This window comes from Agelaius phoeniceus, chromosome 16 (assembly GCF_051311805.1).
Source record: "Agelaius phoeniceus isolate bAgePho1 chromosome 16, bAgePho1.hap1, whole genome shotgun sequence".
Taxonomy (NCBI): Eukaryota; Metazoa; Chordata; class Aves; order Passeriformes; family Icteridae; genus Agelaius; species Agelaius phoeniceus.
This window is the reverse complement of record NC_135280.1, coordinates 14,698,456-14,930,961: the sequence shown is the minus strand read 5'-3', so window position 1 is coordinate 14,930,961 and position 232,506 is coordinate 14,698,456. Positions and strand designations below refer to the sequence as shown.

The following is a 232,506-nucleotide window of genomic DNA, read 5'->3' as shown; positions in this document are numbered from 1 at the left end:
CAGCCCCGGGCCTGGAGGTTCTCCTGCCCCAGAACGGTCCTGCAGCCCCTCACCGACGGCCCCGGGGGTCTTCCCGACCTGGGGTGCACTTACAGCCCCTGAGCCCCGGGCCTAGGCCCTCTGCTGGCTCAAGGGCTCCTCACCCACGGGCCTGGAAGCTCTCCTGCCCCAGAACGGTCCTGCAGCCCCTCACCCACAGCTCTGGAGGCCCTCCCGCCCCGGGGGGATCCTGCAGCCCCTCACCGGGAGCCAACCGTGCGGCGCCGGGGCTCGAACCTGCGGCTTGCCCGACTCGGCGGAGGGCTCGCGTCCCGTCACCACAGCGACGCGGCGGCTCCCGCAGGCCCCCGAAACCTCGCGGGACCCCGGCCCAGCCCCGCGTGTTGGGGGCGTGCCCGTGAGGCCGCGGCCGCCGCCATGATGGGTGTGGGCAGCCCTCACCAGCCCCCGGTGGGGCTGGGTCCCCCCGAGCCGTCCCGTGTGAGCGGGCGGTGCTCTCCGGCCACCGTGTCCCCCTTTGCAGCCTGGTGTGCCCAGCTCTGCATCCCAGAGCCCACTGCTGGCCTCCGCCCCGGCTGGCACAGGCCGTGGTGCCCACCCAGGCACTCCCTCACACCCCGCTGGGGGCCCTGAGGCAGTGGGAGGGGGGGTGTCCGGACTGGGGTGGGGTCCCTGTGGCGAGGGGATGGGGCAGTGACTTTGTGTCCCTATGGTCACAGAGGGGTCCCAGGGGTTTGGGCAGCCCCCCGAAGGTTTGCAGTGTTTGCTACAGGGTTTTGGGGCACCCCACTGCCACCAGCGCGGCTTTTGGGGCGGGAGCCGGACCCCCGGAGCGGGTTGGCCCGTTCCCGGGGAGGGGATGCCCAGAATAGCTCCGCTATCTGATTCCGAGGGGCCGCGGCCGTCTGCACCGCCGGCTCCCGGGGGCTGACATTTGAGCCCCGCCGCGGGACGGGACGGGACGTGGCGGGCGCCGGGACTGCCCGGGATCTCCGGGCGCTGCCGGGACCGGAGCGGGATGGCGGGCGGGAGGCGCCGTGGGGGTGGCGGGCGGCGCGGGGGACCCCGGCAGCACGCCGGGACCCCCGGACCGGCCTCCTTGCCCGCACCTCTCTCTCCAGCAGCCACCCCGGCCCAGCCAAACGCAGGCGCTGCCCCCAAAACCGGCCGCTCCAAGAAGGCCCCGGAGGAGCCAGCGGCGAGGGCTCCAGATGTGGACTCGCTGGGCTTCCAGGCCATGGACCGCAACGTGCCGGGGCTGTCCCACGTCATCCTGCAGAAGCTCAACATGAAGAGCTATGAGGACTACAAGTGAGTGAGCACCCATGGGTGCCTATTCCCCACCCCCTCCTCCGGGAAGAGCATCCCGTGTGGCCCCCAGCAGCTGGAGCAGCTCCCATGGCTCATCCCACCCTCCCGGCTCAGCCCACCGGGGGCTCTGATGGGCTGCTGGGTGGACCCCTCCAGAGTGCTTGGCTCCCTGTCCCCACCCAGGCCAGGATGCTCCTGGCTGGAACTAAAAATCTTGGCAGCCTCAGAGGAATCAGCCCCCCACTTGTGGCAGCAGACTGGATTCTGCTCACCCTCTGGCATCTGCAGGTCTGCCATGGACGGGAGGAAGAGCGGCAGCGATTTCGGCATCCGGACATATTTTGACATGTTCCAGAAGATGGAAGACACCTTCAAATTTTGTGTTGAGTGCAAGAAGCTCCCCGATGCCCTCCCGGACCCCAAAAGCCTCCGGCGTTGCAAGAGGTATGGTGGGGAGATGGTCTGGTGGGACAAGGATGGATCCATCCCTCATTTCCAGCCTGCTGGCTGGGGTGAAGTGAGGGGTGTCTGACCCCAGTGCCCAGCTCCAGCCACTGGGCACCCCTAGGAACAGTGACACAACCCTGAGAGGGGGTGGCAGGGAACCAGGCTGGGTGGGCTGGATCGTGCCCCCCCTCCCCATGGCTGGGCATTCTGCCTGTCTGCCCAGGTGCCAAAATGTGTACTACTGTGGCGTGGCATGCCAGCGTGCCAACTGGCCGCTGCACAAGAAGTTCTGCAAGAAGCTGAAGCTGGTGGCCCTGGACCGGCTGGTAGAGTGGCTCATCTTCACAGGTGAGGCATGTGTCACCCTGGGATCCTCATCCTGGGCTGCACAGGTCCTGTGGTGGGATGTGGTGTCCATTCTCCCACAGCACAGGTGGGACAGGCAGCCTGGGCTGTGGCACCACTGCTGTACCCTCCTGACCCCCCAGGAGACATCCCCTTTCCCACGGACACCTGGACAAAACCTGCCTGGGACGTGAAGGGCTGGGAGGACTGGTTCTCCATGCAGGAGCAGCTGGAGGAGAAGCTGGGTGCCATCGTGGCCGGGCGCTACATGACCCTGCTGTGGGCCAACGCCGGGAAGCCGCGGCCGGAGGACGCGGAGCTGCGGGAATCCATCCGGCGCCTGGTCACCGACTTCCACTCGCGGCCGCTCACCATCGGCCTGGGACTGCGGCTTTTCGGCATCGACCCCCTCACCAGGCCCCTCACCGTGCACGTGGTGGGGGCTTCCCACGTGGAGACCCTCAACACGCGGCTGACGGACTATGATGAGCTGACGCGGATGTTCCCGGGGCACCAGGGCGTGGAGATGGTGATGGTGGGGGTGGACGTGGTGGATGGACCCATCATGAGGCCACCCCTGACCACGCTGGCGCCCCGGGGAAAGATCTATCTCAGCAGCTACAAGGGGCTCTACCACGACTTCTGGGAAAGCCACGTGGAGACCAAGCTGGCCGCCCCTCCTGACCTGGTGGTGGGCTTTCACCCGGGTGAGTGCCTGTGCCATGGAGGGGTCAGACCCTCACACCCTGCTGCAGGGATAGGGACATCTATGGGGCACATGGGCTCAGGGACCACCCTGAGCACCCTGGCAGCACCTGTGGCTGGGCCTGAAGGTGGCCTGGGATGTACTCAGGGCTTTGCACCAAGGCACAATGGGCAGCTGGGGGGACCCCCTGGGACATGGCTGCTATGTCTCCCCACCAGGCACTCTGTCCCCTGCCTGTGTCACCCACCTGCAGGTGAAACACATTCTTCCCTTCAGGTCTTGGTGCTGTGGCTTAGCCCAGGACACAGAGTATGGGGTGCCCCATATGCTGATGGGAAGCCAGACCCCACCTTGCTGAGGGCTGCCAAACTCAGTGCATACTTGGGGTGTCCAGCACAGAGTGGATGCAGTTGGAGCCAGCTTTCCCCAGGGCCACGGTGGGATGGGAAAGAGGTGGAATCCTCATGGCTGTGTCCCCACAGGCTTCCATGCCTGCCCAGACCTGCTGGCGGGCTGGCTGCCCACCCTGCTGCTGCTGCGGGACTATCGCCTGCCCGTACTCTTCACCGTGTACAGGTGAGCACAGCCCCACCCACAGCCCCGGTGAGCCGGCACAGACACCCACTCACTGTGCCTGTCCTCTCTTCTGGCAGTGAGCAGGAGCTGAAGGCCTCCCTGCAGATCCTTGTGGAGCTGGAGATGCACATTGTGGGTTATGCCAGCAACCCCTTTGCCTCCCTGCGGCCCGAGCAGGTCTACTCGAGCCCCAACAAGCCGCCCGTCTACTGCAGCTCCCACTACATCGCCCTGCTGGGAGCAGAGGCTGTGCCAGGGGCTGAGGAGCTGGAGGATGATGATGGCTGGCAGGGAGGAGAGCCCAGTGCTGCTGCTGTGGCTGGGGGCATTGGCCCAGGGCTGGGTTGATTCCTGCCTGCCTTGACTACTCAACCCTCAGAGCCTCGCAGCCCATGCAGGACCCTCTGCATCCTGGGATCAGCGAAATCCCTCACTGCACACATGGAGGCCTGGGGGATGCAGCACCCCAGCACAGGCATGGCACCCCTTCCACAGCACCAAATAAATCACTATTAGCAACCAGCTGCCGTGTCTCGAGCTTTATTTCCAAAAAGGCCTTTGTTTTCCTAAAGAAAACGAAGGGCTGAGCCCACCCCAGCCCCCCTCGAGCAGCCACGGCCTCTGGAGGGACAGTGAAGGGGACCCTGACTGTGGGACCAGCCATGCACGGGGCTGTGCAGCCCCTTGGGGTCCGGTGGGGAGCCCCAGCCCAGGCTTGGCTGTCACTGTCACCCTCACCGTGACCCCACGCTGGTGCCTACCCTGCAGGGCACTGCTCCAGCCTGGCACCGGCCACCAGCCCAGCCACAGCAAATGGGCGCCAGCTGGCACCTCCCCACTGCTCGCCAGCCTCGGTGGCCCTTGCGGACACCGGGGCGGGCGGAGTCGAGGGAAGCAGCTCCCACGGCATCGCCCGACGCTGCCGGGGACCCGCGCTGGCCTGGCGTCCCCTCCTGGTGCAGCCAGCGGGTCTGGCATGGCAGTGGTGGCACTGACCCGAGTGGGCACCCACGGTGGCTCAGGGAGGCCAGCACACTCCAGGGCTGCCAGCGCCCTGACAGCGGGTGCGGGTCCCTCCCTGGGCTCGGCGCCTGTCGGCGGGGCCGGGCCGGGCGGCAGAGCTGGCACAGTCCAGCACGGAGCGGCGCTGCCGGCGTCACTCGGCGCCAGCGCGTTCCCGCAGCGCGGGCAGCGTCAGGGTCTCCGGCGCCGACTTTTTCCGCGGGCGAGTCTTGGGGGGAGCCAGGAACTCGGGGGCCTCGTCGCTGAGAGGGGTGGAGGGGGCGCTGGCAGGGGCCGAGTGCGTGGCCGTGGGCTGCCCCACCTCGCTGACCGAGATGGCCGGTGCCACCAGGCCGATGAGCTCGTTGGTGGCCTCCTGCGTCTCCTGCTCGTAGCGCCGCACCTCCTCCATCGTCATCCCTGCCGAGCACAGCCGGGCTTGGGGCCGCTCGGCACGGCCGCCTCCGGCACCCCTCATCCCGGGCAGCCTGCGCCCCGCGCCCCGGCTCCCCACCGAGCTGGGGGACAGGAAGGGACAGGGGGACGGGCAGGGAAGGGGATGCTGGGCAGCGCAGCCAGCTCCCCAGCTCCAGCGCCAGCCCAGACAGCAGGCGGGAAGGGACGGACAGGCAGCGCAGGCAGCGCAGGCAGGGGACACGCAGGGAGGGCAGCTGGGAGGGGGGACACTCCACCGCGGGGTGCAGGGGGGGCACAAGCCCCCCTGCCTGCACCCACCCCCAGGCAGCAAGGCGGGGTCCGGGGTGTCTGTCCCCGGCAGGCAGAGGGGCTTAGGGGTGCTGGCTCCCCAGCTTTTGGTTTGTGGCCACTTGCATCTGAGTCTCGAAGGCCCGGACCTCTTCCAGGGACATGTCTGGAAGGCAGAGAGCCACTCACCGGGATGGCCTGGCACCCACTGCCAGCTGTCACCAAACCCAGGGCTCCCGTCCCCGTGCCCGCACGTGGCAGTCGCCTGCAGCGCGTGTCCCTGCTAGAATGGGGGTGCAGGCAGCACAGGCAGGGTGCTGGGACCCCTCTGCCCATCCTCCCCGAGGGGTGCAGGGGAGCGTGTGCAGGCAGGGGTGAGCTGGAAGCACAGGCAGTGCAGGTAGAGCAGGCAGTGCAGGCAGGACAGGGAATGCAGGCAGTGCAGGCAGTGCAGGCAGGACAGGGAATGCAGGCAGTGCAGGCAGGGTAAGGAATGCAGGCAGTGCAGGCAGCATAGGCAGCACAGGCAATGCAGGCAGCAGTGCAGGCAGAGGAGGAACAGGAGCTGTGGTGGGGTCAGTGGCATCAGCAGTCTGCCCTGCAGCCCCTCCCTCCATGGGCACCCTCCCTGCCGTGTGCCCCCACGGACTCACCGCACCACTCGTCCACCCAGGCGAAGGCCTGCCGGTGCCCGATCAGCAGGATGTCCCGGATCACCTGCAACACCACTGGGGTCAGCACCCTGTCACTGCCCCCCCAGTGCCCCCCAGCCCCCCTTGGGCCCCCCTCACCTTGTGCACGAACTGCTCCACGCGTGTCTGCAGCCCCCACACCTCGAACTTGACGCTCACCAGTTTGTAGGAGCACATGATGGGCTTGGTGTGCTGGCGCCAGCCCTCCCGCAGCGGCCCCCGGCCTGTCTTGGCCGAGCTGAAGAAACGGGGGTCCTGGGGGGATGGGGAGCGTCAGGGTCATGAGTCCCCCCTCAGGAGAGGAGACAAGGGGTCATCCCCAGCCCTGGTACCTCCAGGCTGCGGTAGTAGCGCTCAGGGATCTCATCGAAGGCAATGTCCAGGAAAGAGACCTCGTGATCACCAAGGATTTTGTCACTGTGGAAGATCTGGGGAGGGGAGGGAGGGTGAGTGACACAGGCCACAAGTCATGAGGTGATGAGTTTGCCAGTTCTCAGCTGCGCTGCTCACTCACATTCTCACTGTCCCCGCAGTTGTCCTCGTACTTGGTCTCGATGTAGATGGAGAACTTGGGCAGGAAGGAGCACTGCAGAGAGCAGCTGTCAGCTGTGCCCCGAGGGACACCACTCCCAGGGATGCCCATCCTGAGGGACACCCCACACCAAAGGATGCCCATCCCCAAAAGATGTGCAGTCCAGGGACACTGATCCTGAGGGACACCCATCCAAAGGGCACCCACCCCTGAGGGACACCCACCTCCAAGGATGATCATCCTCAGGGAACACCCAGCCACAAGGACACCCTCTCCAGGGGATTCCCACCCCCAAGGAAATCTGAGCCCCAGGGGACACCTGCCCTGAGGGGTGCCAAGCCCTAAGGACACCCCCATGGTGACACCCACCCTGAGGGACACCCACCCCTAAAGGATGTCCATCCCAAAGGACACCCACCCCCAAAAATGCCCCAGCACCCCCTCCCTAGCCAGCTGCTGGGGGAGGGCACAGGTCATCCCATGCCAGCCCCTTACCGTGTACTCTGCAGGGACACCATGGCACATTGGGCATCACAGGGTGGCATCACCGGGTGATATCACAGGGGAGAGAGGGAGCAGTGAGACTGGGGGCTGCTTCTGCAGCCCTGCCCCACTGGGCAGGGACGGGGTGCCCGTCCCACACCTGCCCAGGCTCACCTGTGATGGTGTAGGGGTAGTAGTTCCAGGCCTTCTCGGTGATGTAGAAGATGCGGGGGGTCACTGCCCGTGCCCAGCTTGGCAGTTTGCTGTGGGCACCGTGTCAGGGGACCCCCTCAGGACAGGACATGGCTGGTGCCACCCAGCCCTGCACTGCCAAACACAGCCTGGCTCTGGGATCCCTATTCCCACCCCAGGAACCCCACCTGCTACCTGGCACTCTCACCTCCACCCCAGGAACCCTCACCTGCACCTCAGGACCCTCATCTGCATCCCAGCACCTCTTCCAGGAGCCACTGCCACCTCCCCAGCACCTCCATCTGTATTCCAACACTGTCGTGTGCACATCAGGACACCCCCAGGGACCCCTGTCACCTCCCCAGGACCCTCACCCCTGCCCCAGCTCCTCACCATTCACCCTCATCTCCACTCCAGGATGCCTCCAAGGACCCTCACCTGTACCTCAGAACACCCCCAAGGAGCCCTGTTACCTCCCCAGGACTCTTCTTTACACCCCTGGATCATCACCTGCCCCTCACAGCACCCTCAGGGACCCCTGTTACCTCCCCAGGACCCTCCCCAGTGCCCCAGCCTTCCCCTACTAGAGACCCCTGCCACCTCCCAGCACCTTCATCTGTACACCAGGACCCCCCAGGGATCTGTACCAACTCCTCATCTCCACCCCAGTGCCCCCAGGTTCCCCACCTCCTCCCCAGACACCCTGACCCCCTCCCCCAGAAACACCCACCCTCCATCCTGGACCCTCACCCCCTCCTCAGGGCCCCTCCACCTCCCCAGGGCCGAGCCCCCCATGTGCTCCTGTCCCCCTCCAGCCCCCCAGCAGGATCAGGCCCCCTGGGGGCTTGGAGGTGAGTTTTGATTAATTTTCGGGCGTTATAAATAAATTTCAGGCAAGAGGGGAATCGTGAGTGCTGCAGCTAAAAATAACCTGTCTCACACCAGCAGCTCCTGGTGGGGAGCAGCCCGTGCCCGCAGGCAGCTGAGGGGACATGGGGACAGTGCTGCTGGGGGCCACGGTGACACCCCCGGGGCCAGGGCACTGCCAAGCCCCCCATCAGGCACCCAGCAGCACCCAGAGCTGGGTGCCCACCAGGGAGGGGGGTGCACCCCTGCGAGGTGGGTGCATGTCCTGGGGTGGGTGCGCCCCATGAGAGGAGGGCAGCCCCCAGAGAGGGGTGAACCCCTAGGATGGGTGCACCCAAAGCTCCCAAGGATGGGTGCAGCCCCTGAAGACAAGTGCACCCCAGGAGATGGGTGCAGCCCCCCACGATCAGAGCACCCCAGGAGATGGGTACACCCTGAGAGATAAGGGCAGCTCCCAAAATTGGATGCACACCCCAAAGATGGGTGCACCCCAGCACTTGGGGACCCCGCTGGGAGACACACACACAGCCCTTGAAGATGGGTGGGTGCCTGGGAGATGGGTGCAGCCCCCCAAGATCAGTGCACCCCAGGAGATGGGTGCAGCCCCGGGAAATGATGGAGGGAGCACAGGAAATAGTGGGAATAACCCTGGGAATCAGCCACTCTGCAGCGTGTCCAGGACCCAGGAAGGAGGTTCCCCAGGGATTTTGGAGGATGCTGCCTGCCATGCCCCCCCCGCAGTGCCCCCTGCAGCCATCCCAGGCTCACCTGGAGAGGTGGACTCGCTTCTCAGTGAACTGCCCGGGGCCGTGCACGGGGTCCTCGTGGGGCTCGTTCTTCACCACCTCCACGCCCTCGCCCTTCTCGCTCTCCTGGTGGCTGTGCTTGCTGATGGTGTAGAGCTGCCCCACGCGGTACTGCAAGCACAGAGCCCGCCCTCAGTGCCCCCGGCCCCGGTGACACCGCCTGGGGGCTGAGCCACGCTGCCCAGAGGGGAAACTGAGGCACGGAGCAAGGGGTGGCAGAGCCTGAGCCGTGCCGAAGGCAGGGGGTTCCTGGGGCACCCTGTGTGACCTCCCATGTCCCTGGGTTGTCCCAGCTCCCAGGCAGGGGCTGGATCCTGCTCTCCCTGTGCTCTCCCAGTACCTTGCAGATTCCTGGAGGTTTTCTGCTTGGCAAACTGTGAGCCAGGGAGAAATGTCTGTATGATATTATCTATATGATATATCTGGATGTGTCTGTGTCAGGTATATAACCATGAGGGTGTAGATGTGTGTTTGGGGATGGAAGCCAAGGAGAAATGTCTGTATGATATTGTCTATATGATATATCTGGATGTGTCTGTGTCAGGTATATAGCCATGAGGGTGTAGATGTGTGTTTGGGGATGGAAACCAGGGAGAAATGTCTATATTATGTGATCTGTATGATATATCTGGATGTCCCTGTGTCAGGTATATAGCCATGAGGGTGTAGATGTGTGTTTGGGGATGCAGCTGTGCAATAAGGGATGGACTGTTCTGCTGAAGATCCCATCCTCCACCGCAATCGCCAGCAGGATTTTACCACCCTGCTCTGCCTAAATTAAAACCTTCCCCAGGTGCCTCCAAGGAGGGATGGCACTGCCCAGGGTGGGCACCACTCCCCAAAAAGCAGGCACCAGGGAAAAACCTCTGCCTAGGGATGCTGCCAGCTGCCAGCACTGTTTGCCGATGGCATTCAGGCTCCCTGCCCGAGCAGGGATGGAGTTTATGGTCCCTGCCGTGCCATGGGCATCCAAACCAGCCTGCTGATCCATCCCCTGGTCCTGCTGTGCCCGGTGCTGCCGTGGGGCGCTGTGCCCCGAGGTCACCGTGCCCAGGACGGGCTGTCCCCACACCCACACCCCAAAGCACGGCTCGGCCCTGGCACGGCACACCCCGAGCCCATCCCATCCCTGCCACCAGCCGTGCCACGAGGGGACAGCAGAGGAGTCACCGTGTCCCTCCCAGGGCAGGAACCGGTGCCCTGGGTGTGAGACCCGCAGCCACCCCCCTCCACCGGCGTGTCCGTGCCCGCTCGGCCCCCTCACCTCCTCGGTGGTGAGCGGCATGCAGATGCGGTACTCCTTGACCAGCATGGTGACACCTCGGGCGGGGTGACACGGGCACGGCGGGCAGCACGGGGGTCAGGCGGAGGCGCTGCCGGGGACAGGGCTCATGCTGGGGCAGGGAGCGGGGGGGACGCGGCGCTGCCTCCCGCGCTGCCGTTCCCGCACCCCCGGCTCGAAGCAGCCGCCCCGCTCGCGGTGACTTCACGAGCCGTTGCCATGGCAGTGGCGTGAGGTCACCCGTGCGAGGAGCAGCCTGGGTGTACCCAGCTGGGGACACCCCGGCACCCCAAAACCCTCCCGGCCTTAACCCCTTCCCTGCCAGGCAGACAAACGCATCCCCTCGGAGCACACGTGTCCCCCCAAAAGAGGGTGCCGTCCCTTCGGGGTGCCACGTCCCCACCCGGCTGTGGTGGCCAGTGCGGCAGGAGGGTTGTAGGGACGTGAGGATGGGGTCAGGCTTGCCCGGTGCTCCTGAGGACCCAGCTCCGGGCACCCACACTGCCCTGTCCTGAGAGGTGCTCCCCGGGAGCAGAGGATCCTGTCCCTGATGGAGGAGCTGGATCCCCTTCCCCGAGGCTTCCCCCAGCACCTGTTCCAGGCAGCACCACCCTGGGGCTGCCCCCCAGCACCCCCACACCCATGGCACTGCCAGGCTGTCACACTGCCAGGCCTGGGGATGCTCAGAGTGAGCATCAGGACAGCTCGGGGGGCTCCTGGATGCGCCCCCCAGCCCCACAGAGAAGGGAGGGGATGTGGGCCTTCCTGAAAGTCACCTCGGATAGGGGGTCAAGCCTTGGAAGGGCAGATGGGGGCTCACATGGGATTTTGTCTGGAGGCGACTTGTCCAGCTGGGGACACAGGTTCATCCTTGGGGGTACAGGGTCATAGCGGGACACGAGGGCAGCTTTGGGGCACCGGGGGACGCAGGAATGTCCCTGGGGCCACAAAGCCGTTTGAGGCTAGAGGGGCATCCCTGGGGGACACAGGAACTCGCTGCCGACGGGGCAGAGGGCTGGGTGCTGGTGCCAGGTGCAGGAACCCCAAAGCCGCGGGCAGAGGCAGCCCCGGCAAACGGGAGGGGACACCCCGGGGACTCACCGGAACGCTGCAGGGCTCGGCATTCCCCTCCCCATCCCGGCAGCTCCGACCGGCCCCCGCCGGCTGGAAAAGGAGGAGCCCCCCGGCCGGGCTCAGCCGCCCCTTCCCCAGCGCTGTCCGCGGCCGCATCCCCCCCGGGCCGCCCCCGCTGCCCGCACTCACCGGCCCGCGGCGGTGCCCGCTCCCACCGCCGCCGCCGCTGCCGCCGCCGTGCCCCGGCCGTCCCGGGCCGTGCGCAGGAGCGAGCCGCCCCCCGCACCGCCTCCCGCGCCGCGGCACACCGACCCCTAGGGGGAGGAATGCACCGGCACCGCACCGGCACCGGCACCGCACCGACACCGGCACCGGCACAGCACCGGCACCGGCACCGCACCGACACCGGCACCGCACCGGCACCGGCACCGCACCGCACCGCACCTGGACCGGCACAGCACCGGCACCGGCACCGCACCGACACCGGCACCGCACCGCACCGCACCGCAGTGACAGCGACACCGGCACCACGGAACCGAGACATCCTCCAACACCAGGGCTCCTCTGGCACGGCACAGACCGGGGCACCCAGCACGGCACAGACCGGCCCCGGGGCACCTCTGGCACGGCACAGACCAGTCCCGGGGCACCCAGCACGGCACAGACCGGCCCCGGGGCACCCAGCACAGCACAGACCGGCATCGGGGCACCTCTGGCACGGCACAGACCGGCCCCGAGGCACCTCTGGCATGGCACAGACCGGTCCCGGGGCTTCCCGCACCCACCAGGTCTCCGGTCCCCCCAGGGGCCCCCAGCACCGCCGTGAGTCCCAGCTGGGAGATGCCCCCGTGGGGCTCCTGGGCTGGCCCCCCCCGGGAACCCCCAAAGCCCCTCCAGCCACTCACCCGCACCTCGCTGCCAGGCTGGCCCGTGTCCCCCCAGCCTCTGCACTCCCCACGTGCTGGCACTGCCCACGTGCCACCCACAGCCACCAGCACAGCTCATCAGCAGTGACACTGCTGTCACTCCCTGCGCCTCCCGTCCTCCTTCCTCTGCCAATCTCCATCATCCTGGGCATTGCTGTACCCGGCTGTGCCTCACCACTGTCCCTTTCCTGTTGTTTCCTCCCAAAACTCTGCCATGGTCTCCAGCCCAGCTGCCTGGGGTGCAGGGGGGTGGCCCAACAGTGCCAGCGTGATGGCCACTGTGGGGACAGGGATCAGGCAAAGGGGACACCCCCCAGGCCACCCTGTGGTGCTGCCATCACTGGCACTGCTGGGACCCAGCACTGCAGTGGCCACGGGAGTCCCACCTGCCCAGCACCTGTGGGCTCTTCTGTGACTGCCAATCTGTGCCACCTCCTGGTGGTGGGGACCCCAGTTTGTGTCACCCTGTGAACCCCAGGGCAGTGATGATGGGCCCTGACACGGCCCCAAGGCAGCAGGGATGGCCCCAGGTTGTGGCCAGGACAAGCAGTGGCAGAAGGAACAGCATGGGGACAGTGGCCCCAAAACCTGCCCGGATGCCCTACGGGCACCCATCCCACATCCGGGAGAGCAGTGCCAGGAGCTCTGCCCTGGCACACCTTCCCTGCCTGCCTGCACCTCTGCCTCCTTCCCACACACCAGCCTGTGGTGTCACTGTCCCCTGTGGTGTGTGACAGCACCCCCAGCTCTGGTGGCAATGGTGGCAGCCACCCCCTCCCCATTTTCCCCCAGGGAGGGCACACCACAGCGTTCCCCAAAGGGGGACTCAGCCTACGTGGCTGGGACCAAACCCAGCAGGGCTCCCACTGGGGTGACTGTGGTGGTGACAAGGACCTGGCCATGCTGGTGACAAGTACCTGGAGGGCTCTCAGCCCCCTCAACAGCTGCATTCCTCCTGAACCTGTTTGGCAGGGCCCTGTGCAGGTGCCAAGAAAAAGGCATCTGGGCCGGGCTTTTCCTGGTCATGCCCTGCTTCACTCCAGTGCCGAGTCAACAAGGAGTAGGAAGGGTTTTCTGGGGCCTGGTGCCCCCACGGTGCTGCTGGTGCCCCCCAGAGTCACCCGCGGCTCCCAGTGCTGATGGTGCCCCCCAGTTTCTCACCCCCCAGCAGTGATCCTGCAGAAGGTTGGGAAGGGGAAGAAAGAGGAGGCAGAAACAAGTGAAAAATGACCCAATTTAATCCCAAAGCCCCCTCAAGCTCTGTGGTTTCGGGAGCCCCTTGTCGCCCCTCCTGCCCCCCTGTCTGTGCAGCCCCTGGGGCCCCGGGCTGAGCGCACCCCTGGGTCACCCCCTGGCTCTCTGCCCCAGCGCGGGCACAAGGAGCTCTCCGAGGCACCCGGCCTCTTCCTCCGCTCCGCCAGCACCAGCTGTGTCCCACTGTCCCCAGCCCCGCCCCGAGCCCTTATGGAGGTGCCCTGAAAAAAACCATCCTGGTGGAGTAGACCAGGTCCACCAAGTAGGCGATGAGGTTGAAGATGGTGAGGAAGGTGACCCCCAGGTTCTTGTTCCAAGGGCAGTTCTTGTCGCAGGAATTGGGGCGGCTCTGGCCCCGGAAGCAGTAGAGGGGCCACAGGACCACGGCAGTGAAGTACATCAGCAGGGCCAGCACATTGTAGCCCACCAAGACCTTCTCCAGCGAGCAGGGGATGTAGGTGAGGCAGCGACCAATGGTGAAGATGATGATGAGAAGGGTGAAGATGAAGCAGATGGAGTAGACAGCCACGCACCACATCAGGCCAGATTCCTTTGTGTATTCACGCGTATCCAGCAGGGAGAAGATCAGGCAAGCCACGTAGGCTTCAAAAACCTTGAGGAGCCCGGGCACGGTGGAGAGGAAGCTGCTGATGTCCCCGGGCTTGGCGCGGGTCAGCGACACCTCGAGGGCGTAGGCGAGGAAGCAGAGGCAGGAGGTGGTGGTGGCCACAGCCTGCCGGGCACACTGGCTGCCACTGCAGGGGCTGCTGATGAACGTGGCAGGGAACACCACCGAGGAGGTGAAGACCATCAGAGCGGCCAGCATGGAGAAAGCCGAGGTGAAGTCATCCCAGGAGAGCGGCAGCAGGGGGTAGAGCTCCAGCAGCTCCAGCAGCAGCACCAGCAGCGTCACGGCGAAGCAGAAGCACCAGGTGAACATGCACCACGTCCCGTAGGGAGCCTCGAATTGCCTGGTGGAGGCCACCAAGCTGAAGGAGAGGCAGGACAGCAGGACGGCCAGGAGGCGGGCGATGCCCACCCAGGAGGTCAGGGCGCGCAGGTTCAGTGTGGCCATGGTGCTGCCGCTCTGCCCGCTGGGCACTGCCCGCAGCCGCTCTTATCCCGCTGCTGGGGCGCAGGGCAGGGAGCCGCCAGCCTCCCCGAGCTGCCCGTGCCAAGGACCCCCGGCTCTGCTGCCGCTGCCACCACGCCGGTGGCTGCTGGGGCTGGTGGATCATTAACGCGGGGCTGGGCAAAGGGCGGGGACGGCGGGGCCGGGGCGGGCAGGAAGCCACCGTGTGCCACCGTGTGCCTCCGCCCTGGCAGCGAGCCCCAGCCCTGCCCGCGGCAGGAGGTACAAAAGGGCCTTTCATGCACCCCTAGAGTACCCGGGGGGCACCCCGACACCTTGACAGGTACCAGGGCTTGGCAGCCAGTGGAGCAGCACCCACTGGGTGCCCCTGAGGTGTTTAGGGGCTGCACCCATGCGGTGCCTCTGGCAGGGGGGTGCCACAGCTGGGTGTAGCCCCTTCACACCCTTGCAGGCGACATCTCCACACCCCTCCGGCACCTCCGCTCCCCTCCCAGCACCTCCAGCACCTGATAAGGGGCTCAAAGTCCAGCTGTGCCAGCTGCCTCGCTGGGCAGGGCGGGTGAGGTGGCCATGGGGAGGGGCATCTGCACCCCACAGGCAGCACCTCCACTTCCCCAGCGGGCCTGGGGGCCACAGCAGCCAGAGCAGCACAGGAGGGCGGTGGCACATCAAAACTTGGGAGTCCAGCAGGAGGGTGAAGGCTGAAGGCTCTGGATTAACCTTTAATGTCACACAGGGTCTGGGGGTCTGTGCCCATGGCAGAGCTTGGGGATGAGGGACCCATGTCAGGGCAGCTGGGCACTCCTGGGGGGGCTCTTCACCCCAGGCAGGTTCCTGGCACAGCCATGGTGGGCAGGGGTGGGCGCTGCCATGGGGTCCAGTGGTGCTCTGGGGGCACAGGGTGGCTCAGAGGTGGCTGCTGGCCTCGCCCTTGGCGGGCAGCCCATTGAGGGGGCTCAGCCCCGGCCGGTTGCTCTCATTCAGCCGCCGCACGCGGTAACTCTCGTAGTGGACGTTGTGGGTGATGTCCTTCAGATCCTGCAGGTGTGACCTGCCCGGGGTGGCAGGGAGAGGAAGGGCATCATGTCACTGTCCCCCCCACCCTGCTGTCACCCCAGGGGGTTCCAGCACTGCCGACCCTGTCCCTGCTCACCGGATCAGCAGGTCCTGCAGGAGGGGGAACTCGCAGTGGGCCGGGTTCTCCACTGCAAGGCAAGGCAGAGGGGCAGGGTTGGCAGGAGGGCTTGGTGGTGCTGGGATGCCCGGGCAGTGCATCCTGGCACGCTCTGGGTACCACCAGAGCCCAGCACAGCTCCGTGACACCTGCCATGGGCTGGCACCCACCCAGGCAAGGACACACCGTGGGTGCTGCTCCCTGCACCTGCAGGGCCTGGGTGTGAGGGGCTCTGCTCACCTTCAATGATGCCCCACTTGGTCTTGCGGCCCAGCACCCGCTTGCCGTTCACCTGGTGCTCCTGGTCCGCCCCCACCACGGCGAAGGGAATCTTCTCCTGCCAGCAGAGGCTGTGCTTGCCCCAGGTGCTGTCCCTCGGGGTCCCCAGGGTCCCTGTCCCCCACCCTGCCCCCAGGCCTGGCCCCTCTGTCCCAGCACCCCGGCACTCACACGAATCCTGTTGTTCAGTGCCCTGTCTTCAGGGTCCTGGTCGAAGTCCTCCTGCGGGTACACGCTGATGGCGTGGGTCTTCAGGTCCTCCTGGATCTGAGGGACACAGGGCTTGAGCTGGGGCTGGGGGGGACATGGGGCAGCCCCAGAGCCCCCTGGGGACCTGTCCTCACCCTCTGCTTGAATTCTGCCCGTTCCTCCAGGGTGAGCGTGTCAGCTTTGGCGATCACCGGCACCACGTTGACGATCTTGCTGAGCCGCCGCATGAACTCCAGGTCCAGCGGGCGCAGCCTGACAAGGACCAGTGTCACTCTGAGGTGACCCCAGCACTATCAGCCTGAGGGACCTTCCCCACTACCATCCCAGGTTGATACCCTATCTCTGTCACCCTGGGGTGCCATCATCATCCCAGGGTGACACAACCACCCCACAGTGACCACCCCACCACTGTCACCGTGAGGTGACCACACCACTACCAGTCCAGAGTCACCCTGAGGTGCCTCCACCACCATCACCTCAGGGTGGGGTTATCACCCCAGACTCCACCACCATCACCTCAGGGTGACCCCACCACCGTCATCCCAGGGTGGCACAACCACCCCATGGTGACCCCATCACCTGTGGGGGCTGTGAGTGGGGGTCACTCACCAGTGACCTGTGGGGGGCACAAAGTAGACACATCCATGGACACGTGTGTCTGGGATCTTCCTCTTGCGGGTGATGAGGATCTCCTCCCGCAGGTACCTCTCGTACTGCTCGTTGATGTATTTGATGATGGGGTCCCAGCTGAGGATGAGGAGTTGAGGGACAGCACCTGAGCTCAACCCCTACCCCAAACTGCCACCCACGGAGCTGGGCTCCTGCTCCCCATTGTGTCCTACCAGTTGTCATTGTTGATCTGGTCCCCAAAGCCTGGTGTGTCGGTCACCGTCAGCTTCATCTTCACCCCCTTCTCCTGGATGACTGTGGGGCAGAGGTGGGTCAGGGGGGAGGAAACATTGGGGAAAAGCAGGGGACCAGGCATGGGGGATGGTTTGAGGCTGTGAACACAGCCTCAGACCCCAGCCCAATCTCCTGCTTCTCTCAAGGGCTGGTGGGACACGACCCCGTGGGGGTAACCTTACTGTGGGTGATGGACTGGAGCTGCACTGTTTTGGGAATACGTTCCTCCTGGCCGGGCTGCGAGGATTTGCGGCTCACCTTGGACTTGAAGAGGGTGTTCACCATCGTGGACTTCCCCAGCCCGCTCTGCCCTGAGGGGACACCAGCAGCTCTGGTTTGTCCCCCAGGGCAGTAACATCTTGATATCCACTTGGGAGCAACCCAGAGTTTGGGATAACTCTGCTTTATCCCCAAATAAATTTCTTCCCCAAGGCAATAACCCCTTGGTATCCACTTGGGAGCATCCCAGAGGTTGGGACAGGCCATTTTATCCCAAGAACAAATTTGAAGGTAATAACCCCTGGTACACATCTGGGAGCATCCCAGATTGGGCTAGTCTGGTTTATCTTCCAAACAAATTTATTCCCCAAGGTGACAGCCCCTCAACATCCATTTGGGAGCATCTCAGAGGTTGGGATGAGCTCACCTACCAGCATTACTATGCTATGCAGTATGGGATATTACTCATTTTCAATTGCTTGCTACTTAAATCAGTTAAAATCACTTAAATTTCCTTAAAATCCCTTAAAAGCATGATTTCCCCTGGCACGGTGGAATCGGAGCCAGTATTCCCAGCCCACCCAGAAGCAAACCCCACGGCCAGCGCTCACCCACAACCATGATGTTGAACTCAAAGCCTGTCTTCATGGTTTTGATTTTCATCTGGTCGAGCACAGCTTCGATTCCCACGTATCCAAAGAGCTGGCAGCCCACGGGGCCGGGCGCCATGGAGAGGGGCACCGCCCCCTCCTCCTCGTCCTCCTCCTCCTCCTCCGGCACGGCCGGCGGCTCCATGCTGCGCTCCTCGGGCTCCAGGCTGCTCCCTGCACCGCGGGGTGGGCAAAGGCGGTGAGCCTGGACCCCCGGCCGCCCACCCCTCGCTGCCCACCCCTGGGTGCCCACCCCTCGGTGCCCAGCCCTGCGCCGGCAGCGTTGCCCCGGCAGCGGCGGTGGCGGCGGGCACACAGCCCCGGCACATTCCCGGGAGCCGGTGAGGCTGGGCATGGCAACGGGGGCACGGCCGGCCCCGCGCCAGGGCCCGAGCAGGTGCCAGGGGCATCTTTGGGGTGCTCGTGCCACCGGACCCCACGGTGCCACCGGTGCCCTGCGATCATGCGGCCATGCCCAGCACCTTTTGCCCCGCACCTTTGCCCATCCCACGCGGTCACCGGGCACCGCTCCGGCCCCAGGGCAGGCCGTGCCACCCCACAGCGCACCCACACTGTACCCGGGCATTGGGCACTGCTGGGCGGGGGCACCGCGGGCGCAGCGCAATCCCCGGCACAGCCCCGAGCCCCCAGGGACACGCGAGGTTTGCCCGGGGACGGTGCCCGGAGCGTGCCCCACACCGGGAGCCACCGGAGCCCCGAGCCCGCCCCAGCTCTTTGTGCGGCAGCCCCGAATCCCTTTCTTCCTCCTCCTCCTCCTCCTCTTCCTCCTGCTGCCTCCCAGCCCGGCCATTGTTCGGGTCCTACCTCGGCGCCGCGGTGCCCTCGCTCAGCGCCCCGCTACGGCCGGGGGGGTGCCCGGGGCGCCACTCGCATCCCCATCGCCGCCGCAGCCCGGCCCCTTCCCTTCCCTTCCCTCCGGAGCTCCCGGCTGGCACCAGCCCGGCTCCGCCGAGGCTGCGGCTCCCACGCATGACCAGCATGGCAATGCCCGCCCCCCGCAGCCCCCTCCCCAGCACAGCCGAGCCCCTGCGCCCAGTGGGGCTGCCGATCGACTGGGGGTGGGGAGGCTGTGCCAACCCGGCTGTGCCAACCCGGCTGTGCCCACCCAGGGCACGGCACTGCTCGGCCTCCCAGCCGGGACAGCACGGATGGGGACCCCTCCCATGGCACAGGACACCCCCAGTCCTCGCTTTGTCCCCGTCACCCCGTGAGCGGCCGCGGTGGCACTGACTGGGAGCGGGAGTGCTTGGCCGTGGGCACGATCCCCACGGGCACCCGCGGGCACCGGGACCACCCCGCACTGTCTGTGCCCCCCGCCCTCCCCAGCAGCACCTGTGCCCGGCCCCGGCACGGCGGGATGGGACAAGGGGTGGCGGCCCTGCCACCCGCCCCACTGCCGCAGTGCCCCACGGCGCTTGCGTCCCCCCACGCCGCAGCCTCCCCCGCATGTGCCAGCCGGCGCTTGGCACCGGCGGGGCTGGAGCGGCAGCTTGCGATGGCCCAGGCTGTGAGGGACCTGCTGAGACCGTGTCCGTGTGCCACACAGCCAGGGGACAAGGGACGTGTGGGCAGGGGCCGGCCTGAGCCAGCCCCGGTGCCAGGAGATGATGGAGCTGAACACCCCCATTGCCATGGCAACGGCATCCCGGCGTGGGAGCCACCCAGCACCCTGTGCCCGCTGGGTGCCAGAGGGAAGGCAGGCTTGGGGACAGCACTGTCGCATGTCCCAGCTGCCCCTGCGCCCCCTGGGTCGGGGTGTTCCTCGGAAGTGGTGAAACAGCCGCGGATTTCCTGGTGACAGCGGTGACACCCGGCTGGGGGTCTGGGGGAGGGCAGGATGCCCATTCCAGCGGGGATCCACCCACCCAGCACCGTCCGTGCCAACCGGGACTTCCACAGACTGGCAGCGACGGGGGGTGGGAAGTGCCCATCAGGGACAGGACCCCAACAATTACTGCATCACCCCCCGTGCCCCCCGCCTGGCACCCCTTCCCAGGCCCTGCCAGCCTTGGCAGTTGCCAGAACAGATCCAGAGCCAAATGGTGCAGCCTCTGGGGCCACCCAGGCTACTGGGCACGGCAGGAGGGAGCACTGGGATATCCTGGGTGCTGGGCACTGCAGGAGGGAGCACTGGGATGGGATATCCCGGGTGCTGGGCACTGCAGGAGGGAGCACTGGGATGGGATATCCTGGGTGCTGGGCACTGCAGGAGGGAGCACTGGGATATCCCGGGTACCGGGCACTGCAGGAGGGAGCACTGGGATATCCTGGGTGCTGGGCACTGCAGGAAGGAGCAGGTGGGATTTGGTGCTTGTCCCCCCCAGCTCCCCGGGGCGGTCCCTGGGGTGCAGCCCCCACAGAGGGGCTCAGGCACTGCCCTGTGCCCTGCCAGGAGACAGCCACAGACAGAGGGCACGTCCGGGGTGGCGCTGGGAGCTGCAGCCCCCGCTGCCTCCCCCACGGGTCCGGAGCCCCCCCGGCCCTGCCCCCAGTGCCAAAGAGCCCCGCTGGGAATGGCCAGCAGCCGGGTGGCCACGTGGGAGCTCTTTGCATCCCCACGGAGCCCCGGGGCAAATGGCTCCTGCAGCCAGACCTGTTCCAGGACTCATCACGGATGCTCTTATTTTCCAGACAGGGACAAGTAATCCCGGGTCCGTGGTCTCCTCCATGGATTTTAATTACCGATGCAGGGTTAATTGGCCAGTTCCCCGGGAAGCCTGTAATAAAGCTTCTAGGGTGGAGGGTGCTGGGAGAGGATGAGCTGGGACAGGAGCTCCCTGTCCGGCTGCTCACCACTGCTCCAAACAGATCCCGGGCACGGGATGGGGAGAGCCTGGCCCTGGGTCCAGCACCAGGGAGCTGAGCCCTCTGGCACAGGGATGGAGGCTTTGGGCATGCACCCACGGCCCCAGCCACAGCACAGCTCTGCCTGCCCAGCTGATCTGACCCAGAAACACCAGTGCCAAACACGACCTCAGGGGACAGAGGTGACAGTCCCCATCTGCAGCCAGACTCGGAGCCAGCCCGTCCGTCTGGCTGTGGGAGCCACGGGCCGGGGCTGGGGTGGCTGGGGGAGCTCGGGGAGCAGAAGCAGAAGTGAACCATCGAGCGAAACCCTGCGCCTGCAGCGCTGCTGGGGACAGGGACAAGTCACCCAGCCCCGGTGGCAGCACCCTCTGCCCGCACACCCCCTGCCCGCTGCCACCACGCCATCCCTACCTGGGCGAGCCGGCCGGAGCCGGGGCTGCTGCCGCCGAGAGCTGGTCACCGGGGCCAAATGGCTCCTGGGGTGCGAGGCAGAGGGCGGCTGCTGCCCACGGCTCCTCCTCCGCTCCTCCTCCTCCTCGCCCCGGGGCCTGCGTGGGCGACCCGGCGTGGAAGTGAAATGCGGCGGCCGGCGCTCGCTGGGAGCTTCCTCCTGCGGGGTGTGGGACCCACCGCGCCACGGTGCCCCGGGGCCACCACGGGTGTCAGCGGCTGGGGGCCGGCCCGGCCTCCCGGGAGAGGAAGCAGCACGATCCCACCTCTTCCTGGCAGAGAATCCGCCGTGCCCAGCAGTGCCTGCCAGCCCCCTGCCAGTCCCGGGCCATCTGCAGGGCAGCCGGTGCCACCCGCTGCCCGCTGGCTCGTGTGTCCCCCCAGCCTGGGCACGCCGTGCTCGGCTGTCGGCCACCAACACGGCTCTGGCCTGAGCATGTCCCCCCATCACCCCGGCTCCAGCCCGAGCTCTGTGTCCCCATTTCCCTGTCACCCCAGCTTGCTCTTGAGCACCGTGTCCCTGTCACAGCCCTGAGCACTGTCCCTTGTCTCCCTGTGACCCTGGCTCGGCCTCAAGCACCGTGTCTGCATGACCCCAGCTCAGCCCTGAGCACGACTGCATCACCACAGCTTGGTCCTGAGCACCGTGTCCCTGTCACCTCCTCTTAGCCCTGAGCCTTTGTGCCCCCATCACCCCGGCTTGGCCCCAAGTACTGTGTCCCCATGTCCCTGTCACCTTGGCACCGCCCCAACTGCTGTCCCTTTGTGTCCCCATCACTCCTGACTCAGCCTGACCACCGCATCCTTGTCCCCATCACCTGTCCCAGCCCTGAGCATTGTCCCTCAGTGTCCCCATCACTCGGCTCAGCCTCGAGCTCCGTTCCCCCGTGTCCCCATGACCCGGGCTGTCCTCAGTCCCATCCCTGGCCCGGGGAGCCGTGGGCAGCTGGGCTGGCTGGGCAGCAGGGCCACGGGCATTGCTGGGGGATGATTCAGCAGGGCCCGGAGCAGATGTATGGATGCCTTCGCCGCGTCAGTACTTAGGGCCCGGCCACGGCGGCTCCGCGACAGCGCAGCAAAGAGACGGGCAAAGAGCCTCGAGCAGCCAGGCAGGGAGCAGCGGCGGGGGCGGCCGCGTCCCGGCCACCCCTCCTGGAGCAGCCGCTGGGAACGGGGACACTCGGCTACCCCCTCCCCAGGCCTGGGGACGGGCAGCGCCCACCGTGGCACGGCGGGAGCCGAGGGCACAGGAGCCGTGCCAGGAGCCGGGCACCGCTGCCCGCGGCACCGGGCGCACGCCGAGCACGCCCCGCTCCGCTTGGCCCCCCGCCACCGCCCGAGCCCCGCGGGGAGGGAGGAACAGGATCCAGCCCCGTGCCAAGCCGGGAGGGATGAGAGGGGAAGAAAGCGCTGGACGCGGGACAAGATCGCGGCGATAGGCGGCACGCGCGGGGCCGGCGCGATGGGGCTCAGGAGTCCCGAGCTGCTCCCAGCGCCGGGCGGGGCGGGCGGCTCGCCAGGCACCGCGGGGACGGGCGGGCCGGGAGCGCCGCCAGCTCCGCCCGGCTCCTCCGGCCCCCCCAGAGCCAGCGCGGGGAGCAGCGAGCCGCCCGTCCCCAAAGCCGCTGTCACTGCTCGCTCCTCCCGGCATCGGCTCCTGCGGGGCTTTGGCAGCGCTGCGCCCGCCGAGGGGGCCCCGACGGAGAGAGGGACGGGGACAGGAACGAGGACAGGAACGAGTCCTACCGTGCTCCGGCGTCACCGCTGCCCCGCTGCCGTCCGCAGGCTCGCCGGGAGCCGCTGCCATCACGCAGGGTCCCCGCGGTGCCACCTGCCCGGTGCTGGGGAGGGGGCCCAGGGCTGGCAGCAGCACCAGCCCCCCCAGGAAGGCGGGCTGGGAGCTCACTTGCACCGTCTGCGGCTGCGACACCAGCCTGAAGGTGGCGGCCTGGGGGGCTGGCAGTGGTGGCAGCCCCCCTGCCCTCCCCTCAGCCGGAGCTGCCTCCCCCGGTGCCCAGGGCTGAGCAGGGGCCCGGCTGGCGCTCAGGGTGACCCTCGGCTGGGGCCGGGACACTGCACGGGGAGCCGCGTCCCACCCGGGCAGCCCCGGGGCTGTCTCTGTGCCATCGTACGGGGGCAGGGCGGAGGAGGAGGAGGATGAGGAGGAAGGCTGCTGGGTGCGAGGCTGGGCTGCAGAGCTCTGGCTGCCCCAGGGCTGGGTCCCCAGGCCCGGCTCCTCGGCGATGTGCAGGTCCAGCGCCGGCAGGGAGCCGTGGCTGGCGGCGGCCCCGCGGAGGGGATGATCCAGCTCCACCGGGAAGACGCTGCCGTGGGACGGGACCTTCTTCAAGCCGGGGCTGTTGGCCGGGGGGCTGCCCGGGGGCTGGGGGGGCCCGGTGGGCGCGGGGCTCTCCAGGCTGGAGGAGGAGCTGCGCTGGCTCTCCCCGTCACTGCCCGGCCCCGTGGCCGAGGCCTGGCGGCTCTGGAAGGAGGCGGCACGGGCGATGCCGGGGCCGCCGGTGCCGTTGGCTCGGCCGGTGGCCAGGCCGGTGCCGAGCCGGGTCCGCAGCACGGGGCTGGGCACGGGGCTGGGGCTGGGGCCGCTGCCCAGGCGGGGCGGGTGGCCGGGCTGCAGTGGCTGGTGGCTCTCGCCTGAGGACAGCAAGGAGCCGGGAGCCTCGTCCCCATCTTCTGCCTCAAACGACTTCTTGAGCGCTGGGGAGACAGAGAGAGAGAGATGGTGGCACCACAGTGGTCCCCGATGGCACCCGTCCCCTGGCCAGCCCCATGTGTGTCCCCCCATCACCCAGAGGTGCCCCTGATTGTGAGCCCATCCCACAGAGGATCCCAGCCCGGCGCCAGCTCCTCCCCAGCCCCGCTGTCCCCGAGGGTTTGATCATTGTTCCCCGGGTGATCTGGCCGGTGCTGCCGGCTCCCCTCGCAGCACACTGCCCGCTTTATTCCCCCTGAAAGGGATCCGGCCGAGTAACCGGATCCCCGCCTGACCCTCTCCCCTCTCCCCCTGCATCCATCGCGGCAGCCGGGGTGGATTCCTGCCCTTTCCCGGGCCTTAACCCTGGAGCCCGCTGATGGCAGCGCCATCGCCACGCTCGGGGACTGTCACAGCCCGCTCTGGTGGCCGCTGCCGCGCCTCCCACGCGGCTTCACAGCGGCCACGAGCCCAGGGCACGGCCCCGGTGCCAACACACGGGCCCCGGGTACCGCAGCGCTGGGCCCGCTGCAAAGCTCCTGTAGGGCCCCTCCGGGTGGCACAGGACCCCATGGGGGTGACCCCCGGGAAGCCCCCGCGGTGCAGCCGCCCCCTCCTTCCCCCGGCCCCGCTGGAGGCTCCCCAGGAGCCGCTGCCCGCGGGGCTCCGCACGGTGCCGGCAGCCGGGCAGAGCGCGGGGGGCCCAGGCTCCCCCCGGAGCCTCCCTCGCCCTCGCTGCCAAGCGCCGAGCGGCTGCTTCCCCCCGGGGGGCTCCGTGGGGGCGGCCCACGCTGCTCCCCTGCATCCTGTCCGCGTGTGCCAGCCTGTCCCGGCACCCACGGGCTGGCACCGGCCCGCCCTCGCCCTCCTCTTCCTCGGCCGCGGTGCCGGGGGCAGCGGGGGCTCAGCGTCCGTCCCTGTCCCCTCCCCTGTGCCCTGTGCCCGGGGCAGGGCAGGGTCAGGGGCCGGGGCGTGGGCGCTGCCGATCACCGCTGTCCCCAGGGCAGGGAATGCCGCGGCCGGCCTGGCCCTGCCCCACCGGGGGCCACGGGGTCACGGGGCTGGCGACCCCCTCCCCACATCCCTGTCTGTGCTTTGTTACCGCCCCAAATGCCTCCTTTTACCCCAAACCTGCCTCTGGCTCCTGACCCGGCCTCATCCAGGTGTGATGGGCAGGGGGGGCAACGAGGGGATGCAGGGCAAGGTGGGGGTGGCAGGCGCTTGGAGGGGGGCAGAGGGGGGTGGCAGGAGGTTTGGGACGGATGGGGGCTCGGGGGAATGGCAGGGGGTGAAAGTGGGGTGTCAGAAGGCGGAGATGTTGAGATGGGGTGGCAGGAGGTTTAGAGGGGCGGCAGGGTGCTCAGGGGGTGGTGGGAGTGAAGGAGGGGTGGCAGGAGGTTCAGGGGGGCTTGGGGGGATGTGGGGGTTTGGCGGGGGCTCAGGGGTGCCGCCGGCAGCGGCGGGGTTAAGGTGCCCGGGGTAGGTGCACACATTCCTCCCCGGCGAGGGCAGCAGCAGCCCCCGGGTCGGGTTTCGCCTCCCGCCCCCGGCCCGGCCCCGGCCCCGGCCCCCCCCGCAGCCCCCGGCCCGCGGGCAGAGCGCGCACACGCGGGGAGCGCGCACGGAGACACCGCGGGCTTGGGGGGTCCCGCACCTTCCCCGCTCCCCGCAGCCTCGGCCGCCCCCCTTGCCCACCCCAGAGCCGCCCCCAGAGCAGCCCCGCACCCCCCGGGCCGGGGGCAGAGCAGCCCCCGCCATGCCCAGGCCTGGGGTCACCCGTGTCCCCACCATGTGCAGCCCCCGGGGGCGCCACCCCCCGCCCCCAGTGCTCACCCCCGGAGCGGAGCGCAGCCCCTACGGCGCTGAGAGCTCGGGGAGCCCCAGGCCCCCCAAGATGTCCGGCTCAGCATCCCCCCAGTCGCAGCCCCCTGTGGGGAGCGCAGCCCCCACCGGGCTCAGCCCAGCCCAGGATCCCCAGCCCAGCAGCAGCCGAACCCTGGGACTGATCCCCAGCGCCCGCTGCTCCCCCCTGGGGACACCCAGCCCCCCCAAAAGCCCGGCCAGCAGCATCGCCCCCAGAATTAGCCTCCGGGCGGGGGGAGTGCAGCCCCCACCGTGCTCAGCCCCTGGGGGCACCCCCGCCCCCCGAGACCCCCGGGCAGCAGAGCCCCCCCCCCCCCCCCCATCCCGGGGACACCCCCGTTCCTCGCACGGCACCCAGCCCCGAGGGGGTCCCGCGGGGGGGCCGCACCTTCGAAGTCGGAGAGGATCCCGTCCAGGTGCTCCTTGACCGAGAGCCGGGCCATGGCGGGCCGGGGGGGGCCGGGGCTGCCGCCCACCCGCGACCCCCGCATGCGGAGGGGGCAGCGCGGCCGAGCCCACCGAGCCCCGGGACGGGACGGGCCGGCGCCGGCTGCCCTCGGCGGGAGGGGAAGGAGGAGGGGACCGGCCGGGGGAGGGGAGGGGAAAGGGAGGGGAGGGGGAGGTCCCGCCTGCGCCCCCGCCCCGGCCCGGGACCCCCCCCCGCCTCCCCTGGGCCGGCCCCGCAGCTCCGCCGCGCCCGCCCCGTCCCGGGGATGGGGATGCCGCAGCCCCCGAATGGGGATCCCGGGCAGCCTGGGGGGCCCAGGAGAGCCTGGGGGAGCTCCTGGCCAGGCCGGAGGGCTCCCGGAAAGGCTGGGGGGCCCCGGCGGGCTGGAGGTGCCGGAGAAGCGGGGAGGGAGCCTGGCCAGGCTGGGGGTCCCGGGCAGGCTGGGGCGCCCTGCCAGGCTCCAGGGGCAGGGGGCTTCCAACCCTTGTCCTCCCCAGTTCTGCATCACCAGGAGTTGCCAGCTCCGAGCAAGAGGAGGAAAACGCTCTGAACAGGCAGGGCTGCTGTCGCTGTGTCCCGGCTGGGTGTGGGGTCTTTGCTGTAGTGTCACCACCCTCCGCTGTGTCCCTGCCCGGGGCTGTGTCCCCTGCTGGAGCGCCTGGAGCATCCCTGGGGGCTGCGCTCCCCGCGGCCATCCCGGGGCTCTCCCCACAGGGTGGCACCGGCAGCCCCCGGGCTCAGGGCTGCGCTGGGGCTGCCCCCCTAACCCAGGGCTGGGGCTCTGCTCACCCCAGCCCGGCTGCCAAGGGTTAACCCCGTCCCAGCCCCGGCCCGGGGCCGGCAGCAGATGGGGAAGGGGAAGGGGAAGGAGCTGGAAATGCCTCCTGCATCCACAGCAATCCCTGCTGCACCCAGAGCAATCCCTGCTGCACCCAGAGCAATTCCTGCATCCACAGCAATCCCTGCTGCACCCAGAGCAATCCCTGCATCCACAGCAATCCCTGCTGCACCCACAGCAATTCCTGCATCCACAGCAATCCCTGCTGCACCCACAGCAATCCCTGCATCCACAGCAATCCCTGCTGCACCCACAGCAATCCCAGCACCCAGAGCAATTCCTGCATCCACAGCAATCCCTGCTGCACCCAGAGCAATCCCTGCATCCACAGCAATCCCTGCTGCACCCACAGCAATCCCAGCACCCAGAGCAATTCCTGCATCCACAGCAATCCCAGCACCCACAGCAAACCCCTCTGCACCCAGAGCAATCCCTGCTGCACCCAGAGCAATCCCTGCATCCACAGCAATCCCTGCTGCACCCAGAACAATCCCAGCACCCAGAGCAAACCCCTCTGCACCCAGAGCAATCCCTGCACCCAGAGCAATCCCTGCTGCACCCACAGCAATCCCTGCACCCAGAGCAATCCCAGCACCCAGAGCAATCCCTTCTCCTCCTGCAGCAGACCTCCCCTGAGGGCTGGAGCTGTTCCTGAGGCACAGGGACACAGCCACAGAGCCCTGCTGGGCCCAGCTCTGCTATGGGGACACAGGACAGGGACCAGGGCATGTGGGACATGAGGGTGGTGGCCTTGGTCATGGCCAGGCTTTGAGGTGCCACTGGCCATGGAACCACAGGATTGTTGTGGCTGGGAAAGTCCTGAGATCATCAAGTCCAAGTGTCCCTCAGCACTGCCAAGGCCACCACTGACCCGTGTCCCCAAGTGCCACATCCACATCTTCAAACCCCTTCAGGGGTGGTGACCCCACCACTGCCCTGGGCAGCAGTGCCAGGGCCTGACCACCCTTTCCATGAAGGAATTTTCCCAATATCCAACCTAAACCTCCCCTGGCACAGCTTGGGGCCATTTCCCCTTGTCCTGTTCCTGTTCCCTGGGAGCAGAGCCCAACCCTTACCCGGCTGTCCCCTCCTGTCAGGAGCTGTGCAGAGCCACAAGGTCCCCCCTGAGCCTCCTTTTCTCCAGGCTGAGCCCCTTTCCAGCTCCCTCAGCCCCTCCTGGTGCTCCATCCCTTCCCCAGCTCTGTTCCCTTCCCTGGATCCCTTCCAGACCCTCCAGGTCCTTCTGGCCATGAGTGGCCCAGACCTGTCCCCAGACCTGGAGCTTTGTCACCTGAGCTGGGTGCAAGGGCTGGAGCTGGGCTGGGCTGGGCCCAGCTCTGGAGCTGTTCTGAAGGATGCAGAGACCTTCAGAGCTGTAGGACTTTTCTGGAGCAGTTTTGAAAAGGCTGGAGAGGTTTTAAACTATTCAGGGCCCTTTTCAGAGGAGGTGCAGAAAAGCTGGAGTGCTTTGGAGCAGCTCTGATGATTTTTTATGAGTTTTGGGGTTGTTTTAGGGTTGCCTGTTCCCCTCTGATGTCATTCAGAGAGGGTTTAGGGTAGTTTCAAACTGAGTTTAGAGATATTATTAAAAATTTTAACCCTTTTGAGAGGCCCATGAAGAAGGTCCAGAGGGGTTTCAAGGGCCTTTTGGAGGCTGTTGGGGCACTCGAGGAGTTTCATAGCTGCACAGAGGAGGCTTGGAGAGCTTCAGAGCTGCCAGGAGACCTTTCCTATGATCCATTTTCAGCTATTTCGAGGAGCTTCAAGTGCTACTTCGAGGCAGTTTGGGCATCTTGGTGCCTTGCAGGGCTGCTTGGAGGGGCATGAGAGCTGTTTGAGCAGTTCAAGTGGTTCAGTAATGGCCAGAGTTCCGTCCTTCCAAAGCCTGAGCTGCTCAAAGGAGATTTACAGCTCCTTGAAGCAACCCAGCAGCACAGAAATAACCCCAGAGAGATTCACCTACCCCATTTCTAGAGCAGCTTTGAGATTGAGAGGTTGAGATTTCAGAGGAATTTTTAAAATGAAGTTTCAGAGGTGTTTAGGGAAATCTTTGGTGCACTCTAGAGCTGCTGGGAGGGTGTAGAGCAGTTGGAAATGCTTCAGAGGTGGTTTACAGATGCTCAGTGATGCTTTGGACGTGCTCAGAGATGTTTTAGGGCAGCTCAGGGATGGTTTAGGGCAGCTCAGGGATGGTTTAGAGCAGCTCAGGGGTGCTTTAGAGCAGCTCCAGGATGTTTCAGAGGTGCTCAGGGATGCTTAGGACAGCTCAGGAATAGTTTAGGGCAGCTCAGGGATGGTTTTAGAAGAGCTCAGGGACACTTTGGAGCACGGCAGGGATGTTTTGGAGGAGCTCTGGGATGGTTTTGGGCAGCTCAGGGATGTTTTGGAGGAGCTCTGGGATGCTTTTGAGCAACTCTGGGATGTTTTATGCAGCTCAGGGATGTTTTAGAGCATGTCAGGGATATTTTGGAGCATGTCAGGGATGTTTTGGAGGAGCTCTGGGGATGTTTTGGAGCCCCAGTGCTGCCCTGAGCAGCGTGGAGCAGTCTGAAGCAATCTGGAGGGTTTCAGAGCTCCCAGGGTGTGGCAGAGCCTTTCCCAGCTCTCTGCTGCAGCTCCAGGGCTGCCCGGAGCAGTTCAGAGGAACAGTCTGGAGCCATCCGGAGGCACGGCGGGAGCGGGGAGGGGATTTTGCACGTTCAGGCCCTTTGGGGCGGCTTAAAGGGGTGGGGAGGGGTGGAGGAGGCTTAGAGGGGTGGGGAGCAGCTTAGCAGGGAGGTGAGGGCGTTTAAGGGATTTTTGGAGCCGTTCAGAACAGCCGAGGGCTCCGAGGGGGCTCTCCCGGAGCGGAGGGAAGGGAAAGCTCCGTGTTCCTGCTCAGGGGAGGGACCCACGAGCCCCTGTCCCAGCCTGCCCCGGCCCTGGGCAGCAGGACCAGCTCCCAGGGTCCCACCTGGATCCTTCAGGAAGCTGAAGGGGGAATTCCCCCATTCCCACCCACACAGCTTGGCTGGCTGGGGAGATGTTGGCTCCCTCCGACCTTGATCCCTTTGGAATCAGCGGGGTCCTGCCTTCCTCATCCTCAACCTCATCCTCATCCTCCCAAAATCAGGGCATTCCAGCCAGGTCCAGCCTCCCTCATCCTCATCCCTGTCCTCATAATCCTCATCTTCATCCTCATCCTCCCAAAATCAGGGCATTCCAGCCAGGTCCAGCCTCCCTCATCCTCATCTTCATCCCCCAAAAATCATTCCAGCCAGCTCTAGCTTTCCTCATCCTCATCCTCATCCTCATCCTCCCAAAATCAGGACATTCCAGCCAGGTCCAGCCTCCCTCATCCTCGTCCTCATAATCCTCATCCTCATTCCCAAAACCAGGGCACTCCTTGGTGCAGAAACATTTCCACTCAATCCAGCCCCACTGGAGATGCAGCACTTGGATATTTGGGATGCTCCAATGCAGCACTGGGATCCTCAGGATGCTCCAATCCACCTCTGTGGAAAAACAGTCTCTGGGCAGGAATAGTAACAGCTTTTAATCCGACAAGAATTGATACATCAGTTAAGACAATACCATTTTTGCCTCTTTTTTGGGGGACTTCCTTCACATACCAGTCGGGAAAGAGGAACATTTTCAGGATGTACAGTTTTTGTCTTGTTTTTGTTTTTCTCTCTCCATAGGGACTTTAAAGCATGGTGAATGTGCAAGTCAGTGCTTTTTGTTTGCTTAAAACTTTTTTTTTTTTTCCCGGTGCTTATTTACAGTTACAGTACCTCTGTGAGAGCGACAGGAAAAAACAAACGATTGTTTGAGACCTGGGGATCCAGGATCCCAAGTCGAGAAAGGCAGATCTCCAATATTTATATATTTATACATATATATATATATATATGCTTTTGTGTATACACAGATACATTTCTCTCTTCTTTTAAAGTATTAAAAAAATGGATCAACCTTCATTCTATAAAAATACCTACTCTACAAGATAGAAAAATTTTCCCTCTCCAAGTATACACTGATTTACACCCAAAGCTTCTCTGGAAATGTACATTACGTGGCTTCTTCCCGCGGCCTCGGGGCAGGGAGGGGGCAGGGAGGGAGGGCTGGGGTGGTGCAGGAGCTGCCCCGGGGCTTGGGGCTCACCCCGACCCCGCTGCCCCACAGGGGATCAGCCCCAGAGGCGCCGTGGCCGTGGCTCAGCCGCTGTCCCCCGGGATGAAGTGGTGCCAGGGTCCCCCTGCACACTGGGTCACCCCGAGGGCTGGAGGGGCTTGGGGGGAGCAGGCACCCCCGGGATTGCTGTGGCTTCTGCTTCCAGGCCGTCCTGGCATTCCCAGAGCCTGGCGAGCAGGAAGAGGAGGAGCGGCTGCAGCCGGGGATGGCGCTGCCTGGGGGGACAGCGGCCGCCGCCGGGGTCGCGCTGCTGCGCCACGGCCGCTGGTGCCAGCAAGGCCAGAGCTGTCCGGTGTAAACATGGCTTTTGTTTCCCAGGGAGCTGCTGGTGTTCTCCAGCTCCCCTCCCCGTCGGCACAGAGATTCCAGCCCCGGCCGGTGCCAGGGATGAGGAACCAGGGGGCTCCTGCAGGGGCAAAGGCAGCCGGAGCAGGCTCTCCCTCCAGGGCTGCAGCTATCACCAGCAGAGCCCTGCTCCGGCTGGCAATGGCACGGGCCACTGTCCCCAGGCTTCGGGAGGCGACCTGGGGACCTCGGGGCTCCACTGCAGCTCCCAAAGCGCTGCGAGTCCCACCCAGGACGAGGAGAGGCGGCCAGGACCGGCCTCAGCGCAGGGTGAGGCGCTGCAGCCTTGCCCCGGTGCCACACAGAGCCTGTCCCCAGCTGGGGACGAGTGACAGCTCCTCCCGGAGCCGCCTCCGCGGCAGAGCCCGGCAGCAGGAGGAGGGAGGAGGAGGGAGGGAGCCGGGATGCCGAGATGTGCCGACAGTACTGAGCCACAGACAGCAAAAATAAATAAGGAGGCAGGTGACCGAGTGTGCTCACGCCCTGTCCCCAAGGGCCCCGGGCTGCCCCCGCAGCCACCGAGGGCTCTGCACGCAGCAGGAGCACGGGGCAAGCATGGGCTGAGCCAGCTGGATGAGGCCATTTGCATTAAGTTAATTAAAAAAAAAAAAAACCACCAAAACCCCAAACCAAAAGCAAACCCCAACCCTGTGCGAGTCCGGGAGGCGCTGCCCTGGCTCTGCCCGGGGGTGTGTCAGGGACACTTTGGCACAGCTCGGGCCGGGCAGGGCAGCGGGGCAAAGTCAGCGCTGTCGCTTCCATCGCGATCTCCCTCGGAGGGGCGGTGCCTGTCGGGACAGTCCCCAGCGCCACAGGCACTTCCTGCAGTGTCCCTTTCCTGAGCTCCTTCTCCAGGTTCCCTTTCACCCCTCCACAGCCAGGAGGGCTTCAAAATAACGGAGTCAGACAACAAAGCCTGGCTGCTGCTTTTCCTTTTCCCTGGTCCGTGGCTCAGTCACTCCTCGACCTGAGGCTTCCTTGTGCCTTCATCAAGTGCAAAGACGTCTGGAGTCCCTCTTCATCCTCTCAGAGCACCAAATCCTCCCGGCTGCATTACTTGACCTCCAGGATGGAGGGGTTGGTCTCCATGATGGCCACGATGATCCTGTCGATGTAATCCTGCAGGCGGAAGTTGATCTCCTCTTGCTTCTGGATTGCTTCCATGAGCTGCAGCACAGGGGACAGGAGGGAGAGGTCACTGCCTGACACTGCCCAGGGCTTCCCGTGGCTCTGTGCATCCCTGGCTGGGATATTCCTGACCCTGTTTAAATGGCCAGGGAAAAACTGGTTCTGCTCACTCCTGTCCTTCCTGGAGCTCTCAGCCTGATGGAGAGAGCTGCCCTGGAGAGAGCAGGGAGCATCACATCTCCATGGATCCCCAAAATATCCAGGTGTGTTTCCCCACCTCCTGAGGTGTTAAAGATTTAATTCCAGTGTTTGTGCAGGTTCAGCCCCCCCTTGGTTGGTGCTCAGGGAGAAAATGTGCTGGAGGAGCTGGGATCTCCAGGGGGAATGTCCTGGCTCCCAGGGCTTTACAGGCAGCTCCAGACTGATGCACACAGCCTGTGGTGGCTGCTCTGCCCTGGAAGGGGAAGGCTGTCCCAGGACAGGCAAAGCAGAGCTGCCAGATCAGCAAATGGGCAGGGAGCAGCTCCCCTGTTCCCAGCAGGGAGGGCTGGCAGGCAGGGTAAGTCCTGAGAGCTCTCCAGATAATTGTGTGGGGATTTCTCTGCTCTTGCCAGCTTTCAGGGGAATTTTGAGCATGGCCTGGGCCAGACAGGGCACATCCACTCCTCCCAGGCCATGCCAGGTGGAGGCACCCAGGAAGGTGCAGTGTGAGCTCCTCATGGCACGTACCTCATCTCTGGAGACAGAGCTGATCTCTGCTGCCAGGGACTCGGAGAAGGAGGCTGAGAACAGGTTCTTGGCTCCCTGGATGCTCAGGTTGATGATCTGCCCGTTGAGCTCATCATTCTGCTCCTTCAGGTTCCTGTTATCCTGTTCACACACACAAACCACACACTGCTGGAGCAGCTGGTGCTCAGAGCTGATCCAGTCTGGCAAAGGCAGACAGGGGCTTTCACCCTAACACAGCTTACACAGGGCTGGGAACAGCACATGGGCTGTGCCTCCACCTCAGCAGAGCCTGGAGAACCTCTGGAAGCATGAGACACACTGGGAAGATCCAGGGGACACAGCAGAGAGAGAAGGGCTCCTGCTGTCCCTGAGAAAGCACCAACCTCCCTCTCCCAGGACAGGAAAGCAAGACAGCACTGGGCTCCTGGATCCATTCCTTCCCTTGGGAGAGAGCCCCCAGACCCTGCTGGTCCTCCCTTGGCATCAGGGCATCGTTTCCCTGCCAACCCAGCCCTCCTTACCTGCTTGAGCTGCTTGATCTCCTGCTCCAGCTCAGTCTCCCGTGTCCTGCTGTTGTACTCCTGCAGCCCCAAGCTGCTGCTCCGGCCCCGGCGCTGCTCTGCCTCCAGCTTGAAGAGCTGCAGGTGCTCCAGCTGCTTCCTGAGGTCCTCAATGAGCTGCAGGGCAAGGCAAGGGGACAGCTGAGTGCCACAGGCCTGGCAGATCCAGCAGCACCCTCTGGGTGTGGCAGCTGTGGGAGCAGGTCATGGATTGCTGCAGCAGGATTGTTGGCCACAGCTGTGGCTGCCCCTGCATCCCTGGCAGTGCCCAAGGCCAGGTTGGATGGAGCTTGGAGCAACCTGGGACAGTGGAAGCTGTCCCTGTCCTTGGCAGGGGGTGGAACAAGGTGAACTTTGAGGTCCTTCTCAACCCAAACCATTCCATGATTGAATTCCTTTCTGGAGGGCATTTGGTTTCCTCTTCCTCCCTCACACCCCCAGCAAGCAGGAGATGGGGAGCTACTGAAATACATGAGCACAGCCCTGCAAGGACCTTGTTAGAGCCAAAGCTGCTGGGTTGGGCCCCCCAGCAATGTGGGTCCCCCCCAGCCAGGGTTGGGGGTCCCTCTGCTGCAGGGTTGGGTCCCCTCAGTGACACCACGGTGACAACTAATTCCACCTTGGGCCAGAGCTCCTTTGCTGCCACCACAGTCAGCCCTGCTTGGGCTCCAGCTGGAATCACCAGGCACAGATGATGGGAGCACTGGGAGGGTGTGATCCAGCCCCAGGCCCTCAGCTCTAAGCCCTCTGCTCCTGCCTGCTGGCTCCATGTGCCTCTGCACTGCTCCCTCCAGGCAGGAAGGGAAGGGGCCAGGGTGGCACAGCCCCCAGCAGGGACAGGGCTGGATGAATTCCAGAGCAGCACAAGGGACTGAGGTGCTGCAGAGCTCAGCTCCTGAACCCCTTCCCACTGCCCTGGCAGCACTCCCTGCTCCAGGCACCCATTTCTGGAGAGGCTGCCAAGGCCACATTCCCACATTTTGGGGACAGGGCTGTGGCAGGCCCAGGCTCCACTCACCTCCTGCGTCGACTCCTTCTCCTTCTGGAACTGGTGCCTCTCCTGACTCAGCTTGTCCCCCATCTTCCTCTTTTTCTCCTGCTCCTCTGTGAGCTGCACAGTGAGGTCCTCAATCTCGTCCAGCAGCTTCTGCTTCTCCTGCAAGGACACGAACAGCCCAGTGAGAGGCCCTGGGACCCAGCTGGGTGCTGGCTCTGCAGGGAATGCTCCTCTCCTGAGGCACCAGGAGGCTCTGCCTGCTGGGATCTCATCTGCTCAGAGCTTGGCAGCACTGAGGGAGGCACTCAGGGATGGCTCCAGAGTGAATCCACATGAATATCCACCCTTGTGCTGTTTTGTGGGAAGCATGATGCTGGTATGGGATGGGCTGGGGCCAGCACGGGGCTCCAGGCCAAGGAGAGACATTAAATCATAAAGCTCCTTATGTCTGGATTTCAGAAAACTCCTGAATGTGAGATCTTTACCTCCCTCTTGGTTTCAGACATGAAAGGTTTGAATTGAGGGTTGATCCAAGAAGGAATAGAGCAGCTCAAGGTGGGATGTAAAACACACAGGCCAGCTCTGTTCCCTTCTCCTCCCCAAAGCCTTGGCAGAATGTTTGGGATGCAGGTGAGGATGCCAAGAGCCCCTCGAGCAGCACCTTCTGCCTGTCACCAGCTTTTTCTGCCTCTCACTCCACCCCACCATGAAGGATTCTGGAGGTGCACAAGGAGCTGGGAGGGGACACAGCTGGGACAGCTGATCCCAGAAGTCAAAATGGACATTTAATACTAAATGACAACATGTTCATCAATATAAACTGGGGGAGGAATGAGCAAAAGGGGGTGTTTGCAGTGATGGCATTTGTCTTCCCAAGTCACCATTAGGCTCCCTGACTGATGATGGAGCTCTGCTTTCCAGGAGATGCCTGAACACCTGTCTGCCTTGGGAAGCAGTGAATTAATCCTTATTTTGCTTTGCTTCTGTGGGCAGCTGTTGCTTTACTTAATAAACTCTTTTCCCTCAGCCCACAAGTTTTACCATTGTAGCAATCCCAAATCTCCCTGGGCTCACAGCTTCCAGTACCATGGGAAAAGTTTTGGCTTTCTCACAACTCCACAAATGCCAAAGGACCCCTGCAGTGCTGGTGATGGATGGCCCATGGCACACAGGGCTGAGGAGCAGCTCCATGGGGGAGCTCCAGACCTGGCTCTGTGCTGGAACCCTGGTTACTGAGAATTTCAGACTTTCTGTACTGCCAGGCACTGACCCCCAGGAGAACATTGCACTGACCTGAGGCTGTGGAGAAGCTTCCAAAATGGAATTATAGAACTGGGATTTTGGGGGTGGAGTTTGAACAGAAGTGTGTAATATCTCATGGTGGAAAACTCAGAGTTTAAGGGTTTAGAATATAGCAATATATATAAAACAAGATGGAGGTTTTAGGGCAGAGGCTGCTCCTTCTTCACCCTCGTCTCCATGGGTTTGGGTGGTTTTGTGTAATTGGATACAAAGTCCACATTGCAGGCATGGGTGGTTGGTTATTGGGTTAAAAGTAAAAATAATTTGGGTGTCATTTCTTAATTGGATAGTTTAGCCTTAAAAGGCCTTGTAGAGAGAGAGAGAGACAGGGCTCCATTTTTAGTTTGTTAGAGTGAAGTGCTGTATAACTTACAGTTTGTGAGACTGTAACAGAGATAAGAACTAATAAAGATCTGAGTCCCAACAAGAAATATCTTTTTGTGACTTAATCCTGACCCTGGCAGAAAAGCAGCAAAGACACCACAGCTCAGGGTGTCCTGCTCCATGGAGCAGCACCAAGCAGGAAAGGCAACAGTGACAACAAAATCCTGATTTTTGGGCACTGGACAGGAGAGCAGCTCATCAGCCAGGCTTCTCCTGGGCAGGGAGGGGCAGTGAGTGCAGCTCTTGCTCCTCCTTCACCCACTCATGGGGAGGAAAGGAGAATGGCTCTGCATGGATCAAAACCAATTCCCCATGGCTGGGAATTTATCCTCAGAGCCACTGGATTTGCCCCCAGCCTCAGCTGTGATCACAAGGCCCTGGCAGATAAAGACCACATCAGGAAGATGGAGCTGCAGAGCTCTCCCATGGGATTAAACAGGGATAAAATGCCTCAGGCCCTTCAGCTGGGAGAGAAGGTTTGATCTCAGTTCAATTTTAACTTTAATTCTGCCCCAAGCTTGGCAGAGACAAAATGCAGCCCCTGTTGCAGGTGTCCCACCTGTAACCCACACCATCCCTGAAGGTGAGGCTCCTGCCCACCCCAAGGAGCCTCAGGAAGCCCCAGCCCTGCAGGGCCTTGGATCCTGAGCAGGGTGACAGTGAGAGGGGCTGGGAGGTGACACAGATCTTTGGAAACTCAACTGACAAATCCCAGGACATGGAGATGGAGCATCCCTGCTCCTCCTCCTCCCCTGCACTGGACTGGCCACAGGGATGGTGACAGGGTTGGGGACAAGATTCCACAAGAGGGCACGAGTCCCCTCCTGCCACAGAGATTTATCAGGGGTTTATTCCCAGCTTCCAGGCTGAACAGTGGGAACCTGCAAAGATAACTGTGTGGGATAGTGCTGTCCAAAGTGGGGCCTGCAGTGACTGGAAAATGGAAGCAACTGCTTTGTTACATTAAATGGATCTTGTGTCCATGAAAATTCATCCCAAAGCCAGAATTTCATCCCAAAACCAGGCACCCTCTGGCCTCACCTCCTCAAGCCTCTCGATGTTGGCTCTCAGGCAGGGGACACAGGACCTCAGCTCACTGTTCTCATCATCCAGCTGCTGCAGCCTGCAGAGGGAACGGGTGTGAAACTCATCCCAGCATCCCACACAGGGGAGAAAACATCCCCAGGAATATGAACCCAAAGGGAAGCCAGCAGGGATTCACGTGTTCAAGGCAAACCCTGAGATGTTTCTGCTGCCAGGGGAAAGAGAGGGGCATCTACACAACCCTGACATCCATCAGCTCCAGTGCTATTCTTTGTTCCAAGGGTTTTTTCTGTCCCTGCACAAGCCTCAGCAGCAGAGAAAACAGAACAGGGGCTCAGAGAGGGCTTTGGGTTTGCATTTCCAGGGAAAACACCTTCCATGGACTGCAAGGGATGAACAACAGCAAAATACTCTGGGAAAGCTGGAAAAGCCCTGTCAAATAACTGACACCTCTCCCACCCCACTTCTTCCTTTGGAATCCACCAGGCAGCACAAAGCACCCTGGCTGGGACACTCTGCCTCTTTCCCAGGTATTTGCCTGTTTCCATTAAGGTGGAAAACATCTGGGCATCAAAAGTACCCCAAGGGGTCATTTATGGGAAGAAGCATTAACAAATCCCCTCTTCATCCCCTCACTGCAGGGCAGGCATGTGGATAAAGGGTGGGTGTTAAACTTAAAATGCATCAGAGCATCTCAAATAAAGAATCCAAGATTAGGTCTGTGGGCCAAAGGTGGAAATAACTAAAACTCAGGGTTTGTGGTGGTTTTAGTCACACCTTGAACCCATTAAACTCCCTGCCTGCCTCCCTGTGTCCCCCCAGGGCTGCCTGGGCACAGATTCTGGGGTGGCTCCAGGAGAGCTGACCCCCAGCCCCACCTGGCCTGCAGGTTCTCGATCTCAATGCTCTTCTCCCTCTCCATTTTGCTGAGCAGCTCCCTCTGCTTCTTGATCTCCTCCAGCAGGGTCTGGTCAGCCCTCAGCTCCTGCTCCTTCAGCTGCTCCTCGAGTGCATTTGCTCTGCAGAGAGGACAAAGAGGGGATTGAACTGTCCTGAGGGGCAGGCTGCCATCCCAAGGCAGGGACCAGACTGTCCTCCCAGCCCCCTTCCCACCCCTCAGGTGAGCTGGGAGAAGCAGATGGTAAAACAGAGCAAGCTTCCAGGGAAAACACACCAATGACCATCTCAAACAGCTTCACTGCATCCCAGCAGGTGCAGCAGGGGAAGCAGCAGCTCTTCCATCACAGGTTTCCCAAGTCAGGTGCCTTAAGGAACACAAGCATGCTATTCAATTTCCAGCCTGGGAAAGATGGCATTTTTAATTATTTTTAAATGTCTTCTATGCATTAGAATTATTTCCAAGTGCAGCCACACACATACACATCTCTTAATGGGAATCTCAGAATCACTGAGGTTGCAAAAGACCTTTAAGAGCTTCTAATCCAAACACAAATCCCAGGGTTTGTGGTTCCACCTGCAGTGGCCATGGCAGAGAAATCCTCCTTCAGCTGTTTTCAGCAGGAAGTGGTCTCATTGCTCAGAGAAAAGTCAACAGCCTCAATCCTTCTTGTTTTCACTCTCTTGTGATCCCAACAAGAAACAGGGGAACTGCAGGTCACCCTTCCCTGTGTGTCAGCAGAACTGCAGATCACAGAATCCCAGAATGGTTTGGGCTGGGAGGGACCTCAAAGCTCATCCAGTGCCACCCCTGCCATGGCAGGGACACCTCCCACTGTCCCAGGCTGCTCCAAGCCCTGCCCAGCCTGGCCTTGGGCACTGCCAGGGATCCAGGGGCAGCCCCAGCTGCTCTGGGCACCCTGTGCCAGGGCCTGCCCACCCTCCCAGGGAACAATTCCTAATTCCCAAGATCCCATCCATCCCTGCCCTCTGGCAATGGGAGCCATTCCCTGTGTCCTGTCCCTCCAGGCCTTGTCCCCAGTCCCTCTCCAGCTCTCCTGGAGCCCCTTCAGGCCCTGCAAGGGGCTCTGAGGTGTCCCTGGAGCCTTCTCCTCTCCAGGTGAGCACCCCCAGCTCTCCCAGCCTGGCTCCAGAGCAGAGGTTGCTCCAAGCCCTGTCCAACCTGGCCATGAGCAGGGATGGGGCTGGAGCTGGAATTTCTGCAGTGGCTTTGCCCAGAGAAGGCTTTTCCCAGCTGCTCCCACCCTCCCCAGCACCCAGCTCACCCAGGGCCAGCTGACACTTCCAGGCCAAGCTGCTGAAGTGAAAACATTTCCCTCACTCCCAAGTTTATCAGGGCTTAGGGAAACCTTTGTTTGAGTGGCTCAGTTCCCTGACACAACTGTTACTTAACAGAATTACAGCCCTATAGATAAACTCTGCTGGGTTTATCTGCCCAGGGTAAAGCTATGCTGGGAGAGAGAGGAGCCTGGCAGATTAGCACACACAGGGATTACATCATGTGGGATCCAAAGGGCTGCACCCTGGCAAGCCTTGGAGCTCCAGGGACCTTTTGGAAAGGGCATGTGGGGCAGGAAAATACAGTAAACATAAATATGATATAATATAAACATAACCATTATTTAACTATAACAATGGAATTAATATAAATATAAATATAAATATAAATATAAATATAAATATAAATATAAATATAAATATAAATATAAATATAAATATATGTGTTTTTTAAAAAGTTCCAGAGACCTTTTGGGAGGGACACATGGAGCAAGGAAGCAATTAAAAAAAAACAAATCAAAAGACAAACAACAATAACAACAAAAACCCATCCTGAGTAGGAAGGGAGCCCCAAGGATCATGGATTCCAACTCCCAGCCCTGCACAGACACCCCAACAATCCCACCCTGGGCATCCCTGGGATCATTGTCCAAACACTCCTGGAGCTCTGGCAGCCTCGGGGCTGTGCCCATTCCCTGGGGAGCCTGGGCAGTGCCAGCACCCTCTGGGGCAAGAACCTTTCCTGATATCCACCCTGACTCCCCCTGGCACAGCTCCAGCAATTAAAAGCCACATGTAAAAATCACCAAAAGCCAAGTCCCGGAGCTCCAGAGAACTTAAGCCCATAAAATATAAAATCTCCATGTCACTGTGTCCTGTTCCCAGCTGGGATGCAGTCAGTATCCCTGGGAAGGGCTGTGGTTTGGATTTGGGAAGGGAGGTGAAGCACAAGGAGGGGGAAGGCCCCCAGGTGAGGCTCTCACCTGTGCACCAGCTGCAGGTTCTCCTGCCGGAGGCGGCTGTGCTGCTCCCCGTTGGCAGCCGTGTCCTTCTCCAGCTCTGTCACCCGCTTCTCCAGGAACACCACCTGCCAGCAGGGACAGGGATCAGCCTCTGGGGAGCCCCAAACCCAGAGAAGTGCCCACAGCATCCCCAAACAAGCAGGGCTCCCACTGGAACTGGGCAGTCGTGCCTTGATTTAAAGCATCCCTTTAAAACATCCTTTTCCACCCAGTTTCCCAGGTTCTGATGGTTCCTATGTACCAGTTTGGGTCAAACACTTCACTCTTTCCTTTCTTCAACCCCTTCCTGATGGAAGCCTAGTCTAAAAGGAGTCTAGAGGGAAAGATCCTGGTGGATCTCCAGAGCTCCATGTGCAGCCCTGAGGCTGGATAACTCCCCACTGCCTGGAACAGGATGGAAACCCTGAATTTATGGATGGAGGGATCAATGGCACCCGAGGTGAGGATTTTCTCCCTGTACCTGTACAGTGTTTATTCCAGCTGTATTTACATTTAATTCATTCAAATTCCATATAAAACAATCCTGGGGGAGAAGAAATGAGGAGCATGTCTAGAAAAGCCAAATCCTGGCTCTGGGAGAAGGGCAGGAGACATGGCAGTATTAAAGAGGCCATGCAGACACACAAGGCCTTTCCCAGCAGTGCCTTTTCCATCAAAGGTTTCCCAAGTCAAATGCCTTAAGGAACCCAACTATTTTATTCAACTTCCACTTGGAAAAATGTTGATTTTTATTTATTTTTAAAGGTTTTCCCTGCATTATAATTATTTCCAAGTGCAGCCACACATACACATTTCTCTTTCACACAGAGCTCCTCAGGACATTCATATTCCAGAGCTAAAAGGTCATTTCCAAGGAATTTCAGGATTTCAGTAGGCATCTACACAATCTTAGATTCTTTACCCTGTTTTTTAACTAGGAATACTCAAACAAAATCTTTCCTGTGCTCCCATCTTATCCTACAACACTTTTCTTGCAATACCCCAGGAAAACCCATCAGCATCAGCACAAAACCAACTCCACCCTGACAGCACGAGCAGAGTGTGACAGCACGAGCAGAGTGTGTCAAGGAGAGGAAGTTTCTGTTTCACATTGCCTGGGACGCCTCAGAAAAGCAGAACATCATCTTGTGTGAAGGAGAAGTGAAAATGCTGCCTGTGAACAGCCCATTCCTCCTCCCAGCACTCTGGGGGAAGCCACTGCCCCTGGAGAAGATCCAGGGTCACCTCCTGACCCTGCAGAGCGCCAGGAACGCTGCTCTGCTCCTCCATCCCCTCCATGGGGAGGGCTCATCCGAAGGGAGGAGCTTCAGCCTGATCCTGCCTGGGAACACTGGAGCACTGCAGGGTACCACAGACCTTACCCCAGAACCCCTTCCTCTCAACATCTCAGCAAAGCTCAGGGCACCAGCACAGCACCAGCAGGACCCTGCTGGCCCAGGCCGAGGGCAGGAGGGGAGGAGGCCCCACCTTGTCGGTGATGTCCTCATCGGTGCACTCCAGGCTCTCCCGGTAGGATTCCTCCATCACCCCCACGGCCAGCGAGCTCGTCTGGTGCAGCTGCCTGAAACAGACACAAACCACCCCGACCCACAGCAGCAGCGGCATCAGCCCCAGCACCGGCACCATGGCGACACCAGGTGACAGCGGCCGGCCCCGCCGCCACCTCCCGCCCTCCTCAGCCTCTCCAGAGGATCTGCTCTCCGAGTGCTGGCTGTGCTCTCACCCCGGAGCTCTCCCGGGAAATCCAGCGCTCCAACGTGGACACGCTGCCGGGACTTCACACCGGGATCCTTGCTCTTTGGAATGGGCAGAGATAACAGCTCCCTCGTCCCACTTTCTTTCTTTAGCCCAGCCCCAAGGCCGTGGATTATCCAGCAAAGGCCAGAGTACTCCCAGTGCTGATAGGGCTGGGAAGAAGTGGGGTGTAAGGGGAGGGAGGGGGACAACCCCCCCTGGGGCTGCTGTGACCCCCAGCCCAGGTGAGCTAATCATTAACGAGGCCTCGTGACAGCGCTGTCCCAGCTTTGTGACAAACTAAGGACACCCTGGAGAGGGACTGCTCGGTGTCCCAGCTTTGTGACAAACTATAGGGCACTCTGGAGAGGGACTGCTCGGTGTCCCAGCTTTGTGACAAACTAAGGACACCCTGAGAAGAGGCTGCTTGGTGTCCCAGCTTTGTGACAAACTAAAGGACACCCTGGACAGGGGCTGCTTGGTGTCCCCAGCTTTGTGACAAACTAAAGGACACCCTGAGGAGGGGCTGCTCGGTGTCCCAGCGTTGTGACAAACTAAGGACACCCTGGGAAGAGGCTACCCGGTGTCCCCAGCTTTGTGACAAACCAAAGGACACCCTGAGGAGGGGCTGCTTGGTGTCCCAGCTTTGTGACAAACTAAGGACACCCTGGAGGGGCTGCACAGTGTCTCCAGCTTTGTGACAAACTAAAGAACACCCTGGGAAGAGGCTGCTCGGTGTCCCAGCTTTGTGCCAAACTAAGGACACCCTGGAGGGGCTGCTCGGTGTCCCAGCTTTGTGACAAACTATAGGGCCCTCTGGGAGGGGGTTGTTTGGTGTCCCCAGCTTTGTGACAAACTAAAGGACACCCTGGAGGGGCTGCACAGTGTCCCCAGCTTTGTGACAAACCAAAGGACACCCTGAGGAGGGGCTGCTCCCTCGGCATGGCTGCCCTGGAGAGGGGGTGTGCTCCAGCTCTGGCACCCCAGGCAGGAGAAGAACACTCTGCTCTCCTGCTTTGAGCAGAGGATGGGTGACAAAACCACAGAGGTCTCTTTAAAACCCTGTTTTCCCCAGGAATTTGTACCATTGGCTCTCAAATTCCTCCCACTACACAGTGTGTTCATGCCAGGACTCACTAAGCACAACTGGCATTTACCAAGAGACCACAGCCTGATTTTACATCCTCACCCTCAGTTTATATTTAGATTTTAAAGTCTCAGGCACATTTGTCATTTAAATGGTGCCAAGCGCAACAGGGCTTAAGCAGCTGAGATTTCTTGGCACGAGCAGAACCCAGATAAGAAAAATGAGGAAAGAGCCCTTACCAAAATAAAATCAATTTTCTAAAAGCAAATGTTTTGGGATTATTCACTAATTACAGTATCTGCAACAAAGGATTTGCTTTGGGCTGAGCTTAAGGATCTGGCTGGGCAAAACCCTGTTATCTCCTTCCTTATCACAAACCAAACCTGACTGCTCTTGAATTAACTAATATTTACACAAGCCCACACATCCCTGCCTGAGAAAAGCAAAGGGCCAGGAGGGCTCAATCCCCCATAAGACAGGGTATCTCTGTTCCCAAAAGTTTAACTCAAATCCTCCCAAAATTATCTGTGCTAGGCACGGGACAAAAACGAGTCCTAAAACAGGAAACCTGGGGACAGGCTGCTCCCCTCAGCCCTCCTTCCTGCCAGTGTTTTTAACAAAGCTCTAGAAAGTAAGATGAGTGGAAGTAGGAAATGTAATATCAAGGTTCTGCTTCCTTTCCAGGAGGGGAATCGTGCCAGGGGAGATTGCTGAGTGCAGGAAAAATGGAGAAGGGAAAGGTGTGAGAGCACAGTGGGAGGAAGAGGTGCAGGGAAGCTGCTTGGGTCAGCACAGGGAGCAGAGTGTCAGGAACAGCAACATTCCCAAACTGAGCTGCCTGCTGCTCCACAGTGTCCCTGCCCTGCTGGGAAACCAGCGAGGAGAAATCCAACAAGTGCAGAGGGAAATCTCCCTCCTGAGCGTGGCACAGGCAGAACAGAGAGGTAAGAGTCAGTTTATCCTAAAAATCAGGGTGGCATGGGAACAGGAGGGATGGGGGAGCTGGGAGAGGAAAAGTGAGCACCAGGTGACACTGAGAGGGGTGGGAAGGACCCTCTGCTCCAGAGATCCACAGCAAACTGCCCAGATATATCCAATATATCCAATATCCCTGGGGGGTCACAATGCCCACACAGAAAAGGTGACTGACATCAGATGAGGTGGTTGTGCAGGACAGAAGCAGCAGACCATTAAACCTGGGTTTAAACCAGGGCTAAACCAGGGTTAAACATTCAACCAGAGCTACCTGCAGCCCACCCAGGTGCCCCAGAGCCCCTGACTGAGCAGGGGGAGCTGCTCCCACAAAGCCAAGTGCTGAGGGGGACAGGGAGTGAAGTAAAACAGGACCAAGAGCTGTCTGAGGCAGCTGGAATTTTGGGGGTGCTGGAGAATCCTTCCAGGTGGGGGTACTGACTGCTCAGGTCCTGCAGGACTCTACAGGCATGGTGATCCTGGGAAGGATCCCAGACTGGGACATATCCCAGAGGGGTATGTCCTTCTAGAGACTCCTTCCCTCCTCCATGTGCCCCTGCTATGGCACTGGCAGGACAGAGCATGAGGAAAAGCCCCCCCATTTCTAAATGGAAGGAATCAGGTTGCCAGCAGCCTCCAGCTGTGCACGAGTGAGAAACCCCCATTCCAGAAAAAAGATGCCAGAATTAAACCCACTTTTCCCCAGCACTATGGAATATATCCAGAAATACAACCCTCCAAGCTTATTTTGAGTTTTCTTTCCATGGAGCTGGCAGCTCACACAGATCAAGCAAACAACAACAGGAGTATGAGCTTACCTTGCCACCTTCTTGCTGGAAAGTCTTTTATTGGGGCTGCAAAATGAAGAAAAAACAGGAAAGAGTTAGAAAAGCTGACTATGGAGAGCCAGGGAAACAGGAAACTGCATGGACTCCGGGGCACATCCTCTGCTCTGGCAGGGAGCCCTTGGCATGCACCCCCAAACCCCTGGAAAGGGCAGGAGAGGGGCCACTCCTGTGCTGAAGAACAAGGAATAACAAAGCACATGGAATAATGCTGGAGAAGAGCTCGCTGCCCCCTGCCACGCTCTGCTCTCCTGCTGATCCCTGCCTGAAAACCGATCCCCAAGGAAAGAGCTAAGAATAGCAGGGAGCCTGGGGGGGCTCCAGCCCGGTGCTGATGGCAGACTGAGCCACATGTCCTGCACCCCAGGGCACCCCAGGCCTCCCCTGCCACCCCCAGAGCTCCCCTGCACTGGGGACCAACGGCACATCCATCCTTCTGCCATGATCCCAGGGGATCAATCCATCCTTCTGCCATGATCCCAGTGGATCAATCCATCCTTCTGCCATGATCCCACTGGATCAATCCATCCTTCTGCCATGATCCCAGTGGATCAATCCATCCTTCTGCCCTTGCACAGCCACCATGCCACTGCTGGGCTCTGCATCACCAGGGACCTGCTGCCTGCTCCTGGCCCAGAGGCTTCAGGAGCTGCTGGTGGTGTCCCAGTCTGGATTTTGAGCATGGCACTGCTGCAGTGGCTGGGGAGGGGGATGAGCTCTCTCTCCTTCTCAGGGATAACTGACAGGGATCACTCCTTGGATCCATGTCTGAGCCAGCTGCCTCCATGCCACAGCGGTCAGGGATCAGGGTCACCACAGGACGAGCAGCCAAGGGCTGTGTCACCATGTCCCACCTGCAGGGGACAGGCTGCAGGCTCTTCCTGCTGAGAAAAACCAGCCTTTCCCACAACCAGCTCCTTGCTGAGATGCTCCTTCCAGTCTTCTGGTCCTGACTGGTGCTGGGGAAGTGGACAAGGCTTGGATCTCCTCATCTTCCACTGGTGTCACAAGATGCCACCAGGCCACACCAAATCCTCACTCAGCAATGGCAGCAGGAACAGCTCCAATCCAAGAAGCAGCAACTGCATTCCCTGGTGCTTAGCTCAGTTTTAGGAAAAAATAACAAATAAAATCCTCTGGAAGTCCACTCCTGCCTGGAGCTGCAACACGAGTTCTTCGAAGGAGGGATTAAAAATAGCTTAGGACAATTTGCTTTGTAAAGCAAGCCCCAAACCTGACCGGGGGCTGTTGTCAGGGTGACCAGCCCTTGGGTCAAAGTGCATCCTCAAATCCCAGACTTCCAGGGAGCACAAGAGCTGCTGCTGGCTGGGCTTCAAGGCTGCTCAGCGCCCAAGGGAAGGAGGTCAGGCCCTGGTGTTTGCCAGGAATTGTAAGGAATGGCCCCAACAATGGGGGAAAAATATTTTCCTCTGGAAAAATCTCCTGGGGAAGCGATGGCACCTGCAGTGTCCAAAGGCTGAGACACCAGCAAGGGCACTGGAACAAAACAGAGGCACAAAGCACTTCATGCCAAGCTCCTGGAGGAGTCTTCCCTGCTTTTCCATGTTGTGGGCTCAGGAAGCAGCACCCCAATGCTGGGAGCAAGCTCCCCAGTTTGTTCCAAGGATAAAACACTGTCTGTGTGCCCACAGTTCTTATGAGTGAGGCTGAGGCTGTTCTGGGGTGCTTTGGGCTTCATCCCAGCTGCCAGAATCCCCTGGAGGAGGTGTCTTCAGGCTTGTCCCAGATTTTGGTCCAGTTCCTGCTGCTCCAGGACTTGTCCCCTGTCCAAGGGCCCCACGTCAGTGGTGATGCAGGGAGGAGCAGCAGGCCCTGCATGTCCCACACGCTGCACAGGACACCTCCCATCCACAGCACACAAACAGGGGGCACTGCCCTTTCCACACAGGCACTTGGAACGTATTCCCAGTAAATCTGGACTTGGGAAACCCTGAACACAGATGGAGGAATTGCACCTACTCACAGGGCAAATCAAAGCCTGTGGAATTCCCACCATGACCATGGGACAGAGAAGCACCACAGGAGGCTCTGAGGTGTTAGTTCAGCTTTGCAGGTAGATGTGGTGGAGAAAACCTGAAGTGGAGTGGGGCTTCCAGGGAAAACCAGTGTCCTCTTTAATACCTGCATAACCTGAGACCCATCACTGACCCTCAAGGCCTCCAACAGCAAAGACAAGTATTAAGCCAAGAAAAACAAAGGGAGAGACCATTTTTTTCATTAAAAAGAATGAAATTCAAGCTCCTATTTGTTTTCCAGTTCTCCTCCCATAGACCAGGAGAGCTCCCAGATCACACTGTCCCTGCAAAGGACAGACAGAGATCGAGAACATGACAAAAACCAGGTCTGAATAGCCACAACAGCCATGAGAAGAAAGATTTATCACCAATGCCACCATCCTTCCACCCAGAGGGCTGCAACCAGCTCTGAATGAACAAATCAACAGGCAGAAATCCCTCCCCACTTGTCAGACAACACATCCAGCTGCTGCCTGGGAGACCTCCAAAACTCCATTCAAAACCTCCTGGTGTTCCTGGTGTCTGTCACATCTCCCCAGCCCATGGTGACACCGGGGTGGGCAGGCTGTGGGTGAAGCTGGGTGAGACAAGACTTTACTGCTCCTTGTGGAGCAGGCTGATGCCTTCAGGTTGTTCCTGCAGCAGGAGGATGGGCTGTGCCTGCCCTTCCAGGCTGCCCTTGCACACCACTCCCAGGCTTTCCTAGGTGACAGAAATACTGTACATGGCTGTCAGCCTGATTTTTTAAGATTTTCTAAGCCTTCTGATGTTTACATTCTTGTAATGAACTTTCTCACACACTTCCTGTAAATGACTTATTGGTTTGCATTCTTTTATAAAAGAAGAAAAATTTGATAGACTGTTAGTTTGTCCAGTGTTACTGCAGAGGTGGCACTTTCACCCTCCAATCCACTGGCATTTCTGGAAATCTATAAATGCTGGAGTCAGAAAATAAACTTCCCTTTTTTCACCTTGAGAGCAGCAGTGTGTGCTTGTGTTGTGTCCTGTAGTGACACACAGCCAGCTCGCTGCTCCCATGGAACCCACCATGCACAGGCATGCAAAGGGCAGGGAATGCTCTCCTTGTCTGCCAGCCCCCTGCCTGCATTAAAGGCACCTCCTGCTCACCCTCCATGAGCTCCCCACCGCCTCAAACCCCTGCAGAGGCTCCCGTGGCCGGGTGAAACTCATCCCCTCCCCACCAGCACCAGAGAGGGAGAAGCTGTGCCAGACAAGGAGAGCCTCCCCAGGCAGAACATCCTTCCCAGGCTGGGATGGCCATGCACATCCAGTTACCTATTCATTTCAAGATCATTCAGACGAGCAGAAAGATCCTCGAGGCGGTTGATTTGTTTGTGGCACTGGCTACAGTAAAACTCAAAAGCTTCATCTGCGAGAATGCTGTGCAGTTTGGCAGCGAGGGGATTGGTGCTAGAGAGATCACAAGGGTCATGTCAGCACAGAAGGCACAGGGAGCAGCTGCAGCCGTGGCTTCCACAAGCTGAGGGTACCTCAAGGTAGGGGAATTTTTGGTGGGAAGTATGAAATTTGAATTTAAAAACTCAGGGCAGGTTGGGTTGCCTCCCACCATGGTTTTCGAAGCCAAATTAAAGCCAATGTGGGGTTGCTGATAATAATATATAGAACATTTCTAATTTAAAGGTTGCTGATAATAATATATAGAACATTTCTAATTTATAACAATATGTAGCTAATTGATAATTTGTAATTGCTCAATAGAATTTATATAGTTGATAATTAGCAACACTTCCATCGCCCTCCTCCCAGAGACTCCCAGCAGCTGAGCTTGGCCCACATTTCCAAACCCCTGAGCCAATCTCAATCCCCAGGAGCCCAGGGCAGGTGAGGTAAGTGCTTCCCACAAACCTACACCACTGCAAAGTTTATTTTCCAACAGGATTTTCCAGGCAATCTGTCTCAGGAGGCTCCTGGTTTGCCTCAGTAAGTGCAGAATGAACTTGCACACTGCAGGACTGGGCGCCGTGGGCCAGGGATGAATCTAAGGGGGATTTTAATGGATTTTAGGAAAAGGTTCTTCCCCCAGAGGGTGCTGGCACTGCCCAGGCTCCCCAGGGAATGGGCACAGCCCTGAGGCTGCCAGAGCTCCAGGAGTGTTTGGACAGCGCTGCCAGGGATGCCCAGGGTGGGATTGTTGGGGGTCTGTGCAGGGCCAGGAGCTGGGCTGGATGATCCTGATGGGTCTATTCCCACTCAGGATGTTGTGGGATTCTATGATCCTTTGGTCAGTGTCCCACTTTTCAATGGGATGCTTTAAAAGTAGAGCAGTTGTGCTGCTGCAGACCTGCTTTAGTAAAGCACAGAGTCAGATTTTCACTGGAAAATTTTCACTTTTAAGCCACGATGAAATGGACAGGTGCAGTTTAACACCTCACTCCTCCAAAGCACAGCCCAGAGGAGCCAAGCAGCAGTGCTGTGCTCCTGCAGGGAATGCCATTTGGGAAGGGCCATGGGGGTCTGTAGGACTTTCATAGCTTGGGAAGATGGGAGACACTTCCTCATGATTTGGGCAGGATGGAGAGGATTTCTCAACAGCAAATAGTTTGTGTTCATTTGGGGCCAGACTCCACAAATCCTTCCTGTAGGACAATGTGCTTCTGGAAGCCACGGGTGTGAATCAAAGAAAGGTTAAATAGTGAAAAACCCAAGCAGTTCCATAAGAGAGACAGGTAAATGTGTGAGCAAACACAAGCAAGATAAATCCAACAGGCATCAGGAAGGGGCAGTGAATCCTGGGATACACAAAAACACCAGAAACTCCTGGCCTGGGGCATCCTGAGGGTGCCCTGGCTCAGCCCCCAGCCCAGGGTCAAGCCTGGAGGCTGTGCTGTCTGTACAGCATTTCCCAGCCCCCTCAGACAGGCTGGACACCAGCAAATGCCAAGTTACCATCTCTTCCCATTCCTGGAAAAAAAATTCAATTGCAAACCATTCCCCCTGCCCCTCAGGGCAGGTCTGGCCCTGGGATAACCTTCTCCCACAGCAGACAGGTCGGTGGCTCAGGGTTTGTGCAGGGAAGAGGTGACAGCAGCTGTGTGGCACCTGGGGGAAGGGATGTCCCTTTTCTGGGTGCTCTTGGGTGCATTCACTTCCCAGGTGGTGCAGCCTGGGCCAGGTGGGAACCCAAATTTAACCAGCATTAATCTACATGAGAAGAGAAGTGTGGAGGAGAAGCCCCAGGCCAGGCTGGCAGCTCCTGGGCTGTGTGCAGATCCTCCTGGCCTCCAGCTGCCCTGGCTCCCTGCCCCTGGAGTGGGTGAGAGCTCAGCCCTGGGCTGTCCCCACCCACTCCAGGATGCTGATGGGTCCCCTCCAGCTCAGCAGATTCTGTGGTTGTACAATACAGAGCCTCCCTGGGCCTCCCTGCATCTCCTGGAGCAACATTTGTCTTCCCCAGGTCCTTGGTGCTTCCTGGTGGCTGGGATGGGCTCAAGGAGCTTTTCCTTTTATTTCCCACTGAGAGCTGCAAAGGGGCTTTTCCTACTGGATGGGTATGCAAGGGAAGAATCAAGAGGAGGGATCACAAACAAGAATACAAGGACTGGGCAGGGAAGCACTGCACCCCACAGTGTTCCCTGAAGGCTCTTGGGGTTTGTGTTCATCTTCTGGAGTTGTGGCAGGACAATTTCTAGAAATTATTCCCATTTAGAGACTCCTGTAGCATGGAAAGGGTCTGTGGTGATGTGGTCCTTTAGAAGTGAGGCTGTTCTTTGTATTCAAAATACAGCCAAAAAAACCATTCAGCCTGAAGCAGGGACAGCCTGTGTCCCCTCAGGTGTGTTTCAACACACTGGGGCTGCTCAGGTATAGAATGATTTGGGTGGGAAAGGACATTAGAGCCCATCCAGTGCCACCCCTGCCATGGCAGGGACACCTTCCACTGTCCCAGGCTGCTCCAAGCCCTGCCCAGCCTGGCCTTGGGCACTGCCAGGGATCCAGGGGCAGCCCCAGCTGCTCTGGGCACCCTGTGCCAGGGCCTGCCCACCCTCCCAGGGAACAATTCCTAATTCCCAATATCCCATCCAGCCCTGCCCTCTGGCAGTGGGAGCCATTCCCTGTGTCCTGTCCCTTCCTACCCAAAGTCAGAAGAGCTGCACAGACTCAGGGAATGTTTAGGGCAGGATTTCACAAACATAGCAATAATCCAAGGGGAGGCTAGGCCTGAGAGGCATGAGGAAATCCTTCAGCTCCAGCAGCCCCACATTCCTGACTCCAGAGGCTTTGCAGGGTTTATCTCCAGCCTCCCTCTCCAGCACAAACCACCACAACCTGTGTGGCCACGTGCCCAGCGAGCCCCTCCCTGCAGAGGGAAGATGGGATAAGGTGTGGATCAGATCCAGAGACAGAGCAGAGCAGAGATGCTGCCCTGGCAGAGCAAGGCTGGAACACTGGGAGCGTGGGCAAACTGGGAGCTCTGGCCTGATGTTAAAGGAAAAGTTGAAGAGATTGAAAAGCTCCTTTAACTGGGTATTTTCTTGCCAGGAGCCTTCTGGATGAGACTGGCAGCTCATCCTCAAGGAAAAACGAACACCAAGGCTGGGCTTGAATCAGAGTTCTTCCTGTGCCACTCCACCAGCACAGCCAGCCCCACATCCCTGCACAGAGCAGGCCAAGGACAAGCACAGATCAGAGACTGTGCAGGAGATCCCAGTGCTGGAGCACTGCTTTCCTAAAGGAAGAGGTTGGGAATTCCTTACAGCAACTCTCCTGTTTGCCATTAACACCTCCAACATTGCTGCTGCACCAGCCAAAAAGAGATGAGCCCTGACCTGCTCTTCCCTGCCAGCCCTGTGCACCCAGAATTGTCCAAACTCTGTGAAGGGGTTTGGGAAGCTGGGAGAAAACGGGAAGACAGGGGAAAAAAAGAAGTTTTGAGAAGCTTACATGGCTGCAGAAAGGCACAGATGTGTCATTGCAAAGAGAAAGGAGTGTATTTCTGTCTTTAGCAGGGTGTGTGGCTGCAGGGAACACTCCTGCCCTGTGCAGAGTTGTGCCTCCAATGCAGGAACATGTTCCTGGTGTTACCTGCCATCCCAGACACTTTGTGGGCTGCAGCACTGATGATATTCCAGCTTTTATTCATTTTCTTTAGAAAGTAAGTATTGATGGGGTGTGTACCACCCCACCAGCTCCTCAGCCCATCCTGCTCAGGCTGGAAAATGGGACTTTTTCCTGGTTTCAGACCCTAAAGCAAGGAGGAAATGCTACAGCTTGCTTCCTGCTCTACATATCCCTAGAGAAGGAATGCTGCTGCAGCTCATGCAAACCCAACCAATCATTGCATCAAAACCCCAAAACATAAAAGAGACAAAAACCATTGGAGTCATCCTGCAGGATCAGGGGTAAAGCTGCAGGTGGTTTTCTCTCCTGGAAGGCTCAGTGAGGAGCCACATCCCTAACAGGAGTGGGAATGTGACACTGGAAATGCAGCCAACTCTTCCACCTCCTGCTGGGTGTCACAGGACAGGCACTGACCAGGGAAAGGAACCACCTAGGGAGGGAATTCCTCCTCCACTTCCAAGCCCATTATCCCGTTGGATGCAGAGTCCGCCAGGCCCCCTGGCTGGCAAATCCCCTGTCCCCCAGAGCAGAGTGAAGCAGCACCAGGGCTGGGCATTACCTGGGAGAGAGGAAGGAGGAGCTGCCAAAGCTGCTTTCCCCATTACACAAAGGGTCCGGGAACAGGTCGGCCTCGTTGCCCTCCCCGTAATCCTCGAAATGCTCCTCCCCCCTGATGACGGTGACAATGGAGTGGCTGAGCTCCGAGCCCAGGGCCAGCTCGTGGGGGTGGGACCTGGGGGAACAGACAGACAGAGGTTAGAGAGGGGCCACAGCAGCCATTCCATTGCATCCAGGACATCCTCCTTCTGAGTATGGCTTTGGACTTGGCAGGGGAGCCGTGGATTCTGTGAGAAGCTGTTGGGAGCTTCCCCATGTCCAGCAGAGCCCATCCCTGGAAGCCTCTCCCATATCCAGCAGAGCCCATCCCTGGAAGCCTCTCCCATGTCCAGCAGAGCCCATCCCTGGAAGCTTCCCCCATGTCCAGCAGAGCCCATGCCTGGAAGCTCCCCCCATGTCCAGGAGAACCCATCCCTGGAATCCTCTCCCATTCCAGCAGAGCTCATCCCTGGAAGTTTCCCCCATTCCAGCAGAGCCCATCCCTGGAATCCTCTCCCATGTCCAGCAGAGCTCATCCCTGGAAGTTTCCCCCATTCCAGCAGAGCCCATCCCTGGAAGTTTCCCCCATGTCCAGCAGAGCCCATCCCTGGAAGTTTCCCCCATTCCAGCAGAGCTCATCCCTGGAAGTTTCCCCCATTCCAGCAGAGCCCATCCCTGGAAGCTTCCCCCATGTCCAGCAGAGTCCATCCCTGGAAGCTCCAAGATGGACCTGCTGCTGGCTGAGGTTGGGCCCACCAGGAATGGCACATCTGGGATACCAGATTTGAGAGGGAAACACAAAAAAGGGATGGGGCAGTGAACTGAGTGCAGAGAAGAGTGGGGTGAGGACACTGGAGAGGAACAGCTCTGCAGGACAGGGCAGGAGAGGGCCAAGAGCCAATCTCAGAGCTGAGACTGCCCTGAGATTCCTGGGGGGAAGCCATGGGGAGGCAGCTGTGCCCCAGCAGCCCATGGAGGGCAGGGAGGTGCAGAGATGCATCTGCAGCCCCTACAGGAGCCCAGGCCTGGAGAGGAGGTGCCTGAGAGGGGCTGTGAGCCCGTGGGAAGCTGTGCTGGGACAGGATCCTGCAGGGACCTGCAGATCCATGGAGCCCATGCTGGAGCAGGGTCCTGGCTGGATCTGTGACCCTGGGGGGGACCCAGGCTGTGCCTGAAGGAGTGACCCCACAGCAGAGGGACACACGGGGCAGCAGCTCCTGGAGAACCCATGGGATGGACTCAGGTTAGAGAGGTTCAGGGAGAGCTGTCTCCTGTGCAAGGGACCCCACACTGGGGCAGGGGGGGACTCTGACTCCTCTCCCTGAGCAGTGGCTGCAACAATTTGTGATGAACTGACCACAACCCCCAGTCCCACCTCCCTGTGCCACTGGGGGAAGGAGGGGAAAGGAGGGATGATGGGGGTGAATGATTTTTTAAGGTCTGATTTTACTTCTCATTATCCTGCTCTGATTTTGTCAGTAATAAATTCAATTAATATCCCCAATTTGAGTCTGTTTTGCACATGATGGTATTTGATGAATGATTTCTCCCTGTCCTTATCTCAACTCATGAACCCTTTGTTATATTTTCTTTTCCTGTCCATCTCTGGAGGGCAGGGATGGAGCAGCTTTGGTGGGTTCCTGGTGTCCAGCCAGGGTCAACTCACCCCACCAAGGGAGTGATGTCCAAGGGAGTGATGTGTCCCATTTTGGCAGAGTAGGACAGGACAGAAACAGTCCAGTCCAGGCACCACTGGGTAGTTTATTGTGATTTTTTTACCCCAATAAACCAAGTTTTTCCACTGACAGCTGCAACTGGGGACATTCAGACTTGCAGGACAGTGCCCAGGGTTGGTGACAAGCCCTTGCTTGACTAAAATACCAATTTCTGTGATTGGCATGGCAGAGAAAGAGCTGGGCATGTGCCAGCCCCATCCAAAATGCTGTGAGTTCCCCAGCAGCCTGTGCCAGGCTCACACTTGCTCGTTGCTGCCTAATCCTCTCAAGGCTTTAACCCCATAACCCTGGGGGATTGGTGCTGGGGAGGGGAGAGCTCAGGCAGCTGGGACAGACCCCCAGCAAGACAAAGGAGCCCTTTCCCTGCTCCTGCTGGGAAAACACTGTGTGTGACAATGCTGGAGTGGGGAATGCTGCTCCATGGGTTTTAACACCAGAGCCAGAAGGCTGCAGTGTTGAAAGGCTTGGTGCAAACCCTGAATACACCCAGCCCAGCTCCTGGCATGTCCCTTGCTCCTGAGGGGACACAGCCCAGCACAGAGTCATTGTCCCTGCAAGAGTCTTTCTATTGCATGGAGACACAGAATCCAAGAATGGTTTGGGCTGAAAGGACCTCAGAGCTCATCCCATTCCATCCCCTGCCATGGGCAGGGACACCTCCCACTGTCCCAGGCTGCTCCAAGCCCCGTCCAACCTGGTCTTGGACACTTCAAGGATCCAGGGGCAGCCCCAGCTGCTCTGGGCACCCTGTGCCAGGGCCTGCCCACCAAGCCAAGCCCCCTTTCCTGCCCTATGGAAGTTTTCAAGTTAAGCTGGAGAAAAGGCAGGAGGGATTTGCAACAACCAGGCTGTGAAAGCAGCCACAGGGCTGTGAGCCACAGCTCTGTGTTTTGGGGGGTTAACCTTGCTCTGCTCTCCAAAATTCTAGGCTAAAAATCATAATAATATTGGTTTATTACAGAAATTGGTATTGGCTATGCCCTTATCTCCATGCACTTGCTAGCAGAGGGAAATGGGTATGAGCAGATTGCTCTAAACCAGAAAGGAAAAAAGATTACAGATAAGCCATTTATGACAAAAAACCTGCTCCATCCAAAGGATTTGCCCTTATCCCGCTAATAAAAACATGTCAACCCTCCAGATCTCTATTTAACCACAAATAAATCCAGCCCAGCTTGTGGGCATCTGCACATACTCCTCCTGCCCTTGAGAAGCACCAATATTGCACAGTGGGATCCACTGGAACCCATCCATCCCTGTGGTGAGTCAGACCTTCACCAAAAGCAGTGGAAATCTCTCCAGGAATAGAAGCTAGGGGGTGGAATTGATAATTCAGAAGCAAAACCCAAGCCCAGAACTCTAAATTTGGGGTTGTGGTTTGATAAGCACTGTACAGAAACAGATCTGATCGGGCACCTGGAAACCCTCAAGCTGGGCAGTAAATTATATGTCCTATTCAAATCTTGAGGTTCAGATAGCTTCAGGATCCAAAGTCCAACCAATCTTCACTACACACAGCCTAAACAAGCTTTAAGCTCAAACCATTTCAGGTATGTTGAGCTCTGAGAGCTCCTGAGAAGTGATGCTGAAGCTCTGCCTCAGCCCAGCAGCTGCACTGGGGGGACTGCACTCCCTGGCTGTCCCTGAGCATCAGAGATGTCCTCCTGGGTGGGGTCTGATGGCACCAAAAGCAGCCCTCAGCACTCCCACAGCTTCCCATTTCAAACCTTTCAAATCTACTATATATCAAACAAAGTTTTTGGCTGCCTGGAATTTGCACACATTTAACAATCTGGGAAAAGGCCTCACTGTGCTTGGACAGGGCACACAAAGGACATCTGACCTTCCCAAGCCCACAGCTGGCAATCACAGAATGGTTTGGGTTGGGAGGGACCTTAAAGCCCATCCAGTGCCACCCCTGCCATGGCAGGGACACCTCCCACTGTCCCAGGCTGCTCCAAGCCCTGCCCAGCCTGGCCTTGGGCACTGCCAGGGATCCAGGGGCAGCCCCAGCTGCTCTGGGCACCCTGTGCCAGGGCCTGCCCACCCTCCCAGGGAACAATTCCTAATTCCCAATATCCCATCCAGCCCTGCCCTCTGGCACTGGGAGCCATTCCCTGTGTCCTGTCCCTCCAGGCCTTGTCCCCAGTCCCTCTCCAGCTCTCCTGGAGCCCCTTCAGGCCCTGCAAGGGGCTCTGAGGTGTCCCTGGAGCCTTCTCCTCTCCAGGTGAGCACCCCCAGCTCTCCCAGCCTGGCTCCAGAGCAGAGGGGCTCCAGCCCTTGGAGCATCCCCATGGCTTCCTCTGGAGTCTCTCCAGCAATCCCATCCTTCCTGTCCTGCTGACCCCAGCCTTGGCCAGCCCTGGGACCAGCTGCTCTCCCCCTGTTTCCCCAGGCAGTTCTGTACCTACAGGCAGGTGAATCTGAGGCAGGCTGCCTTCCCCAGCGGGCGGGAGCGCACGCAGGCTGCCATGGCCCTGCAGGGACCCCGTGCTGTGCTGCTGGCAGGGAGCTCACAGCTGATTATCTCCCAATTTAACTGGCACTGAGCTGGCCTGCTGCAGTGAGAAGAGCCCAGCTGGATAATCCCATTTCTGCTCTAATCCACAGCACCCTTTCAGCCCCGGGCCTGGCATTGCTTGCTGCCTCTCTGATGTCCCCAGATGGGATTTTGGGGTGGGAGGGAAGCTTGGGGCTCCCAAAAAGCAGAGCTGTAAGCACACCCTGGAGCACCAACCCTGGGCCTTGTGTTTTGGGACAAACCTCATCCTCTGTGTTACAGACCTTAATTAAGCAAAGATGATTCCAGAGGTTTTGGTGTAGATTGGTGTTCTTGGGGCACTAATCTGGCACTGGCACAGATTTTCCAGGGAAGCTGTGGCTGCCCCAACCCTGGACATGTCCAGAATGGGGCTTGGAGAAACTTGGTCTAGTGGAAGGTGTCCCTACCCATGGCAGAGGGTGGAATGAGATGAGCTTTAATGTCCCTTTCAACCCAAACCATTCTGTGATTCTGATCCTAAAGGACTTCTTCCCTGCCTTCCTGCCTGCCAGCATCCCAGTTTCACCCCAAACCCCATTTTTCCTCCAAAGATGGGGTGGGCCCAGGAGCAGTTTTGCCAGCAGCAGTTCAGACCCAGGGAAGGAGATCTTGGCTCACATTTCTGTGCTCCAGGCAGAGGTTTCAAACCAGTTATTACAGGAGGTGGTTGCACATCAAAGGGCACACGCATGTTTTTAGGGAAAACAAAAATAGAACGAGTTCCCCTCCTGACTGGAAAATTATATGTTGTGTTTCTGGCTTAAGTGATAGATTAAAAACTGCAAGTCTTTCAGGTGTTTGGATCACCTGAGAAGTTATTTTAGAGGTTAAAGATGCTAATGAGGGTACAGAAGATCTCCCAAGGCAAGCAACGATTAACTCAAAGAGATTGCCAGGCTGGGCTCCAAACCAGCCTACACAAACCAGCCTAATTATTCTCCTTATTCCTCCAGAAGAGCTATTTTGGTCTTGCACGTTGTTACAAACACAAAATGATGCCTCAGGTTTTAGCTTTTATATTTTTCATAATCTGTACAGCGTTAGTGTGTGGGTCTGGGATTTGTATTAGGGGATGGTGAGCTCAGTAGGGAGACAAAACAATTCCTTCTCTAGCTGGGGATCAAGGACAAATGATCCAAATCTCAGGCCCCAGAGCACAAACAACGTGGACTGGAGAGAGAAAAACAAGCAGGATGGGACTGCATGGGCTGGAGCTATAACTGGACAATTAACTCCAATATGCAAATGGAGCAGAACTCATAAAAGTGAGAGACCCCATGACTGGTTGGGCATTTTGAGACCATTTTGGTTCATCTTGGGTGCAGCCCTGGCTGGGCTCTTGTGCTGCCCAAGGTGGATCCATTGAGCCCTCCTAATAAATCCCTACTTTATTCTTTAGCTCTGCCCAGTCTCTGTTCTAGGGCAGCCTGCACAAGGCATCAGAAGAACAACCCAATTTCCAGCAAGACAACGTGGGTGTGAATCCCTGGGGCTGTGTCTCCCCCATGCCCATGGGGGGTTTCTCCTCACCCATGCTCTGGCTCCTCGATGGGATCCGTGAACTCCGAGTGCACGGCGGAGTCGATGGCGCTGTCGGTCTCCACCTCGTCGTGCATCTCGTGCTGCACCAGGGTGCTGGTGTCCTCATCTGTGAAGGTCTCACACTCGCTGTAGGTGCTCTCTGAGCCCATGTAGGCACTGTCAGTCACCTCATTTGCCTGCTTAAAACAAATACACAAGAAGCAAAACAATAAGATCTCACAGCTGAGTGGGTTTTTGTGGCAGAATTTCGGCTGTGTTGCATTTCTGAGCACAGGAATCCAAACTCTGGAAGAACTCACCCCAGGCCCAGGTGCTGCTCTGTGGGCACCACGGGGTGCACCTCAGCCTTTGCAGGGCTTGGGAAACAGATCACAGAAAGAGGGACTAAATAAGAGTTGGAGGGAGGTTTTGTTGTGAGCCAGGATGGATTTGGCCAGGGCAGGAGGGATTACCCACTGCTGACTCAGCAGTTCCCATCACTGCTGCTTTCTCCCACCCCATTCCAAGAGGACATGCTATTATTAATCTGAATTCCCTGCAAAAACCCCCATTCAAAACTCCTCAATTAGCCCTTGGAGCACCTTTTTTTTTTTGTCCTGTCTGGTAAAACCTTCAATCCCTCAACAGCAAATAAACCATTTCTAAATCTTCATTACAGCTTCTGATTTGCAGGGACTCAAATCCCCACACTTCAGCTGGAGCAGCATCTCAAATCCATCACTGAGCAGGCTCTGGGAAAGCAGCAGGGTTTTAAGATTTATAGAGCAAGGAGAACTGAGTTTTCCAGTTCTGTACCCCAGGCAGGTTCAGCTTCAGTCCTTCCTGTTTGCTCCCACACACAGGCAGGGACAATCCCTTCTGATCCTGATCTCTGGAGAACCATGGCAACAGCAGCAGAACCCTCCAAAAGCCAAAGCTCCTGTTACCCCTCACAGTGCCAGCCCCTCTCTTAGCATTTGGGGATTTCCTCAGCCTCGGAGCAAATCAAGGAATTTTGGGATTGCCAGTGCTGGTGCTGAGCTCCAGCTGATCCCTGTCACTGGAGGGGCTGGGCAGAGGGGTGGGAGCCCTCCTGCCAGGCTCCAGGTGAAGAGCTGCCCATGGAAAGCCTTCTGCTCCTCCTGAAGTTCACCTGGTGGGATCCCATGTGCTCAGCTGTCCCTCCAGCACAGCAGCAGAGCAAAACAGCAGCAGTTTGAATGTGGGCACGACTGAAGCAATACCCTTTACCCCTGCCATGGCACTCAGAACAGCTTTCAGGGCTTTTTCCAAGGATTTTGGAGAAAATCACGTTTCTCAAAGTGTATTTTATGTATTCATAAAATCATGGAATGGTTTGGGTTGGAAGGGACTTTAAAGCCCATCTCATTCCACTCCCTGCCTATTCCACTACCCCAGGTTGTTCCAAGCCTCACCCAGCCTGACCTTGGACACTTCCAGAGGCAAAAAGGGATATAAAACCCTGAAGGGATGGAGAGAGAGCTGATCCCAGCAATTCCCACTCCATGTAGCCACTGGGAGCAGCCAAGTGACTCAGCCCAGCCCTGCTTTGCTCTCCCAGCCCTGTGCCCACCACACTCAGCAGGATGGACACAGCCAGGAGCTCCTCTTGGAAGCCTGGCTCAGCTTCCACCTGGCTTGTGGACATCAGCACCTCCAGGACACCTCCCTGAAGTTAAACACGACACAAACCTGCCCAGAGCTGGAATCTGAAGTCAGGGGCTGCTCCAGGGAACTCCAGCAGGCAGAGCCTGTGCCTGTCTTGCAGAGAGAAACAAAGGCCTCTAAAGCCCCCACCCACTTAAAAATGCATAAATCCACCAAAACCACTTACACACCTAAAGCTGGGACTTGCTTAAGTGCTTTACTGGATTTATGCTGCACTTTCTAGAAACACCATTAATGCTCCAGCAGGAGGGACAAGGGGAAGCAGAGGCTTGACCTGCCTTGGCTTGGTCACAGACAGAGAGAGCCCAAGAGGTGACAGCAGCCACCCCCAGCTGCACAGTCCCCTCCCTTCTGCCTGTTTGAAAAAGATTTCATGGCAAACTGGAAAGAATTTTGCTTGCACACTACAAAATAAAGGCTGCTTTTAAAATACCAACCCCGCCCCCCTCCTTCTCACTGGAAAAGCTTACATTTAAACATAGGTTGAAGTATTATAATGAGCAAATTGAAGTATTATAATAAGCACAGAGTAAAGACAACTATTGAAAGAAGCCAAAAAACCTGCAAACACTCCAATTCACAAGTAATTTGATTAGAAACCCTGCTGTGGTTACTGCTGACCCTCTCAACATGAAGCAAAGCAGGAACTGAACAGTGCCCTTAGTCAGATGTTGGAACAAGAGGACCTTTAAGGTCCCTTCCAACCCAAACCATTGCATGATTCTATGATTTCTCTATCAAATTGTTCCAAAACACCTTCTTGGTGGGAAATGCATGCATGGACAGGCTGGATTTGGAGCAAGCCTTTTGGAGTAGGAGAATTACAGGACATCAACCATTGTCCTTCAGCCATACCAAAGATATGCATCAATTTATTACCTAAAAATTGAATTTTCCTGATACCAGCCTAGATGAGGTTTCAAAATCAAGAGAGCCCTATTAAAATTAAACCAGTGTGGACAATGAGTTAAGAAGCAGCTGAAGCTGTAAACAAAGTCCTTCCCCTGAGCACAAGCGTGGAGAACTTTGCTGCACATTTCACCACAGAATCAGTAACTAAACCTCAAGAAGAGATGCCAGGAGGAGATAGGCAAACCAAGGGAGTTCAGGTATTGCCAAATGCCTGCCAGAGCCAAATCTCTGTCCCTGGGCAAGTGTGTGGGTACAGAAAGTTCTTATTTATGGCCTCATGAGCAGCTGGTTTGTGCACTGACCCTTCAAAGCCCCCTGCCACAGCTCTCCTTCAGCCAGCTTTGCCTTCCTGTGAGCAGAAAGTTAACATTTTTTCCAGCTTAAAAAAGCAAAATACACACTTAAAAACATCCGTGGGCTCAGGACAGCCAGGTTGGGCTACACCTACCCCAAAGAACTTGCCAGGAACATCAGTGACACGTTCAGAATGGGGCTGGTGTCACCAATATCAGTACATTTTGATTTTTTATTGAATAAAACACACCCTGAGTGCTTCAGGCAAAGCTCAGACATTAAACCTGGGACTCAGGCACACGCAGAGTTCTGAGCTGGAACAGGATCAGGGTTTGATGGAGGTACCAATCCCAAATCCAGCTCCTGCAGCAGGTATTTCCCCAGAGCCACACCTGGCTGACAGGACAGGGGCCACCCAGAGGCATCTCTGCCTGCTCAGGGATCTGAGAGCCCAGGTGAGCACTCCTGCTTCTAAAAGGAAATTAATGGTGAAGTCAGCACTGGGATGATGTAATGTGCCCTGATCAGACAGGTGAGGTGCCTTTAGGAGCCTTCTGCAGCAGCAGCTCACCCATCCCAGGCATCTGATGACATCTGGGACTAAAGATTACTTAATTAGATGTTGTAGAGTGCTATAAAACCATATGGATTTTTTAAAAAGCTGCTGAAGTGTGAGGAGAGGGATTCTTGGGAATCACCTGCAAGGTCCAGGCAGGGACAGAAGGTTCAGCACAAGCTCAGCCAAGGCATTGCCTTGGAAAGGAGGGCAAAGTCTGACTTCCAGGGAGGTTCCTTCCAGGCAGGGCTGTCCCTGGAGCTGTCCTGGCATCCCAAAGCTCTGCTGTCCTTGAACACAAACACTCGGAAGCCTGGGAGGGGAGGTGAGTGACAAGGAAAAGGAAAAACAACTCTGTTTTCCCAGTAGTGTGAGCCTGTTCCTGAAGAATCCAGCCCTGACTGTGCACAGGATGCAGAGGAGATAGATCAGCTCCAAAAATCCCCCTCCAAGGACACCCTGTGGCCCTGACAGTGGTGGTGGTGCCAGGCTGGGAGCCAGGGAGAAGGGACAATGTTGTGCTTATAGTCCCACATGAATGCAGCTGGCCCAGGGCAGCTCAGCCTCTGGGATGCCACTTTGGGTCCCAAAATTGCCCTCTTCCCACACACCCAGGCAATGCCAGCTTTTCAGGGAAGCCTGGGAGCCTCTGCTCAGCCCTGGGTGAAGGCAGCTTGCACAGCTCAGCCCCTGGAGTTGGGGTTGTTACACTCCATCAAGGCTGGGCAAGAGAAATGTGCTGCATCTGTTGGGGCAAATTGAAAACTCACCCAGGCCAAAACCAAACCCCAAACCAACTCACAGAACACCACAGCTGGCAGGCTGTCCCCAGCACCCCAAACACCAGCAGGCACCATCCCTGCTGGCCCAGCTCCCCAGGGACACCCTGGCAGAGAGGAGTGTGAAGCTACACCACAGCCCAGGGAGTCACAGAATTGTGGAATGGTTTGGGTTAGAAGGGACATTAAAGTTCTGCCCAGTCCCACCCCTGCCATGGGCAGGGACACCTTCCACTGTCCCAGGCTGCTCCAAGCCCTGTCCAACCTGGCCTTGGGCACTGCCAGGGATCCAGGGGCAGCCACAGCTGCTCTGGGCACCCTGTGCCAAGGGCCTGCCCACCCTCACAGGGAACAATTCCTGCCCAAAATCCCATCTAAATCTCTCCTCTTTTAATCTCAACCATTCCCATGAAAAAAAAATCAGGTGGATCTGCCTATGTAACAAGTCAGGTGCATTCCTAACCTGCCCCTTCCCGGCACCTGCAGTGCTGAACCTGGTCCCTCTGGAAATCCAAGCCCTCCTCACTTTGTTTTAGCTCGCAAAAACCCACCTGTGGAGACATCCTGTCCGGAGCCAGGGCCAGCTCCGGGAGCTGCTTCTGCGAGGCAGGAGGGAAGCAAAGTCCAGGGGAGCCGGGAGACTTAAGGATCGAGCTGGAGTCCCAACAGAGTGCCTTTTGTTCCCGAGCTGCCGATAAGGAGCAGGAGCTCCGGCACGCTTCCCTGCCGCTGAGCGCAGCCTCCTCCCGCTCCCCTGGATTCCAAAATAAAAGCTCGTTTTGGGAGCACTCGGGGTGCTCACACTTCCCAGGAATCCATCCCCAAAGAAAAAGGTTGAATCTGAAAGCGACCTGTCGAGGTTTATCTCGGCCTTCCTGGTGTTTCTGGTGAATAATTAAGCGTTAAGTGACAAATTCCTTCCTTATAGCCACGAACAGGGATGTATAAAGCTTGGATTGCTCACCAGGGGCAGGTCAGGAGCACTTTTGGTGACTCAGAGGATGGTCTCTGGCAGGCAGCGACAGTGCTGACCCCAGAGAAGGTTATAACCAGCCCAATGCCAGCCTGCCCCCTGCAAACAGGGGCCCAGCCCTGTGGGAGAGCTGATCCATGGGATTTTCCCCTCTCTATGGCCCACGGAGGCCTCGGCACCGCTCGCACCCACAAGTTCTGAGGGTTTCCTCAGGTTTTCTGTTTCCTCTCCGCAGAAACCACACGTACATCAAACTTCCTCAGCGCTGCCTACCCAGCACAAACACACAGATTTCCTTCCATTACCTTCCCAAAGCAGGCTCTCCCCCTTTCTCTGGGTTATTTATCCTGGCTGTGCTGAGGAGCTCGGAGCAGAGGGCAGTGCTGAGCAGCGGTGTCCGGACCCGGATAGGAGTGAGCTCCTGAGCCAGGCCAGCCCAGACTGCTGCTCCCAGCACGGCAGCAAGGAGTTATGCTTTAACCCGAGCTCTGCCCCTGCCTGCTCCTCACACAGCAGCTCACAGCCCCTGTGCTCCTCTGCTTGTGCCTCAGGATCTCAGAGAACATCTGAACTACCACGAGAGCCCAAAATCAGACACTGAAAAGAAATAGGAAACCCCAATCCCTGCCCTTTCTACTTCTCCAACTCTTATTGAGACACCTCTGCTTGCACTGCTGCCCCCTCAGCTCCCAGCCCTCCCGAGTCCCACAGCCCAGTTCCCATGTTCCCAATCTCACACACTCTGCTTGTGGTTCAAGATAAGGCTCCAAGGACTTTGTTTTCCAAACTCCTTCCAGCCTATTTCCTACTGGGCAAACACTTCAAATGGGATTTTTTCTGACCAGCACAGAAATTTCTCACCGTAGCCCTGCACTTGGGTTCTGCCTTCAGGGACATCCCTGTCCCATTTACACTCCCACCCTTCCCTCTACACAGCTGGGAGTCTACACAATAAATAAATTTCCTTGGTATTTTCAGGCTTTAAGATATCAAATTATCACCACGGACTGATTTGGGAGAGCTGGAGCCCCTCTGCTCTGGAGCCAGGCTGGGAGAGCTGGGGGTGCTCACCTGGAGAGGAGAAGGCTCCAGGGACACCTCAGAGCCCCTGGCAGGGCCTGAAGAGGCTCCAGGAGAGCTGGAGAGGGACTGGGGACAAGGCATGGAGGGACAGGACACAGGGAATGGCTCCCACTGCCAGAGGGCAGGGCTGGATGGGATATTGGGAATTAGGAATTGTTCCCTGGGAGGGTGGGCAGGCCCTGGCACAGGGTGCCCAGAGCAGCTGGGGCTGCCCCTGGATCCCTGGCAGTGCCCAAGGCCAGGCTGGGCAGGGCTTGGAGCAGCCTGGGACAGTGGGAGGTGTCCCTGCCATGGCAGGGGTGGCACTGGATGGGCCTTAAGGTTCTTTCCAACACAAAGCATTCCAGGATTCTGTGAATACAAGGATAATATGGGACTGTTCATTTGCTGTCCACAGGGCTCATGGCCCTTTGTCTCTCACTGCAGAAAGGCTTTGGGGACACTGAGGACAATGCTCAGGGCTCCATGTTCTTCCCCAAGGACAAGTGAACAGGCACTGAACTGCACCTGTCACATTCTACAGCCCTCCAGCTCCAGCCACCTGCAAGATTTCAAGCCTACCAGCTGCTCAGGACAAAATGATCACCAATTCCAGCAGCCAGCCCCTGAAGAGAGGTTTGTGACCATTTCATTCATGGTGTTTTCTGGTCAGCCCTGTGAGCAGAGGCCATTCCAGAAGGTGGGAATGGCTCTGGTACAGAAAACCTGAGCTCTCACCTCCACGTCCCCATTCCAACCACAAGCCCTTCACAGCTGGGTTAGGACAGCCAGGGAACAGCTGAACCCAGGCCTGTGCTGGTGCTTTGAGCCCCTTGCACAGCTCAGAGGGGCTCCCAAAGCTCAACCCCATCTTTTCAGCCTGGCTAGTCCCTGCCAGACATGCACCCTGTGGTAACAGTGGTATGGAGAGGAAGAGGAGGAAAAAAAATCTCACTTAAAATGCCACAGATTGCAAAGCAGGGCCCTCCCAAAGGTTCTGTGCTCACCAGGCCCAGCTCTGCCTTTGGGAAGGAAAATATCTTCCTGAGAATTCTGCACTAGGAAAGGAGGGCTCAGAAGGTCCACAGGAGGGGACACAAGGAGCCTGCAGCAGCCTCCTCCTGTGGAAGAGGTTTTACAGTGACTCCTGTGAGCCAGAGAGAAGCTTGATAAGAGGATCCATGTTTGCCCCTGGAAGAATTTCCTACCGAGGTCATTGACATAGAAACCAAGAAAGAAAGAAGGAAAAATAAGAGAAACCTGCAACTGTCTATTCCAATGAGCACTTTCTTTGTCCTTCCTGACCAATGAGTAAAGTGTAAATGTAGGAGTTTTGTAAGAATGTATAAAAAGCATGCATGCTAGAATAAAAACAGGTTTGAAGCTTTCTGAAAATGGGGTGTGGCTTTGTATTGTGACCATCTCAACTACAACATCCTACAGCCACCCCACAAGGGCTCCCTGCAAAACACAAGGCACCAGGAATGACAGTGATGCCTCTGGGAGCAGGCCCCCACGTGCTCCCACGACAGCTTCTGTGTTACAACACACAGCTGGGGCTCTGCAAGTCCCTGGTCCCCTTTGCAGAAGCTCTGAGCAGCTGGAGAAACACAGCAATGTGGATTTTTGCCCTCAAAGAAGCCTTAAGTTCAATTGCTCAACATGGAAAACAGCCCTGGCTTTAACAGAGTTAAATTTTCACAGAGTTGATGTGTTGGCCCTAAAGCTGCTGCTCAGTGTTGCACAGAATGTCACAGAATATTCTGAGCTGGAGTTCTCCCAGCTGCACCTGTAGGCAGGCAGGCAGGCTGGGAGAGCCAGGAGTAACTCCTACTCCCAAAATACACAAAACTTGGGACGTGCCCAAGTCCCATTTTCCTCCCCAGATCCGCTCCTTCCCTGCTGTACAACTCCCTGCTAGACAAATAGCCAGAGGGGACGTGCCTGGGCCGGTGCAGGCGTCCAGGGAAAGCCAAATTCCCCTCTCGTGGCTGTGCAGAATGCGTTTTCCTGGCTGCTTCCAGCAGGAGCCACGGCAGCTGCCCAGCAGAGGGCAACAGTCCTGCACAAGGCACTGCAGCCGCAGGGCTGACGCTGCCCTGTCCTGCAGAGCTCAACCAGAGCCTTCCTCTGACCCTGCTGGCCCAGAACACGAGTGCCAGGGCTAAAAATCCCTATTTGGGGTATTTATGGTGTTCCCAGGCAGCCTTTACAGGGCACTGGCTGTGCCTCTTCTCCAGCCCACCTGAAGTGTTACAGCTCCATGCCCATCCCAGCCCAATCCCAGCATTTTCATGCCTCGTTTTCCTGTTTCTAGAGTCATCCTTCCCCCTCTGCACTGCCCCAGGAGCAGAGCAGAGGGGCAGAGCCTCACCCTAGGGCAAGGCACAGTGGGTATCCCTGTGGTGCTGGGCTGATGGTTGAGCTTGGAGTTCCTTTCCAAGCTCCATTCCTTAGCTGTGCCAGCCTAAATGATTCCATGATCCCAAGAAAACCAACTCCAAATTCCCCTCCATGTTCCCCAGAGCATTCCAAACGAGTCCTTGCCTCAGCACTGAGTCACAAGCACCACAGGAGCTCTCAAGGGATGCAAGGAGAACTCCCACCTTCCAGGCAGTCAGCAGCCAAGCTGTGCCAGCCCAGCCTGGGGGAAAAAAGGGCTCAGGTGTCCAGATGGAAAAGATCCAAGCTCTCTTCAATGTGACTTTGACAAAGCAGGAAGGCTGTCATTAGTTTTTGGTGGTTTCTCACCCAGCAACCACCACGCTTCCACCTGAGGCAGGAGGAACACACTGGGAGGGGATCCCAGGCAGGTGATGCTCTCTCTGCTCCAGATGGGTGCCCAGGGATGAGCTTCCTCTTGAATGTGTCACAGAAGAGCTGCAGAAACTGGGAGGAGCCCCCTGCAAGCCCAGCTGGAGGCATGAGAAGCCACGTGGCTGCAGGAGCTGCTGTCTCAGTGGAGCCATGGGAGCAGAAATCCTCTCTGTAAGCACCTTAACAGACAGCCCTGTCTGCTGGACACTCCTGGAATGGTGCCACAGGAGCCAGAGGATCCATGGCACATCCAGAGCCACTCTTGGAATGGTGCCACAGGAGCCAGGAGATCCATGGCACATCCAGAGCCACTGGTGTCTGCTGGACACTCCTGGAATGGTGCCACAGGAGCCAGGAGATCCATGGCACATCCAGAGCCACTCCTGCAATGGTGCCACAGGAGCCAGGAGATCCATGTCACATCCAGAGCCACTCCTGGAATGGTGCCACAGGAGCCAGGAGATCCATGGCACATCCAGAGCCACTCTTGGAATAGTGCCACAAGAGCCAGGAGATCCATGGCACATCCAGAGCCACTCCTGGAATGGTGCCACAGGAGCCAGGAGAACCATGGCACATCCAGAGCCACTCCTGGAATAGTGCCACAAGAGCCAGGAGATCCATGGCACATCCAGAGCCACTGGTGTCTGCTGGACACTCCTGGAATGGTGCAAGAGGAGCCAGGAGATCCATGGCACATCCAGAGCCACACCAGTGGCTGAACTGGGGCAGTATCCAACATTACAAATTCCTGAGTTCACACCTTGTCCCCTTCCAAAGCCTCCTCCTGGAGGAAGCAGGTGCTGGTGGTTCTCTCTGGAGAGCAAACACTGGGTCAAAGTCCCCAGCTCTGGGCTCTCAGGGCTTTCTATGGATGCTGAGCTCTCCTGATGACAGTCATCAGAACAGGACATGACTCATCAAGCAGAGCAACCTCATTACCAAAGAGAAGACATTTTCCTGGAGACTGCTTAAAGCACTTGTTTACACTTGTTTGAACAAACACTGAGGAGAAAAGCTCCTGTCAGACCCCAGCCCTTGGAAGAGCTGAGCACTCCAGCCACTGGGATTTTGGGCTCTTTAAGAGGGACCACAGCCAGTGCTCCACTGAATAACCACAAACTGCTCCCAGCACTTCTGCAAGTGCAGCAACTCCTTCAGCTCTGATGTGACAGGGGAGGAGAAATCCCAGCTGTGCCACTTCCCCCCACGGCCCTGCCACAGCCAGAGGGGCTCAGGCAGTGCCTGAGGTGTCCCAGGTGTGTTTTGGGGTGTGTTTAGCTCAGTGTCCTTGTGCAGCATCTTCCCAGGGCTGACACAGGGATACCCCAGAGCCCAAACTGCTGCTTGGTGCAGTGAGAAGTTTACTCTGAAGAAAGGTGATAGTTTCAATTTGAAAGGTGATTTTTTTTTCCCCCCCTCATCTCTTATGGAGACTCCAAGCAAGAGGGACTCCAGGTATTGGGAACAGCTCTTTATTCTGTTCTCTGCCTGGCTGATTCCCTGCTGCACCTAAGGAAGAAGGCAATGCTGGAGCCCTCTCCAGCTCTTTTCCCAGTGCTCCCACAAGGAACACACCTTTGCTGCTCCCAGCAGGATGCTTTGTGCCACAGCTTCTTCCTCCCTGGGCCAGCTCCAGCGTTCCAAGCACAGCACTCCAGGACGTGTGGGATAAAAGGCACGTTGGGAGCTCACGGCTCAGCCAGAAGAGAACAAAAACCCCCTCTCCCCAAGACTCCAGTTTATTTTTACACTCCCAAGGCTGAGTGGTATTTCTTGAGCATGTTCTCATTTGCAGAACCTCTACGAAATCCTGGCAGGCTGGAAATGATTTCAAATCATGTATCCAAGACAACAAGGATAATTCTTCCCCGGCATGTTAAACGTAGAGCTGTCCCTTAGATGTGAATTCAGTATAAAAATCCACTCAGGTCTTTTGGAAAAGGAGATTTCAGGACTCAGCACCTTTTTCCTTTGGGTCACCTTGTCTTTACAAGGAAAGGCTGGCCCAGCAGCAGAAGTATTTCATCCCAGTGGGGCACACACCTGCCTTGTTGGTATTGCTGCCCAGAATAGCTCCCAGCACTGACAGAGCTCATCTATGTTAAATTAGCCCTTGGAAAACATCCCTGCTTGGAATCTCAGGCAAGATGCTCCCTTGACACAGGTCTGAGGAGCAAAAAGTGAAAGCCTTTTCCTGTCACAGCCTCCACATTGCTCAGTCCAGTGTTAAAACGCACATATGTGACCCTGCACCACCTAAAAACCATGGAAATCCATCTCCCTGCCTGCCCTCCTGTCCCACTTCTCCTCAGCTGTTCCTGGGACTTGGAACTACCTTTCAAAAAAGAAAAATTAACCAATATTCAGCCTTGCCTGGAGAAGCTGTGGCTGCCTCTGGATTCCTGGAAGTGCCCAAGGCCAGGCTGGATGGGGCTTGGAGCAGCCTGGGCCAGTGGAAAGTGTCCCTGCCCATAGCAGGGGATGGGATGGGATGATCTTTAAGGTACCTTCAACCCAAATAATTCCATGATTTTAGGACCAGCTGCCCAACACCCAGGCTATCATTAACCTTTTATCAAGAAATCACAAGTCCAAAATGATGTATTACAGACTACACCAAGCAAAAATACACACAAATATAAATAAATACATTTGCATGCAAATACAAAGCAGGTCAGGAGTCTCATTACCAGCAACTAATAGTGTGATAAAAATCACAAACAATCATAAAATATCCTGAGTGGAAAGGGGTCCACAAGGATCAGAGCCCAGCTCCTGGTCCTGCACAGGACAACCCCAAAGACAGCCAGGCTACCATGACCCAGGTGTCACACCCCTGAAGAGGCAAGCTTGGAAAAGAAAAAGCAGAGGGGAGTGATTCAGTCCCCACATGGGACAGGGACCCAGCCATCCCTTTGCTCCCAAGGCTCCTGCAGCACCTCCTGCTCCAGGCTGGAAGGCACAGAGCAGGAATGGGTGAAGCCTTCCAAGCCAAGCCCAAAACCCCCAGGCACAGACAAGAGGTCTGTCCTTTCCAGCTGGGAAGAGCAGGATTGCTGCAACGTGCTCCTGTGGAAAGGAATGCAGGAGGGAACCAAGGCATGGAGAATTTAACTAGAGGAAAACAACCCAAATCAGAGAAACAGCTTTCATCAGGCCCAAGAATAGAGAGAAAATGTAGATTTTTGTCCTCCACTGTGCCTTTTACTGGCCAAACAGCACCAAATGTCAGCATTTGGTGCCTCTATTCTGCTGTGCCTACTCTGTTGTGCCTCTCCTGGCTGGTACATCTCAAAGCCAAGCTCAGGTTTTCCAGGCTCAGAAACTCCAGCAGAAAGACAAACCCAAGAGCAGCAGGTCCCCTTCCCATGTCACCAGTGTTTCACCACAGAAAGGGACTCCCTTTCCACCCAGAGCACTGTGCTCTGCTCTTTCAGTTTCATCAACACCAATTTTAACTTAAACAGCACCAAATGCTTGGTGCAGCTTCTCTGGGCCCATCACCCAGAGGCTGAACTTGTGTTCACATGTTCAGCATCCTTGAGCCCTGTCACAGCACACTCCCCTCTCCCCAGGCACAGCCTCCATGCCCAAATCCCACTCCACGTGCAGCCAACACTTATGGGAACGAACAGAGCTCATACTTGCCTCAAACGTGACGAAATCATCAAACTCATCGGGGCAGGCCGGGGCTTCCTCCTCGGGGGTATATCCCATATCATACAGCTGGCTGTCAGGGTCTGCAGGGGGAAAAAACACACAGCTGCAATCACCCAGAGGGAAATCTGTATCCTCATGCCCAGGGTGGGTTTGGGAGGTGTGACAGCGGTGGGACAGGAGCTTCTGTGTGCACGGACCGGCGCCTCCAGCCCTCAGGAAGGGCCTGTGCTCCCAGACATGCCACCTGCCCCAGGGCTGAGGGCAATGGCCGCGCTTCTCCCTGCCTCAGAGACTACAAACCCCTTGCTGCTCCAATGGGGCTGGCTCCTGGCTTCATCCCTACCCCTCCATTCCTTTCCCTATCTCCGTTCCCTGCATCCTCTCATTCCTCTCCCAGAAGGCTTTAATCCCGCTGTGGGCAGGGAATGCCTGGGATGTGTGTGCGTGTGTGACAGCCAAGTGCCATGGGAACGGCAGGGAAGGGAAGGAGGCTGCAGCTCCGCGGTGCGGCGCCTGCTCCTCCCGCGGCCGCCCGCAGCAGGAGCGACCGCACAAAACAGGAGATTTCAGCGAGAGAGACTCCACACAAAACCAGGAGCTTTGCAGCGAGAGAGCCTCCACACAAACACAGAAGCTTTGCAGCAAGAGAGCCTCCACATGAATCCTGCTCCTCCCGTGGCCACATGCAGCAGGAGCATCCACACAAAACTAGGAGCTTTGCAGCCTCCACATAAATTCCTGTGAAGAGAGCCTCCACATGAATTCTGCTCCTCCCATGGCCACATGCACCAGGAGCGTCCACACAAAATCAGGAACACAAAACAGGAGCTTTGCAGCCTCCACATGAATTCCTTTGGAGAGAGCCTCCACACGAATTCAGCTCCTCCCGTGGCCACATGCACCAGGAGCGTCCACACAAAATCAGGAGCTTTGCAGCCTCCACATGAATTCCTGTGGAGAGAACCTCCACGTGAATTCTGCTCCTCCTGTGGCCACGTGCATCAGGAGCACAAAAACAGGAGCTTTGCAGTGAGAGAGCCTCCACACGAATTCTGCTCCTCCTGTGGCCACACGCACCAGGAGCATCCACACAAAAACAGGAGCTTTGCACAGACAGAGCATCCACATGAATTCTGCTCCTCCTGTGGCCACATGCACCAGGAACGTCCACACAAAAATAGCTTTGCAGAGACAGAGCCTCCCCATGAATTCCTGTGGAGAGAGCCTCCCCATGAATTCCCCCTCCCAGCCCACAGCCCCGTCCGCAGCGCTGCTCCCGGCCCTTGCAGCGAGGAAAGGAGCGAGAATTCCCCGTGCTCCCTCAGGCAGCAGCTAATGGCCGATCCGGCACACGGCCTAGATCCCGGGCGGGAGGCACCGGATCGGGAGCAGTGCTGCAGTCCCAAAATAAACAGCCCACACGCCTCGGAGCTGCCATGGCTGCTGAGGAAGCGGGCGCGGAGAGGAGGAGGAGGCACCTGGCCATGCTCCCAGGGAATGCATAAGGATTTATGGGGGGACAGGGGGCACCTTGCTGTGCCCTTCAGAGCCCCCTCCCCAGCCCCTCAAAGGGACACACAGGTTGTCCTGCTGTGGCTGCCCAGATGGGACAGTTCCAGCCTCTCACAGGCAGAGCTCCCGCTCTGGGCCCCTCTCCAGGTGTCAAGAAAGGCCATTTTTCATTGTGGTCATTTCATACATCTGGTAAAAAGTCAAGGGATTGGGGGGTGGTCAAGGCACGGGGGGTGCTCAGCCTGGAGAGAAGGATCCAGGGACACCTTCCAGGGCCTAAAGGGGCTCCAGGAGAGCTGCAGAGGGACTGGGGACAAGGGATGGAGGGACAGGACACAGGGAATGGCTCCCACTGCCAGAGGGCAGGGCTGGATGGGATATTGGGAATTAGGAATTGTTCCCTGGGAGGGTGGGCAGGCCCTGGCCCAGGGTGCCCAGAGCAGCTGGGGCTGCCCCTGGATCCCTGGCAGTGCCCAAGGCCAGGCTGGGCAGGGCTTGGGGCACCTGGGACAGTAGAAGGTGACCCTGCCCATGGAATGAGATGCATTTTACAGTCTCTTCCAACCCAAAGCATTCCAAGAATCTCTGATTAGGGCATGGGCCTGCAGCAACACCTCCCATGTAAACACCATCCCCAGGGCCTCTCAGCTGACCATTAAATGCACACACAGGTGGGCACCCAGGAGAGACTGCAGCCACCAACCTGAGGGGTTCCCTGGGGTGGCAGAAGCTGAACCTGTGGCACCAAGAAATGATCCCTCCCCCCACCAGGGCCCGACTCCCAGGGTCAGGCCGTGAATCCACTCCAGGAATGACCCAAATTGCTTTTCCAGGGCCAGACCCAATGCTGTGCTCCACAGGGTCAGGGCTGCAGCAGGGGAAAGGTGCTCCTGGTCACTTCAACATCCCACTGCTGTCCCACTGTGGCAGCAGCAGTGGTGCTGCTCTGAGCTCTCCTCCAGCTGCAAAGCCAGAGCAGGGCCCTGGGATACAGCTGGAAATGCTGATGCTGCCTGGGCACCCTGCTCAGGGCAAGGCTATTCCTGCTCTGACTATTGGGCTAGCACAGGAGGACCTTGGACTTGATGACCTTGGAGGTCTTTCCCAACCTTAATGATTCTATAATCTGAAGATGGCACTGTCCCTCTCCCCAGATGTCCCTCTGTCCCCACCTGCACAGCTCCCCCTGTGAGCCTGAGCCTACAATCTGGAGGAGTTTTCCCATTAATCATCCCTGGTGCTGTGCTGGGATTGGAGCCTGGTGGCTGACAGCAGGGAGGGGATGGGGACAGTGACCTGCTCACCTCAGTGGGTGCCACCAAGAGAAGCCTTTACCCACATCTGAGGGCAAAACCAAAACCAAACAGTGCTCCTGGGAGGCAACTTGTGTCACACCACCCAGAGGGGACAGGCAGGCACCTCTCCTGCCCACCACAGGCAGTGGTCAGGTCCCAGCCATCTCCAGAGATCCTGCTGCACCCCACAGCAGCCCCTGGAACCATATCCCAAAGGCACAGGCTGCTCCCTTCTCCTTATTCCTTCATCATTTCTCTTCCTCCCCCTCCAAGTAGACACACAAACACTTCCTACTCTTCTACAGACATATATAAAGATATTTATTCTCCTTGTTTCTTCCAGAGGGGCTTGAAAAGGGAGGATTTGCAGGCAAGTGAAAGCTTCCTTTTGGAATCAGGGGTGTGAAGCGTGGGCAGAGCACAGGCACAGGCAGCTCCTGCCATCCATCACCTGCCTCCTGCCCAGCTCCTACCCAAACCAGGAGCTCTGGAGCCTTCCCAGCCCTTCAGGGATTAACATGCTGGGCATCAACGGGATCCTTGTTGCTCCATCTGTGTGCAGAGAGCCCAGCCCAAAGAGGGGGTCTCTGTGTACCATGGGTTTATTTTTACAGCAAATTCCAGTGTAAAAATGCAGGAAAGGCCATCTGAGAGGTCACCTGCACCCTGGTGGTGGCATGGCCAGCACAAGCCATGCTCAGGAGCCAGCATTCCATGTTTCCACCTCCCCGTGAGTCACAGAGAGCAAAGACAAACAGCACCACAAACAAAGGTTGATTTCTCTGCTGGATTCATTCCCTCCCCCTCCAAAAAAAGCCATATGGTGCTTTGTGTATAGGGAGAGTTGCCATGGAGAGCCTGCAAGTCTGCCAGCACAACAGCCTGCATTAGGCTCACAAATTCCTGCCCAAAAGAGCCAAAAAACCCCGGGAGCCAAAAAATCGGAGACCTTTGGTGTGGAGTGGCACTCCCCATGTGGAGAGCACTGTCCCCAGGTGCAGAGGGAGCCACGTGGTGACAGCTGGAGGGGTCTGCTCCCCCCACAGCAGGAACAGAGCCAGGGGTGGCTGTGGGCCACCAGCAGCAGCACTCAATAGCCTCAATCTGTGGCACAGGCTGAGCTCAGACCCTCACATTCCCTCTGCTCTGCACCCTGGACATTAAAGTCAAGTCCCAGCTGACCCCTGCCCTGCTTCAGTGCCCTTCTCCCTGCCCCTCACACCACAAAGCAGCCTTTCCTTGCTTACACCCATCCCTGATTTCTCTTTATCCTTCTCCACTGAGAGCTGATGTGGTCACAACATTTGGGGTCACCTCTGCACTACTCTGCTCAAACCCATCTTGTGCCCAGGGCTGGGGGTGGCATCAGGAACTGCCTTTTGTCCTCTGAGTGTCCATGACCAGCTTCTCCTGCACTTCCAGCTCAATCCATCACTCCCACTGCCAGGCCAGTCATATCCATAAACATCCAAAAACCTGAAAGGTAAAACCAGGCTCTGAGAGACCTTCCAGGCAGCTTTACTGCTAAACCACCACAGAATCATCAAATCACTCAGGCTGGAAAAGCCCTCTCAGGTCATCAAGTCTAACTGCTCTCCCAGCACTGCCAAGGCCACCATTAATCTATGTCCCCAAGTGCCACATCCACACGACTTTTAAATTCCTCCAGGGATGGTGACTCCACCACTGCCCTGGGCAGCTATGCCAGTGCCTGACCATCCCTTCCCATGAAGGAATATTCCCAATATCCAACCTGATCCTCCCCTGGCACAGCCTGAGGCTGTTTCCTCTTGTCCTGTCACTGGAAGCCACCATTTAAAAGCCGTGTGGATGTGGCACCTGGGGACATGGGGCAGTGGTGGCCTTGGCAGTGCTGGGGGAATGGTTGGTCTCAATGATCTCAGAGGGCTTTCCCAACCTAAATAATTCCATGGGGGTGGGTGAGACCTCTTCCCATGCATTGTTGAGCTTCAGAGCTCTCAGGTGTGCCAGAGTCACCTGGGCTCTCCCAGGAACCCTCAGGAACAGCAGTTCTGGGATAAAGCTCCTGAAATAGATTCTAAAAACTGCTTCCAGAAGGAAGGATGGCAGTGGAAAGGCACCTTGAGTGAAGGGCTGTGGGTACAGCAGTGACACATGGGTCACACAGAGCCAGTTTTATCAGCTTCATATAGGAGTGACCTAGAAAAAGAGCCTTTCAGGAGCATTTAAGTCATCTACCAACACACTGTGCACACTGCTGCAAGCCACAGAGCCTCCAGGCCCGAGGGATTCCAACAGGATGGATTTTGTGAGCTCACAGACCTGCACTGATCAGTGTGGGAATAAGGCTTGGAACCTGCCTGAGTGGCACAGAACAAAACAGACCCCAAAAAGGAGCAAAATGAAGTTCTGGTTGGCTTAAGTGAGAACAAATTCTATAAATCCAGCTTAAGTGAGAACAAATTATATAAATCCAGCTCCCTTACTGGGAATGCTGCTGGAAAACAACAGACACACAGCCAAGGATTGAGGATTGCGGGAATTCAGGAGGATCCTGCACAGGGGAAGCCACTATCCAGTATTTCCAGAGGCAGCTCAGGGTCTCAGGCTCCAGCAGCCATGTGGAGTGATCCCTGTGGGATAAAGCCAGCACCAATCTCACCCACCCCCCTTTTCCTTCCCCAGAGTGGCCCAGGAGTACATTTATAACCTGATGCTCCCAGAAAAGAGCAGCTTTCTGCCCCATGCTTTCCTGTAGCTCAGCTTCCCCCAGAGATGGGCTGACAGAGCAGCAGCACTTGCTGCAAACCATCATTTCCCAAAAATGCCCCAGGGCAGGGAGCAAAGGCAGCCCAGGCTCCCAGGGAGGCAGTGGCACAATGAAGGTTGCTTACACAAGCCTGGCTAAAGCTCTTCAGCAGCCCCTCATGTCCTGAGCATCACTTCTTGTATTTGTGGGGTGCCCCGTGGCAGGAAGGAATGATGAGTCTGACTGCATGTTCTCAGAAGGGTAATTTATTATTTTATGATACTATATTATATTAAAGAATGCTATACTAAACTATACTAAAAAATACAGAAAGGATACTTACAGAAGGCTAAAAAGATAATAATGAAAACTACTGACTCTGGAAAGAGTCCTGACACAGCTTGGCCCTGATTGGACAAAGAGTGAAAACAACTCACAGCAGAACCCAATGAAACATCACCTGTGGGTAAACAATCTCCAAACACATTCCACATGAACAAAACACTGGAGAATCAAATGAGATAAGAATTTGTTTCCCTTTTTATCTGAGGCTTCTCAGCTTCCCAGGAGAAAAATCCTGGGCAAAGAAATTTTACAGAAAATGTGAATGTGACAATCACTCTCACTGACCAGGGCTCATCACACATTCCCTTTGATCCCCTCCCCATGGCAGAGGCCCTGCACCTCCTCCACAAACAGCATGGAAAGGAATTCCCTTCATGCCATGGAGGCCCTTTGGAGGCACAAATTCAGCTGCCCTCCCTTCATCCCAGAGGCCTGGTGAGGATCTGCCCCAGAGACAGAGCAGGAGGCCACCCCTGGCACCTGGAATCTGTGCTGAGTTTAACACCTGGAATCTGTGCTGAGTTGTTTTAACACCTGGAATCTGTGCTGAGTTGAGTTTAACACCTGGAATCTGTGCTGAGTTGTTTTAACACCTGGAATCTGTGCTGAGTTGTTTTAACACCTGGAATTTGTGCTGAGTTTAACATCTAGAATTGGGCGTTGAGTTTAACACCTGGAATTTGTGCTGAGTTGAGTTTAACACCTGAAATTTGTGCTGAGTTGTTTTAACACCTGGAATTTGTGCTGAGTTGTTTTAACACCTGGAATTTGTGCTGAGTTGTTTTAACACCTGGAATTTGTGCAGAGTTTAACATCTAGAATTGGGTGTTGAGTTCAACACCTGGAATTTGTGCTGAGTTGAGTTTAACACCTGGAATCTGCGCTGAGTTTAAAACACGGAGTCTCATTTTTGATTCCCAGCAATCTGAGTGGCCTTTTCAGAGTGTCCAGTCACCAAATCCAGCTCAGATTCCTGCAGGCTTGTGCAGGAACCAAGGCTCACTGCCGGAGGTGTGGAAAATGAGGTGCTGGCTGGGGCCAGCAGTGGCTTAGAGCCACTTTGATGGAGAGACTGAGCCTCCAAAATAGCACTTGCTGCTGGTGAGGAGACCTCCTGATGTCCTCCAGCTCCTTCACTTCTTCTACTTCCAAATCTCCACACTTCAGCAAACTAAGCTGGATTTTTAGACAGAGATCACAGAATCCTGAAGGCTGGAAAAGCTCCAAGATCATCGAGCCCAGCCATTTACCCAGCACTGCAAAACTCATCACTGCCCATGGCCCTGCACTCCCTGCTCTGGGAACACACTGAGGCAGGACCTGAGAAGGAGCTCATGGAAGCAGCAGAACATCCCAAGTCAGCTCCCAGGAGCACAGCAGTGCTGACACAACCTTGGGGACACCCAGGGCCACTCTCCTGTCCAGGGTTTGAGAACCCTGAAGCAGAAGCCCCTTGAGATGCTCCAAACCAAGGAGCTTGCAGAGGACAATCTTATCTTTAGATATCTTATCTTTACCTTTATATATTTTCATTAATATATTTTCTATTTTAATATTAATATATTTTCTATTTTAATATTAATATATTTTATTTTTATACTTATATAATATAAAAATATACATATTTTCTATTTTATATATTCTTTTATATATTTATATTTATATAAGATTGTCCCACAAGCAAAATAAAATCAAAGAGAAGCCTGACTCAGGAGCTCAAATAGACCCAAGGTGGTGACACCCCAAATAAGACAGGCAGAAACCAGGCAGTTCCACAGGCTGGGACTGACTGGATGCCCCCATTCCATCCTGAAGGCTTCAGCCTTCCAGCCCACATGGAGAAATGAGGATAAGAATTAAACCCAGTTCAATCCCCCCCAGCTCAGAGCTCCCAACTCCAGGCCCAGGAAATGCTCACAATGTTCTTACCTCCAAGCATGGCTGAATTTCATTTTCACAGCAATGCCTGAGTGGTTCAGGCACAGCTTCCAGACCCACGAGGATCAAAGGGAACACTTTCAACACCTACAGCACTTCCATCAACATGCAGGCATTAGTATTTGTCAGTCAGGTCTCACTTGCCATTTCTGCCCTCCACTAGCCACACCAAAAACTGACCACAATTAATGGCCAGCCTCTCCAAAGCTGTCACTGAGCCCTGGGGAGTGGTTTGGATCAGAACCACCCAGGTGCCTCTGGAAAAAAGTGATGGACAGGAGAGCTGTGAGCCTGGGCAGGCACTGCAGACACCCCCTGCTCCAGCCTAGGCTCCAGCCTCAACAACAGAGCTGCAAAATCACCAATGAAATTATTTATAAAGTTATTTATATAGCCTCTGATCTCAGACTTGCCCTCTGTGTCCTGATCAGAACCCAGCCTGGGTTTAGGGGAAATTAGGGACAGAAAATACCTAAGAGGAGAAGCACCAAACTACACCTGCAGGAAGAATTCTCCCCAAGATGGTGCTCCACAGTTCTGAGCCATCCCTTGGAAACAATGACTGTGCTGCTCAAAAATGTCCTGTGTGCTACAGGGAGGGTTGAGCAGCCCCTGTGCCACTTTGAAGTCCCAGTCCTCCAAAATCCCCTAAAAGCTATGCAGAGTAGCAGGAGAATGCTCCTGAAGGTGCATGCTTGAATCCCCTTCCCTGTTCCTTCCCCTAACTCCAATATTGCCAGAAAATCCCATGGAAGCAGAGCCAAACCATGTGCCACCTGTCACTGAAGGACAGGGGAGATGCATTCTTTAAAGTGCTTTTGCTCCAACTGGCTTCTGTATAGGAAACATCACCTAAAACAAAACAAAATCATGGAGGGGGGTTCTGTAAAATTGGGTTTTGATCCTTTTCCCAGCCATTATCTGTGCCTGACCCCTCCCCTGCAGGGGAAGGAGCACAGGGAGGAATTGGACCTTTTCAATGCAGGGCTCCAGGAAGGCACGGAGGGGCTGAGAGGTGACAAACAGAATTGCTCAGGTTGGAGAAGACCTCCAAGATCATGGATTCCAAACATGGAAACAGGATCCAAACAAGCCAATGCCCACCCTCATCAGGGCTGGTTTTATTAGAAGCTGTGACATCATCTCTGCTGAGCTCTCTGCAATTATTAACTGCATTAATAAAAATTCCTCTTGCCTCGTTAGCAGAAGTCCCTCCTGTTCTACAGAGGAAGAAACTGCCCAGTGATTTACAGGAGCAGTTTGGACTGTAAGAGCTTGGAAAAGAGGATCATGAAGGTGAAGGCATTGAGGGACACAGGGACCAGGCCAGGAGGGGACACAGCCTGGGACAGGCAGAATGGGAGGGAGATGATGTGAGCTGTGCTCAGCCAGAACACCAGAGAATTGGGAAAATTGGTTTTTCCCAGTGTGTGGATGCCCACTGGAACCACCCCACCTGCTGCTTCCCAATCAGCCCTGGTTTCCAGGAAATCCACATCACACACGGCTTCTCCTGTCCAGGGAACCACTCTGGAGAAAAAAGGTTTTGCCACATCCGCCTGTCAAGGTGTCATAGGTGTGAAAAATGCATATTTTATGATTGGCTTTCCACAAACATTAAAATGAATATGTGTTATATTAAAAAGTTATGCTGTAATAACTTTCTTAAATAGTGTGTTAAATATAGTTTTAGGTAATAATATAATTTGCTATGTAAGATATTTATTTTAAAGAGAAGATTCGCACTGAAATAGCAGCCACAGGACACCTGAACCTTTCAGAGAAAGAGAATTTATTGCTCTCTTATCAGACAAAACGAACTTCCTGCCTTGCTCAGCCCTGAAGATGCCATTAAGATTCAGAAGAAGAAGTTAACACTGCCCAGACAGAATCCTTTGTTCAAATGGAATTTATGCATCATGTATGAGGTGTATGAATATGCAACAGGCTGTTGCTTTTAAGGGTTAATCCTCTGTTAACCTGGGTCCTTTTTCAGGCTTATTTTGCCCAGAAAAGGTACCTGGACATCCATAACTCTTAGTTTTTATTGTCTCATATTGTCCTAAATCCTAATTGTCCAAATTTTTATTACTCTGATTATATAACTATTTTTATAACCATTTTATTACTAATAAACTTTTAAAATTTTAAAAACAATGACTGGCATTTTTCACACCAGGGGTGCCAGGTCACCCAGTACACTCACCAGCCCCCAGGCTGTGACAGAGCCGGGCAGGGAGGAGCAGAAGTCCTGGTGAGTAATTATCCCTTTGTTAATAACTCTGGATTGACTGGATTCCTCAGGAGAAACAGCTGAGAGCTCTGCAGGGCTCCTTTCCTTCCCCCAAGCTGGGCCAGGGATCTGCTGAGCCCTGTCCAGGTGCTCCTGCTCAGGAGGAAGGACACATTCCCCACCTCCCCTGGCTGATCCAAGCACTGACAACCCCTCAGTGTGGCCTAACATCCAAACCTGAGACAGCAGAACAGGCAGGACAGAAACCACCGCTCACACCCACGTGGAGCCGCCAGCCCAGCCCTGCCCAGCCCAGTCCAGTCCAACCCAGCCCAGCCCAGCCCTGCCCAGCTAAGCCCAGCCCAGCCCTGCCTCCTCCCACGCACTCCCCAAACCACAAGCAAGCCCAGTTCCCAAAAGCATTTCCAGCTCCAGATGTGGAGGAAAACAGCACAGCCCAGAAAGGGAATCCTGCAATGGAGAAACACAGGCAGGAGATGGAAGAGGAGAAATGTTATTTAACAGAAACTGCCTCTCTTTTCTCTTTAGTCATCATCTCCAGAGAAGAGCGTGCTAATGTTATAGATACATATTATAATACTGGCTTTTTGCAAATATTAAAATTGATTTTATATGTGTAATGTAAAAGTAACTTTGTTATAGAGATATAGTTTGTATTTCTGTTGTTAATTAAGCTTAGTGAAAGAGCTGATGGAAGTATGTCTGTGTTAAAATGCCTGTTTGGGTGGGATAACACCCAATGAACACAGGATGAGGACACCTGTACAGATCTGCCAACCATCAGCACTCCCTGTCTGAAGACAGCGTGCACCAAGTCCCAAAAACTGGAGGTGACAAAAAAGGACTAAAACCACAGCCAAGAAATACCCATGCTCTGAACAGGTGGATCCAAGGAGGAGATGTGCTAAACAGTTCTGGGACATGTAAACTAGTTTGGGGGAAAGTTTACTATGCATAAGGGTCTATGAATATGCAAAGAGCTGATGTAATTAAAAGGTATTTAAGGGGGATCTCTGAGGATAACATGGTGCTCTTGGCTGAGTGCCATAATTACCTTTGCTCTGTGGTCCTTGTTTCCTATTGTCCTTCATTAAACTTTTCACATTTTCACAGGAGAGTGAGTGTGTTTTTCACATTAACAACTACTCTAAAGCTCCAATAAAGCACTGCTCCCTATTTTCATCTTCCTGGGAAAACAGGCAGTCCCTGCAGTGGGTTTTATCCTCCTTTCCCAGAAAAAATTTGCTTTCCTTTGGACATCAGATTTTGTCTTTATCAGGTTAGGTTATGGTCTGTAGTTAAAAAGCCACCACAGGTTTCCTTCACTTCAGGATACATGGAAGTCTTTCTACTCTGGAATTAGCTTTGATTTCCAGGAGATCTGGCTACACAGCAATGCTTTTCCCTCCCAAGGAATGCTGAACCAACAGTGATTCTTTGGGGATTTGATCCCAGGTTTAATCCCAGCTTCGAACCAGAACTCCCTCGGAACTGAGGATGTATTTCAGACCTGTTACACTCCAGGACAGTGACCTGACACAGCCAGATTTCTCAGGCATATGCTCCAAAGCAGGAATTCATGAAAGGAGAGTGATTCCTAAAGAAGGAATTCTCAGAGGGGCAGAGATTCTGTCTTAGGTTGGAAGATGTGGCTGGGGCTGTGTGTTCTGTTCCCATCTGTCAGAGCTGGGGCAGTTCTCTGCTGTCCATGGGCAGTTTTCTCTTTCTCTCTCCCCCAGCCAATCCTCCCTGCAGGAGATCTCTGCTGTCCATGGCCACTGAGTGTCCCTGCAGGGCTGATCCAATTCCAGCATCCCATGGGGAGATGCTGCATTGCCCAGGGCAGGAGCCAAGCATTCCTACCTGGATCCAATGTGAGCCTGGCACAGCCCAGCAGCCTTTGCCCAGTGCATTGCCAGAGGAGCAGCTTCTGCTGCCCTGCATGGCCAGAGGGAGCCCAGGCCCATCTCCAGCAGCCCTGGAGCTGCAGAGGAAAACTCCCCCCTTGTGCAGGATCCCTGCTCCAGCAGAGCCACAGCTGGCACTGCAGGAGGGCTGAGCCCCCATGGGATGGGGCTGTGCCACCCCCTGACACACAGGGGACAGGGACTGCTCTGACTCTGGCAGTGTTGTTTTGTATTATTGCATCTTTATTTTATTTTATTTTATTTTTATTTTCTTCCCTAGTACAGAACTGCTATTCGTACTCCCATATCTTTGCCTAAGAGCGCCTCTTAATTTCAAAATGATAATAATTCAGAGGGAGGGGGTTTGCATTTCCCACTTCAAGGAAGACTCCTGCCTTCCTTAGCAGACACCTGGCTGTTCACACCAAGACATTCCCATGCCAATCTCCCATTCCTGGCCCCCAGAGCCTTCACAGCAATTTCCAGCAGCGTGTTTGAGCCATTCCTTGCTGCTCTCATCCCAGAACTGCCTACAGACACAGCTCTCCCAACACTTGTGCTCCTCTCCCAAAAGTAGGTCAATGCAGTATGTCATGTGCCAGGCTGCTCTGGGGAAGCACAGCTCCCTCTGAGGCATGGAGCACCCAGCAGCCTCTCCCCCCTGTCACCCTTCACCCAGCTGCCACACTGATGAATTCACTACAAACAAGTGTTTATGGAAATCAAAACAGAAATGCAAGTGAAGAAACTGCTCTGCTGAGCCAGAAGTGCCCTCCCCATCAGCACCCGAGTCCTTGCCCTGGTACATTGTTATTACAGCAAATCCATTAATGGTTGGATTCCATCATTCTAAAGGACTTTTCCAACCTGAATGATTCTATGTCTGTATTAGAGCAGAAAGAGGGACTGAAAAGAGCTCGAGAATGCTGTGATTGTGGTTCCACTCCCAGCTGCTCCATGATTCCTCTCTCCCAGCAATTGCTCCAGGGGGAACAGAAAATGCCCCCTGCACACCCAAACCTCCCTGCTCACCCTGCCATGGGGAAGAGGCCTGGAGCCAGGATCTGCTGATCCTGGGGGCTGCACAGCTGGAGAGAAAGTTCTCCACACACTCAGGAGCATCTTGGAGCTCCTGGGAGCAGAAGAGGGACTTTTCTCCAGGGACACTGGGGGTGGAGGAAAGGAGCACCCAGCTCAATGCCCCTGCCCTGGGGCTGGACCTGTGTCCTGCTCTTCCCTGGATCAGCCTCCAGCTGGGCTGGGTTCACACCTGCTTGGTTCTCCTGCTGTTTGCATCTCCACAGAGCATCAGCCCTTCACAGGTCTCTGTGCCCTGGTCACAACCAACCCTCCTGCCAGGAGAGGGATGGAGACAGACCCCAGGTCCTTGTGACCACAGAGCCCCCCAAAGCAGCTCAGCTCCATCCCTCACGCTCCTAATTCCCCATTCCCTGAGAGCACACAGCTACAGACTCAGCAGAACCCCAGAATCATTGAGTCTGGAAAGACCTCTGAGATCATCAGGTCCAATCTGTGCCCAGTGCCCTGAGTGCCACCTTGTCACCAGCCCAGGGCACTGAGTGCCACATCCAGGCTTCCCCTGGACACCTCCAGGGATGGGGACTACAACCCCAGCCTGGGCAGCCCCTGCCAAGGCGTGGCCACCATTTCCATGAGGAAATTCCTCCTGATGTCCAACCTGACCCTCCCCTGGCACAGCTTGAGGCCATTCCCCCTCATCCTGTCGGTGTTCCCTGGGAGCAGAGCCTGACCCCCACCCGTGTCCACCCTCCTGTCAGGAGTTGTGCAGAGCCACAAGGCCCCCCTGAGCCTCCTTTTCCCCGGGTTAAAGAACCCCCGTGAAGCCCTCACACATTTTTATGGGCAGGCCCAGTGGTTTCCAATATAACTCTCTAAGCACCACTATTTCAAAGGAAAAAAATCCAAATTAATTTTGAGAAAGCCTTGGCTGCTCCTGTCCCTGGCAGAAGGGGGCACAGACAAGCACATGGACCCCAAACCTGACAAGCACAATCCTGGTGCTACAATCCTCCTCCTGCACCACAGAGATGAGCAGAATCCCCAGCTCCCAAGAACAGCACAGGGATTATATTTTTTTCAAGTATCCATATAAATTTTAAAAAGCCATTTAAATCTCCACTCCTTTCAGGGCCAGAATTAACACTCATCTTCCTAAAGTCCTTATCCCCACCAGCAGTATGTATAGCACATCCATATGGATCTGCCAGAGCACAGCAAGATGCAAAGGCAAAAATAAAAAAGCAGAAGACATAATGAGAGCAATTTGGGTTTTATTCTCGCTCATGAATCAATCTTGATTTCCCATTCACAGCACCCCCCGTTCCCTGCACGCCAGCTGTACACAAAGAGGCATCTGTCCTACCTTCAGCCATCAAAGGAGCTGTGTCCCTGTGGATGATGCTTCAGCCAGGGTTAGGAGCAGCAGGAGCAGCAGGGAGGTCTCCACTGCAGCAGTGCTGCACGAATCCAGGGATCAGCAGATCCCAGGGGAACGTAGGAAGTGCTCAGAGCGGTGCCAGCTCCTCGCTGAGTTCAGTCAAACAGGCACACGGGCTCTGCTTCCATCTGCTGAGCCCTGGGCAAGGCTTTCCTCCTCAAAAGCAAAAGCTGCAATATTCACCTGGGCCTGGCCACCCCCTGTTGCAAACCCACTGCACCTGCAGCAGCCAGGTGGGGCAGAGGGTGCTGAGGATGCCCACAGACAGAAATAACTGCAGGATTGGGAGAGGAAGGGAATGCAAGCTTTGGCTTCTGCAATTATCCCTGGGCAAGGGAAGCTTTCCTTTTGCGTAGCAAAACCCATCTGCAATGCAGATCCTACAGAGGGGGGAAAAACCTCCAAACCTCCACACAGAGCAAACAGGGGACACCTTCCTGGGTATCCCACAGCCTGGAATGCCCCAGGAGCCAGCAGGATCCAGGTCACCAGGGCAGCCATCCTGTGCCACCACGTGCTGCCTGCAGTGGCTCTGAGTGGCTTCTGGGCACACTGGGCTCTGAGGTGACATCTGAGCACTGTCACATCCCGAGGCACAGCCAGAGCAGTGGGAGCAGGGAATGTGGCACACAGCCTGCACGTGGGACAGCTCTGTGGATCTGGTTTGGGAGCTGATGTGCAGCTCCCTCCTGGCTCTAAGCCTTTAAGGTACTGTGGGAAAAATGGTAAAGGTGAGAAGCTCAGGGCTTCTAATTAAAACAGGGGGATTTTCTTTCAGTTTCACCTGTGTGTTATTTGAAAAGTGTCTAAAAATTGGTGGATTGGGTTCTGTCTCTTCTTACCTTTACTATTTTTCCCACAAGGTACAACACTCACATCCTTTATTCAGAGAAGGGCTGCATGTGGCCTTTCCTCTCAGGAAATTCCCAGCTGACACTCAGCTGCCAGGAGCTCACCAACCTTTCTGGACAGGGTTGAAGAAACCCTGGAAATGCTCCCTGAGATCCCCCCAGGGATGTTCCAGGATCAGAGAGCAGAAGCCCTGGGAACACCCCCTGAGATCCTCCCTGGGATGAGGATTGGAGAGCAGAAACTCTGGGAACAGCCCACAGATCCTCCCAGGGATGCTCCCAGGATTAGAGAAACCCTGGAAATGCCCCCTGAGATCCTCCCAGGGATGCTCCAGGATCAGAGAGCAGAAGCCCTTGGAACACCCCCTGAGATCCTCCCTGGGATGAGGATTGGAGAGCAGAAACTCTGGGAAGAGCCCACAGATCCTCCCAGGGATGCTCCCAGGATTAGAGAAACCCTGGAAATGCCCCCTGAGATCCTTCCAGGGATGCTCCAGGATTGGAGAGCAGAAACCCTGGAAATGCCCCCTGAGATCCTCCCAGGGATCCTCCCAAGGTTTGGGGAGCAGAAACCCTGGAAATGCCCCCTGAGATCCCCCCAGGGATGCTCCCAGGATTAGAGAAACCCTGGAAATGCCCCCTGAGATCCTTCCAGGGATGCTCCAGGATTGGAGAGCAGAAACCCTGGAAATGCCCCCTGAGATCCTCCCAGGGATCCTCCCAAGGTTTGGGGAGCAGAAACCCTGGAAATGCCCCCTGAGATCCTCCCAGGGATGCTCCTGGGATGGGGATTGGAGAGCTGCAGCCCCACAAAGGCTCTGCCAGCTCCAGTTAGGAACAGTGTGGTGCTCCCACCCAGGCTCCAGGCAGAGCCACAGCCTGAGCCCCCAGCCCTGGATTTGCTCCTCAGCATCCTGCCCTGCCTGCTCCAGCTTCCCAGCTCCAGGCTTTTCCCTCCAGGCAGCCTTTGGCAGTGCCTCTGGGGAGCTGAAGGGGCTCCTCCTGCTCCTCTCACTCAGCCCCTGGAGTATCTTTCCCTTGGCACAGTGGATTTGTGATCCAGCTCCTCCAAGGCTGGCACTGCCAGGGGTCTCCCAGGTGTCCCTCCTTGCAAACAGGAACTCAGAGTTTCCAGGTTTGGGTGTTGGCTCTTGAGCTGGATTTTCCATCTCCCCAAACCCAACGGGCTTTTAGTTGAAGCATTTAAAAATTAACAATAATAAAAAAAGAGCTGGGATTATTTCCATCCTGGGGCCCTCCCTGAGCTCCTGGACACATCCATCCCTCTGTGGATGCCCTGTCTGTTCTCAGTGCATAGGGGCCCCTTTGTTCAGGGATCAGAAGCCAAGGCAGAAGGGCTGGGTGAGGCTGGCAGCTCCAGGGATGCACCTTTCCCTGCCTGGCACAGAGGTCCCCAAACTGCCTCTGCCACCTCCAGCAGTGCCCCTGTGTGCATCTCCCACAGCCCCTTCCCTGCAGCTGCTCCCTGCAAGACAGATGTTCCAGATGTTTTAGCTCCTGGGATGTGTGTGCATGACACAACTTGCTCCTTACCCTTGTGAGCTGCAGTGTGAGCACAGAGATGTTCAGAGAGGCCCCTGCAGAAACACCAGGTATGTCTGAAGCTCTGAAGGTTTCAATACCTGGACAAGGGAAGGGCTCTGTGGGTGAGCACAGGCCTGGCTCTGTGCCTGGCCCAGCTGTGCCTGATCCTGTTTGCCACAAACCCCCCTCCAGCTGCTCCTGCACCCAGGGCCCAGAGGAGCAGAGCTGCTCCTTGCTCCAGGCACCCCAGTTTGTGATTCCAGCCCCCTGGAACCTCCCTGCCCCATCCCAGTGCTGCTCCTTGCTCCAGGCACCTCAGTTTGTGATTCCAGCCCCTTGGAATGTCACTGCCCCATCCCAGAGCTGCTCCTTGCTCCAGGCACCCCAGTTTGTGATTCCAGCCCCCTGGAAGCTCCCTGCCCCATCCCAGAGCTGCTCCTTGCTCCAGGCACCCCAGTTTGTGATTCCAGCCCCTTGGAATGTCACTGCCCCATCCCAGAGCTGCTCCTTGCTCCAGGCACCTCAGTTTATGATTCCAGCCCCCTGGAACCTCCCTGCCCCATCCCAGAGCTGCTCCTTGCTCCAGGCACCCCAGTTTGTGATTCCAGCCCCCTGGAACCTCCCTGCCCCATCCCAGAGCTGCTCCTTGCTCCAGGCACCCCAGTTTGTGATTCCAACCCCGTTGGAACCTCCCTGCCCCATCCCAGAGCTGCTCCTTGCTCCAGGCACCCCAGTTTGTGATTCCAGCCCCTTGGAATGTCACTGCCCCATCCCAGAGCTGCTCCTTGCTCCAGGCACCCCAGTTTGTGATTCCAACCCCCTGGAACCTCCCTGTCCCATCCCAGGGCAGCTGCTCCTTGCTCCAGGCACCTCAGTTTGTGATTCCAGCCCCCTGGAACCTCCCTGCCCCATCCCAGAGCTGCTCCTTGCCCACAGCCAGGCTCCTTCCTGCCAGGCTGAGCTTTCCAAGGGGCTGGGATGTGACCCCTGGCTCCTGTTTCATCCTGAGGAGATCCTCCAGGAGCTGGAGCTCCTCACTGTGAGGATGCAGGGAGTCACTCTGGCTCCCTCTGTTTCTTTTCCCTTGGATCTCACTGATGGTTGTTGGAAATATTTTTTCCATTCAAGAAAAAGAGGGAAATGTGGGAAATGAATTTGTAGAGAATTCTCAAAGCCTGACAGAAGGTTCACATAGTATACATGTGTATACAAACCTTGAAATAAAAAATACTATCTTAGAAATGCCATGGAATAAGACAGACATTATTAAGAGAGAAATAGAACTAGAAACAAGTTTCAAAAAATAACCTTACAAATAAAACTAGATACTTTAGAGAAACAGAACCATAAAAGATACATTGTAGTAAGACCCACGAAGTGCAATTTTAAATGATTAGCTTTAAGACATTTGCAGTATAGTGTACCAAAACCTGATAGACCAAGAAATGCTTATAATGTATTATAATTAAGAAATAATTAGCTTCTGATTATAATAGCATAAATTATAACATCTGTATTGTCTCACACTTCACATAAGACTGAAAATAAAATAAAAAATTTTTAAAACACTTCTCAGTTACCCCATCTCTAAGTCAAAAAAAACCTTTAATCCAACAATGGTAGCCAGATGCACCAGGTCTTCCTCTGGCTGAGAACTCCCCGGGCCTCAAAACCCCCTTTTTTACACATCATACTCTCCTTCATTACTGCCTTCCCTCCATTATCAGTTTCTCAGGTTTTACAATGCAAGGCTGTAAAATTCCACTTCTCAGAGTTATTTATCCCCCCTGCCACGCTGCCAGTGCTGGATCCACACTGCCTCTGAGCTCTGCAGACTGCCCAGTCCCTCAGGCACCATCCACACATTGGAAAAGCAGGCAAGCCACTCCCTGAGGAGCAGGGAAGGACAAGGGCATCCTGTCAGACTAAGCCTTCTCTTGACCCAAGGATGGGGCATTTAAAAAATTTTAAAAATGATGAGAGGCATTTAAAAAAATTATTCCATCTAAATGTTTTTTAAATTTAATTTTTTTTAATTTTAAATTAAAAAAAAATTAAAAAATTAAAATGCTGAGAGGCATTTTAAAAACTTTTCTTCCATTTTTAGTCTCATGTGAAGGCTGAGACAACACAGATGTTATAATTCACACCATCACAATCAGAAGCCAACTATTTCCTAATTACAATACACTACAAGTGTTTCTTGGCCTATTCTTCAGCTTAGTCTTTTTTGTAAGGCTATCTAAATCCTTTCCCTGCAACCAAAAAAAGCAGAGTTACCTATGGAATCCTTGCAGGAAACAGCAGCTTCCAGCACAGAAGCACCTTGCAACCAACTTTTTCCTCTTTATCAGAAAGACTTGAAAAAATAACAGAGAATTTCTTGATCTGACCCCAAACTGTGTCTGTTCCCCTTGACGGGAACATAAATAATCAGCAGGGAAGGCCAAGGGGATCCAGCAGCCACGAGCAGGAACACAGAGACCATGGGGAGCTGAGCTGTGCCAGCAGCAACTGTGTCCCCACAGCCCCAGACCTGAGAGCCACAGGCTCAGCACCTCCCAGAGCAGGGAAACCCTCTGGATTTACTGGTATTTGGGTGATTTACCCAAATTTACTGGTAAATTTACTGGTAAATTACTCTGGAAGCACTCCCTGGCCATCCACACAGCTGGTATTAAAAAAACCCTACATCCATGAGAGCCTACAAAAGAATCTACATCCATGAGAACCTACAGAAATACACATCCATGAGAACCTACAAAAAATCTACACCCATGAGAACCTACAGAAATACACATCCATGCGAACCTACAAAAAATGACACCCATGAGAATCTACAAAAATCTATGTCCATGAGAGCCTACAAAAACTACATCCATGAGAACCTACAAAAACTATACTCATGAGAACTTACAAAAAATGACATCCATGAGAACCTACAAAAACAACATCCATGAGAACCTACAAAAACTACACCCATGAGAAGTACAAAAAATCTACATCCATGAGAACCTACAGAAATCCACATCCATGAGAACCTACAAAAAAATCTACATCCATGAGAACCTACAAAAACAACATCCATGAGAACCTACAAAAATCTACACTCATGAGAACCTACAAAAAACTGCACCCATGAGAACCTACAAAAACAACATCCATGAGAACCCACAGAAACTACATCCATGAGAACCTACAAAGTCCACATCCATGAGAACCTACAAAAACAACATCCATAAGAACCTACAGAAAAACACATCCATGAGAACCTACAAAATCTACGTCCATGAGAACCTACAAAAACAACATCCACGAGAACCTACAAAATCTACACCCATGAGAACCTACAAAAAATTACATCCATGAGAACCTACAAAAAAAAGAACATCCATAAGAACCTACAGAAATCCACATCCATGAGAACCTACAACATCTACATCCATGAGAACCTACAAAAATCTACACTCAAGAGAACCAGGCTTTCCCACCCAGCCTTCACTGTGGGAGGGCAGGAGGCAGCCAGGAGTGGCTAAAACCTCTCCTTAAAGCCTCAAATCCTCATCCCTGTGCTCTGCCCCCTCTCAGTCAGACAAGGGCCAGACAGACACAGAGCTGGCCCAGGGCAGTGCAGAGGTGGCCCTGGGGCTTTGTGTGAGGGCTTCAGTGGCTCCTGCTCCAGGCTGGAGGGCAGTGGGACATGCCCTGGCACAGGGACAGACAGACAGCTCAGCATCCTGCACGGAAAGGCCAAGGGGACCTGAAGCAGTTGTGAGAAATGCAGCTGACAGAGGAAATTTGGCTGGGTTTGTAACTGCACCTTCAGTTTGCCAGGCTCCAGGGAAGTCCCAGCTCCCAGGCTCCAAGCAAATCCCAGGAAATCTCCTCCCAGAGAGGAGAGAGGCAGAGAAGAGTGGGACATCCTCAGAAATAAACCCTGCATTAACACAGACACCAAAAGGTCCAAGCTGACACCAGCTCTCTCTTCTATAACTGACCCAAGAATTACAGAGCACCAAGAAATCCAGCAGAGCATTCCCTGACTAAAAATAGGTCCAGCTAATTAACAAACCTTGTTAAAAGGCACACCCAGCAGCAGCATGACCTCTGCTTTGGTTACAAAGGGATGATCAATATTGACTGTCTAAAAAGCAGCAGCAAATCCTTCAGGTGGCTTCAATGTGAGCAGTGCTCAGCTGTGAGACTCAAAGAACCTCCTCTGCTCCCTGCCCTGGGCTTCTTTTATAACCATTTAATGCCATGTGCTGTTAGAGAGCTCAGCCCTTCCTAACCACTGTAATAAACACATATCAATCTCTTTCAAATTTAATAAATAGAGCCCCTAAAAGCTTTGCCTGGATCTGCTTTTCCCATTCAATTAATAGAACACAACACCAAAGGGATGAATTATTGAGGAGAAACATGAGCCTGGGCTTTCACAAATGCTCTACTCCAATGGCAATTTATTACAAATTAATAGTGTGCTGCAGCTCCTCCTGCTTCCTGGCAGCTGGGAATTGCTCAGGAAACTTGGGAGCTGCCATGAAACACTGCAGCCCTGAGCTCAAATCATCCTGGAGGGGTTTGGGTGGCAAGGGAGCTCAAAGCCCCAAGGGTTTGGACAGCACTGCCAGGGATGCCAGGGTGGGATTGTTGTGGGGTCTGTGCAGGGCAGGAGTGGGACTGGGTCCTCCCCTCAGTCCTTTCCAGTTCAGGATATTCTGTGCTTCCAAGGCTCTAAGTAAGAGGAGCCCAAAGTCTGGAGAGTCCCAATCCCACAATCACCTTTTCTGCAGCTGCATTTTTGCAGCATTTGGGCACCTCTTACTCCATTTTGGGTAACTTTTGAATCCCATTTCAACTCCAACACCTTCCACTGTCCCAGGCTGCTCCCAGCCCTGCCCAGCCTGGCCTTGGGCACTGCCAGGGATCCAGGGGCAGCCCCAGCTGCTCTGAGCACCCTGTGCCAGGGCCTCAGCACCCTTGCAGTAAATAAAGAAATAAATAAAGTGGGGGTGGAACTGGGGAGAAGGAAGAGGAATGGACAACTGACAGAAGAACAGGAGAAAACTGCTTTGAGGGGTTTTTACTCCTGGAACAGCACAGTTTGTATGGGAAGGGTGGTTCTTTCCACCCTTGCAGCACACTCCATGGGCAGGGCTGGCAGCAGGGCTGGGATCCCAGATAAGCATCTCTGAGCAGAGCTGACTCTTGTGCAAGGATGATAATTCACATTTGCACATCAGAACTCCAGCTGCTCGCAAGGAGATTCCCAGATTTCTCACACCCTGTCCATAACAACGTGCCTGGCCCAAAATGACCCTCTGGCACTCTGAGAGAAATCCCAAACTGAAAAAAACACCTGAAAAAAAACCCTTTTCTGCAGCAAAGGGGTTCAAATGGCAACCACCCAAAAATACACTTCACATTTCACCAAACTGCTGCTCTGGAAGCACTTGCAGGAAGCCCTCAGGAGCCAGGTGGGGATTGGCATTGCCTGTTGGAAGATCATCCTGACTCCAGCCAGGGAGTTCAAAGCTCTGGTTTCATGTGCTGCTTGCTAAAAACCATCTGAGCGTGTTGATCCTCCAAACACTCAGAGTGAAGGTTATAAATGCATTGGTAAATCCATCAGTAAATTGGTAAATGCATGGTGATTTCCTTTCCAGTGGAAGATGCCCTGTCCATGGGTGGTATGAGCTGAGTGTTAAGGCCCTTCCAACCCAAACCATTCCATGCTCAGTGCCAGTGTTTGGAAGATGTCACAGCCAGCAGCTCCCAGACACCTCCAGCAGCATGGCAGGCACTCCACCAGGGCAAGAACCCCCAAAAACACAGGTGAGAGACACCCAGCCAGGAGGAAATGATTTCCCTGTGATGTTTCTTTGTAGGAAGGAACTTTCCTGATGAACAACAAAACATGGAACCACCACCACGACTGCTCTACCACCTTTTTCAACCCCTATTAAATGCCCCCAAACCTCCTCCCCTTCCCCTCCACCCAGCACAGAGCAGGAACTCTCAGAAAACCAAACCCAGATGGTTTTCCCCAAGGTTTTCCTTCTCTTGGAACAATCTCCTCAGCTCAACCATGGTGTTAAATTTGGCCAGTTCCCATCCTCACTCAGAGCACAGCAGGAAGCTCACCTCCATTTCTGATGGCTCTGATGCCCCGATGGAAATCTTCAAAGCTGATAACTCCCAATCCACTGGGATCCAGGTATTTTGTTAGGTCCTTTACCTGCAACCAAAAAAAGCAGAGTTACCTATGGAATCCTTACAGGAAACAGCAGCTTCCAGCACAGAAACACCTTGCAACCAACTTTTTCCTCTTAATCAGAAAGATTTGAGAAAATAAGAGTGAATTTCTTGAGCTGACCCCAACCTGTGTCTGTTCTCCTTGAAGGGAACATAAGTAATCAGAACAAAGGGGTTAATTAGGACTGGGTTGGTGTTGAAACTCTTGTTTAGCCTTGAAGCAGCATTTCAGGCAGTGTCTCCTGTAACATGGACCTGCTTTGCCAGGGATTTGTTTATTTTTATGGGTTTTAAAGAGGTCCTGTCTTAATTGGGAAACTCTGTAATAGGCTGCCTGGTAGGAGGGCCCAATTAAGGGGATTTGGTGATAATGAACTGCTCCATGTTACAAATTTAGGCCGTATAATTGAAACATTTTCCAATTAGACAATGCCTGGGGGGGAGGGGAATCACAGCAGGCCAGGGTTGGGATGGGGGTGCTGCAGCAAGGGGCACTCTGAGACCTGCTGAGCATGGTCTGGGCTGTTCAAAGAGAATGGGAAAAGGGCACAACCACAGGGCCCAAAGGCTCTCAAAAAGGTGCATTTGGGTCCTTCCTTCCTTCTGCCATGAGCAGAAAATCCTTTACACCAGATGCTTCTCAAGCTGAACCAGACATTTATCCCTGGTTTTAAGAGCTTTTGAGGCACCTTTGACTAATTTTGCAGCACATCCTTCAGCTGAGGAACAATCCCAGGAGGAAGCTGGGGAGGTGAGAGGTGAGCTCCATACTGCAGAGCTGCCCACAGAGCTGCCCTCACCTGGGCACATCCTCCTCCTCTTCCTCATGCACAGGAGGGAGTATCCAGGGCTGCATTTGTGCAGTTTCAGTTTGGGGTTTCAGTTTGTTCTGGGGAAGGAGCTGGTTAATCACCAAACCTCTCCAAACCTCTCCTCTCACACAGGTCTCAAAGGAGACTCAGCCCATGGAGCTCAGAGCTGCCCTGCTCACCCTGTAGCAGCACTGGGGAGTTGCTTTGAGCTCTTTTTTGTTTTCTGAAAGCCAGCTATGTGTTTCTAAAGGAAAATCACATCTACAGCACACTCAGAGCTGTTCACCCACGGCTCCACGTGCTTTGGCCATCCCACATTCCCACAGGAACAGCAAAAATTCCACTGGCAGGAACCCACAGGGCTGAGACCATAAAACATGGAATCACAGAATATCCTGAGTGGGAAGGGACCCCCAGGGATCATCCAGTCCAAGCCCTGGCACAGACACCCCAACACTCCCACCCTGGGCATCCCTGAGATCATTGTCCAAGCTCTCCTGGAGCTCTGGCAGCCTCGGGGCTGTGCCCATTCCCTGGGGAGCCTGGGCAGTGCCAGCACCCTCTGGGGGAAGAACCTTTCCTGATCTCCAACCTAAACCTGCCCTGGCCCAGCTCCAGCTGTTCCCTGGTCCTGTCACTGAATTTCAGGCTGTGCCTCTGTGGGAGTGCCACGAGAGGAAACCCAAACCCCCAGGGCACTGCTGTGCCCACCTGCCAACTGCCTCCAGCTCAAGCTGGACACCAGGAGCAATTTCCTCCTTTCTTCTTTCTTTCTCCCCAGAAAGGCTGGTCTGGCATTGCCAGGGGCTGCCCAGAGAGGTTGGGAGTCCCCATCCCTGCAGGTGTCCAAGGAAAGGCTGGAAGTGGCACTCAGGGCTGGTGGCAAGGCAGGGATGGGTCACAGGTTGGACCTGAAGATCTCAGAGCTCTTTCCAAGCTCACCTGAGATTCTGTGAATGGGAGAAGACAACACAAACACCTTCTCCAGTTTTCTAGAGCACTCTTTTTTGGCAGACAGACCTCCTAAACTCACATGGCACTCATCATCTTGGGTGAGTCAGGTTTCTTGTATGTTAAACAAAGGTATTTGAGACTAATAAAAACAACTCATAGGAATGTGTCAGTTCCAGTTAATGCATCTGGCAGCTGCCTGGATGAAGCTGTCACTTAATTTGTTATCTGGGTACAGAGATAACAGAAAGGCAAGTGACATTTAATCAGACTTGATAAGCCTATAAGGGATTAGCATGACACACTCTAAATTGCAGTTTCTGTGGTTTTCAGCTCCTCAGGACCACAGAGGGCTTCAGCCCCTGGTGCCAATGGCACAGCAGGGCACCTCACCCACCCAGAGCTCAGGCAGGACACACAGGGAGGTATCTGCCCTATGCAAAAGAGAAAAACCAAAAAGGTATTTAAATTGGGCTGTGGGCAGGGGGAAATGAGGAGAAATGGTTCTGAAAACTTCCCAACCCAGACATCATGAATGCAAACAACAAAAGGCACAGAGTGAAGAAGCTGGATCAGTCTGTGCTGATTCAAACCTGCCTGGATTTGCTGGCCAGGCTTAAAATCACCATTATCCCTTGAGACACCACCCCAGGCTGAGGTGAGTGGCTGCTGACACTCCAAAGAACCCCCAGACAGAAAACAAGAATATTTGCTGTGCCTGCCTGGTCCCCACAGCCCCTGGACTCCTCCTCTCACCAAGCATCACCCAGCAATGGAGCTGGAGCCCCTCTGGAGCCAGGCTGGGAGAGCTGGGGGTGCTCACTTGGAGAGGAGAAGGCTCCAGGGACACCTCAGAGCCCCTTGCAGGGCCTGAAGGGGCTCCAGGAGAGCTGGAGAGGGACTGGGGACAAGGCATGGAGGGACAGGACACAGGGAATGGCTCCCACTGCCAGAGGGCAGGGATGGATGGGATATTGGGAATTAGGAATTGTTCCCTGTGAGGATATCTCTGGAGGGAGCTGGGGAATCCTAAATAAGTTCCTGATTTGTTATTGCAGGGCACTCAGGAAGGCACACAGGCTTTTCCAGCCATCTCTGCCAGGAGGCTGCAGGCTCAGGGGCCTGGGGCTGCCTGAGCCCTGAGAGCCCAGCCCTGCCTGCCTGGGCCATGTGGGAATCCAGAGGAGCCACTGAGACACTCCAAGCCAAGGGCTGGAGCCAGGCTCAGGGAGCTGCCTCCTCTGCTCCCCTGGAGAGGAGAAGGCTCCAGGGACACCTCAGAGCCCCTTGCAGGGCCTGAAGGGGCTCCAGGAGAGCTGGAGAGGGGCTGGGGACAAGGCATGGAGGGACAGGACACAGGGAATGGCTCCCACTGCCAGAGGGCAGGGCTGGATGGGATATTGGGAATTAGGAATTGTTCCCTGTGAGGGTGGGCAGGCCCTGGCACAGGGTGCCCAGAGCAGCTGGGGCTGCCCCTGGATCCCTGGCAGTGCCCAGGGCCAGGCTGGACAGGGCTTGGAGCAATCTGGGATTGTTTTCTTCATTTGTTCATTTTGATGACTGGGCTAAACCCAGTACCTCACCAGGGCAGCTGGGAAAACCACAGCACTGAGGCTCAAACTGCTTTAGGTGCATGCAGTAAATGTGAGCAGCTCTGAGCTCCCAGATTTGAGGTTTCAGCTGAAGCCTGAGCACAGCAGCTCCCAGCACTCTCCTCCTGGCACAGCACCAACAGGAACCCTCCACCAAGCTGAACACCGAGCTCAAGCCACAAGACAGAAGCCACAGTCCTGCTTTTGGCCAGCAAGAAATACTCCAAATAAAGGGTTTGCTTCCTGTGTGTGTCTGTGGCTGGTCACAAACCCTCCTTGGAGCCCGAGCAGCTGAAACACAGAGCATTAAAGAGTGAAAGAGGATGAGGTGGTTTAAGCAGCTGACTTAAATCCTGCTGGAAAGTGAGAGCTTTAAACTGCTTGAAGCCAGCCAGGCTGCCTGGAGCTGAGCACAGCCTCAGCAGCAGGAGCACAACTGGGGGCTGTGGTGGTGTCTGAGGGTCCCCAGGAGCAAGGAAGAGATGAGAATCTTGACTCCATGTTTCAGAAGGCTGATTATTTTATGATATATATTAGATATATTTATTTCTATATTTATATAGAAATAAACACATATATTTATTTTATATATTAATTATATATTATAGATTCCTTATATATTATAGATTTGAGGTGCCAGGTGACCTCCCCTCCTTGTCCCCACCTGCCCCATGTCCTTTTCCAGGAGGAATCCCCTGGTCTGGACTGTGTCCCTGGCACAGGGGTGACCAGAGCCCCCTTGGCAGATGCCACCCCCCATATGCCCCCCCATAATATAATATAATATAATATAATATAATATAATATAATATAATATAATATAATATAATATAATATAATATAATATAATATAATATAATATAATATAATATAATATAATATAAATTATTATATATATTATATTTTAATATATAATAATATAATATAATATATATTATATGTTATATATTATATAAATATATATATTATAATATATATAAAATAATATATATTATTTTATTATGTATTATATGATAATATAATATATAGTATATATTATAGATTTAATATATAAATCTATAATATATAATATATTAATTATATATATAACATATAAATCTATATATTATTATAGATTTATATATTATTATTAATATACTATAAATTATAGATTTATATATTAAAACTATACTAAAGAATAGAAAAAAAGGATTTCATCACTAGGCTAGCAAGGAAAAGAATGAGAAAATCTTGTGACTGATCAGAGTCCCAACACAGCTGGACTGGGATTGGTCATCAAGTAGAAACGATTCACATGAGACCAATCAAAGATGCACCTGCCACATTCCACAGCAGCAGATAATCATTGTTTATATTTCATTTCTGAGGCCTCTCAGCTTCTCAGGAGAAAAAGTCCTGGCAAAAGGATTTTTCATAAAATATGCCTGTGACAGGGGGCGGCATCTGGTCACCCCTGTGCCAGGGACACAGCCCAGACCAGGGGATTCCTCCTGGAACAGGACATGGGGCAGGTGGGGACAAGGAGGGGAGGTCACCTGGCACCTCAACAGCACCACAAGGAGTCCTTGCAGCATCCCCATCCCACACCCCTGCATCCTGTGCACACTCCAGGCTGCTCCACCCCCAAAGCCAAGGATTCAGAGCCCACACTGTGATCCCATGGGGCCCTCACAGCACAAAAAGAGTTTCCTTGCTTTGATGCACTGAACTCAGCTCAGCAAATGACCCTGAGCTCCAGCAGTGACAGCTCCACATTCCAGCTCACACACAAAGCCTTGGCAGTGGAGTTTCCCAGGGAGGTGAAGGATTCCCCAGCTGTGAATTCCCTGTTTAGAGAAGGAAAAGGAAGCTCTGGGCCTCTCCTCTCCATCCTTAGGGATGCTGCATGCCTGCAGCACACCCCAGATGGACTCAGCAGGACAGAATATCCACTGGGCTTGTTTCAGGTGTGATCCCTGAGGGAATTCTGGGCAGCCAACACCCCCTGCAAGCCCTGAGCCTGCCAGCAGCTTTCACCCATATCCTGGCAGAGATCAGGGCTGAAGCAGATCCCAAAAATGCATTCTTTGGAGGGGGAAGGGGGTGGGGGATTTCTAGTGGCCACAGCAGCCCCCCAAGAAGGGCTGGTGGAGCTCAGAGCATCAAATCATGGGGGGGCTCACAGGGTTGGTCCTTCCACGTCCTGCCCTGGGAATAAAATCAACCCTCAGGGATGCTTTAATCTACAGAGTCTGGGGGCAAAGGGGAGGAATGAGCACTGACAGATTCCTGATACAGACCTCAAAATACCCAAGCAAATGGGGAGGGAAAAGGAAAAAAGGGGAAAGGAAGGGGGGAAAGGAAGGTGGGGAAAGGAAGGGGGGGAAGAAAAGGGGGGAAAGGAAAGGGGAAAAGGAAAGGGGGGGAAAGGAAAGGGGGGGAAAGGAAGAGGGAAAAGGGGGGGAAGGGAGGAAAAGGGAGGAAAAAAGGGGAAAAAGGAGGGAAAAGGGGGGGGAAAAGGAGGGAAAGAAGGGGGAAAGAAGAGGGAAAAGGGGGGAAAAAGGGGGGGAAGGGGGGGAAAAAGGGGGGAAAAAGGGGGGGAAACAGGAAAAAAAGAAAAAAAAAGGAAAAAAAGGAAAAAGGTCCTGGTGTCTTGCTTGGCTGTGGCAGGACATGAAAATCCAAGCACTTCTCATGTAAGTTTAATTCCTCTCCCCTGCCTGCCAGAAGGCCAGTTCTGCTCTGAACATCCTGTATCTCTGCATTGTGAGACAATCCCTGAGCTCAGGCAGAGGGGAGGACGAGCACTGCATTGGCAGGAGTGCCAAACTGAGGGATTTTGAGCACTACAAAGGAGGGAGGCTCACAGCAGCTGCTCTCCTCCCTGCTCAGGCAGGTGTGGGGCCCACAGGAATTCACCTGAGTGAGAACACCCTGTAAAAACCTCTCTCTCATGGTTACACAAAGGTGGATGCAGCACCTCCACCCTCTGTGTTTAACACAAGGGATGAGCCAAAGCTCCCTAAAAACCCACCTTGCCTCTCAGGGCTAAAGCAATCCTTTCAAAGAAAAATGTGCAATATTTTTCAATGCTGATGACAGAAGGCAGAGAATCCTTTTTTCACCTTTGGGAAAGGGGCTGGAACTGCTGAAGCTCCTGCAGCCAAACCAAAGGGGCTGTGCCAAAGACCCAGCTGTCCCACAGAGCTCTCCTCAGATCCCCTGAACCCATGGGCTGCAGTGGGATCAGCTGCAATGCTCTGATCCCTGCTAAGGCAGCATTTCTGTGGGGTCAGAGCACATCCATGCCCTGTGCTGGCTGCTGAGGGAGCATTACCAGCCTGACAGGGTGAGCACAGCTCCCCAGGCTGCTGCAGGGATGGGAAGCACAGCTGCACCATTCCCAAAGCCAGGAACAGCCTCCCAGGCCTCCACTCCTGTGGCTTCATCACCATAAACAGGCAGGCCCAGGGGGAGGCTGACAGCCCTGGCTCCAGCCCTGCTCACAGCATCTGCCTGAAGGAGCTGGCACTCCAGGAGCACTCAGAACCTCAAAGCACGTTTCTATTCTGCTGCAATTACACCTAATTAAGTAACCTTTAAAACACCCCCGAGGGGAGGATCTCATTGCAGGGAGCAGCCCCGGCCAATTGTGAGTAAGCAGTGCAAGAACTGCATTATTTATTTCACAAGTGGCAGTGCTGACCCAGGGCTGCTGCCAGGATTTTGCTTTCCCAGCCTTTCCCAAAGCTCCAGGAGGAGCTCAGCAGGCAGATCCAGCCTGCTCAGTCTCTGTTTAAAGGTCCACCACAAGCAAGCCTGGTGAAGATGTTTTCTGCAACATCCCTCCCTAACCTGGCCCAGAGATCAGCTCATGCCTCCCATCCCTTCATCCCTCCCATCCCTTCATCCCTCCCATCCCCTCATCCCCAGGCTCCAGCACTGCAGGATCCAGACACCTTCCTGAGCAGGAGACAAAGAAAGCCCCAGCCTGGTTTGTTCTCATCTTTTCCTGCCACAGAAGAAATAATCAAAGCTCCTATTTAAAGTAGAAGGGGAATAAACCTCCTGTGTCTAAACACAGGAATAATTATGGTAAGGATAAACCTGCAAGTATTAAAAGCAGAGGAATGGGAGAGAGATCACCCACAAACCAAGACAGAATGAACAAAGTGAGCAAGTTCCCAAGGGGAAGCCAGATCCTCTTCCCAGGAAGAGATCCTTGGCTCACAAACCCTCTTGCCTAACAAATCCTCCTTTTCCCAGGAATCCAAGAGAAAAGCTCCTCAGCCTGCCACAGCTTTTGCTGTTCATCACCTCCTTGGGGCAGTTTCTCCCCCAGTCTTGCCCCAAAGCCTTTCCCAGGCTCCTTCTGCAGGGAATACCAGAGTGGAGAGATGAAAATACAGAATGGACAGCAGAAAATTCCCTCCCCACCAAACTCCTCTCTTCCCCTTTTGGAAGGGGGAGGAAGATATTTCCAAGCCAGCTGTGAGCCAGAACCAACCCAAAGCTGATGCTGAGGACCAGATCCCCCCACTCATCAGGAGCCTGCAGAGGAGACTTTCCTTCAAACACTCCAAATTCACCAGGAAGCAGGAAAAAAAAGCCAGAATGTGTTTCACAGAGCTGGCAGCCAAAGAAACCTGAGGACCCACATCCTTCCTGCCCACAGCCACGAGAAACCAGGACAAACAGACCCAGCCAGGCCCCAGAGCAGAGCCTGCAGCTGAACTGTGGAGATCTCCTCCACCTGCAGCACTCACACCTGGAATTTTGGGGTATTTTCCTGTTGGAACCCAGGACATTCCTCTGGCTGCCCTGGAGGACTCAAGACTCTGGCAGGGGGCTCAGAGACCTTGGCATGGAGTCAGAAACACCAAAAACATCTTTGGCTTTGATTTTAGCCCATGAAAACAACTCCCAACTTTATGTGAAGATTTACAAGCCACAAGAGTCTGAGTAGAATGATAGTGAATTTGTCACAGGGTGAAAAAGTAGAATTTTGGGGATTTGGAATGGGGGTTCAAGAGGCAAGATGGAGGAATCTGGGTGTGTCCTGTCCTTCTTCTTCTTGTCCTCCATCTTCTGCTGGGATGGTGCCACTTCTGGATTGGTTTAGAGACAGACTGTCTAACATAGGTGATAGGTACTGGAAAATTATTGTAAATAAAGTACAGGTAGTTTTTGGTATAAAAAGCCAACACCACCCAAGGGTGGTCAGGGTGCCACAACCCGACCTGCAGGACAGATCTCAGCAGGTCAGAGAAAGAATGGAACAGATAAGAGAAAATAAACAACCTTGGAGAGCAGAACTGAGGAATCTCAACTTCTTCTTCAGTCAAGGGGCTGGGAAAAAGAGACTTTCCAACACCTTGGGGTCATCTCAATCACAGAAACACGAGATTTTCCCTGCTGGTAGAAATTCCTCTGCTCTGTACAGGAGCTTTCTGGACTGACCCCAGCAGCTCCATGGATGTCTGGAGGCAGGAACACCTCCATGCTCAGCAGGGCTCCAGGAGCCTCAGTTTGTGGTATTTAAGTGTGTTCTCAAATGCCAAATGTGACATTTCCAAATTATCCCTCAATTGTTGCCACTGAAGCATAAAAACGTATTTAAACAAACAACTTCAAGGATGGTTTGGAAACATTAACAGGAATATAAGTTACGCTGAGATGGTTTTAATCCAAATTTAATTGTTTGTCTCAAGTGTTCCAGATTTCCTGTCGCTCCCTAAGTGCTCAAAGGCTTCAGCAGCCACCATGCTCTGCTCTAAACATTTATTTGTTTAATGAACTTCAAGAGGGTTCTTCCTCCACCCTCCAAGCCTTTGTTTCTAGTTTCTGTTCCTCTGATGACAAGGGAAACCTGTTCTCACCCTTCCAAACACGGCTCAGGGGCAGGAGGCAGGGTTAAATCAAGAAAGAAGAAAAGGTTTAGAGCCTGGCTGCTGCTCAGGTGAAACACACACCTGGGTGGAGCCACCCTGGGGACAGAGCCCAGTGCCACCACAGAGCCACCCCGGGCTGAACCCCTGCAGAACAGGGACAGGAGCCTGCCCAGGGTTTGGAGCTGATCTGAACAAAAAAACAAAAAAAACCCCAAGACAATCAAACACCCCAGGAGGTCACATACCAAGGATGAGGCATTTGAAGATGCTGAATGTTTGCCTGCTGTGGCAAAGCTCCCTGCAGCAAACACAGGCATTCCTGTGATGGAGCTGTTGGGTTCCACAGGCTGCCCAGGCTCAGAAATCCAGCATTTCTAAGTGTGTGAATCCAGGATTTCTGGGGTTTGCTTCCCTGTGCTCCCCTCCAGGTTGGAAAGCAGCACAAAACACCCATGGCACATCCCAGACTGAATCATGGCCTGGCACACTCACCCTCCCACAGCACAATGTACAGGCTGTAACTGATCCATGGATTACAGCCAGAGAATCACTGAATTATCTGTGTGGGAAGGGACCTTAAATCCCATCCAGTGCCACCCCTGCCATGGCAGGGACACCTCCCACTGTCCCAGGTGCTCCAAGCCCTGCCCAGCCTGGCCTTGGGCACTGCCAGGGATCCAGGGGCAGCCCCAGCTGCTCTGGGCACCCTGTGCCAGGGCCTGCCCACCCTCACAGGGAACAATTCCTAATTCCCAATATCCCATCCAGCCCTGCCCTCTGGCAGTGGCAGCCATTCCCTGTGTCCTGTCCCTCCTTCCCTTGTCCCCAGTCCCTCTCCAGCTCTCCTGGAGCCCCTTCAGGCCCTGCAAGGGGCTCTGAGGTGTCCCTGGAGCCTTCTCCTCTCCAGGTGAGCACCCCCAGCTCTCCCAGCCTGGCTCCAGAGGGGCTCCAGCCCTGGGGCTCCCCTGGGCTCTCTCAGCAGCTCCAGGTCCCTCCTGTGCTGGGGCAGGGAGCTGCTGCTCTCAGCTGTAAATGCTGGGATTCTGGGGGACACAGGGAGCTGGAGGTGCAAACAGCAGCAGCTGAGCAGGACAGAAGGAACCTGCCTGGCCCAGCCCTGCTGTGTCTGTCACCCTGGCAAAACTGAGCTTATTGTACCACAAACAAGCCTGAACCAGAGCCCAGCAAAGCATAAAGAGTCATTTCTTTTTTAGAGCTGCTTCAGGTTATTCCCCTCCCTTTGGCACCTCCTCAGGCAGCTCCAGAAAGGGCTGTTTGTGTGAAGGACACACAGCAGACTGCCAGAGAGGGAAAAGGAGCCCAGGAGGGATCAAAGGCTCAGAGGAGAGTCCTGGAGCAAGGGAGAGGAGGCTGAGATGCCATGCATAGTTTGGGAAGCCCAGGACCTGAGGGACTGGAAGCTCTGGGCATGAAGGCATCAGCACAGCAAGCAAAGAGCCCATGGCACTCCCCAGGCAGGGCAGAGCCTGGATCTGCTCCATGGCTCTGCAGGTGTGTGCCAGGCTGGCAGGCAAGGCCTGCCCTGCACAGGGACCCAGCTCTGTGCCACCTCCCTCAGCCATGGTGCCACCATGGGATGGTGCTCACACAGCCTGGAGGAGCAGCTCAGGGCACAGGAGAATTCCCTGCTGCACACCAAGGACCCTCCTGCTCCAAACCAAGGTGTCCAGAACTCCCCTATTGCACACCCAGACCTCCAGCACGCTCCTGTTCAGAACCAAAGCTTCCAAAATTCCCCATGGACCCTTCAGGGAAGGTTCCACAAACCCTGCTCTGCTCTGTGCACCCTCCCTGCCAGGACAGTGGTCCCAAAGCTCCAAGCAGCCACAGAGGACTAGCTGGTTGCTGCATCCATGCAGCAAGCACAGGGAAAAAATTCCACAAGGATATCCAAATTTTGGTTTTCCCCCCAGCTGTAAACTCCTCACACACACACACACCCAGTGAGCAGGGTGAAGAACAGCCACTCCCTTGGAAAAACAGGGAATATGGCCAGGCAAAAGGGAGCCAACAGCTGCCTCTTCATCCCTGGCCAGCCAAGGGCAGCCCTGGGACACTGACAGGACACAGGACATCCCCAGCAGCCTCTCCAGCCAGGCTGGGGCTGGCTGTCACTCCCCCATCAGGGACTTTCAGTGCAGAATTCTCCAAGCAGAGCCCCTGCTTTCTGTGTTTGCTGGGGATTTTGTGCTGTGTTTGTTTGGGATATGGGATGGCAGAGCAGCCCCTGTGCCCACAGCAGCCTCACCCTTTGCTCCCTGCCCCCAGCAGCTGCTTCTCTCTAAAGGCTTTGGGCTCTGGAGTTGTGCACATCCTGCTGGAGCCCAGCTCCCCCTGCTCTCTGGCAGATGGATTTTCCACAGCCAGGCCCTGCCAGATGACGCAGCTCCCACAGCAGCTCCTCTGCCTCTCCTCCTCCTCAGGGGACAGGAGGAAGCAGGAACAGGCTGAGGAGCCCTTCCAGCAGCAGCAGTGACTCAAACACAACACAACAGCCCTGGCATTTCACCACGGGACACTGCACAGAGGGAACGGGAGCTCTTTCTTCTGGAAATCTACAATGTGTTATTAAAAAGAATATTAAAAATAAATAAATTGGGGTGCTCTGAGGCTGTTCACCATGCTGCCAAACAGGGAAACAGCCTGGAAACAAAGCTGTAACCCCCCTTGGGACACTGACAGGACACAGGACATCCCCAGAGCTGTCACCAGCCCATGCCATGCAGAGCTGGGACACACCAGGACACACAAAGGAACTCAGGAATTCATGCTTGTGTGCCCAGCACACAAATTCCCAGCAAAAACCACTGTCCCTCAGTGCTTCAGCTTCAACAGGATCACAGAATGTGGGAACAGGGAGCAAAGGCACTTTGGTCACTCTGGCATTCCTGGGAAAAGGGGATTTGCTGTGGCAATGCAAGGAGCTGGATGGGAGAAGTCTCCCAACAGCCTCCACCATTCCCTGCTTTAAGAGAAGTTTTCTCCATAGAGAGGGAAAAATCCTGACCAAAATCAGGAATAAAGTGCCTGGACCAAGGCCACGCCATGAGCAGTGCTGGAGCCCCATCCCTGACCCACTGGGGTCTGTCTCAGGCTGGAAGGTGAGGCTGGGGGTGTTTATTCTATTTAATCTGTCAGAGCTGGGGCAGTTCTCTGCTGTCCATGGGCAGTTTTCTCTTTATCTCTCCCCCAGCCAATCCTCCCTGCAGGAGATCTCTGCTGTCCATGGCCACTGAGTGTCCCTGCAGGGCTGATCCAATTCCAGCATCCCATGGGGAGATGCTGCATTGCCCAGGGCAGGAGCCAAGCATTCCTACCTGGATCCAATGTGAGCCTGGCACAGCCCAGCAGCCTTTGCCCAGTGCATTGCCAGAGGAGCAGCTTCTGCTGCCCTGCATGGCCGGAGGGAGCCCAGGCCCATCTCCAGCAGCCCTGGAGCTGCAGAGGAAAACTCCCCCCTTGTGCAGGATCCCTGCTCCAGCAGAGCCACAGCTGGCACTGCAGGAGGGCTGAGCCCCCATGGGATGGGGCTGTGCCACCCCCTGACACACAGGGGGCAGGGCATGGTCTCACTCTGTCAGTGGTTTTTCTTTTTGTACTATTGCATTTGTATTCATTTTTAGTTTTCCTAGTAAAGAACTGTTATTCCTGCTCCCATATCTTTGTCTGAGAGCCCCTTAATTTCAAAATGACAATAATTCAGAGGGAGGGTTTTCCATTTTCCATTCCAGGGGAGGCTCCTGCCCTCCCTCAGCAGACACCTGGCTGTTCACACCAAGACAGGCTCTCCCATCCTCAGTTCCCTGGAGGAAAAGCCCAGGCCAGCCCCAGAAGCAGGAGAGCTGTGTGCCAGGGAAGGATCCACCACCACTCACAGGGATTTGGGCTCTCCAGCTGCTCTCCCCATGGAGCCAACACCAAGCATCCAGCACAGCACTAGTGCCACCTGGCAGGAATTGTCCCCATGGCTCTCCTTTGTCCTGTCCCCTCCTCCTCCCTCCCCCACAACACACAGCACCATTGATAACTTCCTCTGCCCCACACCAGCTCCAGCAAAAGCTCTCCAGGGAAGGGGAAGCCTTCAGAACCCAAAATTTGGGGAGAAGAGACCATTCCTGCAGAGCTGTGAGCCATGCAGGAGCCCAGGCTGGCACTGCCATGGCTCCATGGCACCTTCAGGGCTGCTCCTTGGCCTTGAAAGTTTTGGGATCCCAGGACAAGGTTCCTGCCAGGCACCACTGATGTGAGCTGGGACTCCCCTGTGAATACAGAGCCCTCTTTCAGCCTGGAGCTGTCTGCTGCCACCAGCACATCAAAGGCCTCCAGCACAAGGACATGGAGTCATTCCAGAGGCCATGGAGATGCCCCAGGGCTGGAGCCCCTCTGCTCTGGAGCCAGGCCAGGAGAGCTGGGGGTGCTCACCTGGAGAGGAGAAGGCTCCAGGGACACCTCAGAGCCCCTGCCAGGGCCTGAAGGGGCTCCAGGAGAGCTGGAGAGGGACTGGGGACAAGGCATGGATTGACAGGACACAGGGAATGGCTCCCACTGCCAGAGGGCAGGGCTGGATGGGATATTGGGAATTAGGAATTGTTCCCTGGCAGGGTGGGCAGGCCCTGGCACAGGGTGCCCAGAGCAGCTGGGGCTGCCCCTGGATCCCTGGCAGTGCCCAAGGCCAGGCTGGGCAGGGCTGGGAGCACCTGGGACAGTGGGAGGTGTCCCTGCCATGGCTGGGGTGGCACTGGGTGGGCTTTAAGGTCCCTTCACACACAAATATTGGAAGATCCAAAGCACAGACACACGAGGATATGAACAATCAGTGATTCTGAGAGCAGCTGAGGAGATCCCTGATGTTCCTCCCCCTTTGGCTGCAGCCCTGCCTCTGCTGGGAGGCCTCAGGCCTGGACCTAAAGCATCAGCCCCAGCACCACCCCACGAGTGGGAAGGGGACTGAAAAAGGCCAAGATTTGAAAGTGGACAATGAAAGCTGAGAGGAGCTTTAGGGGCTCTGCCTGACGTGGGACAATGAGGGGAGCACCATGTCCTGCACCCTGGGCTGGCTCAGCAACAGCTGCACTGCAGATGTCCCAAAAACCTCATCAGGAGAGCAGCTCAGAGCCCACCCAGAACAGCCCAGAGACCACCCAGAGCATGGACTGCACCCTGAAAGGAGCTGGGAATGCTTCTGGCACTGGGAGAGGCACTGCAGGTACAAAACACACAAATCCCCAAGGGCAGAGTCCCTCTGTGTGTCCACAGGCACCTGCACATGGGGACAAGGCCTGGGAGCAGCCCCAGGGTCTGCTCTGGGCCCTCCTGACCAAACACACCTGGAAGGGTCCAGGGGAGGGAACAGGGCTCTCACTCCTCAGCAATTCTCATTTTCAGCAGTTTGGGGAGGCAAAACCTCACTCAAGCCCATCTAAACCCATCACCCACATGTGCCCAGGTGGGACCTTCACAAGAACAAAGACCCTGAGGGGATGGAGGGTGTCCAGGAGAGGGAACAGAGCTGGGAAGGGGCTGGAGCACCAGGAGGGGCTGAGGGAGCTGGGAAGGGGCTCAGCCTGGAGAAAAGGAGGCTCAGGGGGGCCCTTGTGGCTCTGCACAGCTCCTGACAGGAGGGGACAGCTGGGGGATGTTGGGCTGTGCTCCAGGGAACAGGGACAGGACAAGGGGGAATGGCCCCAAGCTGTGCCAGGGGAGGATCAGGGTGGATATTGGGAAAATTCCTTCATGGAAGGGTGGTCAGGCCCTGGCACAGCTGCCCAGGGCAGTGGAGGGTCCCCATCCCTGGAAGAGTTCACACAAGATGTGGCTGGGGCACTGGGGACACCTTTCAGGGGTGGCCCTGGCAGTGATGGAGCAGAGATGGAGCCCAGAGCTCCTCAGTTTGTCCCTGACTCCCAGCCCAGTAGAACCAGTCTGGCAGCTTTGTACCTCCCTTCTCCACAGGTGCCTGAATTCACACAAGCACACAGAGGGAAGGGCTCCCAGGGCTCAGCAGGGCCGGGAACCCACACAGGAATGATGGAAAGATGGAGCCAGGCATGAGGAACAGGGAGAAGCAAGCCATGCTTCACTGCCAGCAGATCCCCAGAGCTGGAACAATGTTGGTTCATTGCTGTTCAGGCTCCATTCCTAGAGAAAACGTTGGCACCATGGCAGAGGGGATGCTGAGGGTGGCCCAGCAGGAGCTCTCCCTGCCCAAGCAGCTGAGGCTAAAGGGAAGTCATTTGTTTTGCAAAATTCCAAAGGCAGGAATTAAGAAAAAAAAAAAAAAAAAGCCCCTGGGTTCCAAGCAGATCATTCCTCTGATGATGAGCAGCAAACGAAAGTCAAACAGGAATAAAGAGCAGAGGGATTCTGTGGGCAATTGTAATGATTATCAATTATTGTCTGGGCTGTTACATAATGCTATCAGCAGCCTGGGAATGCTTTGGGAGAGGGCTCTGTGGGCAAGAGCAGCTCCAAATGAGCCCTGTCTTGTGGTGCACTATCATATTCCAGTTAATTATGGTGACCCAAATCCAATTTTAATCAATCACAGCCTCAGGAAATACTCTGCTCCTGGGAGGAAGCTTCTTGTGAATGCACCTCTCTTCTCTCAGTATTTACAGGGGATTATAAAGGAGAGGGAGAAGGAATTTCACACAGGCAGACAGTGACAGGACAAGGAGGAATGGGTTTGAACTGAGAGATTTATATTGGATATTACAGAGAGATTCTGCCCTGGCAGGGTGGGCAGGCCCTGGCACAGGGTGCCCAGAGCAGCTGGGGCTGCCCCTGGATCCCTGGCAGTGCCCAAGGAGAGACTGGAGCAGCCTGGGACAGTGGGAGGTGTCCCTGCCATGGCACTGGATGGGCTTTAAGGTCTTTCCAGACCCCTGAGAACCCTCAGATGGTCCCTTGGCTGCTGCTGGGGCTCCTGTGGCACAGCACGTGGCAGCTCTGCAGAGGTGGGGCTGAGGCTTCCCCTGGGTAACCAGGGCTGCTTCACTTGCAGGAATGAGCTGCAATTCCAGAGGAACACAACCAACCTTGATCAAAACCAATCCCAGCATGGGTGGGGTTGGAAGGGACCCTAAATCCCATCCAGTGCCACCCCAGCCATGGCAGGGACACCTCCCACTGTCCCAGGCTGCTCCAAGCCCTGCCCAGCCTGGCCTTGGGCACTGCCAGGGATCCAGGGGCAGCCCCAGCTGCTCTGGGCACCCTGTGCCAGGGCCTGCCCACCCTCCCAGGGAACAATTCCTAATTCCCAATATCCCATCCAGCCCTGCCCTCTGGCAGTGGCAGCCATTCCCTGTGTCCTGTCAATCCATCCCTTGTCCCCAGTCCCTCTCCCAAAAATCCACCCCCCACTCCACATTCCCTGCCCTCTCAACCTGCAGGAACCAGGCAGAATGAAAAGGTTGATTTAATAAACTGGGAGCTGGGATAAAATTACCCCCAGCACCCTCCTGCCAGCCCACACAGACAAACCCAGCCTTTGAGCATTCACAGTCCTGCAGGCTCCATCCCTCCAGGACAAGCATCCCTCCATCTGATCCCAGCCACAAACACATCAGCAGAGCTCTGCCCAGCTCTGAACTGCTCCCAGCCCTCCCCACCACTCCCAGGAGGCCTCCCAGGAGCTTAAAGCCAAACCCAAGCAGAAGCAGCTAAAAAAACCCAGGAGCACAGAAATCATCTCTTCCTTGGAGGCTTTTGGGATATTTATAAGTGAATCAAGTGAGCTGAAAATGGAATTTGCAAAGCAGCCACCACCTCGCCCAAAATTACACAAAATATGTTGGCTTGGAAGCCTTTTCCTCTCTGAAGGAGAAAGAAAAACTCCTGTCTTGGAGCTCCTGGAGCACACAGACCTGTTATTTATTGATGGTGGTGAAAGCCCTTTGAAGAGGGAGGAGAGGAGGGAGGAGGAGAGGAAAGGGCTCCCACCCAATCTCCCAAAACCCACAAATTCCCTGCCATGATTTTCTTTGGGGGAAAAAAAACTGGGCCCTTGGTCAAAGCAAGCAAAATATTCCAGATTTGTTGTTGTTCCAAAGCACACAGGGGTGTCCACAGGCACCTCCTGCACAGCCAGAGCATCCCCCAGTGCCATCCCAGCCCCTCTCCACAGCAGGAACCAAATTCCAGGAGCTGGACTTGCTGCTCCTTCCAGGCCAGGATATTCCATGCAGTTAAACAGCAATTAAAGCCTCTGGAAGGTGCAGCAGCAGCAGCACAGTTGGAGGCAATTTAAGCCTCACTGGCCTGTGAAAGCATGAGAGGTAATTTTAGCAATCTCTTCATAAAACCAGCATTTCCTCTGCTCAAACTGGGTAAGAACCATGAGAAAATGGAAAAACAAAAAACAAAAAAGGGGTTTCCTCATGACAGAGATCATTAGATTTCACAGGGAAGTGGGACAAAACCAAGGGGAAGAGGGAGGACATCCCCAATCAGCTGCAAGGCCAGCATGGCCAAGGGAGATGGAAGGAGAGAGCCCTGGATCCAATCCCCACCTCCCCAGGACCCATCAGAGGGGAGCAGGAACAGCAGCCTGGCATCACCACAGGGGGAACCTCTAAAAAGCTGCAGTTTGACACCATCCAGACTCCATTACAGGAAATAACTGCCAGCTTTTCAGATTGTTTTACTCAAAAATAAAAAGCAAGTGCAGGATTCTTTGCAGCTGCTGGAGTGATCCCTGCCAGCCCCAAAATGGGATTTGTTCTGCAGCTCTCAGCTCAGGCTGGGCACCCCATTCCAAAAGGCTGAGAAAAGTACAAAAACCTGATAAAACCCCTGAGGAACCATCCCCAGAGGGAAAGTTAAAGGCTGAATATGGAGAGCTCAGCTGAGGATGAGCTGATGTGGTGGCAGGACAGGTATTGAGGGATGGAAATGTTAAAGAAAGCAAAATAAATCACACTGAAATGAAGCTCAAACTGATCATCCAGAGGGGAAAAAAAACAAAAGGCTGAAGATCCCTTGGAACAGGAGCCTCTGGAAGTGAGTGAGACAAACTCTGGGATTTCTCTTAATTGAGCCAAGGCAGTGAGATCATGTGGTGCAAGAGGCTTTTCCTTCTCCAATTGTCTGTTAGATCAAAACAGAAAAGGAAAAACAACCCAAGGTGCCAGCAGGATGCTTGTCCTCAGCCTCACAAACAATCCATTCTCCTCTGAGCCTGCTGGAAATAAATCCAGGGAGAAGAGCCTTGGGCTCTGTCACCTCAGCCAGCCAGACACAATGCAGGGCTACAGGAAAATTTGATTTTGGAATAAAAATTTAAACCAAAAGTGGTTGCACAATGGCTTTAGGTTCTGTGCAACGCCCAGAAGTGCAAGACACAACCCCTCCTGCTTTGCAAGGTGACATAAAAGTGACACCAAGTGTGTCCCCAGCTCCCTGCTCGCTGTTTAAGCCAATCTTACTCCATCCTTCTGTCCCAGCCAGTGGCTCCAGGGAGCAGCAGATCCCAGAGAAATGCAGGGAAAAGGGGGAGGAAGGAGACAATACCAACACAGCACCCCTGGCAGCTGCCTCCCAGGTGGTTTGGGAGCAGTCCAGGGAGTTTGGGTGAAAAATCAAGTGGTTCTCAAGGAAAGTTAAGTTGTCCTCAAGACCTTTCTGTCCCACATCTTGTTTGTAAATCCATGGAGCATATCAGGGGTCCATGGCAGCAAAACAATCTGTGTTGGACACACACCCTCCTGGGAGAGGCTGTGGGGACCATCCCAAGGCTGTCCCTTCCCTTGGCTCAGGTGTCACCCCCAGCACCACCTCCCCTCACCCCTTGGAAGATGAAGGCACTGCCAAGAGCTCAATCCCTATCAGCTGCTGTTATCTCTGCAGATCAAAACAAACTGCCTTTATCTCTGCCCTGATCTCTTCCCCATGCCAGCAGCACGGCCACAGAGCTCTCCCATCAGCCCTCCAACACCCCAGCTGCTTAAGCAAAACCCCATCCCAATCCCATTTTTTATCCCCATGGAGAGAAAAACACCCAATTCACCCGACCAGAAACCCCCAATTCCACGGTGTTTATGGAATAAACGCCAGCTGGTGCCTTCCCTTTGACATTTAGCTAATAATTGTTGCAGCCAAACGAGCTGACAGTGCTCACTCAGCAGCCCATGAATGCCTCTGGTGTTTGACTGAGCGCTAAAGACAACACTTGCTGCTCTCCAGCTCCTCATCCATGTGGATACACACACACACAGCCCCTCCCGCAGCCCTCTCCAGCCTCGGGAATCAGCTGCTGCTCCTGCTTCAATTTAGCCATTTGTTCCACCCCTGTGGACAGCAGGGCAGGAGGAAAGGAAGGAGGCACCTCCAGCAAGGGGCTGGAATTTGTTCCTCATTAAGTGCCCTCTGTGGTTACCCAGGCAGCCATCACACCCCGACCCCTGTCTCAGCACCCATGGTTGTGGCACAACCTTTATTGACACCTTCAGGGTCCCATTTAGTCCCCTGAGCACTGTTTTACCCACTGGGGATGTTCCTGCCCTTTAACTCCCCCCTGAGCTGAGCTCCATTTTCCAGAAGCCCCACTTTGGGCCCAAGTTCAGCTGCTTCACAAAAAATGGGTCAAGGAACTCCTCCAGAACTCCTCCCGTTATTAGTCCACACATCAGGGGGCTCAGGCTGGATTTTGGGAAAGGTTCATCCCCAGAGGGTGCTGGCACTGCCCAGGCTCCCCAGGGAATGGGCACAGCCCCGAGGCTGCCAGAGCTCCAGGAGTGCTTGGACAGGGATGCCCAGGGTGGGATTGCTGGGGGGTCTGTGCAGGGCCAGGGGCTGGACTCTGTGATTCTTGTGGGACTAAATGGGACCCTGAAGGTGTAAATAAAGGTTGTGCCACAACCAGAACTGGGGTGCTGTGAGAGAGGGGTCAGGGTGTGATGGCTGCCTGGGTAATCACAGAGGAACAAATATGATCTGCTGGGAGCTTACAGACACAATCACCAACCCCTTCTCCTCCTCCCTCAGCGTGCCCTGGTCCTTTCCAAGCTGCAGACTCACACCAAGTCCTCCTGCACACACAGGCATCCCCTTTCCTCCTGTGCCAGTCCCCTGGAGCGCCCAGGACCTGCTGGCCCAGGCACTGCCACACCAACCTCCCCAAGGTGCTCAGCCCCCAGCTGCCCTGCGTGCCAGGAGCTGCCCGTGCCAGCCTCCTGCTGAAGAGAAATGGCTTTGCAAAGCATCCTTTAGGGCAGCACAGGCTGTGCTCAGCAGGAGGGAACAGGGAGCTGCAGAGAGCCCCTTCCCAGCCAGATCCATGTGGACACCATGCAATGGCACAAACACTCCAGGGACACCCCCTGAGCTTCAGAGTGACCTTAGCAGCCCACAGCCCCACGCCAGGCCATGCTCTGAGGTGTTTTCCTGGCTCAGTGAGGCCCCTCTGGAGCTCTGGCCCCATCCCCACGCCAGCACCGGGCACTGCTGGGCTGAGCTGCACCCCCAGAGCCACCTGCCATGTCCCTGCCACCTCCTGTCCCCATTTCCCACGTCCTTGGGCTGCTCCTGCCAAGGGACACGGAGGAACACAGTCCCCAGGGAGGTGGCACAGGAGCCTCCATGGACTGTCTGCTGCTGCCTCCTCTGCTGGGGACAGCAGTGGGACACGGCCGCGGCACAGGGAACCTGGCAGGACAGGACAGGGTAGAAGAGAGGATTTAGGAACAAAACCTCTCTGCTGGCACAGGCAGGAGTAGCCGAGGTACCTGAGCTCACACCTTGAGACCCCCTGCACACACTGTGCCCCCTCAGCAACACAAAGAAGTTCCCTGTCTCCACTCTGCAGGGCTGTTTTTCTGAAATAAATGCCTTTGTTTTATCTTTGAGAGGTGTTTCGAGCAGGAGGACAGGGATAAAAAGCCCCCCTCCACCGAAAGCCTCCTTCACACATGATTTGCTTTGTCATGGCACTTAAATACCCGCGCAGCAGCCAGGGATGGAGAACGAGAGCAGACCTGGGCAGGCACAGGGAAACTTCACAGCAATACCTGCGTTCCTTAAAAAAATAAATCTTCTTTTCCTGGTAGCGATGCCAGCCCAGGCCAATGCATGAAACACCAACAGATCCATCTCCGTGCCCTGGTGAGCGCTGCCGGAGCTTGCTCCATTTTGGATCAGCCCAGGCAGCTTCAAATTACATCGCTGTGATCTGCTGCAGGGGAACACCGGCTGGCCAGGGCACAGAGCAGCAGCAAAGGGGAAAATGCACATTGAGGCTGTCAGAGCCCGACAAGCGAGGCAGCAGGGAGCCAGGGAATGGCCTGGGCTGGGAAGGCCCTGAAGGATCCCCTCGCTCCAAGCCGCTGCCACGGGCAGGGATGCTCCCGTTATGGGGTGACCACGGTCGGCAAGGGGGGCACGGAGCAGCCCCGGGATGTGCCCGGGATGTCCCCGTGCCCAGGCGAGCCCCGAGGCGGCAGCGATGGAGAACAAAGAGCTGCGGGCTCCCGGCGGCTCCGGCTCCTCCCGGGCGCAGCGGGGGCCGCTCGGGCCAGCGTGCCCTTCACCCGGGGCGATGCCAGCGCTGTCCTTGGGGACACGGGCGCTCTGCAAGGGCCGCAGCCCGGACAGAAGCCACCATCACCCTCACCCTGGGGCGGCGGGGCCACCGGGCACCAGGCGGTGTCGCCCCCCCGGTGCCCCGGCCCGGAGGCAGCACCGGGGCCCACGGTGGGCAGGTGCGGTGCCCGGTGCTCACCTGCTCGGCGCCGTAGGCCGTGGCGAACTGCACGAACTCCTCCACACGCACGAAGCCATCGCCGTCGCGGTCCAGGGCGTCGAAGACCGGCCGGAGGCGCGGCTCCTCCTCGGGCGGGGGCTCGGCGGAGCGCTCCGGGCCCGGGCTGCCCCCGGCCTGCCCCGGGCACCAGGGCGGCGGCCCCGCGCCGGCAGCGGCGGCATCAAGGGCCCAGAGGTCCAGATCCAGCTCCGGGCCCAGCTCTGCCTCCTGTTCCAGCTCCGGGTCCGGCTCCAGCTCCAGCTCGGGCTCCGGGCTCAGATCTGCCTCCTCCTGTTCCAGCTCCGGCTCCGGGAACAGGTCCAGCTCTGGCTCCGGTTCTGGTTCCAGCTCCGGCTCCGGTTCCCGTTGCAAGTCCAGGTCCGGCTCCGGTTCCAGGTCCAGCTCGGGTTCTAGGTCCAGCATTGGCTCCGGTTCTGGTTCCAGCTCCGGTTCTGGTTCCAGCTCCGGCTCCGGTTCCCGTTGCAAGTCCAGGTCCGGCTCCGGTTCCAGGTCCAGCTCTGGCTCCGGTTCTGGTTCCAGCTCCGGCTCCGGTTCCCGTTGCAAGTCCAGGTCCGGCTCCGGTTCCAGGTCCAGCTCGGGTTCCAGGTCCAGCTCTGGCTCCGGTTCTGGTTCCAGCTCCGGTTCCGGCTCCGGTTCCAGCTCCGGCTCGGGCCCCGGTCCCGGCCCCCGGGGCAGCGGGGGCTCGGTCCCAGGCGGACGCGGCTCCATCTTCAGCGCCGGCGCTCCGCGCCCGCCGCCGCCCGCCCCGGGCCATGCCCCGCGGCCATGCCCCGCTCACATCGGGGCGGTGCCGGTGCCGGTGCGGTCTCCGCGGCACTCACGGCTTTGTGCGAAGAACGCCGGCCCCGCCCGCCGCCACCGGGGGCGGCCCCGCCGGTCCCGCCCTGCCCGGGGAGCGGCGGCTCCGAGCGCCGGGGCCGCGGGTCCTGCCCGGGACCGGGGATTGGGGGAGGCGGCGGCGGCACCGAGGAACAACCCCGCGGGCTGCCCGCCCGCCCGCGCCGCCGCTCCGGGGCCGCCCGCGGACAAGCGGCAGCTCCAGCCCGGCCGCCGCCGCAGTAGCCGGGGCGGTGACGTCACTCGCCTGCCGGTCCGGTTCGCCCCGCCCCTCCGCGGCGCGAGCCCGTGCCGAGGCCACGCCCCCTCCCCGGCTCGCGCGCGGCGGGGCGGGGCCGGCGGAGAGGGGCGGGGCCAGGGGAGCGCGAGCACGTGGGACCGGGGGGTGCCGTGAATGGGGACCCCCAAATCCCCCTGCTGAGAAACCGCGCTCCGGGACCTCAAACCGCGCTCCGGGACCCCAGACTGTGCTCCGGGACCCCCAAACCCAAATCGTGCTCCGGGACTCCAAACCCAAACTGCGCTCCGGGACCTGGAGTGCGGCAGCGGTGAAGATGGAGCTGCATCCACCTGGGACCAAACCCAAACCGTGCTCTGGGACCCCAAACCCAAACTGCGCTCCAGAGCCCCAATACCAAGCCATGCTCTAGGACCCCAAACCGCGCTCCGGGACCACAAACCCCTGTGGGGGGAGCCGTGCCACAGGACTGCCCAGCTGCTCCAGGTGTGAGCCCCAAATCGCCCCGGGGAGATGAGCCAGTGGGGCAGCACTGTGTGCCCCGGGATGCCTGAGCTGCTCCAGGGGGGACCTGAGCACCGGGACACCCCTGGGACCGTCAATGGGTTAATTAATTAATTAGTGCCCGTGCTTAGGGCTCACAGCCTGCAGGCTTGGTGCAGCTGCAGTCTCTGCTGGAGCACAGGGATGACCCTGCTAACACACCCCTGAGCTGGCCCAGCAGGTGGAATTACAGCCCCTGGGTATAATTAGCAGCAAACTTGATGAGCAAGAGCATCCCTGGCCCCAGTGACCCTGCCCAGGCCACGGATGTGTGTGACATCTCAGGAGCAGCCTGGCTGGGCCACAATGTCCCTGAGCACACTCAGCCCCGAGAGCCAGAGCTCAGCAGCATCCCCAGGGAGGATGTCATCCCTGTCCAGTCACCCCACTGCTGGAAGGATGGAAACCTCCACTCCAAATCCTGCTCCTCAGCACAGCCATTCCTAAAGGTGAGCGGGGCAGGAAGGGGCTCCTGGGTCTGTCCCACAGAGGGAAGCACAACGGCACCTGCCTCAGGCATCCCCTGCAAAATCCCCTGGGCAATACAATTCCCAGTTTCCAGACAGCTCAAGCTGTGGGTTCCTGCATGGATGGGGCTGGCAGGGAGAGAGGTCCCTGCAGGGCTGGAGGTGACAGCCCTGGATGGGGCTGGCAGGGAGAGAGGTCCCTGCAGGGCAGGAGGTGACAGCCCAATGCTGTGAGAGGCAGCTCTGCAGCCCTGCACGGGCTCCTGCAGCTCCAGGCTGGGCCCAGAGCTCTGTCCTTGCCCTGGTGCTGGGGACACGTGGCCAAACTCAGCTCCCTCCTCCTGGGGTGGCCACGGAGCCAGGACAGCCCTGACAGTGCCTAAGTCACCTGGTCATGGTGGAACAGTGAAATCCATGGAGCCTCCCAGAGCAGGGCTGCAGGTCAGAGATGAGGCTGCAGCTGGGCAGAAGGGCCAGCACACACCACTCAAGCACCTTCTCCAGGAGAAAACACATCCTGGGATCCAGCAAGAGGAATACTGCAGCCAGAGCCAAATCCCAAGAGCCCAGGCAAAGGATGCACCCAGATCCCAGCCCAAGCACTGCATCCCCATCCCCCTGAAGGGCTGGGCCTCTCACCAAAGCCCTCAGCACCTCCCACCACCTCTGCTGCTGGAAGCACCTTCCCAGAGCCCTGGGGCTGAGGAGCTGGCAGGTCCCCAAGCTCCGTGGAGCACTGGGGCACCAGAGCCAAGGACTGGAGCCACACAAGGCCCTGGCAGTGGCAGCAGTGGCTCTTCCCCTCCCTTAGTGCCCAGTTTGGACCAGTCAGCTGGGCAGGGCACTGGTGCTCGTGCAGCAGAGAGAGGCATCACTGCTTCAGGGGGCAAGTTCTTTATTTGTGGCCTGGAGGAAGAAGTAAAACCTGGCAAGTCTACAATCAAGTAGGAAATACAATTAAGTGGGAGAACAAGCTTCATTGAATCCAGAGTGAGCCTAAAAACTACCAGCAGCAGCAGCAGCAGCAGGAGGGTGCACACGGGCAGTGTGTGTCCCCAGGGGCAGCAGGGACAGGCTGGCTCCAGCAGTGCCATCCCTGCAGCCCAGCAGGAGGAGAGGCCTGCATTCCAGCTCTAGCCCTTCACTTGGCCTCAGCCCCAGTGTCTGCAGGCACAGTGTGCCACTGGTGTGACAGACAGATGGCTGTGGACAGACCACTGGACACCTGCAGTGCTGAGGGGCAGAGCTGGCCCTGGGGATCTGCCCTCACACCACCTTTGCTCTCGGGAGAGGGGCATCCCAGCTGCACCCCTGGCAGCCTCTGGGAGCACTGTCCCACCCAGGACCCCTCAGGGGACACAGCCACCCCCCCTGCCAGGCAGAACTGAGCCCACCACACTGGGTGACCCCGACCCCAGGTGGGCTGAGCTGCTCCCCCTCCCAAAAAGGAGCTGCTGCTGCTGCTGCTGGGGCTCCTGTGCAGTTCTCAGGCTAAGACAGAGGAGTAAGAGGAGGGGTAGCCATGGGTGGCACTGCCTGGGGCTTGGGAAAGGCCACAGGAGCAGCTTGGAGGGAGCCACAAAGGGCCAGTGACCATCTGAGCCCTCCGAGCTGTCTCTGCACCCACAGCCACAGCAGCTCAGAGGGCAGCAATGGCACAGGATGGGCTTGGTCCCCACCCAGCACCCCAGAGCTGTGTCCCCCAGGCAGACACGGGGCTGGCAGTGCCACCAGTGCCACCAGTGGCCAAGGAGAGGCTGTGGCTGTCAGCACTGGCTCTGGGAGATGTCCCCACACGGTGTCCCAGGTCACGTCTGTCCATCGGTCAGTCCCAGGCTGTCCATCAGTGGGGTTGGTTTGCTCCTGCAGCCCAGACATCTGCAAGAGAGGGTGGAGGTGGGGACAGAGCCCTGCTGGGGCCTGCCCAGCTCCTGGAGGCTGCCAGGTGGGACACAGGCAGGGAGGAGAGGAAGGCAGGACACCCCTTCCCTGCCAGGCTGCAGGAATCCATGGAAGGAAGAGGCTCTTGGGGCTCTTTGTGCTCAATCCTGCTGCTGGGGCACAGAAAATGGGCATCAGGTTGCTTTGGGGGAAGCTCAAGGTGTCTGGACAAGTGTCCACAAGACACCATGTCACAAGCCAGGCTCAAAGGGAAAATCCAGCAGGTTCTGCTCATCCCAAGGACTGGCCATGAGGACACTGTACCCACTGCTACAGCAGCCATGCCCCAGGAGAATCATGGTTAAGAATCATCATTGAAGTTGGAAAAGCCTTCTAATACCATTAAATCCAACTGTTCCCCCAGCACTGCCAAGACCACCACTAACCCATGTCCCCAGGTGCCACATCCACATGGCTTTTAAATCCCCCCAGGGATGGGGACTCCCCCACTGCCCTGGGCAGCTGTGCCAGTGCCTGACTGCAGGAATGTGCCCCTGTTGATGGAGTGACAAATTTAAAAAGGAAAAAAGCCCAGAAGTTTCTCTCCTCAATTAGGTTAAGACACCTCATAGGACCTGGGGGACTTCACCTCAAACTTAAGGACAGCCAACTGGACAGGAGCCAAAAAGTCCCACCTGAACAATTAACTAGAAAAAGAAGACAACAAAGGAACTAATGGCTTTTGTGAGGTGTTTTACCAGGGGCAAGAACCTCTTGCACCTGGCTCAGATTTTCTTTGTAAAGAGTTTTGTTATTTCGCCTTTTATTAAAACTTTTCTGTTTCCAACACTACCACAGAAGCCATCCTGCTGATTTTATGCCATCTGAGGTGGCTGAGCTATCTTGGGTGTGATATAAATCTCCAAGAGCTCATAAGAGCTGGCTCAAGGAGACCATTATATCACCTGACCATCCCCTTCCACAAGGAAATTTTCTCTTAACACCCAACCTACACCTCCCCTGGCACAGCCTGCGGCTGTTTCCCCTTGTCCTGTCCCTGTTCCCTGGGAGCAGAGCCCGATCCCCCGGCTGTCCCCTCCTGTCAGGAGCTGTGCAGAGCCACAAGGTCCCCCCTGAGCCTCCTTTTCTCCAGGTTGAGCCCCTTCCCAGCTCCCTCAGCTGCTCCTCACAGACCCCACGCCCCAGGGAAAAGCAGCGTTTCCCTGAGGAGCCCTGCTCCAATCCCACGAGGGGGAAATGCAGTCACCTAGAGTTTAGCAGAGGAGGAGGAGGCAATACCCAGCAAGGCAGAGAAGCTGTTGGGGGAGGTGAGCCAGCTGCCACCATCCACGACCAGGGTGGTGCCGGTGACGTAGGACGAGAGGGGGCTGGCCAGGTACAGGGCGCTGTGCGCGATCTCCGTCTTGTTCCCCGCGCGCTGCAGCGGGATCACCGAGAACTGGTTGGATTTCTCTGCAAATTTCCCACCTGAAAGGAGCAGGAAAGAGTCCATTTGGACCATGGGAAGACTGTCCACCACCATGGCTGGCCAGGCACTGCAGCACTGCCCATAGGGCTGGCTGAGTGCTCCAGGGAGATCCTGGCACAGCCCTGGGATAAAAACCTGGGAAGATTGAAAGGAGGGGAGCCCAAGCCCAGCAGGGATTTTGTACTGACCCAGCGAGCTCAAGGATCTCAGAAAGCTTTAGAACAATGGAATAGTTGGGGTTGGGAGGGATCTCTCCTTCTCCTCCCCTGATATGTCCAGGGACACCTCCCACTATCCCAGGTGGCTCCAAGCCCTGTCCAGCCTGGCCTTGGGCACTGCCAGGGATCCAGGGGCAGCCCCAGCTGCTCTGGGCACCCTGTGCCAGGGCCTGCCCACCCTCCCAGGGAACAATTCCTAATTCCCAATATCCCATCCAGCCCTGCCCTCTGGCAGTGGGAAGCCCAGTACAGCACTCCTGGAGCCCCTTTAGGCTCCGGAAGAGATTCTGAGGCCTCCATGGCTCCAGAGCAGAAGGGCTTCAGCCCTTGGAGCATCTCCATGGCCTCTGGACCTACTCTAAGAGCTCCAGGTCTCTCCCATCCTCTGGGGCTGCACCAGCACTCTGCTGATGGACTACAAGAGCCAACCCTGAGGCAGGGCTGAGTTTTGGGGGAGCACATTCCATCATGGCATCAGAGAGCCCAAACTGCTGCCAAAGCAGTGCCCTGGGAGGTACCAGGGATGTGGGAAGGGCTGTTCCCACAGAGCTGTGCCAGCCAAGGCACAGCACAGCAGCAATCCCCACGAGCTGTGTGGCACTGGGGGTCCCTCCCAGTCCCCTCCCAGTCCCCTCCCAGCAGGGCAGTGCCAGGGCAGGGCTGTGAGCCCAGGCTGCCTCACCCAGGCGTCGGAAGCCCTCGGTGCCCGAGATGGGGCCGGGGGCCAGGCTGTTCACACGGATGTTGTTGGGTCCCCACTCCACTGCAAGGTGACGGGTCATGGCATCTGGGGAGGGATTGCAACAGCAGTGAGAAACAGCGAGCAGAGCCATGCCAACAACTTCTTTGGAGGGGGAAAAAAAAAGCCACAGAACAGTCTGGCTGAGAGCAAAGGGCCCTGGAGGGGAGAAGAGCCTCATCCCAAACCCAGGCATGCAGCAGCCACACCAATTCACCCCCATTGCCCCTCCCCAAGGTATCTTCCATGCCAGTATTTAGGAAGGACTGCTCCCACGTGGCTCAGAGCCCCAGCAGGGTGTGTGCAGGTACCTATGGCAGCCTTGGCAGCCCCAGCGTGCACCTGCAGGGCCTGCCCTCGGTAGCTCAGCGTGGCCGTGATGTTAACGATGACCCCGCCGTGGTCCTGGGGGAGGAAGGGAGATGTGGAGTTAGGCAGGGAGCAGCACAAAGGCTCACAGAGGGCTCTGAGGGACAGGAGAGCTGGCCTTGGAGGGACAGTCACCCACGGGCACTGCCAAGCCATCACTGGGGCAGCTCTGATGAATCTCAGGGGTGGGGCAGCCAGCTGGAGAGGTGGGACATGCAGAGTAGAAGGAAAGGCCAAGGGAAAGTGGCAGAGCTGGAAAGGGAGCAGGAGATCAGCTTCTCCAGGTGACAGAGCATGGAAAGGTGCTGCAACAGCACAAAGCCCCAGGACAAGGGACAGGAGGAGCCCCAGTTCAGGGCTGGGATCCCTGGAAGGGATCTGGGCAGGGAGGCTCTGGGTCCTTGCAGTTCCCTGATTTCCCCAGGAGCACAGTGTGGTTTGACACTACCCCTGCCTACCAGAGCCTCTCCTCAGAGTCCCCTGGCTCTTGCCACTTACCCGGAAATATTTCTCAAAGAGGACTTTGGAGGTGTTGAAGGTGCCCATGGTGTCGATGTCTATCACTGTCTTGAAGGCGTTGAAGGACAGGGCACTGGCTGGGCACAGGAAGTTCCCTGCAGCACCTGAACCACGGGGACAGGCAAGACAGGGCTGGGACAGGTGTCAGGGCCCTTCTGGGACAGCGAGGGTGAGGGACAATGTCTGCATGCTGGAGAGCACATGGAGACAGCCCTGCTAAGGGGTAAACTGGTGGCTCTGGGTGCCCAGCAGCACAGGCAGCACAAGGGGAGCAGGGATGATCCACACCCTGACAAACAGGGATGGCCATGTACACACAGAGATCTCTGCTTCCTCTGAGCCCCCAGGAAAACACCCTGCCCAACAGTGAGCCCAAACAGCCAGGAGCCCTGGGAATAGGGCAGTAGGAGGGATAGTGCAGAAGGGCTCCAGCCCTTGGAGCATCTCCATAGCCTCTGGACTTAGTCCAAGAGCTCCAGGTCTTTCCCATCCTCTGGGGCTGCACCAGCACTCTGCTGATGAGTGAGCCAAACCCCTCAGGCAGGGCTGAGTTTTGGGGAAGCACATTCCATCATGGCATCAGAGAGCCCAAACTGCTGCCAAACCAGTGTCCTGTGCAGCCTCACCATTGATGAGGATGTCAATCCTCTTGAACTCCTGCAGTGCCTCGTCCACGGCGGCCGCGATGGTCTGCGGCTGCCGCACGTCGATGCACAGGGGCAGGCACTGCTGCCCTGTGGCTGCCACCAGCTTCTTTGAGGCCTGAAAGAACAACAAAAAAAAACACTTGAGAGAGCCTGGCTGCACCCTGCTAGCCCTGGGGTAGCCAGGGAAAGCTCCTGCATGGTGTAACCCAGCACGCTGGGCAGGCTGAGCCCAGGTACCTGCGTGGGCTGCCATGGACACAGCACAGCCCAGGCAACATCTCTGCAGGGCAAGTACAAAGGTTGGACCCCAGCAAGGTTTTTTTGGCAGGAGCACAGGCATAATTGCCCTTTAGATCCAAAAAGTCAGTGGGCAAAAGGGCAAGGACACAGCAGCCAGGTGTCAGGCTGTGAGACAGAGCAGCTCTGCAGCTCAGGGTTTGTCACGTGCCACCCCTGTAGCTCATTAAGAGTAAGATTTTCCCCAGCAAATTAAGCACAGGGGACACACAAGCTCAGCAGCAACTCCACACAACACCCAGAGCTGCTCCAGCTTCTGTTTTGGGCTGTGTGAGAGGTCCTGAGCCCTAACAACACACAGGTGCAGGAGTAGCTGGAGTCCTGGACTGCAGATTCTGTGGCCTCAGAAGACTCAGGCCCCTGAGGACTAAAAACCTGCTGAGCCAGCTTCTTCTGGCACATGAGTGTGAGGGGGTGGGAAATGACAGCCAACCACACCTGCACCATCCCCTCTGCCCCAAAACACAGGATACCTGTGCAACACACAAGCCACACAGCCCCTGGCATCTGCTCCTATTCCACACTGAGCTTTCAGTCCAGCCCTGGGCTCTGCCCTGCTGACAAACCTCCCCTACATCTCACTTCTGTCTCTCTCCCCTACAAAAAGCCATCACGACCGTGGAATAGCCCCCACAAAGCAGGTTCCAGGTTAACGGAGCTGTGCTGGAGGTGCGGCGGGTGCAGCCCCAAACCTGCACCCACCCTGCCCAGCACCGACAGAGTGCCCGGGGCTGGCAGGCTGGGAGGCACTGGGAAACACTGGGAGGCACTGGGAAGCAATGGGAGGCACTGGGAGGCTCTGGGAAGGACTGTGAGGCACTGGGAAGCCATTCCTCCTACTGCACTATTCCCAGGGCTCCGGGCTCCGCCGGCAGAGAGCAGAAGGATCTCGGGGGCTCGCAGGCGGCTGGAGCCCGCACTCACCTCGGCCACCCGCTGCAGGTTCCTGCTGGCAATGACGGTGCGGCAGCCGTGCCTGCGGGGAAGGGGCAGGTGAGACGGGCCGGGCTCCCCAGCAGCACCTCGGGATCAGCTCGAGTGCTCCCTGCAGGAATTGCTGCTGCTCCGAGCCCGCGGCACGGGGAGAGGCAGGGCCCTGACCCCGGGGCCTTCTGAGGGCTCTGCCGCCCTCGGCTGCACATCCCGGCTCTGCCAGGGCCGGGCACCGCAGCGGGGAAACGACGGGACGGGGGAAAGAGAAGAGAGAAGACAGAAGAGAAGGAAAGTGAGGGGAAAGAAGGGAAAAGGGGGGAAGAGAAGAAGGTAACGGGGAAAAAAAGAAGGGAAGGAGGGGACGGTCCGAGGGCAGGGGCTCCCGCACCTCATGAAGATCTCGGCGATGCGGAAGCCAATGCCGGAGCCGCCGCCGGTGATGAAGGCCACCTGGCCCCTGTGGGACAGAGGCACGGTGAGAGCCGGGCCCCGGGGAGGGGCCCCCCGCGGCCCCCCGGAGCGCCGGCACTCACTGGAGCAGGTCGGGGCTGAGCAGGTGCCGGTACTGCGGCAGGCACTCGTCCCCGTCCTCGTCCGGGGGCACCCGCGCGGCCATAGCGGCCTCGGCCATGGCGGGGGCGGCGCTGCTCACTGCGCCTGCGCGGGCGCCGCCGCCGTCGCCTGGCAACGGGGAGCGCTTCGGGACACAGCGACACCGAGCGGCCACGGCGGGAACTGCAGCGCGGGGAGACCGGGGCCGTCCCAGGGCTCCCGGTGAGAGATCCCGGAGATATCCCAGAGATATCCCAGTGAGATATCCCAGTGAGATACCCCAGTGAGATATCCCAGAGATATCCCAGTGAGATATCCCAGTGAGATACCCCAGTGAGATACCCCAGTGAGATACCCCAGTGAGATATCCCAGAGATATCCCAGAGATATCCCGGAGATATCCCAGTGAGATATCCCAGTGAGATATCCCAGTGAGATATCCCAGAGATACCCCAGAGATATCCCAGAGATATCCCAGTGAGATATCCCAGTGAGATATCCCAGAGATATCCCAGTGAGATACCCCAGTGAGATATCCCAGTGAGATATCCCAGTGAGATACCCCAGTGAGATACCCCAGTGAGATACCCCAGTGAGATATCCCAGAGATATCCCAGAGATATCCCGGAGATATCCCAGTGAGATATCCCAGTGAGATATCCCAGTGAGATATCCCAGAGATACCCCAGAGATATCCCAGAGATATCCCAGTGAGATATCCCAGTGAGATATCCCAGAGATATCCCAGTGAGATACCCCAGTGAGATATCCCAGTGAGATATCCCAGAGATATCCCAGAGATATCCCAGTGAGATATCCCAGTGATATCCCAGTGAGATATCCCAGTGAGATATCCCAGAGATATCCCAGTGAGATATCCCAGTGAGATATCCCAGTGAGATATCCCAGTGAGATATCCCAGAGATACCCCAGAGATATCCCAGTGAGATATCCCAGTGAGATATCCCAGAGATAACCCAGTGAGATATCCCAGAGATACCCCAGAGATATCCCAGAGATATCCCAGTGAGATATCCCAGTGAGATACCCCAGAGATATCCCAGAGATATCCCAAAGATAACCCAGAGATAACCCAGTGAGATATCCCAGTGAGATATCCCAGTGAGATATCCCAGAGATATCCCAGAGATATCCCAGTGAGATATCCCAGTGAGATATCCCAGAGATAACCCAGAGATATCCCAGTGAGATATCCCAGTGAGATATCCCAGTGAGATATCCCAGAGATATCCCAGAGATATCCCGGTGAGATATCCCAGAGAGATATCCCAGAGAGATATCCCAGTGAGATAACCTAGTGAGATATCCCAGTGAGATATCCCAGAGATATCCCAGAGATATCCCGGAGATATCCCAGTGAGATATCCCAGAGATATCCCAGAGAGATATCCCAGTGAGATAACCTAGTGAGATATCCCAGTGAGATATCCCAGAGATATCCCAGAGATATCCCGGAGATATCCCAGTGAGATATCCCAGAGATATCCCAGTGAGATATCCCAGTGAGATATCCCAGAGATATCCCAGAGATATCCCAGTGAGATATCCCAGAGAGATATCCCAGAGATATCCCAGTGAGATACCCCAGTGAGATATCCCGGTGAGATATCCCAGAGATATCCCAGTGAGATATCCCAGAGATATCCCGGTGAGATATCCCGGTGAGATATCCCAGAGAGATATCCCAGAGATATCCCAGAGATATCCCAGAGAGATATCCCAGAGAGATATCCCAGAGATATCCCAGAGAGATATCCCAGTGAGATAACCTAGTGAGATAACCTAGTGAGATAACCCAGTGAGATATCCCAGAGAGATATCCCAGAGAGATATCCCAGAGAGATCCCAGAGATATCCCAGAGAGATATCCCAGAGAGATATCCCAGAGAGATATCCCAGTGAGATATCCCAGTGAGATATCCCAGAGATAACCCAGTGAGATAACCCAGTGAGATATCCCAGTGAGATATCCCAGAGATCCCAGAGATATCCCAGTGCTGTCCCAGTGCTCCCAGAGATATCCCAGACATATCCCAGAGCTGTCCCTGTGATCCCAGTGACATCCACCGTGCCAGTGGCGTCCCAGTGCTTTCCAAAGCGTCCCAGCGGCCCCCAGTGCCACCCAGTGGTGTCTCAGTGTTTCACAGTGGCATCCCAGCACCTCCCAGCGGTGTCCCGCTGCCACCCAGTGGTGTCCCAGTGGTTCCCAGTGGTTCCCAGCGTCGCAGGGAGCCCCCAGTTTTACAGCTCAGACCCCACCCCGGTCTCTTCCCGTCACTTGCAGAGCCCCTGCAGCCCCCTGGGCACAGCCCAGTTCTTCACAGAGCCTCCCAGTACAGTTCCAGGGCTCCCAGGGACATCCCAGTCCATCCCAGAACTTCCCAGCACTATCCCAGTTTCCCACAGAGCTTCCCAGTACCGATCCAGTGCCCCCCAGGAACAGTCCATGAACATCCAGAGCTTCTCAGAGTCTCCCAGGGACATCCCAGTGCCTCACAAAGCTTCCAGTACCAACCAGTACCTCCACAGATGTACCAGTGACATCCCAGAGCTTCCCAGTACAGCCCCAGTACTCCCCAGAGACAGCCCAGGGTCTTCTGGGGTTCCTCTGTGCCATCCCAGTGCCTCCCAGAGCTTCCCAGTACCACCCCAGTGCCCTCCGGGGACATCCCAATGCCCTCCATGATCACCCAGTGCCTCCCAGAGCCTTCCTGTGACACTCCCAGTGCCCTCTGGTGTCACCTCAGTACATCCCAGAGCTTCCCAGTATCTCCCCAGTCTCCCCTGTGCCTCTCAGAGCTTCTCAGTGCCTCTGCAAGGACATCCCAGAGATTCCCAGTACCACCCCAGTGCCTCCCAGAGATTCCTGGTGACATCCGAGGGAGGAGACCGGAGTCAGAGCTGGGGACACCGGGGTTTATTGGGGGTGGGGGTGTCCCCGGCCGGGGCCCGGCCCTAGAGCCCGTAGATGTTGTCCCTGTCCCTGCTGTCCCAGGCCACCAGCTCGTCCCGCCGGAACCAGAAGCCGATCTCTCTCTGGGCCGTCTCTGCGGAGTCGCTGGCATGGACCACGTTCCTGCGAGGGGACAGGGATGGGGACAGTGCCACGGCCCCAGGGTCCCGCCCCCGCGGCCCTACCTGGTGATGTGCACGCTGAGGTCCCCGCGGATTGTCCCCACGGCGCTGCTGTCCCCGACCATGGCCCGTGTGCACCGCACCACGTTGTAGCCCTCCCACACCTGCGGGACAGGGACAGGGGTAGGGACAGGGACAGGGACAGGGACAGCTGAGTCCCCCGCACCCCCCGGGACCCCCGGGCTGTCCCCTCACCATGGCCACCACCGGCCCCGATGTCATGTAGGCGACGAGCGCGGGGTAGAAGGGCTTCAGCCGCAGCTGCTCGTAGTGCTGCTCCACGAGCCTCCGGTCCGCCTGGGGCAGCGGCGGTGACAGTGACACCCGGGCGGTGTCCCCGGCCACCCCCGCTCCCGGAGCGGTGTCCCCGCGGGCCCGGCTACCTGGAGCAGCTTCATGGCCACCAGCTTGAAGCCGCGGCGCTCGAAGCGCTGGATGATGTCCCCGAGCAGCCGCCGCTGCACCGCGTCCGGCTTGGCCACCAGCAGCGTCCTCTCCTGCAGCGCCGCGGGGGCTGCGCGGGTCCCTGTCACCACCGCGGGACACGGCACCCACCCGACACCGGCACGGCGGCAGCAGGGCCCGAGCTGTCCCCGCGGCACCACGGGCTGTACTCGGCCCCGAGGTGCCGATGGGAACCCGCCACCATCGCTGTCCCCATCCCTGTCACCATCGCTGTCCCCATCCCTGCTTCCATCGCTGTCCCCTTCGCTGTCCTCATCCCTGTCCCTATCGCTGTCCCCTGGCCAAGCTGTGCCTCTCAGGCTGCTGGGGTCCCAGGGGATGTGTCACAAAGCCCTGACGGGTGTTGGGGACATGTCCGTGGCCAGGAAACAGCCTTTAAGCCAGCCATGTCTGTGCCGTGTCCCCGTGCTGGGGACTGTCCCCTGCCTGGCCCCAGGCCCTTCCCCCGCCCGGTCACAGCGCTCCGCTGCTGGAGGGGAAAATCGGTGACCGAGGGACGGCAGGGTCCGGCCCCGCTGTCACCCGAGGGATGGCAGGGTCCAGTCCCGCTGTCACCCGAGGGACAGCAGGGTCTCATCCCGCCGCTGGCTCTGCCGCGGCTGCGCCGCAGGAGGGGACAGAAGCCCCAGGGGACAGCGCATCCCATCCGCTGGAGGGACAGAGGGGACAGGAAGGAGGGGAAGGGAGAGGGAGGGAGGAGGAAGGGAGAGGACACTTCACTGCCAATCCCTCCGGGGACCCGTCCCGGGCTGCGGGGCCGGGTGGCCCCGGTGCTGGCGGGGACAGAGCCGGACAAACCGAGCCCGTGAGCTCACCCGGGCACTGCTGGGCACGGCTCGGCTCTGCCAGGGCCCTGCCCTGTCCCTGTCCCCCGCATCGAGGTGCCCCCAGCACCGCCCCAGGAACACTGAACCCCTTGGGACCAGCTCCGGGCTCTGTCCCATGCCGGCACACGGGGCTGGGGACAGCAGGACCTGGCACAGACTCACCCCAAGAAGGGGTGACAGGAGCCCGTGAGCCACCGCCCGCCCGGCACGGGGGGACCGGGGACACTGTGAGGGGATGGGACACAGAGGGGACAGGGTGGGAACGGGAGCTCTGAGGGGCAGCACAAACAGGGGACCGGGGACAGGACGGGGATGAGGAAAGGGTCCCCAGGGGCAGGGACAGGGACAGGGAAGGGGCTGAAGGCCCCCAGGGATGGAGACCGGGTTCTCTGGAGCAGGGGTGGGGACAGGGTCCCCAGGGGCAGGACGAGGGTGGGGACAGGGTCCCCAGGGGCAGGACAGGGACGGGCCGTGCTCACCGGAGCCGTAGCAGCGGGGTGCGGGGGGGCTCAGGCCGGGCTGTCCCCGCGGGAGGCTCCGGGCCAGGCAGCGCCCCAGGGAGCCCATGGCGGCCCCGGCGGGTCCGAGCCGGGCTCGGTCGCTCTGCGGAGGCTTTAAGGGCCCGGGGATGGGTCAGGATTCCGTCCCTCCCCTTAAAGGCCGCCGCGCCTGCTCGGGACATCCCGGGACGCAGCATCCTCCCCATGCAGAGCATTCCAGCACGGAGCATCCTGACACGGAACATCCTGGTTTGGAAGCCCAAGTCCTGCCAGGGTGGAAGCACAGCCCACACCCACCCCGAGGGGAGCCAAACCCTGCCAGGACCCAAACCTGGGCCATGCTTTGCCCTCGATTCAGCAACAGGGAGAGGCCGGGTCAGCCCGTGCCAGGCTGAGCTGGGGCACAAGGGCAGCCAGAGCAGGGTCCCCCTGTGGGGCACAGACCTGCCCTGGACACAGGGGGTGCTGGGGAAGGGCTGCAAGGCCCTGAGGACAGAGGAACTGCCAGGTGGGACCTCTGTGATCACTTCTCCAAGGCCCATTCCAGACCCCAGTTTGGGAAATCACTCTGTACTGGGCTTCCCTGCACTCAGACACCTCATGGGAGAGCAGCCTGACAGGTTCATGGAACAGCCTGGCTGCTTGGAGCCTGCTTCCCAAATCCGTGCCGATCTGAAGGACTGAGGAATATCCTGAAGAAACAACTGAGGGCTGGGCTTGATCCCTCTGTCCCTGTTCCCACCCTGCCTTCCCCAGGCACAGGGATGGGGGGACAGAGCCCCTGCCACAGCCTGGGGGGCTCTGGGGACCTGCTGTGCTCTGCACTGTGACAAAAAACACCCCAGTGCCTTTCCCATGGGCAAATGGATTCAATAGGCTGTGGAAAAGAGACTTTTCTGGCCCCAGACAAGGGGCTGGGGGTGGGGAAAGGCCCCTGTGCAGGGTCTGCCAGGCCTGGGGGAATGGGACAGAAGGGTGGCAAAGGGGAAAGAGGTTTTAGGACAAGGGGTGGCAGATTGGAGGCTGGGCTTTGGCCACCTGGCAGCTGCTGGCACTGACCAAGGGAAATCTACTTTCATCCTGTGTGAAGCCAAGAAAGAGAAGCAGCATGAGCCTGGAGAGCTGTGCTGGGATGGAATCCCTTCAGCCCCGAGGGGAAGTGGTGGAGGAGGAGGCTGCCAGCTTCCCGTGCCCCCCAGGGCAGGGCAGAGCTGCTGGGGGTGCCCAGGAGGAGCTCAGGAGCAGGGCCAGGGCTGGACCCTGCACTGGGGGCTCCTGCAGCGTCACCAGCAGGAACAACGAGGGGACAGGGGAGACATGGAGACAGGGGCACTCCAAGTGCTGCTCCAGGTGTGGCTGGCAGGGAGTCTGGAAGGCTGGGCACTGACCACCACCCCCCTTCCTCCCCTCCTCCCTCACCCCTTGCAGGCAGCTCTGCCCTCACCTGCACAGCCTGGAGCAGGTGAGGCACATCCTGGGCATCTGGACTCTGCTCCAGATGGGAGCACAAAGATCCAGCTGGTGCCAGGTCAGAGCCTGGATGCAGGGATGGCACAGATCATCCAAGGAGCATCCACCATCTCCCCATGACACATGAGCACAGGGAAGGGGCTTGTCCACAAAACTGAAACACAGGAACCATGGAGGAAGTGCTGCCACAGTCCAGCTCACCCCTGACACCTCTAAACTGTCCAGGTGCAGCCACAGCACAGCCACATCTCCCAACATTCCCAGGAGAACATCCCCAGGAGTGCTCCCTTCCCAGAGCCTGGTGCTGCTCCTGCCACTGCAGCTGCCCACTTAACCACAGGGAATTAAGACTGATTCCCCAGAATCATGGAATGGTTTGGGTTGGAAGGGACCTCAAGGCTCATCCCAGCCCAGGCCATGGGCAGGGACACCTTCCACTGTCCCAGGCTGCTCCAAGCCCTGCCCAGCCTGGCCTTGGGCACTGCCAGGGATGCAGGGGCAGCCCCAGCTGCTCTGGGCACCCTGTGCCAGGGCCTGTCCACCCTCCCAGGGAACAATTCCTAATTCCCAAGATCCCATCCAGCCCTGCCCTCATTCAGCCTAAAGCCATTTCCCCTTTTCCTGTTACTCCATGCCTTTCCAATTTAATCTATTAAAAATAAAAATTGGGACTGATATAATACTGCTTCCTGATCAGAGACCTCAGGGAAAAGAAATCATTGCCAGCTGCATGATCAGAGATCCACAAGCCCCACACAATCAGCTCCTGCCTGACTGGAGTCTGGGATTTTACCAGACAGATGCCACCACTGTGTCACTGGGCAGAGGGTGAACTTCAGCTCCAGGCTCCCTGGGAATGGGGGATTTCTTCCTTTTCTTCCTGCAGGCACCTCATGATCGATCCAGACACTTGTGCTGGAGGGGATGAATGGATCACCACAACATGTGACAAAAAACACAGGAGGAGAACAATGACGAGACAGCAGAAGAGGCCACCACTGATCTGCACCTTCCTGGAGCTGCTGGAATTGCTGGGATCCTTGCTGGCTGCTCCTCATTCCTGATCCTGGGAAAAGCTGTGGATCACTGCGTGTTCATTTATACAAAATGACCTAGAGGGAAACTAACCCAGCCCCAAGCTATTTAAAACAACAAAGTAAGCACTTTATTCCCATTAAGCATGTTGTTTTAGTATCACAATGGAATGATGAGAAAACGTTTACGTTTAAAAAAAAACCCAAAAAAAGTCTCTAAATCCCCGCCAACATCGGGGAGGTTTTCAAGGCAATTTAAAAACAAAGGGAGTGACAGAAGTGCCAAACCAGTCCCAACGTCAGGAGACTCCTCCTCCGAGAGCTGGGCGGGGCAGGAAGGTGGAATGACACGAAGGTACGAATGTCTGAAGTGGTCTTTGGCGCTTCTGCCTCGTGTTTGATACGGACATGATCTCTCCAGACACCTCCAGATGCAACAAAGTGCTACAGGAGCAGAGGGAACGCCCCGGGAGAGGGATTTCCCGACAGCCGGGATGCCCCGGGGTGGGCATTAAGACACATCCTGCCGGCTCCAGCTGCGGCCTCGGGCTGGGCAGGGAGAACTCAAAGGAAGCGGTGGAGCGCGGTGAAGGCAGCGCCGGCCCGGCCCGGCCCGGGGGCAGAGCGGGGCTGTGCCCCGGGGGCGGCACTCACTCCAGGGCAGTCACTATAACTTCACAGTGCCCGGGGGCAGGCTGTCGTTGCACAGTCTGTAATAGCGCAGGTCGTTCACCAGCCTGTGCACGTTCTGCGTGAACGAGGGCAGGTCCTGCAAGGGAGAGAACAAAAACTGCTGGGAACGGAGGGACACTGAGAGGGGCAGGCACCCAGTGGGTGTTCACACCTGAACAGATCCACCCTGACTCAGTCTGAGCCCAGGGAACTCCAGGCTCTGGGGCAGAGATGGTTGCAGAGCTGACTGCAGGGATCCAGGCTCTGCTCCCATCTCAGCTTTGTGCAGTGAGGCCCCACAGGAATGGGCATGGAATCATGGAATGGTCTGGGAAGGGCCTTAAAGCCCATCCAGTGCCACCCCTGCCATGGCAGGGACACCTCCCACTGTCCCAGGCGGCTCCAAGCCCTGCCCAGCCTGGCCTTGGGCACTGCCAGGGATCCAGGGGCAGCCCCAGCTGCTCTGGGCACCCTGTGCCAGGGCCTGCCCACCCTCCCAGGGAACAATTCCTAATTCCCAATATCCCATCCAGCCCTGCCCTCTGGCAGTGGGAGCCATTCCCTGTGTCCTGTCCCTCCATGCCTTGTCCCCAGTCCCTCTCCAGCTCTCCTGGAGCTCCTTTAGGCCCTGCAAGGGGCTCTGAGGTGTCCCTGGATCCATCTCTCCCCCAGCTCTCCCAGCCTGGCTCCATGGCCAGTTTCAGCACTAATTCCTTGCTGGTCTCCTGCCAAGGCTCCTGGGTGTCACACACTCCCTAACAAGGGCTGATATTCCTGAAGAACAGTCACCTTCCAGAGCCAAGCAACTCCCCCAGGGTTCCATTCTAACCCTCACCCTCAAATTCCCACTCCCTCCCTCAGGACAGGGAACATTCAATGGACAACCCTCAGTAAATGGAAGCCAGAACCTGCTGCTCTGCCATGGTATTCCACACATTTCCTTCCCTGAAATATATCTGCCATGATATTCCACCTTTCCTTCCCACACACGAGGGGTTTGCAGGAATTCTGAGCCTGTGCAGGGACTCTGCTGTCCTTACTGAAACCCTCAAACATCTGGCCAGCAGCTGGAGCGAGATTTAGGCAAGGACATGAGTGTCCCACTTGGGAACACATCAGCCTATTCCAGTGAAACCTTCCTCCAGGAACCACCTTCCCTGACTCCCACAGCACCCTGCAGCCTGAGGGGTGATGGCAGCTCTGCCACCTGCACTGGGAACCCCTTGGCTGGGGATTGCTGAGCATGGAAGTGCTGGGAGCAGAAGGCACTGCCTGGAGACATTGCCAGCGTGTTCTGGCTGCCAGCAACCAGGACCCTGCAAGTCCTTAGAGTCCCAAATGCCACCTCTGAGCTGATACCCAGACCCTGGGGAAGGACTTCTTTTTCCCATGGAAAATGGCCTCCCTATGTGGCCACACCCACTGGATGACACTGGGGTACCAACCTGAACATTTCCAAACTTTGCTGGGTTTCTCCAAAACTGAAGCTGCCAGCAATTAGGACCCTGCATGCCCTTAGAGCCCCAAATGCCACCTCTGAGCTGACAACCAGACCCTGAGAAAGGACTTCTCTTTCCCTGGAAAACGGCCTCCAATTGCAGCCACTCGCACTTGCCAATAACACGGTGCCAAGCAAGAAATTTGCAAACTTTGCTGGATTTCTCCAAAACTAAAGCATCCAGGAACCAGGACCCTGCAAGTCCTTAGAGCCCCAAAGGCCACCTCTGAGCTGATATCCAGACCCTGAGAAAGGACTTCTTGTGGCAAGTTGAAGGCAAGATGTATTCTATTACATCTGTAATAGAATATGATATATTATATAATATGATATAATTATATAATATTATATTAAATCTGTATTAATTAAATATATATTATATTAAATCTGTATTAATATAATTATATAATATTATATTACCTCTGTATTAATTAAATATATAATATTATATTAAATCTGTATTCTGCCATACATCTGTATGGCAGCTGTCTTTTGTCAAGTGGGCAGTTTTCCTTATCTCTCTCTGAGTGATCACAACCACTCCTCCCTCAGGAGGGGCCATCTGCTGATAACAGCTATGGAATGTCCCTGCATGGCTGATAAGAACTGCAGCATCCCACTGGGAGATGTGAGCCCAGAGGGAGGAGCCAAGCATTCCTACCTGGATATAATCTGGAGATTCTGAAATCCAAGTGTTCCTACCCGGATATAATCTGGAGATTCTGAAATCCAAGCATTCCTACCCGGATATAATCTGGAGATTCTGAAATCCAAGCATTCCTAACTGGATATAATCTGGAGATTCTGAAATACCAGCACAGCTTCTCCACTGGATTGGAGGAGGAACAGCAGCTGTCTCTTCTTCCCCTGGATCTTCAGAGGAAGACTCCACCCTTTCCTACAGGATCCCTGCTCCAGCAGAACCAGCCCTGACACTGCAGGAGGGCTGAGCCACAATTCCAATGGTTCTGCTGCCAACACCCTGACCCACAGGGTGTCAGGTTGTGTTCTGCCTCTGCCAGTGTTGTTTTAGTTTACTGCATTGTTTATTTTATTCTTTTATTTTCTTCCCTAGTAAAGAACTGTTATTTCCTGCTTCCATAATTTTTGTTGCCTGAGAGCCCCTTAATTTAAAATTTATAGCAATTTGGAGGTGGGGGGGGTTCATCTTCTCCATTTCAGGGGAGGCTCCTGCCTTCCTTAGCAGACTCCTGTCTTTCCAAACCAAAACACTTCTCTTTCCCTGGATAATGGCCTCCAATGCATCCTGGCAATACCACAATGCTGCAGGCCCCTCCTCACCCTGTCCATTTTGAAGTTCCTCCCCAGCACGTTCTTCTGGTTGGAGTCCACACCGTCACAGCTGGCCAGGAACTCGGGCAGGAAGGCAGAGTAGAAGCCATCAAAGTCCACCGAGGCCATGTTGTAGGTGGCGATGCCGATCTCCTCCTGCAGCAGGTCGTGGGACTTGTGCACCAGCACCTGCAGCAGCACGTTCACAAACTGGAACAGCATCGTGGTCCTGAAGATCTTCTGCACAGGGAGAGGGGCACAGGGTCAGGGGACTTCACTCCTCCCACAGGAGGACAAATCCAGCAAGGACAAAGCAGCCACGGCTTCAGTGGCATCTGCACACGCTGGTGAGCACTGAGATGATTGTCTAAAACAACCCAGATCAAAAATGGCCAAAATAAGATCAATTAGTATCAGCTTGAGGGTTAATGTTGAATTTGGCCACATTTACCTCATGGTTTGGGGCTTCAGGGACACCTCAGGGACCCTTGCAGGGCCTGAAGGGGCTCCAGGAGAGCTGGAGAGGGACTGGGGACAAGGCATGGAGGGACAGGACACAGGGAATTGCTCTGCTCTGCAAAGCACTGCCAGAGGGCAGGGATGGATGGGATTGTTCCCTGTGAGGGTGGGCAGGCCCTGGCCCAGGGTGCCCAGAGCAGCTGGGGCTGCCCCTGGACCCCTGGAAGAGTCCAAAGCCAGGCTGGGCAGGGCTTGGAGCAGCCTGGGACAATGGAAGGCGTCCCTGCCCATGGCAGGGGGTTAAAAATAAATCAGCCTTACAATCTCACCCAGTCCAAACCATTCCACAATTCCAGGCTATGACTCAAGTTTTAAGCATGGGCAAAGCCACCAGCTCAAGTCCCACTCCAATTCCAGCCAGGTGGTCCCTGCACTCTTGGGAGCCAGGGAATGTGGCCAGGGGCCTGAAATCTGCCCCAGGCACCTGTGAACACAAAGGGCTGCCCTTCAGGTGTGACCACAGATGGGAAACTGCAAGCTCTGCTTTCCCAGGCAGAGCAGATTCCCTGGATTCCAGATTTAGTCCTCCATGGCAGCAGCTAAGGGTAGGTTACAAGACCTGGAGGATGGGTCCAAAGAGAGATGGAGACTCCCAGTGGCAGTGAGCTGGGAACAGCAGACACCTGCAGCTGCCCAGCTGGGAATGCTGCAGGCACTGCCTGTGCCACTGAGGGTCCCAACTGCTGCTCCCCCAGACACAGCTCACTGTCCCTGCTCCCACAGACACCTCTGACTGTCCCTGCTCCCCCAGACACAGCTCACTGTCCCTACTCCCCCAGACACCTCTGACTGTCCCTGCTCCCACAGACAGATCTGACTGTCCCTGCTCCCCCAGACACCCCTCACTGTCCCTGCTCCCCCAGACACCCCTCACTGTCCCTGCTCCCCCAGACACCCCTGACTGTCCCTGCTCCCCCAGACACAGCTCACTGTCCCTGCTCCCCCAGACACCGCTCACTGTCCCTGCTCCCCCAGACACAGCTCACTGTCCCTGCTCCCCCAGACACAGCTCACTGTCCCTGCTCCCCCAGACACCCCTCACTGTCCCTGCTCCCCCAGACACCCCTGACTGTCCCTGCTCCCCCAGACACCCCTCACTGTCCCTGCTCCCACAGACACCCCTGACTGGCACTGGGTGTTCTCTGCTCTCCCTCACTGCCAGAGCATGAAGTGGAGTTGGGATCCCTCCCATTCCCAGTTCCCAGTATCAGGAGGGTGGTAACTCCATTCCAACCACACAAAGGCTGTGACACAAACCCCTAAGTCCAACCTGGACTTCCAAGTAGTTCAAAAGCAGTCCCAGGACAGCTCCCTCCTCTTCCCATGCCCAGAGAGCAGAGGCCCAGGCAGGACCCACCTTGTGGTACAGCTTCTGCTTGGTGTTCAGTGTCTCCAGGTAGAAAAGGTTCTGTTTGAACAGGTGAATGTCAGGCTGCAGGAAAGACTGGCCAAACGCCTGGGAACAAAGCACAGAGGGAAGAAGGGCATGGAGAGCACCACAAACATCAGAGATGCCAGGAAAAACAACAGCATTTTCACCCTGAGCCCAGGAGAAACTCCTGGCAGCCTCAGTGCAGCAAGATCACAAGAGACAGGCAGGTCAGATCAGCTGTGCTGCCAGCAGGTCCATGGGGATGACACTTTGGTGAGAACATGGCATATTCCTGCAGAGCAGGCTCCACTGGGAACAGGCAGGCCAAGCTGGCAGTGGAGAGGGCCAGGGATGCTCCTCAGGGGTGTCACCTGAGGGACCACAGTACAGGGAACAAAGCAGGACACAGCCCAGGGGGGGCTCTCAGTCTCAGCCAGGAGCCCAAGCAGTGCCACTGCCCTGATTTAGGATTTGGAGATGATTTAGGGATTTAGGCCTTGGGAGCCTGTGCAGTGAAGAGCCCAGAACAAAACCTGCTGGAGGCTGAGCTGGCCTGGCAGGGCTGCACAGTGTGTGATCAAACATCTTTTCCACCCTGAACACCTCCAAAGCAGAGAACAGGGGATGAAGGTGGGTGAGGTCAGCTCTGTACAGAGACAGGCAGCAGGATTTTAACAGCTCCTCTTCAAGGCATTGTAAGCAGAAGAGTTTATTCTCCCACATGACCCATTTATTGTCAAATGGACAAAAATGACCCAGATCCCATCAAGACTGAGCCAGTTCTGGCCTTAGATCTCAGGTGGAAATCAGCACAGGAACTATTAATATCCCCCACACAGAGCCCTGGCTGTGGGAACACTTAAAGAACACGAAATGGGAGTTTTGTATCAGAGCAACAAGAGCCAAGGAGCAAAACAAGCAGTGCAGTGCTGTCACCCAGCCTGAACTGAGATTATTCCATAAATACCTTCCAGAATAAGGCATTCAAGAGAGTTTGGAAATGTTACACAGCTACAGGTGAAGGAGATGCTTGGACAGCCCTGCACAGGAACCAGCCTGGGCTGCAGTGACACCAAAAGGTGGCAGGAGAAGGAAAAGGCCAGAGAGAAACATGGCTCAGGTTGTGTCAGTGCAAGAGCTCCCTCTCCACATGTGCACCACAGGGGACCCAGTTTCTCCAGGGACTCCACCAGGGGGAAACTCTCCCAAAGTCCTCCACCAGCAGTCTAAGGTGATCTAGGAATTGCAGGGGAACTCATCTGGCCAGCTCTGACTGAAGAAACACTTGGAACACAGCCTGTTATTCTTAAAAATTCCAAAAAACTCCAACCTGAGAAGGTTGGAGCTGGCTCTGGGCACACACTCTCTCAAGGGGCTCCAGGAGAGCTGGAGAGGGACTGGGGACAAGGCATGGAGGGACAGGACACAGGGAATGGCTCCCACTGCCAGAGGGCAGGGCTGGATGGGATATTGGGAATTAGGAATTGTTCCCTGTGAGGGTGGGCAGGCCCTGGCACAGGGTGCCCAGAGCAGCTGGGGCTGCCCCTGGATCCCTGGCAGTGCCCAAGGCCACGCTGGATGAGGCTTGGAGCCACCTGGGATGGTGGAATGTCCCTGACCATGGCAACCCAAACCAGTCCATGATTCTCCATTCCCCAGGGCAAAGCCTGTCAGGTGTTACCCCCTGAGCCTTCCCCACCAGGGCTTGTGGTACAGCACTCAACAAGACCATGGGAACTCAGGAAAACTTCCCAGCACTGGCAGCTCTCCCCACTGCCAATCACAACACTCAGAATTAAATGGGTCAGTGGCAGTAATGTATTTTTATAGCAGGATGAGGCTTGCAAAAAAATTAACATTCCTTCCTCATGCCTGCATGGCTCTGTGCCTTGTGAGCTCAGCAGCTGGGTCACTCCTCAGCAATTCTCATTTTCAGCAGTTTAGGGAGGCAAAACCTCACTCAAGCTCATCTAAACCCATCACCCACATGTGCCCAGGTGGGACCTTCACAAGAACAAAGACCCTGAGGGGATGGAGTGTGTCCAGGAGAGGGAACAGAGCTGGGAAGGGGCTGGAGCACCAGGAGGGGCTGAGGGAGCTGGGAAGGGGCTCAGCCTGGAGCAAAGGAGGCTCAGGGGGGACCTTGTGGCTCTGCACAGCTCCTGACAGGAGGGGACAGCTGGGGGAGTCCCAGGGAACAGGGACAGGACAAGGGGAAATGGCCTCAAGTGCCAGGGGAAATTTAGGTTGGATATTGGGAAAAATTTCTTCATGGGAAGGGTGGTCAGGCCCTGGCACAGCTGCACAGGGCAGTGGTGGAGTCACCATCCCTGCAGGGATTTAAAAGCCATGTGGATGTGGCACTTGGGGACATGTTTAGTGGTGGCCTTGGCAGGCTGGGGGAATGACTGGAGTCAATCTCAGAGGGCTTTTCCATCCTTAATGATTCTGTGATTCCCTGTTTAGTGCTCCTCTGCAGGACAGGCTCTGGGCAGTGGTGGGAAAGGTGAGTTACCTGCATGATGGCACTGAACTGGGCTTCATTCTCCATCTGCTCCTCTGCCACTCCCCTCTGCACACTGGCCAGCACACTGGATTTGAAGAAGTACCTCCAGTTGTGGTGCAGCACCCGGAAGAGGAGCTCAAACAGCTCTGCCTTCACATCAGGGGATGAGCGCTGCCAGGAGAGGGGACAGAGCTCAGGGCAGGCTCCTCTGCTGGGATCCCACCCACACCTGGGCCCACCCACACATCAAAGCACTTCTAAGGGAGCACCAGAGCCAGCAGCTGTAGGATCATGCTGAAAACACATCCCTGACTCTGGGTTGTACCTCCTGGTTTGACCTCCTCCCTAATTTTAGCTTCTCTTGAAATCCCTGACAAAATCCTCCACCCACTCTGTTTCCAATCCCACTGACTGTTCCCCCCCAGGGTGTTTTCTCTCCACACTTGCAGCTTGTGGAAATTCAAAGCTTCACAGCTGCCACTGATACCTGGGGTTTAAGTTTTTCTGTTCTGTTTTGGTGTGCAGCTTTTAGCTTTATATTAAGTGTTACTAGGATCTTTTCATAGGGTGGTGAAGACAAAACCTATTCTAGCTGGAGACTCAAGGACTCTTCAAACTTCAGGCCCAAAGCATAAACAACGTGAAAAGAGGAGGGTGGGCAAGCAAGGAGGATGAAACTTCATCATTTGAAGCTATTAATTGGACAGTTGGCTCCTGTATGCAAATGGACTAAAACTTATAAAAATGTGAGATCTTGTGACCAAGCTCTTTTGTTTCCATCATGGAGCCCCCCAGGCAGAGCCACGACTGTGGAGGATGGGTCCATGGAGATGGAGACTCCCAGTGGCAGTGAGCTGGGAACAGCAGACACCTGCAGCTGCCCAGCTGGGAATGCTGCAGGCACTGCCTGTGCCACTGAGGGTCCCAACTGCTGCTCCCCCAGACACAGCTCACTGTCCCTGCTCCCCCAGACACAGCTCACTGTCCCTGCTCCCACAGACACAGCTCACTGTCCCTGCTCCCCCAGACACAGCTCACTGTCCCTGCTCCCCCAGACACCCCTCACTGTCCCTACTCCCCCAGACACCTCTGACTGTCCCTGCTCCCCCAGACACAGCTCACTGTCCCTACTCCCCCAGACACAGCTCACTGTCCCTGCTCCCACAGACACCCCTCACTGTCCCTGCTCCCCCAGACACCCCTGACTGTCCCTGCTCCCCCAGACACCCCTGACTGTCCCTGCTCCCCCAGACACCCCTGACTGTCCCTGCTCCCCCAGACACCCCTGACTGTCCCTGCTCCCCCAGACACCCCTCACTGTCCCTGCTCCCCCAGACACAGCTCACTGTCCCTGCTCCCCCAGACACCCCTCACTGTCCCTGCTCCCCCAGACACCCCTGACTGTCCCTGCTCCCCCAGGCACCCCTCACTGTCCCTGCTCCCCCAGACACAGCTCACTGTCCCTGCTCCCCCAGACACAGCTCACTGTCCCTGCTCCCCCAGACACCCCTGACTGTCCCTGCTCCCCCAGACACCCCTGACTGTCCCTGCTCCCCCAGACACAGCTCACTGTCCCTGCTCCCCCAGACACCCCTCACTGTCCCTGCTCCCCCAGACACCCCTGACTGTCCCTGCTCCCCCAGACATAGCTCACTGTCCCTGCTCCCCCAGACACAGCTCACTGTCCCTGCTCCCCCAGGCACCCCTCACTGTCCCTGCTCCCCCAGACACAGCTCACTGTCCCTGCTCCCCCAGACACCCCTGACTGTCCCTGCTCCCCCAGACACCCCTGACTGTCCCTGCTCCCCCAGACACAGCTCACTGTCCCTGCTCCCCCAGACACAGCTCACTGTCCCTGCTCCCCCAGACACCCCTCACTGTCCCTGCTCCCCCAGACACCCCTGACTGGCACTGGGTGCTCTCTGCTCTCCCTCACTGCCAGAGCATGAAGTGGAGTTGGGATCCCTCCCATTCCCAGTTCCCAGTATCAGGGCGGTGGTAACTCCATTCCAACCACACAAAGGCTGTGGCACAGAACCCTCAAATCCTGACCTGGATTTCCAAGTAGTTTAAAAGCAGGACAGCTCCAACCTCTTCCCATGCCCAGACAGGACCTGAGCTCTGGTACTGCCAGGGTGTGGCCTTTGAAGACCCTTCAATAAAAATCCACTTTATTCCTCTTAACTCCATCTAGCCTCTGTTCCAGCTCCATAAGGCATCACCACCCCCCTGTAGCCATGATATTTTCTGAAAAAATCCTTTCCTTAGCATTTTTCCTCCTGAGAAGCTGAGAGGCCTCAGGAACAAAATGTAACCAATGGTTATCTGCTGCTGTAGAATGCAACAGGTGGATCTGTGATTGGTCTCATGTGGTTGTTTCTAATTAATGGCCAATCACAGTCAGCTGGCTCAGACTCTCTGTCAGAGACACAAGCTTTTGTTATCATTCTTATTTTTCTATTCTTATCTAGCCTTCTGATGAAATCCTTTCTTCTATTAATTTAGTATAGTTTTAATATAATATTAAAATATAAATATAAATTTAAATATAAATATAAAATAACATATAATATATATATTATATAATATTTTATATTTATATTTAAATTATATATATTTATATAGAATTTATATTTAAATTAAATATATTATATATAATATATATACTATATATTATATATAATATTTTATATATTTTATATATTAGATATTTTATATAAATATAAAATATAAATATAAATTTAATATAATATTAAAATATAAATTATTATTTATTATAATAAAATAATAAATCAAACCTTCTGAAACATGGAGTCAGATCCTGGTCTCTTCCCTTATCCTGGGACCCCTGTGAACACCCTCACACCCCCCCAGCAATGCCTCCCCTGCCCTGCCCTGGGAGCTGAATACCTCTGCAATGATGGGATAGACCTGCTCCATGCACAGGGAGATCACACTGGGCAGGAAGGGTTTGAACACCTGGCCTGGCTCCTGCACCACCACCTGCAGGATCTTCAGGAACTTCTCCACCACGCGGCAGCCCGTGCTGCCCTCGTGCAGGATGCTCTCTGCCAGCTGCTCCCTGGGACACAAACAGGCATTAGGAACATCCCCAGGGATCCAAAGGCTCACCTGGTTTACAGGAAAATAAGTGCTGCCTCTAAAATGCTCCATTAATAGTGGCCAAGTACGTGAAGGCACAGAAGGGAGGGAGGTTTGACTGAGGGTTGACAGATCCCCCTCCCCAACAAAAGATGAGTGAGGGGACACTCTCAGACCTTGGGCAGGAGCTAAGAGGGAATGTGAGAGTCCAGTTCAACACCCCACACAGCCAGCAAGTCGGTGGGAGAGCTGGGATTGCACAATGGCAGCTGTGACTGATGGGCACTGGGTCTCTCCAGACTTGGAAGTGTTTTCCCCAGATTCACCCCTGGGATGTGACAAAAGTCACAAAGGCTGCAAACAGCCCACTTTAGGGACAGGGACCAGCTGTCTGAGCAGCTCCTCAGATAAACCATCCTGAGGGGTAAGAAAGAAGTGACCAGGGTTGGGCAGTACCTGGTGAACATGTTCAGGAAGGTCTGTATGATCTGCTCAGTGAAAGGCACTCCCATCTGCACCCTCAGGCCTTGGAACAGGGTGAGGAAGAAGCTCAGCATCTCATCTGTCACATCTAAGAGAGGAGAAAAGCAACAAGAACATGCTAAGGAAACATCCAAGTGCATCAATAAGTCTTTTATGTTTAAGTCTGAAGTTTGCTCCTCCTGTTCAGGGAACCCCACTTACTCTTGGGAATTTACCAACAGGGTTGTCTGAGAAACTGAAACCATCAGCTGGTTCCTACAGGGCTTCAAGATTGTTCATCCCCTTCCAAAACCTGCCAGGGATGACCAGCACAGGCAGCACCCAACCCCTCAGAGCAACCAAAATCCTGCCAGCAAGGCCTCAGTGTGCTCAGAGTGCTGGGACAAAGCTCAGGGGCAGCTCCAGGCCCATCTCCAGTGCTCACTGCTCATACAGGGTTAACAGGAAACACCAGGAAATCCAAAACACCCACAGAGCTTGGGGTGGAGGAGACAGAATCCAGCTTGTTTTTTTGGCAGGAACTGAGAAGACTCTTCTCTCCTCAGAAGTGAGCACATGGTGGTGCAGTGAGCTGATCAGCACCCAGCTGATCCTTCACCCACCCCAATAAAACTGGACAACCAAGCTGGAGCTGCTCAACTCCTCCCTCATCACACAGCCTTGGATAGCCAATAAATGGCAATTGATGAGGCTGTTCTGAAGACAACAGCTCCCTGGAGTCACAACACTGCTGCCTTGGATCCTCTGCATTTCACTGCTTTTGTCTCCCCTCAACCCCCACCACTGAGAAAATCCCACCCAGCTCCAAGGGGAACAGGAGGAAGCACCTGATGTGACACAAAATGCAAGCTGCTGGCCAGCAGGCCGCCAAGTGACAGTCCTGGCTCCATCTCAGGGAAAGAAACCCCCAAATCCCACATCATTTGACCCAATCTGATGACAACTATTCCTCTTAATGGTAAATACAGCCAGAGAGGGTATTTTAAAGCTTTTTTTTTTTTTGTGCTCAGGACCAGCTCCTCTTTGAAACTGTGACAATCCTGCCTGGATCCTGGCTGGCAGGGATGTCCCTTCAGCCCAGCTCTCCCAGCACACCCAGGCACAGCAAACCCACACACTCCACACCCACACCACAACTCTGCTGCTGCTCTGGGTGTCACCAGGAGCTCAGAAAGCTACTCACAGCATGACCCCTGGCCTGAGGTTATACCTGACTGATGAATGAAAGCTGGGAAGAGGGCTAGTGAGACCTGCACGGATTCTTGCAGCGACTGATAACAGATCTGCCGGGACTTGGTGGATTCTCCAGAGACACTTTCCACAATGTCTTCCAGAACGCTCAGTGTCTGGTGGATGATCACTTTGGCTGCAAAACGAGAGGAGTGATGCTTCTAGCATGTGCCAAAACTGCTCACAGGTAAGAGGAAGAGAAATTAAGCTAACATACAAAGTAATTAAAACAACATGTGTGTGATTCACGTGTGACACTGCAGATTTCTGAATGATTTTTAAAGTGATCCTCAATAAAACCCAAAATCACCCCAAACTAGGCCCAAAGCATAAAGTTTCCCTGCCCCCTTGCCAGGAGTTTCTTTGCATTCCTCCTATATAAACAAACCCTCTCCAGTACTTCCCAAGGAAGAAATTCTTATTTTCCCCCTTCATTTTTTACAACCACGATCTTTGTTAATGCTGCTTCCAGCCAGTTTTCTATTACTACACAAGAGGCTGTTCAGTATTCCCAATGCAATCCTTACTATTTAAACTGTTATCCCAACCCTGATCCCAGGAAGACAGCACTCTAATGGAAGAGTTTACAGGTGACCTGGGATGAGAGTGCCCTGTACAGAGCAGAAAAGCCTCTAAAAACAGAAAGAAAACCCAACCCGCTCCTTCCCCACCCTCCCCATATACGAAACAATTTCTCAGCTAAAATAACCACTGTCAAATCAGCTTAATGACACTCCCCAGTGCAGCAGGAGTGAGCAGGACACTGGTACTTACTGTCCTCCAGCTGCACCTTCCTCTGGGGCAGGCTGGCCGTGGCCTTGAGCTGCCGGTAGTCGCGGGTGAGGGCGGACACGAGGCTGGCGTGGTTGGTGGAGCGCACAGCCCACTGCTGCTCACTCTCAGGCAGGTTGGGCCAGGGCAGCAGCAGCACGTTGGACAGAGCCCTGCACACCAGCACCTGGGCCTGGGAGGGACAGCAATCACAGCCACTGAAAGGTTTGGGTGGGAAGGGAGGGGAAAGCTCGTGGTGTTCCACCCCTGCTTTGTGCATCTCTGGTGTGTGGGGTGAGCTCTGCAGAGTTGCTTGGACACTGAGGATGGATTGCAGCTCCCAAAATATCCACACAGGTGGGTATCAACCCTGAGCTCCTGGTACTCACAATGAGAGGTGGGAGCAGAAAGCCACCCACAAGAGCCCAGACAGCAGCAGGGTTGGACTGACAGCAAAACTATTGAATCATGGAATGGTTTGGGTTGAAAGGACCTTAAAGGTCGCAAACTTCCAACCCCCTGTCCCAGGCAGGGACACCTTCCAGCAGACCAGGCTGCTCCAAGTCCAGCCTACCCTTGAACACTTCTAGAGATGGGGCAGCCACAACTTCTCTGGGCAGCATCAATCAAAGAGACAAAGTTTTAACTTTTTTCCCAAGTTAATTTTTGCTAGAGCACAAGCTGGAGTGAAATGATATTTCATGGCTGTCCAAGACACCACAGGTGCTCACTATTCAACAGCAGAACATGAGCCCAAGTGAAAACAACCAGCCCTGCAAAGACAGAGAGAAGCAAAGCTCCAGGATTTAAGGCCTGGAAGCAGCTCCCAGCTCTGCCAGCCCTTCCCTGCAGCAGTAAATCTCTGGTGCTTATAAAAACAAAGATGATTTTACTTTCATTACTCATCTCCTTGTCTGGTTTACATGCTGAGCTTCTGCACTTGTGCAGCACTTTGTGCTTCCTTGCCAGCACACAACATAACCATATCCCAGCACTGTGGCCGTTCAGCGCTATAAATGGAATATATTTATATTATTTACATTGCTGCTGCAATATAAATACTCCAGTTTCACAAAAAACTCTTTGTGTAGGTCAGAATCAACGTGCCTGTACTGTGAAGATGATGCAGAACTGGGGATGGTGTCAACAAATGAGAAAAGAATCAGATCTAAGAGGTGCAATTGTGTTTTTTCCTTGTGCTGTTCCTCAAAATAGATCATTAATTACATACAATATCACTGAAATTTGTGGATATACACAATATAGAGAAGGTGGCTGATTTTTGAGGTTATCTCTGTCCTGCATTGCCAAGCAAATTGTATTCTATTTACCACCTGGATGGCAGTTGTCTTCTGTTAGTGGGCAGTTTTCCTTACCTCCTCTACAACGAGGGAAACACCTGCTGATAACAGCTATTGAATGTCACTGCATGGCTGCTAAGAACTGCAGCATCCCACTGGGAGATGTGAGCCCAGAGGGAGGAGCCAAGAATTCCTAACTGGATATAATCTGGAGATCCTGGAACACCAGCATGGCTTTCTCCAGAGGAACAGCAGCTGCCTCTTCCACTGGATCTTCAGAGGAAGACTCCACCCTTTCCTACAGGATCCCTGCTCCAGCAGAACCAGCCCTGACACTGCAGGAGGGCTGAGCCACAATTCCAATGGGACTGCTGCCAACAGCCTGACCCAGAGAGTGTCAGGTTGTGTTCTGACTCTGTCACTGTTGTTTTAGTTTACTGCATTGTTTATCTTTTTATTTTCTTCCCTAGTAAAGAACTATTATTTCCTGCTCCCATAATTTTTGTTGCCTGAGAGCCCCTTAATTTAAAATTTAGAGCAATTTGGAAGGAGGGGGTTTACATTTTCCATTTCAGGGGAGGCTCCTGCCTTCCTTAGCAAACACCTGCTTTTGAAACCAAGACAATCCCTCAGCACCTGAGGCACATCTTCCCGAGGACAGAGCCTTCATTTCCCTGTGGGACAGCTCTGGGTGAACTGACCTTGTCGGGGAGGCGCTGGGCAGAGGTGTCAGTGATCCTGTTGAACACCTTCTGCACGGCCGGGATGCTGATCAGGAACACCGGGCGCACCGTGGTGGCCAGGGACACCAGCAGGTGGCACGCAGACAGCAGCAGCTTCTCCTGCACCTGAGACAGACAGGGGTGGTCAGTCCCACCAGCACACACAGCCAGGCTCAGCTCTCTGAGCTGCCAGGACCTGGGGGGTCAGGCTCTGCTCCCAGGGAACAGGGACACGATGAGAGGAAATGTGCCCAGGAAGGTTTAGATTGGGTTTTGGGAAAAGTTCATCATGGAAAGGGTGGTCAGGCATAGAGTGCTCAAGGCAATGTGAAGTCCCCATCCCTGGAGGCATTTAAGAGCTGTGTGGACATGGCATCTGGGGACATGGGTCAGTGGTGGCCTTTGCAGTATTGGAGAAATGGTTAGACTTGATCTTAGAGAGCTTTTCCTAAACAATTCTATGATTTATTTGTAAACCAGAGCATAGCTGAGTTCCCTTAATACTGTGAGAGAGAGAGACTTCCCTGCTTTCAAGCCATTAAATCTGAGTTTAGAAGTTTAAATCTGAATTTAGACTGAGTTTAAATGCCTTTAAGTTGCTTATGCTTGTATTAGCCTGACTCCCAGTGCTGTTGGGACACTTCCCATGGCTCTGGGGCACAGCCCAGCTCCCAGCCCACCCCAGCTGAGCAGAGTGCAGCCCCCAGCCCCCAGGGGGGCAGTACCTTGGAGCTGATGAGGGGGGTGATGGCCTCCAGTGCTGTGGACACCAGGGAGATGAACTGCTCGGGGTTCTGCCGGTGCACCTCGCTGTAGAACTGGGCCAGCCAGTGAGCGTAGGCCTGCAGGGCTGCCAGGGACTGGGCGTGCCTGGGGACACCAGGGGACACAGTGAGCAGTGCAACAGGACACAGGAGTGGTGTTTCAGGCTAATCTGGCAGCAGGGTTTGTAAAAAATCCTTACTCTGTTTTGGTTTTGGTTCTGGACCCACCAAGGTAAAGGTGGGAATTGATAAAGCCAAGTTATCAGCAACTGGTACCTGACTGTAACCACAGCTGATAATCACACTCCTGTCAGGTGAGGGTTCAGTCAGGGTGTCCCTCAGTTTCAGAGAGGTGGCCCCCAAATGTGGGACAGTGCTGCTTTCTCAGGCAAGCATTAGAAAATGGATCACAAGTTTCTTCAGGGACAGGGAAAGGGGTTAACCCTTGCTGACAGATCATGGAAAACACCTCCCCAGTTATTGTAAACCAGAAAAACCATTACAACAACAACCCCTGCACAAATTTCAGTGCCTCTAACTTGGGATTAATAGGAGAAATCCCATTAGTTATACAGTGATATGGTGAAATCTAGAGGAGGTCTTCAAGGAGCTGCTTAAGGTGCAATTACAAACCAGAACAAGTGTTCAAACCTTAAATTCTGCCCACAGTGCTCCAGCTGGCAGGGAACAGGTTTGTGTGCACAGCATCAGCAAGGGAGAGTCCCTACAAGTCTGTCACAGAGGGAGGTGATCTGTGACCAGCAGCACCAAGATTTCACACCGAATGGTTTGTCCCAGAAATGGCTTGCACGGCTGCAAGGCTTATGTTTGTCTTGGAAGACAAGGATTTGAAACCCTCAACTGGGAAAAACCTCTTTTACCTGAGCCACAGGTCTGACTTTGGTAGCAAAAAATCCATCAACTGGATTTATAAATAAACTACACATTACACAGTGGATCCATTTCTGTAAAATATCACTGTTGTAACACTTATTTCCTCATTAATTACCCTGCTTTTACAGCCACCAGCACAGGGCACAATCCCAGTTTGCTCTCAGAGATGATTTAAGGGGCATTTTTCCTTCTCAGCACAAACATGTTTTCCCTTAAACGACCTGGGTACTTCCATTAGAGCAAAAACTGGTCCAAAATCTTGGCAGCAGCCTTGACTTTCCTCAGCTGAAAAAGGTGCTTTCCTGGGGAGCTGCCAAGAGCTGGAGAGGCTGTTTCCCAGAGATCTGCCAAGGAGGGGTCTGAGCAGCAGCTCCAAGCCTTGCCCACCCTGTGAGTGCCCAGTTTGGGTGCAGCCCCACTCACACATCGATGAGGTCAGGTTTCAGCACGGAAGGAACAGCGGTTTCGATGTTGTACAGTTTGATCTGGGATCCATACAACGTCACTTTCACCAGCCTGGAGGGGCAAACACACATGGCAGCAAAGGGATTGTACAAATCTGCTCCAGCACCTGAGCTAGTGCAGCTCTTCCCCAGTCTGAGTGGATATTTAGTTAATACACAAATGAGATTTTGACCATTTAGCTTAAAATAATTCAGAGCCTACTGCACTGTTTGGGGTAAAATGGAACAAGTCAGATGCTCCTGCACAGAAATGAAAACATAAAACCCGTGTAAAAGCCTGAAATTCTCCCATTTGTAACTATGAGCTAATTAAGTACCTAGGAGAGGATAATAAAACATCTGCCCCTTCAGCTCTCACAGGTCTTTTCATTTAAGAGAAGAATCATGGAAACATTAAGGTTGGAAAAGGCCTTGAAGATCACAAAGTTCAGCCCGAGGAGCCCCCTCCAACCAACTGCATCAAAAAGTGACAGGTCAGAAAAGACAAACACTCTGTGGTCACTGTCCACTGGATTAGAAAGTTACACACTGTCTTGCAACAAAGAACTTGGACCATCTTAGACTATGGCCAACTGCTTGCTGCCTTATTAACCTCATTGTCACCATGATATTTTATGAAAAATCCCTTCACCAGGATTTCTCCTCCTGGGAAGCTGGGAAGCTTCAGCTTCTCCTTGTTTTGGTGCTTTGGAATGTGATTTGGAGAACTGTTTACTCAGCATGTGAATTGTTAATTTAATGACCAATCACAGCCAGCTGTGTTGGACTCGCTGAGTCTGTCACCGGTTATTATCATTCTTGTTTTAGCCTTCTGATGCATCCTTTCTCTTGCTTTAGTATAGTTTTAGTATATCATTCTCTTTTAATATAATATAAATATCATATCATATCATAATAAATCAGCCTTCTGAGAACATGAAGTCAAATTCTCATCTCTCACCTCATCCTGGGACCCACAACATATGTGTGTACATGTATTCAGACCTTACTGGGCCAAAGTATCCACATTGATAATGTGGATACACTGAAGTAGAAAGAAGCCAAATACAGCAAAGCCAAATACACTCTGTGATGATGTTCCAGATTGCAAAGCAAGATGTATTCTATTACCATCTGTATGGCAGTTGTCTTTTGCCAGGTGGGCAGTTTTTCCTGATCTCTTCCACAATCACTCCTGCCTTGGGAGGGGACATCTGCTGATAACAGCTATTGAATGTCACTGCATGGCTGATAAGAACTACAGCATCCCACTGGGAGATGTGAGCCCAGAGGGAGGAGCCAAGCATTCCTACCCAGATATAATCTGGAGATCCTGGAACACCAGCACAGCTTCTCCTCCAGATTTCCCAGAGGAACAGCAGCTGCCTCTTCCACTGGATCTTCAGAGGAAGACTCCACCCTTTTCTACAGGATCCCTGCTCCAGCAGAACCACCCCTGACACTGCAGGAGGGCTGAGCCACAATTCCAATGGGACTGTGCCAACACCCTGACCCACAGGGTGTCAGGTTGGGTTCTGACTGTCAGTGTTGCTTTAGTTTACTGCATTGTTTATTTTATCCTTTTATTTTCTTCCCTAGTAAAGAACTGTTATTTCCTGCTCCCATAATTTTTGTTGCCTGAGAGCCCCTTAATTTAAAATTTATAGCAATTCAGAGGGGTGGGGAGGGTTTACATTCTCCATTTCAGGGGAGGCTCCTGCCTTCCTTAGCAGACTCCTGTCTTTCCAAACCGAGACTGTCCACTGGATTAGAAATTTATAAACTTTCTAGAGTTTATCACAAAGAACTTGGGACCATCTTAGACTATGGCCAACTGCTTGCTGCCTTATAAACCTCATGTCTTTGAGATGATGTTCTCTAAGCAATAAACCCTTCTTAGCCTGATCCTGGTGCCCTCCCTTAGAGGCACAGCTGCACCCACCTCTCCACCACGGTGAGCGCGTCGTTGAACCTGGCGGCGAACACGTCCCCGGTGAAGTACTCGGCCAGGCGGCCCACGGCCTGCAGCAGCGAGCTCAGGTCCCTCAGCGAGCAGTGCAGCCTCCTGCAGTCATTCTCTGCTGTGATGTTCAGCCTGTGACCTGCAGGGACACCACAGCCCATCAGATACACAGCCACAAAGCTGAGTTTCTCTAAGGGCTGCCCCCAGAGCTGGAAATTGCTGCTCGCGCAAGGGGAGAGCACCACGGCTCTGGGATTGATCCCTGCTGCTCCTGGGGATGGGAAACCTGGGGACAAAGTGACACAAAGTGCCAAGTTTGCTCTAATTCCATTGTGAAACTAGCTCTGGGCCACAGGTCAGATGGCAGCACTGGCCCAGGCACTGCAGCACTCTGGAAAGGAAGCTCAGCTCTCCTGACAACACCTCAAGGGCTGATAAATGACTATTCCAGCCTTTTACACCTTCATTTCCTTCTGTATGGAGTTAATTCCTCCACAAACAGGAGCCTTTCTGTTTTCTGCTGCCATCAGGAGCATTCCCTGCTCTGGAGAAGGTGGTTTTCCACATGGGAGAAGGTGGTTTTCCACGTGGAGAAGATGGTTTTCTCATGGAAGAGGTGGTTTTCCAGGTGGAGAAGGTGGTTTTCTCATGGAAGAGGTGGTTTTCCAGGTGGAGAAGGTGGTTTTCTCATGGAAGAGGTGGTTTTCCAGGTGGAAAATGTGGTTTTCCACGTGGAGAAGGTGGTTTTCCACACTCCCTCTGCTGGCTGCAGTTCCATGATCCAGCAGCAGATTTGGGACAGAGAATTTGTGACTTCACTTCTAGTGTGAGGTGTGTTGTGCACTTCCATGTTTCTCAGGTACAAGAAACAATCTGCTAATGAGGTTTTCCAGCCCCACACAATCCTCCTGAAAGCAACTATGTTCTCATGTTCTCCAACACCACCTTTTGAAGAAAATAAATTTTCTTTCCACTGACAGCTCAAGCTTTCAGCAGCAACCTCTCCATTTTGTGCCATCAATACAAACACACAATCCTGTGCCATGTGCTCTGGGATGAGCAGGGAAGCTGGATCACTCTGGTCCCTTCCAGACCCATTCTGGGATTCTGTGCCACCACCCAGGGCTCAATCCAGAGCTGCATCTGAGCTGCTGCTGCTGCTGATCCAGCCCCCAGGACAGCTTCTAACACAGGCTGGTGTCACAGCACCAAACCCCCACACATTGCTTATCCTAGGGCTGAAATGATCCTAAAACTGGGAATATTTTTTCTAAAACTGGCTACACAACAGTCACCATTCTGCCATGTCCAGCAGTATTGGAGATGTGACAGATTCCTTTCCTGGTCACACCAGGGAATTTGAGTACTACCTTAAACTACAGCCTGCCCTAAGGCAGATCTCACCACTGCTGCTTCCCCTGCTTCTCAGGAAGGAGCTGTAGTATTTGGTGCTGCACACCTGCTCTTAACATTCTGGTATCTTCATTTCAAATACCAGAACAAGGGAAGAACCAAGACAATAAGAATAAATCATATTATGAGATTCCTGTCTGCTGCTGGAGTTTAACACTGAGCCATGAGACTCCACACAGGTTTGGATCAAGTGAATACAGAAAAAACAACACCAAAGCAGGTCTGGAGTGGTTTTGCAGTGATGAAAGAGGGAGGAGCACAGTGTTAGAGGGTGGTTATTACCTGTTCCTGAAGTGACCACGAACTGCTGGAGCCCCAGGTACACTTCCAGGTTATCCTGCAGAACGGGAAACTGAAAGAGAGAAGAACTGATTGTGATCCTGGGGCTTGGCAGACAGTGACAGTAACAGCCAATGACTGATTGCTCTGCCAGAGCAGAGTGCTCTCATTTCTCCCCAGTGCCTTCACACAGACATTTGGAAGAAGGGCAGGATGGGCTCTGGGCTGATCCTGCATCCCACAACTTCCTAGGTCCCGACAGCTGTCAGGAAAACAAAGATCACTCCCCTGAAGGCATTTCCCTGTGGCAGCTCTCCTTTGCCTCTAATCCCAGCAATCAGCCTGACAAGATAATGGTCTGACAGTGCAAGTGAGGGCCCAGCACCAGGAATACACAGCTGGAGGCACAACTCAGCCCAAGGAGCAGAGGAGTGGCAGGGTCTGAAGTGCAGGAGGTCTGTGTTCACCCACCTCACCTGCAGGTATCACCTTCTCAAGAGGTGAGCCTTAAAAATCTCCCAAAATATTATGCAACTAGAAAGCTGAGTTCAGTGCCTCTACCAGGGTACAGAAGGGAAGCAGTGCAGCATTCTGCCAGCAAGCTGCAGCAGTGAAACTCCATGGGGAAAACAGCCAAAGGAATAAACACCACAGTCCTCATGCACCCCGGTGTGGGAGCAGAGTGTCAGCCCAGCTCCATCACTCAGCAGTGGCAGCAAACATGCCAGGTCCTGCTCATACTTCAGCTGAACAATCTTTCTCAACCCTTCCAGCCTGGCACAGCTCTATTTAATTTCTGTTGGGGAAAATGGCTGAAATTGGTGTTTGGTTTGATGGAAGTTCTCTTGCCCATCAGCAGAAGGAGCTGCAGCCTTTCCTTGCCCAGCATGGGATGGAGTCATGGCAGCTGCTGTCCATTGCTTTAATTATTTCCCACTGCTAAAACCCCTAAACTAACCACTGCACCCACCAGCCCTGCAGCCACTGGGAACTGCTGGAGAGGCTGCCTCATTCCCCAGTCCCCCAGAAGAAACAATGCAAGGCTCAGGAAAGCACTCCCTACTCAGCTTCCAACATGCTGGGCCTAATTAACAGTGGAGTGTCTTTGCATAACTGCCTGAGGGGAGTTAAAAAACCACAGAGCCTTCCTCATGTGGATGTGTTCCTCCAAGGAAGCCACATGCTCTGCTCCATCTGATCCATCTGCTCCCTGAACACTGCTCTGCTCCTTGGTGCCTCCCGCTGGCTCCCGGCAGGGCTGCACAGCAGCCTCTGCTTTGTTCCCTCCTGCTAGTGACAGGCTTCTGCTTCCCTGCCTCAAGAAAAACAGCAACTGCAAAGACACTTCAGGTCAGGCATCTCCTGCCTCTGCAGCAGCCCAGTTTTCTCTGCTCCTTGGGAATACAGTTCTGAGGTCGAGCTGCACAGTGTTCCCAGCAGGATTAATGCACTTGCTGAGATCTCACTGCTGTTATTTCCCTTTCTCCTCACCCAGCAAAACCCCACCTGGACTGCTCTGAATTCTGGGCCACACTTCAATCCCCAAGATATCCTTCTCAAAATTGCTACAAGCCCAGACAACTTTTACACCACCAAAGGTAGTGACAGCAGCTAAAGAAAAGCACTTATCCAGATCAGATCTGCTTCCCAATAGTCCAAGGCCTCTCTCCAGCATTTTTATCTATCTATTTTAATCTTTAATTAAAATAAAGATTCCACTCTCTTGAAAGCCCTAATAATGACACTTATCTGCCCAATTCACAGCCCTGCCTCTGAGATAAAGGCCAAGATAAACAGCCCAGAGGGGTTGCTGCCAAATGTTCACACTTTGAGAGGTGGGAATTTCTAAAGAGTGACCACCAAGCTGGACTTAGACACTGAACCACTCTCTTCAAAACACACCAAGAAATGCAACAAAGCCAAAGAAACAATTCTTTCTCTTCAATTTCTAATCTCCCCTTGCCAAGTTTTGCATCCAACCCCAAATTTCCCTTTTTTTTTTTTTGGCACTGAGGCATCTGTCAAAAAAAATCGACAGCAGTTGGTGCTGATTCCACGTGGCACTTTGGCCTGGGGCAGGACTTACGAGTGTGGAGAAGGCGTGGGTTGGCAGGAGCTCCATGACTTTGGCCACCACCTCCAAGCTCTGGCGCAAGTACCGCTGCCACTCCGTTTGCTGCTGCAAACAGAAGGACATGGGGTGAGCACTGCCCTTCCCTGGGTCCCTAGAGCTCTGTGTTCCCCTGGGAAGGGAGGGACAGCAGGGAGAACCCCCCCTCACAAAGAGGATCTTAGAGAATTGTAACTTGCACACTCCACTGGAACTTATTTTCATATAGAATTTGTTCTGTTTTCATACAGAATTGATAAAATCGGGGGGACGGTGCAGGAGAAGGGAGGGAAAAGAGTGGTAAGAACTTGATAGGTGAATTAAACAATTACATTAAATTTAAAGGTGAATTAAACAATTATTTTAACAGTTTAAGACTCTTTCCATGCTCAGCTACACAGGTGACTGAGAAAGAAGCTGCCTGTTACCATCATAGCCCAAACCTGCCATTAATGAGAAGGGAAAAATGGAACAACAAACACACACAGCAACATAAGCAACAGAATCAATAGCACCATATCCTGACTCCATTTTGTCCTTAAATAATGAACTAAAACCCTTTTCAAGTTTTATACCAAAAGTCTGAAGTTTTTCAAGTATCGCTATTTGCCACCCTGTTTTGGAAGCACAAAGACAACTTCATCAGGACTGCTCTAGATAATTTATACCTTTATTTGTGACATTATTATCACTATGGAAAGGCATCCAAACACCAACATGGTCTTTACAGAGGTATGGCAGCTAATTATCCAGATGACACAAGTGTCAAATGAATCCAGAAATGAATTTATTTTGCTTATGAAATGGTGCTGTATCGCCAGCCAGGGTCTGTGTACAAATCACCAACGGGACAGGGCTGCTGAGGAACTGCCTTGAGCTGTTTGATTTTCCAGCATCACTCTCATTACATGGTTATGACAATGGGAAGATGCCAGCAGGTCACATCCCAGGCAGCAGACCAAGAACTCTCACTCCAGAATTTAAAAATCTGTCTGATGCCATTTGTGATAAAATTCCCTCTGCTCCTTCACCTACCCTCTTGTGACAGCTGACCTGCCCATCCAGGGCTCTGGCCCCACCCACTTTGGCCACCACTCCCCTTTGACATTTATCAGCTTTGAGGTGATTTTTATCAATACCAACTTAGGAGAAATAAGCTTAAACACAAGCCCCAACAAGACACAACTTCAAGCTTTTGCTTCAGAGACATTTTAGCATTTAAATTCCCAACTAATTAAACACTTTAAATTCCAAAGGTGTTTAGACATGGACATCTAACACCTCTGACAATCAGAACACAAGGATCTAAATTTTTCCCCCAATAAGAACCAAGTTATACCCAAAGGTTACATCTCCAGTGTGACTTTTGGTGAAAAGCATCTGAAGCTGTTTTACAGCTCAAACCCCACAGAGAAGGGAGGGGAGAAGGAGCTGCTCAGCCCATCGTCCAGAGTGTAAGCTCTGGAAAAGCCACTGCAGGTGGCAGCAGTGCAGGTGGCCCTGTCCTGTTCAGCTTACATCATCATCCAGGGTCTCGTCATCCAGCTCCTCCAGCTGTGCCTGGTTATACCTGAACTGGATCCGGTTCAGCACCTCTGTCAGCAACAGAACCAAGGCATCTTCGTACCTGCAGCCACCAGGGAGACACACACAGGGTTGGGTAAAACCCTTCCAGCAAGGGAAATGTAAAACAGAGCAGTTACAGCAAGCAGAGCCTGGGATTCAAGGTATCAGCTCATTTCAGGTCACACGGTAGCTGTAAGGAAACAGCCTAGGCAATACCCAATATCCCTCTGCCTCTGGAAGGGAAAGGGAGGATTGTCAGCAGTAGGAGCAGCCCCAGAGTTCAAAACAGGAAAAGCAGGAGCAGTTTGCCAGGAACAACACCAGGTGTCCACAAACAGGAGGCACCAAGAGCCTCTTGCAGCCTGGGCTGTCCTCAGCAGCCTCTGCTGCCTTGAGCCTGCCTGTGTCAGAACCCAGGAAATTCCTCTGGCTGCCCTGGATGGCTTGAGCCCCTGCCAGGGGGCTCAGAGACCTGGGCAACAGAGCCCAAGAGCCCTGTGCCTTTGATTTTAACCCATGGAAACAATTACCAACCTTATATGAGGATTTACAAGCCATGAAAGTTTAAGTAGAATGATAGTTAGTTTGTCACAGGGTGAAAAGCAGAATTTTGGGGTTTTTAGAATGGGAGCTTGGGGTTCCAAGATGGAGGGATTTGGGCATGTTCTGTCCTTCTTTCTCCTTCTTCTTGGCCTCCATCTTCTGGGTGACGGTGGCACTTTTGGATTGGTTTAGAGTAGAAACACACTGTCTAACATAGGTGATAGGTATTGGAAAATGATTGTAAATAATGAACAGGTAGTTTTTAGTATAAAAAGATAACACTGCCAAGAGGGTGATCAGTGTGCCACCAACCAACCTGCCAGACAGATCTCAGCAGGTCAGGGAAAGAATGTTACAGATAACAGAGAATAAACAACCTTGAGAACCAGAACAGAAGAATCCTGACTCCTTCTTCAGTTGCCAGGCTGGGAGAAAGAGATTTTCTAACACATTTTGGGGCCATCTTGACCTCAGAGACCCCTGAGATGTCTGTGCTGCTGTCTCCTTCCCCACACTGAAATTCAGGCCCTGCTCCCCTGAAACAAAGGCAGTCCCTTTTCTGCTTGCACTGTAACATGTCACTGAAATGTCCCTGCACCTCTGGGAGCCAGGCAGCTGGGACAGAGCACAGCAAAGAGCCAACAGAAATAATGCCAAGCTGCACACCCAGCACAGCACCCAACCACTCCTGGGGCCACAACACCAAACTTCAGGCATTTCAAGCTGATTTCTCCTTGAAAAACCTCCTTCACAAAACAGCTGGGATCTCATTAAAAAATCCTGGTTTTTTTCCTAGGGAAAATCAGGTTGGAAAAACAGGCCTTAAAAAAGAGTAACAGACGCAGAGCATGACGCAAGCCAAGTGTCAGATGTGACAGTCAGCTGTGCCACCAGCCAGGCAGCTGCAAGCTCTGGGCAAGGTGGTGTAACCTTGCATTTGGCAACTTCTGCAGTGGTGAAAGCAGCACTGTGTACAAAATGCAAAGCTTCTGAAGCACAGAACAGGAAATGTCCTCTGTGGCCCTGTGGTGTCACCACTCCCAGACTGCCCAGCTCAGGGTTCCCACGGCTCAGGGTGGGCAGGGATGTGCAGATGTCAGAGCTCCACTGAGGACAAACAGCACAGCCCCAAGCACTCCCAAGCTTTATTTAGGGTTTTGTAGTCTGACAGACCCAGAGACAGCTTTTTGTTACAATTTGCTCCATCACAAGCTGGGTGACACCAAGACAACACACGACATGCACGTTAGGAGCAAATCATGAAGTTCCAACCCAAAATCTACTTCTTGAGAAATTCAAACCCCACAGTTCCCATGTTGAAAGAAGGAGCTTTCTGCTCAAGAATAGTTCCACTTTTCCTTGTGGTTATGATGCCAGGCTGGCTTTACAAAACCAACTGCTGCTATTCAGGGTGCTCAAGGAAAAGAGAACTCAGCAGAACTAAACATGGCACAAACCATGGTGCTTTTAAACCTCAAAAACCCAAACAATTCACCAGGATATTTACCAGATTTTTAAAGTGGCAGCAAAGAGACTCTTCTCAAACAAAACCCACCCCTTTCAGGGTCAGCATCTGCCAAGGAAGAGCTGCCAACCACTGCTGTAACTAATACACACAGTGGTAAGCAAGTGCAACTTTTGACTTCCAGTCTCATCTGTATTTCTCAGAAACACATCCTCTATTTAAAGAGGAAATTTAAAATCCTAATTAAATAAAATTTGTTTCCTAATTCATTAATTAGTTGTATGAGCTGTGTGAGCACTAAGTAAGCAACCTGTGTTGTAGTTTCCTCCTCTAATTTGTGCTAAAATGTGCTCCAGTTCTATTTTAGAGTACAAAGCTTCCTTCCTCTGCCTGCAAGGTTCACATGCAACATATGTAAGTGCCAATTTGTCTACCCAAACCTGCTCAGCCTGAGTTCTTGTGAATGAATGTGAAACATTAAGGTTTATGCTTTTTATACTTCATGATTTTAGAAAAAGAAAGGACTCAACCACACAGGAGGCTGCTGTAAGCAGTAGCTTATTTCTCACAGCTCTTCCATGGTGACCACAAAGCTTCTTTGCTGATGCAGGAAAAAAATCCTTCCCTAGCAGGGTGGGCAGGCCCTGGCACAGGGTGGATCCCTGGATCCCTGGCAGTGCCCAAGGCCAGGCTGGGCAGGGCTTGGAGCAGCCTGGGACAGTGGGAGGTGTCCCTGCCATGGCAGGGGTGGAATGAGATGAGTTTTGAGGTCCCTCATCCCAGTCCATGCCATGATTCCAGCTGTGCCACCCTGGCAGCCCCCAGCCCTCACCTGTTGAGCACTGCTTCCTTGTCTGCCAGGCGACTTTTGATTTTGCTGGTCAGATAGTCCAAGAAGAGTGTCCAGATGTCCAAGCAAGAGAAGTAACCTTCATGTGTAGGCTGAAAGACACCAAAATTTCCAATGAATACCACAAGTTATGGCAAGATGGATTTCACACAGTGAAAACAGGAGTAAACATCCACTTCAATCCATGGGAAGAGCTTCTTGTCTTACTGAAAACACCGGAAAGATTCAGGGCTGTCCAAAGATGAACAAGAGCTTTTGTACAAGGCCAGGAACCCAGGAATTACAAGGCTGGTCTCAGTGCTAACCCATCTCATGGCTGGTTACACCAGTTTCCAGCACTCCAGGGCCTAAAGGGGCTCCAGGAGAGCTGGAGAGGGACTGGGGACAAGGCATGGAGGGACAGGACACAGGGAATGGCTCCCACTGCCAGAGGGCAGGGCTGGATGGGATCTTGGGAATTAGGAATTGTTCCCTGGGAGGGTGGGCAGGCCCTGGCACAGGGTGCCCAGAGCAGCTGGGGCTGCCCCTGGATCCCTGGCAGTGCCCAAGGCCAGGCTGGGCAGGGCTTGAACCACTCTGGGTCAGGGGTGGCACTGGATGGGTTTTAAGGTCCCTTCCAACCCAAATAATTCCATGATTCTGTGATATTATGAAGCTCTTTCCTTGTCATTGTTCCTGTGTAAATGGGGCTGAGCTGCACTGACAGCTTCTAGAGCAACCTAAAGCCACAGGGCTTGGGGGTTTTAATACAAAAACTAAAAGCTAGAAGAAAGCCACAGATTGAGGACAAGGAATAAAATCGCCAAACACAAACCAAGCAAATCTGAGAGACTTTTCCACACATTGTCCATTCCAAAGACTAGAAAAAAATTAAAGCAGAAGCAAAGTTAAACATCAGACAAGTTGTTGTTGCAGGGTGACCACCTGTGACCTCTAAATCCAAGAGCACATGCAGCCATCTCCAAATCCCCAGCACCACTGGGGAGTGCCAGTAACACCAGTTAAATTCTCTTTTTTTTGGGTTTACTGGGGCAAACAAGCTGGCCCTGGACAACAGAACAGATTGGAGAAAATGAGGATGTGGGGCTGTACCTGATGAAAAGTGTATTTGAACAGCAGGGCCAGGAATTCAACCACAGGGAACTGGGAGTAGGATTCGATCCTTCGCAGGTGGACGCTCACAAAGAGCCGGAGGAAATCTGTGAACTTCTCAATGTAGCTGCAAGGGAAAGGAGAAAGCACTGAAAAAAACAGCCAAGGTGCCCCAAGGGAAAGCAACTGCATTGAAATAGTGGTAAAAGCCACTCAAAATCTTCATATTCAAACCAAAGTTACAATTACCCATCAGTAGAACAATTAAATATAAAGCCCTGCAACAATTACCTACAAGGATGGGCAACCCTTCACTCCATTAACACCTGAAACAGCAGAAAAGACAATCTAGTCAAAAGCAACTTTAATATTCAGATAAATATTGACTTCAACCAGGCCTGCAAATGAACACAACCCCCTCCACCCTGCAGAAATAATTTGATAGCAAAGGTCATTGTAGTGATGGAGACAGGATTAGTGAAATGAACTGTACCCCTGAGGAATTCAGCTGGAAGCAGGAAGTTAATGCAGGAATCAGCAACAGAGGGGTTACATTTACAGGAGGGGGTGGGAGAGCCAGGGAGCTGAGAGCTGGAAAGGAAAATTCCTCCTGCAGTGGAGATCAGCCGTCCAAGAGTTTCTGAGCTGAGCCCAGGCTTGGGCCTGCACTGGGAAATGAAAGAGGAATCTTCCTGTAAAGCATGGGGCTCCTCAGGGAATGTGCAAAGTTCCCAAAAGGAATCTGCCAGCAAATCTTCAGGGAATGCAGCAATGGCCCCACTTCAGTGCAGCAGGGAGAGTTCTTGGGGGAAAACCAGCAAAGCCCCCAGTGAGGTGAGCTTTTACTGGGGAACAACAGCATGAACTTCAGCTCCAGATCCATCTGTGCAGCAAGGGTTAAACACTCCACAGCCCCAGGAGGGATGGCAGCACCACACACAGACAGTGCCAGCCCTCCCTCATGCCCAGAGCTCTGAAATGCATCAAACTACTTGAAGTTTGTATTTTAAATAAAAAGTTGGGCTCAGCAGAGTTTCAGACAGGCATGAGCAGCCTGGTTTTACTCTACTGCCTGCTCTGCACTGCTGCAAACTCTGGGGATTTGGGTTTTTTTGGGAATCCCCACTCCTTCTAACAAGAACTCCCTCACGACCAGCAGCACTGCCAGATGACAGAGTTGCAGCACTGGGGGTTGTTGTGAGCCTTCAAAAGCACACACTGCTTTGAACATGCAAAAAAGATGAAGTTCCTTCTTTATTTGGCACTGCCTACTTGACAGGAGATCACTGAGCACACCTGAGCACAGATCAAACACTTCAAAAATCAAAGCCAGGGGGAAAAAAGAATTTAAAAAAAGAAACTCAAACATCTCCATCCTTTTAATTTTTATTTTCTAAACAGCCTCTGACCTGAGACCAGTGAAATTCTTCCTTGGCCCCCAGCCCCCTTCTCCACCACTGAGCCATTGCCTGGATCCTTACCAGCCACCTCCCATCTTTTGGGATTTTCAAAGCCAAACACAAATGAAGCAAAAGGCAACCTGAACTTAGTCTCTCCTGGATTGTCCAAAGTGTTCAGACTGATTTTTAACAGAACAAAAATAACCAGCAGCACAAGAGGAAGGCAAGGAAGGACTCCAGGGCCTGCAGGTTCTACTGAAGGGGGTTTCTTCAGTGCCCCTTTCCTTCAGGATTTTGTCATCCAAGCCAGGATGACACTTCCATGCACTGAGTCCTTCAGTTTTGGACACAAATAGTACAGCTGTGCCCTTAAGTGACAACAGGAAAATCCCCATGGCCTTTTCCACATAGAATTCAAGGAGAAAAGAAAGCTCCACTCCCCCCAGAAGCCAGCTCCAGTCTCCAGAACCTCTGTTCCATCTCCATTTCAAACCTCAGCAATGAATGAAAGGATTCTCCCAGCCCCAGACACCAGCAGGCCCTGTGGATAACAGGTCTAAGGAATGGCAGCACCACCTCTGCCCAGGCCAGCACAGCTCCACACCCTCCACTGAAGGCTGGCCCCAAAGGCTGCTTGATAGTGTCCATAAAAGAAAGAACAGTTAAATAGGGGATTGTGGGTTTCCAGGAGAGCTTTTCTGAAATCCAGAGGGGAACTCCTGGCTCTCTGTGCCTTGCAGGCAAAGGTGTGCCATCCCCACGTCTCATTTCTAGGCAGAGAGTGACACAAGTCAGAGATAGCAAAAAATGAGCAGCAGAATTCCCTGTGAGTCTGGATTTACCACCCCAAAGTTATGCCTTTATCTAAGGATACTGAAAAGGAGAATTCTGCAGCAGAAATGTCCCAACTCCTCTCTACAAATGAACTCACAGCTTTTTTCCTAAATGTTTTTCTCTCCTGAGTGGAAATTTATTCCCACCCTTGTGTACCCATAGTAAGATACTCAGCACTTTCACACAGTTCCAACCTCTCTGCCACTGCCAGCAGCCCTGTGACAAGAGGCAGCACCAAGGCACCACCCTGCCAACAGCCAGGCTCAGTCACCCAACACAACAGCAGGAGGAGTCTCACTTTGTCCCCTACAGGTAGGAATATCTGACAGAAGAGAGTGGAGCTGTCCCAGGGAACAAAAGGTGGCAGTAACACCCTGGAAAAAGAATACAAAGAATACACAGCTTCCCAAGGTGCTGCTGCTTCCCTGCTGCCTCCAGCCAAGCTTGTGGAGAGCAGAACTGCAGCCACCACTCAGGGTACAGATGAGCCTTAGTTCTAAGTTCTAGTTCTAAGTTCTTAACCTCAGGTTTTAGCTTTTTATTTTTTCTTTTTTTTCGATTTTGTGCTGCTTTGGTGTGTGGGTCTGAGTTTCATATAAGGGGATTATGGAGCCATTCACCACTGAACAGAGCTCCCCAAGCTGTGTTTGGTGCTGTTTAAAAATAAATTTAAAAAGCAAAAATAAAAAAGAATCAGAAATGGCCATGGCTCAGTGAAGGGTAGGAAGCTTCTGCTGTCTTCTCCCAGGTCATGCCTCACAGGATGTGTCCCCATTGTGGGCAGAGTGAGTGGCAGATACTGACCAGAAGGGACAGAGGGGACACTGCAGTGCCTTTACCTCACTGAGCCTCTTCTGTGCTCTGTGACAACAGCTTCAGCTCTGGTGCCACCTCAGACCTGCATTCAAACAGCAACGAACGGGGACAGGGGAGGGAAGGGACAGCAGGGGACACAAACCTGGGCCAGCAGCTCCCTCAGCACCCAGCCCTTACCTGGGCACACCTACCTGTCTGCCCGGCTGCCCTGGCTCAGTGCTCTGAAAGAAAGGCCATGGGACACAGCATGCAGCAGCCCAAACCCACCCCCCCAGTCCTTCAGAGGCAGCACGGTGCCCTGAGCCAGCCCTACCTCTCATCCAGCTCCTCCAGGCGGCTCTTGACCGTGTGCGCGTTGTTCTCCCTGGTGATCTTCTGCAGCAGGTAGAAGGTCTGCTGGAACATGCGCAGCAGGTACTCCTCAAACTCCATGGGCACACAGTTCTTGGACATGAGCTCGTTGATGCAGGCCATGGCCAGCACGCCCAGGCGGCCCCGCTCCTGGCCCAGCAGCGCGCTCGGGCTGCTGCCGTTCACCGAGGACATCTTGCGCGCGCGCGTGTCGCAGCCGAAGCGCGCAAAGTGGAAGATGGTGGTCAGCAGGGACGGGGTGATGCTCGTGGACAAAGGGATCCAGCTGAAGAGGTGAGCCAGGCACTCCAGTGCCAAGGAGCAGATGTATTCACTGTCTGTGTCCAGGATGGGGATGGGCTGGTTCAGCAGTTTGGCTGCGCTGGGGCTCTGCAAGAGGCTACTCAAGAGGTCACCTGGAGGAGAGAGGGGTGCAGTAAAGTAGGGGTACAGTAAAAATAGGCTACCCCTACTTTTAGTGGGGCAAGAGATGATTGAGATCTGACTCTAAAGCTTTGGAATGCTGAATGCTTTACAAGCTGGGGACAGAGTGGCTGGACACTGTTCAGGTGGAAAGGGACCTGGGGGTGCTGGTTGACAGCCGGTTGAATATGAGCCAGCAGAGTGCCTTGGTGGCCAAGAAGGCCAATGGCTCCTGGCCTGCATGAGGAATGGTGTGGCCAGCAGGAGCAGGGAGCTCATTCTGCCCCTGTACTCAGCACTGGGGAGGGCACACCCTGAGTGCTGTGTCCAGTTCTGGCCCCTCAGTTTGGGAAGGATGTTGAGATGCTTGAGTGCATCCAGAGGAGCCAACAAGGCTGGTGAGGGGCTGGGAACACAAATCCTGTGAGGAACATTTGGAGGAGCTGGGGCTGTTCAGCCTGGAGAAGAGGAGGCTCAGGGGTGACCTTATTGCTCTCTACAATTCCTGAAGGGAGGCTGAGGACAGGTGGGGTTGGTCTCTCCCACCAGGCAGCACTGACAGAACCAGAGGGCACAGTCTCAAGCTACAGCAGGGAAGGGACAGGTTGGATATTAGGAAGAATTTTTTCACCAAAAGAATAACAAAGTACTGGAATGCTCTTCCCAGGGAAGTGGTAGAATCACCATCTCTGACTGTGCTTAAAAAAAGACTGGACATGGCATTTGGTGCTGTAGTCTAGGTGAGGGTTGGACTTGATGACCTTAGAGGTCTCTTCCAACCTCATGATTCTGTGATTCTGTGATATTATATTACATTATATTATACTATAACTACACTACATCATACTTACTTCTAACTACTGAAAAACTCGTGGCTGTCTGCCAACAGTCCCCACACACACATGTGGATCTAACTGGTCAACGAATCAAAACACCATCACTAGAATCCAATCAAGCAATCCCTTCAGGTAAATACTCTTCCAACACATTCCACATGGTTAAAAACACAGGAGCAGCAAATGAGAGAAGAATTGTTTTGATCATTCTTTTCTCTGCTCCTCTCACAGCTTCTCTCTGTTCAGAGAACATGTGAATACCACAGAGGGGTGTCAGGCAGGGCATCAACCCCCAGCTGCCCAGCCCAGGGCAGGGCCAGGGGCTGGACTCTGAGGATCCTTGTGGATCCCTCCCAGCTCAGCACATCCTGTGATCCACTGGGTTATTTGGCTGAAAGGAATTGGTGATTTCTGTTTGGGAATTAGCCTCACACAGCACTTCTGGCCTCACTAGGCAGGGCTCTCACGGTATTTCAGGAAATGCAAGACCATGGGGTGTATTTTAGGAATTTATTATAAAATTCTATCCCCCTACAAGGCTGAGCATCCTTGATGTAAGCTTGGCACATCCCTGTTACACTGAATGTCACAGAGGTTTCTCCTGGCCTGTGACACTTGTGGTGATGTTCCCAAAAAGCTCACTCAGGCAGGCACAGATCACATCCCCCAGCCACATGACAAAAGCTTCCCTAGAAAGGTGGAGTCTGAAAAGTTTGTCACAGCCTCAGGATTTGTCTCCCATGACTTCCTCCAGCCTCCAACTGAAGCCACAGAAAGTTAATATTTGCAATATCTCGTGACAGAGTTTCACAGCTTCACCATGAAGCTGCTGTGTTTGGGGTATGCCAGCTGCTAGTTTCACTTTCTACCCAAACAGGAAACAGAAATAACCCCTGCTTTCACTTTCTTTGTGTCAGTAGGCTTCTAACGCAGCTCCTGCCCAGTTTCTTAGACAGAAAGAAGATTTTGCTTCTGTTGTTATTTACAGAAAGCCACTCAAACCCCTTCATCACCTTTAGTGCCTTTCTACAAAGCCTTCATTGCTCCTCTGCACCTACTGCTACTGAAAGAGCAGAACTGCAGCCACCACTCAGGGTGCAGATGAGCCTTAGTTCTGATACCTCAGGTTTTAGCTTTTAATTTTTTCTTTTTTTTCAATTTTGTGCTGCTTTGGTGTGTGGGTCAGGCTTTCATATAAGGGGATGGTGAGCTCTCTCTTCACAGGGTAGGGAGACACAACAATTCCTTCTCTAGCTGAGGACCAAGGACAAAGGATCCAAATCTCAGGCCCAAGAGCACAAACAATGTGGGCTGAAGAGAGAAAAAACGAGGAGGATGGGACTGCATGGGCTGGGGCTAATTGGACAATTAACTCCAATATGCAAATGGACCAAAACTTACAAAAATGTGAGATCTTGGGGCCAAGCCCTCTTTTGCTTCCGTCTTGAAGACATCCAGGCACAGCCATGACTGTGGCTCTGGTACTGCCAGGGTGTGGCCTTTAAAGGCTCTTCTAATAAATATCCTCTTTATTTCCCTTAACTCTGGTTAGCCTCTGTTCCAGCTGCTTAAAGCACCAGTTCCACAGAGCAGCACAGCAGGGAATTACTCCTGACTGCTGTGAGCTCCCTGCAGAAGGATGTGGAGAAGCTCTGCAGTTAATCCTGCCTAGCCCAGGGTGAACTCCCCCCTCACAGCAAGAGGGGACCACATGCACTCACCTTCCATGTGCCACCTCTGACAAAGCCACCAACAACCCAGACACTCCCTTATCCCTGGTGCCTCTGCTTCCTCAAAAGCTTTTGGAACCCAAGGGGCAGCCCCAGCCAGGCTGCCTTTCCCACAGATGCTGCCCACAACCTCCAGGCTTCCACCTGCTGCAAAACTCTTCACCTTCCCCAAGTTGTTCAACACACTTCTTTTCCTTGAGTACTTCATCTTTAATAACCTTTCCATCTTTAAAAATCTGGCACTTGCTGTGCTACAGAATCTGAAGTTCTTGGAGAATCTGAGTGATTTTTTATGGAAGTGAAACATCCTGACACCAGCAGTGCCAAAATAACAGCTATGATTTACTGAGCTACTTCCAATGTACACAAGAGCCTGAGTGATGAACACATCCCTCCTTAGTCCTCATTTTTCACCAAGATTGATGTCTTACATCACTGTATTCATAATTCCCTGCCAAGCCTTATCATTGCTTCTTTCTCCTGTGCTCCAGAAATTGAAAGCATCACGTGGCTCTGGCTGAGCAAGACAATCCTGCCCTTCAACCTTAGCACTGAACCTCCTGTGGGGACATTCACACCTGGGCACATCTGTACTGCTCATATTGTGCTTTTACAGAGCCCCTGAAGCTCAACCAGGCCAAGTGCACCAGGGCTGGGGCAATCCCAAGCACAAACCCAGGCTGGGCAGGGAACAGAGTGAGAGCAGCCCTGGGAAAGGATTTGGGCTGTTGGTGGGTGAGAGCTGGACTTGCCCTGGCTGTGAGCACCCAGAAACACCCCTGGGCTGGGCTGAGCCCCAGTGTGGGCAGCAGGAGGGGGGGATTCTGCCCCTCTGCCCCCTCAGGTGAGACCCCACCTGCAGAGCTGCCCCAGCCCTGGGGCCAACAGCAGCAGGACCTGGAGCTGCTGGAGAGAGTCCAGGGGAGGCCAAGGACTGGAGCCCCTCTGCTCTGGAGCCAGGCTGGGAGAGCTGGGGGTGCTCACCTGGAGAGGAGAAGGCTCCAGGGACACCTCAGAGCCCCTGGCAGGGCCTGAAGGGGCTCCAGGAGAGCTGGAGAGGGACTGGGGACAAGGCCTGGAGGGACAGGACACAGGGAATGGCTCCCAGTGCCAGAGGGCAGGGCTGGATGGGATCTTGGGAATTAGGAATTGTTCCCTGGGAGGGTGGGCAGGCCCTGGCACAGGTGCCCAGAGCAGCTGGGGCTGCCCCTGGATCCCTGGCAGTGCCCAAGGCCAGGCTGGGCAGGGCTTGGAGCAGCCTGGGACAGTGGGAGGTGTCCCTGCCATGGCAGGGATGATCTTTAAGGTTCCTTCCACCCTCAAGTATTGTTATTCTTTTAAACATTCAGTTCAGCCAACTCCACAAAAATCAATGAGAATTAAAGATTCTCATATTTTAATCCATCCACAGCAGAAACTCTCAGTTACATTCCTGTAACTCACAGCAGCTGGTTAAAGTGCTTTGCACACAGTTAAATCACTGAAGCTCTGGGGTTCACGGATTTTCAGTGTCTTTGCAAACAGGTGACAAATTCACAGCATCAGCTGCATTCATGCCAAAGCAAGAAACTCCCAGTGACTGCCTCTGCTACAACTGCTCCTGCTACTCATTTGTTTGCCACAGGTGAGGGAATATTCCTGAGGAAGGGATTCATCAGGAAATGTTCTATAAATCATGCAAAGACAACATTTGGAAGCTGAGACTCTTGCTGAGTAAATCCTACACCATGGCAATAACTCAAATGTTGTCCAGCTTGGGTCATTATCAGAGTTGCTTTGCTGAAGTGATATGAGAAATGAGTTTAATGTTGTCTTCATGTGCTATTTAAAACCCATGCAAGACTTGCAAGTAACCATTTCACTCCACTTCCCTGTGCAAATGAAAAATAGGAAGCAGGGGTTTTCCAAGTTCATAAAGAGAGCTGGGTTCTGATGGAAGATATTAAACATTTATGGGGACTCAGGAGCTTGTTCTGCCTCTTGGAATACCTTTAATCTCATCTGAATGGAAGAGTAAAGAGTTGTGGCCTCAACAATGAAAACATTCAAGAGTCACCAGTACAATGGAATTGAGTCTCAGGGAACACAAAATGAGCAAGAATGGATCAGAGGGAAGCACCTGGTGTTCCTTTTGGAAGTGGTGGAATCATCATCTCTGAAAGTGTCCAAAAGCCATGGGGATGTGGCACTTGGGGACATGGTTTAGTGGTGGCTCTGGCAGTGCTGGTTAATGGTTGGACTCAGTCTTAGAGTCTTTTCCAACTTTAGTGATTTGATGACTTCAAGAAGTGGAAGCACAACCCATTTTAACATGGACACAGCAAAGACACAGCACAGAAAAATAAAACTGAGAGAGTTTCACACAAACAAGTTTGCACAGGCAAAATGAAACTTCTACAGGCACAGCTTGTGTGGTCCTGGTTCTTAGCAATTACCCTGAAAAAACACTGTGTGAAAAGTTTGTTTGTTTTCCCTGAGAGGGGAGAAAGGAAAGGGCCAGCACAGAAGTGCAGCCAACTTCCAGTTTGGGAAATCTGATCCCCAGTCACAAGGGGAGCACACAGGTGGATGAAAGCTGCTTCAGCAATCCCCAGGGGACTGAGGGACATCTCCAACAGGCTTCCATGACAGCCAGTCCAGAATCTGTCCCACCAATTCCCTCCCCCAGCACCATTCTTAACAATTGACACCAGAAGCTTTGATCTTTTCTGTAAATATTTCCTGTCCAAACTCTTCCCAGCTACAGCAAAATCCACCCTCCCCCTGGCAAGCCAGAGGAATATTTCTTCCCATTAAAGTCTGTGGTTTGTATATAAATATAGAAATATCTTAAGCTCCTGTACAGGAAAGGAGCACTCAAAATGCTGCTCAAACTTCAGTGTGAAAGGTTTAGCACTAAGCAAAACACTGCCAACAGCTTATCAGAGGCAGCAGGCTAGAGCTGCCTGCTGCAATCTGGCCACAAGGAAGTGATCTGCAGCTCCCAGGGAACTACTCAAGGTCCCAGGGACAAGGAAATGTGTGCCAAGGACAAGGACAGAAAAACGTGCTCTCCATTTCAGAGGTAACTAAGAGGTAGAGATGTCAATGGGTTAACACCAGATAAGCACTCATACAAAGGTCTAACAGGAATAGATAGAAAAATGTTCACAATCACAGAATGCTTTGGGTTGGAAGGGACCTTAAAACCCATCCAGTGCCACCCCTGCCATGGCAGGGACACCTTCCACTGTGCCAGGGTGCTCCAAGCCCTGCCTTGGATACCTCCAGAACTGGAGCAACCACAGCTTCTCTGGGCACCCTGTTCCATTTCACAGAGACTTGGCTACCTTTATCTTCCCTTTTCCCAGGTAGAATTCAGTTTTGCTCCACTGGCTTTGAAGTGCCACCAGCTGGAATTCAGGGGACAATGCCAACCCCATCCATGCAAGGCCACAGCCTTGGGGCAGGGGGGCTGCAAAGTTGCTCAGAGGAAAAGTGTGCCCAGGTGGGCAAGAGGGCAATGGCACCTGGCCTGGACCAGCACTGAGGTGGCAGCAGGACCAGGGCAGAGACTCAGGGACTGTCCCCTGTGCTGGCACTGCTGAGGCACCTCCAGTCCTGTGTCCAGTTCTGGGCTACTCCCAACACTGAGGGGCTGGAGGGTGTCCAAGGAAGGGAACAGAGCTGGGGAGGGGCTGGAGCACCAGGAGGGGCTGAGGGAGCTGGGAAGGGGCTCAGCCTGGAGAAAAGGAGGCTCAGGGGGGACCTTGTGGCTCTGCACAGCTCCTGATAGGAGGGGACAGCTGGGGGGAGCAGGCTCTGCTCCCAGGGAACAGGACAAAGGGAAATGTCCTTAAGTGCCAGGGGAGGTTTAGGTTGGATATTGGGAAAAATTTCTTCATAGAAGGGTGGTCAGGCCCTGGCACAGCTGCCCAGGGCAGGGCTGGAGTCACCATCCCTGAGAGGATTTAAAAGCCTTGCATATGTAGCAGCTGGGGACATGGGTTAGTGGTGGCTTTGGCAGTGCTGGAATAACAGCTGGACTTGATGACTTTAGAGGGCTTTTCCAACCTTAACAATCCCATGATTTTAGCTCACTGTCATTAGAGCGTTTTGCACTGAAACTTCAGGGAGGTTTTTGCCATCTGAGGACAACAAGCAGCTCTGTGGGCACATTTTAATGACATTTGCAGTGGGGCAAGCCCACAGTGCAATTTGTTTCTTTGTGTAGGGTTTTTCTTTCCAATCAGGAATTTGTTGGCCTGTGAAAAGCTCTGGGAAAGGGTTATTAGGAGAGGTCAGACAGTAAAGGAAGGAATCTGTGCCTGATATTGCAGGTTTAAGTACATGGAAATCCCATCTTGTAGCTTTTCCTTACCACTTTCTCCTGAGGTTGGTGATGGTGGTGGAGTGGCAGCAGTAGCACTGTGCTTATCCCAGATGCTCTCCAAAATACCTGGCCAAAGAGAGACTTTTCAGAAGTGCCTTCTCAAAGATCCACACTGATCCAACAAACACAGCACAGACTGCAGGAGAGCTCTGGCAGAACACAGCTCCAGTGCTCTGGGAGGGACAGAAACACTGCACAACAGCTTTGGGCTCCCTAAGGGCACACAGTCCCCATCCCTCTCCATGGAGAGAACTCAGCTGCTCTGCTGCACCAGTTGGTTCATATTAAGCTGGCCCAAGTGCTGCAGGGCAGAGCTGAGTGCTCACAGTGCAGCAGCAGCCACTGCATCACCCCCATTGTGCTCCACAGACCCCCAGTGTCAGAACCCAGGAAATTCCTGTGAGGACTTGAAACCCTGGCAGGGGGCTCAGAGACCTTGGCACAGAGTCAAAACCACCTGTGCCTTTGATTTTAGCCCATGGAAACAATTACCAACTTGGTGTGAAAAGTTACAAGCCACAAGAGTTTGAGTAAAATGTTAGTGAATTTATCACAAAGTGAAAATGTAGAATTTTAGAGGTTTTAGAGTGAGAGTTCAAAAAACAAGATTAAAAAAAATGTAAACATGTTCTGTCTTTCTCCCTCTTCTTCTTGGCCTCCATCTTCTGCTGTAATAGTAATGCTTTTAAATTAGAGTAAAAACAAACTGTGTAACATAAGTGATAAGTATTAGAAAATTATTAAATATAAATAATGTACAGGTAGTTTTTAGTATAAAAAGATAACACTGCCCTGAGGGCAGTCAGTGTGCCATGAACCAATGTGCTAAACACATCTCAACAAGTCAAAGAAAGACAATGTATTAAATAAGAGCAAATAAACAACCCTAAGAATGAGAACCAAAAAATTCTGTCTTCTTCTTCAGTCTTGAAACTGAAAAAAAGAGACTTTCTAACACCTCCAAGTCATCTCAACACCAAAGGCCTCATCACCCCAGGAGTGGCAGCCCAGCTGTGGGTGCTGAGGGGACAGCCAGCTCAGTGGCACAAGGTGTGACAATGTCCTGGGCTGACTATATGATGCTTTTTATCCCCAATTGTCTGTTCTGGTTATGCTGAATAATAAGTTTTACGCCTTTAGGACTTGTTCCAGAAAGTGAAGAAAAAAAAGAAGGAGCAGCAGTTTGTTTTTATACACTGCACTCACTCCTCCACATTCCTGCTCCTGGACTGTGTTGTCTGCAGACAAACAGACAGCAGGACAGAGCTCTCCTTTGTTTGAGTTAGTTTTAACTAACTAAACTAAGGGGTTTTTTTCCCTTTTCTTTAAACCTGTTTAAGCCTACTCTGAACTGAACACCAGAAGAGCACCAGCAGCTAGCACCTGTGCCCACGGCTGGGTCTGGCATTTCCAGCACTGGAGGGACTGATAAGAGAGTTCTCCTTTGTTTTAGTCAGTTTTAACTAACTAAAGCAAAGAAGTTCCTTAGACTGAAAGGTCTTTTTTCCCTTTTATTTAAATCTGTTTAAACCTACTCTGAACTTAACATCAGAAGAGCACTGGCAGCTCGCACCTGTAGCCCACTGGGCCACAGCATTTCAGCACCAGAAAGACTGATAAGAGACTGAATTATCCAAGCTGCAACCCAGGGAAGGGACTTTCTGAGTTTGTCATCTCTTTTAGAGCAGCAAACAATTTTATTGTTTAATATTGTTAAAGCTTTATTGTTTAATAAAGAAGTTTTTTTCCACTTTTCTCCAAAAAAGTATTTTCTCCCGAACCGGTTGAAAAAAGAAACCAATTAAATCTGCTTTCCTAGAAGAGCCCCTTTAAAAGTTGTCTCCAAAATGTGCCCTGAGGCAGGACAAACAGAGCCATGTACCTGTGAGGAGCCCCAGCACGGTCTGCACCTGCTCCAGGAGCAGCTTGCGCAGCTCCTCCTTGCGGGCCACGCTCAGGTCCTCGCGGGGACACGCCAGCTCCTCCGACGTGGTTTTCAGCATGATCAGCCCCAGGGGAGTGGTCACAGGAGACTGGATCAGCTGAGGAGCACAGTGAGGAGAGCAGTGTGATGACAACATGCACTGACACACAGGGATTAGCAACACTACTCCCAGTTTACAACAGCTTCGCCACTGAGGGCTCTCCAGTTCGACTTCCCCAGCCCGAATCTCTGATGTGGCAACAGCTCCAGCCCCGTGGGAATCCCTGAGGTTTCAGGAGAGCTTTCATAATGTCATTGCATACAATCTGTGTCCCAGCAGGCTCACAGAACAGCCTGTCCCTTCTGCCTGCTGCATCCCCTGCCCAGCACCACCTCAGCACAGCAGCTCACAGCTCACAGCCCAGCAGGGTCCCCAAAAATCCCCCCCTTCCCACACAGCCCAGGGGCTGCAGCCAGGAGCAGATGCCACCTGAGGGATCTGAGCTCCCCTTGCACCTGCACTGCATCTCAAACTGAAAACTGCATTTCCCTCTGTGGCATTCACATTCTCTGAAAAAATTCCTTTGCCCAGGGTTTTTCTCTGAGGAAGCTGAAAGGCAGCGAGAGAGGCCTCAGAGAAAAGGAAAACAATTCTGATCTCATTTGCTTCTCCTGTGTTGTGCTTGTCTAGAATGGATTTGGAGATTGTTTACCACAGGTGATTGTTTCATTGGATTCTGCTGTGAGTTGTTTTCACTCATTGGCCAATCAGGGCCAAGCTGTGTTGGGACTCTGGAAAGAGTCAGGAGTTTTCATTATTATCTTTCTAGCATTCAGGAAATATCATTCCTGTATTCTTTAGTACAGTATAGTATTCTTTACTATAAAATAGTACAATAAAATAATAAATTAACCTTCTGAGAACATGGAGTCAGATGCATCATTCCTGCACCTGGTTACAATATCCCCCAAAGACAGTAACTTCTGCCCCGTGCTGGAACAGGACTGGACAAAAAGCTGACTTGTGCCTTCATCAGCCACAGGCTTACTAAAGACTTCTCCAAGTGGGACAAAGTTTTGTTTCCAGCTGAAGGACAGCACTGCTCTCCACTGCTGCCCAGACACATCCCAAGTGATTTATGCACTGCTCTCTCTGGGAGAAAAAAGTCCAAAGCCAATCCCAGTTGCTACAAGTAATCCTTGAAGCCATAATTCTGCAATACAGGCTGACTTTGCTCTTGATTCCTTGACCCTCCAAAGGAGAGCCAGGCTGAGTTAACACTGCTAAAAACAGAGAGTTTGGTGAAATATTTGGGGAGAAAATAGCCCATCTAAGAGCTCTTCATCTTGGCTTTTGAAAAGGAAGTCCCAGACACAGGAGTAGATGGCAAAGAACTCAGTTAAACACCCAACTTGGTGGTAAATTGTGAAGGGACTGAAAATCATTTCTCAGGTTATTTTCTGACAAACCCAGGGAGTTTTAGCAAGACCAGGCACTGGTACCTCAGTCAGGCTAAACAAATTTTAAACCTCTAAGGAAGCAGTACTTTATGTAGAATTACTGGCTCTTCACAATGACAATACAATATCCCAATTTACCTTTCTTCTCCACCCCTCCAGTGGTTCAGTAAAAGGTTTAGAGACTACTCAGAGTACTGGGACACAATTTCATGCTGAAGAACAAAGAACATGCTGCAAATGATCTCAGAAGAAAGTCCTGAGACAGGGCTCATCTGCAATTCTAACAGCAAATCATTCTGCCCCTGTGCTACTCTGCCTTCTGTCAAGGCCCTGGAATTCAGCATTACTGGTTTTCTTCCACTTTCTCTGAACATTTTAGGAATGTGTCTGCCACATAAATTAATTTATGGAAACATTTCCCTCCACTGCTGAGCTCACAAGGAGAGGCTTAAGGGAAAATAGATTCCTCAAGTGAGCTCTGCAATGCCTTAAGATAACCCCAGAGTGCTAGAAGGGCCAGGAGAGCTCAGGCTGCCTTTCAGTTCACATCCAGGTGAAATGAGAGGCAAAACTCCACATGGACACAGTTATCTCCAAGTATTTCTTGTCAAAATGACAACTGAGGCCAAAACTGCAGCATGTCCCACTCCAGAACAGTGAGAAAAGTAATCACACCAGCCAGTGATGAGCTCTGCAGCCAAGACAGGGGGTTTTTTTTAATTTTGCAATTAATACTAGATCCATTTGCCTTAACAAATAAACTCCTGCCACTCAAGGACTTGGATTTCAGTAACTGCCTTGTGGCTTGGCCGTGGGCTTTGCTGCATTCAAATCATGTAATTATGTCAGCAGAAAAAGCCTGTGCAGCACTTCAGTTTACACTCAGCCTCTTTAAGCCAATTAGGAACAATTTTAAGGGAACTGGAGACAAAATAATCCAACAAAAAGAGGTTTGCACCAGCCTGGTGATGCTCCAGCAGCAGCCTGGCTCAGGATTCCCTGTAAGGATGCTGAGTTGCACCCAACATTCCAGCTAATGACATGGATTCAGTCAGGATCCCCAGTTCACAGCTGAGCCTTCCAGCAGGAGCCCTCCTGAACACCCCAACAACACCCATTAGTGACCTTATTGATGAAGTACCAGAGATTTTGGGGTGTCTTTGGTAGTTGGATGAAAAATCTGCACCAGCCCCATTGATAAACTGCCCTTTCAGAATCAGTGACACATTCATAATTTTATTGACTTCTGTTTTGTTTAAAGGACAACCCATACTCCTTGTATTTTCAAGACCTAGCCCATAATATTTAAAATTCAAAGTGAATACTTGTGGCACAGTATTGTTCCTTCCCCAAAACACTTTTAACACCAGAGAGAAACATAACACGGAAAAAGTTGAGAGTTCCAACAAAATTAAAAAGGAATTTACAAAGCAACATCTACCATTTGATCTTCATCAAATAGGGGTTTCTTTACCCCTACTCAAGGAAAAAAAAAGATGTTTTTAAGGGAAAAGCTGGCTCCATGCATGGGCAGGGCTCTCACCTGCAGGATGTTGGTGAAGAAGTCGTGGTAGAACATGGGCCAGTCCTGGCGGCCGATGTCCACGATGACTTTGCAGAGCTTGTTCCTGATGAAGTAAGGCAGAGTTTTGTGGTGGGCCAGCAGCAGCTTGGGCAGGCAGCTCCTGATCTCCATCTTGTCCTGGGATGGCACCCCCAGCCACATCTTATTGATCAGGTTCTGCAAAAGGAATGGACATCCCAAATGAGCTCATCTTGGACATGAGAGAAACACTGGGAGAACCTGGAATCTCAGACTGGTTTGGGCTGGAAGGGACCTTAAAAATGATCCTGTTCTCACCCCTTGCCATGGCAGGGACACCTCCCACTGTCCCAGGCTGATCCAAGCCCTGCCCAGCCTGGCCTTGGGCACTGCCAGGGATCCAGGGGCAGCCCCAGCTGCTCTGGGCACCTGTGCCAGGGCCTGCCCACCCTCCCAGGGAACAATTCCTAATTCCCAATATCCCATCCAGCCCTGCCCTCTGGCAGTGGGAGCCATTCCCTGGGTCCTGTCCCTCCATGCCTTGTCCCCAGTCCCTCTCCAGCTCTCCTGGAGCCCCTTCAGGCCCTGGCAGGGGCTCTGAGGTGTCCCTGGAGCCTTCTCTTCTCAAAGGCTGAACAACATAAAGCAGGGACAGAGCACCTGGCAGAGCAGCTGAACTCATGGCCCAGGACTGGCAGTGCCACAATGGAGCTGAGGTTACTGGTTTAACTGGTTTTGGGTTAAGCAGAGCTATAGTGGCAGGCACAGAACCATTTCCTGTCTTTTAACCCTGGGCACCAAGGGTTCCCTCTCTAAAGGGGGAAGCACAGCCTTGGATGAAGCAGGAGAAGAAAATCAGGGAAGGAGGTTTGGCTTTCCAGGCCTCTGATGGCACCCAGGTCCCCTAAAGCTGAGCTAGGAGGTCACTGGAGCAGGCCCTGGCAGTGACAAGGCAGCACTGCACAGAAAGCTTTCAGTCCACTTAAAGCCAGACAAAACCCAAAGGAAAGCAGAGTTACAAATTGCTTCCCTGCCCTGATCCATTTAGGGCTCTGGAGCATTAGGAGCTGAATCTCTTGGGATAACCCAGAGAGGAGGTGAAGGTCTGTGCCCATCTGCAGCACTCAGCCTGCAGAAAGAGAATGCTGGAGATCACAATCACAGCCTGGAAGAAACCTCAACTATCCAAAACTGGAAGATGATGAATGGTTAAAGGAGATGCAATCCTCAGCAGGATGCACTGCACCAGCTCCCAGTGCAGAGCCACACAGGGATATTTATACAGAAATTCCTCAAAGAAGTTGTTTTTGGTGTTTCCTAGCAGAGAAAACCCACAAGTATTGCTTGAAAACAATGGCCCAACCAGCTGAGGGTTCCTTGATGCAAGTCCAGAATCCCAATAAGACTGGAAGATGTTTTAGCTTTAACACCCATCCTTCCATGCCCACTGTGCTCTGTCCTGCTCCTCCACCTGCTAGCAGCAGCTTTCTCCCTGTAAATGCTTTTGGGAAGATATTTTCATTTTCAAAAAGCAGGAGATGAAAACAATTCATCTGGAAGGGAGTCAGGAGGAGTTTTATTCCCAATCCACTGCTACCTTCCTAAGCAGTTTGGGAAATCCATGTCCTTGGGCAGTTTTGGGAATGATCTTTGTGTTCACATCCCCCTGACTGATCCAGCAGCCAAGGATGGCTGGGGAAGCTGCACACTGGGACAGACCTTGGCTCTGAGGACCAGTTAATGTCCAGCCCTGCACCAGTTAATTTTGGGAATTCAAGCTCCTCCATGGAGAGATCCTCATCTCCCAGCTGGGCTGGGGACTCCTGTCCCTCCCTCTGCACTTGCACAGGAATTTCTTTATTCTGGGCACAATTAGGGTTTTCAATGCTCCTTTTTTCCCCTCCAGGGAAGGAGAGGCTCAGTAACCAAAATCCATAAAATATCCTGAGCTGTGGGATCCACACAGGATGATCCCAAGGATCACTGAATCCACCTCATGGCCCTGCACTTGTTTTGCTTGTCAGGAAAATCAGTGGGACACCATGTCCTGAGCAGGAATAATTCCCATCAGCCCTTTTTGAGGGGAAGGTAAAGCAGAATCAATTTGCAGATGGGGTCCAGACTCCCTCTGCAATCCTTAATAAATAAAATTAATATTTAAGAGAATAAATCAAAAATGATGTGGATAATTTGTAAAAAGAATACAACTTTAGGCACAGGGCTTTTATCTAAACATGTATTTGATCTGAAAAGTGGCCCTGTGCAAAGGCTGTAAACCCCTCTGATTTAGGGGCACAGCTCAGAGTGCACACCCAGCTAAGGACATGACACAAATGTCCCAGACTGAGGAGTGACATTGGCCAAAGCCCAGGACATCTGCACTGGTCACTGAGAAATCAGTGACACACCAGTGCTGTCCACAGAACACTTTTGCTTATTCCAGGGGACACAGAGATCAATATCAAACCTTTTAACCCAAATTTTCCTCTTTTATCACTAGATGAAGAGTGGGATGTGGCTGGCTAAGAGAGACCTCACCTCTGCAGCCAGCACAAGTTTGCAGGATGCAGTTCAAGAGCAGCAACCACAACTACAAAATGTCAGAAAAATAAAAGCAGGTTTGCCTTCCCTCTCAGCACTCAAAGCCTGCAGGAGCCAGGAGCAGATAATCACCCCCATATTTCTGATCATAAAAACAGCATAAAAGCAATAACACCCTTAAAAGCATCATGCAGAAACTCAAGCAGCCTCTGAAACTGGAGGTAATTTGTGCTTAGAGCTGCCAGGAAATGAATTCTTCAATTTGTGTACAAAGATTCACATTCTCCCACTCTGAGCCTGCCATTAAGCAACCTCTCTGGTAGAGAGCAATAAAAGCATCCTTCATCACTGTACTTACCAGGGATGCCATTTCAGACAAACATCTCCCCCCAAAAAATCGATTGCCAGCTCAAACTGCACCAGGCAGAGCAGTGGAGGAGCTGAGGCCTCACCTCAAACACTGTCAGGCTGTACATCATCACATAATCATTCCTTGTGCTGGACAGGAAGTACAGGCAGAATCTCCAGGCTCCTATCTGCTGGGCAAAGTTATTTAAAAGCTCCTCTGCAAAAAAAAAAAAAAACAAAAAAAACCCATAAAAGTACATAAATTACTTGAAAATGTACTTCAGTTTTAATTTGACTTTGCTGTAAAATATTCCATTAAAGTTCTTTAGCTGTAAACAAAGCCATAACAATGTATAGTGATAGCACAGCAACTGAGCGGGGAAGAGACCCTGTGTTCAGGGAATGACTCAACCTGGAGGAGGGCAAAAAATATAATAAAATCACATTCTACAGTGTTTAAAGCAATGTAACCACAGGCTTTAATAAAAACAAAACTGATGTGTCATTTTCAAATCAGTTTTGACATAAATAACTGCAGCAGATAAGAGGTGAATATTAAAACAAATCACACAGCAATTGTATTATGAGCACTGTTATTTTATCTGTAAAAGCCAAATGTTGGGATTTCAGGTCACTGTGAGAGTAGGAGCACTTCAGATCAGTGTTCTAAACTCACCTTCTTTTAATGCAGCTCCAAGAGCTGCTGACTTGGTGAAGTTCAGAGGGTCAGAAACCTCCCTGAACGCTCAGGGAGGATTGGTCATCTCTCATGAGGTGACAATGTGACAAAGAGAAAAGCCACAAGGGCTGCTTTACAGGCTGAGCAAGTTTTGGGTTTAATTAATTGTTTTCTTTCCTGCAATTTAAGCAGGAAAATGAGGGATACCTTTTCCACAGCAGGAGATTACTGTCAGAAAAAGCACAACAAAAACCTTGTGCTGCTTATTTTCCAGGATTTCTGGGGCAAGTCGTTCATGCTGACCACACTTCTGGCCAGAGATGGTAGAAACAGAGCAACCCCAGAATGGTTTGGGCTGGAAGGACCCTAAAGTTCATCCCATGCCATGGCAGGGACACCTCCCACTGTCCCAGGCTGCTCCAAGCCCTGCCCAGCCTGGCCTTGGGCACTGCCAGGGATCCAGGGGCAGCCCCAGCTGCTCTGGGCACCCTGTGCCAGGGCCTGCCCACCCTCCCAGGGAACAATTCCTAATTCCCAATATCCCATCCAGCCCTGCCCTCTGGCACTGGGAGCCATTCCCTGTGTCCTGTCCCTCCATGCCTTGTCCCCAGTCCCTCTCCAGCTCTCCTGGAGCCCCTTCAGGCCCTGCCAGGGGCTCTGAGGTGTCCCTGGAGCTGCTCCTGTCCAGGTGAGCACCCCCAGCTCTGCCAGCCTGGCTCCAGAGGGGCTCCAGCCCTTGGAGCATCCCTGTGGCTGTTTGGGAATAAAAGGAATCTGCCTCTTTACAGTCACCAGCAGCTCCCCCAGAGCACCTGGCAGGATCTGCTGCCTTTCAGGACATATTTAATAATAACCCCACCCAAAGGGAATTGCTGTTTTTCCTGCCTGTCATTCCACAAGAACTGGGCCAGCCTTGCTTTGCATTCCTCATGCTGAAGGCTGTGCTCCATCTCCAGGCAGAGGATTCCCAGCACAATGGACAGAGGAACCTCACTGGTTTCTCACCCCCAGGAGCTGCCAAAGACCCCCTGGAACCCCAGCTATGGAAACCTGTCCCACCTAAGCAGGAGGGGGGAGATGGCAGCTGAATGCAGGCACAGCTCTGTGGGACACCCCAGTCCCCTCTGCTGGGCAGGAGCAGCCCTGGAGGGGCAGGACTCACCTATCTCACGTTTCCTCTCATTTGTTGTGCAATTGTGGAAAAACTCTGTCATCAGACTCTCCAGAGCCCGCAGGGAGGCCTCCTCTGATGCCTGGGAAGGACAGTGAAGGAAAGAAATAAAACTCATGGCCACTCTGACACAGGAGGGTGGCATTAGAACAGCACAGGGGCACCAAAATCCAACATGAGCGGGACCAGTACAGGGCAAATAACTGGGAGCTCCAACTGCTCACTGGGGACAGGGAGCAGCAAGATTTGTCCACTGCAGGTGAAAGCTTTGACATGAAGGAGCATTTGCTCACCTCCATTAGTAAGGACAAGAACACAACAGAATTCCTTGATTTTGGTGGCATTCAGGAATTTTAAGGCAATAAATAATTCTCACAAAGACAGCAAGGTCGGGTAAAGATGTTTTCAGATGTTTAGAAATTGTAAATATCTTATCATGGGAAGCATGAACTCTGAGAGGATTTCTCTTGGACATCAGGAGGAATTTCTTCCCAGAAAGGGTGATCAGATATTGGAATGGGCAGCTTGGGTGGGTGGCAGAGTCCCCACCCCTGTCCTAGGAAGGGCTGGAGGGGGCACTCAGTGCTCTGGGCTGGGGACAAGGTGGGGATGGGTCACAGGTTGGATTTGATGATCCTGGAGGTCTTTTCCAACCTCAATCATTCCATGATCCTGTGATCCCTGACACCCCTTCCTGTCTTTGCCTTGGTGCCACCCTGCTGCTCAGGAAGCTCAAAACATTCAGGAATTTCCAGCACTGGAAAAAGCAATATACCAGTACATACCAATATACCAGTATTCAGCAATCTGATTCAAGATGAACAGCAACCCCCCCTCAATTTAGGTTTTATTCCTGGAAATCATTTGTTACAGTTTTAAGTCCTAAAGAAACGATCAAGATTGGCATCCAGCTGTAGTTTTGGAGTGCTCTGGAGTTGGGATGATTTTATTCTGGCAAGGTAACAGCCTCAGAAACAGTCCTGCTATAGCACAGACCATGCCATAGGCGTGTCCACAATGTTTTCAACCCATGCTATCAATACCAAATGCATCAAGATTCAAGCCCAAACCTTCAAGAACGGGAACAAAGTAAACATTTCATAAAACTGAAATTTCTGCCTCAAAAAAGAACCCCAAACCAGAAACACAAGCCATGCCTGGCAGTCTCCTGCAGAGAAGAGCATGTGAGACATCCAGCAGAAACACCCCAGGCTTCTGCTAATTCCCATTTCCATGCACAGCAGTTTTCCCAAGGGCCAAGCAGGAGCCTCTCCTCACTGGATTAAACCCCCAGGAGCACCAACAACTCCCCAGCAGCTGGAAGTGGATGCTCTGCAGGACACTGAGCATTTCCATTTACAAAGGAATGCTGAATTCCATCCTACCTTTCCTCTTCCTGCCTTGCTTGATCCTTTTTTTTCTTGCTTTTTAAAGCCCTGCTCTAGAAATCAAGGACTATTGTGGCAAGATATGTGGGTAATGGGAAATTGGCTTAAAACAAGCAACAACCCAAGCAGAGCAGTCCAATGTTTCCAATCCAATGTTTGCAGCTCAAGTTCCCAGCTTTAATCCATTTCTGCTTGGGCTGCAAACTTCCCTTCAGCCTCCTGCCAGTCACCATTCCCAGGTAACAGCCCTTCTGTGGAGAAGAGCCCCACTTTCCAAAGAAATATCTGACCAAGTGGCATCCTTGATGACTTAGGGTATGGCCACGCTGCCCTTTGTGGGAGCTAAGCTGTCCTAAGCTCCTCCCAAGCAGATCCACACATACAAATCCAGTATTTTCCTAAATCCCTGCCCTCTCCTTCTCTGCTGCTCAGCACAGAGTGAGTCTCACCAGCAGTTTCTGGTGCCAAACCCCCAAAGATGAGTTTCTAATCTCAATTTGATGCAAATTCTTCAAGAGCAGCACAGCTCTGCCCACTCCACCTTCTACCACCCAATACCAAGATCACCTCAATCCATGGAAAACTCTCAGTTCTTCCCAGGGTGGAAGGGCTCAGATGTTTTTGGATACTTAATTCAGCAAGAGCAGTTGACATCAGTGCATTTCTTCCAAGATTCAAGATTTATATCCTGCTTTTGGAAATAAATTAAGGAGTTCTTATAAATCCTGAGCATCTGCCTTGTCCTCCACTGCTTTCGGCGCTGAGATTTGGAAGATCCCATTCCTTAGGAACACAGTCAATCTTCCAAAGCAGAACACCATGATCACAATGCTCAACGTGTCAAAAGCAGGAAAAAAAATAAACCAGAGAGCAGAACAGGAGGATTTCAAGCAGAAAAGCCCAGGCTGGAGAGCACCCAAGGCCACCTTGCCCACCAAGACACAGTGGGACCTCCAGGATGGTTCTGTGCTCTTGTTTGACTTTTTGTGCCTCTTTGGGAGGTTTGGCCAAAGGAAGGTCCAGAAGGAAAAACTGTCTGAGGTAACCAAAGCCCAGCTCAGGATCCCCTCCTAACTCCAGGCTGGGCTTACCAAGGACCTGTATTTGCTGAAACCTTTGGGTATTCCTGAAGTTCCCCATCTCCTGGAGGCACGTGGTCATCCCCCAGCTGTCCAGCAAGGCTCTGATAAGGAGGCCACTGAGATAAGGAGGTCACAGGGCTGTGCAGAGCTGCAGGGAAAGGTGGCTGCCCCTGGACCCAGACACCTGGGGGTTGATCAGGGAGACTCCAATGAAAGCCCAGCTGTTTGGAGCACCTGGGGCTGTACCTGGAATATTTCCTAGCATGATTCCCACCTTAACAAGCAGTTTGCTTTCTTTTAGGGCTCCCTGTTTGCTCTGCATTGAGGAGAAGGACAGGCAGAACCAGCAGTGCTGAGCTCAGGTTCTGGTCTGAAATTCTGGGTCATGCACAGATTTAATTTTCCAAGGTTTTTCAGGAAAAGTGTGGACCATGAGAAACAGAATCTACCCCAGTTTTCTGTGTCAGGGCTGGCAGTTTGCCTCACCTCCACGAGACATTACTAAATATGCAACCACTGAAGCAGAAATACTTCCCACTCTTTCAGAAGTCAAACCTGACCCCTCTCACCTCTAGTACCTCCCAGGGCTGGATCAAACATCAGAAAATACCATCTCTCTCTTCTGCCAACCATGAGAGGAAAATATATTCAGTTCTCCAAGTCCTGCTTGCAGAGCAGGTAATGTGAGTTTCTCCCCATGCAGAGAAAACTCTGCAGCCCACAAAAAGCAGAGGAGATCAGATGTGCCACATCACCATCCACCCCTGCTCCACTGCCTCAACACCATGGCTGAGTTCTGACCCACAGGGAGGGCCCTGGCTGCCAAATTCAGCAGATCCTGGGCCCAAAGGTGATGTCCTTGTCACAGCTCCCTTGGGGGAATAGGGCAGAGAGAGGTGAAAGCAAGGCTAAATCCAAGCAGGGCTAAATCCAGCACAGCCACAGCTGCACATTCCCATATTCCAGCAGCACATCCACACTTTGACCTGGAATTTGGGTCAAAACAGCATCTCTGGGAGGTGTGTCACAGGTGACTGTGCCCAGGATTGGTGCCTCCAAGTGCTGAGCTGGCTCCACAGCACACAGACAGGCCCAGCAGCAGCTCTGCCCTCCCTGGAACTGTCCCCTGTGACCAGAGCAGGACAGGGAGGATCGGGGTGGGAGAGCCACTGCCAGCCTGTCCTTGCCATCCCTTTCCCTCCCCAGTTTGCTAAAGGTGTTCCACAGCACTATCAGATGAGGGGTGGAGCTGATTACTCACTCCAGTCACCTCTGGACTCCAACCCTCTGTGCCCTCCTCCAAGCAGGAAAATGAGCTCCAACAGCTTTTCCTGACAGAAAATACCAGATTTGCTACCAAGAACCTGCACATCCCACATCATTCTCCATCCACCAAAGCACCACAAGAAGGACCCACCCCACCAGCTGATTTCAGGGCTCTCCTGCAGTTACATTTTCAGCTGTATGAGTCATTAACTGATTTCTGCTGATTAAGGGGAAAAAAAGCTGCCAACCTCCTGCATTTCAGGCTGTTCAATATTGCAGCTGCACCTCAGTGAGGCTCTGGAGAAGCAAAATCTTTGTACCCTGCTGCTGACTCCATCACAAGCTCAGATGCAGACTATGAGTAAAGCACTGGGGTAGAACCAGTTACTCATGCAGCTCCAGCAAACACCAGAGCAGCCATCCTTGGGTTGCACTTCAGACACTGCACATGCACTTGAAGAGCAGATACAATGCTAATTTTAGTGAGCATATCACCAAACACAACCACAGCCCTTAAAGAAGCACCTGCTCATTCTGCAAGACATGGAAGTGCTTTCTAAAGCCATTTTCTCCACAAGTGCTTTCATTTAGAGTTCACTTCCTCTTTTTTTTTTTTTTTTAATTTCATTTTATGCTCTCTGAAGGGATTTTTTTGTTGAGGGCAAAGATTTTCTCTACTGCTTTGCCATAAAAACACAAGCTGTTAACCTTGTAATGTTTGCCATTAGAGCATCCATCACACAAACGATGCTCTAAATACAGCAACTGGGGCTAATGACAACTGAGAGAAGGGTTAGGTCTGTTCACTTTTTCCCTAATGTGTTTGCAAATGGATACCACTCCAAGACAAATTTAAGGCATTCCCTCTCCAGAGCTTTTTTTAGTAAGATGTTAATTGCAGCTGCAATGTTACAGAGGTGACTTCATCCTTCAGGCAGCACCTTCCTGATGTGGAAGGATGGATTTTCCACCACACAAGCTCCCAACGCCTCCTCCAGGGGCAGGGAGGAAAAGCCCAGGCTCTGCTGCACCCCAGGAGCCCTCAGAGCACATCAAACTCCCCCTCTGCATCTTTACTCTTCATTTACAGCTGGAGTTGTGCTGGGGAGCTGTTCCCACCCCCTGCACCCATCCTGGTCTGGGCTCTGATTCCCACCCCATCCATCCCTGCCTGCAGTCCCTGTGCTGTTCCTGCTCCTGCTCTTGAACACTCCCAGCCCACCAAGCCCCCACACCCTGCACAGATCCCTCTGCAGCTTCCTCACCTTCTGGAGCCTGCCTCTCCATCCCAATCCCAATCCCAACCCCAATCCCCCCTCTCCTGCCATTCCCAGTGCAAGACACACAGCCCAGCAGAGCCCAGCCTCCTGCCAGCTATCAGATTCAGATTTTATCACATTTAGCTGTTAACATCACTATCAGCTATGTCTACCAGCTTGTGGGCAGCTCCTCCAGGAGAGGAGGGACTGCAGGGGAGCACACACGGAGAATCCTGGCTGATGGAAAAATTCCCAGCTGGAATTGCTATTTTGCTACCAACAAGCAAGTGCACAGGGTTAATAAAACAGACAAGAAACAAGAAATTTCATCCACAGCACCTGTATAAAATAACTCATCATCACCCTGTTGTTGCTAATTGCAATGTCCCATCCTCTTCCACCTCAGAGCCTTCTGCTCCCAGTGTTTGCAGTTAATTAACAGCACAGTCACACATCTAAAAATACAAACAACCACACTCCAGTTGCTGAATTTTCTTCTTTCTCTATTATTTATGGTCAAGCCTAACTAAATGATGCACATATGTGTGGTGAGTATTAACAACACTAACATCTCCAGGTACTGAGGTAGTAATTTACTCATTGAAGGATTACCAGGGTGTCTTTCAGAGCCCCTCCCTGCCCCAGCCCTAATACAGCATGGTAATGAACATGTAAATTAGAAATCACACTCTCAGAAAGCTTGTGGGTCACTTTAGGCCTGCTCACAAAACCCTGGAGAACCCCTGGGACAGCCCAGGGTCACTCAGGGCAGTAAAATTCATGGAAGAAGTACACTATTATTTTTAGCCAGAAAAGCAGAATTATGAAGTGTTTTAAAAAAGTAGGAGGACACCAACACATCCTCCAGAAAAAACACATGCTACAGGGAGGCAGAGCTGGGAGCTCAAAAACAGTGTTACTCATTAGATTTAATCCCTTCCACCAAAAACTGCAGAATTTGGGGGTTCACCCTCATTCCAGGCTCTCTGACAGAGAGAGAGCCCACAGCATACGTGCTCCCCAGCAGTGCTCAGCTGATGCTATCAGGACAGGGCTCAGCCTTCATTCTCAGTTTCCTTGTTGCACCTCAGAGATGTTTTTGTGGTTTCCAGAACCGAAAGCAGACTGGGCCCCCTCTGTGCTCCCAGCACAGCTCAGCTCCTGTGGCCATGGCAAGGCAGCTCTGCCTGCAGAGCTCCCCCTCTCATCTCAGAGACCACCTCAGCACATCACCAACAACATGGACATTCTGCAATCTCATTGTAGTAGATTTTCTGCTTCAATGGTGGGATAAAAGTCACAGATTGCTGCTGTACCTCAAGGCAAATGGCAGAGGAGCAAAGGCACCACGCTCCTGTCCGTGTCCCTGAGGTCCCACAGCTCAGGGCAGCTCCAGAGCTGCTCAAAGCCCTCCTGCCTGGACAACTCCCCCCTTCAGGAACCTGGCTGCACTTCAGGAATCAGAGTGTTTAATTGAAATATCACCTAAGGACTCAGCAGGACCTCAGACTGAGCAGAGCTGTGTGGAACAGGCCATGGAGAGCCAGCAGTGCCAACCTGATTTCTGCACCACAGATCATCTTACCTGGAACACTGCCTGCTCCACAAGTAATCAGCACCTTTCTCAACACCCAAGGGATCTGATTTCTTAAACCCTCTTGGACAGGCAGAATCACTTAACCAGGCATCAGGTTTGAAGGCTGAACTTTGATTAACAGGCTCAAGTGTCTGAGTCTTGATTCTTTCTAACCCAGTAACTCTTAACCCACAGAACCAAGCCCAGCAGGCAGTGTGTCCTCCACCCAGCAGTTCCCAGGAACTCTCTTGGAAATCCAGCAAAGGAATAAAACAATCCCAGCAGGCTGGAAAAAGCAAAGGGTGGTTTAAGCACAGGGCTGGTTCAAGCCACGCTTGCTGAAGATGAGCCCAAGAGCAATTTCTGAGTCCCTGACACCCAGGAAAGGCAGCTGGTCACGTGCTGCTGACTTCCTAATTGATTTCTTGTGGTTTAGCTGCTGGAAAGGCCTCAGCTACACAGTATTTTCCCAAACAAGCAGTTGCTAAAATAACAATACCCAGCTGAGAAGTGCAGAAGCACCCAAAGCAGATTCCTCAAGATCAATACCCCATCACCAAAGCACAGCAGGCAGAGGTGGCTCTGGAATCACTTTTTGGACTTTCAACTTAAACCTGAGAATCCAGCCCCAGCCATCAGCCCTCCCTCAGCAGCCACTTGGCTCAGTCATTCTCAGCTGTTGGGCACCACTTTTTAAGCCATCAATGATTATAACTTCTCATTTTGTGGGTTATCAGCAAAACCAGCCAAACAAAATCTGCTCTTCAGACAGACACAGCTGAGCATCTGCCAAGGGTGCTGGGCTGGGCAGGAGCTGCTTCCAGAAGTGAAAACACTGCAAGGTGACTCTGCTTGTCTCAGTTCAGAATTCACTTAAATTCCCCCAGTGAAGTCTAGAAACTCACACCTCTGAAGCTGCTTTGTTCCTTTCACTTCACACTCTCTCTCTGCTGGGTTCCCCAGGATGCCCCACACCCCAACCCAGGCTGTGAGCCCTTGCAGGGAGATCCCATCCTTCCCTGAGGGGCAGTGCTTGTGCAGGAGCACAGGCACAAGGAAAAAATCTCTTCCCTTTTCTCTACATAAACAAAGCAGGCAGGACCACAGGGCTGCCCCAAAAGCAGCTTCACTCACTTTGAGACAACACTTCCTCCAGAGGTTTAGGGGAAGTGACCCAACTTCTAACCAGGCAGGTGGAAAAAAGAACCCAAGGAATCCTTTGGAAACAAATAGGCTGGTGAGGAAAGGATTTGTGAAGGGAATAAAAAAATCCTTATAAAAAGAATTTGTAAAAGGTGTTGAGAAAAATGCCCTCATCATCTCTCTCCAATGGTGCAGAGATGAGCAGCAGTGGCAAATGAACTCACACTGAGCCCAGTACAGCCTTCTGAGCTGGAGTCTGCTTAAAAACCCCACACCTATCACAGGATCATGGAATGGTTTGGGCCAGAAGGGCCCTAAAGCCCATCCAGTGCCACCCCTGCCATGGCAGGGACACCTCCCACTGTCCCAGGCTGCTCCCAGCCCTGCCCAGCCTGGCCTTGGGCACTGCCAGGGATCCAGGGGCAGCCCCAGCTGCTCTGGGCACCCTGTGCCAGGGCCTGCCCACCCTCCCAGGGAACAATTCCTAATTCCCAATATCCCATCCAGCCCTGCCCTCTGGCACTGGGAGCCATTCCCTGTGTCCTGTCCCTCCATGCCTTGTCCCCAGTCCCTCTCCAGCTCTCCTGGAGCCCCTTCAGGCCCTGCCAGGGGCTCTGAGGTGTCCCTGGAGCCTTCTCCTCTCCAGGTGAGCACCCCCAGCTCTCCCAGCCTGGCTCCAGCCCTTGGGGCATCCCTGTGGCCTCCTCTGGACTCTCTCCAGGAGCTCCACGTCCTTCCTGTGGTTACAATGATTCTTCCTACAGAGAACACTCTTCATGCTCTTACAGGTGTAAATCTGACACTTCAAAATGCCAAACCCTTGCTCCTCCCCACTTGTACAAACGTGGCAGCTCCTTTGACCAGAGAGAAGCCAAGGAAAGATGCCCAAGTGACAGGAGTGGAGAACCTGGCCTGGTTGTGTAGCAGCTCTGAGGAGTCCAAGATACATGAAGAGATTTTTAAAAACACTTCTCAAATCCTTCACTGTCAGCAGAGCCACAAATAAACCCTTATTTATCTCAGCCTCCAGACAAGTCCCAATAATACCCAGGGAAGGCTCTGAATCACAGTCGTTTGTAGCCCCAAGTGAAGGAGGCTCTGGAATTATGCACATATGTAGTGCTGGAAATGGGAAGCACCAGGGCAAGCAAAAAAAGAAAGTGAATGTAAGAAAAACCCAATTATTCAGCATATTTCTTAAAGGGGTACCTCTACTCAGATGCAAACTCCAGCATGCAAATCCTGCTGATTTTTCTCCAACATCCACTTCTGCCTGGCAGGATTAAACCCATTTCCATGGGGGAAAGCTGTCCCAACAGCTGGCTACACAAAGTGCAAGGTTTAGGGCAAATTTGGGGCAGGATTATTCCTGATCCAATGCATTACAGCAGCCAGACCTGATTTCTAAGGAGGTGTGATTATACTACATGAAAATATGGAATTTTAAGACCCTCAATCCCTGTCAGAGAAAAGGAAAAAAGATTGTAAAATTAAAAATTGAAATTCCATGAAACTCCAGAAATTTCATTGCTGGCAAGAGCATTAAAACTTGTGTTGGGCATTTAAGAGTGTATAATGAAACCACCATGGGAAACACCATGGGAATAACTAAGATTTTTGTTAATTAAAATGTTTTCAAAGGACAGCTCACACAGGGAGAACATCCAGTCCAATTAAAGGAAAACAAGATGTTGACATCTGCAGTGCTGCTGCTGCACTTTGGGGGATTTCACAAGTGCCCCTTTGCTGCTCACCCCTGCAGCTCTGGGGGTCCCACCCTGGGGGGGTTCCAGGCTCCCTGCCCACCACAGGGGGCTCTGCTGGGCCAGCATGGGGATCTTTGTCCTGGGGGACCCAAAGGGTCACCATGACCCAAGCAGCTCCTTCAAACACCAGCAGAAGACAGGAAAAAGCAGCTTTGGAAAGCCAAAGCTCAGCTTTCCCCAGTCCCAAACCCAGCAGCTCCTGGGAGCAGGGGAAGGGCTGGCAGCAGGAATTACCCCCTGAGCACTGACTCACATTTCCACAGCAGAGACTACAGGCCATGGAGCACTTTGTCCTTCTCTTGGTTTCCTTCACCCTTGCAAAAAGAAAGCCAAGGAACTGTAGAAAGTACAGGTTTATCCCCCATAACCCAAGAGTTAGGGAATGGGATGAGCCACAACAACTGCAGCCATGCCCAGGAGCTGGTTGTGCTGTGTCCTCTCCAGACCCTGATTTTGAATACCAGGGAAACCAGCACTGAGCCAAACTTCCATGGATGAAAGTGCTCCTCATCCCAAAGAAAAGGTGGAATTGCCATGCAGAAGAAACCTGCTCTGTTCTTACTCAATGAAGCAGCAGGGAACCAGCTGAGCACAACACAGATTTTTCAGGCAAAACATCTCTCCAAAGGGAAAAAAAAAATAAAACCTCATTCCCCTTTGGAAAGCTGCATCCAATGCTGGCTTTGGCATCCTGACAAGGCAGTACACAAAACAGATGAGCACACTCCTTTCTCCAAAGAGGGGACAAAAAGGAACCAGGACAATCCCTCTTGGGAAGAACTCCACGCTGCAATTAAAGCCCTAATAAAATATTAAGTCAAAATGCTAAAAATACACACAGAGATCCAGCCACGAGCTTGGAGATGCTGGAACAAATAAAAGATAATTTGGAGCGAGAATGCAAAGGGTTGGAAATAGGAAAAGAAATGGAATTCTGGGCATGATCCACATAGGAGAAGGGTCAGGGAAGATCAGGGGGAGGGAAAAAAATAAGGAATTTGTGGTGTTGCTAGAAGAGCCTGGAATAGCTCTGGTGGAGTGAAAGTATCCTGAGTGTAAACAGAAAAGAGAAGCATGGATAAAGAAAGGAATCACATGTGTGTGGAGGGAAGGTAAGATTGGAAAAGAGCTGCTTCACCATAAGCTGTAGGAGCTTCTTAGCCTAGGAAAAGCTGCATCACCCCAAAATTCCAGAGAACAGAACCCACAAATAAACCCCAGGGGGTGCCTGGACCAGTAGGAAAGTCCCTGACCATCAGAATCAGTAGGGGAAAAGCCAATTGCTTTTCCTCTACCAAAATATCAATATTTACATTTTGGTTGGAACAAGGAGGCCTACAGGGGAGAACAGGCACATGTTGTACACTTAATAAATGCTGGAACTGGGATTCCAAAAATGATTCTATATAAATGGGAGTCTAAACATTTTATTTTGATAAAACAAAGCAGCAAACACCACCTTTTCTCTCTCTCTCAAAGAAGAAGGTTGTCATGTTGACACCTGGGATGCAGAGAGAGCCAAGGCAGCAGTGACCCAAATATAAATATAGTTCCTAAGAGGAAATATCTGCTGTGTGACAGAGGATAATGATTGGGAAGGATTTTAGGGCATGTTCTACAGGCAGGTATCAGCCTATCCACCTCAAAGCTCCATTTCCTTCTGCTTTGCATACACCAATGTATAAATCCAACATGGTCCCTCAATGACACCACCTAACAATGTGCAATTAATTCAACTTAACCCAAAGTTCTGAACTGAACTGAACCCAAAGTTCTTGGAGTTTTTGGGTATCCATGCATGGAGTGATCTCTGCACAGCACTGAGCCCCATGGCAGGAGCTTTGTGGTACCTGCCAGATTTTAATGCTTTTCTGCTGAAATAATTACAGCCACCAGCAGCCATCCATCAGCAACAGGCAGTGGAAATGAGCTTTTCAAGCTCATTTAGTGAACCTGGAGGCTCAACACTTTTGCCTTGATAGCTTTTAGTCCTCCTGCAGCCTACATTTAGCTACCCAGGTCTTTGAAATATGGATGTGTTGGAATTATTATAGGTCCTGAAAGGAATTATGTGCAAGAATTCTGCTAAATGAGCTGTTTTCTTCTGAGAAAAAGCTCTGCTTTTGGAGGAAGCTGAGATCTGAGCAGAGATCAGCTCTCCTGCTACACAGTTCCCACCCTGGTTCATCTCCAGAGCTACCCAGGCCTTGCTGCAGAGTTGGGAAAGTTCACCAGCATTAATCAACATGCCCAGTTGAATGGTTTAATAGAGGGGAGATCTGGGGGCACACAGAGTCACACTGTGACTTGCTGGCCAAAAAAGGAAGCCAGATGTTGGAGCTGAGGCCGGAACTTCCGAGTTCCTACTCTGGTTTGAGTCAGAAGGGTTCCAGAGAGGGTTTGCTTTTATTGAGCTGCTCATGGAGGGGAGCCCTGAGAGCAGACAGAACCCCAGGCTTAGGGGTGGGGTTGTGATGCTGCACCTCAGCTGGGGGACAGAGGCAGGGGACAGCACCCTCAGCTCCCTCTTCATCACAAAACCCTGCTGAGAAGCTGAGCTCACCTGGCCATGTTCCAGCACTCCTGCCTGGGCAGCAGCAGCAGCACCCCCATCTCCTCAGAGCCCAGCACCCCTGAGCTCACCCTGAGCACCCCCAGCATCCTTGAGCTCAGTACAGCATCCCTGAGCTCACCTGGGCCTGGGACAGGGAGCACAGCACCCCTGAGCTCAGTACAGCACCCCTGAGCTCACCTGGGCCTGGGACAGGGAGCACAGCACCCCTGAGCTTACCTGGGACAGGGACAGAGAGCACAGCACCCCTGAGCTCACCTGGGCCAGGAAAAGGGAGCACAGCACCCCTGAGCCCATCTGGATCAGGGACAGGGAGCACAGCACCCCTGAGCTTACCTGGGACAGGGACAGAGAGCACAGCATCCCTGAGCTCACCTGGGACAGGAAAAGGGAGCACAGCATCCCTGAGCTCACCTGGGGCTGGGACAGGGAGCACAGCATCCCTGAGCTCACCTGGGCCTGGGACAACAGCACAGCATCCCTGAGCTCACTACAGCACCCCTGAGCTCACCTGGGCCAGGAAAAGGGAGCACAGCATCCCTGAGCTCACCTGGGACAGGGACAGGGAGCACAGCATCCCTGAGCTCACCTGGGGCTGGGACAGGGAGCACAGCATCCTTGAGCTCACTACAGCCCCCCTGAACTCACCACAGCACCCCTGAGCCCACCTGGGCCAGGGACAGCAGCACAGCCCACACAGGGCCCAAGTGTCCCCAGGGTGATGGGACAGCCAGGCCAAGGGGCTCTGCAGGAGCAAGAAGCTGCTGCTCCCTCCTGTCCCAATGTCCTGGGTCACCTGCAAGGAGCAGGAGTGCCCCCAGAGCAGCTCTGGCTCCCAGGCACAGCCTGAGCCAGCCTCAGGGCCACCAGCTCAGCAGGGCTGACACAGAACAAACAGGAGCTGTTCTGGCAATTGAGCAGCAGCAGCTCCTTGGCAACCACGAGCACCAGGATAAGCCAGGGCTCAGCAGCCTCACCTGGCAGGACAAGCTGCAATCCACACACACTCCCCTCCTTCCTGAATGGAAGGAAGGCTGCAACCATCACAGGCAGCTTCAGGCACAAAAAAACAACAGCACTCCCTGCTAGAGTGAAGGTGGGAAGAGAGGCTGTGGAATGAAAGGCAGGATGCTGCTGTGGGGAACTCAGGAACAGCCAAGCTGCAGCCGCCCACTGCCTGCTCCATTTCAGTGCCTCACACAGCACAGGGCCACGAGACTCCCTGGAGCTGGGAACCTCCATTGTCTGCTCCTCTGCAGGCCCAGGGACAGCCTGGGGGAAGTGGGATTTGCTCTGGGAGAAGCTGCCTGCAGCTCTCCAGCATCCCTGCATCCCAAACCCCACAGAGCAGCATTTCCTGGAAGTGCCTGTTCCTGAGCTGCTTTGGTTGCTGGCAGGATATAAATCCCACAGAAGTGAAGAATGTGTTTCCCAGGAGGCAACCACTGAAACTCCAGCCTCATGTGGGAGGTGCAAATGCAATTCCCAGGTGAGGGGTTTGCTCAGGAGATCCCAGCTGGGCTCCCAGGGCTTCAAAGATGGTTCATTTTCAAAAAGATGGCCATTTTCACCAGTGGAAGGAACAGAGGTGAAGGAAAGAGTGATGAGACAAAGACATGGCTAATTTGGACAGAAAATAAATCCCTCCAAGGATAGCTCCATCAACAATATTTACTTTGAACCTGTTCACAAAAATCCTCTAAAAGGTGAGGAGGAGACAATACAATAATTTGTAGTGTGTGAGAGCAAAGCCTGAAGTTGGATGTGCTCTGTGAGCTCAGAGATGAACTCCAGAGAAACCCAGCTGGATTTTGCAGTATCCTGCTTTCCCTACAGAGACACCACAGCATCACCACCTTTCCTTTCCCTCAGGAAGCCCCAGACTGGAGTTTGGGGCCCCAAAACAGTGCACCAGCACTACTGACACACACAGCAGGCAGGAGCAGCCCCAAGAACCCCCACACAGAGCTCTCTGCAAACACCTCTGACAGCACAGAAACACTAAAGCTTCCTCTGAAGCCAACTTTTGAGTGGCATTAAGATTGCTGAGCCCAGCAAACAGGAGTTTGTTCACAACACTTGCAGTGCCTGAGCTCACTGTGCATCACTGCATTCCCTCCTACCTTCCCAACTTCCTCCCAAAATCCCTGCCCAGTTAATCAAGCTCTAATTCATCCCTGCTCATTACCCTCCACATCCACCCAGCTCAGCCCCACTGAGGAAAACCTGCTCCCAGCAGCCTGCTCTTCTTGGAGCAGAGTTTAATTCTGTTTTATTTGTTCCCTGTGTGCCTTCCAGCAGCTCCTCTTCACACTTTCCCAACTGTTTCCAGGAAGGAGGGTGCTCTAGCAGCAGAACATGCCCATCTGTAGGCTCCAGGGAAATGGGAACAGAAGGAAAATCTTGCCCAGGAGTCACATGATGAGTTACAACAGTAAATCCTGCAGCACAGCCCAGGGACTGCTGCTCAACTTCCACAGGCAGCCAAACAGTGGATGTTGAAGGGAAAAAAAGAAGAAAACAAGGTGTAATTCAGGAGAAATGTGTGTGTCCACAGGGAAGCAAGGGAGAACTAATTTTTGCCAGCTGCACTGTGAAGTGCACACCCTGGCCTGCCAAACCCTGCAAACCATTTATTCAACCTTTTTGAACCTGGGCTGGTCACGAAGAATCCACCTCAAAAATCACCCTCTGCCTGAAGCTAAAGCCACAAAGAGCTGGGACACGTGGCAGGCACATAAGGAACCCACCCTGAACACCCTCAGGCTACTGCCATAAAACACTACCAGTATTTATATATATAATATTATATTTATATATGTTTTACTGAGAAGACCCTGTCCCACCCCAGCCCATCCCAGATGGAGCAGCAAAGCCTCTCCAAGAAGAGAGGCAGTGGGTTAGCTAAAGGGGCTACAGAGACCAAAGTTTCAATAAAACACCAGTCATGTACCAGGAGCACATCACATGGTGAGCAATGTGATTACCTCGGCTCTTGGGTGAAGAAATTCACAACCAGGACCCCAAATTCTGGAAGAAAAGGGGTGCAAAGCCCGATCCTAAACCACCAAAGGCAGGTTAAGGTGGAGTGGGGTGAGAACCAGGCCAGGAACTGCAGCCTGAGCTCAGTGGGGTCTCTGGATGAGCCAGGGCAGGGTCCCAGGGGCAGATCCAGGGCTGCTGAAAGCATCTCCCCACTGCTGCCTGCCCTTGGTCACCCCAAGAAATACTGGGATACAAGGAGGGATACCAATATTGGGATAGCAGCTTTCCCTGTGGGTAGAGCAAGGGGAAAACAAGATCAGCAGCTCTGGGCTGGTGGCAGTGAGCAGCACCCGATGCCCTGGGGGCAATCCCACCCTGCCAGCGCTGCCAGCCCGGCTCTGCGGGCACCCACCCGGTCAGAGATGGCTCCTGAGACCTTTCCTGGGGATCTTATCCAGAGAAGGAGAGCACTGTGCAGATCCCAGCGGGTCAGCCTGTCCCTGTCGCTGTCCCTGGCCCTGCGGGTGCCCCGGCACTGCGGGCACAGCCGAAGGCCGCTGTCCCCAGCACGGAACAGAATCCAGGTCACTCCTCCGGCTTACCCAAGGCTCGGCTGGAGGCCGTGAGGGCAAGCCCACAGCTGGCGCCGGAGAATTTAATCACCCAATGGTTTGGGTGTGAAGGGACCTTGAGGCTCATCCTGTGCCACGTTCAGGGCCAGGCTGGGCTGTGCCAGGCTCGGCTGTGCCCGGCTGCTCCCGGCCAGGCCTGGGCACTGCCAGGGACCGGGGCAGCCACAGCTGCCAGGGCACCCCTCGGCTTTAACGCCACAAACCCGGAATTCCCAGCACCCCGGGCACCACGGCTCGCAGGAGGGGTCCGTGCCCTCCCGGCCTTTCACATCCTGTCCCGCGGTGCCCCGTGGGGGCCGCCGCCCCTCGGCCCTTCATGCTCCGGTGTCCGGGCCCCGCGGGACCATCCCCCGTTCCCTCCACCCTGCCGTCCCCGCTGCCCCAGCTCACCATGGCCGCGGCGGCCCCGGGGCGGCTCTAGGCAGGGCGCCGCGCTCCGCTCATCTCATGGCCGGCGGTGGCCCGGCGGGGCCCCCCCGCCCATGCACCGGCGAGTCCCCGCCGGCCGCGCAGCCACGGGCACCGGAGAGCTGCCGGCACCCAGCCCCCGGGCCTCCCCAAGCGGCGGGACGGGGAGCCCCGGGGCGCCGGGCAGGGCGGCGCGAGCACGGGCGGGCGGGAGCGGCGGCGGCGCGGTGCGGGGCCGGTGTCGGTGCCGGGGCTACGCCAGGCGCATCCCGGGCCCGCCCCGCCCTCCCACCGGAAGCGCTCACCGGCGCCCGCAGCCAATCAGAGCCAGGCAGCGGTGTTGCGCATGCGCATCTCAGCGGAGCGCACTGCCCGCCGCCATCTTGGAGAAGGGCGCGGCGCTGTGCGGGGCGCTGAGGGAAGGGCACGCCCGGAGCTGCGCCTGGCCCCGCCCCCGCAGCAGTGCGCATGCGCTGGGGGCGCTTTCCCGCGCGGCAGGAAATGGGAGTTGATTGGGCTGTGCCTTGGTGGGCGTGGCTATGTATGGACACTCCCGGTGTGGGCGGGGCTTGGATAGGATTGGGATGGGATGGGATCAAACGGGATTGGGGATTGAGATTGGGATTGGAGGTGGAATGGGGATGGGATTGGAGATGGGATGGGATTGGGGATGGGATCGGATGGAATTGGGGATTGGGATGGGATTGGGATTGGAGATGAAACGGGATGGGATTGGAGATGGATGGGATGGGATTGGAGATGGAATGGGATTGGGAATGGGATTGGGATTGGGGATGGGATTGGAGATGGAATAGGATGGGATGGGATTGGAGATGGGATGGGATGGAATGGGATTGGAGATGGGACTGGAGATGGGATGGGATTGGGGATGGGATTGGGATTGGAGATGGGATTGGGATTGGAGACGGGATTGGAGATGGGATAGGATGGGATGGGATTGGAGATGGGATGGGGATAGGAATAGGGATGGGGATGGACCCAGCCCTGGGCCAGGGCCTGGACCTGAGCCTGCAGCTCGAGCTGTCCCTGGATCCAGCCCTGGGCCTCGCCCCCACCCTGCCCCAGCGCTGCCTCCCCTGGCTGCTGCCCCATGAGGAGCTCCCAGGGCTCTCCGGATGTGGCTCCTGGCTTTGTGCCCATGTCATTAATTAAGTAATTAAACGAACCAGGGCGAGGCAAACCCCCAGCCCTCCCAGCCCTCCCCAGCAAGGACCACAAAGCTCCATGGCAGGGATCCTTTGGCTGCTCCCATGTCCTGGGTTTGCCTCAGCCTGGAGCTCCTTGTGGCCATCACTCTTCCATTGCCTGACCTGGCCAGGAGTGAAGACATCAACAGAGCCATTCATTCATCCAGGGCATTAATGTTAGGAAAATTGAGATCCAGGCCCAACTGCTGCCTCCCAAAATCAAAGAGCTGGGAACCACTGGTGATAGAAGGGTCTCTTTGAGTTAGGTTTTATGAGAGTAATATAAATCTCTTGGAGATCTTTATTACATTTGAGATAGCTTAGCTACTTTAGATGGCATAAAATTAGCAGGATGGCTTTTGTAGCAGTGTTGGAAACAGAAAAGTTTTAATAAAAGGCAAAATAATAAAGATTTTTACAGAAAAAAATGAGCTAATGTAAGAAGTTCTTACTCTTAGTAAAACACTTCAAAAAGCTATTAGTTTCTTTGTTCTCTTCTTTTTCTAATAAATTACTTAAACAAAATTTTTTAACTTCTATCTAATTAGCTATCTTTAAGTTTAAAGTCTCTAAAGTCTTATGAAGTGTCTTTTTACCTAATTAATGAAAAAAACTTTTAAGCTTTTTCCTTTTTTCAAGGAACAAAAGATAATTTTGTTACTCCATCAGCAAAGAGCACATTCCCACACACTGGAACTCCAAACCAGTGAGGCTGATGCAGATCAAAGTGTTCCTCATGGCTCCCAAATTCCTGTGGCACCTGCAGGGACAAGAGGCAGCTCAGCCTGGTGGCTTAACAGGCTTTAGAGGGGACAGCAGCCCTGTGGGGACATTGCAAAGGCTGGCACTTCCTTTAGAGGATTAAACACCAGCAGGAGGGGAATGAGCCATCTGTGGGGCTGGAGCTGTCCCCAGCTCCACAAGGAGCTTAGGGCTGGGCAGTCCCGTGGGTCTCCACGAGGATTTTCTGCCATGGATTTTATTTCCACTCTCTCAGCAGAGCACTGACCCCACCAGCCCCAGCCCTGCTCATCCCCCAGGGAAAACACTGCCCCTGGGCCTGGCTGGGGGTGGAACTGCCCAGGGAGGAGCAGCTGAGGAGACACAGCCTGGAGGTGCCCATGGATCATTGTGTGCACGCCCAGGCTCCAAACCCTGCCTCTGAATCGCCTCCAAACCTCCCCGAGACCTCCAAAATGCCCTACAACCCCTTCCAACCCTTCCAGAATCCCTCCAATCCCTCCACAACCCCTCCAACGCCTCCAGAACCTCTCCATCACGTCCAAAACCTCTGCATCACGTCCAAAACCTCTCCATCATGTCCAAAATCTCTTCAACCCCTCCAGAACCTCTCCATCATGTCCAAAACCTCTCCAACCCCTTTGAAACCTCTCCATCACCACCAAAACCTCTCCAACCCCTCCACAACCCCTCCTACCCCTCCAAAACTTCTCCAGTTCCTTCAAAACCTTTCCATCACCTCCACAATCCCTTCAACCTCTCCAAAACTACTCTAACCCCTCCAAAACCTCCCCATCACCTCCAAAACCTCCCCATCACCTCCAAAACCTCCCCATCACCCCAAAACCTCTCCAACACCTCCTCAACCCCTCCAACACTTCCAGAACCACTCCATCACCTCCAGAACCTCTCCAAAACCCCTGAAGCCTCTCCAAAATCTCTCCAACTTCTCCAAAACTTCTCCAGCATTTTCAAGCTCCCTCCAAACTCTCCAAAATCTCTCCAATGTCTCCAGTACCTCCCCAAAACCTCTCTGATATTTTCAACCCCTCCGATGCCTCCAAAACTTCTCTGACCCCTCCAATGCCCTCAAAATGTCTCTGATGTCTCCAAAACTCCTCCAAGACCTTTAAAACCCCTTGAGCACCTGCAAAACCCCTCCAGCCTTCCCCAAATCTCTCCAATATCTCTAGAACCTCACTGAAACTTCCCAAATCCCTCCAACACCCTCTGAAATCTGCCCCCTTCCAAACCCCTCAAACACCTCCAAGTATCTCCCAACACTTCCAAAATATCTTCAGCATCTCCAAAGCTTCCCCAACACCTCCAAATTCTGCAAAATTTCCACCACTCCCAAAATCTTCTGTTGCCTCCAAAACTCCTCCAACAGCTTCAAACCCCTCTGACTCCTCCAGAACTTTTGGATAAACATTTCCAAACCCCCTCTGACACCTCTGAAACACCTGCAACCTCTCCAAGCCCTCTTCAACATTCCCAACACCTCCAAAACCCCTTCAGCACCTTCAAAATCTCTCACAAATCCCCAAAACTCCTCCAAAACTCTTCCAAAACTCACTTCAGCATCTCCAGAACCTCTCCAAAATCTCTGCAATATTTCCTACCCCACCAAAACACTCCGATGTCTCCAAGAGCTCTCCAGCATCTCCAAATCCTGTCCAACACCTCCAGAACTCCTCTGACTTCTCCAAAACTCTTCTGACACCTCCAAACCCCCTTCAAAACTTCCCAATATTCCCAGCACCACCAAAACCTCTCCCACACTTCCAAAATCATCACAATGCCTCCAAAACCTCTCCAACACCTCCAAAACCATTACAACACCTCAAAAATCTCCATATCTCCAAAATCTCTCCAATACCTCCTAAACCTCTCCAACACTTCCAAAACCATTACAACACCTCCAAAATCTCCATAACATCTCCAGAACTCCCCTGTTTTCTTTAAAACTCTTCTGACACCTCCAAACCCCCTCCAAAACTTTCCCAATATTCCCAGCACCATGAAAACTCTCTGATGCCTCCAAAAGCTCCCCAACAGTTCCAAAACCATTAAAACACCTCCAAATCTCCACAACACCTCCAGAACTCCTCTGACTTCTCCAAAACTCTTCTGACACTTCCAAACCCCCTCCAAAACTTCCTCAATATTTTCATCACCACTAACACCCTCTCCCACACTTCCAAAACCATTACAACACCTCCAAAAGCTCTCCAACACCTCCAAAACCATTACAACACCTCCAAAAGCTCTCCAACACCTCCAAAACCATTACAACACCTCCAAAATCTCCATAACATCTCCAGAACTCCCCTGATTTCTCCAAAACTCTTCTGACACCTCCAAACCCCCTCAGAAACTTCCCCAATATTCCCAGCACCAACAAAAGATCTCCAACACCTCCAAAACCATTACAACACCTCCAAAATCTCCATAATATCTCCAAAACCTCTCCAACACCTCCAGAACCATTACAACACCTCCAAAAGCTCTCTAATACCTCCAAAATCATTACAACACCTCCAAAATCTCCATAACACCTCCAAAACTTCCAAAACCATTACAACACCCCTAAGACCTCCAGAACTCCTCTGACTTCTCCAAAACTCTTCCGACACCTCCAAACCCCCTCCAAAACTTTCCCAATATTGCCAGCACCACCAAAATCTCTCCAACACCTCCAAAACCATTACAACACCTCCAAAACCACTACAACACCTCCAAGATCTCCCTAACACCTCCAGAACTCCTCTGACTTCTCCAAAACTCTTCCGACACTTCCAAACCCCCTTCAAAACTTTCCCAATATTCCCAGCACCACCAAAACCTCTCCAACACCTCCAAAACCATTAAAACACCTCCAAAAGCTCTCTAATACCTCCAAAACCACTAAAACACCTCCCAGATCTCCCTAACACCTGCAGAGCTCCTCTGACTGCTCCAAACTCCCTCCAAGCCCTCTCCAGGCCCCGGCTGAGCCGAGGTGTCCCTGTGGCTCCAGGCTGGAGCTGGCACCTCGCAGGGCTCCCCTGGGATGTGCAGCTGCGGGCTCGTTACCATGGTGATCATTAAAAGGATAATCCCATTATCAGCCTTTGTCATCCCGGCAGGGCTGGGTGCAGACACGTGCTCTGAGAGCTGGGGACAGCAGGGACAGGCATCTCCTGAGCCTCCCCAGCCAGTGAGCTGCTGCTTCCACCACTGTGGGGTGGGGAGGGGATTTTTTGGGGTCTCTGAAAGAGAAGCAGCTCTGGGTGCCTGGGATGAGGAGGGAGGGATGGAGCAGCTGAAGGGAGCCTGAAGAAGGAGGAACCTCCTGCTGATCTCCTGGATCCCTACAGGGAACCTTCTCCTCTATCCCACTTGTCCCTGCAAAGGCCAAGGGTGTGGAACAGCTTTCAGGGATGTGAGGCTGAGTTTTGTAAGACTTTGCTTTAGAAACCTCTGTCCCAAGGTGAAGGAATTATAAAGCATGGAAAGGTTTGGGTTCAAGGGACATTAAAGGTCATTTCATCCCACCCCTGCCATGGCAGGGACACCTCCCACTGTCCCAGGTGCTCCAAGCCCTGCCCAGCCTGGCCTTGGGCACTGCCAGGGATCCAGGGGCAGCCCCAGCTGCTCTGGGCACCCTGTGCCAGGGCCTGCTCACCCTCCCAGGGAACAATTCCTAATTCCCAAGATCCCATCCAGCCCTGCCCTCTGGCACTGGGAGCCATTCCCTGTGTCCTGTCCCTCCAGGCCCTTACAAAAGATCTGTGCCCATCTTCCTTCCAGGCCTCCTTTAGACACATCCAGGTGTCCCCTTGTGCCTCACTCAGGAAACCCCAGGTCTGACATGGCCCTGTGAGGGACCTCCTGTTGTTGTTGATCCATGAAAAAACAAAGTGGGAATTCCCCATCAACCTTCAGCATCACTAGAACACAAGGAGGATCCTGTCCTGGGAATGTGGTCATGCCAGGCCCCTGCTTTTCCCATGTTGGAAATGCCATTTCTCAAAGAAAATCAGCAGGATTTTAATGCCAAGGCATTAAAAACCCCCAAACCAGTGGCTGTGCCAGCCCTTGCTTCAGTCTGGGGCTCCTCCATCCCTGAGGAGGGAGCAGCAGGGCTTGCACTGGGCCTGGAGCAGCCCCCAGGCTGGAGAAGCCACCCACCTTTTTTCTGAATTTATTTGGTAACTTTATGTTTTAAAACCACAGAAGGAATGGAAATGCCATGGAGCTGAACAGCTGTTTGGGGAGATGAAGGGAACAGGATTTGTGAAAATAATTTGTTACCACATGGTTTATCTCTCAATTTTTATTACAAACAGGCACTAAAATGCCTGTTCTTCAAGCTTCCTGCACTGCTCCAGCCTTGATTCCAGCCCCTTCAATCCCACATTCAAATATTCATCTCATTTAATTGCTTTATTCCTGTTTTGCAGCGTTTTGCCCTCAGGGTGAGTCTGAGCCTCATGCAGCTGCCTGTGCTTCCCCTCACATCCCTCCCCTCTGCTCCATCTCCTTTATTGTTCCTGCCACAAACTGAGCTGCAACTCCTTGGGAATGCCATGGAGAAATGAGCATTTTACTGCCCTGCCACCTCATGCAAAGCAACGTGATGAAAAGAGTTAAACTGTGTTTTATAAGTCCAACAAAGCAGCTTGGAGAAGTTTTGTCCACAAAGCCCCACGGCTCCCCACAGCTCCCAAGTTCCTTGGCAAGGAATTTGCTTATTTAGCAAGCTGTAAAAACCCAGCAGGTAAAAATTCCTGAGTCCAAATTCCCGAGGAAAGTACAAAAGTGGATAATTAATGATCTAAACCCAGCAGAGCCTGGGGACAGGGATGGGCCTGGGTCCTGCCTGGGTGCTGAGCTGGGCACACTGCTCAGGGTGAGGCACCTCTGTGGCTCTGTGCCCACTGCTGGTCCTGGCCAGGTGTTCCTGCCTCCATTCCTGCTCTGGGAATATTCACCCAGGATTATTCTGGGCTTCTGGCACTGCTCATTCCCCTGGGAATGGTTTCCCAGGGCCCTCTCAAGGGTGGCTGCTCCCAGCCCAAGGGGACTGGGCAGGTCCCCAAAGGACTCATGGAGGGCAGCACAGCAAACCCAGCCCCAGCCAGGCTTTGTGGGGCTGATGGCTTGAAAATATTTAAAATGGAGCCCTGGGAGTTCCTGCCAGTGTCCCAGGCAGCCCTGCCAGCAGCTCCAAGGCAGAGGAGCAGCTGGAATCAGGGCAGTTCTCTCCCTCTGCTCTCTTGCAGGTGGGGAGAAAGGACTTGTTCAGGCTGTGGCTTCTTTAGAACCCACACCAAGTTCAGTCTGTCCCAGACTTCAAATCCACCCAGACAGCCCAGCAGGATGTCCTGAGCTGCCCTTCTGGGCCTCTCCCTGCTCTCAGCATCCCACAGTTCTGGAGGACGCCGTGTCTTGGTGTGAACAGCCAGGTGTCTGCTGAGGAAGGGCAGGAGGCTCCCTTGAAGTGGAAAAGGTAAATACCCCCCCACTCTGAATTATTGTCATTTTGAAATTAAGGGGCTCTCAGGCAAAGATATGAGAGCATGAATAACAGCTCTTTACTAGGGAATAAAATAAAATAAAATAAAATAAAATAAAATAAAATAAAATAAAATAAAATAAAATAAAATAAAATAAAATAAAATAAAATAAAAACAATACAGACAGAGTTAGAATACAACCTGTCCCCCTGTGTGTCCCATGGGGGCTCAGCCCTCCTGCAGTGCCAGCTGTGGCTCTGCTGGAGCAGGGATCCTGCACAAGGGGGGAGTTTTCCTCTGCAGCTCCAGGGCTGCTGGAGATGGGCCTGGGCTCCCTCTGGCCATGCAGGGCAGCAGAAGCTGCTCCTCTGGCAATGCACTGGGCAAAGGCTGCTGGGCTGTGCCAGGCTCCCATTGGATCCAGGTAGGAATGCTTGGCTCCTGCCCTGGGCAATGCAGCATCTCCCCATGGGATGCTGGAATTGGATCAGCCATGCAGGGACACTCAGTGGCCATGGACAGCAGAGATCTCCTGCAGGGAGGATTGGCTGGGGGAGAGATAAAGAGAAAACTGCCCCATGGACAGCAGAGAACTGCCCCAGCTCTGACAGGTCACAGAACACACAGCCCCAGGCACATCTCACAGCCCTGGACACACCAGCAGAGCTGCAGGAGGTGCTGGAGGGGATGGTGGAACCTGGGTTCTCATGGGCAAGGTCTCATCCTCAGGGGTCTGTCTCTCACAAGGAGCTCCTGTGGAGCCCCACCAGGAGCCACATGGATTTGTGACTGGCCCTTTGCTCCAACACTGTGGTGGGATTTTATTTAGTGAGGCAGGAGGGTCCCATGTCCTCTTTTTCCAGGAAGCAGAGGGTGGAGGGGGAAGCCATGAGACACTGGGCACTCTCATCCTCTTCCTTTTTTCTCCAGGTTTTTGCTCCACTCTGCTCAGCTCATTAGCCAAGGCATTAAATTTTAACATTTTTGTTGCTCCTGCAGATGTGCTCCTGGTGAGTGGGTGCCTGGGTGGATGCCAGGCCCTGGCACCAGGGGACCAGGGGGCCTGGGGCACCTGATCCCATGGAACTCCCCCAGTGCTGCCTGGGGATGCTGGTGCTGCTTTCCCCAGCACCCAAGGACCAGCAGGGAAAGAGGATCCTTGCAAACACCTGCACAGCCCCAGTGGAGCCAGGCTGGGAGAGCTGGGGGTGCTCACCTGGAGAGGAGAAGGCTCCAGGGACACCTCAGAGCCCCTTGCAGGGCCTGAAGGGGCTCCAGGAGAGCTGCAGAGGGACTGGGGACAAGGCATGGAGGGACAGGACACAGGGAATGGCTCCCACTGACAGAGGACAGGGCTGGATGGGATCTTGGGAATTAGGAATTGTTCCCTGGGAGGGTGGGCAGGCCCTGGCACAGGGTGCCCAGAGCAGCTGGGGCTGCCCCTGGATCCCTGGCAGTGCCCAAGGCCAGGCTGGGCAGGGCTGGGAGCAGCCTGGGACAGTGGGAGGTGTCCCTGCCCATGGCAGGGGGTGGGATGGGATGAGCTTTAAAGTTTCTTCCTCCCCAAACCATTCTGAGATTCCAAGAGTCTGTGAGACAAAATTGGAATCATCAGAGTGTCCCGGGGGGACAGGACCCAGAGCAGCACAGGCAGGAGCTTTCTGGCCATGAGGAATTAAAAAGGCATCGATTTCTGCCATTAGCGGGGGTGTGGCCGGAGCAGGCAGAGCCACTCACTGAATTATTCAGGAGCGATGACGAAGCCCAAGGCCAGGCTGGGGAACCTCTCCCTGTTCTCCTGATCACCTTCCCAAGGACGTGGCTCTTGCTCCTGACCCAGGACACTGGGGGGGACCAGGATTTGGTCCCAAGGACCTGAGGGACACCTGTTGGTCCCTGAGCTAGGCCCAAAGGATGGGGAACAGGGACACATCAGGGCCTGTGTGACCCTGGGGGCTCCTGACCCAGCCTGGCCTGGTGTATCTGTGGAGCAGCTGGACACTGACTGCAGCAATGTCCATTTTGGGACAGGGACACTCATGTAGGGGCAGAGGGACACTGCAGTGGGGCAGGGGCACTCATCAGGGGGAAGAGACACTGCAGTGGGGCAGGGACACTTATCTAGGGACAAAGGGACACTGCAGTGGGGCAGGGACACTCATCAGGGGGCAGAGACACTGCTGTGGGGCAGGGACACTCATCTAGGGACAAAGGGACACTGCTGTGGGGCAGGGACACCCTCATGAGGCACCCCGGGGCTCCCTGCTGTGCCCTGTCCCACCGTGCCCGTGCAGGGGGGACACCCAGGGGTGGCACCTCTGCCACCACCAGCAGGCACAGCCACCCACGAGCACCCGGGTAAGAGATTTCCCCCCGATTATGCCACGTTCCCTGTGCCAGGGCTGGGCAGAGCCTGGGGCTGTCGGGGGGTCACAGCCCGGGCTCCTCGGTGCCCCGGGCTGGGTCTGCCCGGTCTCAGCCCGTGCTGGCCAGCCCGGAGGCAGCAGCGGGCACCGGGAGAGGCGGCATTCGAGGAGTTAATTTCCATGCTCGCCGCGGGAGTCGGGAGCTATTAATACTCGCACGCTGCTTGAGCTGTCAGAGCGAGCGGCGGCTCCGCCGGTGAGACGAGCCCCGCGGAGCCGCCGCTCCACGACGGCACAACTTTCCCCCTCCGTCCGTGCGTCCGGCTGCCGGGCCCCGTGTCCTTCCAGACCCTTCCAGACCGGCCTGGATCCTGTCAGAGCCCGCCGGGCCCCACCTGCTGCAGGGACCCTTCCCGTCCCCGCTGCCCGGTGCCCCGGGGCAGCCCCTGAGCCCCGCCGGGCTCGGCCGGTGCCTCGGCCCGCCCTGCCCGAGCCCCGGTGCCGCTGATGGCACCGCAGGTCCCTGCTGGCACCCCCTGAGGGCCGGGCAGGGCCATGGGGGCCGCGGTGGCGCTGGGCATCACCGGCCCCGGCCGGAGGGCGACGCGGGACGGGGCAGGGCCCGGAGCCGCCTCCGTGCCCGGGGAGCGGCGGGTCCCGGCGCTCAGCCCGGCCGTGTGAGGGCTCCCCGGCACCATGGCCCCGGCAGGGCCGGCCTGAGCCTCCGGCCACCGCCGGCACCGGGAGGAAGATGCCAGCAGCCCTCCGGCACTGCGGTCACCCTCGGCCGGGCGCCGCGGCCACCGGAGCCGAGCGATGGATTCCTTCTGCTTCGTCTGCTTCCAGAAAGAGGAGCTGCAGCCCCTGCACCTGCACAGGTGAGTGCCCGGGACAGCCCCGGCGGGGACACGGCGCTGCTGTGAACGCAGGGAGGGCACGGCACGGAGCGGGCACCGAGACGGCCCGGCCCGGGGGCAGCGCCAAAGTTTCCTCGGGAGCGGGAGCATCCTCTCCCGAAAGAGGAGCCCGAGCCGGTGCTGTGTGCACGGGATGTGCTTCCCTGGCAGCGGGGAACCGCTGGGCATCCCGTGCCGTGCCGTGCCGTGCCCATGGGAGCAGTGGGGCTGTGGGCAGCAGCGTGTGCACCCAGAGCCTCCCAGAGCCATCCCAGAACCGCCCCAAATCCATCCTGGAGCCGTCCCAGCCATCCCAGAACCATCCCCAATCCATCCTGGAGCCGTCCCAGCCATCACTGCTCACCGGAGCAGGGGCCCTGGGAAGTCTCCGCTCCTCAAGGAGAGCCACAGGCTCCCCGAGGCCCGTCCCTCTGGGCAGCCGCCCCGGCGCTCGCCTCCCCCTTTCCCGAAATCTCCTCTGCCATGGGCGCTGCTGAGCCACAGCCAAGGAGAATGTGCGGAGCCAGAACGAGCCGGGCGGGCGGGCAGGATGCGAGGTGCGAGTGCTGGCACACGCTGTGCCCAACTGCTCCTCGGTGGCACTGAGCCACTGCCGGCTCCTGTGCCGCGCTGCCAGCCCCGAGCAGAGCCCCTCTCTGCTCCAGCCAGGCACTGCCCGTCCCCAGCGAGCTCTGGGGGGCCTCAGGGCCACCAGCTGGATCCATCCAGGCAGTCTGGCCTCCCTCACGGGTGGCAGGGAGCTGTAGGGTTTGTTTTGGTGTAAACCCTGAGGTTTTGGAGCTCAGTTCCCATGAGTCGGTGCCCAGGTGGGGAACAGGGGTACCAGGGGCCGGGAGGGCCTGGCTGTGGGGGCACAGAGCTCCCGGGGCTCCTGTCCCACAGCCCAGCCCTGGCTCGGAGCTGACCAGGGGCACCCAGCCTGTGTCACACCACAGGTGGCATGGGCCTGGCACCCTCAGCCAGCCGGGGTGCCAGTGGTGGCCCAGGGTCCCCGGGGTGGCTGCAGGGACCGCCCCTCCCTGCTCGGGGACGGCGAGGGACGGACACCCATGGCTTGTGCCCAGAGGCTTCTCCCTGTCCTGCCCTGCTGCAAGGTGGGCTGCACTGGGGGGTGGGGGTGTGTCTGGTCCCTGAACACCCCTGGTTGTCACCAGCTTGTCCCTGAGTCTGTCTCCATCCCGTGGGGTCACAGCTGCCATCGCCTGTCCCCTCCAGCACAGCCCCACTGCGGGGGCTCCCCGGGGTGACAGGAGCTGCTGCCAGAGGTGCTCCCTGCCCTGTCACCGCCCCTGACCCTGTCACCACCACCTTCTGTCACCACCACCACTGGCCCTGACCCTGTCCCCCGTGCCAGGGGCAATGCGTGGGCCCCACGCGTGGGCGCTGTGCCAGTGGGTCTGTGCCCCATGTCTGTCCCCACGAGTTTGCCCCGTCATGTTTGTCCCCCCGTGTCTGTCCCCCCGTGTCTGTGCTCATGTCTTTTCACCTATGTCAGCCCATGTCTGTTCCCTGTCGCTGTCCCCCCGTGTGTCCGTCCCCCCGTGTCTGTGTGTCCGTCCCCCGGTGTCTGTGTGTCCGTCCCCCCGTGCCCGTTCCCGCAGCCTCTAGATGGTGCCAGGAGAACGGGCAGCGAGCGGAGGCGGCGGGCGGGCGGTGCCGGCTGCTGTGGGGGTACGGGGGTGCCAGGGCGGGCCCCGTGGCTCTCCCAGTGCCCCCAGCTCAGCCCCTCCTTCCCCTCGAAGAAACGCGTTGTGCTTCTTTCCCCGGGCAGCCCATCCCAAAGAGTCCCTCCGGTCCCGTTCCGTCCCGGTGGCTGAGCAGAGGCTTCTCCCTTGTCCCGGGCTCAGCGCTATTCCCAAGGTCCCGCCTGCGCCCGGTGCTGCCCGACCCGGGATCCATCCCCGGTGCGCTGTTCCCGGTTCGGGATCCATCCCTGGGGCGCTGTTCCCGGTCCGGGGCTCCATCCCCGGGGCGCTGTTCCCGGCCCGGGCTCCATCCCCGGTGCGCGGTGCCCGCCCCGCTCGGTCCCCGCAGCCCCGGGAGCACGGCACGGGCTCCGGGCAGCTCCCCGAGGGTCGGACCCTGGCAGGGGCTCGGCGTGTGCCCATCGCCGCCAGAGCTGTCCCACAGCCCCTCCCTGCCCTCGAGAGCAGCCCCGGGAACCCCCCCGGCTGTCCCCGGCTGTCCCCGCCCGGGGGACACCGAGCTGGGGGCTCCGAGCCCCCGCCCCGGCTGCGGGAATCAGCCCCACCGCCCCTTTCCTGGGAATGCCCGAGGGTGGGCTCTGTCCCCAGGGACCCAGGGGACACCGAGGGGACCCGGGCTGGGGCGGGGGGGGGGGGACAGGCCGGAGCCCCTGGGCTGAGCGGGTCCCCCCGCCCGGGCTGCGGCTCCCGGCGTGCTCCGCTCCCGCCGTCCTCCCTCCTTCCCTCCCTCCTTCCCCCCGCTGCTCCTTCCCAGCATCCCCGCAGCATCCCCGGCAGCTTTGGCTCCTGGCACCGGAGCGCGACAGGCGCGGGTGGCCGTGGCACCGGGGCCGTGTGGGGCTCAGCCCCTCGGCTCCCGCTCTGGCCGAACGATGGAGAAGGGACAAGCGACCTTCTCGCTGAATTCCGAGGGGATTCGGCACGCTGGGAATATTTTGGGCTTTCCAGGTCATTTCCCGCTGCCCACCCTGTCCAAGCGCATCCCACGATGTGCACCAGCCGGAGATTCCCTTTCCGAGCACAAATCCCAGGAGCCCTCGTGGTTCCTCGGGGAGGCGGGGGCTCTTTGCACGGTTTGGGATTGCACGAGGTGATAAACATGTTTGATCTGGCTCCTTTCATCTCGTTAATCTTAATTAGTTATTAATATTCCGGGAGTGCTTTGAAGACCACGAGCTCAGTGCGGGCGCTCGCTGGTACAACTGGTGTTACTATGGCTCGGTGTGCGTGTCACCCACGGGCCACCGAGGGACAGGGACACCCCAGAGGGACCTGACGGCCCCCACGGAGCCCCATGGAACCCCCCGGAGTCACATGGAGCCCTGCTGGGCCCCACAGAGCCCCGCTGAGCCCCATGGAGCCCACAGAGCTCCACAGAGCCCCCTGGAGTCCCAAGGAGCTCCCCTGAGCCCTACAAAGTCCCACGAGGACCTGCTGAAGGCCGTGGGGTCCCACAGAGCCCCACAAAGCCCTGCCAAGCCCCACGGAATGCCACGAAGCCCTGCCAGGCCCAGCTGGTCCCGGTGCCAGCTCAGCCCCTGTGTGCCCGGGGCACAGCACCAGGGTGGTGACACTGGGAGCTGACCCGCGTGTGGGGCGTGTGACAGAGTCCCTGCAGCCCCCCGTGGTCCCTGGGCCGGCTCCCCGGGCACCGGCAGCTCCCGCCTGACCTAGAAACAGCCCCGAGCTATAAATAGGGAGAGAGCTGACAGAGAGCTCGGAGGAGCCGCGAGCGGGAGGCTGCGGGAGCCAGGACGGCACCGCAAGGACAGGCAGGGGACACCCCATGGGGGTGGCTGTGCCTTTCCCTGTGTGCGCAGCCCAGCCCTGCCCATCTCGCCCGTTTTCCTCTTTCGCGCTCCTCCGCTGCTCCTGCCCCGTGCCAGCCCCGCAGCGGCCGCTCCAGCAGCGCCAGCCCCAGCCCAGCCCGGCCGGCCGGGCACCGCTCTCCGGCATTTCTCCTCGCAGCGCCGTCCCCATGCCTCCATCCCGCCGGGAATCAGCCCCCTGGGAGCGTCCCAGCCGCAGGAGCCCTGGCAGGACCCGAGCGGAGCGGGATGGAGAGGCCGGGCCCTGCCCGGGGCTGGCTGTGCCCCGTGCCCCGTGCCAGCTGCCAGAGGGTGACAGTGGCACAGCCGGCACACATTAAAGCGGAGTGTCGGAGTGTGATTCAGCCTCTTGCCTTAAAGTCATTCATGAAAAGCTTTAATTGCTCTGCATGCTCAGCGCGAGCGGAGCGGAGCCATCCGTGAGTCAGAGCCGGTGGCTCCCGGCCCTCCCCGCTCTCCGGGGGCTCGGGGGCACTGGCACGGCTCGGTCCAGCGGGCCGGGCACGGCTGGGGTGTGGGAACAGCCCGTTGTCCCCTCGGAGGGTGGGGCAGCCCTGTGGGTCCCTTCAAAGTGACATCGCGGGAGCCAAGGGAGCTGGCACCCAGCTGAGAGACAAGGAAGTGCCAAAGCAAACCCTGGCCAGTGTTAAACCTCCCTGCTTGGCCTTGGTGGGCACAGAAGGAAACCCGGGAAGACGAGGTGTGTCCAAGGATGCTCCAAGAGGGAGCACAGTGCCAAGCCCTCGTCTTCCTCCCGGAGAGCTGTCACTGTCCCCCGGGCTGGAGGTGCCTGGAGCTCCTGGTGCCCAGCTCTGGCATCGCTTGCTGAAAGTGTCGCCAAATTTAAGGCACCTGAAGGGAAGCCCCCGTGATGTGTTTGCCTCATCTGGCATTCCCTGGCTTGGCCTGAACGTTCTCACCATTCATGAGCCACAGGGGAAGCCGCGTGCCCTGCACACACTGAGGAGCAGCATTTTGGGGGGCTGTCTGTGCCATGGTGGGCATCCCCTGTGCCATGGTGGGCATCACCTGTGCCATGGTGGGCATCCCCTGTGCCATGGTGGCTCAGGGTGCCCAGAGAAGCTGTGGCCACCCCATCCCTGGAGCTGTCCAAGGCCGTGTTGGATGGGGCTTGGAGCAGCCTGGAAGGTCCCACGGCAGGGGTTGGAACGAGATGATCCTGAAGGTCCCTTCTAACCCAAACCATTCCCTGACCCAGGGTGGGCATCACCCACCCACGGGGGCATCGCCTGTGCCAAAGGAGAGGGAACAGAGTCTGGGAGGGCTCGAGGGGAAGCAGCGGGCAGCAGGACACGGTGCTGTGCCGGGCACTCCGGCTGCACAGCGCTGGGGACCCCCGGATCAGCCTCGGGTGGGGTCGGGTGCGAAGCCGCCCCTGCGGAGCGCCGCTCCCATCCCCATTGTCCCCATTGCCGAGCTCTGCTCCGAGCCGAGCCCGCGGTACCGGAGCTCCGCGCCCGCGGGGAGGGGGCGGCTCAGCCCCGACCCCCCTTCCTGGGCTGCTCCCGCACCGACTCCCCCCGGTTACATCGGGGGGCGGGGACGAGCAGCGCCCCGCATCGCGCATCGCTCATTCCGCATCCCCCCATCCCCGCGGGGCCGGCGCCGGAGCCCCCCCGCGCCTCCCGCTCCTCCCGCTCCGCGCTCCCTCCCCGGGGCGGCGCCGGTGCCGGTGCGGGCGGAGCGCGGCGCGGGGCGGGCGCTGCCGGGGCTTGCGGGGGGCGCCGCGCTCCGCTCCCTCCGCTCCCTCCGCTCCCTCGGCTCCGCTCCGCTCCTCCGGCGGCGGCGGGGCCGCGGCATGAGGAGCCCGGCGGGGCGGGCGGAGCGCGGCGGCGGCGGCGGCGGCGGCGGCGGCGGCGGCTCCTCTCCCGCCGGGGACGGGGCGCGGCGGCGGCTCGCCCCTCCGGTAAGGCGGCGGTGCGGGGATGGGGCGCGGGCACGGGGCTGCGGGGATGAGGATGCGGGGATGGGGGTGCGGGGATGGGGGTGCGGGGGGCGCTGCCCGCCCGGTACCGAGGCCGCCCTTTGTTTGCCCGCACGGCGCGGGGAGGGGACAAAACCCCCATCCCGGTACAAGCGGCGCTCCGGGATGAATGGAGCGGGGTGGGCACCGCGCGGTGCGGGCGCTGCCCCCGGGATCGGTCGCCCCCCCCCGGCCCGGGTCCCTCCTGCGGCCGGTGGCACCTGCGCCCCGGGCGAGGGGGAGGGCCGGGGACGGAGGGGCGTGAGTGACACCGAGCGGTGCCGGGGCCGCGGGGCTGGTCCCCGGGGGCTGCCGGCGGGTTTGGGGGTGTCTGGAAGGGTGCACTGAGCCGAGAACAGGGGAAGGGGAGAGCAGCGAGAGGCGGCCTCGGGGGCAGCTCAGGCCATGTCCCCTCATGTCCCCTCATTGCGTCCCCTCACCACCTCCCCATCTCATCTCCCCTTGTTTCCCCTCATGTTTCCTCACCTCCCCTTGTCTTCCCTCACCAGCTTCCTGTCTCCCCTATTACCTCCCCTCACGTCCCCTCATGTCCTCTTGCCATCTCCCCTCATGCCCCGTCCATCATCTCCCCTCGTTTCCCCTCATTGTCTCTCCTCATTGTGTCCTCTCTTGTCCCCTCATCATCTCCCCGTGTCATCTCCTCTCGTCATCTCTCCTTGTCTCCCCTCGCATCCCTTCACCACGTCCCCCGCTGTCTCCTTGTGTCCCCTCACCGCCTGCCCCAGCTCCCCTTCACCTCCCCCGCTGTCCCCCGCTGTCCCCCGCTGTCCCCGGGCCTCGGGGCCGGTCTCCATCCGAGCTCGGCGCTCCCGGGCCGCAGCGGGGAAGGGGGAGCGTGACCCACTTTCCTCCCGGTCCGGCCTCGCTGCCGCCGTGGCCGCGGGCGGGCGGCGCCAAGCGGAGCCCCAGCACAGCTCGGGGACCGGGGACAGGGCGGCCCGGCCTCGGCACCGCTCTGTCCGGGACCCTCGGGGCTGGCTGTCCGTGTGCCGAGCCCCCGACCCGCCCGGTGTCACCGTGTGTGTCGCCGTGTGTGTCACCGTGCCCTGCTGCGGGAGCAGAGCACGGCGGAGGTGGGAGCATCTCCCCCACGGGAGCGCCCAGCCGGCGGCAGGCTGATCTGGGGGCACACAAAGCCTTGCAGCGGAGTCAGGGCTGGGTTTGTGGCAGAGGGACGTGTCCCTGTTGTCGCCAGGAGCGAGCGGGGCCGGCTGGCCCTGCCGCGGGGTCGGGCAGGTGCCGCTCGCTCGGGGCGTTTGTCTTTGCAGATCCCAACCGTGCGGTGCTGTCGGCGCTGGCGGAAGAGTTTTTGGGAGGGAGATGATGACAGGCTGATGAAACCAATCAAACAATGAAGTAATCATAAGTCCCCGGTGCTGGCGGCGAAGGCGGGAGGAGCTGCAGGCTGGAGGAGCTGAGGTCCTAAGGAAGCCATCGTGCTCGGCAGCAAAAGCCCGGGAGGCCAGAAGCACTGAAAGGCAGCCAAGGTCCTGTCATCGGGGCCGATGGACAGAGACAGCCCCGTGTGCAGGAGGGCAGGGAAAATCCTGCGGGCAGCGCCGGGAGAGCGGAGCGGAGGGCGCAGGGGACGGTGGCAGGAAGGAGGAGCGGCGGAGGAGAGAGTCCCGGCACTGCTTTGTTTGCTCTTCCCGAATCGGTGTGCGAAACCTGAATCCTGGGACCAAAGGCTGAGGAAGCTCGTCACAGGCTGCTGGCCAGGACGGGAGATGGTTCCTGCAGCGGGGGACACCACGGACGGGTGTGACAGGGCCTGACCCTGCCCTGCATCTGGAACATCTGCACTGGGAGAGCAGCTCCTGCCCGTGCCTGGCTGGGCTTTATTGGCTTTGCCGAAGAGAATCCTGGTGCCAGGCAGGCTGCTGTGCTCTGGGCAAGGAGCTGGTATGAGAATTGCTGGATACCCTGGAGCTCAGTGCCAGTTCAGCCCTGCACGGGGGGCACTGGGCAGTGCCAGTCACTGTGGGTGCCTCGCTGGAGCTTTGGTGCTGGTTCCGGTGTGTCCGCGGTGCTCCAGCCTTTCCAGCTGCTCTGGAGCCAGCTGCACATGGAGACCTGCCCCACCCACGGCCTCTGCTCCTCCTGGGCTGCAGGATGCTGCCAGAGGGGCTGTCCCCAAACCACTGCCAGCAGCCAACGTCCCTGTGCCACGTGTGACCTCCCGGACACACTCGCCTTGTCCTGAGAGGCTTTGCATGGCCCTGGGGTGGCACATGGATGCAGGAATCCTTTCCCTGTGCCTGTTTTGCTGCTCTGGGTGAGGTGGGAGGTGGTGGCTGGCCTGGCTGGAGGCTGCCTGGCCATGGTGGTGCTGGTGGCTCTGAGCCCCGGTGAGATCCCTGTCCTGCCCCCACAGCCACGCTGTCCCCGTTAGGCCAAGGTGCCTTTGTGAGCCCTCCCTGGGCTGCAGCATGCCACAGCCCCCGGGAAGCACAGCTCAAATCTGCTGTGCAGGTCCCAGGGGCACGGAGGAGAGGACAGGATGTCCCTGGAACGGGGTCAGGCAGGAATGGAGGTGGCAGGGGCTGGAAATGCAGTGGGGAGGCAGTAGCTCAGTGTGGGGCATGGCCAAAGCACCGCTGGTCCCTCGTTCCAGTGACACCAGGGTGGTGCTGGCATCTGGAGAACTGGGAGAGGGGGTGGCTCTGGCAGGGCCCAGGGTGTGACTTTGCTGGCTCAGTGCGTTGTTTAGGGGAAACAGGGCAGGTTTGGAAGCTGGTTGGGTGTGGAGGGAGGGAGGTCCCTCCTGAGGGATGCCCTGGCCTCCAGCCCGCTGGGCCTGGATGGGAGTTGGTGTTACGTGCTCATAACTGAGGGTTTGGGGACGGGAAACAGGGAAATCAAATCTCTGCCAAGTGCAGGGACAGAGCAGCGTGGGCCTGTGCCCATCCCACTGCTGCATTTCACATTTCTCCCCTCTTTAAAGAGGAATCCGGGTTTTGCAGAGCCCCTGCCCTGCACAGATTTTCTCTTCATCGAGTCCCAGCCCCCAGTGCTCAACCGTGCATCAGGCTCAGCCCAAACCCTTTTCCTGTAGCCTCCCTCAATAACTGGGTTGTTTTTCTGTCAGTCTCTAATGTGGCCAGAGGGATTTTTTTCCCCTTTCCCTCTTAATTTCCAAGCAGCCGCCGCTCCAGCAGCCTTCTCTGCGGGAGCCTGGGGCAACTCCCCCGGGCGGCCTCTGCTCCTCTCAATGAGCTCCTAATGAGTTTGCAATTAGTTATCGGCAGAGCCGATGTGCCCAGGGCTGGAGCGGGATGTGCAGCGGGATCCAGAGCAGGGCAGAGCATCCCCGGCAGGGAACAGCGCTGGGGCTGCGCCTGTCGGCTCCGGGCAGGACGCTGGGCTGTGGCCATGGGACAATGTCCTTCCGGGACGTGCTCCACGGTGCTGGGGATGGAGCCGGGAGCTTGGGGAACAGGAGCGGCAGCTGCCGACGGGAGACGAGTGGCTGCCTATAAATACCTGCCAGGGAGCAAGGAAGAGGTGGGTGGATTATCCTCCTCACTCAATGAGATAAACGGTTCTGAAGCTTAAACACAGAACAATTTTAGTCTGAATAGTAGGAGAAATGGCTCAGGATGCGGAGATGACGGCAGGAACCGCCTGTGGTGCGCGGCAGGTCCCGGGGCCACGCGGCAGCCGCTCCGCTGCCTCTTTGTCACTCCGGGAGCTTGGGCCGCGGGGGCTCGGCCGGGATGCTCATCCCTCCTCCCTGCGTGGGAAAGCTCCTTCGGGAGCACCTGGAACTGAGTGGAGAGGGTGTGTTTGTCCTCCCTGGGACGTGGGGCTGCCTCCCTTGCAGGGTTTTGGGGCGGGAGAGGAGCTGGGGTGCCGGGAAAGGCCCCGCTGTGGCTCTGGAGTGACCCGATCTGGCCACACCCGCGCTCCTTGGTGGGACTGGCCTGGCTGCAGAGCGAAATGGGACCTCAACCCGGCCAGACCAAGCTGGTGGCACCTCCTGCCACACTGGCACTGCCATCCCCGCTATTCCCGCTGTCCCTGGGAGCGCACGGCGCTGGAACCGAGCCCTCGCTGCCTCTGCTGCCGCCCCGCTTCGCTGCTCGCATCAAAGCCAACATGTTTCCAAAAGCTTTCAATTTTTAATGACAACTTCTGTGTTTGTGCTCTCCGTGGCCTCGGCGTGTCGGAGTTTTGGTCGCCGCCGCTGTTTGGCTCCTGCTGGGTCGGTGCTGGCCCCGTGGGGCTCCCGTTAGCCCCGGCCAGGCGGGGCTGTCGCTGTTCGGAGCTGCCGGTGCAGGATCCCGGCCTGTCCCCATCCTTGGCAGCACATCCCGGTGCCAGCTGTGCCAGCCCCCAGCTCCGGACTGTGCGGGATCCCCGCTGCCCGTGGGTGCTCCTCGGTTCCTGCCTGGGAAGGAGACACCTGGAAACCCCAACAGGCTGAGCCAAAGGGAAAAACAAACAGCCCTTGACTAGGAGAGCACTTCCACAAGCTGCCAGCCCTCCCTCTCCTCTCTCCCATCCAACCAGCAGGGTTTTTCCCCAAACCCAACCTTCCCGACTTGAATAATTGCATTTCAATGCCGGTTAATTAAGGGACATTGATGAGCGCAGCCGTAAATCCAAGCGTAGCCGGAATTCTTCGTGCAGGATGCTGGGGGCTGTTCTCAGTCCTGCCTCCAGCGAGCTGCTGCTGATCCACCTCCACCTCCAGCACCCAGACGCTGAGATGGTGCTCCTCTGCCAGGGGGCCAATGAAACACTATGGAGATGAGCTGCTTCGGAGATCTTATGAGTCAAACTGTTACATTTTTGGAACATCATGATGTTGAAGTTCCTTTTCTATTTTTTCCCCAACTTCCCAGGGAAAAAAAATATAACTATAATAAGTGAAGAAGCTGAGCTTTGGTTTGGGATGACAGGCAGCACGGTGGGGGGAAGGAAGGAAGGAAGGAAGGAAGGAAGGAAGGAAGGAAGGAAGGAAGGAAGGAAGGAAGGAAGGAAGGAAGGAAGGAAGGAAGGAAGGAAGGAAGGAAGGAAGGAAGGAAGGAAGGAAGGAAGGAAGGAAGGAAGGAAGGAAGGAAGGAAGGAAGGAAGGAAGGAAGGGAGGAAGGGAGGAAGGGAGGAAGGGAGGAAGGGAGGAAGGGAGGAAGGGAGGAAGGGAGGAAGGGAGGGAGGGAGGGAGGAAGGGAGGAAGGAGAAGTTGGAGATCCGACTCAGCCTTATTGGGAAGGGGCTGGGAGGATCCTTGTGTGTGAGCCCGACCATGGGGTGCTGCAGGTGCTTTGTGGGGTGTCTGGCACCATTTGGGGTGGCTGTGACAGCCCCTGCGTGGGGCTCAGCCCGTGGGCACCACCTGGGCTCTCTCTGCCCATCCTCACCCATCTGCAGCCCCCGAGTGCCCTCCCCATGTCCCTGCCTGCCCAGGGTTTGTGCTTGTGCAGTGATGGAGCGCCCTGAAGACATCAGAGGAGATGCTGGAGTGGTTTCACTGCTCTGGTGGTGTGGTGGGTGACTCTGAGCTTGGATCTTGCTGTGGGAGTGTTCAGAGTGTGGAGAAAACCATCCCTGGTTTGCTGGGAGTGAGGAATGTTGGTGCTGTTGCCCATGTGCTGCTGGCTGGGCCGGCCTCTGCTCGGCTTTGGTGAGATCCCACCAGGAATGTGCATCCAGCTGTGGATCCCTAGCACAGCAAAGACATGGATATGTTGGAGCAAGTCCAGAGGAGCTACAATGATGATTATTGGGATGGAACACCTCTGCTATGAGGAAAAGCTGAGAGAATTTGGATTGTTCAGCCTGAAAAAGAGAAGACTCTGGGAAGACCTTAAAGCCCATTTCAGTGCCTCGAGGGGCTCCAGGAGAGCTGCAGAGGGATTTGGGACAAGAGCCTGGAATGAGAGGACAAGAGGAATGGCTTCCCACTGCCAGAGGGCAGGGCTGGATGGGATATTGGGCAGGAATTCTTCCCTGGCAGGGTGGGCAGGCCCTGGCACAGGGTGCCCAGAGCAGCTGGGGCTGCCCCTGGATCCCTGGCAGTGCCCAAGGGCAGGCTGGATGGAGTTTGGAGCAACCTGGGATAGGGGCAGGTGTCCCTGCTCATGGAACAAGACTGGCTTTAAGGTCTCTTCCAACCCCAAAGCAGTCTGGGATTCTGGGATTCTCCACACCAGAGTCTGGCACCCTGGCTGGTGAAGGCCAGGAGCTGGTGGATGGTCAGAGAGATGTGAGGGAGGGATTTGCTGCAGAGTCATTGTGTCCCCTTGGTGCCAGGGCAGGGCCCTGGTTCCGCTCTGGAGCTCCCCCAGCTGGGCTGAGGCTCAGCTCCAGAGGGGCTCAGTGTGGAGCGGACAGGGCTGGCTCTTGGGGTCCCCACTGGGGACACAGCAGGAGAGGGGACCCCCAAAGGGCCTTAGCTCCTGTCCTGCAGCATGGCTGGGAACACACCAGGCCTGAGAAAATGTGTCCATGCGTGTCCCTGTTTGTATCCACGTGTGTCCTTGTCCCTGTCTCTGCCATGCCTGGACCCCTCCCTTTGCCCCCAAACACCCACATGGCTGCAGCCCCCATGGAGGCTGGAGCATCCCCTCCAGAGCCATTGGGTTGGTGGCCCTTGGGGACAGAGGGGTGGCACACAGTGGGGACTGCTCAGCCCAATCCCCCTTTGCCATGGCTGGGACCCAGGGAAAGGGATGGGATGGGATGGGATGGGATGGGATGGGATGGGATGGGATGGGATGGGATGGGATGGGATGGGATGGGATGGGATGGGATGGGACGGGACAGGACAGGACGGGACAGGGTGGGATGCGATGGGATGGGATGGGATGGGATGGGATGGGATGGGATGGGATGGGATGCAATGGGACGGGACGGGATGGGACAGGACAGGACAGGATGGGGTGGGATGGGACACCATGGCCCTGCAGCCCCACGGAAGCAGTGCCACCTGTGCCTTGCAGCGCAACCATGAGCGCGGGCTCGATTGAGCAGGAGCCGTCGCGCAAGCTGGGCTGCTGCGGGGTGCCCCTGATCACCGAGGACATGCAGTCCCTGGCCATCCGCACCCTCTCGGGCACCGACATCACCAAGCACTACGACCTCATCCGCGAGCTCGGCAAGGGCACCTACGGCAAGGTGGACCTGGTGTCCCACAAAAGCACAGGTGAGGCCAGTGGGGCGTGGGCTGGGAATGGGGTGCTGGGTCTGTCCCAGCCCAGGGCTCACTCCTGTCCCCTCCCCTCCACAGGCACCAAGATGGCCCTGAAGTTCGTCAACAAGAGCAAGACGAAGCTGAAGAACTTCCTGCGGGAATTCAGCATCACCAACACGCTCTCCTCCAGCCCCTTCATCATCAAGGTCTTCGACGTGGTCTTCGAGACCGAGGACTGCTACGTGTTCGCTCAGGAGTACGCCCCCGGCGGGGACCTCTTCGACATCATCCCGCCCCAGGTGGGACCCCAGCACCTCCCACGGAGCCTCTGTGGGATGTGGGGGCTCAGGGGTGCTGAGCAAAGCTGCCCCTGTGTTTTGTGCCCATGTGGGAGGGGCTGCAGGGACTGGGCACCCCCATCTGGGCTGGGCTTGACCACAAGCACCTACAAATAAATGTGGGGCCCATCACCCATCCTCTGGGTGGCCTAAGATCCATCACCTATCCATAGGATGGCCTGAGACCCATCATCCTTCTCCTGGGGAAGCTGTGGCTGCCCTATCCCTGGAAGTGTCCAGGGCCAGGTTGGATGGGGCTTGGAGCAGCCTGGGATAGTGGAAGGTGCTCCTTCCCAGGGCAGAGGGTGGAACTGGACGATCCTTAAGGTCCCCTCCAACCCAAACCATCCTATGGGGGAACCTGTGACCCACCACCCATCTCCTGGGTGACCCATGGCCCACCACCATCCCCTGCCCCAGAGCACCCACGACCATCAGCCCACAGAGCCGTGGGTGTCGGGGCCGGGTGGGTGCCCCCGGGGCTCGCTGGGGGTGGCTGATGCCGTGTCCCCCCCGCAGGTGGGGCTCCCCGAGGAGCTGGTGAAGCGCTGCGTGCAGCAGCTGGGCCTGGCCCTCGACTACATGCACAGCAAGAGCCTGGTGCACCGGGACATCAAACCGGAGAACGTGCTGCTCTTCGACCGCGACTGCCGCCGCGTCAAGCTGGCGGATTTCGGCATGACACGCAAGGTGGGCTGCCGGGTCAAGCGCATCAGCGGCACCATCCCCTACACGGCCCCCGAGGTGTGCCAGGCCGGGCGGGCCGAGGGCTTCGCCGTGGACACCAGCATCGACGTGTGGGCTTTCGGGGTGCTCATCTTCTGCGTGCTCACCGGGAACTTCCCCTGGGAGGCGGCGGTGGCGTCCGACGCCTTCTTCGAGGAGTTTGTGCGGTGGCAGAAGGGGCGGCTGGCGGGGCTGCCCTCGCAGTGGCGGCGCTTCACGGACAGCGCCCTGCGCATGTTCCAGCGCCTGCTGGCCCTCGACCCCGAGAAGCGCTGCCCCGTCAAGGAGGTTTTCTACTTCATCAAGTGCGACCTCATGGCCGAGGTGCGGTGCCGGCCCTCGTACCGCTCCCGCAAGCACGCCAGGGACAAGCTCCCGGCCGGGCCCCACTGCCACGAGGCCGGCGGCTCCTGCACCCCCGCCCCGCTCAAGAGGACCGTCCTGACCGAGGGGAGCGGAGCGGCCCGCCCCGAGCCCGGCGCAGCCGCCGCGGGCACGGCCAGCAGGACAGACGGACGGCAGGACAAGGGCAAGGGGCAGATGGTCCTGGCCACAGCAATAGAGATCTGCGTGTGACGGCGGCGCCTGGCGGCTGCGCGACCCGCCCGTCCCCCGGCCCGGGGACAGGCATGGCGAGCACGTCGCGGTGGTGCTGGTGGCACGAGCCGGGACCGGGCTCTGGGTTTCCCAAAGGAAAAAAAAAAAAAAAAAAGGAAAAGGAAAAGAAACACGATGGAAGAGGAAAAGGACAGAACTGGTTGCGTTCTGTAGCGCCAAGGATGCCGATCCCCCCCGCCCCCCCTGGGCGAGGCCAGTGGTGGCCGGAGCGCAGCCGAGGGCACCGCTCGCTGCTGGGGAGGCTGGGGGCACCCACAGCCCTGGCACGGCTGCGCTGCCCCCTCCGAGGCTCCCCGGGGCATGGGGAGGGGTCTCCCAGGGCGGGGAGGAAGAGTCGGGGGCAGCGGGCGGCTCTGTGGCTCTGCCCCAGCCCTGCTCCACCCCGCCCGGGAGCGGGAAGGCCGATGACCCTGCACCGTGGAGGAGGCCTTTGGGGGGTTTGGGTGGGTGGGATTTGCCCTCTTCCAGCGGCCCCTGCCGCGCTGCCGGGGGCCGGGAGGGCGTGGGGAGGCGGGTGACGGGGAGCCGGGGGGTTGCCAGCAGCCCCCGAGCCCCGGCAGCCCCGGCTGCCTCCCTGCCGTGGGAGGTGCTGGCAGCCATTGATGTAGCAAGTGTCCCTGTCTGTGTGTCGTTGTGTGTCCCAGCCACTGCCGCTGGCAGCCCCTGCCCTGCCCCACCCGGCTCAGGCCCTGCTGGAGGGATGGCTCCCCCCTGGCCGGTGCCGGCCGTGCCGCAGGTTGGGTGCTCGGGCCGGGCTGGCTCTGCCGTGCCGGTGTCCCCGCGGCCCCTCTGCAGACCCTTTGTACCCAGGGAGCGGGGCAGGTGGCAGCGGTGCCCCCCAGGCTGGCCTGCACAGCCCGGCAGCCGGGCAGGGAGCTCCGAGCGGCTTCCCGCGGGCCCGCCTGCTTCTCCGTGCTGTCCCCACCACCCCTCCTCGCTGTCCCCCCTTCCCAACCTGTCACCCTCCCCTGGGGCTGGCGGGGAAGCGGCAGCGGGACAGGCCCTGCCGGGGCTGGCTGCAGCCACCGGTGGCCCCTTAGTGACAAGGTCCTGGGGTGTGCGTGGAGGTCACACCTTCCCTCCCGGATTTGGGCACCCAGCAGAGCGGGGAGCTCACCCCGCCGCCGTGGTGGGGACGCTGTGGGGGCACCCCAAGGCAAGAGCACCCTGCTGTGGTTCGGGCTTCCCTCGCACGGGGTGGGTGCCGTGGGGCGGCCCCGGTGCCCCAATTCCCCACAAAGGGCTATAACGCTTTCCAGCAGCAGCAGCAGCAGCAGTTTACAGAGCAGGGGCCGCCCCCGCCCCCGCCGTGCCCCGTCCCCGGCACCCCCCGGGCCCGGCGTTAGACGTAGCATTGCCCCACGTAGAGAGCTAGGCACCGGTTTTACTCCTCTTTGCCTTAGGTCCCTCGATGTCCTCGATCTTTCGTGCAATAATGTAGATAAGGGATCCCGGCCGCCCCGGAAGGGCTCGGTGGCACCGCCCGGGTGTGCCCCAGGGGGTGCCCGGTGTGATTTCTGTCCCCGTCGAGGTCGCTGTGTCCGTAGGTTGTCAGGTTTTTATTTCCAGTTCCCTCAGCTGTCGGGTTTCGGACCTTCTTCCCGTAGGAGAGGCTGTAGTGTCACAGACGTTACCTCAGTTTGTCACTGTTGAAAAGGATTTAAAAAAACCACAACTGAAACCATAAAAAATGACAAAATACATAGTTATAAAAGCAACAAAAAATTTCTCAATGGCAGTGAAGACTTTATTTTTTTTACTAACTAAAGGAAACGTGATGCTGCTCGTGCGGGGGCAGAGGGCACGGCCTCTGCCCTGCTTGGCCTCAGCAGTGGCTGTGGCAGTGTCCCTCCACTTCCACCCTGTCACCGCCGGGAAGGGAGGGGAGGGATGTGGGGACAGCACCGTGGGCACCTACGGCTGGGGGGCACCTACGGCTGGGGGGCACCTAAGGGTGGGGAGCACCTACGGGTGGGGGGCACCCAGCGGCCCTCGGTGCAGCCCCCTCCCAACAGCCAGGGCTGCCGGATGCCAAATGTATTCCAACCACGTCCGCAGGCTAATTTCAATTTCCTGGTAATTATGCAAATGAATGTGGATTTAATTAAGGGCAGATTTCATTAAAGTCTTCTTGGGGAAATGAGAACAGGGTGGGGGAGAGCGAGGAGGAGGGGGCGGTGGCAGGGAAGCAGAGATGAAGGCAGCGCCTGCCCCGGAAGATAAACGGGCACGGGGGATGCGGAGGGGAAGGGCGGGAGCCCTGGGGAGTGGGGACCCCCTGCAGGAGGGCAGAGCAGTGCCGGGCACGGCGGGGCAGGGCCAGGGATGGATGCTCGGTGCATCCCAGCCCCGCTCCGGGCACCGGGCAGCGACTCCTGCCCATCCCTGCTCCAGCAGCGGCGGCTCCGGCTCCTTCCTTCCCACCAGGGCACGGCAAGCATTGCTCTGACACGTGATTCGTATTTTTCTCTTCCCCGGCTAAAAATACAGATTTGGCCACGCCGAGAGGTCTAGGAAATCAATGTCATTGTCACCAGGCTGGCTGGCAGGACTCTCCCCTCCCCTATCCAGACAAAAAAGGGATCGCTGCCATTTGACGTCTCGGAGCCGAAGCGGAGCTGCCTTTAATCCAAAGGGAAGCGGGGCTAATTTTATCCCGGCAAGGTCGGGATGCTGCGAGCCCGGCAGCGCCCGCGGGGCAGGAGCTGCTTGTCTCCAGGCAAAAGATCCAGGCACAAACAACGGAGCTCAAGTTTGCCAAGGCAGCACCTGCACGGCAGAGGTGTCACCTGGGCGGCAGGGCCACAACCAACCCGCGTCCCCTCCGGGTTCGCTCCGGGGGCACGGCCGCTGACCTTCCCTGGGCAAAGGATGAGCAACACGATCACTGCCCTGAAAGGAAAATAAATAATCCTCTATTTGGGCAGGTCCTGGAGGAGCGGAGGGAAGGGGATGGGGTGGCAGGTGTGGAATGGTGTGGGTGTGGGTGCAGCATCCCGTAAAACCAGATCCTTCCTAGCTGGGAAGGACAGGAAGGCCCGGCTGTGACACTCAGCTGCTGATCCTGCCTCGGATTTCATCCACCCCTCGATTCCGGAGCTGGATTGTGCCCGGTTTTCCTCACAGACACTTTGTGAGGCACTGCAGCCCCAGCTAAAACATTGGGGGTTGGGAGTAAAAATAACCGGGAATGATCCGCTCGTTGGGAGCACAGCACTCAACGCCAAGCTGGCATCGCACGAAGTCCCACCCCAATCGCAAACAAGCCCTTTAAAAGGTAATATTTTGCCACTAGGATGGTGCCGCAGCTCGCTGCTGACTCAGGAGGGGCCGTGGGATGAGGAGGGAGTTCCCACGCAGGCCGAGCAGCGAGCGGAGCGCAGGGTCCGGGCTGCCGGGGCTTCCCCAGCCCCGCTCGGGGACACGGGGGACGCCAGCCCGGCGTGGGGAGCATCCACGAGCTGCGCTTCTCGGGGCTGATCCGCTTTCAAAAACTTCCAAAAATAGCGGTGGCACGGCGCTGGAACGGGCGTGGGGAGGAAGTGTGACTCATGTGCCACCCGGTGCCCCGGCGGAACCGGGCGGGCGCCCGGGCGGGAATGCGGGAATGCGGGAATGCGGCAGGAGGGAGCGGCACGGGGGCATCCCGATGCTCTTTCTGGTGACAGCTGACTGCCCACGGAGGAGACGCAGCTCGGGCTCGTCCCTGCCTGTCCTTCCCGCGGGGACCCGCTGCGGTTCCAGCTGCCAGGGATGATGGACAGATGTCAGTCAAGGCCTGGCAGCGGCCGAGGGCCCCAGCGGGAATGAGTTGCCGGAGACAGACAGCAAAAACTGTCCCGAGATGGGGAAAAGCACAGCCTGTGCCGCCTGGCAAGGTTAGCAGGGAGGGAGAGGTGACCTTGTGTGACGAGCCAGCCACCTTCGGGAGGAGGCAGAGCAGAGCTGGCTGCACCTCCTGGCCCGTCCCAGCCCAGCTCCCAGCACGGCCCTGCCTGCTGGAAGAGCCTGGAGCATCCCACGGGGAGCAGCCGCTGGCCGGACCCTGCCGGGGCTGCCTGCCCTTGCTCCAGCCTCGGGGCTCTCGGCTCGGGGCCGGGGGAAGCAGGAAAATGCTGCGGGAATCTCCGCCGGCATCTCCCGCCTCCCACAGCGGCTCTGGGCACCTTCTCCCAGCCAAAGGTGTTTGTTTTCCCCCTGGAACAGGCAGGGTTTCCAGAGGGTGTTTTCCCCGTTTTCCCCATGGAACAGGCAGGGTTTTCCCCCTGGAACAGGCAGAGTTTGCAGCGGGTATTTCACCATGGAATAGGCAGGGTTTTCAGAGGGTGTTTTCCCTGTTTTCCCCACGGAACAGGCAGGGTTTTCAGAGGGTGTTTTCCCTGTTTTCCCCATGGAACAGGCAGGGTTTTCAGAGGGTGTTTTCCCTGTTTTCCCCCTGGAACAGGCAGGGTTTTCAGCGGGGTCTTTTGGCTGAGGCATGGTTGGGGGTGCCAGCTTTGGCAGGAGGGGGTTGAGGGCAGTTTTGGTCGCGGGGAGGTGCCAGGGCTCAGAGCACCCCCAGCCCTGAACACCCCCAAAGGTTTGGGCTGTGGGCTCCAGCTTGCAGGCCTCCCACGTTGCCATGGCAACTGCAGCATCCCAGCTTGGCAGGGATGGGAAATCTCCTCCATCCCCTCAGCGCCTCGCCCGGCCGTGCCTCTGGATCTGGCACAGGCAGCATCCCAAACCCACGGAGGAGCACGAGGTGCAATTCCTGCAGGCTCCGAGGGCTGGGCCACGCTCTTCCTTCCTGCACAGCCCTCCCAGAGCCACACGGCTGCAGGGCAGGGGCAGGAGAGATTTCTGCTTTTCAGATGTGGATCTTCCTGTTCCAAACCTTTCCACTTGCTCTGGATTTGTGGGGTCCTGGCAAGCAGAGCATCCATCCCCCAGGCTGCCCCCACACCTTCCTGCCTTCTCTGGACCCTGCTCCCCCAGTTGCCCCAGATTTGGGGGCAGCAGAGCCAGGGGTGTCTCTGGGCTGCTGTTACCCCATTAATCAGAGCATCCTCACGGGCATCCTCATCATTGCTCTCGGCAGCCTCCCAACCCCTGAGCTCCGAGCCCTGAGAGATCCCGAGCTAATTCCTCGCTGACAGCAGCGGCACAGGGCTGGGGAGAAGCTTAGCTCCTCTCAGAGGCTGCTGCACCTCCACAAAAGTCGCATTTGAAGAGCATTAATAGAAGATTAATCGAGGTTTTAATAAACAGCGAATCGAGCGCTAATGGAGCCCAACTTGTAAGCCATGTGTAACACCCCGGGGGCTTAAAGGCATCCAGAACGTGGCTGGAACAGCTGAAAGGGGATGTTAATCACCTTGTAGCCCTGAAGACGCCGCAGGGGAAGGGAATCTTAGAGGGAAGGCTGCAGGTGAGCCTGGGGCACGACCTCACCCCTCCCACTGCTTCAGGACACGGGGATTTATTTACAGAGTTTCCCCCAGCCCAGCCCTGGCACGAAGGCGGGCGGAGGAATTTGGGACACCTGAGTGCCCCCGGGGCTGGGGCCACAACGAAGCCAGGCCAGTTCACAAGGGGAGGCCAGATGTGCCCTGCAGTGCAGCTATTCCCTGTCACGGACTAGGGGTGGTAACGGGGCCATTTGGAGGGGGCAAAGCCCGCAGCTGGCCTGGGCCCCCTCTCCTGGGCTCCCTCTCCTGGGCTCCCTCTCCTGGGCTCCCTCTCCGGGCCAGGAGCCCATGGGCACCTCCCTGCCTGAGGCTGCTCCCAGGTCTGACAATCCCAGACAGGGATTTCAGTTCCCTCCATCCCGAGGAAGCTCCAGCTCCCTCAGCCTCTGCTGGCCTCACTCCTGTTTGTGGCACCTCTGCAGCCACTCGGGGGCCAGGCCTGGCTTGAGGAGCAGAGCCAGGAGCCATTTCCAAGGACCAAGGCTCAAAGTCCCCTGGACCCTGTGAGTGTGGCTGGCCAGGATAACTGGTATGTGCCAGGCCTGGCTGGCCCAGCCTGCCCAGACAGCTGCCTTGCCTTCAGAGCCAGGGCCACTCCAGTGTTTGGAGGCTGCCAGCTGTGCTGGCTGTGGCTCTGGGCTGGACATGGACTCTGGTGTGGCTGGGTGGGAGCTCAGCAGCTCAGGATGGAGGGACCGTGGTGCTTTAGTGGTCAGGAGATTCTCAGGGGTGTTCAGTTTGCTCCAGAGCACCTCAATCACTTCCATATGTTTGGATAGCCCCTGTGGGGGAAGGAGCAGCTCTGCAGGGCCCAGGGCAGCAGGGTTGGGGCAGCCCAGGATTCTCTGTCAGGAGCTGAACACCATGCAGGCTTCCCAAGGAGGCAGGATGCTGGGAAGGACAGCCCTGGGGACCAGCACCAATCCCATTTGTGTCACAGGGACCTCCCTGCAGGACAAGGCCTCCAGCTCCCAGTCACTGCCCAGCTGTCCCCCCATCCATTCCTGGGAGCCACTGGCTCCTGCTGCTCCTCAGCACCAGGGGCCTTTCAGTGCCCAGTGTGCTGGGAGGGGGAATCAGCCACCACAGCTCAGGAGCTTCTGCCAGAGCTCAGGAGAGGAGGAGCCCCACAGCCAGAGTCACCCTCAGAGCTGGGATTGCAGCTGTGGCTGAGGTGGGCTCCAGAGCCCCACGAGCTCCTGGGAGCCAAGAGCACTCTCCAGTCTCCAGACAGGGGCTGCCAGCTGAAGGGCAATGGCCAGCCCAGGCAGAGCAGCAGGGACACCCACCCCACCCTGCTCCCTCCTTCCCTCTGTCACCTGAAGCCTCCCAGGTATCAGGAGGTAGGACAGCTGGTACATCACAGCATCCGGATCACAGAATTCCAGAATAATTCTGCTTGGAAGAGACCACTGGAGCTCACCTGGTCCCACCCTGCTCCAGCAGGGTCCCTCAGAGCATGTTGGTCAGGATTGTGGACAGATGGCTCTGGAATCTCTCCAGGGAAGGAGCCTCAAGGGCCCCTCTGGGCAGTGCTTGGTCACTGGAAGTTCCTCCTCATGTTGATGGTTCATGGGAATGGTCAGAGCTTGGCCTCACTGATCTTGGAGGTCTCTTCCATCCCTAATGATTCCATGTCCAAATAGAACTCCTGGGATCAGTTCCTGCCCATGCCTGGGCCCTGCCCCTCCCTGCACCCATGGACACCCAGGGACACCCAGGGACACCGAGGGCTGAGGGTCCCTCTCAGCTGGGGCTCCTTTCCAGGCTGAGCAGCCCCAGCTCCCTCAGCCTTTCCTCACAAGGAGATGCTCCAGGCCCTCACCACTGTCTTGGGCAAACCAGTCACAAACAGGCCCATTGGAGCCACCTGGGGGTCTTGGTGATCTTGCTGGACACGTTTTCATCTTCAGAATCATCTCTGAAAGCTCACAAAGATGTCAGGAGGCTCCTGAGGGCCAGGAAATGGCCAACATCCCACAGGTGTGCAAGGAGGAGACTCCAGGGGTCAGAGCCATTGGGTCACCTGGCAGAGCAGCCAAGCACAGCCTCAGGACAGGGCTCAGCAAAGCCCCAGGTGAGGCTTAAACATCCCCACAGGGATGGATGGATGGATGGATGGATGAGGGATGGATGGATGGATGGATGGATGGATGGATGGATGGATGGATGGATGGATGATGGATGGATGGACAGGGATGGATGGATGATGGATGGATGGATGGATGGATGGATGGATGGATGGATGGATGGATGGATGGATGGATGATGGATGGATGGATGGATGGATGGAGGGATGGATGGATGATGGATGGATGGATGGATGGATGGACAGGGATGGATGGATGATGGATGAATGGATGATGGATGGATGGACAGGGATGGATGGATGATGGATATGATGGATGGATGATGGATGGATGGATGGATGGACAGGGATGGATGGATGGATGGATGGATGGATGGATGATGGATGGATGGATGGATGGATATATGGATGATGGATGGATGGAGACAGACCCTACAGTCCCTCAGCTGAGCTCCCCGGGAGTTTTTGTAGGCCCAGCAGCCCCAGTTGACCCCACACTGTGTGAAATGTCCTGGCAGAGTTTCTGCCTTGGTTTACTGATCAAAGTGGTCACTTTTGGG

At 55.5% G+C, this 232,506-nt stretch overlaps 9 protein-coding genes across 26 annotated transcripts; 2 read left to right on the top strand and 7 right to left on the bottom strand.

Moving 5' to 3' along the window:
• Positions 1-469: 469 nt before the first annotated feature.
• On the top strand, positions 470-3,901 carry MSS51 (MSS51 mitochondrial translational activator). The gene is made up of 6 exons (XM_054643849.2): positions 470-1,311; positions 1,600-1,755; positions 1,982-2,106; positions 2,247-2,810; positions 3,292-3,385; positions 3,463-3,901. Exons 1-6 carry the CDS (start codon positions 1,019-1,021, stop codon positions 3,731-3,733), a joined length of 1,503 nt encoding a protein of 500 aa, XP_054499824.1. The 5' UTR covers positions 470-1,018; the 3' UTR covers positions 3,734-3,901.
• An 8-nt stretch (positions 3,902-3,909) lies between these two features.
• Positions 3,910-11,111, bottom strand: LOC129127320 (cytoplasmic phosphatidylinositol transfer protein 1-like). The gene is given in 12 exon segments (XM_054643869.2): positions 3,910-4,807; positions 5,746-5,809; positions 5,884-6,039; positions 6,117-6,212; positions 6,299-6,390; positions 6,755-6,761; positions 6,812-6,819; positions 6,974-7,062; positions 8,627-8,775; positions 9,929-10,010; positions 10,012-10,065; positions 10,067-11,111. Coding segments are annotated over 12 exon segments (1,164 nt in total). The 5' UTR covers positions 10,168-11,111; the 3' UTR covers positions 3,910-4,541.
• A 2,055-nt stretch (positions 11,112-13,166) lies between these two features.
• On the bottom strand, positions 13,167-14,858 carry LOC129127309 (myeloid-associated differentiation marker homolog). Its single transcript, XM_054643853.2, is given in 5 exon segments — positions 13,167-14,295; positions 14,298-14,324; positions 14,327-14,415; positions 14,417-14,505; positions 14,508-14,858. Coding segments are annotated over 5 exon segments (1,158 nt in total). The 5' UTR covers positions 14,574-14,858; the 3' UTR covers positions 13,167-13,408.
• A 144-nt stretch (positions 14,859-15,002) lies between these two features.
• Positions 15,003-26,102, bottom strand: SEPTIN12 (septin 12). 4 transcript variants are annotated; one of them, XM_077186886.1, is made up of 11 exons: positions 25,969-26,102; positions 22,754-23,722; positions 17,690-17,902; positions 17,042-17,170; positions 16,799-16,880; positions 16,566-16,703; positions 16,091-16,208; positions 15,918-16,013; positions 15,708-15,804; positions 15,447-15,498; positions 15,003-15,344 (listed from the first exon to the last, which is right to left on the bottom strand). In XM_077186886.1, the coding sequence occupies exons 1-11, from the start codon at positions 26,069-26,071 to the stop codon at positions 15,200-15,202; spliced, it is 2,142 nt and encodes a 713-aa protein (XP_077043001.1). In that variant the 5' UTR covers positions 26,072-26,102; the 3' UTR covers positions 15,003-15,199. The 4 variants fall into 4 exon arrangements, with proteins under 4 accessions (XP_077043001.1, XP_054499821.2, XP_077043002.1 ...); XM_054643846.2 differs by lacking the exons at positions 22,754-23,722; positions 25,969-26,102 and adding an exon at positions 20,969-21,470; XM_077186887.1 differs by lacking the exons at positions 22,754-23,722; positions 25,969-26,102 and adding an exon at positions 19,082-19,397.
• A 4,279-nt stretch (positions 26,103-30,381) lies between these two features.
• RAB11FIP3 (RAB11 family interacting protein 3) lies at positions 30,382-117,857 on the bottom strand. 10 transcript variants are annotated; one of them, XM_077187122.1, is made up of 16 exons: positions 117,347-117,856; positions 116,738-117,268; positions 94,666-94,759; positions 71,650-71,741; positions 58,926-59,116; positions 53,080-53,253; positions 48,717-48,851; positions 45,358-45,393; positions 42,214-42,307; positions 40,708-40,811; positions 38,407-38,547; positions 37,526-37,607; positions 34,820-34,957; positions 33,763-33,918; positions 33,242-33,382; positions 30,382-32,551 (listed from the first exon to the last, which is right to left on the bottom strand). In XM_077187122.1, exons 1-16 carry the CDS (start codon positions 117,485-117,487, stop codon positions 32,438-32,440), a joined length of 2,364 nt encoding a protein of 787 aa, XP_077043237.1. In that variant the 5' UTR covers positions 117,488-117,856; the 3' UTR covers positions 30,382-32,437. The 10 variants fall into 10 exon arrangements, with proteins under 10 accessions (XP_077043237.1, XP_077043238.1, XP_077043236.1 ...); XM_077187123.1 differs by having other exon boundaries at positions 117,365-117,856; XM_077187121.1 differs by having other exon boundaries at positions 116,738-117,857.
• A 1,885-nt stretch (positions 117,858-119,742) lies between these two features.
• On the bottom strand, positions 119,743-126,627 carry DECR2 (2,4-dienoyl-CoA reductase 2). Of its 2 annotated transcripts, none has more exons than XM_054643859.2 (9): positions 126,490-126,627; positions 126,345-126,413; positions 125,948-125,999; positions 124,706-124,841; positions 124,059-124,183; positions 123,503-123,596; positions 123,135-123,239; positions 122,013-122,233; positions 119,743-120,742 (listed from the first exon to the last, which is right to left on the bottom strand). In XM_054643859.2, the coding sequence occupies exons 1-8, from the start codon at positions 126,585-126,587 to the stop codon at positions 122,013-122,015; spliced, it is 900 nt and encodes a 299-aa protein (XP_054499834.1). In that variant the 5' UTR covers positions 126,588-126,627; the 3' UTR covers positions 119,743-120,742. The 2 variants fall into 2 exon arrangements, with proteins under 2 accessions (XP_054499834.1, XP_054499835.1); XM_054643860.2 differs by having other exon boundaries at positions 122,045-122,233.
• Positions 126,628-129,369: 2,742 nt separating this feature from the next.
• Positions 129,370-132,710, bottom strand: LOC129127321 (nucleoside diphosphate kinase, mitochondrial-like). The gene is made up of 5 exons (XM_054643870.2): positions 131,436-132,710; positions 130,048-130,178; positions 129,860-129,961; positions 129,668-129,768; positions 129,370-129,605 (listed from the first exon to the last, which is right to left on the bottom strand). The coding sequence occupies exons 1-5, from the start codon at positions 131,521-131,523 to the stop codon at positions 129,485-129,487; spliced, it is 543 nt and encodes a 180-aa protein (XP_054499845.1). The 5' UTR covers positions 131,524-132,710; the 3' UTR covers positions 129,370-129,484.
• Positions 132,711-134,068: 1,358 nt separating this feature from the next.
• Positions 134,069-199,616, bottom strand: XPO6 (exportin 6). 2 transcript variants are annotated; one of them, XM_054643583.2, is made up of 24 exons: positions 199,300-199,616; positions 183,232-183,322; positions 181,495-181,607; positions 178,502-178,699; positions 175,456-175,615; positions 173,562-173,639; positions 166,175-166,628; positions 162,812-162,938; positions 161,702-161,811; positions 158,814-158,922; positions 157,272-157,364; positions 155,189-155,258; positions 153,473-153,632; positions 151,511-151,603; positions 150,155-150,299; positions 149,409-149,555; positions 147,410-147,599; positions 146,616-146,771; positions 145,379-145,493; positions 144,731-144,902; positions 141,830-141,991; positions 139,300-139,398; positions 137,433-137,663; positions 134,069-134,729 (listed from the first exon to the last, which is right to left on the bottom strand). In XM_054643583.2, the coding sequence occupies exons 1-24, from the start codon at positions 199,300-199,302 to the stop codon at positions 134,628-134,630; spliced, it is 3,378 nt and encodes a 1,125-aa protein (XP_054499558.1). In that variant the 5' UTR covers positions 199,303-199,616; the 3' UTR covers positions 134,069-134,627. The 2 variants fall into 2 exon arrangements, with proteins under 2 accessions (XP_054499558.1, XP_054499559.1); XM_054643584.2 differs by having other exon boundaries at positions 157,272-157,361.
• A 9,778-nt stretch (positions 199,617-209,394) lies between these two features.
• Positions 209,395-226,140, top strand: SBK1 (SH3 domain binding kinase 1). Of its 4 annotated transcripts, XM_077186815.1 has the most exons (5): positions 215,322-215,512; positions 216,859-217,492; positions 222,535-222,737; positions 222,822-223,024; positions 223,583-226,140. In XM_077186815.1, the coding sequence occupies exons 3-5, from the start codon at positions 222,542-222,544 to the stop codon at positions 224,363-224,365; spliced, it is 1,182 nt and encodes a 393-aa protein (XP_077042930.1). In that variant the 5' UTR covers positions 215,322-215,512; positions 216,859-217,492; positions 222,535-222,541; the 3' UTR covers positions 224,366-226,140. The 4 variants fall into 4 exon arrangements, with proteins under 4 accessions (XP_077042928.1, XP_077042930.1, XP_054499900.1 ...); XM_077186813.1 differs by lacking the exons at positions 215,322-215,512; positions 216,859-217,492 and adding an exon at positions 209,395-210,011; XM_054643925.2 differs by lacking the exon at positions 216,859-217,492 and having other exon boundaries at positions 215,323-215,512.
• The last annotated feature ends 6,366 nt before the right edge of the window (positions 226,141-232,506 follow it).

Excerpts from the sequence above, each read along its gene's own strand:
- SEPTIN12 (XM_077186886.1), bottom strand. The coding sequence starts at position 26,071 with ATGCGGGGGTCGCGGGTGGGCGGCAGCCCCGGCCCCCCCCGGCCCGCC. Across the intron at positions 16,704-16,798 it reads CAGATCAACAATGACAACTG|CTGGGACCCCATCATCAAAT; the intron begins GTAGGACACAAT and ends CCTCATCCTCAG. Across the intron at positions 15,805-15,917 it reads CACTGAACAACAGGATTCGT|GAGAAGATTCCCTTCGCCGT; the intron begins GTGAGTGCCGGG and ends CTCTGCTGGCAG.
- DECR2 (XM_054643860.2), bottom strand. The coding sequence starts at position 126,587 with ATGGCCGAGGCCGCTATGGCCGCGCGGGTGCCCCCGGACGAGGACGGG. Across the intron at positions 124,842-125,947 it reads ACCTGCAGCGGGTGGCCGAG|GCCTCAAAGAAGCTGGTGGC; the intron begins GTGAGTGCGGGC and ends TTGTTCTTTCAG. Across the intron at positions 123,240-123,502 it reads GGCTGCCAAGGCTGCCATAG|ATGCCATGACCCGTCACCTT; the intron begins GTACCTGCACAC and ends ATCCCTCCCCAG.
- SBK1 (XM_077186813.1), top strand. The coding sequence starts at position 209,950 with ATGGATTCCTTCTGCTTCGTCTGCTTCCAGAAAGAGGAGCTGCAGCCC. Across the intron at positions 222,738-222,821 it reads GGTGTCCCACAAAAGCACAG|GCACCAAGATGGCCCTGAAG; the intron begins GTGAGGCCAGTG and ends TCCCCTCCACAG. Across the intron at positions 223,025-223,582 it reads TCGACATCATCCCGCCCCAG|GTGGGGCTCCCCGAGGAGCT; the intron begins GTGGGACCCCAG and ends TCCCCCCCGCAG.
- MSS51 (XM_054643849.2), top strand. The coding sequence starts at position 1,019 with ATGGCGGGCGGGAGGCGCCGTGGGGGTGGCGGGCGGCGCGGGGGACCC. Across the intron at positions 1,312-1,599 it reads AAGAGCTATGAGGACTACAA|GTCTGCCATGGACGGGAGGA; the intron begins GTGAGTGAGCAC and ends TGGCATCTGCAG. Across the intron at positions 3,386-3,462 it reads GTACTCTTCACCGTGTACAG|TGAGCAGGAGCTGAAGGCCT; the intron begins GTGAGCACAGCC and ends CTCTTCTGGCAG.
- XPO6 (XM_054643583.2), bottom strand. Across the intron at positions 153,633-155,188 it reads CGTGGTCACTTCAGGAACAG|GTCACAGGCTGAACATCACA; the intron begins GTAATAACCACC and ends GTGTCCCTGCAG. Across the intron at positions 150,300-151,510 it reads AAACCTGACCTCATCGATGT|GCACGCCCAGTCCCTGGCAG; the intron begins GTGAGTGGGGCT and ends TGGTGTCCCCAG.
- LOC129127321 (XM_054643870.2), bottom strand. The coding sequence starts at position 131,523 with ATGGGCTCCCTGGGGCGCTGCCTGGCCCGGAGCCTCCCGCGGGGACAG. Across the intron at positions 130,179-131,435 it reads ACCCCGCTGCTACGGCTCCG|CCCCCGCGGCGCTGCAGGAG; the intron begins GTGAGCACGGCC and ends GGACCCGCGCAG. Across the intron at positions 129,606-129,667 it reads CTCAGCGTGCACATCACCAG|GAACGTGGTCCATGCCAGCG; the intron begins GTAGGGCCGCGG and ends GTCCCCTCGCAG.
- RAB11FIP3 (XM_077187121.1), bottom strand. The coding sequence starts at position 117,487 with ATGGAGCCGCGTCCGCCTGGGACCGAGCCCCCGCTGCCCCGGGGGCCG. Across the intron at positions 59,117-71,649 it reads ATGATTTCGTCACGTTTGAG|CAGGCAAATGAGGTGACTGA; the intron begins GCAAGTATGAGC and ends ATTTGTTTTAAG. Across the intron at positions 40,812-42,213 it reads ATGAGGACATCACCGACAAG|GTGGTGTTCCTGGAGAAGCG; the intron begins GTGGGGCCTCCT and ends CCCTGCTGGCAG.